Source organism: Eublepharis macularius, chromosome 5 (assembly GCF_028583425.1).
Source record: "Eublepharis macularius isolate TG4126 chromosome 5, MPM_Emac_v1.0, whole genome shotgun sequence".
Classification (NCBI taxonomy): domain Eukaryota; kingdom Metazoa; phylum Chordata; class Lepidosauria; order Squamata; family Eublepharidae; genus Eublepharis; species Eublepharis macularius.
In genome coordinates, this window is record NC_072794.1 from 109186177 (window position 1) to 109453800 (window position 267624).

Here is a 267624-nt window from a genome sequence, read left to right on the forward strand (position 1 = left end):
ATTGCCGCCTAGCGTTGAGGGTGGGAGGGAGAAGGGGGGTTCAAACAGACACAGACCACACCAGTGCTTGGGGAAAACATGGCCACAACTTTATTGACAGCAGCAACAGAGGAGTATTGGCGCAGCATGTGGATCAGATCCCAGAAGACATCGGCTGACCCGCCTGCCAGCCGATGGACCTCACCCCCCCCCAGACCCCGGCTGGGTGGAGGGAGCACCGAGGAGTGGCATTTGGGGGGAGATCACCTGGGTGTACACCCCTGAGTGAATCCCCTGCCACCTGGGAGTGAGGATGCCGTGGCAGCCCCCGAGCTGGGCATGCACCCCCAAGCCTCACTCCCAAGACTCCTTAAGGGAATCCCCTAACGGGAAGCCTGGGGCACGGCGGCCCCCAGCTTCCCCCAAAAGTGATCTGATCCAATGCCCACCGCCCGAAAGTTGTGACATAGATCCAAACAACGGAAAGCGAGGGAGAGGTGGGTGGGAAACGCGACGAGACGAACTGCCGAGGGGCGGGGCCGGCAGCTGGCTATATACCCAGCTGCTGGACCTGAGGGAAGACTGCAGATCTGAGGTCCGCAGCCTAGCCCCGCCCCTGCACGGAGCCGGCCAGGGAGCCCCTGATTGGCCGGCTCCCAAGTTTGAATTCTATTCACCGTCGGTCCCACCTGGGGATTCCCCGGATGGGACCGATGCGGCGAACGCTGCTCCCCCTGCTCCCTCCACCCGCCGGCGGCAAACAGGCGCCCGGTAAGTCGGACGTCTCCGCTTGCCGCCTAGCGTTGAGGGTGGGAGGGAGAAGGGGGGTTCAAACAGACACAGACCACACCAGTGCTTGGGGAAAACATGGCCACAACTTTATTGACAGCAGCAACAGAGGAGTATTGGCGCAGCATGTGGATCAGATCCCAGAAGACATCGGCTGACCCGCCTGCCAGCCGATGGACCTCAACCCCCCCCCAGACCCCGGCTGGGGGGAGGGAGCACCGAGGAGTGGCATTTGGGGGGAGATCACCTGGGTGTACACCCCTGAGTGAATCCCCTGCCACCTGGGAGTGAGGATGCCGTGGCAGCCCCCGAGCTGGGCATGCACCCCCAAGCCTCAACTCCCAAGACTCCTTAAGGGAATCCCCTAACGGGAAGCCTAGGGCACGGTGGCCCCCAGCTTCCCCCAAAAGTGATCTGATCCAATGCCCACCGCCACAAGAGCCACAAGTGGCTCCCGCCAACACTCCTATTGCTGGCACCAGCCCAAAAGGCCATCCCGCAAGTCCTGCAACCAAATGTCCTGCCCCCAGCTGGACAGGTGAACACCGTCAGGGGCGAAGAGGGGGTCAATGCGGAAGGAAATGTCCCAATGCGTAATGAGGCGGCCGCCGGCCTCCGCGATGTATCGTCCCATGGCGCGGGCCACTCTCTGTCTGATTCCGTCGACCTTCTTAGGGCACCGGGCCCCACGCCACACCCGTCTCTGCAGCAAGTCCGACCAGAAGAGGGCCGTCCGGGGGAAAAGGCCCCGAAGATGTTCCAAATCTGACTGCATGGCACGTTGCAAGTCCGGCCCCTCGCGCTTGCCCAGATCGTTCTCACCGAGCTGGATGACTACTGCGTCCGGAGGCCCCAGCCGGCGGGCCTGCCGAATAAGCATCGGCCGAAGAGCCTCCCAGAGCATCCCGCGCACGCCCATCCAGCGGATTCGCAGGTGATCATCCAGGCCCAGGTGGCTGCCCCAACCAGATGACGCCGCATACTTCCCGGCCCAATGGACTATGCTGTGTCCACAGATCCACACCACCTTCCTCGTCCCTGCAATAACAAACATCAACAAAACCACAACGTTAATGACCGACCGCCCCGCCTGGGCGGATGTAGGCCCGGAAGGCCCTGGAACGCCAGCGCCCGAGGGCCATGATGTCCCTGTCCTGCATCCCAATGCTGGCGGCCACGGTGGCGGCCCCGATGCGGAAGGAATGCGTGCTGAACTGCAGGGGGGGAAGACCGGCGGCCTCAAGGCAGGACCGCAGCAGGGCGGTGAACTGGTAGCGGGTGAGCGGAGAGAGATCCCTGTGAATGAGAAAGGGGCCCTGCAGAGACGGACGAATGTCAATGTAATCCCCCACAGCTCGCACAGGGCAAACCGCCCCCGGCCGGGCGGCCCGTAGGACTAAGGTGACCCCTCTCCCCCGCTGATCCGTCTTCGAACGCCTGATGTTAAAGGACACGCAACGGGGGGACCAGGAGACATCCGAGAGGCGAATGGCCCTGTCGCTAGGATCATCCCGGGATCCAGCCACCAGCTCGCCCACCCTCAGGGCCCCGAAGAATGCGATGGTGAAGGCTGTGTGGAACAGCTGGGCCTCGAAGGAGGACCAGCAGCGGCCGGGGAGGGCATCCAGGATGCGGCGCAAAATGGGGAGTGAGATGGGGCGTCTCCCGTCAGGAGAGGGGGGGGACAGCCTGGCCCACCCATCCACGGCCCGGCGGGGAATGAAGCCACGGCATGGGTAGTGAAAACCCAGCGCCTTGCAGAAGAAAGAGACTGCGGCTAAGTCTCTCCGCATGGTGCGGGGGGCCCGCCCCAGAACCCGCAGGTGGGCCAGGTACTGGAGCACCTGATCCTCGGAAGGGGGCAGGAGGCCTGCCTTTTCCACCCCCCAGGTGAAGCTTGCAAAGCGCTCCATAGCTGCTGAGTAGGCCTTGAGCGTGGAGGGCGCCACCGAACCAAGTACTCCCTGCATCACGATGTCACGCCAGCCAGCCACAGCTCCTCTGGGAACGGGTCGGGGGATCGCTGAGCCTCCGGTGCCAGCTGGAAGAACCTCTCCATCTGGAATCGAGACAATGCGTCTGCGAGGGCGTTATCCACACCTGCTACGTGACGAGCTGAGAAACTTATGTTAGTGGCAAGACAGATTAGAACGAAACGGCGAACCAAGCGCATCACCCGCTCAGAGCGGGAGGACTGCTTGTTGATGACCCTGACCGTGGCTTGGTTGTCGCACCAGAATACAACCCGCTTGTCCCTCAAGAGGTCCCCCCAGATTGATACGGCCACTAGGATGGGAAAGAACTCCAGAAATGTGAGATCCCGTAGGACCCCGGTGCTTTCCCACGAAGCCGGCCACCGCTTGGCACACCACCGTCCTCGAAAGAAAACCCCGAACCCCAGGCTCCCGGCTGCGTCCGAGTGAACCTGGAACTCGGAACCGATGTCAAGGGGGTTCTGCCACAAGGAAACCCCATTGAAACTGGACAGAAATCTGAGCCAGACTTCCAGATCCGCCTTGATGCCTTTGGTAAGGCGGATGTGGTGGTGGGGAGAGCTCACCCCCTGGCAAGCCATGGAGAGCCGTGCGCAGAAAGCCCGCCCTGGGGAGACCACCCTGCAGGCGAAATTGAGGTGGCCGATTAAAGACTGCAACTCTCTGAGCGTGCATTTTTGGCGCTTAAGGGTCCCCGCCAGGAGTTTCCGGAGGCGCCCCAGCTTATCCACTGGCAGCCGAGACAGCCCGGCCACCGAATCCAGCTCGATGCCCAGATAGGTGATGCGAGACGACGGGCCTTCGGTTTTCTCGCGCGCCAAGGGCACACCCAGTTCTGCAGCCAGGGTCTGGAAGATGTGTAGGCGATCTGCGCACGCAGAGCTATTAGGGGGTGCCATGAGGATAAAGTCATCCAAATAATGAGTAATAAAGGGGGCCCCGATGCGGTCCTTGGCCGCCCATTCCAGGAATGTGCTAAAGGTCTCGAAGGCCGCACAGGCCACCGAGCACCCCATGGGCATGGCCTTGTCAACGTACCATCGGTCCCGGAACTTGAACCCCAGCAAGCACTGGTCCTCGGGGTGGACAGGCAGAAGCCGGAAGGCTGACTGGATGTCGCACTTGGCCATAAGGGCCCCCGTCCCACAGGCCCGAACTAGCCTAACCGCCTGGTCGAACGACGCATACCTAACTGAACACAGCTCGGGGGGGATGGCCTCATTAACCGAGGAGCCCCTGGGGTATGAAAGGTGATGTATGAGGCGATACTCGCCCGCGGTTTTCTTGGGCACCACCCCCAACGGGGACACCCTAAGGTTGGGCAAGGGAGGGGTGGTGAAAGGACCCGCCACCCGCCCCGCGGCCACCTCCTTGCCAATTTTTTCAGCCACCACGTCTGGTAGCTCCCTGGCTGATTTAAGGTTGCCGGATGTTGTAGCCACCCGGGGACCAGTGAAGGGGATGCGGAAACCGAGCGAGAAACCCTGACGCAGAAAGAAGGCAGCTCGCTTATCTGGGTATCTGGCCAGGAGCGGGATGAGGGGGCGGAGCCTGACAGGGGTACGGGCCAGGCCAGCCAGCCCGCAAAAGGAACTAGTTTCCATTGCCTGTGGACTGGGAAGCTGTGGCGCCCGGCCCTCCTTCCTTGCGGTTGCTGTTGTTGGAGGGCCGGCCGCCGCGAAAGGGCTGAGAAGTGGTGGAACCACGGGGGCAGGCCGGGCGAGAGTGAGGACCCCCGCAGGCATCGCAGTAGTGCTCAAAGCGGCACCTAGGTCGCTGGCACTTACCCTGGTTGTATTCCCAACACAGGCCCCTTCCCCGATCCCTGCGGGTGGGCCAGCGGCCCGAGCGGGCGGACTCAACCCTGCCTTTCATGTGGGGTCCCACCAACCAGAGCCACAACTTCTGGTTGATGAGATCCCAGCGCACCCTGGGGTTATGCGAGGCCCGTTTACGAAAGGCCTCGTCGTAATCCAAGGCTGCCGTGTCCCCGGCCAGGGCACGGGCCCGCAGGATGTTCGCCATGTGGTTGGTAAGGTGCCAACCCCTGTCTGGATAAGCAGCCTGGACTACCCCTAGATACACGGTGAACCCCTCCATCCAGTTTGTGAACGTGCGTTCGGCCAGTACCTTCCCTGCCCCTTTCTTCTCCTTTTTTGAGGGGGGAGCAGACCTCCCATCCTCGGCCTCCGGCCTGAGCAAGGAGAGGACGTCCACGTAGTAGCCGTCCAAAATGCGCTCGCGGACCTTGCGGGACAAGTGAATGCCCGGGGGGTCCTCCTCGTCTAAAACGGGCACCGGGTGTGGGGCGCTGTCCCCAGGGCCCCATACCTCCCGGGGGTCCCCCTCCCCGCCTTGGTGCCTGGCCCGGCGGCGCTGAGCCCACCTGGGAAGCCCTGGGACCTGTGAGGCCACCTCCCAATAGTCCCCTTCCAGCTCCTCCTCATCGGAGGAAGAGGACTCACCTGTGGTTCCTTCGCTGTCTGAGTCCTCCTGCCGCCGCTGGCTCCTCCTCCTGCGTCCGGTCCTCCTTTTCTTGGCTGATCTTTCCCGCTGCCCACTGGTATCCCGCTCCAGGCTGGGGGACTGGGAGCCGGAGTCCCGCCGGCCAGGGCACGCCGGCCCCCTCTTTGTCTTGTTGCCCTTCTTTCGTTGGGGGACCTCGACAGGCTCAGTGGCAGGGGCGGCTGCCCCGTGTCCGGAGTTCCCCAGATGCTCCACTCTGGCTGTGAGGGCCTCCAGTGCCCTACTAATGCTCAGGAGGGCTGCAGGGCTAGGATCCATCTCTGCTGCCCCCCCCTGGGCTGAGCCTGCTCCCCTTCTCCCCCGAGGCCTGCTGGCCTTTGCTGGAGGTGGCCCCGTCAAGTGGCCCACTGTTGTGGCCCCCCCTCGGCGCAGGCTGCTGCTGGGACCCGGCTCAGTATCCCTCCGTGTCCCGGTAGAGGCGTGAGGAATAGATTGCCCACTGTCCCCTGCCTTGCCCCGGGCCTTCCTGGCCCCACCAGGCTCGCCCGCCTTGCTTGCTTTAGGGGCGGCCGCAGCTGGCCTGGAGGGGGGCCTCCGCTCCCCCCCAGCCCCCTTGCCCGCCCGCCGAGAGCCCAAATTCCCCGCCGCCTGCTTCTTGCGAGGGGCCATGCCTGCCCAGCACGGCCGCTCGGCACACAAGGACCTAAGGGGCAGGAAGAGATATTGGGGAACCCCCCCCCCCGCGGGCTCCTCTGCCGCTGGTTGCCTCGTTGGAGCTCGGGGACCGGGGCTCAGCTAAACCCCAGTCCCTCGTGCCCGTCTCCCACGGAGCCTCTGCCGCCGCCTCGGACTCCCTGCTTCTGCCGAGCGACAGGGGTAGTGTCGTTCCCGGCTGGAGTGAGAAGAGGGGCCAACTCACACCCCGCTCGCGTCCAGCCACGCTCCCCTTCGCCCAGTCTTCGCCGTTGCTCTGCTCGCCGCCCTCTTCGTCCGCCGCGTCCTCGATGCTCTTCCTTCTTCGTGCTCCGGCAAACGCGACGAGACGAACTGCCGAGGGGCGGGGCCGGCAGCTGGCTATATACCCAGCTGCTGGACCTGAGGGAAGACTGCAGACCTGAGGTCCGCAGCCTAGCCCCGCCCCTGCACGGAGCCGGCCAGGGAGCCCCTGATTGGCCGGCTCCCAAGTTTGAATTCTATTCGCCGTCGGTCCCACCCGGGGATTCCCCGGATGGGACCGATGCGGCGAACGCTGCTCCCCCTGCTCCCTCCACCCGCCGGCGGCAAACAGGCGCCCGGTAAGTCGGACGCCTCCGCATCCAGGATACGTCACTGTAACTCCTAGTCGGCTTTCAGGGCACTTTTGCCCCCCCCCTCCAGATTTGCAATGTTTAGCAATAGTTAATCTTATAATCACTAAAAAATTAATCTCTATTACATATAACCTTTCTGATGCATTGTTAATAGAATTTAATAGGTATATGAGTGTATCATATGTTTGGTATATATTCAATATTTCTTTGATTGCATCATCAGTTTTAGAATGTATAAAACACTACTTATATAAATTTCACCTTTCCCCATGTGCTGTTGGGACAGAACTGTACCACAAGCAAGTGGTACCCTTTTTGTTTATATCTTTGTAGAGTTTTGTAGGAGGATAATTCTCCCACCACCAAAATTCAAAACCTAGGATCTTAGATGGAAAAAAAATACTTCTCATGTTTCAAATTTGACATAGAGAAGTAATCTTGTGTGCTGAGGGCCACGTTATTTCATATGATATAAAATATTTTCTATTTGTGCATGTACCAGATATATAATTTGCATATCATTCCTGTGGCACAAGTGTCACACTACTATAACTGTAGGATATGGTTCACTTATTTTACATTATTATCACTTTGGAACCTGTATCCTTGAATGAAAGATTGAAACAGTGTTTGATAAAGGTTGCTAATATGTAGAATTAAGATTTACCAAATGGCCCTACTTCTTTACATGGTGAAATAACCAATATCCATCCCAATATAATGTTTATGATATTTTGTGCAATATGAATCTGGCCTGCATGAATAATTATTTTGCATAAAAAGGGAGAAGTGTTCTGAAACACCCGAGGAAGTGAACAAACACTGTGTCAGCACACTGTCATCACTGCTCTGCGCAGATATGTGCTTCTTTCAAGATGCCAGCAAGAACTTCCACTTCTTTAGGTGGGGGTACAAGGACAATGCACTCAACACAGGTAAGCACGGAAGGGGAGTCCTTGCCTCAGGCTGTGACAGCTGCAGCTATTGATCCTGTCCCCTGCCCCGTACCTACTTGGTGTACTGCCTCAGCAACTCTTCTCCTCTTAACAGTAGTATATACAGTGGAGGGGGGCAGGGCTCACAGATAGGTTGGCAGCATTTCATTTTGATTTCAGCATACTATGACACTGTTGTAACACCCCCTGCAAATGTGGGACACAAGAGGCTCAACTTCAGTCCTGGCTGACTAACTGCTACCCCATGGCTTCTTCTAGGCACCACTGATTATGCCGGTTGCCCTGCAGAATCAGGGCCCAATGGAGCAGTCCCAGGAGACAGCACAGAAAGAGTTGCAGAGAAGTTCCCTACAAGGCATAGGTAAACTCTGGCTCAACTGCTACACTGTGTCCCTCACGTAGCATGTTCCCACCTTGTGGGGAATAACTAGTGTGCATGTTCAGAATTTAAGCTCATTTTCTGTTTGTTGCTTCTGCAGTACATTTTTAATAACTGCTTTTGCATCTGTTTGTCCTCCTTGCAGTCAAGTTCTCCAACGGGTAGAAACCACTGGATTCCCATTCCTTCTGCTGAGCCTGTGAAACAGCCAACAGCTGCAGTGGCCGGTGTTGTGGGCTGCCAGCTTTCTTGCTGGACACTGCACCTTTGCAGGCTGTTTAACAGACGTTCATCCAGCACAGTTGTCCTTCTCATGGGAATGCCGTTATATGGACAGCTCTGCCCCGATTCTGTGGAAATGCAGCTTGTAGAGGCACAGGAGCCTTGTCAGAACAAAAATGATGACCACTGTCTTTGTCTCCTTGCTGCCCAGATGCCTGAAGCTGTTCAATAAATGTGTGTATTTTCTCACAGCCATATCTCTGTTTGATTAGGGTTTAGATTTGGAATCTGCTCCCACATCTTGCTCCTGACTCACCTCAGGTGACCTCAGCACGAGATTGCACTGGTAGAGAGCTGAGGGGGTTGTGCAAGACTTGAACAGGTATGCTCTTGTGAGAAGTGGGAAACTCCTCAGGTGGCACAGACCCCCCAGATCACTGCTGGCATCCAGTAAGCCATGCAGCCTGCATGAGCGTGGGAAAGGGACAAGACAGATGGGACACAAGTGTTGCTGGGGTGAGTGAGAATAGGTGATAGTAATGAACTCCTTAAGTGTAACAGAGGAATGGGCAATTGCTAGCCCAAACGATTGGTGTGTGGTGCAGCCACTTTTCTTTACAGTCTTCCCTGCCCTGGTGTACGTGATTGGTGTTGACACCACAGCTGCTGAGGAATCCCTGTGCAATGTTTTGTGTCTTGTTGTTTTAATGACCATTTGGGTTAGGGAGTCACTCGTGAGTGTTTGTGTTGTGGCTTGTAGTCTGGCCTCCTTTTTCTCTTTTGCTACTGAGCAAAAAGTGGTCTTTGCCTTGCTGCCAGTATTCATAGAATCATAGAGTTGGAAGGGGCCATACAGACCATCTAGTCCAACCCCCTGCCCAGTGCAGGTTCAGCCTAAAGCATCTCTGACAAGTATTCATCCAGCCTCTTCTTGAAAACTGCCAGTGAAGGGAGCTCACCACCTCCCTAGGCAGCTGGTTCCACTTTTGAACTACTCTGACGGTGAAAAAGTTTTTCCTAATATCCAGTCGGTACCTTTGTGCATGTAGTTTTAGCCCATTGCTTCACGTCCTACCCTCTGCTGCCAACTGGAACAGCTCTTTGCCCTCCTCCAAATGACAGCCTTTCAGATATTTAAAGAGAGCAATCATGTCCCCCCTCAACCTCCTCTTCTCCAAACTAAACATTCCCAAGGCCCTCAGCCTTTCCTCGTAGGGCTCAGTCTCCAGACCCCTGATCATTCGTGTCGCTCTCCTCTGCACCCTCTCGATTTTGTCCACATCCTTTTTGAAGTGAGGCCTCCAGAACTGCACACAATACTCCAGGTGTGGCCTGACCAAGGCAGTATAGAGAGGGGCTATGACCTCCTGCGATTTCAATGCTATGGCCCCTTTGATACAACCCAGGATTGAATGAGCCTTTTTTGCCACCGCATCACACTGACTGCTCATATTCAGTTTACAGTCCACTCTTACCCCAAGATCCCTTTCACATATACTACTGCCCAGAAGTGTATCCCCCATCCAGTATTTGTGCTTCCCATTTTTGTGGCCCAGATGTAATACTGTGCACTTGTCTTTGTTGAATAGCATCCTATTCACAGCTGCCCACTTCTCCAGAGTATTCAGGTCTTGTTGAATTTTAATTCTATCTTCTTGGGTGTTTGCTACTCCTCCCAATTTGGTATCGTCAGCAAATTTAATGATCAGCCCTTCCACTCCTTCATCCAGATCATTGATGAAAATATTGAAAAGTACCAGGCCCAAAACCGAGCCCTGTGGCACCCCACTGGACACCTCCCTCCAATCTAATGAAACGCCGTTGACCACCACTCTTTGAGTGTGGTCCTCCAACCAGTTCCCTATCCACCGAACTGTCCTATAGTCTACTCCACAGTCTTCCAGTTTGCCCATCAGAATGTCATGGGGGACCTTATCAAAAGCTTTACTGAAACCCAGATAAATCACGTCAACAGAGTTCCCCCGATCCAGTAAGCTGGTCACTCGATCAAAGAAGGAAACCAGGTTGGTTTGGCAAGATCTATTAGGAACAAAACCATGCTGACTTCCCCAGATCACTGAGTGGTCCTTCAGATGCTTACAGATTGATCCCTTTAAAATCTGTTCTAATATCTTCCCAGCAACAGAAGTCAGACTGACCGGCCTGTAGTTTCCCGGGTCATCTTTCCTCCCTTTCTTAAAGATTGGGATAACATTAGCTCTTCTCCAATCTTGTGGCACATCCCCAGTCCTCCAGGAGGCCTTGAAGACGATGGACAGGGGTTCTGCAAGTTCTCTGGAAAGTTCTTTCAGCACTTGGATTCCTTTGGAGGGATCCAAACCCGTGGCTCCTGTTTGCTACATGGGTGCTTGTCCTTAGTAAGCAAATGGATATTTGACTGGTAAAGCTTTTGTGAGTGTGCAGTTGTGTATTCATTTGTTGTTGCCCTGGGGCTGCCTGGCAAAAACCTGGTGCTCCTGAGGCATTCTCCATGAACCTTAAAAGAGAGCTGTGGGTGGTGTGGCTATAGAGGCCCTATTTCCTTCCCTTTATGTGCTTCTGGAAAATGGGGACATAGTTCCAGGATAATTCCAGATCTCAGACTTAACAACAGAATCAAACAGGAGTCCAATAATCAATTATCTTTCCTTCCAATCTCAAAGTGTACTTATGAAGATTTCAAAAAACAAATTCTCTAGTATACTAGGGACATATGCGCGAGGGTGTTGTCTTCCCTCCCATGTTGTGTTCTATGCATGGACAGGGGTGGGTTGATATCGGGATATGTGGTTGTGGTTGTTGGCTGCTTCCATCTGATGCATGCATCATCAATATGCTGCACCAAGAGGGGGGGGGGGTTGCTATTGTGCAATTATTTTATGCTCTTCACACTTCGATGAAAGGTCTTTTGTTTTGTTCAGTTGACCCTTGCAGACTCACTTAAAAGCCTAGGGGTTATCCTGGATCCAGCATTGCTACTAGAGAAGCAAACTAATGCAGCTGCAAGAAATGTCTTCTTCCGAGTCAGTCGAGTCCAGAAGATGGCCCCCTATTTTGACACTGGCCACCTGAATTCATGCCATGGTAACATCGAGACTAGACTACTATAATATACTTTACATTGGTCTCCCCTCAGAGTCAGCTCAGAGACTCCAGTTGGTGCAGAGCACCACAGCTTGATTATTATCAAGAGCTAGTTGGAGTGTGCATATTACTCCCATTCTGTAGTCACTCCATTGGCTACCCTTCAGTTACTGGGCTCAATTCAAGGTGTTCAATAAACTAAATATCAAGTATTTTGATACTAAGTTCAAGTATCATATACAATTCAGGTATCATATACTAAGATGTTCATAACCTTGGTCCCTCATATTTAGAGGACCACTTCTCTCCCTGTGTTCCACTATGGCAGCTTCACTCATCTGAACAGGACCTGTAAGGAAATGGTTGAGAGAGATGGTTTGATTAAAGGGACAGGAACTGTAGGCTATACTACTGTACTGTCTATTGCTGTAAGTTTGCTCCTATTGTCTAGTTTGTGCATCATTTAATGTCATGTCATATTACTTAGGTTTTGTTTCAGCATTGTTTCAGCCCTGTATCAGATTTCTGCTTGTTTTCAAATTTCTTCAACTTGTCTTTTTTTATTGAATGTCCTGGGTGTTGATTATATTGACTTACATTGTACAGCCTCTCTTCAGAGGCTTGGTTAAAAGGGGCAAAGACACACTGACAAGTAAGGGGGAGCTGGGGAGCCAACTGCCTCTGCTCACTTATCCACATTCGCCTCCTCCATCCCCCTCACATGGGCCCAGCCTCCAAATGTTGTCCTCCACAACCAAGGCTGGAGGCATGGTGTGTGTGTGTTCTGACCCTAGCCCTCTAGCATGGCCTATGTCTAACAAAGGCAGAAGCTCCCAGGGAATGTACTCGACAGATTCGCTTTGGAAGGCAACCTGGGCAACCTGTATCCAGGCATCACCTTCATATATGGCAGTTCAATAAAGTCTGCATTGTTCCACAACTCTCTCCCAGTCTGCTTGCTTGTATGTGGCTAACAGTAGCTCAACACCCCTCTGCCCCTTCACATATCTCAGAGGATGGCCTCTGGCTCAGGACTGGTAATGATGGGGAGGCTCCTGAAGGTTTTCCAGGCGCCACTTGACCTCTGTTTTGTTCTGCTGCACAAGAGAGCAGTGGTCCACTGGCACATGGGAGGCTGAGCCCACACTTAGCTCCCCACCCCTCTTCTTCTTCAGACACACTGCAGACAGTGGGGTGCAATTTTGGAGGGTTGTCAAGACAGTTTGTGGCTACTCTGGGGAGGGGGTGGCTCTAAGGGGGTTCCACACTTTCCCATAGCACTGCTGGTGTCTGATAAATCATGCAGAGTTTGCACATGGGGGATCTTAGTTCAATGCTAGGGTGCCGTGACCATGGATGCAGCAGAGAGGGACTTGTGGAATCATCTACTGGCCAAACTGGTGGATTTCTGGATGCCTCATCAGCTAGGCCATCCTGCTCCTGCTTTTCCATTTGCAGGTTTGGGGGGGGGGGGGGTCAGACTTGGGGCTTTAGCCTGCCTCTCCCTTCTCTCAAGTGGGGTTTGAAGCAGGAGCCCCAGCCATGCTATCCCAGTGTCTTTCCACTGAGCCATGCCAGTCTTTGTGATATTATCTGCCTGATGTGGTTGATGGTGATGTCAGAGTTGTAGCAGGGTGTCTAGTCTCTGCTGACATGTCTCTTGGGAACTTCCTTTCCTGACTGTAGCTTGGGGGCTGGTACTGAGCATCATGGGCTGCAGGGTCGAGCCTGGTCTGGTCTTTTTGGTCCCTTTACCTTTCTGTTTTAACTTTTGCTGCCAGTCTGGCCCTTGCCAGCCGTGGGGTGGGCACCCTTCTGCTTCTTGGAATTCCAAGAGGGGTATGTGTCCCCTCTGGGCTGGGGAAAGGGCCTCTTAAGCCAAGTGCCTCTGTGGGGTGCTGCAGTTTTGGCACCCTATCTGCTGGCTCTCTGAGGAGGAGGGGAGGGATATTGACAGACAGATGCTGCATTGGCTCCACTTTTAGCTGCCACTCACAGAGATGTCAGTGTCAGCTGCTGTTTGATTGGTGGATGCTGCCAGAGTTTCTATGGAGACTGAAGAGCTTGCTCTGCTGCCTGTGCCAGTCTGAGTTTCGCCTGCTGGCATATTTCCTTCCTGAGCGTTCTTAGAGGGCAAACGGATGCTGCCAAAGTTAAACGGGCATCTGTACGCCCCTGTCACAGTGCCCCTTAGGACTGCTCTTTTAAATGTTATTATAGCAATGAGTTTTTCTGCCTCTTTTATAATTATGGGAGTAGGAGTCATACAGTAAGGTTAGCAATAGGTTCAGAGCAGACAAATCAAAGAACTATTTTACACAGCGTATGGAATTTGCCACTAGTGTAATGAAAGCCTTGAAAATGATTAGATTCATGGAGGATGTTTCTGCTGGTGGCTATTGCCTGTGCTAGGTAAATTAACCTCCTGTCTTCACAAGTGGAATTGCCTTTGATTGGCAGTTCCTGGGGACAAATATACCCTGCTTGTAGATTTCCCAGAGGCAGCTGATTGGCTATCACTGGAAACAGGATGCTGGACTGTGTAGTCTCTTGGTCTTCTCCATCATGGCTGTTTTTACATCCTTACTTATTAGATGTACTATGAAACAGTGCTAATTCTTTTGGGTTTCTAGTCAGATTTAACTGATATTTTTGTCATGTTACATAACATTCTGTTCATGATCACAATTAATGTTTATTCAGGGAACTGACATTCCACTTAAATCAAACTAGCATGACTGTAATTACTCAGTTCACTATTCTTTCTGAATTATAGGTACTTGAGGTGTCATCCCCAAATTAATTTTGTTAAAGTGACTGGGCCTGAAATTTTATATTGCAGTTCCTTTTCATTATGAGAAAGACCAGGGCTTTTTTTCAGGGGGAACGCAGTGGAACAGAGTTCTAGCACCTCTTGAAAATACTCGGCAATAGTGCTTGAAAATAATATTATTTCAAAGAATCCCATGTTTCTTCCTCATTTCTCTCTTGAGAGTTCCACCACCTCTTTTCCCAGAAAAAAACCCCCCGAGAAAGACTGATTTCTGTTTTCTCTCATTCTACTTTGGTTGCATTATTAAGAGCTTTTAACCAGATAATCTTTATTTTTATTTTGTGAAAAACATACTTTCATCAGCCATACATCATGCAGTAAAATGGAGACAAAACCATACTGAAACAGAAAGCCTAGATACTGGGTATCTTGGTAAAGGTTTGATGCCTTGTGGATAATATTCTATGAAGTGCTTTTATAGTGCACTGAGCATCTTCCATGGCAGCAATTAACTTCGTGGCTCAGAAAAAGTGTAACAGGCAAAACCAAACTGAAATTTGAGGGAGCTGATATGTCACTTTTCTTGTTTGCCTCTCTTCAACTATCTAAAAATTTAGCTTGCTCACATGACTGAACAAGAACTGAGGCAAATATGTCAGTCTCAGGTGTTCTTTTCTTCTGTACCAATTTGGCTTTTGTAATTGGTAACTATGGAAATGAATTGCAAATTCAGGAGAGAAGCACAAATATCAATTTAAATATATCATTTCCTGTTTTAAATGTTTTCCAAATCCTAACAAAGAAAAAAGAAGGGGGAGGGAAAAATCCAAACTCAACCCGAAATATCCTGAAAATGCTACAAGGTTCAAACTATATCAAATAAAATATAATCAAAATAATTATTTCTTATTCAGTGTACACAATAATAAAAACAAGGGGCCTGAATGTCAGGCTGCATTGAGTCAGAGCAAGCTTTAGATAAGCTGTAATATGTTCCAACTTCCAAACACAGTTGATGAGCATGTCAAATGACTAAGACAAGACCATACGCTTTTTGGCCCCAGGGACTTTCCTCTGTGGTAATTAATACACATTTTTACAAAGATTCATAAAGATAAAACCCACACATACAGAAACTAGTATATATCAATTTAACAAGTGGAACAAAAAGTGGAACAAAAAATGTTTGATTGTCATTGTTAAAAAGTGGAACAAAAATGTTTGATTGTTATTATAAGAATTACATTATTATGCAGTATTCAAAAATATTCTAAAAGTTTTTGCAAAAAATAGACCCACTTATACCTCCTATAGTGTGATATTTTTGAATTTTATTTTATTTTTTTATTTCTTAAATGTTTTCCCTCCAATATCAAAATGCGAATTGCTTGTAGACTGCTATGCATTCATGCAAACTCCAGAGTTCCCTCTTTGCAAAAAAAAGCCCCCAAACAGCAGTTCAGTGCTTAAACAGGCCAAGGGGTTGTGCCTGCACTGGTTTTGGCTGCTTGTGCAACTCATAAATGTAACTTTTGTGGTGAATGCAGCTTCTTCCATTGCTCTGTAGAAATATTGCAACAAAAACACTATTATGTCTCAATACAAAAGGCCAAAATATATCTGGCCAGGCATTCTGTGAGTTGTATCGCTGATTGCTGTGGGTAGGGTGTTTGGAAATTACATGGTCTTTCTGTCTAGGAGAGATCTGTTGTGTTTTTCTCATTTATTTGCTTTATTTCTGGCACCTCATTTCTGAGTTTATGTGCAGTTGGCATTCATTGGTTCAGATTTACCAGTCTTCATATTCAGTTTTTTCATGATGCATGAGGATGGAATAGTCTCTGGAATAAACACTAATCAGCTCCCTTCCTCATTTCACAGCCATATGGCAAAAAATGCTCAGTCTGGCCGTAATGGAAGCCAGAGAAAAAGCACTTAGTTATTGTTGCATTGTACTTGAAAGCCTGGAGACTGATTAGAACCCGTTTGCCTTTACGTAGATACTGATTGAACTCCTGTGATACAAATGTGATGCTACCCATGGTTTTTGTATAGCCATTCGTATATGGGGTGGCTGCTTGGGTGTGCACACAGTGGCTCCCATCTCATAAAGACTCGGTAGTTCACATGCAGAAACTGGCTTTCAGCACATGTTAGCATGCACTGAAAAAATCCCTGCCAGTATCTGCTGAAAGTCAAATGCTGCTCATGACAGTAGAGGTAGTTGACATGCTGGGAGGCCCTCCCTTCTTTAACTGTTGCCAATCACCCAAATGAATGAGACCCCCAAAGAGCTGTCTTGGTTATTGAGGAAGGGCTTGATAAAATCCTGGAACATGAGAACTGAACAGCAGTGCGCTAAACCATTTTGCTTGGCTTCCAGGGACAGTTCTCTGCCAAGTAGTCAAGATGGACCTCTCAGACACTATCAGTGCCATTGGGTCCAGCAGTGTGGGAAAAAGTGACAGGTATGCCTTATGCCATTATTACTTCCTGGACCCACACAGCTACTAGCTGTGTCTGTGGCAAACCCTTGATGTACTGGCAGTGCTGCTGGGTCTCAGCTTGTTCCTAGTATGTCTGGCCAGGTACACACCTTGTTTGTCTCCCCACCTCATTTTGTTTGGCTGTACACCAAACAAATATCTTCACTAGTAGGCCTTGCATTTTTTCAGCTCTTGAACCCCTAAAATTTCCCTACTTTTGCCTTAGAAATTGATCCATTGCTCTAAGGCTTGACTTTTGGGGGCAAGTCCTTTGATGCTGCATTAGCTGTACCTGCTGTGACGAATTCCATTTCCAGGCTCACCAGAATAAACATTCAGTGGTGTATTAAATAAACATAAACAGTACAGAGTTTTATGATGTTGCTTCACCCCCTTCCATTGCAGATGTTGACGAATGTGTTGATGGGACTGACAACTGCCACATTGATGCCATCTGCCAGAACACTCCCAAATCATACAAGTGCATCTGCAAATCTGGCTATACCGGGGATGGGAAACACTGCAAAGGTAGGGAGAATAGGTTAATCCATAGAAACAAATATGGGAGGAAATCCAGCCATGTTTATGTATATGCATCTATGATGTCAAATAAAGAGAAGTGCAATCTCTTCTGTAGAATTGTGTGTTGTTCTGGCTTCAGTGCCCCCAATAATGCCCCCCTAAGCAAGCAGTTTAAGTGGGAAATGGGGAAATGGCACAGGGCAAAAAGTTCATCTCTCCTAATCCCTGCACAGCTTTCCCAATCAAATTAGAAGCCCCCTTGTGCCTGGTCAGTGGTTACATATAGTAAAAAACTATCAGTTCAGGGACCTCCAAGTTTTGAATGTAGTTTGACCCTGAATGATAGTGTACAGCTGGGTTTAGTTGGGGTAAGGAGGATGGTTGCAGTAATTACTTGTGAGTAGTTCCAGTGAAGGGGCAAGAGTGAAGGTTATTCACCTGGCTTGCTGGGGTCCCTAGGAGGTGGGAGAAGGAGGCTGATGGGAGTGGATGCTGTAGAAGAGCCTCATGGGGAGAACAGTTGACAGCTCCCTGGCCAGAGCAACAGCCGGAATTAGCTGGTTGCCAGGTGCAGGCAATGGACTGCTGATGCTACATGCTTACCCTAGCTGGATGTGAGACCCAATGCTGTGATTTCTTACTTCTGGGCCCTGGGAAAGAGGTCAAAGAATTGGAAGGAAAAGAGCTATAAAAATGAAGCATATGCCAGAAGAAGGTGGTGAAAGATAGCATGGAGAAGGTGAGGCAGAGGAACAGAAGGAAGAAGAGACAAGAAAGACAGGGAGATGAGGCAGATCTGGGGAGGCTTACCTCAGCAGAACTCTGCCTTAATGAGGTTGGGGCAGAGGGCATCCTTGCCATGGTGGACCTGGGTGTAGAGATACAAATTTTTTAAGCCATAGTAAAAATGCCCTCCCTCCCCATTTCTTTAAAATGGAAAATTTGGGGAAAATTGAAATATATGCAATGCTTTTATCAAATCTGTATTTTACTGTTTTAATTGCAAAATTTATAATGTAGTTAGCATATAAAATTGTACTATATGACATCTTTATAGAGTTTAGAAGGATAAATGTCTTAGTTTTCTACAAAGCAGTGAATATACTCAATATTTGAGAGACAGAGAAAGCTGCAGACTGCTCCACCTTGGACATCCTTAGCATATGTATCTTAGCTTTTGCCATCTTATAGGTAAGGGAAAAAATAAAAGTTGAAAATAGAAAACAGCTTTTGTAGAGAAAAGTAGAGAATATATTATTTGGATAGAAATGATCTCATAACAGCCACAACAGGATTAAATCAAAAATTGTTATTATCTAATGCTATAAATTGTCTTATTTAAAACTCTTCATACTATGTATCTTGAGCAAGTAATACTTTGTCTTACAAAGCATTCCTCTCCTTCCAAAAGAGAAATTTCGTAGGAGTTTTTTTAAAGCTCCCCCTTATTTCCCATTGCAAGTCCCAAGGGAAAAAATGCAGAGGGAGGGGTTCTCCTTCAGTTTTTCCAGCCTTCACATCTCTATCCAGGGAACGTGAACCGTGGGTCATTTGTATCTGCAAGCCCAATAATAAAACTATTTGTCTGAACAGCTAGACCTCCTTGAGCCACTATGGAAGGGAGTTTTAATGTGTACATCCCCCTTGATCCCATCACAGTTCCACAAACTAGTCCTGATTAAGCTGCTTCACCAGAAGAACACTGTATTAAGGCCATCGTGATAAAGAATTTATGAGGGTTAAGATCTTAGAATATACAGTGAAACATAGTTAGGTAGTTGATTTAATCAAGACCCTAATGATCTTCGATAACATGAATTCCTCACCTGATAATGTCCATTATTTTCTGAAAACAAGGAAAAGCTCTAGACTGTTTCTGGTATTATGCTGGGCAGACGTGGTAATGTATCGATCCTGCATTTGATGCAAAAACCGCAAGAAAAATTGTAACGATTGTGTTAAAGGTAACTGGTGCCAAATATGAACACGAATGACAGGAGAGTGGAGATAGGGGGAAATGAATGGGGCAAGTTGGTTCATATGAGATGTAGCAAGAAAAGCAGAGCTGTGCCAAGCATTGAGCAAAAACCAAGAGACATTTGTTTCATATACATTTAATCAGGGGGATCTGTAAAATATCATAGTCTGAACAGTCAGCACAGTAACAAATGTGCAAAGTCGAGCTAGAGCTCTTTGATAAACTTTGCAGATGGAAATTCTGTGAAGTTGGTCATTCTTGATTTTGGAGTTCTCTCTGTTCACTGATCTTTTCTCTTCCATGTGCAGATGTTGATGAATGTGAGCGTGATGACAATGCTGGCTGTGTCCATGAATGTGTCAATATTCCAGGGAATTATCGATGTACCTGCTATGATGGCTTCCGACTGGCACATGATGGCCATAACTGCCTTGGTAAGTTATTGTTCAACCATTTACATGAAAAAGTATAGCTCTGGGTTTATAAAAAAAAAATCACCTGTAACGTAAATTTTGTGATGAATAATTCCTTATTCTGTAACAGTCTGGAACAGTAACTCTGAGGGATGTGAATATTTTCAGTCTAAATCCTAAAGTTGAATTCTTCTTATGAATTCAGTGATGTCAGTATTGTAAACCAACGAAAGATGAATAACTCATTATCCCTTCACTGTCAAGTATATGAACATGGAGCACTGCATTGACAATGTCAGATAGAAAGCAATGGGCTTGCATCTGTGGAAAGTGTCTGCTCAAGCGTCTGTTCTTACAGCCATTCATCCACTCTTTTGCCTCCCTGTTCTTGTGCTCTGTCTTGTTGAGAGGGGAAATGAAAAGCATCTTGGGCCAGTTTAAGTTTAAGAAGTCTTCTGTTTCTGCTAACTCTGTCACATCATATGGCATTGTATAAACATCCCAGCTGCAAAGTTTTGCCACAGTGTTTATTGAATATCTGTCCCAGAGAAAAATACAAACTGCTTTTGTATTTCAATCTCCACCCTTTCTCAGGAGACAGAAGTGGTGCTGCTGGATTCATTTGCCAAACAACTTTTGGATCAGGAAATGCGTTGTTGGTAAACAGACCCTCATTTCTCCATCATTTTATTGTGGTGGAAAAAGGAGATATGGTGGGAAAACATGGTAAATGTTGGTGTCTCGTTTTTTTGGAAAATAGCACTCAAGTGGCAAATCATGAAAACAGTGTCAGAAAATAGGCGTTAAACGGTGAATATTCTCAAAGAGGGTGGTAAGAAACATTTTGGGAGTCCCACAAGCACTCCTTTTGCCCTGAAGTAGTCAATTGTTAAGCATAGCTGTATCTGAAACCCTGGCCGAATCCACACATCTCAAGTTTTCTGCTTTTTCCCTGCCCGTTATTCGCTTCTCAGAGGGCTGTTCACATACTCTTACCTCAATCCCGCCATTCTCTTGTGTCTTTTGCGTTGCACCTCTGACGAATTTGTTATGCGTTCAAACGCTTCTCTTGTGCGGTTCTCACTGTGGATGTGGACAAATAGAAGCGTTTCACAAGGAGACCGCCCCCTTCAAACCACCCCACTTCCATGTTTGCAGCCTTTCTGAAACACCATCCCTCTTTGCCATGCAATTATCAAGCTTTTCCACTCTCTCTGCAGCATGCCTGCCTGCCCGCCCTTTCCCCCTTTGTTTTTTTAAAGGGGACTTTCCCAGCATTGTTGCATAATCCCGGCCATAAATCTTAATCGGGGTGCTCCAAAATCCCCACGAAGACTTCCAAGGGGTGGTGTCATTTCCATTTCCGTGTCATTTTTAGGATGCCAGACAGTTGGAAATATCGGTGGCTGTTAAAATTATTTTTTTTAACTGTTGAAATTACCGTTATAGCGGAAATCCGTCATTCTAACATTACATTCAAGCATCAAATAACTAGTCTGCCCGTTTGGAGAGTTTGGATCACATCCACCTTAAATATCAGTTCAAATTAGCCCGCCAGAATAATGGTCCAATGGATTTCAAAGAAGAAGGCATAGAATAACATTAACCAATCACAGGCATCATAGGGGTGTGGCCTCGCCTTAGCAATTTAGCAAAAAAACGCTATCGTGGAAATCTGATGAAAAAATGAAAAAAAAAATGAATGTGACGTTGTCATTGGCGACGTCAGATCTAAACCTGCCCCATATTGCGCAATTCTACCGGGGATGTGGACGAAGTATAGCGCAAGGCAGCGGCAGTAAGAGAAGGGATGTGAACACAGACTGGGACATTGCGGGATAGAATCCAGCGTGATTAATGCACATGAAAAGCGGAAGGTAGGGAAGTGTGGATTCAGCCCCTGGCAGTCAACAAGATACTCTTTTAAAGAAGAGGAAACAGCTGTCATGGCTGCTCAATGCAATGCACTTGCCACCAGAAAAAAAACTACAAGGCTTCCATTCAGAGATACACCTTTTCCTAAGCAGGTGAGCAGTGCTCATCATATTTCTGAGGACTTTCACAGGCAGCATTCCTAGAAACTTTTGCCTGTCAGTAACAAGTCCTTGCAAGTCCCTGGATTTTACCAGCTAGCAAATGGATTGCCTGCCTGCCTGCCTGGGCAATTTGCTGAATCACTTGCACAGGGATGAACAAGGCCATTAAACTTGCAGCCACAAATGATGAGAAAGGCCTGTGATTATTGAGATTTGAAGAAGGTGATTTATTTTTCCTTTTTGGTTATTATATTGTTAGGAGTTATGCTTCAAGTGACTGAAAACTGAAATATACCATAAAGTGGTGAAGATTGGGATGGGGAGGAGTTGAAGCTTTCCTGATTTTTGTCAGATATCTCTTCATTGATTACATTATGAATTCACAAAAAGCCACAAGCCTTATAACAAAATCATCAGGACTTACCATAGGAAGCTTAATCGGCATATGAATTTGAAAGGAAAACAAGAATTCTGCACATGCTGCCATGAGGTACATAGAGAAAAAGTGGGCTGCAAATGTGATAGGTTGGTATATACAACAAAAAAAAAACAGTTTTGCACACCTCCAGTGAATGCTAAGTGTTTGGTAACTTGGATGATTCCCTCTCTATAAGGTTGAGTGCAGGTTTTTCTGCTGGAAGGCAGGATGTGCAGCTTCCAGCCTATTTTGCTGTACTACTGATTTGCTTGTCTGGCTTGGACTCCAGTGCAGAGTTGTTCCCACTATGCTTTGGATAGGCTCTTTACTTAAAATTGTTGTTGTTCAGGTGCCTGCCATGCTTCTCTAGTTAAAAGAAACAAGAGGCTGTGACTATGTGGTACAGCATCTGCTTGGTATGCAGAAGGTCCCAAGTTCAACCCCTGGAATTCTGCAAGAGCAGAATGCATAGGCTAGGGTGGAGGGCTGGGTAAGATGTGGCTTTGTGATAGTCCCAAAGGCCAGCCAGTCAACAGTCTGCACAGCTGACTAGTGTTAGAAAGAGCTCTTCAGAATTGCTGTTTGTGCATTTGTCCAAAAAGGGCTGAGCATAGACATGCACATGGCTGCTTTTACTCTTGGGATGTGGGCATCTTGCAACAGTGCCCTCTTCCCTAGCTGTCTGCACTCAGCAGCTATCTTGTAGCACCTCTCTTCCTTCTCAGCTTTCTTCTGTTTTCTGCTGCTCCATTCAGAACTGTTTTTTAAAGGCTTGCTGCTTGCAGCGATGTATCAAACTGCATATTGGGAAAAAAATTGTGATTTAACTATTTTGTTTTGTTCTGTATGGACATACAAAGTAAGTAAAAACAGCAGCAGCAGCTGGGATTCTTCAGAGTTATTTAAACACTGACATTTCATCAGTGAAATGCTGCCTCTCCCATCGTCACTGCCCCAGGGTCTCACTGCTGAAAGGTTGTGATCTCCAAGTTATATATTTCAAACATATTTTTAGGAAAAATTGCTGACAGAAAAGGCAGCTAGTCTTTAATTCTTACATTCATGCAGCATATCTGTGATCACAGAGCTACTGATGGATGGTGGTTGTGCTTAAACCTTTAGCGACTGTCTCCAGCAGAAGGGAGAAGGAAACTTTTCTCTGTCTTGAGAGCTGCAAAGGTTTAAACAAGGCAACAATGCACTTGGCGCACAGTTGTTTTGCCAGAAGGTAAATAGTGGAATATGCTGATTCTCAGGGACTTTCCCAAAAAGTTTTATTGACATACAAGAATGGAAATAGAAACTATCTACTGAGAAGTCCAATGGAACCTCAAAAACAATCTGATGAAGAGATATTATGCTGGAATAAATTTTATTAGTCTTTAAAGTACTAATGGACTCCTGTTTTATTTTGCTGCAACAGGCTAACATAGATAATCCCTCTGGAATTATCTGCTACATAGGCTTGCTTTTTAGCTAGGCTAAACCAGAATCTATCTTTGTCTAATTAATCTCCATTGATTTTGATACAGAGCAAATTTTATCTCAAAATGGCAGGCTGGCTTCTGTATTCAGATTGTTGTGTTTCAGGATACCCTCCTTGGCTAACTAGACTGATGACCTCCGTCCTAACTGCAATAAAAAATATGGCTTGCTCGTTGCCTGGGTAAATATTAGTGAGTTCAGTCTTTGACAGCCTGTGCATGAAATGTAAAGCTGTTTTATACAGATTCAGGTGTTTGGTCTGTTTCATCTTAGCATTGTCTACTTTGATTAGAAGTAACTTTCCAAGGTTTAAGGCAAAGAAAAATGTTTCCTAGCACCTGATGCCTGTGATTCTTTTAACTGGAGATTCCAGGGACGAATCCATTTACGTAGAAAGCATGAGAAGTCCTACTACTGAGTCAAAGCCCCTCCCCTAACGTGTGTATCAATCTCCCTAATTTTCTATGTATTTAAAGTATTCATATTTATTTATCACATTTCTCATGCTTTTCTTCTATTGTGGAAATTGGCAGCTTAAATAGGACTTCCACAAATATTTCCGTCCAGGCACTGACCAGATCACTAGACAGGGGGGCAATTTTTACCAAATCAGCCCCGCTTGTGACCTGTAGTTTCTGCATTGCTCCAGGAATAACATCAATTCCTGGTGCAATGTGGAAGTGCACTGGAGTGCTCAGGAACATGCTATAGGGTTCCTAGGCCCATTATCATGCCTTTTCCCATTTCTAACAAGTTGAGAAGTTGTGGGGGATACCCCACCTCCACCAGGGGTCTGGTAACCTCACCTCTGAAGCACTGGTAGAATTGCTGGACCTTGGATCTGCTTGCTTCTTGTCAGTAGTAGCTTTTGAGAAGCAGCCTACTGGGAAATTTTCCTTTAAATCATATGACCAGTCCACCCCAATGATAGATTGAAATTGGGGATGGACAAATTGAAGATGAATCCAGCCAATCCAAAACGCGTAAGAATGGTTCAATCAATTGTGCTGGGCTGCAAGGACAAGAGAGCTTCCACAGCTCTGATACTGAAAATCCCCTCATACATTTTGAAGTACATAGTGAGGCCTAGTGATAAGAGATACATATTCTTCATCTTCTTGCTTATATATTGAAGTGTTGGTCAAAAAACTTGCAAGAGAAAAATCCCTCTACTTTGCTGTAGACAGCCTGCTTTAATCGACAAAGTACTGCCTGGTCCCTATAATACTACTGTACAAAGAATATTCTTCTTGTAATCCAGTTAACGGTAAACAATTGAGAGCTTGGCTTTGGCTCCCTTATATCTTGTGACCTTTTATTTTGTAAAAGGAAACAATAATTATTTAAAGTATTGTGAAGAACTTTAATAATTTATTATTTTATTTTAAAATATTTATATGCTATCTGAAGAGATCAGAGCAGCTAACAAATAGAATTAAACATTTTTATAACGGGAGCAAGAAAAGCACATTATTCACTTTAGTTAATAGCTGCTTTCTGACTCTTATAATTGAGCTACGGTAGTGTTTAGGGCAGCCTCCTGCCAGCAACTCTTGTTGCTGTGGTGGAAGATTTTTTTAAAAAATCCTCCAGCATTGTGCACATCATGATGTCACTACCAGATGAAACATGAAAGTGACATCACTTTGCTCTAGGAATTACTGGTTTTAACATAGTTTCCAGTGATTTGTAGAGTTACATGATGTCACTCCTGGGTTTTTCCTGGAAGAGAAATTGTGCCGCACGTGACTAGAGGGAACATGGGGCAGCTGTTGATGACAGCATGACATCACTTCCAGGGAAAACCTAAAAGTGATGACATGCCTGGAATCTCTGGAAGCTCTATGGTTGTACCACAGAGTTCGTCATCCATCTTCTGTACAGTCCCACATTGGGACTGCACAGGCACAGGCTAGTCATGGAGAGAACTTTCTAGCTTCTAGAAGACTCCTAGGGTTTCCGTCCCCCCACCCCGCATGAAGAGATGCAGTTTCCCACCAAAATGGTCACATGTTGTGAGGGAGAGGCACCTGCTTCCCTCAGTTCTCCTTTCGCCGCCATTAGGAGAACACTTCTAGAGTTTGGCTCCTGGTTTTTCTAATTCATCTGAGCTTGTTTTCTTCTTTTTCTCGTCAGCCTTCCCTCTTGATGGAAGAGTTATCTATGGTACAAAAGACCTTGTTCAAGAAATGCATCCGCTTTTCTACCAAAATGACTCAAGCTGATCAGCATGAGCTTTGCCTCCTTTGTCTTGGCGAGTCTCATAATGTTGCTGCTTGCCAACAGTGCCAACTGTTCTCTCCTAAGTGCCAACTGTTCTCTCCTAAGGCCTGCAGTGATTGGGCTTTGAGACTGAAAACAGCCCACTGGGAAAGGGCTTTATCGGGCTCCGATACCCTGGCAGTAAAGTTATCTGCTGCATGGGAGCAAATGAAATGATCTGGTTCCATATCACTGGTTTTCCAGTTTCCGAACTGTCTTGCCACTGATCTCAATTGCCAGATCCGTTGGTATCTCCGGAACCACCTTCTGAAGGCGAAGTTGAAGCCGAAGTACTACGTGTCTTCTTTGGATCCAGACAGGCCTCTGTCAGTTCCAAGATGGCCCCAAAAGTGATATGAGGAGCCTTCCACTGCCTTGGCTTTCTCAACAATGGCCAGAGCAGAGGAAGAAGTAGCCCTGGTTCCACCATGTGCCCCTTCTCCTTCTCATGTTCAGGAGTTCTACTCCGGAGACAAGAGTTCAGGTCTGGACCAACTAACATCCATTCCTTCAGTTCTGGAATGATTCCTGCCTACATTTTCTGTTCTGATAGTTTCTTCACAGGGTGCAGTGAGTTGGACAACTCTGCCTTCTCAGTCAGCTCCTACTTCTGCTGCTCCTTCCTTGTATCCACTGGTTGTTCCCTCAGTTATGAAGATGGTTCTGGCCTTGCTTCCAGGGACTTCATTCCCAACCATGCTACTGGCTTTGGAAGCATGGAAGTCTTTGTTTGAGGCCATGCAACTTGCATCGGTTCTGGGAATGCCCTCATTGGTTCTGAACTTTTCCATTCCGGTCTTTCCTTTGGTTCTGATGCTTCCTATCCAGCAGGAATGCTTGCTTGAGTCCGATTCTGATGAGGAAGAAGTGGCATTGAGATATGACCAGGATTCTGAAATGGCTTTTGAACCTTCTGCAGATGAAATCATGAAGGACTCTGCTTCTTCTTCCCCCATAGAAGATTATAGGATGTTCTAAGAGCAGATATTAAGAATGACCAAGGAGCTTGACTTGGATGTTTCTTCTGCTAACCCAAAGCCTAAGAGTAAGGTCCTACAACCTCTGTACTCCAATGTTCCTGCAACTATCATCTTCCCAATTCAAGCACCGGTGGGGGAGGTGGTAGAAGACGTTTCTACAGATCTGGGGGTGGGGCGGGAACCAAAAAGGATAGGTGGAAAATCGGGTGGATTGGGAGTGTGGATGGCAGGTGCAGCCAAAAAGCCACAGGGTTGACCTGGTCCATGATGGTGAATGGGCCAATGAATCGGGCTTCCAATTTGCGGGACCGTCTCTGGGTACGGATGTGGCAAGTCGAGAGCCAGACTTGATCTCCCACCTTCAGGGGTTTACCTGGTTGACATTTCTGGTCTGCGTTCTTCTTGTATGCCTCCTTATCATGTTGCAATTCCTTGTGCAATAGTTTGTGCAAAGATTGGAGTTCTTGCAGGTACTCATCAGCAACAGAGACACCAGAGCAAGATGTGATGCTTGGAAAGAATCGAGGGTGGTATCCATAGTTCTCTACAAATGGTGTTTGCTAGGTAGATGTGTGCACCGCATTGTTGTAGGTGAACTCAGCCAGGGGAAGGAGCGCCCCCCAGTCATCCTGCTGGTAGCACCACAGGTACTGTTCCAGTGTTGCATTGGTGCATTCAGTATGTCCATCAGATTGGAGGTGGTATGCAGAGGACAGGTGGACATTGTGCTGAGAAGGGTGTGTACGGCTTACCAGAACCATGAGGTGAACTGGACTCACCCATCCATGATCAAGTGGTCGGTATCCCATGGAGTCTGAAGACATGTTGGAGGTACAGGTGTGCAGCGGTCTGGGCTGTGGGGAGTCCAGGACAGGGAACGAAGAGAGCCATTTTTGTGAACAAGTCCAGTACCACCCGGATATACATGTGACCTTTGGAGCAAGACAAGTCCTTGATAAAATCCATAGAGGTTGTCTTCCAGGGCCCCAGGGGAGTGGGTAGTGGTAGTAACAGTCCGGAGGGTTTCCTGGGGAGGTCCTTAGCCCGTCTGCAGGTATCACAGGTATTCACGTACAAGGCCACGTCTGATTGAACCCGGGACCACCTGAATTCCCGAGTCAGAAGGTGAGTGGTCTTGTGACAATCAAAATGTTTGGCGGGCCTGGCATCATGTGCCAGTTGTAGTAACTCAGTGCGCAGCAGTCCTGAGGGAACGTATACATGGCCCTGATGAGTGAACAGGCCATGCTCTTCCGCGAATCCTGTTGCATTGGGCTGGGAGGAAGCATGGAGGTCCTGGAGCTACTTCTGGGTAAATGAGTCCTGTGACTGTTGGTCATGGATCCGGGCGGGAAGTCCCTGGGCAGGTTGGATGGCTGTAAATGTTTCCGTATATATAATAGTGGTAAAGAACTGTTCTTCTCTGGCAGGTGAAGCATACTCCAGTTTTCTTGAAAGGGCATCAGCCTGTTTATTCTGGGAGCTGGGCACATAGGTAATTTTAAAATGAAATCAGGAAGAGAACAAGGACCATCGGATTTGCCTCTGGTTCAGGCGATGAGCTGTCTGGAGGTGCTCCAGGTCTGTGAGGACCTGGATAAGGTGTCGTGCTCCTTTGAGGTGGTGCCACCAGACCTCGAAGGTCACCTTGATGGCGAGTAGCTCCCGCTCCCAGATGGTGTCGTTTTTTCCCCTGGGGTGAGCTGGCGGGAGTAGTAGGCACAGGGTCGCAGAGAGCTAGAGGAGGTTTCCCACTAGGAAAATACAGCCCCAGCAGCAGTGCTAGAAGCATCTGCTTCCACTGTGAAGGGTAGCTATGGGTCAGGATATCACAGGACCGGTTCAGCGGTGAAGTGGACCTTCAGGACCTGGAATGCGTGATCTGCTTCTGGTGTCCACTGAAGGCCTCCCGGGGACACAGCAGCCGTGTCAGTGGAATGGTGGTCTCTGCAAAGCCCAGAATAAACTGGCAATAATAATTGGCAAAGCCTAAATACTGCTGCACGTCTTTCCAGGAGCGCGGTGCTTGCCAAGTCTGTACCACCTCAACTTTTTCTGGTTCCATCTGGACTCCCTGTGGTGAGATGACATGGCCGAGGAACTCTACTGCCCCGAGATGGAAGGTGCACTTTTCCAACTTGACAAACAGGCCATGTTGCCATAGTTGCTGCAGCACGATGCACACATGCTGCGGGTGATCTGCGGGGTCTCAAGAATAAATTAAGATGTCATCCAAATAAATGATGACAAACTCGTCCAGGAGGTCCCAAAAGATGTCATTCATGAACCTCTGAAACACTACTGGTGCATTAGTCAGGCCGAACCGTATTACGAGGTACTCATATTGTCCATAGCGGGTATTAAAAGCGGTCTTCCAGTCAACACCAAGTTATGTGCCCCCTGAGGTTGAGTTTGGTGTAAATCTGGGCTCTCTTCAATTGCTCGAGGAGGTCAGTGATCAGAGGTAGTGGATATCGGTCTTGGACAGAGATTCTATTCAGGGCCCGGTAATTGTTGCATAGTTGGAGTTCCCCACTTTTCTTTTTGACAATACCGGAGCAGAGGTAGGCAAGGTGGAAGGGCATATGAACCCTCGCTTCAGATTCTTGGTGAGAAAGTCTCTGAGCGCAGCCAACTTGGGCTGTAATAATGAATACAGGCGTCCCACTGGCAGAGGTGTGCCAGGGACAGTCATACAGCCAGTGTGGTGAGATTTGGTCAGCTCGTCTCTCCTCAAAGATGTCCCCAAACTCTGCATACTGTCCAGGAAGTACTGGAGAATCTGGTGCAGTGGCCGCAATCTGAACTGTGGGCAGTTTTGTGTGTGAGCAGGGCTTCCGATATTTTAGGTCTAGCTGGGCCCATCCAACAATAGGGTCATGGAGGCAGAACCAAGAAAGTCCCAAAATGAGGGGAAACTGAGGCATGCTCATGACATCAAAGGACAACTGTTCTTTGTGATGCTGGATCTACAGCACAATGGGCTGGGTCTCCTTGATCACTGGGCCAGAGTCCAGCAGGCGCCCATCAATGGCTTCAACTACGGTGGGCACCTCCTTGGACTGAAGAGGAATTTTATGCTGCACTGCAAACTGGGTATCCATGAAACAGTGGGAGGCAGCCCGAATCTATCATGGCGTACACGAACAGCCACCAGCTATCAGGCAGGCAGAGCTTCACAGGCACAAGGAATGGTCCGGGGTGGTCACCGGAGGCCTCGGTGGAACCAACGAGTTGACTCGCTGGAAGCAGAACCAGCACCTTGGCTGGGGTTCCCCTTTTTGCCAGGCATCCGTCGGCATAGTGACCCGCCATGCCACAGTACCAACAGAGGTTGTGAGTAGGATGCTGCTCCTTTTCCTTGGACATCAAGCAGGGGTATGCCACACCCAACTGTGCAGGCTCATCCTTTTTTTTCTGGTGGGGCCCCAGGCGCAGGCCGACAGGCTACCACACAGCCTTCTTTCCGGCTTTCCAGTTGCCCATCAATTTGTAGGCACAATAGAATGAGCGCCTGTAGTTCCACAGGGCATTCTGATCGGGCCACTTCATCGAGCACCTCATCTGAGAGCCCTTCCAGATACTGGTCTACTAGGGCTGCCACATTACAGTCCGGGTCCTGGGCCAGTAGCTGGAATTCAGTAGAGTATTGAGCCACAGTCCCATCCCCCTGTTGGAGGGGACGTATCCTTTGGTTTGCCTTGTCAGCTTTCAGGGGGTTAGCAAAGACAGCACCAATGTGGGACACCATGTTCAGAAAATCCCCCAGCAGAGGGGAATTGGAAAGCAACAAGAGTGTGGCCCATCTTGCCTCCTACCCCTTTAACAGGCTGTGGATGAAGCAAACCTTGACCTTATCATTGGGAAAGTCTCTAGCCTGGAGTTCTATATAGAGCTGACGTTGGGCAAGAAATGCTGGGAATTCCTCCATATTGTCCTCAAACCTGTTGGGAGGATTAACTGGGCATTTGGCAGGTGGGGGTGCGGCAGGTGCAGCAAGTAGGGTAGCGGTCTGCTGCTGTAAGATTACCAGTGCCTGAGCTAATTGCAGTACCTGGTTCTGCAGCATTGCAAGGGTCCCCGGAGTGGGCGCCACCTCATCCATGCCGGGAAGTTTGAGGGTGGAAGCAAACTGTTATGGGCTAGGCTAGCCCAAGCAAAGTAGTCCAAGTCCAGTCCACAGTAAAAGCACTAGGTCAAATCTATGAGAGAGTTCAGAATCCAAAAGCCCAGTCCAGTCTGAAATCAGAGCACAAATGCAATGCTAAGTGTGTCTCCAGAATCCAAAAAGCTAAGTCAAGTCCAATCCGAGGTCGGTATCCAATAGAGTCAAGTCTAGGGGCAGGCAAGGGCAGGGCATAAGGTTCACAGAAGTGATTGCAGGCATTCAACACATTGTTTCCACACCTGGCAGTTCCTCTAGACTGGCTTTTATAGCCAGCTGCTGGGGCTCACTCCTGATGCTACTCATCCTTGCTCTCCAGCAGCTGGTGTCAGCTCAGAAGGCGAGCACTGCACCGTCTCTCCTGCAGCTCTAACCTCTGCTTATGTCTGCAGCGCTCTTTAGGTGTGGGTGAACCTGGGATGGTGGTGGTGGACGCCCCTGGCTGGGCTTTCCCGGTAGTGTTGGAAGTCCCTGGCTGAGCTTCCCCAGTGGTATTGGGGCTGGAGAGTGCTGGTGGCCCTGTCTCAGCTGCTGGCTGTGAACTCTGATTAGCCAGCAGCTGTTGTTCCTGATCCCTGGCTTCTGCTGACTCAAGACAAGGGCTGGCTACACGGAGCTCCTCTTCTCCAGAGGAGACATGACTGTCTACATGAGGCTTCTTTCCTCCCGAGGAGTCCCCACTCTCACTGAGCCCAGACTGGGCCACAACAGTCAACTATCAGGTGATTATGGGTTCCTATAATGCTTATAGTAGAAGATGACTGCCTACATGGAATTACCTGAAGATCATTGTTCCTTGGCCAGGGTTCTCCAAATGGAGGCCTTGAAGTTATCCAAACAGATGATGATATCAATAAAGCTTCTGCTCAAGCTATGGCTTCTGGAATCACACTACGTCAACATTCTTTGTTTAGATCAATGGCCGTGCCTCAGGACACAAATCGTGAAATTGAAGATTTCCTATTTGAGAGTTTTCAAAGACTTTGCTGCAAAGACTGATGGTGGCTTGATACAAATTAAGAAAAATTGTCAAACTGCCAAGTATATGGGAATTGTTGCTCCCTCTCATCAACAACACAATAACAATATAGGCACCGTACTTCTGTGCCCTCCTCACAACAGCATTCATAATACCGTTCTTCAAGGTATTTTCAACATCCTTTCCAGCAGCAGAAGCTTTTTTCTGCTTAACAGCCACCTTCCAGAAGGGGTTCCTCCAACAGAAATCTAAGCAATTGCAGGTTTACTCCCCTTATGCCTCACAGTCTACTATGAAGTCTCTTTTTTGACTATCCACCCATGCTCCAGTCCCCAAGTTACAGTTCAGGAACAGACTAGTATCCTTTGCCCCCAGTTGGAGAGCCATCACTAGTGACTCTTAGGTCTTGTCCATAGTTCAGCATGGCAGTTGCCTTCACTTTGTAGAACTCCGGCTGACCTGTCCACTACTGTTGCTTGCCCTCCTGAACTCCGAGAAGCTCTCAGCGATCCTTTAGGAAAAGGGGTTATTGAGACTATACCTCCAACACTTCAGGAGGGGGAGGTTATTCTAAATATTTTTTGGTTCAGAAAAGGGACGGAGACATCAGACCTATCCTCGACCTCCCTGCCCTTAGTTCTTTTATCCTGTTTGTAAAGTTCTGTAAGATGACTTTAACTAGTGTTACCCAGTTATTAGAATTAAATTCGTGGTTTGTGGTGTTGGATTTAAAAGATGTGTATTTTCACATCTCTGTCCACTGTGACCACTGCAAATATATGTGCAAGTATTTGTGGTTCAAATGTGGCTCTACTTGTTATCAATACACTGCCCTTCCTTTTGGGTTATTGTCTGCCCCAAAGGTCTTTACCAAATGTATGGCAGTAGTAGTAGCCTGCCTTAGAGCTCAGGGTTGCACCATCTGTCTTTACCTTGATAATTGGCTTTTGGTTGCAGATTCAGAGCCATGCCTTGAATCTGATCTAGACCTGACCTTATGAACCATTTTTGACTTAGGTCTTGTCGACAATTAGAAAAAAATATAACCTCAATCGTGCAAATTACATCAGGTTTCTATACCCTACTCTCAACTCTACAGTTGCAAGGGCCTTTTTACTAGAGGACAGGGCTGTCACTTTACGTTCTTTGGCCTCCTACTTTCTTTAGAACAGGTTTCAGCTAGCTGTTTTGATTCAGGAACTCCTGGGCCTCATGGCCTCCACCACTTCAGTGGTTCTGCATGCTCAACTTTGCATGAGACCACTCCAAAACTGATTTATCTGGAGATTTAACCCTACCATTCACTCATGGGGTCTCGGTCTGTCTATCCCCAGATCAGTACTAAAGTCCTTGATATGGTGGAAATCCTCTCCTAATTTGATGATGGGAGGCTCCTTTGGATTCTTGGATCCAGAGATGTGTCCCTGAAAGGATGGGGTGGTTGCTGTGAATAGTTTTCTGTTCAGGGATCTTGGTCATTTCCTGAGATTAGACTACATATTAATATGCTAGGGCTTAGGGCCATCTGTTAAACCCTTGCTTCTTTTTCAGATCTATTATGAGGCAAGACCATTCAGGTATGCATGGATAACACCATGGCAATATATTACCTGAACAAGCAGAGTGAAACGGTGTACCTAGTAGAGATGGGCACGAACTGAAATACGAACCAAAATTTAGCACGAACCAGGCCAGTTGGTGGTTTGCGAACCACAGTTCATCAGATCCCATTTCTGATGAACCGCCATGAACTTTCAGGCTGGTTCGTTTGGTTCGTTTTTTGGTTCGTGACTGCAGACAGCCTGGTGCCAATCAATCAGTTTCCTAGGCAACAGGGGATGGACTTCCTGTAGACCTTCTGCTGACCCGGAAGTGAACTTTTGCTGGCCAGGAAGTGATGATTTTCTGACCTGGATGTGACGTTTTCACGAACCAAACAAACTGGTTCGCGAACCAGGGGCAGGTTCGTGAAAGTTCATGGTTCGTGAAATTTGATGAACTACGAACCGCATGGTTCATTTTTTCCCCAGTTTGTGCCCATCTCTAGTCCCTACACTCTGAACTGAAACAACAGTGATATAGGAATGGGCTTTGTCACATAGCTGGAAATGGCAATGCATCCTTCAGCAGGATGGTCTGCAACCATCACGAATGGTCCATAACAGACAAATACATCTGCCTAATTTTCCATATTTGGGGACCACCATCAGTAGACCTCTTTGCATCATCTGAGAACACCAAATCTTTTGCTCCCTAGTGGGCAGCGACCCACAGTCATTGGGAGATGCATTCCAGATCCCTTGAATAGGTGCCTGTTTCTATGCCTTTCCCCCAGCCCCCCTCATATCTCGGGTCCTGGACAGGATCAGATTGCAAGAAATCTACTGCATTTTGCTGATCCCATTTTGGCCATGCCAGCTGTGGTTCTCCCTGCTACTAGCCATGCCAAGGAATCAGTTCAGGCACAGGGATCTGAAGTGATGCCATGAGGTCAACAGGTTCAAACTGACCGCCTGGCGCATCAGGCTGAGGAGACCTCTGAAGAGGTTACATGGGTCATCTTAAATGCCCGCAAACCTTCCACAAGGGCTTCTTATACTCCCAAATGGGAGTGTTTTTTAACGTGGGTTTTAAACAATGAGCTGTCCCTATTTTCTTGTCTTTTACCTGCTGTTTTTGAGTATTTATTGGCTATTAGAGCCACTGGTCTTCTATCCACTCTATTCGGACCCATTTAGTGGCCATTTTGGCTTTCCATGGTCCAGTTCATGGGAAGACTGTTTTTTTCTCATACTCTTTCCATCTCACTTTAAAGAACTCTTTTACTTATATCCCCCTTGTCCAACTATTGTACCACAGTGGAATTTGTTCCTAGAGTTATCCCGTATGATGTTATCTCCCTTTTAGCCTCTGACTCATGTCTGTTATGTTTGTTGTCATTCAAGACTTGTGTCTTAGTAGCAATTACATCTGTGAAGCACGTTGGAGAACTTGCCACCCTTAGAGCAGGTTCCCCTTTCACTCAGTTTTTTCCCCAGCGAGTGGTTTTAAGGCTTAATATCATCTTCTTACCTAAAGTGGTGTCCTGGTTTCATTTGTCTCAGGTTATTTCCTTGCCTGTATGTTTTCTCAACCCTATCAATAGCACTAAACGCACCCTCCACAACTTAGATGTCCGTAGGGCGTTACTATTTTATTTAAAGAGAACACACAGGTTTTTTTGTAAAATTTAAGGTTTATTTGTCTGTTTTGCTGGCTCTTGGAAGGGGTTTTAAGTCATCACCCCAAACTTTATCTCATTGGATTATTTCTGTAATTAAACTACTTACCAACACACTGCAGTCTGATGACCTTTTCCCTTGAAGGCCCACTCTAAAAGGGCTCGAGCGTCTTTGGCTGCCTTCTCTAGAGGTGTTTCACTTTCTGACATTTGTGCAGCCCCCACCTGGTCCTCTGCTGTCACCTTCGTCCAGCACTACTCTATGGACATGAATTCAAGACAAGGGGTGTCAGTAGGATGAGTGGTTCTTCACTCTCTATTTACTTAGAGACTCACTCTCACCTTCTGGGTGAATAGCTTGCTATTCTCCTAATTTGGGACTGCACAGAATACAGATGATGAAAACAAGGTTGCACTTACATGTAACTGTTGTTCATTGATGTCTTCTGTGCAGGGACATAGTCCTTCCCTCCTGCCCCGCAGTGAGCTCGCCTTGTCTATTCTATATGCTTACTCAGCTCAGGAGAACTGAGGGAGGCAAGCACCTCTCCCTCATGGCATGTGACCGTTTCAGCGGGAAGCCGCATCTCTCCATACTGGGGCAGAGGGTTGCCCTAGGAGCCTTCTAGAAGCTAGAATGTTCTTTCCATGACTGGCCTAAGCCCGCGCCGTCTCAGTTTGTGCCTGCACAGAAGACATTGATGAACAACAGTTACAGTTAAGTGCAACCCTGTTTTGCTAGTGATTCCTAGAGTGACATGATATCACTTCCAGTTTTTCCCTGGAAGTGACATCATGGCTTATGCAATGCCATGCATGCATGTCCTCATCCTCCAAACTCCTGTGGTTTGCCACAAGGAAGCCCTGGCCAGAAGTAAGGCCCCTAACCACAGCCATAAACTATTTCCAAGAGGACAGGATGATAAACTGATGATAAAGGAGGGATGAAGTATTTGTTAAGTATTGTGACAAGGCAGGAAATTGGTTAAATGGTATTTAGTAATGTGAAATTAAACCCTTTCCCCTCAGTTGGTTGTGTAAAATGTAGGCATTTGGAGGACTGCTTGTTTTTTGTTTTGTTTTGTTTTGTTTTTTGTTGATACAATTATACTGATTTGCTGCAGCCTGGATGAGCTACGTTTCCTTCTAATTTTTCTGGTTTGCAAGATAAACACATGCTACACCTTTTAAGATACATTTCTGTTTTTTAGTTCCAGCAAGCCCCTTCCCCATAGAGAGCAAAAATTTGGCTGCCATTAGAGTATAATGGGTTTGGGGTGTAATGGGTAAGAGGACTGGAGCCAAAGATTATTCCTGGTCAGAAAATAAGGCTTACATTTTTGTGAGGTGGTATGGACACTGAGTACAGCCATCTACTGCTACTATATGTCACTTGTTTTATATCATTGTATGAGATTTAAAAAATTTTTGAAGTTCCAGAACTGCTACTTCAGTGATAATCCGTAGTTATTCTGTAAATTACTTCCTCTAAGGAACATCTGGAGAGGCAGCATATACATTTTCTAAATAAATAAATATTTAACATTGCCTGTCCATCCATCCTAGTTGTTGGATTGTGTATATGGTGGGAGCTCAGCTTTTCCTACTGTCTCATTGTATGAGAAAAAAGAGGACTTGCAAATGAAGACACCCCAGGTTCCTGCTTTGCTGACATGGGTGAGCCTATACCTGCCCAAACTGATGAGTTAATAGTAAATACTGTGAGAATCAAAATACAGGGTGGGGGGGAGCATGCAAATAAATCCCAGGTCAAAGTAAGCCTTAGGTGTTCCTGCAAGCCTCTTTCATTATCTTTGTATGTGAACTACCTCCTTGTCATTAATTTATAAAAACAGAAGTAATAGGATCAAGTATTTTGGGAAATCACACTCATTTGTAACATTCTCCCCTTCCTTCTAAGCCAGATGCATAGGTGTTGGCTGTGGGAACTATGTGGTGAAGAGTGGGATTGTGCATATCTTCGGAGGCACTTAATTCTTTTTTTAAAAAAAATTGTATTGTATTTGTATTTTTTTTAAATTTGTACAATGTTATTCAATACACAAATTCCCCGTCTTATCTAAATTATATCAGCCCCCACCCTTTCCCCCCCTCCTTACTGACTTCCAACAGCTTTCCAGCCCCAAACCCCTCTTATTACTCAAATTACTCTTAACCATAATTTTTCTAAATCCTATATATGTTATATCACTTATTCTAAGCATGTTCAAATTCTTCTATATCTCCAATTTTCTAATATATCAATCTACATTTCACTGTTTAAACTGTCTATTTTTTAATACAATCTCCTTATTACTAATATTAGCTTAGATTAATAGCTACGTTTCCCCATTAATGGTAAAGTTACTTCTCTCTCCCCTTTATAAAGTCACATATTAATAATTCTCAAACTGCCACAATCCTCCTTTCACATCCCATTTTTTTTCTAGATATTGTTTCAATTTCTCCCAGTCTGCAATATATTCTCTTGGATCAAGATCTTTAAGTTCATCCACGGTCTTCCTGTGCAGTCCCACATGGGACTGCGCACGCGCAGGCCTGCCGATACCGGAGATTTTTATAGCTCAAAGCCACCAGGGGGCGCTCTCGCCTTCCACCGCGCATGCGCGGCCATTTTCCCGCCTAAATGGACTATAGAAGGCGGAGCGCCCCACACATACCCTCAGTTTCCTTTTCGCCGCCGATAGATGAGGTTTTTAGCTCTTCTACTCGTTCGCGATGTCGGATACTGCTTTATTCAAACGATGCGTCTCCTGTAATCGAAAGATGACCAGGTCAGACGGCCATTCTAATTGCCTTTATTGCCTCGGGGAAACTCATAATACCCAGGCCTGTAAACATTGCCGTGCCTTTACTTCGAAGGCCAGGGCGGAGAGGGCGGACCGTTTGCATGCCTCGCTGTGGCAACGTGCTATGTCTGTTGTGGACCCTCCGGCGAAGGCACCTCCATCTGCTGCGCCCGGATCCACTCCTCGGCCGGCCGAAACCGTGAGCTCGAGGACCCCTCGCGCCTTACCTTCCCCGAGTCATTCGGAGTCGAGACCGAGAGATCGCTCGTCCTCCTCGGTTCGGAGCGCGTCGGAACCAGCGCCATCGGTTCCGAAGCTCCCTCGGAGCCAACCGCCCTCGACTTCATCTGCTGCACCAGCCTTGGATCGAGCTGCGTCTCGGAGCCGGACACCTTCGGTGTCAAGACCGACGCCTCCACCGTCTCAGGGTGCAGTCGCTTCGGAGACAGCGGGAGAACCATCCGCTCCGTCCGACTCTGACAAGAAGAAGAAGAAGAGAAAACATTCTTCCAAAAGGGACAAGGCGGTTCTGGAGCAGTTACTCTCCTCTCCGCTACCGACCCCTTCGGGTGCGCTCGGTTCCGACCCACCGGAAAAGAGGCGCAAGGATCCCGACCCGGTTCCTGTCTTGACCTCTTCCCAGGAGGACCCGGTTCCGGTAGAGAAACCCCCGACCCCTACGGGACGCCCGCGTTCAACCTCCCATGAGTCCGGGTCCATCAGATCGGGTCGGAGTTATCGGAGTGGATCGGGCCGTAGATACAGCCCGTACCCGACTCGGAGCCGATCGAGGGAGTGATACAGCAGTGAGGGCCGGGCGGCCTCATACTACATGGGGGATAGTCCGCTCCGATCGGACCGCTCTTTTCGAAGGGACTCGATGTCTCCTTCCTTTCGGATCCGATCCTATGGCGACTCGCATGGAACACCACACCTTTCTGAGGTTGATTACCATCGGAACCGACCAAGGAGTTATGAGTCCCCTCCTTCGGATTCACCTGATGCTGAACTTGGCCCAGCGGAAGAACCTTCGCCGACGGACGACTTCAGGGCCTATAATGAATTGCTTCAGCGAATGGCTAAAGCACTGGATTTGGAAACGACCTCTACGGAGTCGAAATTTACTGATAAGATCTACCAGCATATCTACTCCGGTTCCACTCCTTCCGTAGCCTTTCCGCTGATCGATGGTTTTGTTGAGTTGTGGAAGAAGCTCAATGTTAAGCCTGCTTCTATCCCCGCCACTAACCGAAAAGTAGAAGGCCTTTATCGTACAAAGGACGAAAACCATCCGTTCTTGGCTGTCCATCCACCTCCTTCCTCCTTAGTCACTGAGGAGATGCAGGCAAGAGGCAAACAAGGTTCCATGTCGGCTCCTACTGACAAGGACAGTAGAAAGATTGATACTCTAGGGAGGAAATTGTACACCTCTGCTGCTTTTTCCATCAAAGTGGCTAACTATGCAGCTATGATGTCGGCTTACCAGCTCTTCCTGTGGAAGAAAGTAGCTGCTTTCCTTCCCAAACTCCCTGAAGACCAGCGGACCCTCCTGCGTGTCATCCAAGAGGAGGCCACCCGCCTCTCGAGGCACCAGATTAATACGAGCAGGAGTTTGTCCGATACGTCTGCACGTTCCTTGCTCTCTGCAGTGGTTTTGCGGCGATTTGCGTGGCTCCGCACGACTGCTCTCCCGCCTGAGACGAGGAACAAAGTAGAGGACTTACCTTTTGAAGGAACGCTCCTTTTTTCTGAGAAGACAGATGAATACCTGTCGAAAAAGAGAACGGATCGTCTCACAGCACGGTCCTATGGTGTTCTGCACCAGGCTCCTCAACATCCCGCCAGACCTTACTTCAGATCTTCTCAGCGGGGCAGATCATATCGGTACCAGCCTTATCAGGGGTATTCGTATCAGTCTCAGAGGAGTTACCAGAGCCCTCAACAATCCTTTTCCAGGCGCAGACAAGGTCACCGTCCCAAGCCTGGTTCTCAGCATCAACAGGCTAAGGACGCCCCCCACGCCCAGAAGCAATTCTGACAATTACAGGGACCTGAGCCTATGTTTGGGTTCAGGCTACATGCTTACTGGAGGGAGTGGCTGTCCATCGGTTCCGATGTTTGGGTTTCTGATATTGTTCAGTATGGTTATAAAGTTGAGTTTGTGAGTTTACCTTACCTGAGTCTCCCTGTCTTTTCTTCCGGACCTCCTCATGCGGAGATCTTAACTGAATTGGCCACCCTGATTCAGAAGGGTGCAATTGAAGAGGTGCCCTGTGATCCTGCCCCCTTCGGTTTTTACTCTAACCTGTTTCTGGTGGAGAAGAAAGATGGTGGTCTTCGACCCATTTTAGACCTAAGGGCCCTTAATAAACTTATAAAAATTCGAAAATTTAAAATGGTCACTTTGCAAATGGTTCTGACCCTTTTACCTAGACACTCCTGGTTTGCTGTCCTTGATTTGAAGGACGCTTATTTCCATATCTCCATTTTTCCCGAACACAAGAAGTATTTACGTTTTACTTATGATGGTAAAATTTACCAGTACCGGGTTTTACCTTTTGGTTTAGCTACTGCTCCTAGGGTCTTTACGAAATGTATAGCTGTGGTGGTGGCCCATCTGAGGTTGCAGGGCTGTCGAATCTTCCCGTACCTGGATGATTGGCTCCTGGTTGGAAGTTCTGCTGATGACGTGTTTACCCAAGTATCCCTGACTTTAGATTTATGTCTTAGGTTAGGTCTTTTCGTTAATCAGAAAAAGTCAAAATTGACCCCAGTACGGTCTGTACAATTTATAGGAGTAGTCTTGGATGGGATCAAGAATGCTGGCTTTCTGCCCTCAGACAGGGCGGCCAGGATTAAGGGCATGGTCCTTCGGCTGCAGCGCTGCCGTTTTCAATCAGCTCATTTTATCCAGATTCTCTTGGGTTGTTTGGCCTCTACTACGGCTGTGGTTCCGTTCGCCAGGCTGTTCATGCGGCCATTACAAATGTGGTTTAATGCCAGTTTTTCTCCCAACTCTGATTCCCAGAACAAACGTTTATCAGTCCCTCGACGGGTGGTGGCCTCGTTAGAATGGTGGTTGGCAGATGCGAATTTATTTAAGGGTGTGGAGTTTGGCTATCGTCAAACTCACTTGTCCGTAACCACTGATGCTTCCCTGTTGGGTTGGGGAGCTCACTGTGAGGGTGCTTATGCTCACGGCACATGGTCCCAGGCCGAACGCTCGGAACATATTAATCTCCTTGAGCTTAGGGCTATTTCAAATGCACTGATCTCCTTTTCAGATACCGTGCGCAACAAATCAGTGCAAGTGTTGACGGACAACACGACTGCAATGTTTTATGTCAACAAACAGGGTGGCACGGCATCGGCGACCCTTTGTACCGAGGCGATGAAGCTGTGGACTTGGGCCATACAGAACTCGGTTTGGCTGAGAGCGGTACACATCCCGGGGGTGGAGAATCTCCAAGCAGATCAGCTGAGCAGGCTACACCGGGATGTTCACGAATGGTCTCTTCGGGACAAGTACCTCGTTCCGATCTTCTCGATGTGGGGTTTCCCGGAACTGGACCTCTTTGCCACACTGGACAATCGCAAGGCCCATCGCTATTGCTCCAGGGGGGGTCTAGGCCCCGGGTCCGATGGGGATGCATTTCAAGTCGAGTGGTCGGGTCCTCTGTGTTATGCATTTCCCCCATTCCCCCTGTTGGCCAGGGTTCTGAGCAAAATCCAAGGGGAGGGGGCGACGGTCATACTGATAGCCCCTTTTTGGCCGAGACAACCTTGGTTTCACACTCTCCTTCGATTGCAGTCGCAGTCGATCAGATTGCCACTCGTTCCAGACCTTCTGTCCTGGCACGGGGTTTTGCATCACGACATTCAACGACTCAAACTGACAGCGTGGCTGATAATTCACAATCGGGGTTTTCTGAAGCTGTAGCTCATGTTTTATTGAATGCTAGACGCCTTTCCACGAGACAGTCCTATGCGTTCAAATGGGAACGTTTTTCTGGGTGGTGCCGCAGCCGGAATCTGGACCCTTTCTCTTCCTCTTTGCCTGAGGTTTTGGAATTCCTTTGGGAGATTAAATTAGGGGGTTTGGCCAATAGTTCTGTTAAAGTATATTTGGCAGCAATTTCAGCATTCCATCCTCCTATAGACAGGAAATCAGTCTTCTCCCACTACACTTCGAAATTGTTTCTCCGAGGACTGAATAATTTGTACCCCCCTGTTCGGGCTATTGTCCCTCAGTGGTCTTTACCGCTAGTCTTGACTAGATTGATGTCTAAACCTTTTGAACCTCTAGCTACCTGTACTTTACGCTACCTTACTTTGAAGGTGGCTTTCTTGGTGGCGATCACTTCAGCCAGAAGGGTGGGGGAATTGGCTGCGCTTTCGTCAGAACCCCCCTATTTGAAGTTTCATGCGGACAAGGTGGTCTTACGGACTAAAGTTGACTTTTTACCTAAGGTGGTGTCTCAGTTTCATTTGTCTCAGGACATTGCCTTACCTGTTTTTTTCCCGATGCAGTCTTCTGATGCGGAGAGGGCCCTCCATTCGTTGGACGTGCGCAGGGCTCTTCTCTTTTACTTGGATCGTACCAAGCCTTTTCGTTTGGATTCTAATTTGTTTGTCTGTTTTGCAGGACAAAAGAAGGGAAAGAAAGCGACATCTCAGTCTATTGCGAGATGGGTTGTTCAAACAGTTTTAACATGTTATGATTCTGCTCATTTACCTTGTCCTTTGGAGGTGCATGCCCATTCCACTAGGTCCTTGGCGTCATCTGCGGCTCTGCTGAAAGGTGTTCCTCTGCATGACATCTGTAGAGCGGCGACGTGGGCTTCAGCGGATACCTTTATCAAGCATTATGCGCTGGACGTCCTGGACCGGAAGGAGACTGCAGTGGGCACCGCAGTGTTGCATTCTATTTTTGAGTGACTTTCCTGTGGCACCTCCACCCAGGTATTAAGCTTTATAATCTCCCATGTGGGACTGCACAGGAAGACCGTGGATGAAAAACAGGTTTCGCTTACCGTAACTGTTGTTCATCTAGGTCTTCCGTGCAGGCACACATGCCCTCCCTCCTTCCCCGCTGTATGGTAAAATTGAGAGTAGTACGGCGGCGAAAGGGGAACTGAGGGTATGTGTGGGGCGCTCCGCCTTCTATAGTCCATTTAGGCGGGAAAATGGCCGCGCATGCGCGGTGGAAGGCGAGAGCGCCCCCTGGTGGCTTTGAGCTATAAAAATCTCCGGTATCGGCAGGCCTGCGCGTGCGCAGTCCCATGTGTGCCTGCACGGAAGACCTAGATGAACAACAGTTACGGTAAGCGAAACCTGTTTTTTTCTTGTCATTTTGTCCATCTCAGCCATGTACAGCAATTTGTAAATCCAATCTTCTATAGTTGGTATTTCTTGCACTTTCCATTTCTGCGCATACAAAAGTCTTGCTGCTGTAGTCATGTAAAATAGCAATGTTCTGTACTGCCTTGGAACTTCTTCCATTCCCAAGTTCAGTAGCAACAACTCTGGGTTCTTATTTATTTGGGTTTGCAAAACCTTATTAATTATTTCTATTATATCTCCCCAGTATTGCTTAGCTACCTCGCAAGTGCACCACATATGATAAAATGATCCTTCATGCTTTTTACATTTCCAGCATTTATCTGACATATTTGCATTTCCATGCGCAATCTTCTTAGGCGTTAAATACCACCTATACATCATTTTGTATACATTCTCTTTAATGTTGGTACAAGTTGAAATCTTCAAAGTATTTTTCCACAAGTATTCCCATGATTCCATTGTTATTTCTTTAGGAAGGTTTATTGCCCATTTCACCATCTGGACTTTGACTGTCTCGTCTTCCGTATACCATTTTAAAAGTATTTTGTATATTTTCGAAATATCTTTTTTGCCTTCTTGTAGAATCACTTCTTCTAACTCCGAGTTTTTTAGTCTTATTCCTCCCTTTAGACAGTCCGAGTTGTAAAGATCCCTAATTTGCCTATATTGAAACCATCCATAGTGAGGAGATAACTCTTCTTGTGTCTTTATTTTTGGTATTCTATGTTCTATCGACATTATCTCTTTATAAGTTAAACATTGTTGTTCATTATAAACAGTTCTCGGATCTATTACTTCATATGGTACCACCCATGAAGGGATACCACTTTCCATGTAATTCTTATATTTCTTCCAGATTGTGAAAAGGCTTCTTCTGATATAGTGATGCAAAAACATAGAGTCCGCTTTAACTTTATCATACCACAAATAGGCATGCCATCCAAACAACTTTTTATGTCCCTCCAAAGTCAGCAGTTTACGGTCTTTTAACATTATCCAATCTTTTAACCATGTCAGACAAATTGCTTCATAATATAATCTTATGTTTGGCAGTTGCAGCCCCCCTCTTTCTTTCGAGTCTTGTAATACCTTCATTTTCACTCGGGGTTTCCTGCCTGCCCACACAAAGTCTGAAATTTTTCTTTGCCATTTGTCAAATTGTTTGAAGTCTCGGATAATTGGAATAGTTTGCAGCAAAAACATCACACGTGGTAGCACATTCATCTTCACTGCTGCTATTCTTCCCAACCATGACAAATTTAATTTATTCCATTTTATCAAATCTCTTTCTATTTGTTGCCACAGTTTCTCATAATTATTTTTAAATAAATCTATATTTTTTGCAGTCAACTCAATTCCTAAATATTTCACTTTATTAGCTACCTCACAGTCCGTTATATCCATTAATTCTTGTTGTTTTTGCTTCGTCATGTTCTTCGGAGGCACTGAATTCTTAAGCAAAACTGTATAGGGATAAGAAAAATAGGGCCAATGTAGGAGATTGAATTTGTGAAGGATTGAGATTTTAGAGCATACTTTGATTTATTCTACCTGTGAAAGCAATTTGCAGTGAAATCCTAAGTAGAGTTACTCCAGTCTAAGTCCATTGAAAACAATGGGTTTAGACTGGAGTAATTCTTCTTAGGATTTCATTGTTAGTCACTTAAATGCAGCTGAAGAATACACGTTTCCCCGTGAGAGAAGTAGGTTCTATTCTGTAATCTATCTTGGGCTGTAAAAGATGAATAGTAGTGCTCAGAGAAGATGTTGGAAAGGCTGGGGACTTGTCAGCAGGAGATATCTGCTGTAAAGATACTATTCTGGGCCCTGGTGCTGAAAGCAGATTCCAGAGACAAGCCATACATCTAAAACAAAAAGACTTCAAAAGCCTAGCAATCTGTAGCATGCAGCCACTTATCCCCTTCCTCCATATGCATTCTTCAAGATTTCTTATGTGCTACGTAATGCTTTAACTTATAGGAGTTTACTGTTGGTGTCTAGTAAATTTGGAATAGGAGTAGAAGGGAAAGGACAATTATAGAATCATCCTCAGATTCCCTTGAAGTGGCAGAAATGGGTAGGTTAGGTTTCTTTCCCATTAGCATCTGTGGAGAAATCATTAATGAACTTATTAGGGTAAGATTATTTGCACATACACTTTCTATTAAACACAATCCCTTGTATGTATAACTCAGCCCTAAACTGTACAGTTTGTACAGCTGGAAGTGGCCACTGGTGAGACCCTCCTGCCTTTCTTTCCTATGATACAATATGCCGAAGAAGAAGAAAGAAACACAGAAAGGAAAAGGAGGATGGAAGACTTCTGTGTTCTGTTCACTTCTGTGTTAATGACTGCTTTGGGAGACCACAGATAGGAAGGGACAAAAGGGCTCAGCAGTATTGTTGGGTACTGTTATTTTTCTCAGACATCTGTTATTTTTCTCAGACTTTGGCACAATATGACACACTGGCTTGGATCCCAAGTACTGTTTTTGTAGGCACAAGGACTTCTGTTTGTAAAGTGCAATATTTTCCCCCAAATATTTACAATTCATATACAATCATTTAGCAATTATTATATCTTACTGTATTGAATATCCATCCTGTTATGTGCTATTGTATCTGAGTATGTGGGAGTGGATGTGTATAACTAGTCATGGAGATATAGAGGAATTATATACTTCAAATTTACCACAGATCTAAATCTTTAAGTCTTTGGGAGATTTCTTGTTGTTTCATTAGGTATTCTAAAATTGGGTACCAGCTAGGTATAAAGTCTCTTGATGTCACCTGGGGGGTCTATACGTGAGATGTTATCTGTAATGGCAGCCATAGTATGTATAATTGTCTCTAATTTTTTATGCCATAGAGAAAGAGCTGGAGCATTTACATTTTTCCAGGAAGTGGCAATGCCTGGTAGAGTGCAATATTCATGCCTCCCCACCCCTCTCCCAACACTTTGGGCTCCCATAGGAGGGGGGAAATGGGAAATGTATACACTGTGAGCAGAAGTCTTTGTGCCTGGAGAAAGGCTAATAAGGATCCAATCCATTCTCTCCAAACTCGGAAAGAGAAGAGATGTAATTATTGGATTGTTCTTTTCCTGAGATTAGCACCACAGATTATCTACGGGGGGTAGGCACAATAGGCTGTCATTTGGCAATTCCTGGTACCAGCACCATTAATATAACCAGGTCTGCCATCTTGGCATGGTGGCAGGAGAATTTTCTTTTAACAGCTGTTGAGCCAATGGACAATGTAATGTCATTTCCAGGTCTGCCCCAGAAGTGATGCCAATGGCTATCCTCCCCGCCCCGCCTCCTGCTGGTTGCCAGGGTGTGGATTTATATTTAGGGTTATAAAATTTCCCCCCACAGTAATACATGTGCCACACATTACTGGAACTTGCACATCTCACTGTATGAGCCTTGTGTGTAAATTGCAACACTGCCCGGATAATACTAGAGGCATAGTTTACCACTTTACTGCAGCACTGTGAACTGAGCCAGTTTCATAGAAGTAGCTGGAGAGTACTTTGACCACAATACTGGTGGCTGTCAGAGAATCATACAGGATCATGCCCTTTCTGTGCTTGAAGTATATGAAGCAGGGTTTCCAGAGTACCCAGCATGGGATCTATCATATTTCTATTATAGTGTTGTTCTTCTGAAAAGTATTTGGTGAGACTACAGCTGCTTCCACACAGGGATTTTTTTCTTGCATAGAAAGCAGAAAGACCCCCACATTAAGGGGGAACATTCATATGATGCTGTGCTCGTTCCAAGCACGTAACGTTGCCAACAGGCCTGGACAAAAATGTCCTATTCCTTTAATAGAGCCTTAATGTGTACAAATGGGCAGCTGAAACTTTTCATGGCGTGAAGGTAAATACCATCACCTGGTAAATAACACCCTATTAAGTGTCTGTTATAGGGACAGGACATCCCCCCCCCCAAACAGTTGGCAAGCCTACAAGAATAACTCAACAGTGTTGCTGGGGCTTTCCCCTTTAAACTGGATTAAAATCATATCTATTTTAATCTAGCTGAAAGGGGAATCCATGGAGTGGCTGTGAGTCTATGTGGCTGTGTCCCATCTCTGGCCAATTCCACACTACCTTAGCTCTCGCTTTTCTTGTGCAATGATTGCTCCATCTGTTATTGCGCGTTCTTCACTTGTTTGTCCACATCACTCTTTGAATAGCGCTTCTCCTGCGCAATCCGTTGATCACATCCCCTTTCAAAAAGACGGGTAAAGGGGCGGGAAAAACCCGAACGGCCCCGTGGTTGTTGTTTTTTTTTTTTAAAGGACAAATTGACGCTATATCGACGAGTAAGCATCCTGGTTCAATGGTACAACGACACCATTAATATAATATATTTTAAAAAATCACCCGAGACACTTATGATGAGCGCTCAGAACATCACAGCCTGCATGCTGGTTGAAATCATCCGGGAATGGGTGAGCGATCACTATCACCTACAGCAGCATCCCACAGCAGAGCTTCATTTTGTCTTTGGAAAATTGACATCTGTGCCTAACTCGTTGGCACAGTCCGTATCGGGGCGTAACATGAGCCATGATTTCAGTATCATGTGGATGCCCCCCCCCCCAATATATAAATTGAATTAACATATGAAATTGTTCTTCTGATATTTGAGGTCTGTTCGCTTTTTTAAAATGAGATTAATATGATGAGATGTCGCCATATCAACACGGTACTCTTTTATTTTTTAAAAAAAGGGGTGGGGACAAAGGCGGAGAATTACTCCTTAATTGGGAGGCGGGTCAAGAGAGGCTCAGAATTCAACGGAGGGCAGTTATTTGTCAAAAGATAACCCGCGGCGAAAGTGCAATGGGCTGTGGCGACGCCATGCCGAATTAATGACGGCTTCGGAGATGATGCATGTGAATAGATGAAGGAATGGTGCTGCGGAAGCGAAAAACTGCTGCGAGAACGATGGTAGTGTGGATTCGGCCTCTATCCCCAGCCTTTTAAAGGTCTTTCCCTCCTTTCCATGTCAAGCTATTCTGTATCATTATAATGTAGCTTGGTAGGAAAAGAGAAAATGAGATGGGGAAGTGGGGGTTTCCAAGCTTCAGGGCTCCTGACAAAATCACCAGGAAGTGGGGTGATGGTAGCAACAGCAGTGAGTGGTGTTGGGAGTGTGGACATCATCCCCTTCCTCCTGTTCTATAACTCCGGTGCTGCTTTGACAGAGGTGCATTTTTGTGCCTGTGTGGATGCTGTTTATTATAGTTCACAAGATAAGGGCTGATGAAGATGGAAAAAAAACTTGGCTACATGGGTCTTTTCACTTATACTTATTATGCTGTCATCCCTTATTCCCTGTACCATTTCTTTATTCACAAAGGAAGAAAGTTCCTTAGAATCCTTAGTTTTCTGCGGACACAGCTCTTTTAACCGGCCTCCTTACCTGTCTTGTCTTGTCTCTTTGTCTTTCAGCCCCTTGCCAGCATGAATGCTTTCATCTTACTGTCTTGTCAGACATTCTCTCGCCACAAATATTTTAGTGCATTTTTTGGAGAGCTTGGAGCTGCAGACTATAGTACACTTCTGGCACAACATTCTTTTTTGATGAGACACGTGAACCATTTCCTACTAGTCTGTGCCTCCTATAGAGCTGCTGTAATTGCAGTTGATACCAGGAATGCTGAGTTTTCTTTTTCTTTTTTTGCCAAGGGCAATTATTTACTTGGCCAAGGTAAAGACTTGACCTAGGGCTAGAACTCCTAGCTCTTGGCTACTTAATTCTGTGATGTTTCTCTCCCCGTGTCTCCATACACACACTCCTAAGGGGATCAGTCTCCTTTTCTTCATATTGAAAAGCGCAATGGGTACATATTTGGAAAGTGACACTAATTTTCTCCAGTCTGAAGCTCTGGTCCTTCAGCTGTAATTTCAGAGAGGGGAAAAACTGAAATCTAAAAAAATACATTGTGGGGGTAGCTAGAGAAATCCCAAAATGATAAAAGGAGCACCTGTAGCTTTATCCAGACACCCTCAGTGGCTGTTATTAGGCAACCATAACAGTCTAGTTAGTATTCCAGACTTGGTTTCTGTCAGTAAAAGGCAGGGGGAGAGGGCAGGGACTTTCCAGAGCTGTTTTGGCCTTTGAGGGAGGTCTCATAGGAGTCAGACCCAGAAGCAACCACTGGATGACTTGGTATCACATGGCTTGCATGACTCACCCAGGCCTGGCTGCTTGCCAGTCACGTTCAGCAGCAGCCCCTCCCCCCCCCAACAAAAGCCAGTAGAGTGTAGTGGTCAGAGTTTCAGAGTAGGATCTGGGAGACCCAGGTTCGAATGTGCATTCTGCTGTGGAAGTGCATTGGGTAACTTTGATCCAGTCACACACTCTCAACCTAATCTAGTTCTCAGGGTAATTGTGGGGATAATATGGAGGAAAGGAGAATAATGTAAGCCCCAGATTTGCAAAAAATAAAAATAAGAATCTGAAAATGAATGAATGAATGAGAAAAACAGAAAAATAGCTATAAGAAGTGAATGTCCTCAGTGGCCATTGCTAGGCAACTACACACAGTACTGCCAGACAGTCTTCCAGCCTTGGTTTCTGTCAGTAAATGGCAGGAGAGGGGGCAGGTCCCCTTCCAGGACTGTTTTGGCCTTTGAGAGAGGAGGCAGCAGCAGACTGGAGGTGAAAAAGTATCCTGGAAAAGGGTCTGAGCTCCCAAAGGAGGGAGAGAGGCAGTCTGCCACCCCCCCCCTCACTGGCTGGGCACCATCTCCGTTGCCTTCGGTGGATCAGATGCCGCCCACCTTGCTTTGAGTGGGGCTTGGCCAGATTCTTTACTTCTGGGTAGGTTGGATGCCTCCCCTCACATGGGGCTTGGTCACCACCATCTCCCTCACACTGTGCATATCTCAGGCAGGCCAGACATAGCCCTTCTGCCACAGGGCTGGCCTGGCCCAGGTTGGGGGGGGCATTGGCCCCCTGGAAGACATTTTGTAGCCCATAAAGGCCAATCGTCCCTGGGAGAAGAAATCACGGCATGGCTTGGAAACAACTAATGGGCAACTTGCCACCATACAACTTGCATGACACACTTGGGCCCAGCATGAAAGCCAGTGTGTATTAGTTAAAGTTTTGGTCTAGGATCTGGGAGATCCAGGTTCAAACCATCAGTCATGGAAGCTTACTGGGTGACCTTGGGCCAGTTGCTCTCAATCAGCCAAACCTAACTCAGATTGTTGTGAGGATAAAATGGAGGAGAGGAGAATAGTATAACATGCTTTGGGCCTCCATTGTAAAGAAAGGCAGGGATATAAATTAAATAATAAATATAGCTGAAGATGGGGGGCAGATAAAGTTAGATTGATTAGTAAGTGGGAAGGAAAGATGGAAGCAGAGAAAGGGAGTTGCCAGGAGGAGGGGAAAGGGGTACAGGAGAAAATGAGGTGTCTCCTGCAACTCCAGTGGAAGAATAATGCTGAAGCCAGAGGGGAAAGATAGGCTGGCCAGTGGATGAGAAGAAGAGAAGGAAGCTGGAAAAGAGATTATGGTGCCTTTCAGGAAAAAAAAAGAGGAAATAGTGGGGGAAATGAAAATGAGATGCCCCCTACAAATCTTTGTGGGTGCCCTGCTTGTATTTTTCCAATAGCAATAACTGCAGGTGATAGTATTCCTTGTATGTTTTATCTGGCAGGGCAAATAACAACCTGGAAGGAGTACTGAGACTATGAAAATAACCTGAAAGGAAAGCTTAATCTGCCCCTGCTCCCTGTGCTGTGGCCCTGATCCATATCAGGAGCTCTCTGCAGTTGCTGTTTACCAGTAAAACATAAGGGAAATCCATGAAAAAAATCTGCCAGTGTCTAAACCAGTTTGCCCTTTAAAATAAATGGTTTGACTCTTAAGATTTCCAGTAGTAAAGGATAGTGCATCAAATTCATGCATGGTTCTTAGGCTTTCCACATGATCTGAAATAGAAAAATTCCCAAGAGACAGAGAGAAAAGACACTGCAGAATAATAGAAATTGAACAAGTTGCAGCATGCAGTTATTTCCAATACAGAATTTGGATTTCCTGGAACAGAATTTGCACCAAGGTTGCCAGGTCTTCTTATCCTCCTAGTGTGATGGGGAACCAGCACTCACCTTTTTTGACTGCTCACTTTTGGCCCCTGTGAAGGGCGGAAGAATGCCTGTCTCCGGGTACAATGAGGTCACTCCCAGAAATGATGTTATTGCACCATTCCAAGAGTGCACCTGCTGTGTGCTGGCCTGGAAGGTTTTTAAACCTCCTGGACCCTTCCCCCCCCCCTCACCAGCCAGGTAAGTGGTGGCAGGGGACAAAGGCTGGGAGCGAGGGATCCCCCACCTACACCGGGAGACTGGCAGCCCTAGTTTAAATAGCCCTGCCGATTGAACCAGGCTGTATTTTTCTGCAAACCATATAGGCTTCTGAAGTATTTTGTTTGCTCAACAGATTGCCTGCTGCCTTCAGTCTGACTCCTTCATGCTCTGTAATGTGAAATATAATGCAGGAGGCAGAAAGCATGGGTCTTGTGACAGAGCAGGGAATTAAGGACTTACCTCTTCTGAGATTTGTAAAGATTGTTTGGAACTTGGTTATTGCTAGAATAAATCCTTGAATCATATCTCACTGTATTCCTATTAACATTCTTTGTGACCTTTTGAACCATAAAAGGAATTTGAGCAGTTGTCCAAATCAAAGATGGGGGTCTTTAGGCTTCTGCTTGCTTTTGTTGCCTTTAATAAAATAGGCATTAAGTGTGCTGTCTTGTCTTAGTCATTGGTTTTAAGCAGTGTCTTGTCTTGTGGGGTGGGGTAAATTTAAGGAAGTCTTGTTAAATGTGAGCTTTATAGAGAGTTCCTGGCAGGCAGCACACTTCACTTGGCTAAGATAAAAAGAATTAGGAAAATATATCCCTGCATGATTACATATGCAGGATTTTGGTTGCCGCATCCGCCTGATGTAATCTGGTTATGGCTTAATCTGGCTGGAGATATATACATGGAACACCAAGGACAGGGCAAATAATTAAACACAAAACTTTAAAAGAAAGAGTGTAAGAGATGCACAGTTTCCTTGAAGTTTATCAACTTTCAGCTCTTGTACTATGATCCCCTTAAACTGTCTCAAGGACAGGCTGGATCAGTCCCTTTCTCACTTTGTTGGGGATACAATACATTCCCTTTAGAGCCAAAGCTGAAAGGTGTGCTTGAAAGTGTTATCTGAGTTAAAAGTTGAGCAGTCGGAGGATATATTATTCAGGAAAAAAACATCCTTATATAAATGAGCTCCATCTAACTGTTTAGCATGTGGAGGCCGATTCTAATTGGGACTATGATGCAAGGAGAGGAGGGCTTAAGTCTGCCCACGTGTGCCACTTTTGTGACCCGAAACAGCCTCAGGAAGTTACTATTTGGCCCTACATCCCTAAACAATGAATTTAAAACACACCAAAACCAGGAATTCTATTCACAGTACTCCAGGACTCTAGTCTTGTTTGGCCCTAAGCCTTTCCCCTAAACTCATGTATTTCTTTGAAGCCATAAGGTCTGGATATTTTTTTCCACTTCAATTAAAGATAAAATTTCCAATGTCTTCACTTTTTATTGTGAATCTTAATATGGTCATGTATTGTGATAAAATTGTAATAGTTGACAGTGGCATTGTCCATCTGTAAGAAGCCACATGTGGCAGTACATTTGGTTTTTCTGTGCATATGAGCCAAAGTGTGTGTTTTAACTAGCCCCTTAGACATTTGCTCAGGTATCCAGGTCTGATGTGGAATTCCTTCTCTTTGCATGCTGTCATCGACCTGCTATTCTGGCTTTTCCGGAGTCCGCTTCGTGGTCCCATTGCTGTTGTCCGAGGGGCTCAGCTTTCCACTTAGCTGTTGAGTTTGAAATGCTCGAGTTCACAGGAGGTTTTCTTTGGCAATGGGCCTCTTGCCTTCTCTGTGTCTGTGCTGAGAAAGGAGGTTGGTTGTATTTCTCATCTGTTCGCTAGAAAAGTAACCAGGTTGTCAAGGATCCTGAGATGAAGAAAGAGCATCTCTTAAGTTAGCAGTCCATCCAGTCATGCTGCCAAAAGTAACTCCAAACAGAGGATGCATATTTCTGAGCAACACATGAAATTACAGGAGGGTACATGACAGGCTTCCCCAATGGTATGAACTATCAGCCTGGTTAAATACAATGTGAAAACTAAATACTCACATGATTGAATTAATGACCGCCAGTCAAGAACGCAACATTGTAAACGTTGTAAATAGCTTCTTAAAAACAAGGGTGTCATTGTATTGTAGAAACCAAAAAATACAGGAAGTGAAAAATAGTTGTGAAAAAGATGTACAGTAGTCCATGCAGCAAGCATTAGGGCCAAGCTCCATGTGATGTTGGAACTCTTGACGTGCTAGAAAGCAGTGGGTATAGAAGACCCCAGTATTCCATAAATTTCCCAAGAATTAGTAGCTCTTGTAACAGCAAAAATGTTAATTGCTAAGGACTGGAAAAACAAGCTTGCACCTGCCATAAATGTCTGGGTATAGCAAGGTAGGGGAAATTCTAACAGACAAAATTGCCTCACAGATTAAAGTCATTCAAAACTCCTCCTATAAATAGCTACATAGAAAGATGGCTTTCATTTCAGTTGTTTGTTGACTCAAATGAAAAATTTGGCTTTCATCCTGAAAGGCTAAGATTTGTTTATATATGCTAAGAGCAAAAAAAGAAAGAAAAGAAAAAAGATGGGACTAAGTTTAACTTGACTTAATTTTAAGAAAAGATATATAAATCTTTGGAATTCTAAGAAATAGCTTTTCTACTGTATAGCAATTACGACTTGATACCTATCACTTGCCTTTGATAACTCTGGTCCTCTTGATGTGTCACAACATGACAAAATGTAACCATGGGATGATTGTGATTTTTGTGAACTGGTAATGGAAAGAAAATGTTACTAAAAGTTTAAAATAGTGTTTGTTTTTTAAATAGCTGAGGAGGAGAAGTCCAGATCAGGGCCACTGTGGTGAAAGGGTTTTTTTTTTTTAACTTCTTTCTCTATGCCTTTTCTTCTGCCTCCAGCCCCCAGTATGGAAAAAAGACAGGGATGTGTACTGTGCCTCAATCCAGATTTCGTAGTTGCTTTTTAGGGGTAAATAAAATGTAGGAAATTTCACAAATCTCCAATGTGTAGTTTGGTCTTTAGTAACGGCTGAAGTTATGGTTCTGTAAAGTATATGATGCAAAATAGGGGGAAATGCAGAGATGAGTAGCAACAGGCATATACACAGTTCTGCTTTCAAGGAACAGGAGAAATGTGACCTTAAACAATTAGGAGGTGTTGAATTGAAATTTATGATAATATAAATTGGTTAGAAAATATGAGTAATGGATTGTTTACCCTTCCCCACCTAGAATGAGAGAAGCCAAGTTGAGAAAGGGCTGCTCTTGTGATGGTGGTGCTATTTTGTTTTCTGGAGCCACTGGGCCAGCCACAATCCAGCCCTACCCCTCTCCTCCTGGCAACCTTCTCAGTCCCCCCTCAACTGAAGACATCCCACCGGAAAAGATTCCTGGGATATTCTCTCATATCATGTTGAGATGGGACTCTTCTGTCTTGGAAGAAACACATCAAGCCAACAACTGGAGCAGTGTTCAAAGCTAGCTGATAGCACTTCAGCCCTCCTTAGCACTCATAGCAAAGATGTCCAGTTTTTGTTTTATATGGGGGACCATTTAAACAGATGAACCTGTACTTGCATTCTGAAATACTACAGTGTGCATTTTCAGAATGTATAGATTGTTTTAGTTTGTAGACTGTGCTGCCTCAACTTCAGTAGGTCCAAATCTTTTAGAGACCAGGAGATTGGGGGTGGGGGGTGGGGGAGAGATTGACACTAGAATTTTTGTGGCATTACATTTCTGGTGTGTTGTTGATCCCATGTACTGTGTGTAGTTTGCAAGCTTCAGTATGTTACTAGATGCTTGGGGGTACATCTTTGTGTGTACTGAAGCTACAAAAAAGGAAGTTGCCCTGTTTAGAGAAATTGGCAACTTAAAGCCAGAAAATTTAATGCCTGAAAAGAGCTTGTGGGACATTCTGTGGAAGCCATCAAGAAGGATGCAAGCAGAGTATAGCCTGCTTCACCTTAAAACACCACCAGCCAGATGCTGATTCAAATTCCATCCACATGAAGGCTGTTCCCTAAAGCAAGCTGTTCAATAGCTCACTACACAGTCTTGAAACTATCCTGACTGACTGGGTTCTGAGGACCTTGAGGTCTAATGGTAGGCATATTAATATTTTTAACTAACTGATTAATTTTACTTGTTTCATTTTTTTTATCATGTGAACACAATCTGCCACAAAGATGTCACATCACAAAGTGACAACAGGAATATATAATAGTGTTATGTAGGTGACTGATGTAAGCTTCTGCAGAACTACTCACAGTGTGTAGTTGTCAAAACACATATACATTGTCAAGCTTAACCATGGCTTGTTATCATATATTTCTTATTCCCCTTTTTTACTGTTCCAAGACTGCAATCCTGTGTAAGCTTACTTCTAGAATATGATGGAACTTATTACGGGTCTCTAATTTTCCCCTGTTCAAGCACATATGCAGCTCTAATGGATCTCAGAAGTAGAGATGGGCACGAACAGAAAAAAACCCGAACATGATGTTCATTGTTCATTGCCATCCACGAACAGGGACTCACAAACAACCATGAACATGGCCCTGTTCATGAACGTGTTCGTGGTTGGCCGTTTGTGGGGGCCAGCAGGCTCTCCTCCAGCCACCATCCAAGTCAAGATCCCTACTGCACCACTTCCAGAAACCTGACCTGAGCAGGCACCAGGAAAGGTACCAATAATAAATAATAGCTTGGCCCAGCGCCTGGCAGCAGCCCTGGAACTTGAAGGGGTAGATCCCTACCACGCCACTCCCAGAAACCTTACCTGAGCAGGCAGCAGGAAAGGTACCAATAATAAATAATAGCTTGGTCCAGAGCCTGGCAGCAGCCCTGGAACTTGAAGGAGAAGATCCCTATCCCACCACACACAAAGAAAATTCAAGCTCCAATGCACTGTCTGCATCAAAATGCCAACAGCAACTCTCTCTCCACTGTCTGCAAAGTCAGAGCTGGGAGCCCCCCTCCCCCCTGCTCTTTGCTCCCTTGTTGTGACAAAATTGGAGCTCCACACTTGAAAGGAAGACCTGCCTATCAAGCTAAATTGGGCTTAGATTGGGGTTTCCAGGGCAACAGCAGGAGTTCAAACAGAGTTCAGACAATCCCTGCCTAAGTTGCCAAGGGAATTGATTGCAGGTGCCAGATAGTCTGGCTTGACGAACAGCAACAAACAGCAACAAACGAGGCTTGCAACAACCACCTGTTCATTTAGAATGGGGCCTCACAAACAGCTTGTTTGTGAACAGCAGATTGGGCTGCTCATGGCTTTTTTTGTTCATATTGCTGTTTGTGCCCATCTCTACTCAGAAGTAGCAGTTGGCAGTTGCTATTGCTACCTGGAGATTGGGGTATATCAGATAGACTGCTGTAGGCCAGTCAATACTTCGCATTTTAAAAATGTGGGTCTGTATGTATGTGTAAGCAGAGCCAGAGTCCCCTCCCAGCCTGTTCTCAGGTCTGTCTGGCAGTGTGAACTTAGAATAGCCTGGCTAATGGGGGAAGTAAGTCAGAAAGTATATCAAAGTCAAGGTACAAATTATGTTAACACACATAAACAGTAATTGGGGAAAACTACAAGGTGACCTGCAGAATTTAGAAACAAAGGGAAAATACTGTTTCATGCTATCTAAAACTTGCACAGTCTTCAGACATCTCCCCATCTAGGAAATGAATCATCCTTATTTTACCTCCCACCCACCCCGCCCAGGTGTCTAGCCTTGGTAAAATATAATTTAGGCTTGCTTCTTTCAGACCAGAGGCAGAGAGTTCCTTATTGGACCAGTCAGCAAGTGAGGTGTACATTTAAATTTGAACATTTTGTATTTCCTCCATCTGTAGATCCAAAACAGCTATGTTAACTGGAATATCTGTTTGATTTCGGAGTATCAACAACAGTCTTCAACAAATAACATTCTAAGCATTTCAAACTAAATTGTGTCAATAAGATTCTGAGTATTCCAAATAAAAGATATTATTGACATCATTGCTGAAAACGCCTTTAGTTCATATATTTATTTACAATTTTTATATATAGCTTTACAAGCATGATAGTTGTCAAAGTGGTTCACATTAATGAAATTACTTGATAAACAGATGATATTGGCCGTCATCACACGGCCATACATTTAGGGCGAAACTAGTGCCATCTCCCACTGAATGCTCACCTTATTCCGGTTCTGTTGCAATTTCACCATTCTCCCCAAATCATGCTTTGTGACTCTTTATGTCGTCCTCATCCGCTTCCATGTGAATGCCCTGGATCGACTGTGAACGCTTTGCAATGCCAAAGTGCTCACTTCCCCAATCATCTGTCCGACCTAACGCTGATTCTCCCACCCCACACTCTCATAAGCCCCAGCGTGACCCGCAATTAAGCCTCAAAGTATTTTTTTTTTAAAGGTAAGCCTTATAGTGCTATTGCAATATTCTGCCATGCAAGGACAACTGAAGCAGTTTACACCAATTGAGTACACTGACGTTTCCTCTAAAATTTTAGTGCCAAGTAGCCATGGATTCTCTGCTTCACTGCCTGTCTTGCCCCCCCCCCTTTTTAATATATATATCAGTGTTGGCCCAGCACAACATTGGTATATGGAAGTGCGATATAGCACAAATATGTGAATTTTTTTTTAAAGGGGGGGGGCGGGATTTTTTGGCTCCGTTTCCAGAGGCACTTTGACTGCCTGTCAAGTTGCACTTTTCCCTGTTCATGTGCAACTGGAAGCACAAGCAATCGTCAAAAGATGGGAGAATCAGTTCTGATAACGATAACAGAGGAAACGATTTCTAGCACAAAACTGACAAAATAAGGGGCCGTATGATGACAGCCGTTCTGTACCCCATCAAATCTATTTGAGCATTGGGGAAACTATTATTTAATAGTGGGGGCTCTGCTGACTTCCTCAGGCATTATTACCCGTATCAGCCCTGTTCATTAATTTTGACTTCCTCAGGCAGGCTGTTCCATTGGGCAGGGCCACCACAGAGAATGCATATGTGTGAGTAGCTGCTGATTTTGCCCAAATTGCTAGTCACCAGTATGTACATATTTCTCTCATTGGTTAATTTTGCTTCTGGTGAAAACTAATGATCCCATTGTATGGACGGATGGATGTAATGTTATTAATAGTCCACCTTTCTCACTGAGCCTCGAGGCAGATTATACAGTGTAAGTCAATACAATCAGCAACTAGGACATTCAATAACCAAACTATAGGATATGTGTTGCAGAAATTTGAAAAGACTTGCTCCAGATCAGCTGATGTACATGGTGAGACAACTCAAAGAGGAGTTTCTTCTTGATAACCTGATGTTACAAGGATGTCTTCCTTGGGCCTTGAGGGCACAAACAGACATAAGAAAGATCGTGGATCTGTCCATAAAAAGCACATTGTGTGAGCACACAATCCTGATTTAGATCTAGGCTGGGAGGGGAGAAAGGATTTAACCATTAATCTTCCACTTGGTTTGGCTGATAAAAACTGTTCATGCTGATTAGCACTGCAAAGAAAAAAATGCAAGTTTTATTAAGGAATAGATCCTTTGCCCTTTAAAATGCTAATCAGCACAGGGAGCTTCCTCATGGTTGAAGGCAGCTTGAAAATCATGTGCAATTTGGTTTTGACAGATATTGCCTTGTTTTGTTAAACCAGGATAGATGAGCATACAACAGTTCACAAGAGTAGATGGGTGTTTAAGTCTCCTAGCTAATAATGACTTCTGAGTGGAGCCTTGTAGGCGCCAGCAATAAAACATCTGTTGAAATCTAGCCCTTAAAGAATCCAGAAATAATTGGAAAGCCTCTTTGACCAAGATTTTAAAAGTCTGTCTCACTTAAAGCGCTCTTCCTCACTCAAAACAACAACGGCAACAAACAAAACTAACTTTAGAAAAAAATCATCTTGTTGCACTTTAGGCAAATTCTGGAGTCATAACTGTTCTGTTGTGGTGGTGTGTTGTGCTGAGTCTGACTGTTGAATGGCTGCCCAGTAGTTGTTGATCTCTTGGCCATTGCAACAGCTGGGACATCTGACTGGAGCTTTAAAAAACAGCACTTGAAAAAAGAGTACATGTGAATGTCTCTTCAGTTTTTTCCATGGGTAAGACTTAAGGAAATGGTTGATTTTTCAACCATTCAAAAATTTCCTTTCACTGTTTTCTAGTGGAAGAATGGTGTATAAAGATATATAAAAGCTAAAGGTTCATAAACTTGACTAGAGGGTGAGGAATGGAGACTTCCAGGCTTTCCCCTAACCACGCTCACTATCATCCAATATACTTGGTCATCACACCTGACTCCAACACATTCTAGCAGTTTTCTGTAAGGCTTTTATTAAATGCTGGCCAGGTATTGTAATGGGGGCAGTGTGTGTGGAGGGAGGGGCCTATATATTGCATTTCCATGGGATGTCTGTTGATGAGACTGCAAGAGCCCTGCATGGTGGGTGGGAAGCATTGTCCCCAAGTTCAGTACTTTACTTTTCCACAGAAATGAATGGTAGTAGCTCACTTGTCTTTGAAAAAGTAAAGAACTTCTGGACAGAAACCACTTAGCTGGGTTTAAACTTGTTTCTTGCCTCTATAACCATAGCCATTAAGAATCAAACCATTTGAATCTGCTACCATCATTTTCACAGCTGCATCTTTCATTCTGCTTCTTTATCAGTGGGTTGAGTATGCTTGATGGGATATTGGGAACTGCCTTTTATCAAGAGAGAGAAACTAGTATAATACATGTTTATATGTTAGTGTTATATAAACAGTGTGATGTAAGCCTCAGAGTCCCTCATTCTCTTCTTTGCTTCTTGGGGACAGATGTGGATGAGTGTGCGGAGGGGAATGGTGGCTGCCAGCAGACCTGTGTCAACATGATGGGGAGCTATGAGTGCCACTGCCGTGATGGATTTTTCCTGAGTGATAACCAGCATACCTGCATCCAGCGCCCAGAAGGTTGGTCTTTAACACCTTAATTTCTTGTCCTGCATGTCATTCTCTGCTTCCACTAGACTATATAGTTGAAAAGAGAAGCAATTCACTATCTTTACGGGCAAGATGGGATTTCCAGTTCTAAAATAATTTTCATATGGATGGGTGTATTGAAGCAACAACTATTTGCCTGCTGGAAAACCTTTGGGCATTTTTGATGTGGCTCCAATACTCGTAGCACTCAAGGGGAAGGAAGTGATAGAATGCCTCAGGAGGTACATGCTATGTAGGCATGCTGCAAACTAAATGAACCCTATCTCCAGGATAACTTAATTTGCTTGACCTCCCTTGTTTGTATTTGAGGTGAGCTGCCGATTGGATGGCCTCCGTGTTCCCTGGTAAAGTTAGTCTCAAGCATATCAGTGCTACAGGGTAAAATTATTGCACTTCTTTTGCTCAGTTCAAGAACTCAATCACTTCAGTTATGGGAGAAGAGGCAGGTACCCCTTGAGTCATGGTCAGGTACAATCCCAAGCAGAGTTACAGCCATTGAAGTGGGTTTAGAAGAGTGTAAGCTGCCTTAGGATGGCATTGCTAATTGACCAACTTGTATGAAACAAAAATTAATTTTCTATTCATCCCTTCTTTGCATAGTTGGTACATTCTTTAAATAACCAACATTAGAGAGGTTATATTGCCTTCTCTTTTGCACCTGTGGAGTTAGTGGCATCCCTTCAAGAACTGATCACAAAAACTAATCAGAAGCCTGTCTTTCTTCCAAACAAATAGTATTCAGGATGGTAATAAAATAACTGAAGATCAAAATAATGTGCACAGCAGGATGGGATGGGGTGATTGCTGGGTCTGATTCTGCCAATCTGCCTTGACAAATGGAGATTAGCATGAGGATGGACCTGGCACCATTCCTATGTAGACTGAAGCTGTTTAATATATAGATTCAGAGTCCTAGTCACTCACAAAGCTATTGATCTACAAGTGCCCAGACTTAACATCTGGTTGTAGTCCTTGTTAAAGAGCTGAGCTCCTCTGCTCAAGCAGCTGAATTCTGGAGGCCATCTGTGCTTCATATTCCATGTGTTTTTTATTGTTTTTTGGCTACTGACTTGTTTATATGAACAAATAAATTATAGCCCATTTGTTAATAATATGTTAACTACTGCTAAACCACTACAAACAGGACCTTTTATGTAATGTGCCAATTACTTTGTATCGGTGCATCATGTATTAGAAATCTGTTTTTATGACATCATAGAGTTAAAAGAGGCTCTATTCAGTCACTGGTCACACTGTTTCAACCTGTAGCTGCTATATTTTCAGTAAAACATTTTCAGTTTTGCTGCTGTGCTTATGTAAATGTGAATGCCACACTCTGCATTGGGCATAGACCGGCACTTGGCACCTGACCTCAACTGTTCAGTGGTGTCAAGTTCAGCCTAATTTATGGTATACTCCTATAGATTGTTCCTCCAGTCTCACGTCTTGTCTCAGCTCCAGTCCTATGCAGAGTTGCTCAGACTGGATCAACTCAGCGTGGGGCTATAGTGGTCCTTGAAACCTAAGGCCCAATGCAAAACTGTCTGTGAATGTGGGTTGAATGGGTCTCTTCCTAGTTCAGCATATGATTGCGTCAGCACAAACCAAGCTCACAATTCAGCCCACATTTACTTTGTGGTAGCCATGTGGACACTAGGTGGTGGTGTGATGAATATGGGTTCATTTACAGTCTTCAGTGCAGTCCCACATTGTGTCTGTGCTTGCACTGGCTGGCCACTTGAAACAGGATTTTCTTAACTTTTAGACTACTGAGGGGGTGACCCCTCCCCCCCGGACAGCTTCAGAGCAGTTTTTCCTGCCAAAACTGTCACTTGGTATGGAGTGGTCGCCCCCTTTTCCTTCAGACATTTCTTTCTACTAGCTACTCTACTCTCTGCTGTTGTTGTTGTATAGTTGTTAAGAGTTTAGATAGCAGTTTGTAGTTATAGTTCAGCTTAGTGTTTAAAGTTTGTGCTTTTACCGTGGCTCATTTGTCCTGCTGTGAAATTGTTGAGTTGCTTTGCTTCGATTGTTCCTCATTGATAAGTCTTCAACCAGTATTATGATGGGCAAGTCATCGTTTTAAAAACGTGAGGGGTGCTGGACCAAGACAGCTAAAACCAAAAGCCATCTATGCCTTCCTTGCCTGGGCCATGTGAGTGATTGGTGTAAACATTGCCAGGTCTTTACACTGAATGCAAGAGGAGATTGGGCTTCCCATCTAAAAGCTATGCTTTGGGAGAAAGCCATGACTAGTGCCACAAGCCTAGCAGTAAGGAAATCTGCCCCGGCAGAGCACTCGAATCTGCCAACAACCGAACCCTCCCCAGAGTCAATGCCAGCCTCAGATCCAATGTCTGTTGTGATACCATCAGGTCCGATGGCTTCCCCTGGAAGCTGGCATGAACATTGCTCTCCCTCCGGAAAGACTTCAGTATCGACTCAGTTGGCTGCCAACATTGTATTACCAGAAGACACTCCTCCCCCGTCTGGGAATGGGGCTTCCTGCTCTCTGGTACAGATTGTCCCCAGGGAGAGTTCAACTGACCCTCTGTCATGCAAACACAAGGACAAATCAAAGCACGTGGACAAGCCTCAGCGCAAGTCTCACTGACAGGCTGGTCATCTGGATCCAACCCAACATTGGACCCAATAGTGGAGCTGCTGCTACCCTCTGCGGTGAGCAGGAGGTTGAGCTGTACCTTGAGGGCAGAGATACAGGTGGAAGACACCTACCCTTGGAAGTCACACTCATGCTGTTCCAGGCAGGCACAACGCCCATACCATCCACATCTGTGGTATCACCCCTACCTGCTGCCTAACTACGTTTGTAACTGGAGTGAATTCTACCCAACCTACCCATATTTGGCTCCGACTACAACTCAATAAGATCCAAAGAAGAGACACCAGTCCCTGGATCTGAGTTGGAACCCACCTCCTTGTCCCACTGCTTCTTGACACGGATCTGAGTCAGAATCGGATGTGGAGCTGGTTGGTTTCGAATGTAGTCTGAGCTTCACACCTGTGGGTGTGGAAGCTGTGGGTGACTCTGAATGGAATTCTCCAAACATTGATTACAAGTTATATGCTGAACAGGTGCTCTGTATGGCAATCACTCAATATAGATGTCTCTGCTTTGCAGCAGAACCCAAAGAACAGTATTCTACAATATATATATTCTGACACTCCTGATGTTGTAGCTTTCCCTATGATTGAAGGATCTGTAGAAATCATAGAAAATTTGTGTCAGAAGCCTGCATCTATTCCAGCAAACACCAAGAAGGTGGAAGCACTTTACAAAGTGAAGCAAGATCGTTCCCCTTACCTGTTTACCCATCCTCCTGGTTTGCCCCCATATTGCAGAGGAGTTACAGACCAGACATCGGCAAGGCAGTCTTTCAATCAATCAGTGTTTATTGTGGTCGTTGACCAGCATAACTTAGAATCAAACAATTCTGTTACCATCAATTGTTTAAAAACATCCACCAACAGGTTGGATTAGAGAAAATAAATTACCTATAAATGAATTAAAACATATAGATATATCAACATATTCAGTAATTTGTATCCCCCTCAGTGGGTGGCTTGAAGTAAGTTAGCCACTAGTCCTTTTTATATCTCGGGTGTTCTGTCGGACTTTGCAAATGGCTGCACAAAATTTTGCAGATGCTGTTGTTAGCTGTTTTTTCATGCTCATAAGCAGCATTTCCACCTGAGCTTTGCTTGAGCGGCCCAGCAAGCTTTCAAGTAAGGGGGCTCTATACTTTAGACAAATTTTTTGGTGGAGAGGGCAGTGGAGTAAAATGTGCTCTGTCGTTTCCACTGTTCCTCTTCCACAAGGGCATAGTCTCTCTTCTCACGGAATCTTCTTGTAATGACCTTCTACTTCCACAGAGGGAAGAGCTTGCCATCTGGCGAGAGTGAAAGCTCCCTGCTGTTTGGGGATCTCCAGATGCAATAGATATTCAGCTGGGGCGACAGGATATTTAGTTCATTAAAGTTGGTGATTGCCCTACATCTTCCTGTCACTCAGTGTCGAGTATCCTTTGTTTTACCTGCATCTTTGCTTGGTCATACCCCATGTTTAAAATCATTTGGGGGGACAAGCCCAGAATTGCCAGTTTGTTATTGACAGCCTTTTCCCATGAGGATTTGAAGCTATCCTTATCAAAGGGGTTAATCCTTTTGGCTCATAATTCAGTTTTAGCCAACTAATGATCGAACCAAGGGCCACCCTAGCTGAAACTTTTATCAAACCAGTCTCCAGTCTCAGGTTGGCACTGGAGACCCACTTAGGCATTTGGAGGGCCGATTTTATAAATTCAGATTGAATTCACTCTAACAGTGCAAAATAGGGAGCTGTCGGTCCAAGTACAGTTCCATATAAAAGTTGGATGATTGTTTTAGCTTGATAGAGTTTAAATGCAGCTGGATGATAGTGCTTGTCCTTTAACCGCAAGAATCTAATGATGGCTTGAGCTGTCCCACTTGTGGTCTGTGTTCACAGTGGGCCTTCCTTTTCCCACTTGCTTGTAATACTACACTGAGATATTTGAAGCTGCCAACTTGCTTGATCCTTTATCCTTCGATACTCCAAACCCTAGTTTTGGGTTTGTTCCCAAAAGCTATTGTTTTGGGCTTTTGAGGGTTTATTTGCAGGTGTTCATCTCTGCAGAACTGACGAAAAGCTGTTAAGGCCCTTCTTAATCCCACTGGGGTCCTGGAAAGGATGAGTATATTGTCTGCTAACAATAATATCGATATTTTATGATCCTGGCATTTGGGGGGATGGCAATTTATACTGTCTATATAACTTACTGTATTATTTATGTAGAAAATAAATAGTATGGGACTAAAAGGCAGCCCTTCTTCACTCCCTCGGATGTCATAATTGGGTTAGTTAGTTGTCCATTCCTATTGTATCGGATTCTAAGGGAGATGTTGGTATAGAGGGCTCGAATTAAATAAAGGAGCATATGATATATGGAGGTAGCTTCAAGTTTTTCCCGTAAGACAACTCTGGAGATGGAGGCAAACTCTGTTTTTAAATCTATAAAGGTGGCATATAGAGACGCTGTGTTCTTTCTAACATTTTTCGATTAAATATTGCAGGATTAGGCAATGGCCTGCTGTTGATCTTCCTGCTTTAAATCCTAAGGCAGTCTTTCCATTCCTACAGATAGGGAAGGAAAGAAGTTGGATGCCTTGGGGAGAAAAATGTATTCTGTTTCTGCCCTCAATATCAAGGTGGCTAATTTCTTGTTCATTATGAGTGGGTACCAGATTTTCCTTAGGCAAAAGATGTCTTCCTATATGGAGGCTGTACTGGAGGACAAGAAGTCTCTGGCTAAGCTGATCCAGGATGAAGCAGTAGTCCTCTCGAAACCATAGCCATCCTTCCTGCCCTGCTGTGAGCTCTCTGTAGTATGTTGTTGAAGGGTTTGTGGTGGCACAGGAGAACTGAGGGGAAAAGGGGCAACCTCTCCATACCACATGACTGTTTTGGTGGGAAAAACTCTGGAGCAGTCTGGTGGGGAGGGGTTGCCCCCTCAGTAGCCTAAAAGCTAAGAAAATCCTGTTCTGAGCAGCCAGCCTGCAATAAGCACAGTCCCAATGTGTGCCTGGATTCATTCTTGTCGAGTTCCATGTTCCTATTATATGTGTCACACACTTTTGGACTTTCCTTTTGCATCTATTCACATCTGCAACTGAACATTTAACCTGGCTTTAATCCAGTCCTGTTATTAAGAACAGCACTATTCATACTTGTCACCTGCTGTTCCACAGTAACCAATTGGGTGCATTCTGATCTGGGGGTCCTATCTTCCAGCACTGTATCTTCTCCCATTTTAGGTTGTCTCATCAAAGGGTTTTTGAGGTAAGACATTATCAGAAGTGGTTTACCATTGCCTTTTTCTGCACAGTACTAACCAGGGTTAGCTAAGGTGGTATTGCTGGTTTCTGTGGAAGATCCTCCACCATTGTCACCTTCCACTGTTACTGCTGTCCAGTAGCTAAACTTCAGGAATTCCTCTGCCCCCATCACTATTGGAACTGTCAGTTGTCTTTTGCTGATATGACTGTTGATTCCTGAAGGGAATGGACACATCTTAGTCTGGTGTCTCAGCACTGACCATTCTGCCTTGGGTGACTTTGCTAGGAGTTTAGACTCTTGACCGAATCTAAACTCCTGACGGTATTGGTCTCAAATTCACTGACACACTCAAACCTCCTCACCACATTAACATATGTATCCAAGAGGAGGCCAAGGTGGGTATTAACAATATTAAAAATAATTTGATAAAATAATGAACATTAAAACAACATATGAAGCAGCATTATATGGAATCAGACCCTTGGTCCATCAAGGTCAGTATTATCTACTCAGACAGGCAGCAGCTCTCAAGGGTCTTGGGCAGAGGTCTTTTCACATCACCTGGCAGATCCTTCAACTGCAGATGTCAGGGATGGAACCTGAAACCTTCATTCATAACAGATCCTCTACCACTGAACCATGGCCCCTCCACATCCCAAATATAAAAAAAAATTAAAAACACCATATGCTCCTACCAGCAGGCGATTCCCCCTTTGCCCAGCTTCAGGCTGCTTCAAAAGCTCTCCAGAATCAAGCAAGGGCATAGGAACCCTCTGACATCTTCTGGGAGGCTGTTCCAGAGGCATGGGGTAGCCACTGAAAAAGCTTGAGACCTTTCTGTAATCCTTCAACAACTCTTCAAGAAAGGTCTATATTATTACAGGTGTGGAGAGAAGCCTGGGGCTAAGAGAAAGTAGCTTGGCTAAGACCAGTAGAAACTTCCTTGTTCATTGCTGATTCTCATGGCCATTATGCTACCCAAGTGCCATGTGAGCAGCATAGGAAATTCTAACATTGGCTTTGTCAGGAACTGGAGCATTTGTATTTGATACTGGTTATCAGGCAAGGAAACTGCTTTGTTGGATTCTGTGATGTCATTTAAAGAAGCTGCAGCTGAACCAGACAAGTTGTTTTGATCCAGGCATCAAAGACTTTTGTGGGTCCCTTTCAAAAGCATCTCAAACATTAGTATCAAATAGAAGTGGTTAATATCTACCCTGAACAGTTTACTAAAATAGAAGATAGCAGGAAAATAGACTTAAAATAATCAACAAAACTAAACCTTTTCTTGTTTTTTCTTACATCTTTTTGGCTTTGTCATCATTAGAGTTACCAGTCACCCAGTGGGAGCAGGGGATCCCTTACTCCCACCTTTTGCCCCCTGCCACCACTCATCTGGCTGGCAGGAGGGGGGAAAGGATGTGGGAACAGGCCTCCCGGCTGCATTCCCGGGACAGCACAATAATGTCACTTCCTGGGAGTGATGTCATCGCGCCACCCCAAGAGCACTCCCATGCTTCACAGCGGTTTGATTTGGGCCTCAAACAGGCCAAATAGGCCCTGTTTGGGGCCCAAATTGGCTGGCTGCAAAGTGCACGTGCACTCGTGTGCCTTTGCGATGACATCACCCAGAAGTACCGTCACCGGAAGTGACGCCATTATGTGGGTGGCCCCAGAGAAGGAGGGTAAGGGGACCTAGCAACCCTAGTCGTCATTAATGCTTATTTTCTGTTGTTTGGACTAACTTCTAAGAAAAACTGAAATGGCAAAAAACTTTTTTTTTACAAGTATTATATGCTGTCCAGCACAGGATTCTGTTTTGATTTTTTTCTTTCCTCTTTTTCTCTGGCTAGGTAATATGGGATAACTTAGTTTGTTTGAGTTCCCATTAGAGACCATTCATGCATCTGGCTTGTAGTACAATTCAAAGCACCTGAGTTGATTGATCCACATCCTCCATTCCTACCTCAGGCCCATCTCACACTGCCAGATGCAATGTCTCCCCCACACACACACACACACACTATTTTGACTTTCTTGTTAATTGTCAAAAGTTCCTTTCCTTGTTTATCAGCAAAGAATAGTGATAAGGTCAAAATATACAGGATGAAAGAACTGTAAACCTTCCAGCCTCCAAGTTTGTAAACCTGGAAACATCTGATTTCTTTGTTCCCTGCAGGAACTCAATTATGCCCTAACTTGAGCAATTGCCCCAGAATCTAGAAGATTCATAGTGCAATCCTAAACAGAATTGTACCCTTCTTCACGGAAGTCAATGGGATTAGAAGGTATAACTCTAATTAGGATTGTACTGTGAGTGTGCAACCCTAAATACACTAATGGGGGAGTAAATCCAGTTGAAATCATTGGAGTTTACTTCCAAGTATACATGCTTTAGGGTTGCACTGTCAGTCTAGCAGTAAACCATTGGCTTATCCATTTGTCTTGTGTTCCAGTCCTTCCTAAGTGTACCTCAGCTTTGCTGTACTGGAGCTGTAGTGTAGCTTGTACTTATTGCCCATGCATGGATATGAAATAGTTCTCCAGAACTAAATACCAGGGTTTTTTTGTCTACATGACGATTTGTGAATAAGCTCTTTCCACTGAAATCTCACCAGGGTCACTATGTATGCCTGCCTGGTTTAGTTTTCTGCTCATCAGCTGAGGCTGCCAGAAAAGTTAGCTGGTCATAAATTGCTGCTTCTGAGAGAATGAAACAAGCTCTTCCAAAACCCATTTCATGCATACAGCTGGACTGCCATTGGATAGAAACAGGCATTATTTTTAATGGGTTGGATTTAAACCAGTAACTTAGAATTGCAGAAACATTATTTCTTCCCTACTCCCTTTCCAAACAAGAGGGCCATGGAACACAGTATTAGTTAAAGATGTTTTCATCCCTGTTGAACATATGAAACTGTGTCTTGCTCAGTAATATCTATTCTGACTGGTGGGAGCTCTCTGGAAAGAGACTTTTCTAACTCCCACTTCCTGAGACTTTGAATAGAAATGTCAGGGATTGAACCTGGGACCTGCATGCAAAGCATGTACTCTACCATTGGACCATGGCTTTTTTCAACTGTCCTGGGTGACTGCTCTGTGCTTGGGGAGGGGTGTGAAGGTGGGGAGGAGGAGGAGGAGGTTACACATAAAAAAACACATCTGTCCCTTGAACTCCACAATGCACTCCACAGTCCTTCTTGTATTATGTTCCTCTCTGCCCCAGTAATTTGCAGTGCGGATGGGGATAAAAGAAAATTGGTGTTGCTTTTACAGTGTGCTTGAATGGATGCACTGTCTTGAAAACATTCCTGCTTTTTCGAATAATGTATCCTTCAAGTTCAGTTTCCACAGTTCCAGGGAATAGTTAAAATGCATCATTAAATGTGGGAACTCCCTTTTGGCACCAGACAACATGCCATCATACAGTGACCTTTTCTTCTGGAAGTAAAATTCTGAGCCAGCTTAGGAGAGGGTAAAATCTCACTCCCTATAAGTAAATCCACTGGAGGTATGGGAAATTAAACAAGTCTTTTTCAAATAAAGAACATGGTTTCACACTACCCTTTTCTCACAGTGTATCAAAGAAATTTGTAGTCTTCGGGGGATAGAAAGAGGCTGGGTGGTTGAATGAAGTACCTATGATCCCTGAATGACTGTCATATAGAAAAGCCCTCAGATTGTGTGAACATCCCCCACTAAACCCTTCTCAGTAAAGGTGGCTTTTCCCTCACTGCAATTCCAGCAGGACCCTTCGGTGTTGTAGCTTTTCTGTTCACCACCAAGAACTCTTCTGAGGTCATGGAGCCTTGCAGATCAGTTTTGACAAGGCACCAACAGCACCTCTAAACAAGCTTGAGATTATACCCTGGACTGCCTGTAAAATAGTCAGATGACTGTTGCGGTTGCTTCGGTTCCCCTCTCCATACTATAAAACAGCATAGGAAACCCTGGGCTTCCTATGTGGTGCTTCCTGGAGGGAGCAAAACAGCAGCTGCTTGCCGGATACTTGTACTTAAATAAGATGCCTCTGTGAGGGCCAGAGAATTCAGCGTGCAATCTCTTACTGGAACTAAGCTGCAAGCGACCACACGAAGTTCTTCATTTCCCCTGCCTGCCTGGGGATTTTAAAAAATATTATATGTCTCCTCAATGCTCTGCTCAGTACCTACAGATCCCAGCATTTACTGCTTAGGTTGTAGGTGACCTTTCATTCCTTCCCTGTAGAGTGAAGCAGCCAGGCTGTGGGTGTCAGCAGATCCTTATTTTGCCAGTTCAGTTGGAACCAGGGAGATAAGATCAGGAGGAGAGAGACGCAAAAGTCAGAATTCTGTTGATTGTCCCAAGCTTCCAGCATAAAACCAGGGAGTAGCAATATATGTGTGGGTGGGATGGACTGGAAAGAGATGAGGTATTTTGGGAACAGACCATATAGGGAAAAGAAAATAGCTGAGAAAATGAAAACTGTTTTCCCAGAAGTTCTTCATAGTTATGTCTCTCAGCTTATTTTTCTGATGCTGATTGTGAATCGTAGGTATTACACAGGATATATTTTTGGCAGATATGGTAGAACTGAGGCCCATAAAATATACCATTGGTTTTCCGAGCCCTGGTTAGTATCATCACATGGTGCTTGTGCTGATAATAGATCTCTGCTGATGCTTCTCAACCACCAGCCTTCTCCCTTCCGTGACATCATTGGCCTTGTTTGTAATAGAAAACAGTATTCTGATTGTGTGGGGTGGGGTGGGGGCTAGGCCTATAATTATAGCTGTACCATCCCTCTTCAACTTTTGTCACTCTCATTGGTCTTGGGCAGTGGTGGTATCATAACACCACTCCAGTATATTCTCTGAAACTACAAGCCTTGCGTGTTACTAGTGAAAGTCACATTAGCAAGTTGTAGCTCCACAGAATATTGGTTACACTAGGCATATTGCTGATGCCATCATTCCATGAACAGCCTAAATGCAGATTCCAATCAATAAGAATTGTTTTGGAGGTCCCCCCCTCTCATATGCTCTTGAAATCCATGTGTAAGGAGGTGCAAGTCAGCTGTATATTGCATGATCTTTGGCAGTTTTCATTCTATTTCCTGGTTTGTTTGAGCATAAACCTTTGCATCATATAGGAAGAACAATGATAAGATGTCTAGTTTTCTCTATTGCTGAGGCTTAATACTTGGTTTTGCTTTCTAAAAAAAATCAGAAATGATTTCTTCAGGGCTTTTTTTCAGCTGGAACACGGTGGAATGGAGTTCCGGCTCCTCTTGAAAATGGTCACATGGCCAGTGGCCCCGCCCCCTGATCTCCAGACAGAGGGGAGTTTATTTTTTTTTAATTTTTTTTATTGGATTAGAAAACTCTATAATATCTATTACAATCAATTTCCTTTAAATATTCCAGTTCTAACCCCCTCCCTTCCCCCCTTTTGTTGACTTCCAACAGTTTTCCAACCCCTTATCCATTTTTTCCCCCTACTCATTTCAAACTTATTTTATTCTATTAAACATATACTTTCACTCTCTTCTAAGCTTCTATTATAACACAGTGCTATCTCTATTCCCTTTCCCACTTAACTTATCAACTAAATGTTACATTCCTGGCATATATTCTTTAATAATAACAGTCATTTGTCTAATTTTATACTCCATATTCTATCTTATTTCATTCTTGTCTCGTCAATATGGGGCAAACAATTTGTCCCTTATTCTGCATAACTTTAAGTACTTATATAAGCATTGTATACATTCACTGTAAGTCAATCAATTTAACTTGTACTCTATATGTTACTCTTTACTTCCTTGTATCTTATATTCATTCTATTTTAGTTATATAATTTCTCCATTATACGATTATCTGCCAGAAATATAATTAGTTAATTTCTATCCTTATAATTCTTATAATAACACCTCTATTACTTAGTACTATATATAGTAGTCAAATAAAATATTTGCTTAGAATTTCTCATTTAACTCTCCTCCCCTCGGTAAAGTCACTTCCCTCTTCTTTTGTTGTATTTCAGTAATTTTCAAACTGCCACAGTTCTCCTCCCACCTCCCATTTTTTCACCAAATATTGCTTCAACTTTTCCCAATCCATATTAAACTGTCCTGAATCAAGGTCTCTCAGTTTCCTTGTCATTTTGTCCATTTCCGCCATGTACAGCAATTTGTAAATCCAGTCCTCGATAGTTGGCACTTCTTGTACTTTCCACTTTTGCGCATACAAAAGTCTAGCCGCTGCTGTCATGTAAAATAACAATGTCCTGTATTGTGCCGGAATATCCTCCATTCCCAAGTTCAGTAGCAGGAGTTCTGGGTTCTTATTAACTTGAAATTGTAAAATCTCACTTATCACTCTTATTATTTCCCCCCAGTACTGCCTAGCTACCTCACAAGTCCACCACATGTGATACAACAATCCTTCATGCTTTTTACATTTCCAGCATTTGTTAGACATGTTCAAATTCCCTAACGCAATTTTCTTTGGTGTCAAATACCAACGATAAATCATTTTGTAAACGTTCTCTTTAATGTTAGTGCATGTCGTGATCTTCAATGTATTCTTCCACAAGTATTCCCACGCCTCCATTGTTATTTCTTTGTTAAAGTTTATAGCCCACTTCACCATTTGCACTTTAACTGTCTCATCTTCTGTGTACCATTTTAACAACACTTTATAAGTCTTAGAGATTTCCTTTTTATCCTCTTGTAAAATTACCTCCTCTAATTCCGAATTCTCCATTCTTACCCCTCCTTTCACACAGTCCGAGTTATAAAGATCTCTAATCTGTCTATATTGAAACCAATCATAACTTGGAGACAACTCGTCTTGCGTCTTTATTCTTAGTTTGGAAAATTCTATTCGTGTTATCTCCTTATATGTTAAACACTGTTGTTCATTATCGACAGTTCTCGGATCTATTACTTCATAAGGAACCACCCAGGAGGGAATTCCTTCCTGTAGGTAATCTCTATACTTCTTCCAAATTGTGAAGAGGCTTCTCCGAATGTAATGGTGTAAAAACATAGAGTCTGCTTTTACTTTGTCGTACCACAGATATGCATGCCATCCAAATATTTTTTTATATCCTTCTAAGGCCAGTAGTTTGCGGTTTTTGAGCGTCATCCAGTCTTTCAGCCACACCAAACAGATTGCGTCGTAGTAAAGTCTTAGATTGGGCAGTTGCATTCCCCCTCTCTCTTTTGCGTCTTGTAATACTTTCATTTTCACTCGAGGCTTCCTGCCTGCCCAAACAAAGTCCAATATTTTCCTCTGCCATTTTTCAAACTGCTTAGAGTCCCGAATAATTGGTATTGTTTGTAACAAAAACATCACTCTTGGCAACACATTCATCTTAACTACTGCAATTCTTCCCAACCATGACAAATTCAATCTATTCCATTTAATCAAATCTTGCTCTATCTGAGTCCACAGTTTCTCATAATTATTCTTGAATAGATCTATATTCTTTGCAGTCAGTTCAATTCCCAAATATTTCACCTTACTTGTTACTTCACAATCTGTTATTTCCGTTAATAACTGTTGTTTTTGTTTGGTCATATTCTTGCATAATATCTTGGACTTCTTTTTATTTACATAGAATCCTGCCAAATCTCCAAATTCCTTGATTTTCTCTATTACCTTTGGCATATTCTCAACTGGATCTTCCACAATTAACATTATGTCATCCGCAAATGCTCTGACCTTGTAGGAAAAGTCTTTTATTTTTATTCCACGGATTGCATTATCTTCTCGAATCTGTATCATCAATATTTCCAAAACCAAAATAAACAACAGTGGAGACAACGGGCAACCTTGTCTTGTACCTTTACCTATAGTCAGTTTCTTAGTCACCTCGTCATTCACCACAATTGCTGCACTCTGGTCTCTGTAGATTTCTTTCACTGCTCTTATAAAACTTTCCCCCATTTGTAGCTGTTCCATAGTGGCAAACATAAAATCCCAGTTCAAATTGTCAAATGCTTTTTCAGCGTCCACAAAGAAGAAACCAACCTCCTTATCACAACGCTTGTCATAGTATTCAATAGCATTGATAACTGTCCTTAAATTGTCTTTAATTTGTCTGTTTGGTAAAAAACCAGCTTGTTCCTCCTCAATAACTTCGGAAAGCCATCCCTTTACTCTTTCCGCCAATATCTTCGCAAAGATTTTATAATCATTATTAAGTAGTGAAATAGGTCTGTAATTTTTGACATTAGTCAAATCTTGTCCTTCTTTGGGGATCAATGATATGTTAGCTTCACTCCAAGTATCAGGAATCCTTTGATCCCTCAAAACACCATTGATGACTTCTTTTAGGAATGGCACCAGTTCATTGACCATTACCTTGTAAAATTTGGCTGTAAGTCCATCAGGTCCTGGCGCCTTTCCCAGATTTGTTGACTGTATTGCCTTCCTTATCTCTTCCTCCGTTACTTCGCTGTTCAATTTGTCTCTCCATCTTTCCGAAATTACTGGGAGCTTCATTTTCCCCAAGTACGTCGCTATTGAGTCTTTATTCACTTCTTTTTTGTTGTACAGTTTAGCATAAAATTTGTAAAAGGCTCTGCTAATAGCCGTCTGTTCCAGATATACTTTATTGTCCTCACATATTTTATTTATTGTCTTCTTCTCCTTTCTCTTCTTCAGTTGCCACGCCAAATATTTCCCAGGTTTATTTGCACCTTCAAATGACTTTTGATTCATTCTCTTAAGATTCCATTCCAGTTCTTTATTATTCATTGCCGTCAACTGCTCTTGAAGGATTTTAATATCCTGGTATATTTTCTTTTTCCCTGGTCTTTTCTTTAATTGTATTTCTTTGGCTTTTATTTTCTCCATAATCTCCTGTCTCTTCTCCTCTCTTTTTTTCCTAGCTCTTCCATTTAAGTCCATTAGTATACCTCTAATTACTGCCTTATAGGTATCCCATACCTTATTAGTTGGTACTTCTCTATTAATGTTGTGTTGTATGAAGAACTTAGTTTCCCTTCTCAACATCTCCATATTTTCTCCCTCTTGTAACAAGTCCTCATTTATTCTCCATCCTTTCCTTTTGGTTCTTTTTCCAAACTTCCACATAATTGGATTATGATCTGAGCCTACCATGGGCAATATTTCTACGTCCTTAGTCCAAAGCGCTAAGTCTTTTGAGGCCCAGATCATATCAGTTCGTGATAACGTAGAGTGTCTCGCAGAGTAAAACGTATATTGTCTGCCTTTAGGATTCTGTCTTCTCCATACATCTTCCAAAGTTTCCTGTTGCATTAATACAAAAAAAGTCTTTGGTAGTAGTCCTCTTTTCTTTTGTACAGTTGGTGATTTTTTGTCCTGTTCCAAGTTTGTGACTCCATTGAAGTCTCCTGCAAGAATTATTTGGTCATAAGAAAGTTCATCTAATTGCTTCCTCAAATCCTCAAAGAAGCTTTCTTTTGCTCCATTAGGTGCATAAATTCCAATCACCAACACTCTCTTTAAATTCCATGTACATTCCACTGCTAAAAATCTGGCTTCCACATCTCTCATCACTAATTTTGGCTGTAGCTCCTCTTTTATATACAATGCCACTCCCCTTTTTTTCTTTTTTGAGGCCGCTACGAAGTCATTGCCCAATTTGTTCAGTTTAAGATATTTTACATCCTGCTTTCTAATATGAGTCTCTTGCAAACACACAATATCACATTTTTGTTTTAATAGCCAGTGGAAAATACTTTTTCTCTTATTCGGTGAGTTAAGTCCATTTACATTCCAAGATAACACTTTACACTCCATATTCATAACCTTGTTGCTGGTAAGTCCTTTTCATTGTCCCTCATAAACTTTTCCATTTCTAGTTCAGATCTGATGCGCTTTTTCACTCCTCCAAATTCAAAGGACATTCCTTCTGGTAATTCCCATCTGTACCTTATTTTCATGTCCTTCAAAGTCTGGACTAAGGCTTTGTATTTTTTCCGATCTAGCAACACCGATCTGGGTAACTCCTTCATAATAATAACTGTCTTGCCATCAACCTCCAATGGTTCTTGAAATTGTTTGCTCACAATCATTTCTCTTATATTTCTAGTCGTAAATTGCACAATCACGTCTCTTGGTAATTTCCTTTGGGTCGCAAATCTTGAATTTATTCGATACACCACATCTAGAATAGCCACAGTTTCCTCCTCCTCCTTTCCCAGGTATTCAGCTAACACCTCGGTAATCTGTTCTTGGGCCGTCTTTCCTTCTACCTCCGGCAAGCCGCGAAACCTCAGCTGCTTCTCCATATGCTTGCTGTCCGCAACTGCCATTCTTCCCCTCATCACCCTCATCTCTGTTCGTTGCGTGTCTGCAAGGTTCTCCACCGCATTTTCCACTACATTGACTGTTTGCTGTGTCGCCTGCAGGTCATTTTGTATTGTTTCCATTCCCTTCTTCACTTCTGCCAGTTCATTCTTTACTGTCTCTTTAACCTCTTTCACCAGCTCAGGTTTCATATCCTTGAGTTCTTTAATCGCTTCTGAAAGTTTTTTATCCAAGTTCTCTATAGCCGTTTGCCACTCTTTTTTCGACATCGTGGGGCTTGCTTTACCTCGCTCCCACGAATCCGCTCTCTTCCTTAACTCCGTGGCACTTGGCTTAGTGTCCTTTTTTTTGAATGTCCCGGTCTTTTTGCAAAAAAGTCGTTTAAAGAGTCCAAAATGTCGGGCGTCTTTTCTCTATGGTTCCTCTATGGTTTTTGTAATCCAATATGGCTTACTTCCTCTTCCGCTGAAGCCGCAGCTCTTCCCCTTTCAAAAATGGCGATTCCCTTCTTCCTGTCATCCGGCAAGGGCCGCTCCTCTCCAGCAACTCTATCACTATTACGTACTTCCTGTTTCCTGACTTCCCACAGCAGTTCTCGTGATGGTAAAGCTTTCTCACAGCCTGATATCTCCTTGTGACCACAGGTATGTAAAACAATAGTCCAAATTCTTTAATAACTCCGTTTAACTTAGTCCTTTTTCTAATATAGTTCTTGCCGGATCCTCCCCTCCTTCTAATCAATCTGTTGCAGTTTAAAAGTCTGCTTTAATGTTTCATTGCTTTAATTAATCTGTCCCGTTTCAAGAGATAGTGATCTTTACCTTCTCCAACGCTTTTCGCGGGTTGTAATCGCTGTTTCCATCTCAGATTCCCATCAATTCTTCTTGTCCCTGTTGAAGCTTGGGCATGTAGGTCCTATGCCAACCGCATTGGCTCCAGAACTGCCGCAGAGATTTTAGCCGCCCTGTCTTCGGGTGGGACCTCAAGGGTCGAGAGAGAGTCCGTTGCGTAGGACCCCCCCTCGCCCGAGATCAATGCGCCCTGAGGTACTTGAGCGTTCTATGCCTGTTCTCCGCCTGAGAACAGTTGGCCGCGGGGATCTTTTTGCCCCGCCGGCTGTTGAAAAGGCAGTCCGGTCAGCTCAGCACTTAGAGCTGCGTTAGACCTCCATGGATCCCAAACCGGAAGTCCAGACAGAGGGGAGTTTAGAGTGTCCTCTGTGCCATGCAGCGTGGAGGGCAATCTGAACTCACCTCTGTTTGGATATCAGGGGGTGGGGTCACCGGGCATTTGACCATTTTCACCAAGGGCAATTTAAACTTAAAAAAACTCCCCTCTTGTTCCAGCTAACCCAAAGTGACGTCATTGTGCGGTCCTGAGATCCACCACCTCTTTTCCCAGAAAAAAAGCCCTGGATTTCTTCTAAAGGCAAATATATTAAGAGGCAACACTAAATGGTCAATTATAATTTACAATCTGTTCACATCATGATTCCAAATCCCATTAAACCAGTTTCCAAAGAAATATTAGGGTGGAACCTTGCTTTAAAAGAAAAATGAGGCTTTTATGAAAATGGCAATTCTGTACCAAACATCTCCACTGCAATATATAGCAGAACTTACTCCATGTCTTCATGTCACCTCAGTGCATTCTTTGCATCATTAAACAAGCTTTTGTGAGTTTGGTTTGTACAGAAGTCTTATTTTGTCTGTTTTTCTGGCGTTGATCTCCTCCTTCGTTAGTGGTTATGGTAATTATCACACTAGTAAAAAGCCCATGAAAATTTCGCTACCTGGTGAAACTCTAAGCCTCTAAGATGCCTTATGGCAAATGCCTGTAGGTTAGGAATCTAAGATGTGTATATGCTGCTCACCAGAGCAGTGGTTAAGGAATTATGGCTCTTGTTAAAGGGGTAGTTTAGTGTGCTTCTGTCAGCAGTTCTTTTGGCAGGCCAGGAGCTGGGACCTCTCTCCCTAAGAGATGAACTGATCTGCCAAGAATAATAGTGATGCTGAGGAATGAAAGGGATCAAGATTGCTGCTGACATCCTCAGAGATCTGCCTGGGTTGATGTTGCATTCGGGGCTTGAAACATGAGTGTCTGTTAGGCCCTCCTAATGACTGTGCCTTGTTGTCAAGTTGAATGAAAAAGTGCTAACATTTGTTCAGCTGTTGCAACTACTGATGCAGGTTTTGAATGTTCATAGAATAATTAAGTTGGTCTTTCCTTCTGCATTAAGTAATTCAGTATAGACCCCTGTGCAGTGAAATGGGGACATTGTGGGAAGGGGGGAATCTCAGAAAAAAGCTGGAAAGAAGAAAGAAGAGTCAGCATAATGTATTGCGGAATTGATCTGAAGGTATGCTGTGTGACTTTGAAAACCTTCCCTCTCTTTCTTTCCTGTTTTTTTAAAATTCCTTTCAGCCTGATGCTTTCCAGTAGTAGATCAGTGAAAATTTCTCTTGTGTTGCAAAAGGCCAATAACCTTAAAAGGGTGGTAGAATAATGAGCTGTATTATAAGAAATGAGAGGACAGCTCATCCAAAAGCAGCAATTGGTATATTAGGAATTTACAAAAAGTCATACTCCTGTAAGCCCTTCAGTGGATTAGAGTGATTGCTTTAAAAAGCTTTCTGCTTTTTTGTGACTCAGAAACAAGTTTAAAAAAATGGGACTTCTAATTTTTTAGGAGGAATTGGTGTTGCGCACGCCTACTGCCTTATTTACCATCAGTAAGAGTTGGCCTTGAGATTCATCGTTCGGAATCAGAGTGTGGAGATCATGAAAGTAGAGATAAATGTACAATAGAATCCCTAAGTTCCCAGTGATTTGGGAAGTTTATTGATCTCTGTCCAATCTGTCTACTGGACAGGGCCAGACCTTTCTCTCATGAGCAATTCCTCCCTGCCCCCCCATAAAAGATGACACAGTATGATTTGTGCTGCATACTGTAAACCTGGTAATATAAGGGCACTGATGTGTACTATGGATTAACTCCTTTTAGGTGTTTATCAAAGGCATTTTATGCAGCTCCTTAGTTTTTAAGTTTTGGCATTTAACAGACAAGACTAAAGAAACATGGCAAGCCAATGGAACGGATCTAGTCTATTGAGGTAGGGATTTGTAGCTGGTCACAGCAGGTACAGTAAATAATATAGCTTTAAACATACAACTTCTTGATATTAAGTATTTTCATTTGTTAATGTCAACATATTTTGATCTATGGAGTTTTTATGGATGCTATTTCTGTGTGCTTTAATAACATCTCGTTATATGGGTCTTCATTTTACATGATTTATCACTTCCTCAATCTTTTAAAAGTAATAACATTCTACTTATATACCACCCTTCAGGACAACTTAATGCTCACTCAGAGCGGTTTACCAAGTGTGTTGTTATCCTCATGACAGTCACCCTGTGAGGTGGGTGGGACTGAGAGAGCTCTGAGAGAATTGTGACTGATTCAGGGTCACCCAGCTGGCTTCAAGCAGAGGAGTGGGGAATCAAACCCAGTTCTCCAGATTTGAGTCCTGCCGTTCTTAACCACTACACCAAACTGGCTGTCTTTTGCCAGTCTCTGATACAAGGTTAGCAGATTCTAATGAATCTGCAGATTCTCTGTAGTGAAATTGTGAATTGCTGCACAGCTGCTGAATCTATTTGGACTTATTTTAGTTATCCTCACTGCTCATTTACATGATGCCATGTAAATGGCAACCTAGAGGTTGCTAGAGGTCTCTGTGTGTTTACTGAGAAATTAGTGCAACTGTATTCTGTGGAACATATGCTCAAGTAAGAGTACGTTGTAGTCTTAAAACCTGAGCTTTGGTTCAGTATTCCATAGTACATATAGGTTATCCACTAATGCTGTTTCTCTCTTTCAAACCCCAGCATCTGCTGTGCATGGGACAGACAAAGTGACCCAGTCCCTGTGGCATATAGCCTGCTTTAGCCCTTCCAGGCAATAAAGCAAGGGGCATGGCCTTCCTGGCTTTGGTTTCTTATTCTGGTGGGTGGCCGACATGGAGAAACGGATCTTAACACTCAGAATTCAGTATCCGTTGTGCCAGAGGAAAAGCACAAACAATCCAGGGGCATGAGTCAGCAGCACCCTGTTTTGTTTGCCATTTGGATGCACCAGACAGCCGTGTCTGCAGCTAATACTGCCTCTGGCAGATTTACAGTGCTGAGAGAGCTTGAGGAACTTTTTGACCTCTTTTAGGAAAGGAGGGGTTGATTTGGCTGCCCACAGTAATACTCTTGTACAATCAAAGAAGTGTAATGGGGAGAACAATAGTGTACAAGGTTACTTGCTAATAGTTATGATTGGAAGGATCTGATGGAAATTCATGGGTTGCCAAAGAGAAAGCACTGTGTTCTGATGGGAGACTGCTCAGTAAAACAGGGTGTGTGTTGAGCTGTGTGGGAGAATGCAAGAGATGGAGTAAAATGGCTGGGAATGCACTGGAAAATTGTGACCAACTCCATAGGAACAATGAGAAAAATGTGATGCCTTCTTGATAAAAATATGGTCTAGAAATAAATGAACAACAGGATCTCCACACTGCAAAAATGTGCCCACTTAAATCTCTTTATGGAGACATTTAGGAGAGTAAAAAACATCCTTTAATTTACCAGGAGAGATAATATGAAGACATTTTGTTTTATTTTTTCTACTTTTAGGTAAGGAGGAGATTTCGCTGTTCTTGGTGTTACTATTTTAGATTCTTATGTGTATTATTCTACTTTTAATGTATTTGGCGTAGATTATCATTTGAACCCACATTGTTTCTGTTGTTTTTAGGAAGTGCTTGTCTTTAATATTGTGACACAAAAGCAAATTCCATATCATAGTATTTCAGCACACTTTCCTAGGAGGTTTTCATTGCTACCTAGGGCTGGCTGCTCCCTTTAGCCAGCGATCTTTCTTGAATTCAGCTGTGGAAACAACCAGGCAGTTCCTGTTAAAGGGATCAGGCATGCTGTTTCAGTAGTTCCAGTCCTAGAAGTTTAGCTACACAGGAAGTTTAGCTACACCATGCGATTGCTCACATAGTGGTGGTCAGGGACTAATGTGTGATGCCAGTGGATGCTGTTGGCTGTGTTGTTTGAGCTGCAGAGTTCGTGTAATGAGCAAGAAAATGTATTTGTGTTTCCCCAGAAAATTCCCAGTGTAGCAGTTATGTGTGACAGCAGCCACTGGTGAACTCCAGAAATGATAAGATGGATATTTTTTTCACAGTTAATGTGAGCCATCCACAGCTTTTCCTTGCTTGTCAGGTTATGGGAGCAGAGTAGCTTTTATGTTGCTTCTTTTCTCTTTTAGAAGGAATGAACTGTATGAACAAGAACCATGGTTGTGCTCACATCTGTCGGGAGACCCCCAAAGGTGGGATTGCCTGTGAATGCAGACCTGGCTTTGAGCTCACCAAGAACCAACGAGACTGCAAGTGTAAGTACCTGTGATGGGGTTCTGCCACAAATCTGTTTAGATTTAGGGCTTGATGCATTTTTATGAATTGATGTTATGGATCATGAATGAGCAAGAGAAATGCAAATCTAATCTTGTATCTCAGGATTAAGTGCTGATTCACTGAAACTGAGGGTTCTGGGTTTTCATTTTTTAAAAGAGAAATTCTGTTACACTTGCACCTGCATATATATTTAAAGCACCTGTATATTTAATGCTGTGTCCCAATGAAAGATGGGGGAGTCTTGAGAAAGAGTGACAAGATAGCAAAGTCCCTGGATTGTGAAATCGCCACGTTTTACCTTCTGGCAAAAGAAATGAGCTGATGAAATTAGCAAGGTGTCTTAACACTCCCAAGGAAAAGAACCAACTAAACTAACTTGCAGTTTGGGGTCAAAATGACCCCACATTCCAGAAAAAGGAATGGAAACCTGGTAGCTCTCTCAATCATGGCATTAGCTACTAAAACAAAAATTAGGCCTCAAGAATAACTCTCTTCAGCAATGCAAAACAAAGAAGAGTAAAACTTGCAATCAGGGTCAAAAATACTCCTCATTGAAAACATCAAATTCTCACAGAAATGTAAATGGGGTAAAATTGATCTCCCCCACTTTTAAAGCATAAGACACAGTTTATTTTAAAGAAAGCAATCATTTTAAACTGTCACAATACTGAAACTGCCACCATGTGTAACTTGCCCCACCATTGCCACTGTGTGTCACTTGCTTGCAGTTGCCACCATATGTGACTTGCCTGCCGTTACCACCGTGTGTGACTTGCCCGCCGTTACCACTGTGTGTGACTTGCCTGTCATTGCCACAAAGTGTGAGTTTCCCACCGCTGCCACCATGTGCATGACTCACACCTGGTGACAGGTGTTTTCAATGAGGGGTATTTTTGACCCCGATTCCAAATTTTACTCTTCTTTGTCCTGCATTGCTGAAGAAAGTTATTCTTGAGGACAAGGAAAAAATAGGCACATAACAAACCCTTGCAATGGTAAGGGGAATTTCATTCGTGCCAGTTAAAGAGTTAACAAAAAGAAGAGAAAATACCTGCATGCTTTCTGCTAGCCTTCCTGTAACCTCCCCTCAGGCTGCACCTGTTGGAGCCTTACAATTAAGAGCTCTTCCTGAATAACAAAGGGAAACAATCAGCTCAGTGGACAGATGGCTATGAGTTATTTAAAGTTCCAGGCTGAGTGGTTCCTTCAAGTCTGGAAAATATAAAGAGGTTCATGTGATACCTGCAAATATGCCTAGGCTTTTTTTGCAGGGGGCTAGACTGACCCCATTTTCTAAAATTGTAATACAGTTCAGTTTGAGCTTTTCAGTGTAGCTGTGGTGCAGAAGGAAGCTTTGACAGAGCACAATAAAGGGAAACAATCATTTCAGTGGGAAGATGGCTAGGGTCATATAAAGTTCCAGGCTGAATGGCTCCTTCAAGTCTGGAAAATGTGAAGAGTTTCAGAGGATGCCTACAAACATGTTCAAGACTGCAGGGGGCTAGAATGACCCCATTTTCCAAAACTGTAATATAGTTCAATTTAAGCTTTTCCATGTGGTTACGGACATCAGGGAAGCTTTGAGAGAGCTCAAACACAGGGCTTTTACCTGCTCTTACTATATACACAACAATTCAAGTTGGAAACAGAGGTTTCCTTGGGGGTCATTTCAACCCCCAATTCTAAAACTTGTGTAAGACACTGGATCCAAAAGTGTGATCTTTTTGCACAACAAATATCTATTGTTTAAAATTTATGTCCATAATTTATGTTAATTTACTGTTTGCTCCACTTTCCTATAAAATGGAGATAATATGTGTTGGTCCATCTATTTATACATGGAAACAGTGCTAAAATCATTTTTCAATATTTGTTGGGGTCAACTAGAACCCTTAAATGCAATTATGCAAAGTTCTTTCACTTTCAAGCCTAGTCTGTTGGGGGCCAGAATGACCATTTTCACAAGTTAGATGAACCTCAGACTTAAAAAAGAAAGGCTGTGTGGAGGGAAGAGAGGAACTTCAAGGCATTGCAGTTCATTGGGGAGAAAGTAAAACAGGAATTGGGTGTCTGTAGAAAACTTTAAATGAGTAAACCAATTTTTTTCAATTACTTTCAGAGTCAAAATAACCCATTAAAGAAAAATGAAATGAAATGAAAGAGGATGGGTGGGGCAATGGCCAGGAAAAGAGACCGTAATGGACTTACACATTAGGCGTGCAGCACATCTCTAAGGGTGTACAAGTGGAGCATAAAAAATAAAAGACTGGAGAATTTGGTGCAGAGTACCCTCTCTACCTCCTTCCATATAGTTTTTGCTATAGGAGATTGTGTGAAAAACATGCTAATTTGGATGCACCTAACTTAAGTGGTTTAATTATTACAGCTTTACTGCCTGCTTGAGGATTGCTGTGGTATTTCTAGGTGTGATAGATTTCAGACAGAATAATTTCCTTAGGTAGTTTTAAAACTTAAAATAATCATTTAGTTTGTTTTTTATATACTGAGGATGAACTAGATGGGGTTTATACCAATGGCTCGCTGGTTGTTTTCCTTATGTTTTCCCCTGCTAATGAAGTTTTGATCCATTACTGGAAGCAGGATATTGGATGAAATAGATTTCATTCAGACATAATGCACACACTGTGGTGTGTGTTACTTTGAAATTCTCAGGCTCCCTCACTTATAGCTTAGAGATTGAAGACTTCTTGGTTCCTCAGAAATCATAGTTCACTGTGACATCTGTACTGGATGAGATGGCAAACAGTGGTTTATTCTCTTGCCTACAGATCATGATACCAAATAAGGAATAAAATGTATTATGGAATCATAGCTTATAGATAAAAGATGAAGTGCTCAAAAGATGCATAACTGATGTGGGAGTCTCTCTTTTATGTCTTTTCCCTGAACTGATTCTCTGCAGTTCCAGTTGTGCAACAGAACATGTACTAGCTATTTTCCATTTGAAGCACTCTTAGATCAAAAGTGAGATAGTGGAATAATTTACTAATAGAAAAATGTCACCTGAAAAGATATGGGATACTGGCCTAATAGAGCAGGTAATCAACTTGATTTGACAAGTCCTGATTCATGGATTTGCATTTCCAGTGAACTGACAGCTTGGGACTCACGTTTCTGTGTATCTGACTTTGTGATGATAATGTTTTGAAGTAAATATTTACTTTTTACCTGATCTCTTATCTATTGCAGTAACCTGTAACTATGGTAACGGAGGATGTCAGCACACTTGTGATGATACAGATCAAGGACCAAAGTGTGGTTGCCATGTCAAGTTTATACTACATTCTGATGGGAAGACATGCATAGGTAGGTGAGAGCTATAGTACAAATCTTGGCTGAAAGTGTGCCTCTGTGTGGTATATGTATATTGTTGGTAGTTAATAGAGTGTGGTACTTTCAAAGCAGAATTTCCTATATATGAGGCTGCTACTTTAAAAAATAATGGGAGCTCATACTTTGATACCAATGACAATCTAGGTCAACCCAAAGAAAATCTATTATTGTAAGACCTAATTGCCTCCGCCCCCGTAAAAACTATTTTATAGAAGGGATAAGAAAGCAATCCAGCAGTAAAAAAGGTCACCTTTCCAAGGTGTCAGAAAGGAAGTAAAGCATCACAGGGTATAGCTATACATAACTGGTCACCAGGAGGTTACGTTCAACCTTCTTCTACCATGCTTATTGGAAACAGAATCCGTATGTTCTTAGGATCATTATGCATTTTGTTAAAAGGTCCACTTGCCCTGCTACAATATGGGATCTTTGAAGAGAAATGAGGTATTAAAATGGTCCTATCCCAGAACTATATATTATCGAGCACAGCAGGATGCACTTGACTCAGACTGAGTGCCAGGTGAGCTGGAGACAATGCGCTACTTGAATTCTGTGATGTCCACACAGCAATACTGTGTGGTTTTCTTCTTGCAGCGGCAGATTCAGTGCAGTGCCAACAGGGCTTCCATATTTTCCCCTGCCATTCCTCTTTCCCCCATGCCACCAAAGGATTTTTTTCAGATTTTTAAATTTTAAAAAAATGCTAATTGAAAAATTGCTACAATGTTATAACATTATAACATTGTGTCAGTCTATACTAGGTCTTCTGAATTCTCAGCTTTCATTTGAAGAAACAAGTACATTTCTAGCCCTTTTTATTGCAAGGATATGCTTTCTCCTCTATATCTCTACAATAATTTTTTTTTTTAAATGAAGGATGGGAATTTAGAGGACCTAACAGAAATACCAATCATTGAATTTTAAAAACAAAAAAAGCCTGTTTGTGATGTGGGGGTGGTGAGGGAATGGCCTTTGTTGGGGACTGAGGCAGGGAAAGTTAGGAGAATTAGGAATGATAGCAGGAAAGCTAAGGAAAAGCCAGAAGGTGAACAAAAGCACCATAATACTCTGTAGAAGTGGGAAAACCCTCGCTTTCCATCAGTCCTAAATCCGGACCAACTATCCAGTGTGGAAGCAACATTGTTATATAAAATAGGTCAGCTGGAGTGAGTGATTATGGGAGCACCTTCCACATTTGGAGGAGTTACAGATGCAGAAACACAAGCAAATAGGTGAGAAAATGTTTGTTTGTAACCCGGTGGATCTGGGCCAGGAGTGTGGTTTGCACCCTTACAACTCTAAGGATTTCCAATTTTCTTTGCACAGAATACTTGGTACTTAAACTTCTCAAATAAAGTGTGCTTACTCGGAAACCCAGTGGGGAAGGTGACTTCACAGTTTTCTTGGGCTCTTGGTCCCTTGCAAAACTACTCTTAGAGTTAACAGGGGATTGTTGTTTTTTCAAGTTTTAACTTAAATTGCTATGCTGTAATTTTGATATTTTTTCCTTGTACTTTTCATATAAATAAACAAAACTTATTTTTTCCTGAATGCTTTAAAATATATAAAAATTGCCTCTGTGCTACTCCTTCCCCTTAATCACGACCTCTTCCCTAGATGAACATGCTCAGTTCTTCTGTCTGCAGATTACTTGCATTTTTGACTTCTCACCTCCCACATAGCTTTCTTCTGAATTGTGTTCTTTGACTAAACTTTCTGCTTCAACACAATTGCTGTTTAAATAAAAGAATTGCAGGAACATAGAGAACATAGAGAACTTTCTGTAACATCTGAAACACTGCATGTTCTTAATGTTGATGTGTATGTGTGCGTGTATATATATATAGGAAATATGTCTATGGAAAGGGAAGGTATTTTTTGTTCCCCTATCATTTTTTCCTTTCTTCTTTTGCTTCTATCATCTCTGTGATAGCTTCCTTCTTTTGTTTTGAATTGCTTCAGAAGGCAGATCCACTGACCTGTACAATGGGAGGCAACTCAAAGGTTTAACTCCCAATCATACCTTAAACATGCTATCACATGCAGCCTGACAAGAAGAAATTAATCAGTTGAAGTTTTTCGTAGCAAGGATAAGAAGTGATGGGCAAAGCTTCACTTGCTTAATTTCTTTGTTAACTTACATAGGAGCTGGGCCAGGCAATAAATAAAGTAAACCTACAGACAAGAGAACTTGAGAAGCCAGAGAAATGTGATCTAGAGGTCACAATTGTTCCCTGGTCCAAAACTGAAAAATGTCCAATGCTTTTCATATAGAAAGGGAAAGTTTCACTAGCACTGGGTGGTAAGAACGATATCAAATGTAAAGGCTGCCGAGAAATTAGAACTACAGGTATAGGTAGGGACTGCAGGACGGGATGAAGTTTTCTGCAAAGGAAGCCTTTCGTGCTTTGTGAAAGGAAACAAACAACAGATGGAAGAATGCGAATGCAGAGTTTTCAGCAGAAAGGTAAATTTTTTAAATTGTCAGTCAGTCAGTGCAAGAGTAGGAGAATGCAGAATAGAAATCAGCAAAGAGAAGTGCGCCTGTGCCAAAAGGCAACTACTTTGGGGCTCTGTAAAATTGAACCCCTTTGTTCAGTGTGCTTGAAACTGAAAGGTTATTTACATTAGAGGGAGGACTATGTTCTGTGCCAATTTGGTGCTATTAGCTTTATAAACAGCTACCCCAAACTGTTAAATACACCCCTCCTTTGAAAATATTGGTCCTGAAATCCCAGAACCTGAAAGACCACATGGATTTGAATCCTGGACTGTTAATCAGCAATGACTGTACAAATTTTGCATCCAATTTATCTCTGCTTCAGAGATGAGCAAGTGCTGTATAAATGCTACAGGAACATCCTCTTTGCTGGCTAAAACCATTGTTGTCCTGCCAGATTTGAGCCTTCCTCTATAGACTATAGTAGATTTAGATTATGTCCTTTGACTATAAAGATCCAAGATAAAATGTAATTGCTTAATACAAAGCATGCAGGATTATGTTCAGAATGTGTTAAAATCAGTAGAAGAGGTCTAACAAGGATAATTTAAGCTTCATTTAGTAGACTTTACAATACTTATCTGGGACTATTATGCTTGTTTGGATCTTGGAGCTCATATATAATATAACATGGAGGAGAGGAGAAAGTAAATTTGGGTCCCCATTGGGGAGAAACGCAGGGTATAAATAAAGTAAATAAAACAAATAATAAATAAATATTTAAATTTTAGTTGCAAACACAGGGTCAATGCTGAGACTGAAACAAATGCAAACATGTTTGTACCTTGTATAAACTCTGGAGCCATGTACTTCCTGATGAAAATGTTCATGTTGAATATAACTTTAATACAAACATATAAATCAGTAAAATTTATTTGAAATAGTGTTTAATGTGCATGTTTTGTTCATCTCCATTTAACGTCACATGATTGCATGCCTATGCACAGTTGATAACAGTTTCTAATTTGTTGTCTTTTGGATATATACCTTAGACAATTATGCATACTCACAACAAGGGAATTACAGAATTTTAAAGTCTTGAATGGAGGAATCTGATGCTTGTATCAGGATAGCTGCTGTCTTGGCTTGTCTTTATTATTCTCTGATCTCCTGGAAAGGGCTGGAACAGTTAATACTAGATCATAGCACCCGTTCCAACCAAAAACTTGGCATCGTAAGGTCTCAGACTGAGAACAAACGTCAGAATGAAAGAAAAAACCCCATATTCTGTTGGTATTTTGGAACAACAAAATATCAGAGAGACAGAAAGAGATGCTTTACTGGTTTTAGATACTTATGTAGTTTGACAGAAGATTTATGTTAAGAAGTTCTGTTTAGGAAGTTATCAAGCTGTAACAATGCTTATTTGTGTTTTATTAAGGCTTTTAACTCTTTAATGTAAAGATTTTATTTTTTATTTTGAGCTCCATTTAGATCTGAAGTGAGACCTGAAAATAGCTTTTGCTTCTTTTAGAGGAAATGTTTATCAGTACAAAATAATGTTTAGGTTTTTTTCTTGCAGTACTTTCCCCACTAAGACACAAAGAGTTGAATAATTTCTTTTATTAAAATAAACGTTAGTCTTTTTAATAAAGCAAGCCATTAAAATATAAATGCTTATTAAGATAAAACCTACAAAGATGGAACAGATAGAGGCAACAAGAATTAATTTTTTGTAATGTTTTTAATTAAATCTAAGATTAAGTATTTATATTTTCAGTTTTGTAACATTCTATCTAGCTAAAAAGTGATACTCTGTCCAGCTGGAAGATAGGAGATATAAATTAGTAAAGATGACAGGAAAAGTTAAGTGAGCAGATTATTATTGGTCCATTTTAACAATTAAAGAACATTTATCTGATACTGTCCACTATTTTTAATTGGCTGTTAAAGATGAAAGAGTACCTATGTAGTTATACAACATGCTAGAAAAAAACTACAGTAAAGTTCATAAAGAGTTTACTAGAATACTAAGTATAATGTGCTCTAATATATATTTCCGTGACAAAGCCACATTGATGTAATGTTTTTTGTTCTTGGTGCGAAAAAAAAAGAATTCAGATCAGTTCAGATATTTGAAAACATCTGCTCAGCTTCTGAGAAAATACTCTGCATTCCCAGCAATTTCTTGGTAGAGATGGTCAAACTTTTACTGGATACTGTAGAATAGTTGGGGTTATGTTAAAGCCCCTTTGCTTTGACATCCTAAGAGAAGATGCTTCTATTTCAACCAGCTTTTGGCTGAACTCTTACTCCCCCACCCCCTTTCCAGTTTTCATAATCTTATGATACATATGTAATAATAACTGTTTTATAGCCATTTGGAATATGTAGGTTATCCTTTTGTTAGTGTTGCTTTCATGATATTGTTCATTTTTGGAGAACTAGTTCATATTTGGGGACCAGTAAAACTAGCACCAGAATTCCATGCAAATATACTTGGAAATTGTATTATTTCAATTGAACTTCTTAGTAATATACTTAAGACTACAAGCTTAGTCCTGAGTCTTTAAGTTTGCTCATATGGAACAACAATTTGCGTTTTCATTTCTTCCAATGGATTTTTAGAAATGCTTCTATAGTCAATATCACTGAACTACATTAATATATAACATTGTGGTTAGTCTCCTTTTCATGGCATTTCTTAAAATACAGAAGAGAAAATTCAGTCTATTGCAGATTGCTTCAAACGAAGGATCCTGTTACTGTATGTATACAACCCTCTGGGCTTTCTTTGTTTCTTTTACATCTGTGCTGACTGACTGATCCATCCACCCCTCCATGCTGACTTCAAGATATTATATCTCTAGCTACCTTTTGCTCGCTTAAGAGCATTTATAGACAGTCAGCTTACAGTGCAACAAATCCAAAGTGTTGCTTGTTTGTTCTTTGGGATTCAGACATCTTTCCTATAGGAATTTATTTCTGTTGCAGAATATTCCCAGAACCCAAATTCAGTTTTTCTCCACACCAGTGTATCAAATGTGCTAGTGAATGTTCTATAGAATGAGTTTGAGTGAGTACCATGAAACTTACTGAGGTGTAGTATATTTGATATCATTAGGGATGAGGGGTATTTTCTGGTCCTCCAGCCTTCATACCGTATGTCAATATAACAGAGCAGCCAAAGAACTGAACTTCAAATCTTGCCTCTGCCATGAACTTGCTGGATAGTCTTAGGCAAGTCATCATCTCTCATTCTTAGTCACCACATCTGCAAAAGTGGCGTAATAATACCAACTAATATTTGTCAAAAGGACTACTGAGAAATATGTGAAAGGCCTGGAACACTCTAAAGTGCCATCTAAACGTTGTCTGACTTTTAAAAAACATTTTGGAGGCTTGGTGCTTGGCCATAGTCCTAACCAGGTATGAAAGCAATGGGACTCCTTTTAAAAAATGGCACCCTCTAACTCCAACATCAATATTTCATCATTTTGGAAATGTCACTATCTCAATAGCTAGATACCTTTCAGGTCCTTTGCTAGTGAATCCTCAGAGACTGGACCATTCCCGTTTCTCGCTTTTCTGTTAAAGGTAGCATCACTCAAAGGATAAGATATAGAGAGGTATTCTGTGAAGAGACAAAAGGCAATAATTGCATGTCTAGGCTGCTGTTTATCCATTTCCAGTATATGTTATTGATCTAAATCGATGTATTCAGACCATCAGACAAAATAGCCTGCTTTTGTCCAAAGATTCAGTTCATTTAGGTGTATATTCTGAATGGAACAACAAAAGATGAGTGTCTGTGTAGTCTATGAAAGAGGCCCCTGAAAAGGCAGGTATTTTCTGGGATGCTCCTACACTGAAAATTAGAGATGGGCACAGTCCGCATAACGGACCTAATTTCGTCACGAACTTACCCAGTTCGTCCTTCGCGAACACGTGGCCCGTGGTCACGTGTTTTTCTCACGAAACCGCCGAACATTGGGGCTTTCTGTCCGTGTGTCCGTTGGCCCATCATGCCAGGATTCCCGCTCAAACAATTTCCTTGGCAGCGGTGTGGAGCCACCTTCCCCGTTTGGAACACACCAATCTTAGCCCAGGAAACCTTGATTGGCAGCTCTGTCAGTCAAATAGAGATCACCAGCCTTTCTGCTTAAAAGACGAAGCGCGCGAAACTCCGTTCCATTTTGCTGGTGCAGGGACGCGAGTTAGCTTAGCAACTGCTTGCTGTGGGGAAGGTGTTTTTTTTTTTTGTGACAGCGCGGCTTGTGCCTTGGGGCTTTGGGGCTTCTGGTGCAAGAGAGCTTTCTCTTTTCTCCATTCCTGTTTAATTTTTTTCTCCTCGTTTCTATTCTAGAGCACTTTTTAAAAAATCCTTTTACTACACTATTGGGTTACTCTGATTTCTTTCTGCGTTTTGAGTCCTTGGGTTCTTCTTGGACTTAATCCCCCCTCCCCCCCCAAATCTCTTCCTTTTTTCTGGGTTGCCGGTGGGTTCTATTGTGCTGTGACGCCACCCCACTCACAGACCCACAGTGGGTGCAAGGCAGCTTTGGGCGTTGTCTGCTTGAGTTCTTGCCTTCATTCCCCCACGTTTTTTTTTGGCTGCTGATGAGATGCAAGGGGAGGAAGACTGCTATTAGGCTCTGTGAAACACCTACTCTCTGATGACTGGCAGCACGTTTTGGGGGGCTCTCTCTGCTTCACTCCTTTCAAAGCCTTTTTAGTGGGTGACTTGGGGGGACATTTCCAGCCTGGCTTTTGAGGTGCAGGGGGAAGACTGCTACTGGCCTCTGTGAAACACCCACCCTAGGACCACTGGCATCAGGTTTTGGGGGGCTCTGTCTGCTTCACTTCTTTCTAAGCCTTTTTCACTCCCTAAATAGTGGGTGACTTGGGGGGCATTTCCAGCCTGGCTTTTGAGGTGCAGGGGGAAGACTGCTACTGGCCTCTGTGAAACACCCACCCTAGAACCACTGGCAGCACGTTTTGGGGGGCTCTGTCTGCTTCACTTCTTTCTAAGCCTTTTTCACTCCCTAAATAGTGGGTGACTTGGGGGGCATTTCCAGCCTGGCTTTTGAGGTGCAGGGGGAAGACTGCTACTGGCCTCTGTGAAACACCCACCCTAGAACCACTGGCAGCACGTTTTGGGGGGCTCTGTCTGCTTCACTTCTTTCTAAGCCTTTTTCACTCCCTAAATAGTGGATTTGTATTTGTATATTGACGAAACAGTGTAAGGTACATGATGACTAAGCTTTACAAACATATATTATCCTCCTCCTGACGACAAGCCCTGTCCCTGGCACCTTCTAAGTACCTCCTCTTTTTCTTGATATGATTTGTATGCTGACAAAACAGTCTAAGGCACATGATCAGCTTCCTTGATGGACTGCATCACATTCGGTGAAGTGGGTTTTGTCGGCAACCGTCCTGCTCTTGCGAGCGCAAGGGCCCCTCTGAGGGTCAATCCACAAAGTCCAGTGAGAAGTAGGACAGTGGCCCAGGTAAGCTTGATAGCAAGCAAGCTGACACACCATGTCACTAAGGTGGGACTCGTTGTCCACTGCCCAAAGAGGCTCCCTCTGAACAGGGTAGCATAAGTTTCCTTCCCTCAAGGTGTGGAAGACATCCTTTCCATCCCTCCCGTGCCTTCCATTCCAGCAAGGGGCCTTTGAATTGCTACATGATCCTGTTGCGGAGTTTGCTTTCACTCAAGTACATCCATTCATTTCCCATCATGGAGAGTTGGTCTCCCTGCCCCCGGGAAGGGCATCTCTTGTTGATGCAGCCCCATGTAGGTGGGTTTTGTGGGCAGCCACCTCTCCTGGACAGGAGCACAAGTCTCTCTCCTTCCCCCAAGGGTGGGTAAGGGTCAGTCAGAATAGGGGAGGGGAAGTTGTTTGTCTCTTTGGAAAAGTGATAATTGAGGAGCGTTACATGAGAACCTTTGGTGGGGAAAGTTGACTGAAGTGAAAAACTGTGGGAAAACCAAGGCCTTTTCTGACTCGAACCGGTTCTCGAACTGGTTCTCGAACTGGGCCTGGTCCGTTAAAAGTTCGTGGACCGTGGTCCGTGGAAGCCCACGAACCCCGAACCGGCGGTCCGTAGGCAAATGCCGGTCCATGCCCATCTCTACTGAAAATGAAGGCTGGCCTTGTGTAGTACACATCCTGAATTTGTCCTCCAATTGCCCATTGGCTGGACAGGCAGGAGAAGAGGCAAACTGAATCACCCAGTTCATGTGAATAGGTACACCAAATCTGTGTGTCCAATTTCTTAAGTATGCACTAATGAAGACATACCATTAAACTGTTGACTGGCTGCTTCAGTGGAACTAGAATGATCATTCTATGGCTTTAATAGCCCTTCTGAATTAAGCAACCCCTTTAAAACAATCTCAGCACTATCATGTATGCAGCTGCACATAAGCATACCAGTTAGGCCTTTGTGTATGTGAACTTTACTGTTACTCTCTGCTCATGACTGCTCTGCTTGGAAAACACTGTAGGATTGTGCGGCCAAGGGTTATTACCAGGCATCTAATCCCACCATCCCAGTGGGGAAGCCCAAGGGATAGATTTATAGCCGGGTGAAAGGCTAAGATACCTGCTTAGTTATTTATAACTACCCTTTTTTGTTTTATTGCCGGGTCTTAGCAAACAGCCATCCTCACCCTACCCCCTTCTCATCCTCCATTTCCGCTGAAATATTTCATCATTTCACAGGGAATAAAATTTCCAGAGAGGAAAATGCTAACCGCTCCCTTGGCCAAGGTCTTTGAAATTGAATGCGGTGTGTTTGAAGGGCTGCTCCGAACAGGTCGGCTAATACAGGTCCCTTTCAGATCACACCATAGCAGGAAGTGCAATCAGGTTCCTTGAATGGCAGTTTCATTGGGCTATGGCTGGTGTTTTTCATTCCCCCACCCCACTTTTTAAATGTTGCTTTTAAAAATGCAGATAATGAATAACATTCCTCTTATAGAGCTGGGTCAGTCCTAATGAAGGTTGCCTTGTCCTGGGGATCAAAGGCTAGGGAAGAGAGGGCAGTAACTTTAAGTATCAGCTTTTTTATCTCCTATAAAAACTATTAGTGATTAAAGTGCTGCACAGTGATTTGTAGAAAGTTAGCCTCATAAACATGAAAAAAACTTCAGACTTGTTTTGTCATTGATGAAACAGCTTGATAATAGGCTTGCTGTAGTGATATGATTGTGCAAGTGCAGAATTTCATGTCTGCTGCAGCATACAGTGTTCTGAGAATTTACTGGCTGAATCCACACATCCTGGCGCCGTGGTAAATGTTTGCTAAACTTCTGGAAGTATAGCATCTTTCTAGCGCGATTTCTGACTCATCATGCAATGAGTCAGAAATCGCGTTAGAAAGATACTATACTTCTGGAAGTTTATCGAATGTTTACTGCAGCGCCAGGATGCACTGGGACATGTGGATTTGCCCACTCTTTCATCTTAAAATAAAAGCAAGTTTCTAGTCCTTATGTTTGCAATGTATGGAAAGTGGCAGATGTCAGAAGTCCAAGGAAAGCGTAATATCTACAAGTCTCTTATTCCTACAAGAGATTTGTAGATATTACAAAAGAATATTGTAAAGTAATTTTGCTTTATATGTATAATTTATTTAGATACATTATTTGTTGTTGTTGCAGTCAATACAACGCCGTCAGAATAGAATCACTTTGGTGTAATAATGATTGATTGTGACAAATTACTGCTTTTTTTGCCACTAGTGCTGATCATGGTCATTTTGCGGTGAGCAGAATCTGATACTGCCTTGCATTTGGCTATATGGGAAGTCTGGTTTTCAAGATTGGCTGAGTACATGGTGATAGGGCTGTTTGGAAACGATTATGAATTACTGTTGAGGTATGATATCAGAACTTCTAGAGGCTTGTTTCTGCAGTCCCTTGCAGTCGCTTTTTCTCTTGCTGGAGAAAGCACATCACCAATACAGATTACTAGGTATTGAACTGTCAGTTGCCATACTGGGAAGAATCACTTTGATGTGCAAGGCCACAAGTTGTGAGACACAACACTGCTGGTTCATCATCGTTATAAAAGCATTCATGTATACATCATTAATAAACTTGATTTCAAAAACATATATGCAGAATTAATGTTACTTGAATTCTGCCTATCTGGGTTTGAAATCTAGTCTGGCAGACATAGCACACATGTCAGTGCTGTTAACACAGCAACTTGCTTTCGTCTTGGAATTCGCCCTAAGGACAATACTACCATGTAATGTTGTTTTAGTGCTAATATTGCATAGGTGCTGTGGAGAGATGGAATCCCTGTCTAGAAGGCTAACCATCAGTATGAGATTGACAGCCATAGACACACAATAACACAAGAAAATTCCCCTATGTCACTTGGAAGAATGTGCTGCTTATTTATTACATTTATGTCCACCTTTTCTTCCCTCATGGGAGCATACCTAGTATTGACCAAACCCAGACCTACTTTTAACTTCAGCAAGGTTTTTGTATCATATATCTTACATCAATACTCTTGTGAGCTTGTTTTTTTTTTAAGTAGTTGAACTATTTCTGTCTTAACATTTCTGCTGCAGTTGCCAGGGAAAGGCTACTTCTGTGAGATGAACATCTCAAATCTATGCTCTAGGACAGTGATAGTGAACCTTTTTGAGCCCGAGTGCCCAAACTGCAACACAAAACCAACTTATTTATTTCAAAGTGCCAACACTGCAATTAAACCTGAATACTGAGGTTTTAGTTAAGAAAAAACAACTCATACAGTTGTCCGAACTAATTAACATCTCTCTCTCTCTCTCTCTCTCTCTCTCACTCACTTACTCACTCGGGAGCCATGAATGAAAGTAAAGCAAGTTAAATCAAAGCAGTTTGCCCTTCTTTTCACCAGCAGCCTGGCTTGCAAGCACTCTCTCTCACTCACTCAAGAGCCATGACTGAAAGTAAAGCAAGTTAAATCAAAGCAGCTTACTCTTCTTTAGAAAGCCAGCCCCAGCAGCCCAGCTGCTGCCTCCGCTTCCTGCTGCTAAAGAGACGGGCAGCAGGGAGGCAGCCTTGAGGGAAAAGAATCACTTCGGCAGGGCCAAAACCCATGTGATCTCTGCTCAGAGCTACTGGAACGCCATTCCAGGCATTCCCCCTCCAAATGAGCCCTGGACCTAGCGATCGGCGACTTGGCTCGCGTGCCCACAGAGAGGGCTCTGCGTGCCAGCTGTGGCACGCATGCCATAGGTTCGCCATCACTGCTCTAGGATTTTGAGTTACCAGAAGTACCAGTGAAGGCATATTAAATCAGTTCCATCAAACTGCCTGGAGCCAGTGGCTTTATGCACTGTTTAAAAGTGCTCCCTACAAAAGTCAGCGCCATCCCTTATGCTCTTTGCCTCTGTGTTCTTCTGTATCATAAGATTCATTCTCTCTGTATCAGGCTGTGGAGACAGGATACATGTGTATATATGATGGACCCTCCCTTCACTCTCCCCACTGTGAGGCAGATTTTCCTGCCAAAATTCATTTCCCCTTCTTTAACTGAGTAGCCCCAAGTAGTATGTTAATGTTTGTGGTTTTGAAAGTCTGTTCGTCTCAACCTAACATGCAGATATAATTTTGGCTTTTTAACCCAGCCCAGGAATTTGATGGGGAAAAGCAGGAGTCCTCTTCCTTTTTGTTGGAAGTGGCACCAGAAGAGACTCTCTCCCCGATGCCCACACAGTGCCCAAATTGCAGAAAGAATGAGCGTGAGAGAGATACTTCCATCTCTCTCAAAACCTTCCCTTTGCAACCACCTACAGAGGAAGGTGGGCTCTGAATGTCTCCCCGCCCATGTGTCCATAGGTCATCCTGGCTGGGCTGCTGCATGTCAGAATTCAACCTGAAACTATCCTCATGAATCAATGAGAAAATCTATGGACTAAAGATATTACATATACAGATTGTCAATTTTAAGAGAGAACTGGTATAAAATGTTCTTTAGATGGTATACTACCCCCCAAAACATTGTGAGAATTAGTAACGACTATAGTGGACAGTGTTGGAAATGTCAGTGCACGAATGCAACATTTTATCATATGTGGTGGACTTGGAAGAAAGCATGAAGATATTGGATAAAGATACATGAGGAGATACAGAAGGTTCTCAAGCTCAGGTTTGACCTATACCCCAAAAAATGCTACTAAACATTTTACCGAATAATGTTAACAAAGGAATGGGGAGATCTTTTCTGATACATGGTGACAGCTGCAAGAGTAGTATATGCAGCGAAATGGAAAACAGATTTGTGCCCTGACATAGCGGAAAGACAAGATGTATGAATATGCATCAATGGCCAAATTAACTTTTTATGTGAACAAATAGACCAATAGTGGAATTCTGGGAAAAATAGAAAGATTTCTTTGATTACTTAGGTCAAAACTAAGATAAGGAAATTATGTTATAAAGATAAAACACAGGAGAAATGACTGATTAAAAATTCTTGACATTAAAGTTTGGGTATAAGCAGCTAAGAAGAAGAGATGAGAGCTATTATATAATTTAGTTGTGCTGTTATACAATCTGAATATATCTTTCTAGTACCTTAATCTAAATTCAAATGTAGTGCTTCCATAAATTTCTATGCACTTTGTATTGTTATATCTTTTCTTTTTAAATAAAATCTTTACTTAAAAAAAAAAGAATTCAACCTGCCCTGTCTGTCGGAACAGACTAAAAATTAAAGTACCTTGGAAACTTTTGCCCCAGGACATGAATAGCCCTTTGGAAGCCCGACCTTCAAGGAACATTAGGGGAGGATGGAGAAGTGATTGCATGCTCCTCTCCAAAGCCCACTGCTCTTCTCCCTGGTGGAGAATCGCACCATGGCTGTTCTTTGTAAGACTACACTACCTGGGAATCTTGTGGGACCTAACACATGCAAAAGACAAAAGAGTCTTCTTCCTTCACTTTAAAGGTGAACCTGTCTGACTTTTCTTGTCAGAATCCCTGACTCTAAATCCTGTCAGAAACCAACTGATGGAGTTCAGCGAAGAGGGAGAAGCCTGTCACTCAAGCTCTCCATTCTAGGGAATAGTTAACACAGCTCTCTGATTTAGCTGTAATCCAGAAGCCTGCTATTAAGTGCTGTCCATCACAATGTCTAAAAGGAACAGCATAGAACTGGCAAATCAGTATGCTAGTTCAATGTTACATATTTGGAAGGAGACAAATATTAAATCCAGTGTTTCAGGGCTTGTAGTTATAGGATTATTACATCATGTTGATCCTTTTTATGCAACTGGTTATTCTCAGATGCTCAATTTTTGCTTATTTGGAATTCTCAGATCATTATTGTAGGAAGTATTAAATGGCTGATTCAGTATAAGTTAAACGATCTGAACAGATACATTAACCAGGGCTTAGCGTGAAACTACATGATATGTTTGGCCTCAAGTTGGGCCAGGGTTCACCCAAACCACTTCCCTTTCCCCACAGGCACATGGCAACTTAAGGGAACACACTTCACTAAGTGTTGCAGGGCCCAGTTCAGATCAGGATCACCCGGGTGGTCGGTTAGAGGCACAACACCTACCTTTTGTTGTCTCTCTCTCTCACGTGCAGAGCACGCATATGCTCCCAGCCTGTGCAATGACATCACTTCCAAGAAGTGATGCCATCACTCAGGCCATGTGCTGCCCTGGGAGCACTCCCACGCTCCACAGTTGGGGGGCAGGGGGAAACAGGCCCGATTCAGGCCTGAATAGGGCCGCTGCAGAGTGCGAGAGTTCTGCTGTGCTCCGCAGCGGACTGATTCAAGTGCACAGGCGCACCACGCCTCCCAGAAGCACACCCCAGGAGGCGCGTTTCCCCCCTCCAGCTGGCCAGGTAAGCAGGGGCAGGGAGTGGAGGGTAGGAGCAAGGGATCCTCCACCCCCAGCGGGAGACTAGCAACCCTAGGTCTGGGGAACCGGGATTCCAGCTTTTCCCACACACTCACAGTTTCCCCAAGCCAAAATGGCTTGAGGGGGACACTTTGGTAAGGATTTTTCTCCATGTGGAACACAGCGTTGTGCTGCTTTGGGGAGAGGGAGAACTTTCATAGGCATGCTCATTCCAAGCATGATCCAAGAGGATCCCTGGGATTTTCCCTGTAAACTGGATTAAAGGAAAAACTTTCTTTGCTCTGACTTGAAGGGGGAAAAGCAAGGTGGCTGTGAGCAGAGCCTCTGTGTAGAAGCTTTGCCTACAGCCAATCCAGGGAAGGGGAGCAGAGGTAAGCCCCACTTTTCTCCCTCTTCCTTTCAGCCCTTTAACAGGCTGTCTTTTTATGGGGAGGGGCACAGTCATGCCAATGTTTCTGCACCAGTGCAACACAGGAATAGGGCAAGGATAGCATCAAGCAGAGTGTGGGGACACTGTTTGCGTCTGCCTCCACCCTGTTTTGCTGCTGCTTTGACAGTGGAGGCAGCTATTGTGACGTGGACCATCACAGTAAACAGGTTCAGGAATGAATGCTCAGCAGAGTTCCCTGGGGTACAATGTACTTTCAGGCTCCAGGGTCCACCAATTTTATTTTATTTTTTGTTTAAAAATATATAAGCCCACCTTTCTTCTAAAAAATGGGACCTAAGGCAGATCCCAAGCAGGTAAGCACTTGTTTCCACTGACCTTTGCCCTTTGCCTGGGCAACAGGCAGCCTGAACTGCCATTGCCTGACTGCTGTATGTGGCTCCTGAAAGGGTTTGCTTCATTTACTGCTTCCCTGCTCACTCTCTTACTGGATTTTTATTCAGACCTTGTACTAGGGATGTGTGCCTTCAGCTTTCCAACTGCTGCCTCTCTTAAGACTGCTCAAGGCCCAGTATAAAAAATTATTTTTCCTGTAGGACAAACAGACAGACAGACAGACAGACCTGTTTTAGAAGTACAAATCCACAAATGTTTGGGAAACATGAAAGCCATGGATTCAGCAAATGCCTTTCTATGCAATTTCACAGCAGTATCCCAGTTACTGAAACCATGTTGTCTAGAGGCCCATATCAGGACTCATTTGGCGGGAATAACTTAAGCAGAACTGCAGGCAGTGTCTGGGTTTGGAGCTTCTTAGGGTATATCCATAAAACAAAGAAATATTTGGATGAGGGCGGGAATTAACCATGAGTAAAACATTCTCTCCTCTCTGCTTATGAAGAAGGCGGCAAAATCTTTCCCACCGTGTTTGCTGGGGACTGTGAAGTGCTGAACAAGATGCAGGAGAAGGGTTTTTGTTCAGTGATAGAACTTCTGCTTTGCAGGCAGATGATTACAGGTCAAAGTCCCAGCATCCTGAGTTAAAACGATGTGAAAAACCCTGGAGAAACTCTGCTGGTCAGAGTAGACAATACTGACCTTGATAGACCAATGGTCCTGCTCATTATCAAGCAGCTTCATATGATGGAGAGGTAATTCTTTGCAGGAAGAACTGCTGACAAGGGAGGGTTCAGTTTCACCTAGACAAGAAGGATGGGTAGTGGGTACCACTGCTTATTTCTTCTCTCAACCACTGTCAGGGTCCATCTGTTTTTTCTCCACATTCTTGCTTGGCTCTGAGATGTGGTTCTTGTTAGGGCTTACAGGCCGGCATTCAGACAGTATGACTCTCTCTTGCTCTCCTTGAGATAATTTGTCCCATATGTATGCTTGGATGCCTGCTCTCTCGTAGTGCCAGCTCATGAGTTTTTGGGGGTAAGCTTGTCCAATTAGCTTTTTCTCTGTGTTCTTTGCAAGTGCAAAGCATTAACACAGGTCAATCCTAAAATGTCCCAGAAATGGCATATGGTTGCATAAAACTCTCCATCTATTGCTATTATAAATGCTTCTTGGTGTCCTTTTTACTGCGGGAACAGTACTGGAAACCTACACAGGTTTATTTGCTGGTGACTCCAGAACAGAACATGGATCCAAGACAGGACAAGTGGATCTTAGTGCTTAGCCATTTTAATGGTGGTAATGGGAATTCCCAAGCATTTTTTTTATTTTTAAAATCAGGCACTTAGGGTCCCAATTGAATTGTGACTGTGGTATGGAGGCGGAGGGCTTTAAGCCTTCACTGCTGTGCCATTTCCCTGACCTGGAATAGTTACACACAGCCTGTTTGTTACACTGCGGTAAACATACAAGTTCTCATCAAGACCTATGTGGAGCACATAGCAGCTCTGTGGAGCCAATCCGTATTCGAAAAATGGCTCTGGGAGAAGACTTAACCCCTCTTCCCTGTTTTATACTGCTTTATCTTTGCTGTTTTGAACAGTTAAACGTACTTGATATATGAAGTAAAAAGGATTTTTTCTGTAACTACATCCACATCTAACATGAGAATGTGCCATATTTACTTGTATGAAAAATGATCCCCTTAAAAATGTTATACACATAAATGTTAATTTTTTTAAAAAATGTTATACACATAAATGTTAAAAATTTTATACACTCCAAAAATACATTATTCAACATAACTGTGACGTATACACAGATGTAAGACAACTCCCTCTTTTTAAATGGCATACCTGTTAAAAAACCTGGTCTTGAATTTGAATAAATACTGTAGTTTAAATATTTCATGTAGAACATTTAGATGAGGTGGGAAATAAATGACTGGATCTCTCATCTAGGGTTGCCAGTTCCCCCCCTGGCAGCTGGCAGTGGCGGAGGGACCTGGGAGAGGGGGTCTTACCAGCTGCTGGCATTATATCACTGCCAGTGATATAATGATGTTCCTTCCAGAAGTGACGCCATCATGAACCACCAGAACCACTCTAGTTTTGGGGTAGAAACTCTATGGTTTATGCCTCAAAACCACATCTTTACCAACAGCATGCTGATATCACTTCCAGGTGCAAGGGAGTGACATTGCTGGTGAGTGCATGCACAGATGAGTGAGTCCCCTACTTCCCCTTTTATTTCCCCCCTGCTGACTAGGTGAGTGTGGTAGGGGTTGGCGACATGGGAGAAAGGTAGCCCTGCTCCCAACATAATTTAGATCAGGATCATGGTGCATGTGTGCGTGTGTGTGTTAACCCTTCCCCACATAGGTATTTTCCCAATACAAATTGGCTCCTCCAAATTGCTGTTAGCCAGGATAGGGGAAAAGACAGATACAATATAGTACGATTTCTCTCTGTTGACTGTCCCCTTGTGCCTCCTGAAAATCCTACTAGTTGGTATTCTAGTAGGGCCAAATCTAAAATAATCTAAGACAGTGGTCCGAGAGAGATTGTATGGTTGATAAAAGGGGAAGAAACTGTTATAAGAGAGAACTTGTGGCCTTGCAGTGGGTGGTTTGCTTTTACCCAGATTTATGATGGGAGAGGGGAGGGAATAATTAAATATTTGTACATCTGTGCGTTGGGAATATTTACATTTTTTTTTTAAAAAAAAAGCCAAACTCCTTGCTGGATACTGTTTCTAAACCACTTTTTTATAATATTAAACAGGGGAGAGGCACCTCCAGCAGCACGTTACCCCCCAGACGTTTTCTAATGGTAAATATTTTTGTTCTCTATCTCTATGAGGAGTTTTAATTGTAGCTGCATTTTATATTTTGGAATATAACAACTGGGCTTAGGGGCCTGAGCTGTTGTACTAACTGCATGCCTCACTTTGCACCATAGAGAATGGGGGCAGAAGGGTCATTAAAAGGGGCATTGGTGCTTACTAACTATCTAACCTGCCCCCAGCCATTTTCCTTTTTTCTATCTTCCCTTGTAATTTGCATGGTCCCAAATATCAGTGATGAGTGAGTAGCCTGGGAGCTGCCTGGCAAGTGAAGAAAGATTCATGGAGGCAATCAAGGAGGAACATGTGGAACAGAACATATATGACATGGGGCTTTAAGTGACTGCTTGCTTTGCTTGAGCTAACAGCGTGTTCTTTTGCTAGAAACAATAACCGCCAGTTTCAGGGGTAAAGGGTGTGTGTGTGTTCTATTATTTCTTCTGTATTATGGAATTTCTAAAGACGTTGCCCAGTCTATTCATTCCATCTAGGAGATACCCAGAAGTTTGTCTCTTTGAGATACTTGCCTTGCCTTCTTCACATCAGTTTAAAAGCACTGTGACAGTCTTTGAAGGGTCATTGCCCTCTGCAAGTCAGTGGCATTATTACGATCATGGAAAACCAGGGCAGCGGAGGTTCCGTGACTTGTTCAAGACTGCATTAAGAATTTGTGCCAGAGCAAAACACAGAGCTTGCATGTACTAGATCCATTTGGGACATAATCTTCTTGAGTAATCTTTCCATCATATACTGCAACAGATACGGACAGTGACCTATTTAATGAAAAATTAGTGAGTAACTGAAAAATGCATGTTACCATCTGACTTTGTAGATAAAGATGGAGAACTGTACTCTGGTGCCTGTAGTCACAGTGGACATAGATTTCATGTTAAAGCCTAAAGAAGACTGCAGGTAAATTTGATGAACTGTGGGGGATCTTCTGTGGCTGCCTTCTTCTAGTTCATTCCTGCCCCTGTTAATTTGGTAATGGTGGATCTGCTTAATGAAGATTACTGTGTGTGGCCCTGAAGTCTAGGCAGAGGCAAAGGGCTGACTGCTCTTTCATGAGGATACTCATACAGTTTAGAGAAGAAAGGCAATAGGACTGAGAGAAGTTCTGCCAAAAGCTGCTTTCTTTTTTTTTTTTTGAAAAATTTTTATTGGGTTAGACTCCATTATTTCCACATTTACATTCAATTTTCCCCAATTTTTTCATCTCTAACCCCCTCCCTTTCCCCCCCCTTTTTGTTGACTTCCAACAGCTTTCCAACCCTTTGTCCCCTTTCCCTTACTTTTATTAGCTTCCTCTATCTAAAACAAATATATATTCTCCATTATTCTAAGCAGTACATCCTTAACTATTTTTAAAACTATTTTTAACATTATATGCCCAAACTGTAAGCCTTTGTTTCCATCTTAGATAAACAATTTATCCCAATTTTTCAATTTCAGGTATTTCTATATATCATAAACCATATAGATCATACATTCGTTTATATCAAACAATTTGACTTATTCTCTATATATATTACTCATTCTATCTTTTTATAATAGTTCTATATATCTCTCCTCACGTAGTCAATCAATTTGACCCATCTATATCTTCAGACATTCAGTTTGGTACAAAACTTGTCAGAAAAAAAAGAAAATATTGTTAGTTAATCGCTCCTTATATTTAGTCCTTATAATTAATTATTTTCTCTATGTTCTGTTTGTTAACCTATATATATCTGTATATATGTCAATCTATTAATCTGACTGCTTATTAATTCACATTTATCTCTTCTCCCCCCGGTAAAGTCTCCCCCCTCTACTTCAATACTTCAGTAGTTCTCAAACTGCCACAGTTTTCCTCCCACCTCCCATTTCTTCTCCAGGTATTGTTTCAGCTTCTCCCAGTCTGTGTTGAACTGCCCTGAGTCCAGATCTCTCAATTTTCTTGTCATCTTGTCCATTTCAGCCATATACAGCAATTTGTAAGTCCAATCTTCAATAGTTGGCACTTCTTGTACTTTCCATTTTTGCGCATACAAAAGTCTAGCTGCTGCTGTCATATAAAATATCAACGTCCTGTGTTGGGCTGGAATTCCCTCCATTCCCAAGTTCAGTAGCAGGAGTTCTGGGTTCTTATTAATTTGAAATTGTAAAATTTCACTCATTTCTCTTATTATTTCCCCCCAGTACTGCCTGGCTACCTCACACGACCACCACATATGATAGAGGGAGCCCTCATGCTTCTTACATTTCCAGCATTTATTAGAAGTATTCAAATTCCCTAGCGCAATCTTCTTTGGTGTCATGTACCAACGATAGATCATTTTATAAATGTTCTCTTTGATATTAATACATGTCGTTGTCTTCATTGTAGTTTTCCACAAGTATTCCCATGCCTCCATTGTTATTTCTTTATTAAAGTTTATAGCCCATTTCACCATTTGTGTTTTAACTATCTCATCCTCGGTATACCACTTCAACAGTACTTGGTATACCTTGGATATTCTTTTCTTATCTTCTTTAAGAAGGGTCTGCTCTAGTTCCGAATTCTCTGTTCGTATACCTCCCTTTACAGAGTCCGAATTATATAAGTCTCTGATCTGTCTATACTGGAACCAATCGTAGTTAGGTGATAGTTCCTCTTGTGTCTTTATTCTAAGTTTGGATGCTTCAGTTTTAGTTATTTCTTTATACGTTAAACATTGTTGTTCATTATCAACAGCTCTCGGGTCTATCACCTCATATGGAACCACCCACAAAGGGGTTCCTTCTTGTAGATAAATTCTGTACTTCTTCCAGATTATGTATAGACTTCTCCGAACAAAGTGATGCAGGAACATCGAGTTGACCTTTACTTTGTCATGCCATAAATATGCGTGCCATCCAAATATTTTTTTATATCCCTCTAGGGCTAATAGTTTCTTGTTCTTTAATGTCATCCATTCTTTCAACCAAACTAGGCAGATTGCATCATGATAAAGTCTCAGATTGGGCAGTTGCATTCCGCCTCTTTCCTTTGCATCTTGTAAAACTTTCACTTTCACTCGAGGCTTCTTGCCTGCCCAAACAAAATCTGATATTTTCCTCTGCCATTTTTCAAATTGTTTGGAGTCTCTGATGATTGGTATTGTCTGTAGCAAAAACATTACTCTTGGTAACACATTCATCTTAACTGCTGCAATCCTGCCCAACCATGACAAATTCAATCTATTCCATTTAATCAAGTCTCTCTCTATCTGAGTCCATAGTTTTTCATAATTGTTTTTGAATAGGTCTATGTTCTTTGCAGTTAATTCGGCTCCCAAATATTTCACTTTACTTGTTACTTCACAATCCGTTGTTTCCATTAACAATTGTTGTTTCTGCTTAGTCATATTTTTGCATAATATCTTTGACTTCTTTTTGTTAATGAAGAAACCTGCCAAGTCTCCAAACTCCTTGATCTTATCTATCACTCTTGGCATGTTCTCCAATGGGTCCTCTACAATTAACATTATGTCATCCGCAAATGCTCTGACCTTGTATGAATAGTCCTTTATTTTTATTCCACGAATTTCATCATCTTGACGTATTTGTATCATCAGAATCTCCAATACTAAAATGAACAACAATGGAGATAACGGGCAACCTTGTCTTGTTCCTTTACTTATCGTCAATTTCTTGGTCAATTCATCATTCACCACAATTGCTGCAGTCTGGTCTCTATAAATTTCCTTAATTGCTCTGATGAATCTTTCTCCCAATTGTAGCTTTTCCATAGTGGCAAACATAAAGTCCCAGTTTAAATTGTCAAACGCTTTTTCAGCGTCAACAAAGAAGAAACCAACCTCTTTGTCACAACGCTTGTCATAATATTCAATAGCATTGATCACTGTCCTTAAGTTGTCTCTTATTTGTCTGTCTGGCAAAAAGCCTGCTTGTTCCTCCTCTATGACTTCCGAGAGCCACCCCTTCAATCTCTCCGCCAATATCTTCGCAAAAATTTTATAGTCATTGTTGAGTAGCGATATAGGTCTATAATTTTTCACATTAGTCAGGTCTTGGCCCTCTTTTGGGATCAATGATATATTCGCTTCACTCCAAGTTTCTGGAATCCTTTGATCCCTTAAAACCCCATTCATCACCTCTTTTAGGAATGGTGCCAGTTCATTAGCCATTGTCTTATAGAATTTAGCCGTAAGTCCATCTGGCCCTGGCGCCTTTCCTAGATTTGCAGATTGTATTGCCTTACTTATTTCCTCGTCAGTTACTTCACTATTCAACTTATTTCTCCAAGCTTCCGAGATTTCTGGAAGTTTGGTTTTCTCCAAATATGACGCTATTGATTCTTTGTTTACTTCTTTTTTATTATACAGCTTAGCGTAAAATTTATAAAAGGCTCTACTAATGGTAGCCTGCTCCAAATACGTTTTGTTATCTTCGCAAATTTTATTTATTATCTTCTTTTCCCTTTTCTTCTTCAATTGCCATGCCAGGTACTTCCCAGGTTTATTAGCACCCTCAAACGCTTTTTGATTCAGTCTTTTGAGATTCCACTCCAATTCTTTATTGCTCATTGCTGTTAGCTGTTCTTGAAGTATTTTAATTTCCTGGTATACCTTCTTTTTCCCTGGTCTCTTTTTTAGCTGTATTTCTTTGGCTTTTATTTTCTCCTCAATCTCTTGTCTTTTCTCCTCTTTCTTCTTTCTTGCTCTACCATTTAAGTCCATTAGTATGCCCCTTACAACCGCCTTGTAAGCATCCCAAACTTTATTGGTTGGTACTTCTTTATTCACGTTGTATTGTATAAAAAACTTTGTCTCTCTTCTCAGTATTTCCATATTCTCTCTTTCCTGTAACAAGTCCTCATTTATTCTCCATGCTTTCCTTTTTCTCTTTTTTCCAAATTTCCACATAATTGGGTTGTGATCTGAGCCTACCATAGGCATTATTTCTACCTCCTTAGTCCATAATGCTAAGTCTTTTGAGGCCCAGATCATATCAATTCTTGATAATGTAGAGTGCCTTGCAGAATAAAAAGTAAACTGTCTGCTTTTAGGATATTCTCTCCTCCATACATCTTCAAGAGTCTCTTGTTGAATCAACTCAAAAAAAAGCTTTGGTAATAGTCCTCTTTTCTTTTGTGCCGTTGTAGTCTTTTTGTCTAGTTCCAAGTCTGTCACTCCATTGAAGTCTCCAGCAAGAATTATCTGATCGTATGCAAGATCGTCTAAATGCTTCCTTAAATCCTCAAAGAAGCTTTCTTTTGCACCGTTAGGTGCATAAAGTCCGACTACCAACACTCTCTTTAAATTCCAAATACATTCCACTGCTACAAATCTAGCTTCCACATCTCTCATAACAAATTTTGGCTGTAGCTCCTCTTTTATGTACAACACCACTCCTCTTTTTTTCTTGTTGGAGGCCGCTACATATTCTTTGCCCAATTTTCCAGATTTTAAATATTTTACATCCTGCTTTCTGATATGGGTCTCTTGCAAACAAACAATGTCACATTTTTGTTTTAGTAGCCAGTGAAAAGTATTTTTCCTCTTATTCGGTGAGTTTAGTCCATTTACATTCCAAGATAATACTTTACACTCCATACTCATGATCTTGTTGGTAAGTCTTTTTCATTGTCCTTAATAAATCGCTCCATCTCTCGCTCAGATCTGATGCGTTTTTTGGCCCCTCCAAACTCAAAGGACACTCCTTCCGGTAACTCCCATCTGTACCTGATTTTCATGTCCTTCAAAATCTGAATTAGCACTTTATATTTTTTCCGGTCCAGTAACACTGATCTGGGCAGTTCCTTCATTATAATAATCGTCTTGCCATCAATCTCCAATGGATCTTGAAACTGTTTTGTCACAATCCTCTCTTTCATATTTCGTGTTGTAAACTGCACAATCACATCTCTTGGTAGTTTCCTCTGGGTTGCTATTCTCGAATTCACACGGTATGCCACATCTAGGATAGCCACAACTTCCTCCTCCTCCTTCCCCAGGTACTCAGCCAACACCTCAGTCATCTGTTCTTGCGCTGACTTTCCTTCCACTTCTGGCAAGCCACGAAAACGTAGCTGCTTCTCCATATGTTTAGTTTCTGCAACTGACATTCTCCCCTTCACCAATCTCATCTCTGTTTGTTGCGTGTCTGCTAAATTCTCCATCGCGTCTTCTACTGTTTTAACTCTCTGCTGCGTTCCTTGTAATTCACTTCGTATTGTTTCCATACCTTTTTTCACTTCTGACAGCTCCGATTTTACTGTCTGTGTAACCTCTTTAACCTCTTTTATCAGCTCCAATTTCGTGTCCTTAAGTTCTTTAATCATATCTAAAAGTTTTTTGTCCAGGTTTTTATCCAGGTTTTCTATTGCCGATTGCCACTCTTTTTTTGACATCGTGGGGCTTGCTTTAGCTCGCTCCCACGAATCCGCTCTCTTCCTTAACTCCGTGGCGTAAAATTTAACGTTTTTCTATTTTAAATGTCCCGGTCTTCTTATAGAAATTAAATTTTAAAGAGTCCAAAATGTCGGGCGTCTTTTCTCTATGGTTTCTCTATGATTTTGTAATCCAAGATGGCCTACTTCCTTTTCCGCTGAAGCCGCGACCCTTCCCCTTTCAAAAATGGCGATTCCCTACTTCCTGCCCTCCAGCAAGGGCCGCTTCTCTCCAGCCACTCTATTGTTATTACGCACTTCCTGTCTCCCGTCTTCCCACAGCAGATCTCGCGATGGTGTCTTTTTCTCACAGCTCCAAAGCCACAGGTATTCAAAACAATAGTCCCATTTCTTTAATAACTTCTTTAAACTTAGTCTCTTTTTAAATTCGATTCCTGCCGAGTCTTCCCCTCCTTTTCACTAGTCTGTTGCAGTTTAAAAATCTACTTTTTTTCCTCTCTGTTTTTATCAATCTGTCCCGTCTCAGAAGATAATGATCTTTACCTTCTCTTCACTTTTCTCGGGTTGTAATCGCTGTTTCGATTTTAAGTTCTCCTCTCAGCTTCTTCCCCCAATCGATGCTTGGGTATGTAGGTCTTATGCCAGCCGAATTGGCCCCAAAACTGCCGCAGAGATTATAGCCGACCCGTCGCAAGGTGGGACCTCAAGGATCGGGGGGAGACTCGTGTAGAGCCCCCCCTCGTCCGAGATCTAGCTCACCCTAGGGTCTTGAGCGTTCTTTGCCTGCTCCCCGCCTGAGAGCAGTCGGCCGCGGGCTATTTTCACCCCGCCGGCCGGTTAAAACGGCAGTCCGGTCAGCTCCGCAAGTGGAGCTGCGTTAGACCTCCATGGATCCCAAACAGGAAGTCCAAAAGCTGCTTTCTGATGCACTGTCTCGTTTTTGCAGTGGGGAAATTGATGGGGAGACTCAGAGTCAAGCGCTATGATGACTTTGAAGAAGAATTTGGAATAAGGCAAAAAGATTCTTTTTTTTTAAGTTTTTTATTTTTCAATATCTAACATACAAAACTACAATAACAGTAACTACAAAAGACTACAATAGCACAAGGGAAGGAAAAGAAGGGAGAAAAAAGAGAAGGGGAAGGGGGGGTGGGAAAAAAGGGAAGGTAGCCTACAAACACTAAACGCTACACTTCAATGCTTTCCCTTCATACTACCATAATAAGAAAATAGCTTAATAAAGTAGTGGAGGAGTGGTTGATCATACAAATTACAAAGTACAGTTCAAGTTAAATCTTTTTCCCTCCCCTGGGCCTCGGACGCAATTCTCTCTGAGCAGCTACCGCCGCAGCGCTCGTTGCCTCCCCCCAGGCAAAAAGATTCTTCATTTGTCATTCCCAGATGTTAAAGACAGCATCTGCAGGGTCTAATATTGCAATCCTAAACAGAGTCACACCCTTCTATGTCCATTGAAGTCAATGGTGTTAGAAGGATGGCACTGCACTGTCAAAGACTGTTTTCTCCACAATCAAGCAAAACTATTTGAAATGGGGTAATGCCATAATTGGTGATAGGCATGTAACACGCTGCATCTTTTTTTTAAAGGACTCTTCTGGACAATGATTTTTGTGGATAATTGTCATCCATTTCATCATCTCATGCTGCTGTCTATTTTGGATCTGATATGCACAGTTTACATGTGTTCCTGTGTTTACGATTTATGGCAGTCCTAAGAATTAATGACCTCCAAAACATCCTATTCTTAACAGCTTTTCTCAAGTCTTGCAGACTGAAGGCTGTGGCTTCCTTTATTACGTAAATCCATCTAATACTTCCTCTCTTCCTGCCTGCCATCAACTTTTACTAGCATTATTGTCTTTTCCAGTCAATCTTGTCTTCTCATGATGTGACCAAAATATGATAGCGTCAGTTTAGTCATTTTAGTTTCTAGGGAGAATTCAGGCTTGATTTGAACTAGAACCCACTTATTTGACTTCTTGGTGGTTCATAATATCTGCAAAACTCTCCTCCGACACCACATTTAAAATTAATCATTTTTCTTTCTGTCAGTTTTCTTCAACTTTCACATCCATACATAGTAGTCATACCACATATTACATTATAGAATCATAGAGTTGGAAGAGACCCCAAGGGTCATCTATTCCAAACTCTGCACAATTCAGGAAATTCACAGCTATCCCCCCTCCACTAGAGGAAGGCAGAAAACTTACAGGATCCCTGGCCAATCTGGCTTAAAGGAAAATTTCTTCCTGACCACAAAGTGGTAATCAGCATTACCTTGGGCTCATAAGAAAGGTGCACAAGAGCCAAGCACTGGTTCATCCCTTTCTTATACTGAGTCACAGAATCAGCATGGCTTACAGATGGCTCAATAAGAAGTAAAGGCTATCGTTTCTACTGAGTGATAATTTCCAGTTTCTGGTATCCCACTTACATTGCTGACTGCACAGTTTTCTTTGAACTGCAAGAAATTCTTATTGCAAGAAATTTGTCCTTCTGCTTCTCCACTTGGATAATCATCAACCTGTTTTAATCGAAGCAAACACTCTGTGTTTCTGCCTTTGAGTAGTAGATGCACTTTTGTTTGGTATAATGGCACTAATACAGCAACAGTTTGCGTGATGGGTATGCTTATGGGGTAACTTGGTTGGACCTGTAAAGAAATCCCAATATTTATCTATTTATTTATTGTCTGTTTGGGGATGGCAAAAACAACTAAGTCTTGAGCCAAGCTCCAATGCTACTTGGAACAAAAAAATCTGGATTTAAAAAAGAAAACTAAATGAGAATATATTTCATGTGTCTCTGCAACTGTGAATGGCTGACAGATGAGCTTTCCCCCAGTGGAAGGAACTTCCTAAAGATGTAAACAGCCTCTTCTGCCGGTGAAACACTCCTTTCACTGAAGGAAAGCTCTAATAGAGCTGAATGGAATAATAGGATCCTAGACATAGTTTTTAATGAACATTTGCCATAGCACTGAACATGAAATCTCTAAAGGAAGGCATAATAAACTGTGCTAGGAAAATGTATGGATGTAGAAACTGAGTGATGTTGGCAGGAATATGGTGAAATGTGTTCACATTTTCAAGGAACAGCCTGCTTGTATGACTTGAATTGATGGTGAGAACTCTAGTTTATTGCCAGAGGGAAGATAATATGGGATACTCTGCTTCGTTCCAGTGTACCTTTTCAAGACAACCTTAGTTTCATTTTGCTTATTATTGCTGCAGTGTTTCTGGGAATAAAACTCTTGCCAGTGCCAACCTTCTGTCTGATATATTAGCATGAATGGCTAAGCCATCAGTATCCATCAGTGTGCTGATGTTAATGCTGAAAAACATTGCAAAACAGCAAATGCAGCACACAAAGTGTGTTTAGAAACTGTACAAGCAGTTATTTCAGTGGCATCCTGTAACTTTGCCCAGGCTGTTTCTATTTCTGCAGCAGTTTGAAGTAATTTATACAGCAATTTTGATTTGCTCTCTCACACACCCTAGTATTGCTATTTTGCAGACAGGAAACTGAAACGAAGAAATACTGGGTTTGATTCCACACAAAATTTCCACTGAAAGAAGAGATTTGCCTCTTCCCTCCTGCTGCATTCCCTCTATTCCTTCATCCAAATCATTTATAAAAATGTTGAACAGAACAAGTCCCAGGACTGATCCCTGAGGAACTCCACTTGTCACTCTTCTCCAAGAGGATGGGGAACCATTAACTAGCACTCTTTGGGTGTGGTCTGTCAACCAGTTACAGATCCACCTAATAGTAATAGGATCCAAACCACATTTTACCAACAAGGATATTATGTGGAACCTTATCAAAAGCCTTACTGAAATCGGGATAAACTATGTCTACAGCATTCCCCTGATCCAGCAAGGTAGTAACTTTCTCAAAAAAAGAGATAAGGTTAGTCGGACATTACTTGTTCTTGAGAAACCCATGCTAGTTCTTAGTAATCTCAGCCATCCTTTCTAAATGCTCAAGGACTGACTGATGATTTGTTTGAAGACTTTTCCAGGTATAGATGTCAAGCTGACGGGTTGATAGTTACCTGGATCCTCTTTTTTCCCCTTCTTGAAGATGGGGACAACATTTGCCTGCCTCCAATCTTCTGGCACCTCACCTGATCTCCAAGAATTCTCAAAAATAATGGACAGAGGCTCAGAGATTACATCTGTGAGTCCTTTTAGTACCCTTGGGTGCAATTCATCTAGCCCTGAGGACTTAGACCCAAACTACACGACGAATTACACTTGTATGACACATGAGCACACATGTGTTTCCCCGTTGCTTTTTTGTTCACTTGCACACCGTAGCCACACTGCACTCGGTCCTGTGCTTGGACTGGCATGTGTTTCTTCCACATTCCTCCCAGACAAGAGATGGTATCCCATGATGCACCTTCTATTCACGCATGCTCAAACCTTCCACTGTAGCTTTTCTGAGAGGGAGACTTGTTTACGCAATTGGACGTATCAGGGGGAAAAACCTGCTGGGTTTTCTAGGGGGGGGGGTGCTCTAAACGGGGGAGGGGTGTCCACACCTCTGCTGGGATCTTGCAGCTCGGCCCACCAGGAAGGGGGGCATCTATGCAAAGGGAGGTGGGCAATCCCCATTTCAGGAGCTGTGGCAGCATTTCTTGCTGTTAGCCAGAAGCAACTGTTTCCTGCTGGTTTGTCCTCAGCCATATCCGATCTCCATTATTACCTATAGGGAAAAAAATGGGGGCTATCCAGGGGGATGGGGGTGGCATTTTGCAAAATAAATCTACAACATTTTCAGGGGACCTACCTCTAACTGTCCTCTAAAGACCCCCCAATTTTCAGGGAGATTGGACTTTGGGGAGACATTTTTGGCTCCCCAAAGTAGGTGTTACCCCATTTGTTCCTATTGCGAGGAAAAATTTGACAGGAACTGGAGAAACCTATGGATGATACCTTTCCTGGGGTTGATTCTCCCTGAAACTTGGGGAGTCTTTAGGGGAAAGATAGGACTATCTCCCCCGCAAATTTGGTGGATTTTGGACATTGGGAAGGTCATTTTAGAGCCCCCCAAAGAAGATGCTTTCAGTCACCCCATTTTTTCCTATTATGAAGAAACGCTGACAGGAAGTGGGGAAACCCATGGATCATGCCTTTCCCTGGGTCGATTCTCCCTGAAACTTGTGGGGTCTTAAGGGAACATAGGACTAGCTCCCCTGCAAATTTGGTGGATTTTGCTTGCCAAAGGCCGCTCCTATCCCTCTAGATAGCTCCCCTAGTTTTCCCCACAGGGAATAATGAATATTGAAGGTGGCTGGGGGCACTTCTTTCGGGGCCCATAAAATGGCCCCCAAAGTCCAGTCTTCATGAAACTTGGGTAGTCTTTAGAGAACAGCTAGAAGTAGGTTCCTAGCAAATTTGGTAAAATTTGGTCCTAAAATGCACCCCCAGGCTCCCAGAAAGACCCAAATTGCATTTCCCGTTGGAAATAATGGCCAAATTTTACACAATTTGCTCTGTATTGCCGAGCTGAACTGGAGAATGAGTACCCCTCCCCCATCCTTTTCAGGTTCATGCATCAGACATGTTTCTGAAGTTTTGCTCAGATGCTTAATTGTGTTGCCACAATCTTTCTTCCCACCTCCTCCTTATCTCGACTGAAGACATTGCATGAAGAGGAGGAGTAGGAAGTTAAGAGGGAAGGAGGGTGCAGGAAGGAGGAATAGGGAGGCAGCAGCATCAACTAGAAACTTACCAGATTAAAAGCAAAACCGTTTAAGCCGGATCTAAGGGCAAAAAAGGGGAGAGGGACGTGGAAGCCGCTCGAAATTGACGCACTGCAATGACAACTGGCTGACTATGACTAACAACACTCGCAACCACTATACCAGTTACCTGATATGTGCACAGACTAGGGCTACAGGACATGTGTTCACCAGAGGTAAAATGGACACAGGCAGGTAAGAACAGACGTGATTCTAGACACTCGCATGACCTGCTGTAATTAATCTGTCGGGGACAGAGGGTGGCGCTCGGGGGAGATCTATCGCCCCGTCACCCAGTTGGTGCGGAGGTTTGGGCTGGGCTGTCATCAATACGCGGATGACACCCAGCTTTTTCTGTTGATGGACGGCCGGCCCGACACGGCCCCAGACAATCTGGCCAGAGCTCTGGAGGCATGGTTGAAACAGAGCAGGCTGAAACTGAACCCCGTGAAGACGGAGGTCCTGCAGCTGGGACGGGGACTGCCAGATGTTGGGATCCAGCTCCCTGCCCTGGATGGGCGTGCTCCTGGATGCCTCCCTATCGATGGAGGCCCAGGTCACGGCGGTTGCCAAGTCTGCATTTTTCTGTCTTCGTCAGATCAGGCAACTTGCCCCCTACCTGACGCCCCAGGACCTGGCTACAGTGATCCATGCAACGGTCACCTCCAGGCTAGATTACTGTAACTTACTCTACGCTGGGCTACCCCTGGGCCTGATCCGGAAACTACAACTGGTCCAGAATGCGGCGGCACGGGTCCTGACTGGTATATCTTACCAGTCACATATCACACCTGTCCTGCGCCAGCTGCACTGGCTTCCGGTTGAATTCCGAATCAGGTTCAAGGTATTGGTTCTTACCTTTAAAGCCCTGAGCGGGTTGGGACCGGCATATCTTTGGGACCGCCTCTCCCTGTATGTTCCCCGGAGACCGCTTCGATCTGTGGATAAATGTTTACTGGTGGTCCCTAGCCCTAAGGAAACCCACCTTGCTTCAACCAGGGCCAGGGCCTTTTCATCTTGGCCCCAGCCTGGTGGAACGCTCTGTCAATGGAGACCCAGGCCCAGCGGGACATATTATCATTCCGCCGGGCCTGTAAGACAGAGATGTTCCGCCAGGCATTCGGTGGTTGAAGGGGGCGGTGTCATGTCGGCCTCCCACCTTCAGGGTGGGGGTGGGGGGTTCTCCCCACCATTGCACTTGGTTAATTTATTTCATTATTGTTTTGTATATTGATTTTAGTATTGTTGTTTTCTTGTTTTTATTGATTTTAAACTATTCACCGCCCAGAGCCCATGGGGATGGGCGGTATATAAATTGAAATATAAACAAATATAAATAAATAAATCTCATCTAGTTTGGCTCTTAGTTCCGTTTAAAGAAAATAGGTGTTTATGTACTACCCGTATGTTGATCCTAGGCTGTAACTCCCTTCTCCCATCATGTGTTCTGTTATTGCCATGTTGAGCACCATTGCCCTTGCAGGAGAAGACTGAGGAAAAGTAGGAATTGAGCAGTTCTGCCCTCTCTTCATCACCTGTTACAATTTCACTTCCCTGTCTCTGCAATGGGCGTACCATGTCCTTGTTCTTTTTCTTACTTTGAATATAAGCAAAGAACCCTTTTTTGTTATTTTTAGCATCTCTTGCTAGCCAAAGCTCATACTGAGCTTTAGCTTTTCTAACACTCTCTCTACTATCGTTGGTTATTTGTTTATATCCATCGTTGGTTATAAGGCCCTCCTTCCATTTCCTAAATGAGTCTTTTTAATTTCTCAATTTATTAGAAAGCTGTTTATGAAGCCACCGTGGCTTCTTTAAGCTCCTCCCATTTTTACTTCTCATAGGAATAACAACAACAACATTCGATTTATATACTGCCCTTCAGGACAACTTAATGCCCACTCAGAGTGCTTTACAAAGTATGCTATTATTATCCCCACAACAAACACCCTGTGAGGTGGGTGGGGCTGAGAGAGCTTCAGAGAGCTGTGAAGGTCACCCAGCTGATTTCAAGTAGAGAAGTGGGGAATCAAACCCAGCTCTCCAGATTAGAGTTCCGCGCTCTTAACCACTACACCAAACTGGTTCGTGATTGTGCTTTCAATATTTCTCATTTAAGAAACTCCCACCCCTCTTGAACTCCCTTCTCAAGTATTTCTGACCATGTGATTCTATCCAGCATTACTTTCAGTTTGTTAAAATTTGTTGTCCTGAAGTCCAGCCTATACGTCTGACTACGTACAGCTTTTCCCTTCCCCAAGACTATAAATTCCAAAATTACATGGTCACTGCTACCCAGGGTGCCCACTACTTTCACCTTGACAACCAGTTCTTCCCTGTTGGTGAGTATCAGGTCCAAGATAGCAGAACCCCTTGTTTCCGTTTCTACTTTCTGAAAAATGAAGTTGTCAGCAAGACAAGTCAGGAATTTATTTGACCTTTCATCTTTAGCAGACTTAGACTTCAAACAGATTTCCGGGTAATTGAAATCTCCCATGACCACTGTGTCTCGTCTCTTTGTGAACTTTGTAATTTGTGCTAGGAGTTTTTCATCCAAGTCTTCTGCTTGGCTTGGTGGTCTATAGCAGACCTCCACCATAGTATCACTATTATTTCTTATTCCTTTTATTTTTATCCAGAGACTCTCAACTGAATTTCCATGCTCAGATACATGTATTTCCTCACAAGTATATACCTGTCTTATCTCTTTTTAACAAGTTGTATCCCTCAATCCTAGTATTCCAATTGTGAGTGTCATTCCACCAAGATTCAGTAATGCCTATTATGTCATAGTCCCCTTCCTGTATTAGAACTTTCAGGTTCCTCCTGTTTGTTTCCCATACTCTGTGCATTAGAGACATCAGAAGCCATGAGTTATATGCCCTGAGTTTTTTGCTTCATCAACCTGCGAGTTGATGTTTCCTAGCATATGTTCCACTCCCCGCAGGTCTTCAGTGTTCCCTTCTCCAGTTATAGGCTTTGAATTTTTGTCCCTTTCCCTCATAGGATTTAGTTTAAAGCCTTCCTTATCAGGTTTGCAAGGCTCTTACCAAACACATTTTTTCCTACCCTCGTGAGGTGCAAATGATCTCTTGATAGAAGAGCTTCATCTTGAAAGCATAAGCTATGGTCCAAAAAACCAAACATTTCCTGATGACACTATCTACATAGCCAGTCATTTATTTGCAGCATTCTTGTTTCCCTTCCTAAACCATAGCCTATGAAAGGAAGAACTGACGAAAACACAACCTGTGCTCCCAGTTCCTTAACCTTTTTACCCAGAGCCACATAGTCTCTTTTAATGCGTTCTGGACTGTGCCGGGCAATATCAATGTTCCCACATGTATCAAGAGGAAGGGATAATATCTGTGGGTTTGATAAGTCTTCCCACCCTTTCTGTCACATCCTGGATGCGAGTACCTGGTAGACAGCATACCTTTTGAGACAAGAAGTCTGGTCGGCACACTTTACCCTCTACCCCTCTCAGTAGGGAGTCCCCAATTACCAGCACACACCTTCTCCTATACTGAGGAATAAAAGTTCGAGTCTTCTCATCAGTAGGGGCCTGAGAAATTTCTTTCAAGGTTTGAGGAATCTGAGGGAGTAGCTCTTGATCCATTAGTCCAGAATCAATATCTATGGGGAGATCCTGGAACTAATATATAATCCTCCCCACACCTATTTTATTTTCAAAGAACCTCTGTGAGGTAGGTTAGGCTGAGAGAGTGACTGGTTTGTGATCACCCTTGGAGCTTCATGGCTGAGTTGGGATTTGAACCTAAGTCTCTTCAATCTAACCATCACATTGCAATATCACTGTCCTTGAGAACTGACAATAAGACATTTGAGATGAAGCATTTAAGGAGTGGCTGTGAATGCAGACATGGATCAGGGACTTTGTAACTTAGGAAGCATAATGCTATGTAATATGCTTCTTAGATACATTTGCACCTAGAGGAAAATGAACATGATATATACAGACCTGTTTCAGACTATAGTTTTCTATTTTTAATATTTTTAAATGATACTCAGACATAGATGCTTCTTGTCTGAAGTGGCAGCTTCAGAGTTCTGCATGTGTAAGGCTCACTTGTCAATCTGCATTGCTTGTCTCTTTGTCTCTGGGATATTTATTCAGAATGTTGTTCAAGCTTTAGAAACTCATTTCTTTTCAGTTTGAAGATGCCTGATATACTCTGTGGAATTGCTCTATGCTGTGAAAACACTTGCCATATTCCATCCTAGAAACAATTGCCGCTCAGTATTGAATGGATTATCTATGAACTGATTACAAATAGATCTTAAAATAATGTTTATAATCTGATCCGTAATGAACATGACTTTGTTTTGAATCAGGGCTTCAGGCAGCTGCTGTTTCCATTTAGAAAATATTGAGGTAATCTGATCTTATTTGTTTAGCACATTTTTATCCCACTCTTCCTCCAAGGAACTCAGAATGGCATATATTATTCTGCCATCCTCCTTGTTATCTTCACAACACCCCCGTGAGGAGGGTTAGACTATGAGAGGGAATGACTACCCCAAGGTGACCTAGCAAAATTCTTGGCAGAGTGGTGATTTGAATTCAGGTTTCCAAGATCCTAAGATCATACTCTAAGTACCAGAGCTTTTTTCTGGGAAAAGAGGTGGGGGAACTCTCACCTAGGGCAACTCTTGGGAGGAGGTGGTGAGCCTCTCAATACATGGGACTGCACGATGATGTCACCTCTGGGAAGTGATGTCATCACACAAGCAAGGCCACCCCAGGAGAACTCCTGTGCTCCATGGGGGAGTCCAGTTCGGCCTGGAATGACCTGATCTGTATCTGGGCCTTTTCGGGCCCAAATTGGGCCCAAATGGGCCCAAAATGGCCTGGATCAGCCTGGAACAAGCTGTTACCACATGGGACAGCAATCCCTTGCAGGGCAGCAGCCCGAAACTGTCCACTTAGGATCAGATCTGGGCCATTCTGGGCCCAAATTGGGCCCAAATGGGCCAGAAATGGCCTGGATCAGCCTGGAACAGGCTGCTGCCACACAGAAGAGCACTCCCCCGCTGGGCAGCGGCCCAATCTTGGCTGTTTTGCAGCTGATCCTGGCCATTTTGGGCCTGAATTGAGCACAAAATAGCTGAAAGGGGCCCAAAATGGCCAGGATTGCGCAGCTGCCGGGCAGGGGACTGTTCCCTCACCCGGCAGAGGCCCAATCCTAGCACTTTCAGACCCAATCCTGGCCATTTTGGGCCCAAATTGAGCCCAAAAGGGGCCCAAAATGACCAGGATCAGGCTGCTGCCAAGTGGGGGAGTGTTTCCCCACCCAGTACCAGCACGATCCTGGCTGTTTCAGCCCTGATTTGGGCCATTTCAGCCCCGAGCATGGTCATTTTGGGCCCTAAATGGCCCCCAAACGTTCAAAACAGCCCGGATCAGGCTGCTGCTGGGTCGGGGAACCCTCCCCCACCTGGAAGTGGCTTGATCTGGGCCCAAAATGGCCAAAATAGGCCATTTTAAAAATACCCATGTGACACCAGTCACGTGGGTATTTTAAAGAGCTGCTGGAATGCTGTTCTGGGCCATTCCAGCTCAAAAAAAGCCCTGATAAATACTCACTATGCTACCTGTTCTGCAAGCTCTTCTAATGTACTGTCTATTTTGACCCCACAAGTGATAAACCTCTGTCTGGGCTGTACCACTTCCAAGTGCAGAAGAATCTCATGTGATGGAGTACTTCTCCATATAATGCACCCACTCGAAACCCCTGAACGCGAGGTATCAGGGGAAAGGATTCTGTTCTACATTCCTCCCTGACCTGCTACTTTTCCATGTAGTAAAGATTTCTTTGTATCCCCCTGCCAGTCTCCTGTAGGGAAGCATTTCATCATGTGAGCTCCCACTTGTAATCTGAAGCTGTACAGCCCAAACACAGGTTTACCACCAGAGTGTGAACTAGGCCATAATTACTGATTGCTTGGTTCCTATGGTGCAGAAGCATTATGTCTAGAATGTTGTTTTAACACACAAGGCTTTTTTTGTCTGTTGGTGAATTATGGTGATTGCAGCCTTGCTTTTCCCCATCCTCTTACTCAGTGAGCACTTGTAGATGCCCTTTGTGGTTCTGTGAGTCATGTTTATTCACTTAGGCCTGGGAACCATGCTCCCCTCAACCACCCAATGTTAATATCACCACAGAACAATAGAAACCATTTTACGTTGTGCTTCATTATTTCAGAAAAGTAGCTGCAGTAGATTATAGATAGCAACAAGAGAAGATGAAGTTTCTTTTCACTTTAGCTGGATTGTTGGGATGTAATTTTTTGTAGATAACAGTCTACTTGGTCAGATGTCTGATATATCAGATGTTTCTCCCCTTCATGAATAAGGTTGCTGGTTCTGTTGGTTTGATATATTTTCCTGTCCTGTGTGAATCATTAGTTCATTTCCCTACAGAGAGGTTAATAGGGTGCTTAGAAGATGTGCTGTTTCTTAACATGCTACATAAGATCTTCATTAATGTGAATTGACAACATATGCAAACAATACAAAATTACTCAAGGCAATTAAATCCAAGGCAGATGGTAAAGATCTGCAAAAGAATCCCTTGAAAATAGAATAGGGCAATAAATACAAAATAAAAATAATTGCTGATGGGTTTTTAAATGTCTTAACTACTTTTTAACGCCCTGATTAAATAGCAATTATTATTGCATATCTAGTTGCACAATGCTAACTGTCTAATAGCTATAGAAAAGAGCAAGAGTCCAGTAGCACCTATAAAACTATCAAAATTTGTGGTAGGGTATGAGCTTTCGTGAGTCACAGCTCACTTCTTCAGATACCAGAAGTGACCTGTGACTCACGAAAGCTCATACCCTACCTCAGACTTTGTTAGTCTTATAGGCGCTACTGGACTCTTGCTCTTTTCTACTGCTACAGACGACTAACATGGCTACCCATCTTGTCTAATAGCTGTACATAATATAATGAAATACACCATTAGTACTTTGATTCAGAAAAGATCTCAGTTATTTACTACAAGACCAAGGCTCCATAAGATGTTGATGTGCTTAAAAATTCTGTGTGCTCTAGGCACATTGTGGGACACAAATGGCTCCAGACATTCCTTGAGTAATGGTGGTTGTGGAGTTATCATCGAAAAATCAACTTAAGGTTCTCCCCAGTCAGTAGGCAAACAGAAGGCTAGCACTTAGTAGACTTATTTCTATTAACATTATGCATGCTTGCATGTTTTATAATAAGCCCACAAGGGTGTGTTGATCGTCAGACAAGGGATTGTTAGTAGCTCTCCCCCTTAGTTCAGTCTTTGCTCAAGCTCCCACTTTTTCTATAGCTGTGTTGTGGAATGGGATATTAGGAAAACCCTGACCTGGAAAATGTTTAGGAGGCTCTGTGAAGCAGATCTGTCTGGTTATGCCTTCAGTAACCCATGAATGAAAGTTCTGTATTGCTTCCTTTGACCTGAACCTCTTTATATATTTGATGTGATATTGTATTTGTTTTTAATTTTCATTTAAGCCACTTTGGGTCTTGTAGAACAAGGGGAAAGCAGAATATAAATATGGGGCTGGATCCAGGATAAATTTTCCTCTATCAAAAGGCACTTCTGTCAGCAGAAGAGAACTTTCCTGCCTCCCCGCTCCAGTCCATTGATCTCCCTGAAATGCTGCTGGGGGACAAGGGCCCCTCAGGAATGGCGTAAGGGTCAAATTGGGGCCTGCAGCAGGAAGAAGGAATTGGCAGAAATTACATCTTTCCTTCCGTTAGCAGCAACTTTAGTCTGAATCGAACCAATTTAACATAAATAAAGAAAAGAAAGCAGTTGACAATTACAGTGGAATGTAAGTTCTTATATTCTCAATTAAAACAAACATGGAATTTTTTGGTGATACTAATTAAAGTCCTTTGGATCTTCTTTTAGGATTTATAGAGGGAAAAAGTTAACAGTGTGCTAATGATATCAGTGTGTGTTCTCAGAATTTGGCACACAAGATGGATTTGTGGGAAACTTCTGTGTAGAGCAATGTTCAAGTAATAAAATCTCTCAGAAATCTGATTGTTAGGGGTTTTTTTTCCTTTCCATAACTGGTGGAAATGGTTTGTTACATACATGGGAGAGAGGAGCTGTTGTAGACTGACAAGGAGACAGAAGCAGATTCAGTGGTGGATTTTTTAAGGGAAATAATTAAGTAAGAAATTTCATACAAGGTTGTTTAATTTTATATTATGGAGAATGCCCTTCACACTAGTGGTACTAAGTAAAATGCAATTCATATCCCATTGAAGTTAATGGCAAAAAATTTAAATGAGTAGCAGAAACTCATTGAAACTCATTAAAATACTGGTTGCAAATGCCATCGTAGGTCCTTTATATGGGGAGGGGGTAGAGTTTTAAAAAGAATGAATGGAAAACTCCAGGCCTTGCTTCCCATTCAAAAAACAAATTATGACTATTGTAGACAAAGATTGTTGAGAGAAAAATTCCAAAACAATAGCAGTGTACTGCTTTTTTATTAGGCTCAATGAAATTGTCACAAAGTAGTGTGCAAGCTTTGTTCCCCGGAACTCTTTATCAGGTTGCATGTGAAATACAAAAACAAAAGAAAGTATGTGTGTGGGGGTGAGACATGAAGGAAGAGCATGCTGTACAGGAGGTGCTGCTGACTTAAATATTGTGCTGGGTTCAATTATTACTCTATTACTGGAAACATACTTTTTTACCCCTTACGTACTGCTCTTGCATAGCTGATTGGGACAGTGCTGAACTGAAGTATAGCTGATTCTTCAAAGAAGCGAATGTGCAGGTTGACTGGAATGCACATTGCTAGTTCAAAAATTTAAAACAAGGACACATGATAATACCAGGTTTTCTACGAAGCTGGAGTGTTCTTTAATGGCCATCTACAATGTTTTGTACTGACATTCTTTGAACTGGAATAAGAGATGACATATTCCCTGAAAATAAGGACTTAAGTAACTACTACTCTGAATGTGAACTCTTTTTGGCTTTGAAAAAGGCTATTTGCTTCACAGCAAACCATGTACCATCTTCATTTGTTGTATTTTGCACTAAGAAATCAGATAACTTGTTAATTAAGATTAATATTGAGAAATATTTGCTTTACAGCTGTTTTGGACTTTAAGGAAAGTAAAATGCAGTGAAAGCAGGTTCTGTTCCATCTAAAGACCATGTCTTTAAAGCCTTTTTTCTTCAGCTTATTTATTTACTTCATTTATACCCTGCCGTTCTCCCTGACTGGGACTCTAAAATGGCTTACATCATTCTTTTGTCCTCCATTTTATTTTCACAACTATCCTTTGAGGTAGGCTGGGCTGAGTGTTTGTGACTAGCCCAATGTTACCTAGAGAGTTTCTGTAGCAGAGAGGGGATTTGAACCTGGGTCTATCAGTTGCTAGTCTAACCCTGTAACCCAGGGTCACCAACCTGTTTGAGCCTGTGTGGGCACCATTCTGACACAGTGTTGTCAAGATGCAAATTATGTGGGTTAAATTGTTCCTTGTTTTTGATAGCTTAATGAGGCATCTGCCAAATACCACAATCTGGTACATAATCCTCTGCTGATCTGAGTTGACATGCCTATCCATTTTCATCAGGGAGATTGTCCCCAGGAGCCTCTGGAACAATCTCCTGTTTCATGCCAAGAGATAACTCTGTCATGTTCTTTGTACTTTTGTAAGTGCCAACAGGGCTTAAAAGAGTGCGAAAGAGTCACACTCCACACACCCCTCCAGGAGAGCATGTGTGGGTGTAGGCATGCTTGGGCAGCATGCTTAGTTGGAGTCCAGTGCAGGGAATTTTGTTCAAATCCTCAAACCTGATTCCAGACCTGTCTGAAATGATTAGAAGAAATCAAATAATATAGAAGTCTTGTTTATTCTAGGACAGAGGTGTTGTTAGTCACACAGGTAGATGAATTATGCTTCTGTTTACCTTGTTCATACACACTCTCTGACAGAGGTCCTGTGAGCTGTCTTGGTTAGAGTTGCCAACTTGCCAGTCCCCTGCTGGGGTTAGGGTTGCCAGTCCCCTGCTCCCCCTACCCCTTCCCACTTAGCTTGCTAGTGGAGGAAAAAGTGGACGATCACGCCTCCCGGGGTGCGCTCCCGGGCAGTGCGGCGCACTCCCGTGCTCCACAGTGGGCCGATTTCGGCCCCAAATGGGCCAAATTAGGCCTGTTTGGGGCCTAAATTGGCCAGCTGTGAAGTGCAGGAGCTTGCCAGGGCCCTCCCAGCAGCACTCCCACACTCTGCAGTGGACCAAATTGGGCCCATTTGGGGCCAAAATCAGCCCGCTGCAAAGCACAGGAGCATTCCAGTGCCCATCGCGCTGCCATGGCAGTGCTCCTGCAGTGGGCTGATTTTGGCCTCAAATGGGCTGAAATCGGCCCAGTGCAGAGCACAGGACCACTCCAGGGTGCACTGCACCACCCCAGCAGCTGTTCCGCATTCCACAGCAGGATGACTTCAGCCCCAAACAAGTCTGATCAGCCCCAAATGGCTCAAAGTTGGCCCACTGAGGGGCAGGGGCAGCACGAGACCCTGTGCGATGACCCAGAAGTGATGTCATCATGCAGCCTGGGAGCGCCTGTGCGCTTTCCGCGTGCACAGAGATACCAAAAAAGGTGAGTGCCAGGTTTCCTGCTTCCCGCCCAGAGGGTAAAGGGACCTGGCAACCCTAACTGGATGGCACAATGTAATTCTCTGAGACAGATGGCTAGATAGCCTGAAATTGGTAGGTGCTTTCCTTTTTTAAAAACGTTAGCGCTGCTTCCCGTAGAGCTTTCTTAATAATCGGAACTCAGCTGAGCTCATGCAGCCAGCCATTTTCAGTCCAGGTTTCCTACTTAGTTGGATGTGCTGGAGGTTCAAAATCATATTTTAAATCCTATTAGTAACATTTTCTCATTATAATTTTGAATGCAAAGCTTTGTAAAATCTACTTGTTCATGTGGTAGAGGTTCTTCTTTCTTTGTGTCTTAGCCTATAAACTGTGCTTCTCTGTTGCCGCAGTGGGACATGGTTCTGTGTCTCTTTCAGATAAAGGTTTGGCTTGTGTATACAGTACGGTTTTAGGAGAAAGAAATACTTTTTCCAGTCTATGCTGAGCTCTTATCTTTAGGTCATTTTCTGTTTTATTGCCTGATGTTTCCTCGATAGACAGAAAATACCTGCTGCTTGAACAGACAGGAATGAGCCACTTCACCTGAGACCACCAGAATATTGCAAGATACAGAACTTTTATAAATAATGGATGTATGGGAGTTGCGGTGTAAAATGAGGATTATAAAAAGGCTCTTTTCCAGATAGAAACTCAAACTCAAATTGCACATTGTGATAACAGAGCCATTTGTTTAAGCCTGTTTTCCTTAATAACATACAGAGAGGGGAGGCTGCTAAACCATCCCCCTTTCTGCAGTTTAACTCCCCTGAGCCTCTTTTCATTTAAAATGTTCTCCCATACCAGAAGTGAGTTTGACTGGGAGAAATGAATTTGTGGAAGAAGAGCTATGCAGAGATAGATCAAGATGGGTAGCTGTGTTAGCGATGACGCCAGGGTTTCACGCAATGATGTCATCACGCAGCGCAGGCCGGGGGGCATTGGCCAGCGGATGGCTGGGGTGGCGGGCGCAGGCTGCTCCGCGCTCCGCACGCCGCCCTGGCAGTGGCTTGCGGCTGCTGTGCCCAGCTGGGGGCGTGTGGCGGTGGCGGCGGCATGGGGCTGGCTGGCTGCAGCAGCTGTGGCCCAGCCATGCCAGCTCCGCGGCGCGTGCCGACACCCCCGATACCCCTCCGACGCCCCTCCGGTGCCCTCACGCCCTGAGACCACCGCTTACCTGGCCTCAATGGGCGTGCTGGCCCTGTGTGTTAGTATGTCTGTAGCAGTAAAAAAAGAGCAAGAGTCAAGAAGTGGCCCCTCAACAACGTGTTGACTGAGAGAATGGGAATGCAGGGAGCTTGCTAATTTTTAAACACTGAAACCATACAAGTATTGATAGTTTATATGGCTTCTTTATTAAATGAAATTTACATTCCTAATTTGCAGAGGGGAAACCAGCAGTCAAAGGAAAAGGTTACGCACCCCTTTCTCACCTGTCTTCCCCACACATGGTTGCCCAGTCTGATCACTGTTTTCACTTGCATCTGTCTCACAGTGATGTTACTAGGATCAATGGGATTCTGACCTCCTCGGAGGTCTCCAGCATGAAAAATATTTTTTAATGTGATTGCATTTGTATTTTCAGATTTTAGATAGCTATGAAATGTTTTAATATTAATATCACACTAAGAGTTCCAGCAGTAAATAGCAGAAGCAGTGATTGCAGAACACTTACGTTTGACCTATTCAAAGTAAAAAGTTTGTGTTTACCTGTTGCTGCAAATGGTTCTAGAGCAGCAATTGCTATCTCTATTCAAACTACCAGGGCCAGCGCACCCATTGAGGCAGGTCCGGCCCCCGCCTCGAGCGCTGAGGTGTGGAAGGGGGTGCCGGAGGGGGCGCCGGGGGCGGGTGTGTGTGCTGCGGAGCTGGTGGTGGCAGCACTGGTGGCTGAGCGGGAGGGATGAGAAGCCCCTCGCGCACCACCCTGGCCACCTGCCATGCCTGGCCCGCAGCTGCTGCAGCCTGCCAGCCCTCCCGCCCCGCGCTGCCAGCGCCACCGCCAACACAAGCCCCCAGCAAGGTGCAGCAGCTGCGGGCCAGGCGCAGCAGACGTCTGGGGCGGCGTGCGGAACAATGGAGCAGGAGGGCTGGGAGGACGCATGTGCACCTCCCCAGCCACCCGCTGTGCCCAACTGAGAGCGCAGGCAGCCTCTGCGCACCATCCCAGCCGCCCGCCACACCAAATGGGCCGGCTTGCTGCGTGATGATGTCACACGCAGTGATGTCATCACACAGTCTGGGGCACTCATGCACACACTCTGTGCATGTACGTGGGGGCAGCCTCGGGCACCAGAAACCCTGACGCCGCCCCAACAAACCACCATGTGACATGTATAATGATGAGGTATATAACTGTGAATGTCATTTTATTCATCTTCTTGTATCTCCCTTGGAAAAATCTGGATATAATCATGAATGGTATCCATGTTTACTTGCCAGTATATTCCACTATATTCAGTGAAACTTACTTTAAAGTAAAGGGATGGATCCTGACAATTATTTCTGCTAACGGAAGAGGGATTCTGTCTTTAGCTTTGTCAAAGCAATCTGTCTTTGTTTCTATCAGTCCTATTAATCCTAATAGGTCAGTCATGTTGAATATATAATTATTAATGAGGTATGAGTTTGTTTCTTTAGATAGACCATATTTGATATTCTAGATAAATTTGCATATCATGCTCTGCAAATGAGGATTGTGACAGATATTTTTGAAGTGAACAGATTTAAATAATGGGAATATTCAATTTGGATTCAGTGAACGTTGACATTTTAGTTTATCAGACTTTGTTTTAGTTCATGAAGCTTCAGTTTATCAAACATTTTCCAAATTTTAACTTTTTGAAATTCTTTTCTTTGAAATGAACTAGCATTTTAGCCTACTAGTATTTGAATTTTCAAAGTGAAGTAATTTAGATGAGAGTCCCATTGATATGTTCATTTTTAATGTCTGAGCCAAATGTTTGCCAATTTGGAATGAGTTCTATTAATTCCAAAAATCCTTCTATTTTAGAGATATATCAAAGAGGGTTGCCAGTCTCTGGGTGGTGGCTGGAGATCTCCCAGAATTACAACTGATCTCCAGGCCACAGAGATCAGTTCCCCTGGAGAAAATGGATGCTTTGGAGGGTGGACTCTATGGCATTATACCCCACTGGGGCCCCTCACCTCCCTAAACTCCACCCTCTCCAGGATCCACCCCCCAAATCTCCAAGAATTTTCGAACCTGGACCTGGCAACCCTAATATCAAACTAAACACCCTTAGGCTGGAACATAATTTTTGCTTGCATAATATTAAATATCCCCATTTAGATTTTTTTGAAAACTGTTGCTGGCCATGAATGTATGCATGTTTTCCAATGTTTTTCATTATTCCTTTAACTTCTTTTAGAGACTTGTGCTGTCAACAATGGAGGCTGTGACAGTAAATGCCATGATGCAGCTACTGGTGTGCACTGTAGCTGCCCAATGGGATTCATGCTGCAACCTGACAGGAAAACATGTAAAGGTAAATGACAATTAAATGTATATCCTGTGAGAGGGTGTTTTCCATTTGTATGTGTAACAAAGCTTGAGATATGAATTAGCTATCCTAAAGAAACATTGGGATACTCAGGGCTTTTTTTCTGCTGGAACGTGGTGGAATGGCACCGCGTTTGAAAGTAATCATGTGTCTGGTGGCCCTGCCCCCTGATTCCATTTTCTCCCCATGCGCAGCCCAAGGCGCGTGGCTCTTTTGTGGCATGCTGAGCCTCAGCAGTGGCAAAACAGGAACAAGCCCCCCGCCCTAGCTTGCCAGGGACGGGCTGCCTCTACTGCCGCTTCCTCGAGTGCTTCCTCCTGGCAGCCACAAGGGTGTCCGGGTGGTGAAGCAGCAGGCGTGGCCAATCAGCGCAGAAGATTTCCTGTCCCGGGCGCAGAGACCAGGCGCTGGCGCTTCCCCTTCCCAGTGCTCCTCCACTCCAGCCCTGCGCCCAGGCAACCCAAGCTCATGGGCTTGCTTGGGCCAGAGTGCAACTGACATTGTGGATGTGGTCACTGGCCATCCAGATGGTGAGTCCGCCTGTCCCTTCCTTGTTCTCTGCACTCCCCGTGGGTCTTGCCTCTGGCTGTGGCTTGCCTGCCTTCCTTCCCGCTCACCTGCCCCATGCTTTGTGGGTCCCTCGTGGCTGTGTGCTCCTGCCCTGGAGTCGAGCGGGGCATTGCCATGGGGCTTCGGCCAGAGTCTCCCCGCTCAGCATTGCGCTTTTTGAGCTCTTGGGTGCTTCCAAAGAAAAGGAAACACTCCCACCCAGTAATCTAGCATGGGTGGAAGTAGAACTGCTGCAAAGCAATTGATTTTTTTTTAAAGCAGACAGTTTTTTAAAAAGCTGGGGAGGAGAGGGTTTTCAGCAAGTATAATGCCATAGAGTTAAGGTTGCCAGCTGGAAATTCCTGGAGATGGGTGGGGGGAGCCTGGAGAGAGTGGGGTTTGGAGAGGAACTTCAGCAAGGTATCATGCCACAGAGTTAAGGCTGCCAGCTCCAGGTTGGGAAATTCCTGGAGACTTGAGGGGTGGAGCATGGAGAGGACAGGATTTGGGAAAGGGAGTGACCACAGCAGGGTATAATGGCATGGAGTCCACCTTCCAAAGCAGCCATTTTCTCTATGGCCTGGAGATCAATTGTAATTCCGAGAGATCTCCAGCCACCACCTGAAGGCTGGCAACCCTTAAAGGAGAGCCTGCACTGTGTCTGCGGGAGGCCGCCCATGCCACCTGCCATGCCAACGGGTGGCCGGCTTGCTGGGCACCGAGCTGGCTCTCGTGCAGCAGCTGCTGGTCAAGGAGTGTGCTAAGCTGGTGGCGGTGGTGCAGGCGGATGCACCAGAGGGCTACCAGGTAAGGGGCAGGGAGGCAAACAGGCCTGAATTGCAGGAGTTCTTCCGGGGGAGGCGGCTGCACCCTGCGCGGTGACAGAAGTTCCCAGAAGTAACATCATTGCACAGTCCCAGGAGTGTGCGCACGAAGCACACACATGTGTGGTGCGAGGGACGCCACCTCCTGCCAGGAGTTGCCCCAGGTGCTGGTAACCCATACTACACAACTGAGTTCCACCAACTCTTTTCCCAGAAAAAGTATTCCAGATACTCTAGAATGAGAGCTTGAGATTCTTGCATTTTTATCCTGACTCTGATTTAATCAGTGTGTCACAGTAGATAACTCATTAAAACTCCTTCTTGGTTTGTTTGTTTGTTGTAATATACTATACTGCATTTTTACTGCATTTTCTTTTTTTCACACATTTTATTGAAATATTTTTAAAACTATTCTGAATCCAGGTAGTACTCCTATCAGAGGGATTTCATATTTTACCTAGCACTTATACTGCAATGTTTCGTTACTTGGAAAATGCTATTTGTACTCTAACTCCCCAGCTGTTACAGCCATTGCAACTGATTGTGTTATGAAATATAATTATAGACGTGGTGTGAACATCTGTTGGACAGTGCCGCAATATCGGCTGATGTCAAACAATGCAACTAGTATGACTATGCATTTTAAAATTTGGAGGGCCTTATTCTTTTTTTTTTTTGTTATTTTGCAATAACAATTTACTTTAGCTGACTTAGAAGGGTGTAACTGTGTAGGATTGCAATGTTAGAGGGCAAGTACCAAACTCCAGCAAAATGGCTCTTTCCCTTTACAACAACGTTTCATCCTTCTTGGACTATTTGTTTTTTATTTTATTTATTCTTTGAAGGGTTTCCCCTTCTGGAACTGGAGCAAGCATTCCCCCCAATTTATTAATTTTTAAGTGGCAATCAAGAAGAAAATCTGGTCAGCGTTAAATAACAAAATGAAAACAGCAAACAAGAGCATGACTGGTCCCTCCCCCCTCCCCAATCCATTACATAAAGACAGGATATCACGCTGTTGGCGTTGGACATGCACTAGCATGAGTTTTTCTGTGAGAGAAGCGTGCAGGCTGGGTTTTTTTATCATCTGGAAAGCCTTGCTGAGAAAAAGGTGAGACTCCACAAATGGAGGGCATCTGTGTTCTGTCTTTGGCAGCTCCAGGGAACATGACCTTAGTTAAAAGGAAAAAGCCCTTCTGCTGAAAGCTGTCTAACCGCCTTACTGATTCCAGACCCCATTTGCTTTGTTATTATTTTTCAGAGCTCACCGCCTCTAAGATGCTAGAGTTCCAGGAAAGCATAATAACCCAGAGCCATATCCCCTGTGTCTGGGATTTTATTACAGTTTGGAGCTGTTTTACTACTAGTTCACTTCACTCACAATAACAATAATAATAATAGTAAAAACTCTGGCTTCATAGTATTTGCTAGAACTGATGGGGTGGGGGAAAGACAAGGGAGCAGCCTTGGATGAGGTCTGCCTGAGCTCTTTTTCTGGGATTTATCAGCCTTGGCTCATTCTATTTTACAGACCATTTCCTAGCAGTAAATTTTCTGACTTGTAAGTAAAAATATCCCTTAACAGGTAGTTGACGCTTTTTGAGAATTTAGGGAATTATGTGTGTGTGGGGCAGGGGGGCGGGGGGGGGGGTTATGTTTGTTTTTGCAAAACTGCCAAGTTGTGAGATTTTTTTAAAAGTTCACATTTATTTTCAAACCTACTGTTCTCTGAAGACAATTTCCTCTTCCAATTTATTTTTTCTTTACAGTCCCTCCCCTTGTTGATTGCAAAAAGCCACTTAGCCACCTCATCCAGACCTTGAATGTTATGATCCAGGGGCCCAGGACTGATCTTAGCTTTCTTCCTCACCACTTTCACTACATAGCCACCTCATCCAGACAGTAATGTCTGTGATCATGGTAGTCCAGGGTTGGTTTTAGTTTTTTTGCTACCTGAGGCAAAAAACATCTAAATTACTGCTCCTTTCATACCCCTTAGTTCTTAACATCTAGTGGCTTCCTGCTCATCTTAGGGCCAAACTACACATTTGTGTTTTTGATGACATGTTCATGTTTTTAATGGGGAACCCAGACCCAACTTCTTAAAATCAAAAAACATGTAGTTTGACCTTTAGACAAGTTGCTGCTACTGCTTTAGAGCACTAACTAATATCTATTCAGACTGTTTCTGAGAGCATATTACTGGGGGGTGGTAGTTTAGATTATTTGGGTCCAGGGATACTTTTTTCATGAGGAGGTCTCACAACTGCCATTTTTGAAGCAGTTGGAACTACGACCTGCTGCAGAGAGGCATTTTTTTCTTCCTGGTCCCTGTCAACCAACCCAATACTATTAGCCATGAGCGCAAGAATCAGAACTGGACGTGGTGGGACACACACTTTGAAGCACCTTACCCGCTTCATCTGGTCTCACCAACTGAAAGTCATCTATACAAGTAGGACCAGACTGAGCTCTGAGATTAAGCCAGTCCAACTGTGGCATCTAAGTTGTGGCAAACGGGGGTGTGCAACCCCCCCCCCCTTGGATAAATCTGAATATATTTTTTTTTCACCAAATCAGAGAAAAACTTCAGAATTCCCAAATTCTGAATTGATTCTCTAATTCAGTTCGGGTGTTTCCGAAAAAAACAGTCATTGTTTTCTATGTGAAAATCACTCTGGAAGATATCCAGTGGGCTAGATGGGTCATTTTTCACCCAAACTTCACCAAATTGGGAGGGAACATACTGCTGAATGTCCTCTAAAGATCCTCCAGGATTCATGAAGATTAGACCCCACAGACCAATTTTAGGGGCCCCCAAATAGGGTTCCCCACACATTGTCCATTATTTCCTTTGGAAGAAAATATCTGACTGTGACACTGAGAGATCTCTGTCTTTTGGTGCTACACCTCTGAAGATGCCAGCCACAGCTGCTGGCGAAACGTCAGGAACTTAGGTTTCCAGATGTTAGTTCAACACAGTTCTTCCTTTACAACAGACCTGGGGTCCTCCTTAGAACCAAACACCTTTCTAGACACTGAGCAGGAATTATTCCTCTTCACCTAAGAAGACATAACCGTATCCACTTGGCTTGAATGGAAGTCACCACTTACTACCCACTCAGTCTGCCAATAACATACACCCATTTCTACCTTAACTGTGTAAACAGGTTTCAACTTGTGATGGCTTTGACACTAGGAATTTCTTTACTAGAATGAATCCTCAAAACAAAGGTGTTACAGTTAGGGCAATTGATATCTTTTCCATCACTTCAGAGGAATACCTGTCTGATCCTCCTTGTCAGACTCTGTCACACACTCAACTCTCAACTGCTAATTCATTCAAAATCCTGTCAGCACCTACTGTCATTCTGAAGCTAATTCTGACTAGCCAATCAGAGAGAGGGGGAAGCAGCCTGTCAATCATTCTCTCATTCTAGGCAGTTATTAACCTCTTCCATCTCTGAGTGCTGCACTGTGGAAACCTTTCTTTAAATTGCATTCCATCACACCAGTCTGAACAAAGTTACACCTTAGTAAGCCCAGTGGCTTCAGCTATACTTAAGATGGCACTGTTCTTGTGTTAGCAGTTTTCAATGCCATAGGTTTCTTTTTCCTAAATTAAACAATGGAATGGCGGTATGTGTTATATTGTTTTAAATTTTTACAGATGTCATTCCAATAAAATATAAAGCATTGCATTTGTTTGAATATAACACTTAAACCACACTTATCAAATATCAAATGATCAAATACTCAGTTCAAGTATTTGTTGCTGTTTTAACTTTTAATTTGTTGCTGTTTAATATAAAATTAATATAAGGTACTTTTAAACTGTGTTTACTAAATATGTCAAAATATATCAGAAAATGTGCCTATTGTTACCCTTGTTATACAGATGAAGGCACAAGAATTATGGGTCCCCAATTGAGATCAATGTATTATTGGGAACTGAAATCCCCATATTGTGTTTTCTCATCATTGAATTATCTGTTGGTGAATGTCTGGCCACTTGCTTAACTGTCACATTTTTAACTAATTATTTTATTTAAACATATTTTCCCCTTTTCTTTTCGTCCCCATCACAGATATTGATGAATGCCGGTTGAACAATGGTGGCTGTGACCACATCTGCAGAAACACAGTGGGAAGTTTTGAGTGCAGTTGTAAAAAGGGATATAAGCTATTGATAAATGAAAGGACCTGTCAAGGTAAAATTATGTTGAGTGTTTTCAGAAGAGAGTGATGCAAGGATTGTGTTAATGTGAAGGTTGAGGCAACATGGAAATGATTACCCACCTAGGAAGACAGAAATTTAAAATGTCTAAAATGTTAGTTCAGAGGTGAAAGAGGGGCTTGGTTGATTCCACACAAAGATTTTTTCTATTTTAGCAACTCTAGTTGTATACCTCCCCCCGCCCCCAACACACACATGTCATCCTTCATACCTACACAAATTGTTTTTGTGAACAACACCACTGTTTGTTCCGCTAACAATGCCACTTTTTTAAAACAGAAACGATAAATTATCTTTCCCGGCATAGTGCTGTTGCAACACTCTTTTTCATGTGTTTGGAAGGGAAGATATGTTGTGTGTTTGAATGAAAGTAAATGCCCTCTTCCTCTGCACTTTCACGGGGAACTGCCTTGGTGTTGTTGCTGAAACCAACAAAATTGAGGTGTTGGGGGTCAGGGGGCTATATTGAAACAACAATCCAAGTGGCAGATTTTCTTCTCTGCTCTGTAGATTAGCATTTGAAAAGTTTTTGAGGGGCTCTTTCCCCTCCCCTAAAGCAGTTGGACACTAATTACTCTTTTCAAAGAAGATGATTGCTCCCGTTATGGGGCTTCTGTTACCTTCCAGCAATTAGCATTACCAAGGGATTCACATATTGCATTATTCTGGAGCAATGCTATGCAAATGCATTTTTAAAAACAGGTTACTGTTGAGCTATTCTTAAGCAGCACTACAAATCCACCATTTTTTTTAAAGGTAGGAGGAGAATTATGATGGAAGAATGACAGTGGGAGGGGCTGCAATCTGCATCTGGTGTGAAAAGGAAACCATGGCTAACAAGAATGAAAAACTGGATTACCTTGTGCCATCTTTGTTACAAGTGCAAATTGAGCAACAATTGCACTGGCCACATGATGAACAGAGAGAGAGAGAAAACTGATGTGGAATCAGCCCAGATGTAGGATAGAACTACATACACTGGCCTCCCCTGCACTTCACACCTGGTTCCAACCTGGTATTGGTCAGCAATAAGTCAAGTCAAGTTAGCCTTTATTGGCATATAGCAGCAATTCAAGTTATCCACTTACAAAAGGAAAGAACAAAGTTAAAAGATTGCTGTATTACAAATACAAAAATACATTTAGAGCTTAACTCCGTGATATCCTTTGACGCAACTTCAAGGCAGAATGGAGAAACTCAGCAATAAAACAAACTCTACAGCAGTTAATTTCTCTGCTGACCAAAATTACATTTTTGGAAGATACAATATATAGCTTTCTTTGCAAGTTATTTTAGAATTGAAGTTTTTTGTTCTTTGTAATTCATGGTTCTGAAAATTTTAATGTTAATTTCCCAAAACAAAGTTGAAAACTTCTTCACTGAGGCCAGAAATAATTTTACCTCAACAAACACATATTCTCAACTACCAGGAGCATTTGCAGGAGGGAATCAATAGTTCGGGCTAATTTTCAGTCTTGATTGCTGGTTGTGAGGAAAGTGGTTGGGGGAGGAGTTTTGCTGAAATTGTAGCTAGTAGCCATGCTGATTCACCTCTTAAAATATGCCCCTCCATCAACATAATATGACAAATATTGCTTTGGGAACCTTGTATTTGTCTTCTAACGTCTAGATTCAGCCTCATACTAAATGCACACAAAAAATGAAGAGTGAGAAATATAAAAGTGTTAAAAATTCAGAAAAGGGTGGTGGTGGGAAACTACCTGTGACAGAATTTAGCAGTGTTTACCCATACATACAAACCCATACACAATTAAAAACTTTCTAGAACCTAGCTTCAGATTTGGAACAAGCCCATTCCTAGATGTTCATTTTGCTTTGTTTTGAGAGCTGGAGTAGAAACTTTGACATGGGTTAGTTCCATTATAGACTTTTTCATTCATATTGGTTTAGATAGAAGTTGTAGAGTGATTGGGTGAGGATGAACATAGGAACATTCAGAACTCTTGATAGGTATCACCCCAAAACAATTTGGAGGAGACCACACTAATGTGAGGTGCAAACACTTACTCCCATTGCTGATTCTGGGTACAATGTCTCTTCTGGCAGAACAGAACAGCTACTTTTAAAATGATATTTTAATTTGGGGATGAGGAACCTGTGTTTGTGTGCTATGGCACTTTACGGATTAGTTAGTCTTACTTATGTTTTCATGCTGCCACTCCTATATAAAGAAGTGGGTTACAGCAGAGAATTAATACAGCTCTTAACATTTAAATTAATCACAACACAAAACTAATACAATTAAAAATGAGTGGTAAAGTAAATCCAGTAAGTCCTGATAGAAAAGGAAAGTTATACACCAACTGCTTTTAAAAAATTAGGATCTAATCCAATATTTGCAACAGTAATCCAGTGTTGCTAGACTTTCCCTCAAATTGCCTAGAAGAAACAAAGGAATAACCTTTATCTTCCTCTGTTAATACCTTGGAAACACACAATACTTTGGTCAGTGGCCCCCATACAGTATGCTGTTGACTGACACCAGATCACAGTCCAGATCTTAAGAGGCAACCTGCTCAAATGTACAGCTGTGTTTCACATCAGGTTCTTGAATCAGCAGCTGGAATTTCTCCCCTCCCTGCTAGCTGGGGCAGGCTTCAGCTACCATGTGTTCTAGTGCAGGTGTTTTATTCTAAATGCATAGGGCCTGGCCCTAGGGAAGCCAGGCGTGTGCTGAGAGCTGAGGCAGGGAGCATTGCCATATACTTAGTCTATGACCTCTTTCATCTCCATCCAGGTTCTGCCTTCATTTTTAAAAAAATGAGATTAAGTTAATGAAACCACTGATATAAAGTCGATCAGCTGTCTGTGCCTCACAGACTGTGCCTTGCAGATATAGTGAAATCCCCTGTAGAAAAAAGGAGGTGGCCCAGGCATCTTGGCAAAGACTGCTAGGATGGCATGTTTTTTGCAGGGGAAGAGAAGCTATATATGAGCATCTCACTGGGTCTGTGGCATTGGGAAGCTTGCCGATTCTTTCCCTATTCTAAGCCCCTCTTCTCAACTGCCTTTATAACTTCTTGTGCCAGGTCTGGGATTCAGCATTTGTTTTGCTTGATCCATTAGATAGAAGCATGTAGCTTGTAAATGCTAAACTTGGCCTGCATCCACAAGATCATGCCCCAGTGTAATATATTAATTAATCAGGAAAAATTATCACTATTCCTCCTCATTCCATTCTATACTCATAAGCACTTATTTCACTTGTAAACGTGTACTGCTTATGGGAAAAAAAGATTCCATTATCTTTCCTTAATGTCCTGATTTTGCCTGTGATCCAATGGTTAAAAGGTACTGAATATACCTTAAATGATGCTGATTATTGGTCTTTGATTATAATTCTTAGATGTCGAGGGGGTATCAGCTGGATGTTTTGTGCTGTTCCTATTAGCATAGCAATGGAAAGGGCCATTTTATTCTTGTGCCCCTTGTCAGTGGGTACAGTTGCAGAATTTCTGGCTCTTGAAGAGAGAAGAGTAATCCAGGCTTGAGAGAGGAGCTGCTGCATACTTGCTGGAATGTATTTCATGCTCTCTTTTCCTGTTCCCAGATATCGATGAATGTTCCTTTGATAGAACGTGTGACCACATCTGCATAAACACACCAGGGAGCTTCCAGTGCCTGTGTCACAAAGGCTATACGCTGTATGGGCTTACCCACTGTGGAGGTATCAGTGTGACCCTGGGGAGGAATTGAGATTTGGGCGGTCTATATAGCCCGTATGCTGCCTCTTTTCTTAATCTTCACCCTTCTGCTTTTCCCATCTGTCCTCCTTCTGCTTCAGTTTAGAGCCTTTGAGCTCTCAGACATCCAAGAGACCTGTTCAGATTTGCTGATATCATGGAGGAGACAGCATCTGCAGAAACTTAAACAGTCTTAAATAGAGTTACACCCTTCTAAGTTCATTGCCTTCAATGATCTTAGAAAGATGTAGTTCTGTTTAGGATTGCACTGTTGGTTTCAGTTACAGAGCAGATTCTTGGAGGAAGTCTGCTTAGCATGTGCTTTCTTTGCTGAGCTCAAAGAGGAATTCAGCCTGTAATGCTATCAGTAGCTATCAGAGCCAAACTAGATGCCATTTTATAGATGTGTTCAGCTATTCAAAAATGCCGCAAGGGCCTGATCCTGATCAAGCCTGCAGTGTGGCAGGACCAGGTGATCTTTTTTCCCCTCTGCACACCTTTTCAAGTGCTGAAAAAGCTCAACAAAGCCGTCACTGCAGAGGATATCAATACAACCATGACCTGAATGGAAGACAGAAAAGGATTATGCTTTTGGTAAGTGGCTCTCCCAAAATGCTTTTCAATGGGAATACCGGATATTGAGCCCTGGGGCCTTCTGTTTACCAAGCACGTGCTGTACCACTATGTCTCTCCACAAGTCATGCTGAGAACCATAACCCTGTATACCTAAATAATCTTGCATACTTAACCCTTACAGCACCTAACACCTGATTTTATGGAACCTATCCCCTTGCTTGAGGCCTAAAGAACTACTATACTTTATATACAAATATTCAATATGTACAATTCCTTATAGTCTCTCTTCATCCTGAAAAACAATCTAGTCACAATTATTCCTGTTTTACAGAAATGTAAGCTGAGACTGATTGACTTGTTCACAGCAGTCAGTAAACCATAGGAAGATCTGAGTGCAGAATTCCTAAATTCAGTTCCGCTATTTCAGAATACTGGCTATGAAGGAAGATGTTTTTGTCTCTATTTTCGGATTCAGCTCTGTGCTTTTCTGAGGCAACATTTAATGATTCCCGCTGCTCTCTGCAGAGGGTGGCAAAGCCAGACATTTGTCTCTGCAGCCATAAACAAGGGAACAAGAGTGTTTGTGATTTGTCCAGTGGGATGGGATGGGGAAATCCCCACAGCAAGCTTTTGGCACATAGTTTTGGGTGGGAGGAAATGAACTTCAGAAGGTTTTAAAGTATCTCAGTGCGGGGAGGTGGAGAGGGTTGGGGTTGTGCCAGCAGGGAAAATGGAAAGGCAGGTAGAAGGCACAGAGAGGTTTGTTGGAGCATGTTACTACAGTGGTGTGGCTTGCCATGGTAAATTTAAGGAAGAGTTATGTCTCTCAGAATGCCCTAGATTACATGGATTAAGGCAGAAGTGTAAACAGACTGCAGCAATTACACATACACAAATAAACACACAGATAAAAGTATGAAGACAACTAGCAAGCAAGGTGAAGTGCACCTGAAAACTGTGAACATAAATGGTACCTGTGCACTGCTTTCTCCTGCCCTGACAAACTGGTACAGATTCACTGGTACAGATTCACGTACTTCATGGGGTTGACTGTAACCAGAATTCAGAAACAGCACATTGTCCGTGTGCCAATATTGTCAAAAACGTAGTTCATATTGTTTAAACTATATGCTAGTCATTTTTATACCTATCCAAAAGATATTAAAGGTTTGCTGATGCTAGGAACAGGACCCCTCCACACAACCAATTTAATTCAGTGTGTTATGATAATACCCTGTCTATGGATTGTACGTTTGGAAACAGTACTCAACATCTAAAAAGGCAATTCAATCTGGACAGATTGTTTGAGGTTGCTTTCACATTGGGATTTAGCTCTGCACCCCCCCCCAACCCCACCCAAACTGCAGCATTTGGGGGTGGGTGTTGCTTCTGCATGCATTCTTGTACAGTCATCCACTTTATGGGTTTTCCTCTGCCTCCATGCAATTTTTCCCAAACTTGCTTTGGTACAATCCAGAAAGATTGTACTAACAGCATGTTTGATCATGTTGATGGGATGATGCCAGTTTCTGTATCTTCCCGCCCCCAAATGGGCACCATTTCCCCTCCCCTAACAGCAGGCTTTTTTCTGGCTTCTTAAAATAATTAGTAGATATATTGTTATATCATCGTTAAACTATAGGAATATGTCTACTGTAGGAGGGAAAGATGAATGGAAGTGAGAGCACAACAGGGACTCTTACCCCCATGTGGAAACCACATCAGTCACTAGAGATATAATGTTTTGTATATTTTTATTTATTTATTCGCTTTGCTTCATTAATTTGGGCAAAATGTCCACTTTACAAGTCAATGTTTTGAACTGACAGCTTGTAAAGGGAAATTTTTTAAAGCAACTTATTCAAAATGCTTATGTGCAGAAGATTGTCATGCTTCTAGTACATTATTACTGATAATGGGAATTGTTATGGGAAATATTTCTAGAAAATGCAGGGCCTACAGAGCTAAGAGAACCCATTTCTATCCCTAATAATCTCATTTTGTGATATCTGAGGCTGAGAGTATGACTTGCTTAAAGTAAGTTCCTGTGATTTCATACCCAGTTCAAGTCTCTAACTGAGTGGGTCAATGAGAGAATTGACTTCATAATGTATCGGAAGTTTCCATGCTTGTAAAGCAAGGTGTTCTATGGTGGTTGTGGATTTTCCGGGCTGTATCGCCGTAGTCTTGGCATTGTAGTTCCTGATGTTTCGCCAGCAGCTGTGACTGGCATCTTCAGAGGTGTAGCACCGAAAGACAGAGATCTCCGTGTCGAACAGTGCCAAGACCATGGCGATACAGCCTGGAAAATCCACAACAACCATCGTTCTCCGGCCGTGAAAGCCTTCGACAATATATCAAGGTGTTCTATGTTCTTCAGATACGCTAGGCCTCTCTCTGTGTACCCAGAGAGGATGGCAGAATCCATTCCATCTTCTGTCATATACTCTGAAGCTTATGTGGAGCAGATTGAATCCATTCTTGGTTCCGCCAAAACATTTCAGAGTTTGGTGGCTGTGAAGCTAGTAGTTTTCTTAGGCCAAATAGTGAATTTATGGCTCAGTGGATATTTGAACTCAGGTTTAGAAGCTCTTTATCCATTATTTACACTAGCTGTTGAGGAAGTAAATCAAACAAAGAAATGTTGGGGGGCAGACCTTTGGCTAGGTGGCAGTATTGCAGAAGAGGAGAAATGCACAAATGTCAAAGGAGTAATCGAGAGTGCTGAAAAGTGAAAGCTGGAGATGTCAGGCATAATTCTGAGATTTTTATCAACAGAAATATTGTGTGTGACACACAAGTCAGCAATTCTGCTTGGCTTGGCTTGGCGCTGGTCAGGCCTCAGTGGTGGAAATATCTTCAGTCTGTGTAAGAAGTTTTTTTAAAGATATGGTCAAACTGAAAATGGTTTAGAGGGAAGCAACAAAGGTGGTGAAAGATTGCAAAGCTTCTGGGAAAAGACTGAAAGACCTTGGTATTCACTACATATAGCACACCAACCACAGCTCGAACAAAGAAGCAGTTAAGAATTCAAGATAAACTAGCCAAAGATTTGCCTGGCTATTTTGAATTAGTGTGTGACTTTTAGCTCTCTTCACCTTTCCACAAAGATCTCCTCCTGTGTCAAGGCTGTGTGAGCTTTCTATCTTGCCTTCTTGACTGCATGACCCTAAGCCCCCCCTTCCCCCATTTCAATGCTGCCCATAGCAGCTGGATCCTGTATGAGTAAGTTTGCTAGGACCCTATACCCTTGCAACAAGAGGTGAGGGACCTGAGCGTTACCATTTGAAGCCTCCTCTCCTGTGCACAAAGTGTGCATGCACACTCCCAGAAAGACATGATGATGTAACTTCAGGGACATCATCCCTGATGCAGGAGCACACCTGCAGCCAGCGCAATGACATCACTTCAGGAAGTGACATCATTGCACCTCACTGGGAGCATGCCTGGTGCATGCTTTTTCAGGTTGCCTGCTGGTGGCGGGTGGTCACTGGGGGGGGGGGGTTGCCACCTCCCATCAATTGCCAGCAATTGGCAGGCAACTGGGCAAACCCCAGGAGATTGTCCACCACCAGCGGGTATCGGGTAAGCCTATGTATGAGGCTTTCTCCATCTCCTTTCTTGATCCCACCTCTCAAACACTCTGCCTCAGAAGCCCAGATTGCCCCTATTTTCTCTGCAGCACAGGTGCTTCAGGCTGTGGAGATTTTCCGTTCACCTTTCTTGATTGACCCCACCTCCTCAGCTTTTCAGCCACTACAACTTTAGCCCATGATTCCTCATCTTTCCTGCAAAGGTAGCCCCAGAGGCCTGCAAAACAACATTTCCAGCTTCCTCGTAGCAGCATGTTGGGAGATCTTCAGGTTGGGAGATCTTCTGGAATTACAACTGATCTCTAGATACCAGAGATCAGTTTCCCTGGAGAAAAAGGCTGCTTTGAAGGCATTATTCCATGCTGAGTTCCTCCCTTCCTCAAACCCTGCCCTCCCCAGGCTCACCCCCCCCCCAAATTTCCAGGAATTTCCCAAGCTAGATTTGGCAACTCTGTGGCTGCTGTACTTATCCTCAGCAATGTATAACACTTCTCCCTTGGCATTTAGAATGTTCAGGAATATGCTGTGACTTCATAGCAGTCAGAAAGAAAGCAAAGTGGAGTCTCAGACAGACCACAGCAAGTTTGCATATGTAATATAAAAGTAACCTTACTGCCAGAGCAGGGCTTCACTGAGAGGCTTTTGGCCTTATGTCTTAACACTTGCTTTACAGTCCTACTGTTTTATGACATAATGTTCCTTAAGTACTTTCGTGAAGTTCTCTGATTCATACTAAAAGCAGCAAAGGAATCTTATCATACACCGCATCAAACAAATTAGTTGTTCTTTAGACACCAGTCTAAACCTTGGACTATTGTGTCTTCTCCCAATAATTGGACAATGCTCTGGAGGAGGGTAGAATCATCAGAAATTATATGGGTGATACAAGCTTGTAAGCAAGAAAAAATGCTTAGAAATATACCACTAGTGTCATTAGGCTCCAGGGAGAACTCAAACTCATATGGGAAACAGCCAATCACTGTGAGTTTCCAGCACTTAAGTCTCTCTTTCAAATTAAATAAAAAAGCAAAACCTGTAACTCTTTGGCTGTTTAAATAACATTTCAGACCCTATAAAATGCAAGTAAATTCTGTAGCAAAAATCTCTCCTCAAGGCTAATTATGCAAATTAATGAAGTATATGAACTGATGCTTACTTTGATATTAACATATAGTTTGCACACTTTATTTTGAATCAGTTGGGGGTTTTTGTTTGGGGAAGAAGGAGCAATGTAGAAGTGGGTGTGCTTAGGGGGGTGGTTAGCATGTCTAGTAAAGGAATATATGTGAAAACCAGAAGGAGGGGAGCTGTTGAGTGGTAATGGCCACTAGCTCAGATGGCTTTTAGAAAGGTTAGACAAATTCATACTGGACAAAAGTTGTTGATGACAGCTAGCCATGATAGCTAAATGGAAGTTATGTTGCAAGGCAGTATTCCTCTGGGTACGTAATGCTGGTGTTAGAGGCAACCCCGGCTCATCCTGACTTGAGGCCTGCTCAGAGAGCAGAACAGAGGGCATATTCATTTTCTCTTTGCTTGATGTTAGCTGAGTTAAAGCACCAAGACAGGGAAGAGCCATTTTCAGTGCTTTTGCCCTACTCGTGATTTGCGCTATTCTTTTTGTGTCAGAGGTTTGCTTCAGTATTAATCAGACATGCCACCCTTAGCTATACACATTTCTTATCTGCTAGATTAGGACTTAGGCATGTTTGGGTAAAATAATGTACAGAACTTACAGTTTAGGTAAGTTCAAACTTTGGCTCTAGACAGCGTCAAGGAGGGTGAAAGCCAAGTCAGAGCAGGCTGATCCCTAATCTTGAGACACAGGGAGACATTCTGTGAGAAGACCACGCATCAGGACTGCCCAGGGAAAGTGGATCTGCATATCTCCTGGATGTTGGAAACCAATGATCAGTTGGGGTGGAAAGGGCTAGAATCCAGGGGTTTTGACCTAGTGCTCAGCTCAAGAGCGACAGGTGGGCAGAGGCTGTGGTGGCTGCTGAGGCTCTCTCTCCTGCACGATTTCTCCAACCCCCCCCCCAACTAAATCAGTCAATATATAGGTGAGATTTCTCTGATTGTGACCAGTGGCTGGTGTTAGTGTGAATGAATCCTGTAATAAAATCAAAGGAAAGAAAATGGGCTAGTTTACATGTGTGCCTTTTTGGGCAGAGCTGAATGCACTATGAATGAAATCATTAGTGCTGGCTAGTGTCTTGTTTTACTTGTACTCCATAAACTTCTTTAGCTTTCTAGGACTGGTATGGGCAGTTTATCTGTTCTGCATAGCCTCTTGATAGTCCACGAGACCTGATCACTCTAGTGGAGTTGGTGCTTGGCATTAGCCTGGAATGATTTACACTAGAGAATCCCCCCAACCCCATTTCATTTCATTTCTTACACTGAATGCTGGACAATGTTGTCCCATCACCTGGTCTTATAGCCTTCTTAACTAGCAAACACAGATGATCTCTGGGCCCTGGATCATGTTTGGACATTAAGGATTTCCAACTGAATTTTAGCTCATCTTTGGTTTAACAGAGATGTCATTGCTGTAATGAAATAAGAGTTCCTTTAAAACCACTTTTGGTACAGTGTTTGCATCCATAGGCTGACTTTTGAGATGATACCCATAGATACATACACATGAAAATGTTTAAAAATGAGCCATTTATACCACTTGCCCAGTTATGGTCATTTGACTTTTATTTTACTTCAGCTTCATCTATTGGCATAGCTATTTTGTTAAGATGAAGAAATGGAAGTACTTCTTCATACAAAGTATAATTACTTCTAAGTCAATTATTTAAATCATTTGTAGCACAACTTTCTCCCAAAGGGACCTGAAGTGGCTCAAACTTGCGGAATGTATTAACATAATGTAAGGATGGCTTGCATGCTTGGGTTTTTTTAGATCTGTCGTCCATGAATTGTCTTTAAGTAGCTAGTAGTAACGATAGAAATGGGATCTCCATGTTTCCAGAGTAATACACCTCTCAGAGCCAAGCTACAAGTGATGCTTTACACAGGTTGGACAGTTGTCAGCTTCCCTCAAGTTTTGATGGGAAGTGTAGGCATCCTGGTTTTACACGTTGGCTCTCCATTACAGCTGCAAGACCAGGATGCCTACATTTCCCATCAAAACTTGAGGGAAGCTGACAAGTGTCCAACCTGTGTCAGACGTCACTTGTAGCTTGGCTCTCATTGTCAGATGCTGGCATGGCTGTCACCATAATGCCTAGCTTGAGAGTTTTCTGGAGATGTTTGGCTCCCCTTTGTTGGAGACAAAGAGCTGTACTAGATGGCTTTTTCCTCTGACCCATCAAGTCATTTCTGAGTTTCTCATGAAACATTTGGTGCTGTCACTTTTCCTGCCCTTTTGGGAGAATTGCTGCATTCAGGAGAGTGCTTGTGCTTCAGAAAGCTGAACCCTGATGAAATTCAGAAAGTACAGAGTTTCTCAGATCAGTGTGATTTTGTAAACAGAAGCTGCACCAGTGAAGCATCTGCTTCCTTCAGAGAGCTGCCACAACAGACACTTGTTCCCAGAGGAATATGACAAATTGATAAGTTAGAGCTAGTTTTAGATGGAAAGCTAGTTACATAAAAGGAACAACAGTGGATGAAGCGAAGTTGAAAAAATGCCTTGGCAATACCATATAAGTCAGCACCCAGCCTACTCCAAGGAGTTGTGAGCAATGCCATAACCTTGATGTGCCCAGTGTGTGGGGGTGTGCGTTGGCAACGTCTGGAGAACTGAAGCCTTTCTAAGTGGAGGTTTTAGAACAAAGCTATGCCTTCATGGGTTGTTTTGACACTTCCTCTCTTTCTCTTTGCTTCATGCCAGGCCCTTAACATTAGTTTCCATGGATGTGGCCCTCTCTGTGCCATGAGGTGGGGGCAAGACTGGCTGACACAGCTGTCTTCTAGACTGTAGTTGTCAAAATTATCTGTTCTGTGCTCTTCCTTTGATCCCTGGAGAGACTCCCTAAAGGAGAGTTTTGGAGGGGTTTTTTTTGTACTCATCAGGGCTACCTAATTCTTTTTTGCTGGATGACACAACATAGACTAAACGGGAAGGGCTGCATTTCCTAACGACATGCCTGTTCCAGGAATTGGCATAGGGAAGCCAGCAGTGCCTTCAAAATGTCACCTCCTCACCCCCCAATCCAGTTGTCCCAAGACCGAATGCTGTGCTGCCCACAGATGCGGCAGGTGTGCGATTGCAACATCCAGGCAGGATTCAGCTTTTGGAAAAACACTCCAAGTGTGAGTTAGCAGTAGCACACTGCCAGGGAGAGAAAGAGAGCAAGTCTTCCTGTCCCCTTCCCCCTTGGAACGTCTGCCTTCCATGAGCTAGCCAACCCCAGCAGCTGTAAGATCCTGCTGAGAGAGTGATATTTTAAGAACATAAGGACATAAGAAGAGCCCTGCTAGATCAGACCAGTGGTCCATCTAGTTCAGCATCCTGTCTACACAGAGGCCAACCTGTTACTCTGGAGGGTCAACAACAGGGCATAGAGGATAAGGCCTTGCCCTGAAGTTGCCTCCTGGCACTGGTATTCGGATGTTTACTTCCTCTGTGGAGATTCCCTTTAGCTACTATGACTAGTAGCTACTGATTAGACAGCCACTTCGTTTTCATTTTTTTTAAAGCAAATCTCTACCCTTTTTAATTGCAGAGATGCACCATTCTGTTTATCTCTGCAACAAAAGAGGATAGAGACTTATTTAAATGAAAGCTTGGGATTCAGATAACTTGATAGACTGTTGTATCACTGTAATAGTAGTCAATTGCTGATTTAAAAAAACAAAGAAGTGTGTATCTGTTGAGGTGGTGGTGGTGGAGAATGGCTGCCATGGGAACAGAGGATGGGAGAATGGCTGATGTATGGCCGGGACTGGAAAAAATCCAAACTTTCCTACCTACATGGCAGCCATCCTTGGCTTTGCTACAATCTTTTCTAAAACTTTGCAGCAAAGCAAGTTTGGGAAAGATTGGAGAAAAGATGGAGAAACCCTGGGAGGCGCACGAATACATCACGATGCTGTGGGGAAGCAGGAAAAAACCTCACTTCCCAACATCATCAAACCCAGGGCAAATAGCCCATGTGGAAAAGTCCAGTGACTCCTTTCTCAGATGTAGCTATTTATCTTTTTGCCTCTCTACAGACATTGATGAATGTAGCATCAACCGAGGAGGTTGCAAGTTTGGCTGTATAAACACCCCTGGCAGCTATGAATGTACCTGCCCTGCTGGCTGCAAACTCCACTGGAATAAAAAGGATTGTATAGGTGAGTTCAGAAAAAGTCTGAGGTCATGCTGCCACCTAGAGGTAGGAGGCATTTCAGCAGTAATGGGTCAGGACGCATGAAATTGCTGACCGGAGAATGAGAAGATAAACTTCTGATGTGAATTATATTAGTATGCCTTCACAATGTTAGCTTGCTGAGTATATATGTTTTGCTTCTTTATAAAGTCTGTTTCTTGTAAACTTACTATTCTTGCTTTCTCTTTTTGTTTGCTCTCTGTCTTTTAACTAAGCCACTAACTTTCAAAGATACATCAAATTAATTATAGTTCAGAAGCTGTTTTTAGCACATGGAGTTGCACAAACATTTGTTTGGATTACCTGGTGTTGACCTCATAGTCTGAAGTTTGATGGGGTAGATTGAAATTCAGTGCTTTGGTCTCAAATTGGTTCCATGCGACCTCCCATGATGCAGAACTTCTTCTTCATGCCTTTATTTTGTTCCATTGGTATGTTTTGTTGGCATGAGAGGGGGAAACAGGCCAGCTGCGTATTGCTCCAGTTGTCTCTGTAACCTGGCTTCAGTCTTTAAGAGGAATCCTTTGCACATTTTCAGATTTTAGTTCATTCAGTTTATACCAAAAAACTTAGAAGTGTGCCCTTTTAAAATTGAAAGGTGAAGATCTCCAGTTTATAAGGAATATTGCGAAACCAGTGCTTAAAAATCCAGCCTGTCTGTATTTTTACAAAAAATTGTACACTTTGTGGCCACAGTGACCCATCCATACTTCTTTTTATATGCATCTTGCTTTTTTTTCCATCATGGAACTCAAGGTGACATACACAGAGTTACAAAGAAGCCTCCTATGCATACACTGACCAGACTCGCTTAGCATCAGCAAGGTTTCTGAATCATGAACCCTTCAATCATACTTTGAGATTCCTAAATATTATGCCTCAGTATGTTTAGCAATAAGCTAAAGGGTCCAGAATAACACAGTTTATCACCATGTATGCAAGAGGGGGGCTGCAAGAGTTGTTCATGGGCCTTGCACCACCAGCAGCCCAGCTGAGTTTAAAAACATCTGGGGTGGGGCTGCAATGGACAGGGCAGCCACCCTTCTCTCAGGCTGGAACCTGATAAAGATGCAGGCCCATCTAGGAAGGAGGAAGGACTACAGGGTACGGGAAGCTGCGGAGGGCAGGCCAAGGAAAGATTTACCTACAGGCAGCCTACTTGAAGAAGGAGCAGAGAGAGCTCCTAAGGAAGAAAGAAGCTCTGGGACTAGAGGCGAAGATGGCCAGGCCAGAGAGAACAGCCCCAGGCAGAGCCGTTCCCTAGGTGAGGTGTGGTCAGCAGACAGGCTCCAAATCTAGGGAAGGGACTGAGAAATCAAATTATAAGGACAATATATAAAGACTCATGGTAACTGATGGTGGTGGTGGGCAAATGGGGGAACATCTTGTGACAGGTGCCCCTTTTCCCAGAGGCATCGCTGAGCACAAGCAATCCACCATGTCAGACTACAGAAGTGTCCTAATGCTTATTAGTTTCCACCAAGGGCTAGTCTGCAAAGGGCTGATCTGGCTGCTCTTCTTTGAGTTACGCCCTCATGTGCACATTGCTATCAATTGATGCTTATTCTTCAGAGCTAGTAATATGTTTGGATGGTGCACTATCTCCCCGGGCCACACTTACCTGCAACAAGAATGGGAAGAAGGATAGCTGCTCTCTCACCTGTGCCCCCAAGGCTCGTTTTCTGCCAGGTGAGTACTGTAGATCTGCCATTGTCCAAGTGCTCTCCTAACCCTGCTCCCGCCTGTTTAATTCTTTGTCTCTAGTCCCTTTGCTCCCTCATTTTCTTAGTTCCTGTCCTCTTTAAGGGATACCACTCCAGAAACCCAATATTACTCCTGTCCACTCCCGTTAATAACTGCTATGGGATGATGCTGTACAGATTATGCTCTCATCCTATCTGGGAAAAATATGTGGTCTGGCTCATGAGTGTCCTTCCCCTCCCAAGGCTATGGGGCCAGGGAACTTGTTCAGGCTATCTGTTCTCTGGCACCAGCTGTCTTATTTTTATGTACTTTTATTACATTGGGATTACTTGGAGTATAGTTCTTTTAAAACAAAATGATGAATATGCTAATTGATTCTGGTTGAATCTGGGCTACTTTCATCCATATGACCAGTGGGCAAGATCAGGCTTGGGCTGACCTTTCAAAATACATGCGTGGGTTCGGTTTGGCTGGGCTTTCAAATATAAGCCTAGATTCAGTTGGTACTCATCTAGAAATAGGCTTCCACTGACTTTGACCTCTTGCTCTTTACAGAGTCTGACAACAGCTATACAGTGAGCTGTGGGACTCCAGTTCTGCGACAGGGAATTCCACAAAGGTCCAGTAATGGCAGTTATCCCTGTGTTGGTAAGCTTGGCCTTCAGAGCTCCTATCTAGAACAAAGCCAGTGTCACTAAACCAGCTTATTCAGTTTCTGTAGTACCACCAGTCTCAGTAAAACATTAAATTTACTCAGCAGCTAGTATCTGATGATTGGCAAGCAGTGAGGTTCTTAGAACCAGGACTAGGTCCTGAACAACCAATAATAGCTACTCAGGTTCCAACAGTACTCCTTTGTCCTTCATCTTCAACTGAGTTTAGAATACCAGACTGAAACTGAAATCATGAGTGTACTGTAAAGTGCAGGAAGGTTGAAATGTGATTGTAAATCAATCTTCCTGCCTAGCTATCGTTCAATTCAGGAATGCAGTGTTAAGTACATTTAAAATAGCCTTCCTGTTTGCCACACATGCACACTAACAGTGGGAGAGAGCCTATGAAGTGCTTTACTGGCACATGTGAATGCACCTAAGATCAGGGTGACAAATTCAAATCCCCATTTGGCTCTGAAGCTCACTTGGTGCTCTTAGACAAGTAATTCTGTCTTGGCCTAACCTATCTCGCAGGGTTGTTATGAGGATAAAATGGAGGAGGTGATATATGTTGCTCTGAGCAACTTGAAGAAAGGACAAGAGAAAAATATAATAGATGGATACAAAGACCCAGTTGGTTTCCTTGATACTTAGCACTTGCCTTTTCTTTTAGAGACTGTCGCTGCACCAATCAAACAAAAGACTTCCTTCAAGATCAAGGATGCCAAATGCCACCTGCACCCACGGATTAAAGGCAAGCAGGATGAGATGGGCAGAAATGGTGCCCCAGGTAAGATACTCACACGTCTTCTGACAAGTTTCCATTTGGGTTAAATTCAGTCCAGTTTTGTAAGTCCTGGAAGCAACATGGCTCTTTGCATGTATCTATATGATCAGTCTCCATGGAGTATTTGCAAGATTAGTAAGCTGCCTTCCATATTGCCAAGATCCTATAAAATAAAAAAGCAGAGCACAGTTTCCAGGGTGTGTTCACAGCTCTTGAAGTTTAGGCTTCCCTTGATCATTTAGGAGCGCACTTAGGTTTAGGGCCCATTGGAGCTGGCAGAGGTTCTTGGGTGTTACAACAGAGCTTAGAACAATAGAACATAGGAGAGAAGCATGAGAGGAAGATGAACCCTAAGCCAGCAGGATGTGGGCTGCTATCCTCAAATGATAATGCAATGGGGAGAAGAGAGATGCACAAAGAACACCATGGTTCATTGTGTGGTACGTGCACTACTGAACACTTATGCCTAAGGAAACATGGGTTTTTATGGACCAGGTGTGGGAATCTGTTTATAGGCTCTCAGACATGGGATGATCATGTGAGAGCTGTGTCACAGGTACAGAGGAAAATCCTTTGTGGAAGTACCTGGATTTTAAAGAGAAATTGTTTAAAGGAAACTGATACTCTCCTTTCTCTAGTAGCTGGGGCAACCCCATGCTCAGATTGCCAGGTGACTTTTGTGAACCTAAAGTGCGACTCGTCAAAGAAAGGCAAAGGACGCCGGGCTCGCAACTCTCCTAACAAGGAGGTGACTCGCATCACACTGGAGTTTGAAGCTGAAATCAAACCTGAAGAGATCACAGGTAGAGAAAGGATTGAGAGAAAGCTTGGCTTTTGTAATCACTAGCACAAATTGTGAAAAGAGGCTTGATGGGAGTGACCATCTCAGGGCCAAATTAGACATTACCTCCATCATGAGTTGGGTCAGGATTCCCAACTGGATCCTTTTACAGTCAGAGGTGATCTCAGGAGACTAATGCCGCCAAGTTCCCTGGGGCCCATTTCAGTTCAGGAGAGTGGCTTGTGGGGAGGAGAGGTTTCAAGCATCCCTCACACACCATTTTCCCAAGCCAAAACAAGCATGTGGGGGATCTGTTTGCCCCACTGTGGTGTTGCATGTGAATTTACAGCAGGGCCTTTTTGGGTTGGGAAAATACCACACTCTTGACCCAAATTGGGCTCTGGGCATGCTGGATAATGTTAGTTTCCTGACACCACATCTGACTATAAAAGAGACACAGTCAGGTCGGGAACCCAGCTTTTGTCGAAGGTATAACAACAACAACTGCACTTATAGACCGCTTTTCTAGACAGATTAGTGCCCAACTCAGTGTGGTGAACAAAGTCAGTGGTGTTATTATCCCCATGTAGTGTTAAAAAGACAGTTCTAATGTCTCATTTGTATGTTATTTACTGAAACACTGTAATGGAAAACTTTTTCACTAGAAATTATCTTTGTGCAAGTAAAGGACTCTGTGGTTATCAGGGAGAAAGGTGCTAGGCCAGACTACTGCATTAATTTTCTTCTGAAGGAGCTTTTTATATAAGGCAGAATTCAAAAATATGACCCCAAACATATAGTCTAAAGTATTACAGTCCATTCTGCCACCTAATTTCCACCTCAATATGCAGCGTGTGTAAATAAGGCCTCTGCCTTTCTTTTTCCCATCTGCACTGTTGCTCATTTCCCAGCTCCAGAAAACTAGAGGCATAGCCATACAGAGGCACTATGGGCTGCCTATTAACCATAGTGGTAATTCATCATACTTAGGACTTGGCCTATGGTACACTTGTCAGAAAAATTGACCCACACTGAGGGCTGGTCCATACTTTCCATAGCCAAGGAACTCACTACTTGTCCATTAAGTGTCTCCTGATAAACACCTATAACATTTAAAGTGGCCTGGTGCTGAGGAACTGAGGCCAGTCACAGCTCCCTGGATTATATCCCTGTGTATTTAGAAATGTTTCCTCTTGATATATTATGGATATTTATGAAGAAACACATATTGAACAGGCAGCACACACTTTAGCTTTGTAAAGTGTTTATCAACTTTGAGCAGGTTGCACATATTTGCAGAAATACATAAAATGGCTGGGCAGCTCAATGAAAGGCTACTCCACTCCAAAGAGACTGCAGTAGGTGACCTTGTGCGAACAGTGACTGGAATAAAGAAGGGACACAAAATTTCCTTCAGAAATGATTTCCCTCATCCTAGTACTAGGTAACAGCATAATCTCTTCCCCTGATATCCAGCCAGCTGCAATCTGAACTGCGTGCGACAGAAGGTGGAGAAAAAACTGAAGTCAGCAATCAAAGCCCTGAAGAAATCTATCAACCAGGAAAGGTTCCTGATCCGCTTTTCAGGAATGGAGTATGAATTGGCCCGGAAACTGAGCTTGGCTTCTGAGAGGCAGGAAAGTTGTGGGCCAGGACAACAGAGACTGGGATCCAAGTGTGGTAAGGAAACAACCTGAGTCAATTGGGAGTAAGGAGGGGAGGAGTTCAAGAACCATTGGCATTATTTGCAAGCCTGTAGTGCTATACTGCTGCTCTGTCACCCTTGCTGCCAGTTCTAACATCTTGGGCAGCCGCATGTGCTTATGGACAATAGATTAAGAAACTGTGCTCATTGTTTGGAGCACCTGATCTGTATTCTTGAATGGGCAGGTGGGCATCCCATAGCTAGTGATCCACAAAAATGTAAGTGTTGTCTTGGGAGTTGTCTTTCTACCTGTGTCACTAGCACATCTGCCTCTCTCTTAGTTAGCTGCCTGCAAGGAACATATTACCACGGCCAGATGGAACAGTGCATCCCTTGCCCTCCAGGGACCTACCAGGAGAAAGAAGGCCAGCTCTCCTGTGACCTTTGCCCTGGAAGTGATGCTTATGGGCCAGCTGGAGCAACAAATATAAGCAGTTGTGCAGGTACAGCGTTGAGTTGCAAGATACCTTAAACCTATAGCTGAGGTACAATATGCTAGTACACCTGAGTGCCTGTCCCAGAGTGGCTAACAGTAGTGTTAGGAATGGAGGCTCTTCCATGGCCACTGCAAAAGGAATAGAAAGAATGACATACACAAAAACTGCACTGCCTGCCATCCTCCTTCCAGGTGAGAGAGAAATTATTATTTGTGGAATAAATCCAAACTGTTTCACTCAGTTAACATTTGCAGAAAGCATAGGACAGTTGCTTCGTATATAAGCAATTGCCACCATACACTGCTACATCATACACATACATAGATACTGCAAGCTTTGATTTACTGCAGCAACATCTCAAATGTGCTTCCTTTGAAAAGGGGCCTCAAAATAATTGCTAGATCACCGACAAGACCTTTTTGCTTTCTCTTTAGTATCTTCCTTTACCATACTACAGTTAATTTGGAAAAGTGCCTGATTCTCAAGAATTTGCAGTTGCATGCTGAATGCAGCTCCTGTATACAAGTTACAAACTGGAATATGTTTTGTAATTCTCTGAATACTGACAGGAGAACAGCCACAAATTACATTCAAAAGTAAGATGAGATGGGCAGTAGGGAGAAGCATGAAATGTGCAAGGCAGATTTTTTCAAGATCTCTTTCCTGTTGTAGCGCAACTTTCAGATCATTCATCTTAAATGACAAACTGTTCTTCAGCATGGGAATGGGATAAAGAAAGAATCTGAGTTTGCAAAGGTGGAGTCACTGGGCAGTTCAGATTCCTGGCCCATTTTATCCAAATCTTCTTCCCACGCAGGATTTGGATACATTGCATCAACTGTGGCCTTTTTTCCTCATGTCATGGCATAATCACATTCCAGAGCAGAGACATAAATGTTGCCGTATGCAACTTCTGGGATGATGAATGGTTCACATGGTGCTCTCCTATAGGTCCATGTTTTTATAGTGCATGTTGCATGCAGCTGGTGCAATAGAAGCAACATGTGCAGGGTAACAGTGCTTCATCTGGACCAATGAGTATCTTGTTTTCTTGAATAACCCACAGGTCAATGTCCCCCTGGCCAGTACTCTGTGGATGGCTTCAAACCGTGCCAGCTCTGTCCACGTGGCACCTACCAGCCAGAAGCTGGGCGAGCTTTGTGCTTCCACTGTGGTGGAGGGCTGACCACCAAACATGAGGGAGCATTTTCCTTCCAGGACTGTGACACTAAAGGTATGTGTGGAGCAGCACGGGGAGTAGCACATGGCCCATTCAAGGCAGAGATGGAGCGGAGAGATAATTTAGTGAATTAAATATTCATATCTGAGCACTATCACTTCTTCTTCTAGGGCTATGCTTTACATACAGTGCTGGCCCTCCAGAATTGTAAGTGGCACACCAGAATGATACAACAAGAGTTGGAAACAGCGTACTGCTGTATTGTAGTATGCATTACTATGGTTAATTATGTGTCCAGAGACAGCATGTGTAGACTTACCTGAGGGGCTACAGGACTTTGGTCCTCCTCAAGGGGTGCTGGATTCACCATTGTTGCCACTCCCCAAGGTATTGGAGGGGCCACCAAAGGAACTGCTTGGGTTATTGTGACTGGAAGAGCTGTCTGAGACGCAGGCTGGCTCATTGCTGCTGAGGAAGGACCAATGCCACGTGATTCCTCAGTGGGTGGGCCAGGGAAAACTCATTCCAGCTAGAAGAGATTTCCCAGGGTCCCAAAGCCTCCACCAAGGGTAGGGAGTGAAGAAGAGAGGTGGCCTAGACTCCTGAAGGGGCCAAGCAGAAGCTGCCCAGATCTGGGAGGAGTAGCAGTAGGAAGACCCACTCTTCATCTGGCCCATACTTCCAGGCTGGGGGTGTCAGAAGGATAGATGGATCGGCAGCCAAAGACAAGGAGTTGGGGCCTCCACATAGTGGGAGTAGGATATAAGGAGGGCCCAGGAAGCAGGCCAGGGAGGAAAGAGCTAGGCAGCTCACAGAGGGAGTGAGAGCTGTGTCCATCAAGGAGAAGGAGGAACCAGATGAAGCAACCCCCTCCTCTCTCTATTCCGATGTCTTGCAGGCCCTCAAGAGAAGTGTGCTGACCCGGCTGAGGGTCAGATACTCAGGCCAGAATAGCAGGTGCACTACATTTTGTTAATAAATAAGATGCATTTATTACAATGGATTTTTGTTTTCAGAATACTGGTGCTACCTGTCACGTGATGTATAGGATTTCTCTGCAAGCAGAATATACAGCAGTTTAAGTTTCATAAATAAATCTTTGAATGTTCAAAAAATGGCACAGTCATAGAGAAGGGAAGGGGAGTAGTCATATCTGAGTATCAAGAAAATAACATTATTTCTGCAATTAAAACTCTACTTTGAGGAAGTCATATGGAGTGAGTGAAAATGGAAATGTGTATTTGTTGCACTAAAAAAACAGATATTCAGAAATATCTGTCACTGACTATCTTGTTCTTCAGAGCTAATAAAGAACCTCAGTAAATTTCTCCCATGCGCCTAGGACTATTCATCATTATAAGAGTGACTGTATTTAATATATACTGGGAATTCTGGATAGTTAGAAATTTAGGATCAAGATAGTCATATATTCAGAATGTGGTGATATGAATGCAAGTGTGTGTTCAAACTACTTCCATCACACTTCAGAATATCTTCTTCTTGTTTGCCCTAAGATCCCAGCATTCTCTTTCAAGTCCACCTCTAATGGTGACTTTCTCTTTGGCCAAACTGTGTATCTTGTCTTTGCCTCCATTTCCCCACCGATGAACTGAGAAACTGAACTCTAGAACTTGTTTTAATTTGACAGTGTTGTAAAACTAGCATAGCTGAATTGGGCAATACCTAAGGTTAACGATCCACAGCCCCACTGAATGATGTGTGCTTAAGCCCTCTGATGTCAGTGGGGTTAAGTGGGCCTGACTTTATTTTGGATTGTGGCCAATAAGACTGTCTCTTGCTGGGTTTGTGTTGTCTTTTGAAGACCTTAACAGTTTTCTGTTCTATTTCATGTTTAGTTCAGTGCTCCCCAGGCCATTACTATAATACCAGTGTCCATCGCTGCATCCGTTGTGCTGTAGGCACCTACCAACCAGACTTCCGCCAAAACTACTGCATTACATGCCCTGGGAATACCACCACAGACTTCGATGGCTCGACCTCAGTATCACAATGCAAAAGTATGCTTTGTTCTCTTTAGATAATACAGAATTTGGGGGGAGGAGGGGAAGGGACTTAATCCCAGATTTCCTTGGTACTCTGCTGCCTGTGATGCGGTCATCAGTGTCCGGTACAAAAGACCACTGAACTGATCTTGACTTCATTAACTTCCTGCTATTTTTATGTCCAAAGCCAACTTATTAGACGTTTTCAGTCAGTCTTCATCTGGCTAGTAGATATATCTGGCTAGCAAGGTAGCTTTCTATACATGCATACACTTAAGGAGCAAGTAGACTATGTTTGGAGATCTGTCATTGGATCTCACGTACCTTACATTTTCAGGAAGTGCAGCTCCAAATGAGAGAGAAAACATATGGGTGCACATATGTTTCACCTGTTGAGGCAAATAGCAGCTTAGTTGGTAAGCAGTTTATGCTGGAGGAAGGGTTAAAAAAACCCTCTCCCACTGCTGTAGTCTCAGACCAGTTGAGTTCCTGCATGGATGCTATTTTTAAAATTTAAATAGACAGGAGCTCTCATCACATATCCCCTACAGCTCATTTAGTTTGGCTCCTACTTACTAATATAACAGCATGTAACATTGTGCCAAGACCCTCTCTCAGATCTCCCTTGGCAGCCAACATGGTTCTTTTCCAAACTGATGCCACAGTGATCTCAACTGCTTCTTTGCAGATCGTCAGTGTGGAGGGGAGCTGGGTGAATATACTGGTTATATTGAGTCTCCCAACTATCCTGGCAACTACCCTGCAAATGTGGAATGCACATGGAATATCAACCCACCACCAAAGCGCAAGATCCTAATTGTGGTGCCTGAAATCTTCCTGCCATCTGAAGATGAATGTGGGGATGTCCTAGTCATGCGGAAAAACTGTAGGTAACCGAATGCTGCGCTAGAGCTACGCAAAAGGCAATAGGCAGTGAGAATGTGCCACACTGGGAGCTGGCATGGTGTATTGGTTAGAATGTTGGACTAGGATCTGAGAGACCGAAGTTCAAATCTCCACTCTACTTTGCAAACTTGCTGGTGACCTTGGGCCTGTAACACACCTAACTTACCTCACAGGGTTGTTGTGAGGATAAAATGGAGCAGAGGTGAATGATGTAAGCCACTTTGGGTCCCCAGGCAGAGTACAAATGAAATAAATAGAATAAATAAATAGATACCTCCTAGATGTCTGGAATATAGAAATCAAACAGAAGTAGCCTTCCTCTCTAGTAGCACCAACAGATGATGAAGCCAGATTGTTTGTGCCTATCAGAGGCAGTAGTCTAAAGATGAGCAGACAGATACCTACGCAAGCAGGAATGAGTATGATTAATTGTATGCCTAATTGACAAAAGACAATGGAGAGGTAGGCTAGAGTCAGCAGCTTTATAGGATCAGGCTGAGCACTATTGGTTCTTGGTATAATATGATTCCTGCTGACATGGTACCTGTAATACCATTCCCTGGCTGTCTCTACTGGTACTGCTGCAAAGAACAAGCCAGGATCTCTTCCCAATGGGAATACAGAGAATAAAGTACCTGGAACCTGGTTGTAGATTCTCCATTTTGAGACCCATAGCATCTTCAGTGTTAGCAGCCCACAGGTTACTAGAGCAAGATAAGGCTTGAGTGTGTTGAAATGAGCTTACAGACTTGACCTGGAAATGTAGGCAATCTTTAAACTTGACACAAGAAGGATTTGTGGATTGCTTAGCCTTCACTGACCTCATATTTTCTTTCATTATCAATAAACAAGGGACCAATGTTCACCCCCCCTATCCTTCAGTAAGACACTTTTGTGGTACTTTGGGGCAGTTTTCCTGTATGCTGCACTATGTTTCACTCTACAAGTTTTATGTGTGTTCTGTTTTATGATCTTGCTGTACCATCAAATATGATATACACACCAGTATTTCACATATTTTGAGTCTACAGATGGAGGAATACAAACCTTCAAAGGTGGCAACTATGCATACAAATTAACACTTCTTACCTATAGGCTTATTTGAGTCCATAGATGTTTCAGACTATGTAAGAGGAAAGGTGCCCTAAAGTAGGAGACTAATGGTATTATGAGATCTTCAGTTAAGATACATTCCCTTTAGGAACTGCAGTACAAGAGCCATTTTTGTCTCATGGTTTTGGAGGCCTTTGTAAAACTAAAGAATCATGCAGAACTTTGCTCAGATTCCTCTGATCCCATCTTCTGCTCTGCACCTCAGGTGTTGCAATGCTGTTTTTGTGGACATGTAAAGTATGACCAATTACTGGCGATATGTGATCCTGTTATGTTCTCCTCTGCAGCCTCTCCCTCCTCCATCACCACATATGAGACATGCCAGACTTATGAGAGGCCTATAGCTTTCACTGCAAGGTCCCGAAAGCTGTGGATCAACTTCAAAACTAGTGAAGCCAACAGCGCCCGAGGCTTCCAGATCCCCTATGTCACGTATGATGGTAAGTAGGAGGGAGACAGTGCAAGTTGTATTGCCATCTGCACATGTGGCCAAAATATGATCAAGACCAGGTGCATGGCCCAAGATCCTAACCCTCCCTCTTGCATTTGAAATTTGGCTAAAAGGTACTTTCACAGAAAGCTGCACTAATCATTTAAACGGTTTCTATTCCTATTGAAAGACCTACATAAAGGAGTAATAAGCTAAGCAGCAAAGTTTAAGCAGTAGCTACTTTTCAAAACATGGGCCCAGAGATCTGCAAACAACTCTTATGTTATTCACTCCACCAACTACCACCACTGCATTTGTGGCTTTTCTGGCATCCAAGAACCAATTGCTCTTTTTTACTGGTCTGTGGATTCATTCAGTCATTCCTGTTCTTCTTGACAGCTGTTTAATATTATTGATTGGTTTGTTTATTGCATATAGTAATAGATAAGTTCACTCACTGACTACTTTTTCTTCCCCTACTATCTCCCCAATTCTTTTTTTATTCAACACTGTAGAGGATTATGAACAGCTGGTGGAGGACATTGTACGGGATGGCAGGCTATATGCATCTGAAAATCATCAGGAAATACTGAAGGTGAGACTACTGATAACACGCCAGTGCATGTGTTTAGTAGGCATATAAAACTCTTCAGTCCCACACATTTCCAGATGGAAAAGATTTCAGGTAGCAAGAAATCTGCCCATGACCATGGAGAGCTGCTACCAGTCAGAGGTAGGCAGTACTGTGCTACATGGACCAATAGTATGACTCAGTATAAGTCCAGCTTTATATACTACTAAAAGTTTTGCAGCCACCCAGGCACAATCTGGACATCACATCCACTTTCCCTTTATTCACTGCCTCTTGTGAGAGGGGAGGAGAGGAGATGCTAGTGTGTTACCATCCCCCCCCCATTATAGATAGTTGGGGTGAAGTACATTAGTGGTATCCATGCATTACTTCTGTAACATATAGTTTGGATGCCAGAGGTCTCTGGATTTTCAGCTCTTCCTTGTGTTTCATGGTATAACTGTTTACTTTGTTCAAATGGCTTGGACTAACACATAACACAAGCTGCTGAGTCTGGTTGTGCCGATTCTGTCTCACATCTGCCATATACAGCCAAGGTGATACACACAGACCCTGTGAATGTCAGTAGCATGTACTGATCCTTGCCCATAAAGGTGATTGCCTTGTTTTCCCTGCAGGACAAGAAGCTGATCAAGGCTTTCTTTGATGTGCTGGCTCACCCACAAAACTATTTTAAGTACACAGAGAAGCACAAGGAGATGCTGCCACGTTCGTTCATCAAACTCCTCCGCTCCAAAGTTTCCAGCTTTCTCAGGCCTTACAAATAGCCTTGTGGTGCTTTCGCTAGCCTTCCAGGCTCCTCCACAGCCAAGAAAACTTTCTCTTACACTTACTCTTATTTTTCAATGACTTTTGTTACAAATACAATCCTCCCCCCCATCTCTCACTATGCAGATAACTGTAACCTCGGCTTTTCTTCAGACCCAGATTCACTGATGATGTTGACCAGCAGCCATACGAAACTGAATCCCATCCCCTGTACTTTCAGTACTGGAGTCACAGCCTACAGAGATCGCATATTCCAGTCAGTGATGCACTCTCCTCAAGTGGCCTCTGCTGGGACCTGTAACTTCAGCCTTCTCCCATATATGCAAGTCATGTGCAGCCCCTTGCACTGCAGGGCAGCTGCGAAAGAGGCCATTTGGGTACACCTCTGTGCACGACTCTTTGTTTGCAAAAAGAAATACCCCCTGCTTCCATATCATGCCTGTGACTCTGGAACACAGATGAAATGTGGACTTTTAGCAGCTGTTAAGTGATCAAATTGGTCCAGCTGAACTCTTTTGTAAAGAACTGAAGGCAGAGGACAAGAAAGGTTATGCCTTATCAAACTGTTGTGGTTTTTAAAGAAAAAAAAGTAAATCAAGCACAGTCTTGCAGACAGGATCCAAGGAAAAACATTAAAAATTGTTGGGAGAAAGATTATATACAAAAATGAAAAGTCATAGCTAAGATGTGTGAAAGAAAATGGCCTGTGGTTGGGATGGCAGTTTTGGTGGCTTAGGAGGGCGTTACGTGATAGACTTTTTTGAATTGGAAGAAAACATTGGCCTAGCCGCATTTCTATATCGGATGATGTCTGGAAAAAGGGGAGGAGAACTTGGTGAAAAGTGAGACTTTCTGATATGATTTCTCCCTGATGGACACTCGCATGAAGAGACCAGACTTCTTATGAGCTCTGCCAAAGAGTAATTTGATGACAAATAAAAGCAAGCGGTGTGAAGGGCAGGAGTGAGTGAATGTTTGTGCACTAGGATGTTCTCCTTTCTACCTTTTTCATATTATTAAGTGCAATCATTTTGAGTTGTCTTTATATTATTTAGAGGGAAGTTTTTTTCTACTAGAAATTACAATATTTATACCTGCCTGAGAAAAAGAGAATGTGTGTGCGTGCGTGCATGTGTTTATAAAAATGAAACAGAAAAGAACACAAGCAAGGATCGGGAGAATTATGACTAAATGTGACTTAAGTTTTCAGCTCTTGGAATCTTTTGTTTTCCTCACCACAGTAAAATCTAGGCTAAATCTTGAAGATGGAGCTCCTTGATTATCCTGTGACCACACTGAAACTATAGACGACATGGGATGAATATTTCCCATCTGACTGGAAGTTATGTTTTGGCCACAAGCACTGCTTGGGAGCCAATGCAAATGTTACCAAAGGCAAGTCTTCATGTCAGAGATCACATGTTGGAATCATTCCCCAGTTTAAATTCTCCAACCATGAGTCAGGTTGGTTCTGTGGGGGTGGGGGGAATGTAGTCTAACCTTTCTTCTTTCTGATTAGTTTTGCATAGGCAGGGAGATTTTGATGTGGAGTGAATTCAGACCTGAGATCTTCCATATATATATTGAGGTTATTTAGGGTTGGATCCAGCCAGCTTTTTCACCCAGTTTCAGTCACCTCCCTTCCTTATTACACCATGAGTCCCATATGACTTTTTATCCATGCAGGCCCCATCATTCCCAGCATAGCCTTTTTTTTTTTTTGGTAATCTATTTTTACCAAAGGAAAAGTTGATAGAATCCAACCTACATGTTTCAGTAGTCTCTGATTTCTAACAGGAGAAGTGGTAGGGCTCAGGCCTCCCTGGAAATCTTGTCCTCTCCTTTGAACGCTCTTTCCCCTAATCCTAGAGCTGTAGTGGTTGGTCCTCTATGCAGAAGAAAATGCTCTCTGCACATATTCAAAGGCATGCTTGTATTCCCATGTTCCAAGGCTGAGCCCAGCATCAAACACAAGTTTTGGATGAGCCTTGCCTGATACTTTCCTGACTAGTGTTTCTCCTTTGCCAGATTAAAATATCCCTACCTAAAGTCCCTTGCTTCAGTGCAAATACTAGTGGTGAAATCCCAGTTAATATCAATGTAACTGTTGCCTTCTCTGAGCCATGGCCTAAAATTAACAATCAGAACTGTAATCTAAATGCCTACAATTCTGCACTTGGATCAGATCATCTCCATTTGCTGTACTGGAATTTGATGCTTCCCTGCTTGTCAGGATTTGCTGTTCCTCCCTTTTAGGCTGATACTGAATCAGAATCAGCTTCACTAAATGCACTGGGATCATTTCAGCATTGAAGTATTACTTTAGCATTGAAGAAATGCCTCTGAGATAAGCATGATTATTGTACTTGAGTACTTCGGAACTCATCACAGCAGCTAAGCTATGATATGTGGCACTAATTTGATCAGATTCAGCGTATACCTACCATATTACATGCATTTGTTTAAATTTGGGGGGTATTGTTTACCATAAGAGAATACAGAAGACGTGGAACCAGAATCTGGGGCAGCTCTGGAGGCAAAATTTGAGTTCAATGCAGCTTAAAAATTCAACCAGATTTTTTTCTAGCTGGATCCCTAGTTTCAATTTTGTCCTTCTCAAAACCTAGAAAATAAAAAGGTTTGAAAAGCTGAAAATTCCATCTCAACATAGGAAATGCAACCATTTTGAAACAACAGAGCTGAAATATTTATACCTGCATTTGTGCAGTATGCCACAATACAGTCTTCTGCAAAATAATGATTAAATGATGAAAAAGGTGTAGTCCATAAAGTTATTTGCACTTGATAAAAGAAATTGTATCTGAACTTGTAAAAAGAAAAAGTTTGCATTTCATATTGTCTTTTTTTTAATTATTAAATGGAATTTCTTGGTGTTGTGTTGATCTTTCAAATGTGATTTCCATTGCTTGTTTGTGAATTTGAAATGCATAGCTCTATTGCTTGAGGTTTTGTTCTGGCTTCTCCGTTTCTGTTTTCCCTTTGGAAATGAACTGATTTTTGAACTTGAAAGGTAGGGCTTGAATATTTCTCTGTGATGCCAAGAACTGAATGGAAGTAAAAGCTCTCATCCTTTCTTGTACCCGTCAGCAAGCACAATGAGAAAAGAATAATGCAAAAGGTAACAGTGAAAATAGCCTCCTTCCACAGCAAGAGACACTTATGACACTTGTAGACAGGGCTTTTTTTCAGCTGGAACGCGGTGGAACGGAGTTCTAGCACCTCTTGAAAATGGTCACATGGCCAGTGGTCCCGCACCCTGATCTCCAGACAGAGGGGAGTTTAGATTGCCCGCAAGGAGGGGAATCTAAACTCTCCTCTGTCTGGAGATCAGGGGGCATGGCCACTGGCCATGTGACCATTTTCACTGAGGGCAGTTTAAACTTTAAAAAACTCCCCCCTTATTCCAGCTGACCCAAAGTGATGTTATTATGCAGTCCTGAGTTCCACCACCTCTTTTCCCAGAAAAAAAGCCCTGGTTGTAGATATTGCTACCTCTTGTCAATGGGAGCACACATCTAGACAGGAAACAGGAAGTGCTTTATAGAAGAATCACTTCTTACAACGGGTTGAAAGCTACTGATGCAACTTTTGTAAAGCTTCTATCTCTGCACCTCCCACAGTGCTTATCATGTGAATATATTTAGACAGAAATCAGTATGATGACAGCCACCTACTGGCTAGCAGACGGGCGATGTTTCTGCATGCCAGTCACCCCAGAAACAGGACAGTCAATGGAGGAAGCCAGTATTTGGAAGCACTCTTCCCAACCAAGGGTCCCTGTGAATAAAAATTTTCATTCTTGGAAAGGCATGATCCAATTGAACTTACTTCCTTTAACAGTCCTCCTACAAGCCCTTATGAGGGAAACAGTTCCCAGACTTGTATTTTCCTCTGCAGATGGACAGCTTGGGTAAGGCAAGGGAGAACTGGTCGATGCTCTCCTTTTTATAACATTTTGCTTAGAGCTATATTAAATGGCTTTTGTCAGGAACCTCCACATAGAGGCAGGAAACCTCTGGATACTCGTGCTTGAGAGGCAGCATCAGGGGAAGGCATCAGACCCTATGCCCTATTTGTTTGACCTCCCAGGGCAACTAGTTGGCCACTGTGTGAAACAGTATGCTGGACTACATGGATCAGTTATCCAGCATGCTCTTTTTATGTTCTTATGGTCTAATGATATTCTCAGACTCCTATTTCTGTCTCCAACACAAACAATCCCATTTGTACCACAAAGATTTAGAAGTTAACAAAACAGGTAGATTGAACGCGCTCCTCTTTTAGCAGCAAGAATAAGCAGGAATAAGATAACAGTTTAGTTATCCTTTGGGTATACAAAATATGCAAGTGGAGCAAAGAGACACTCCTCCAAGGAAACAAATCTGCCACCCCATATCAGTCCACCCCACAAAAGCCAGCGTGGTATAGTGGTTAGAGTTTCAGACAAGGATCTGGAAGGTTTGACTCTTCACTGTACCATGGAAGCTTACAGGGTGACCTTGGGCTGGTTGCACACTTAGAGGGTTGTTGTGAGGATGAAATGGAGGAAAAGAGAGTGATGCTTTGGGTCCTCATTGGGAAGAAATGTAGGATATAAGTGAAGTATATAAAAATAATTTTAAAAGCTTAAGCTGAGGGTGCAAATAAAAGGTTTGGGTAGCAGAGAAAGAAACAGGAGAAGGTGAGGAGAAATAGTGCAGGGAAGGTGATACAAGGGGAAATGAGGTACCCCTTTGTGGGTCCCCTGCTGTGTAACTAGGCCCAGCCTGGTGCCTGGCAGAGCACAACTGTGCCTAGTCCGGCAGCTGGCACTGTGCTATCAAGCTACAGTTTTCCCAGGTAGAGGCTGCCAGGAAGAGGGATAAGCAAAGCTTAAGACAAAGGGCATATAAAGATAGGTTGGCTGGTGAGTGGGAAGGAGAGAAGGAAGCAGAAAAGGGGGGACGGGTATGAGGATTTTCAGGGAAGTGAAAGGAAATAGTGGGGAGGAGAAATGAGGTGCCCCCCTTGAGTCCTTTTGGATCCCCTGCTTGTATATGTCTATATCATTTCAGAAACAAAATTGAATTTGCCCCATGACTGAGAAGATGGCATGGGAGCAGCATGTTTCATGTTAGTATTGGATCCAAAGAAATGGTTCTCAGTGACACCAATAATAAAGCAATAGAATTTATATACTGCTTCCAGTGCTGCTTAAAGTGCTTCATAAAGATGACCAGAGTAGTCCTTATAACAGCCCTGACTAGCAAACTAGTGTTATAGTTATATTGCAAATCCTTCTTCGGGGCTGCTCTCATTTTTATGTGAATGAAGGTTTACCATGGTAATTCCATGCCATGGGAAATATCTCGTGTTGGTATGTGTTATCCACATGGATTGGAGAAGACAGTAGTGTATTACGGATGAGTCAATGTCACTTGTAATGCTCTCCTCCTTTACATTGAAAAAAAAAACATTTTAAGTACACACACACACACTTTTGAACCTATAGTTATGCGTAACGTGCATCAAGTATTATAATAGGAAGCATCTGCAGTTTGAAATATCAACTTACAGACTCAAAAGGTCCAAGAAGTGATGTTGTTGCCTATCCTCTCCCCCGGGAGCATGTGCACATCTGTTCCTGGGGTGCCTGCTGGTGGCGGGCATCCTCCAGGGGGCTTACCACCTCCTGCTGATTGCTGGCAGATCAGCAGGCACGAGGGCAAATCCTCAGGAATTTGCCCACCACTGGCAGGCACCTGGGAACCCTTGCTAGTGTTAGGGATCCCCTGCTCTCACCCAGCCCCACTCCACTCACCTGGCCTGTGGGGGAGGAAGGCTCCAGAATGGGCTTCCCAGGAGTGCTCCCAGAGTGGCATGATGCCATTACTCTTGGTAGTGACATCATTGTGCTGGTCTGGGAGCACTCCCATGGACGTTGCACAAGGGGCCAATTTGGGCCCCAAATGGCTCAAATGTTAAAATTTGAAAGTTTAACCCATTAGGAAAACCATAGTTTGTTGCTAGGCAGGCTAGGCTCTCTAGACTTGAGGGGAAAGAAGAAAAATGGAGGAGAAAGTAAAACGGCCTGTAACAGATTAAAACTTTTTGTTAAGTATCTTGCCTGATGTTGCCTCCTTGCCTGCATTAAACTACTTCCTGACCATTCGTTCAAACTGCTGTAACACCAAGTGGGTTTAACAAAAGAATGGTCAGGTAGCAGCCTCGTGCAATTGCTTTAAAAGACTTGACTAAAGAAAGGGAAGGTGCTTGCAAAGCTGGCAGGCATCTTCCTCCTGATTATGAACCGATTTTGGGTTCTCAGATGCTCCGGAGATGGGCAGGCATATCTGTCAGAATAGCTTCTAATCAGTAGATTCTCCAACATGCCCAGAAGAGGGTGGTTAATCGCCTCGGCTTGCCTCAGTTCGAAGCATGGGGGAGCGCCCTTTGTCCGATGTCTGGAGTTTAAACGGAAGACCGGTCAGATGATTCGCGGTGCCGTCTGCGCACGTCAGAAAATGTGGGGCATGCGTACTAACGACGACCATTGCTTTCCTGTCCGGTTTTCGGAGAGCGAGTTTAGGCGGCCCCGGAATCTGATTGAAATTTAATAGCAGGCGAGGAATCTGAATAAACATACATATAATACAGCTTGCGGGGGAAAGCCGTGGGTGAGGCCCAGTGCATGGCGGTCCGGCGGCGGACTTGGTCCTCCACAGGTGTGTGGCTGAGGGGCGGTGGGAGCCGCGCTGAGCCGTTCATGAGGGAGTCCATCTCCTTCTTCGGGATCCTATTGTTGGCATTCTGGGGGAGAAAGAGGCTCTCCCAAGGAGCACCCCTTTCGTCTCTTGCTCCCTAGCTGCTCCCCCCGTCGTGTGCCTCTCCCGCTTCCTTTCCTCGCACCCAGATCTCTGCCCTACGGCTAAGGATGCCTCACTTTCTCCTGCTGAGAGAGAGCTCTTGTATCTTAGCAGCCGTGTTAAGACTCCAAGCTCTTTCTAGAAGTCATGAGGAGATGTACCTGCTGAATTTCTGTCTGACATGCAGTTGTTAAAAGCACAGGAGCTATGCGGGGGGGGGGGGCACTGGCATAGCAACTAGCCTTGCTAATTTTTTCCCCATGGTTAGGGCAGGGCTCTTAGAAGCAAAATGTGAGATCTTTTTCCTGTCAGTGCACTGGGAAAAGATTCAGCCTTTTGCATATTATGTAGATGTAAGTACGGGAGCTCTGCCCGAAAGAAAGAAATGGAAACTATTCCTAACAGAACTTCTAGTCGAAGACTGCCTGATTTTCTTCTCTTCTTTGCTGTGCTTCTGTAAAAATCATCTGTTTAGTCTGTGTCTGCATCCCCTTATCTAAATGGACCCTCCAATGGTACTTCTGGAATTTATTGTAAACGCCTCCAGCTTTGATCCTGGTTGGTTCCTCAACAGTGTCATCTAGGAAATGCATTGTACCTTGTATCTTCCCGTTGTTTAGAGTATCCCTTCAGACACAACAGGTTCCTTCACTCTTTATGCTGTTGCCTCCCTTTTACTTCACTAAAGCTTTAATCATAAATTAACCTTGAATGTGTTTCAGACAAATATTGCTGAACTTAAAAACAAAAATAAACCTAAAATGAAATTATGCTGGTGCAAGATTTATTCCGCTCACCTTAGTACACAGAAAATGTTCTGAAAATGTTCCTGTTCCCATCCCTTTATTATATCAAGAAGCTCTACATGCAATCTGTAAGAAAAAATTGCAAAAGATGTAAGCCATACACTTTCTGTACATTTAGTCCTGCAATGGTACATCTTTCTAATAGTTGGCCCAGCTTTTGTACTCCTAATGAATATCCTGTTTCTCTACCTATGCATGCAGAAATTCAGTTTCTCTTCTTGGCATTTCCTGTTAAACCTATCTCAGGTGGCAGGAGTGAGGAAAACTTTACTTAGATCTGGCCTTGACAAATTTTCCTTGGTTTTCAGAGCCAGCCCAAAAATTTAGGAGCTAGACTCATTTTTCAGCTTTCAGTATCTCAAAAGCTAATTAGACTTTGGCCTAATTTTTCATAATTCTGTTATTGTTTTAAAAATCCCCATTTCATTGATATTGGAGCCAGTGTGGAAAACAAATGGTTGAGAAACGAATTAATCTACCCTTTATATTTCCACTAATAACTGTGTTGAGAGATGCTACAATAAAATGATTGCTGGAAATTCTAGGTGCCACAATGAAATTTCTAGGTCCAATGGTGACCTGATGTCTGGGATTTGTTGAGGCCTAACCTAGATATTGGATAGCAGTAGAATAGACTGTTCTGAGTAAGACAGACCAATTGTCCAACTCTATGAAAGACACTTTGCATGTTGGGTTGTCAACCCTGTCTCCACATTTATACATCAGCAGAGAATAACTAGAGTTTCTTATTTCTGAATGTTAAAACCAGTTATACATAGCTGCCATATTGATCAGTATCTATTGGAGTTGTGTTATAACATATAATGAAAATCTACATGGGAGGCAGCCACTGGTGTTTTGAAATGATGATCAGCAGTTTAGATAGCTATTGGTGTAACAAAATGCTTGTTAATTTTTCAGTGTCAAAGAAGAGCTCTGGTCTTATTAGTTGTACACTCATCCCTTTGAGTTTTGCTATTAAAGTTCTCTGACTATTCTTGCATGTTTCATGCTTGAAGATATCCAAGATGCTTATGTGATTAAAGGAGTCTTAGATATTTTTTTTAAATCGAGGAATTCCTTTAATTTTTTTTGTTTGTATCCATTTTGTAATGGCTAGGTAAATAGGCTCCTAATTGTAAATTAATCAAGTTGCACTCTAAAAGATGTATCACTTCAAGGTTTTCCCCCACTAAGCTAATTGCATTTCATTTAGATATTTATACCCCACTCTTCTTCCCAGAAGGGACCTAAAGCAGCATACAACATCATTCTCCCCTCCGTCATCTTATCCTCACAACAGTCCTGTGAGGTAGATAATGGTGAGGTCACTCAGTGAGCCTCTATTATAGAGTACAGATTTGAACCCAGGTTGAATAATGAATAATTTCAAGCCAGCTGTCAATAGTACAAACTAGGCCCCAAGGAGAGCTAAACAGAAAAACTAGATCAGTGGTTGGTTCTGGGCAGCAACAGCTATTAAAAATGGTGTGTCATGAGATAAAAATACCAGGGAAATGTTTTTTTGGAGAAGGGGAATATGTTGCTGCACACAGAGCCTTGTGCCGCCACAAAAGAATACTTAGAGATTCCTTCTACATTAGCACTATTATAACTGTTCCAGTAGAGATAAATGTAGGCAGCATCATGTCAAGCTCATGACATCTTCATAAATATGACTTGCTGGTTTCATCCCCCCTCCCTGCCATTTCCAACTCACGCAGAATAGAATTGTAGCTTAAAACTAACTCCGGTTGCCCGCAACATACAAATGCAACTGTGTGGCTTAACCAGAGCTAATCTCCCCTGCTCCCCACCCCAATTAGAATTCTAAGTTTGGATGAACCCTGGTTTAGAATCCTGGCTTGGATGAGTGGAGACTAATTCCAGTTAAGTTGCCTTTGTATGTCACAGGTAACCAGAGTTAGAGTTAAAGCAAGATGTCTTCATCATGCTCCATTTGAGAGGGGAGGTATGAGATGTAAATGCAGGCTCGGCAACAAGCTGGCTTTGTGCACATTAAATATTAGTTTAATGTTGGCTTGACGTGATACTTGAATGTCACCTTGAAGTATCAATTGTTGGACTAGAACTAGGCCTTATTTGTTAGTTGGAACTCTTTGATAACGTGAACCAAGGTTAAAATGTAGTTTAAGCTTTAGACATGGTTTTGTCTTGCGTTGCAGAAGTAACTTTTCTTGTCCCACCAGAACACTCAAAGCATGTGATGACCTCAGACCCTGGTCTCTTTCTTTTTTCAGTGTTAAAATGAAGCACAGAGTGGGCTTGGGATCGCCTGATCCGCTCTTGTTCCCTGTTTTTTGATTTGCTGATCAAATGTGAAACTTGTATGCTTATCACAGAAGAATGGAAACTCTCAACACTTAGGTAAGGTAAACTACTCTAGTGGTAGTGCTTGTTGTTGGTTTGGTCAAAGAATCTAGCTCTGTTGGATCCTTAATTGGGGAGTTTCAAACACTAGCTTTGCTTAAATTACGGAAAGGCATTTTTAGATTACACCAGTGGCATTTTTTTTTCTTTTACTTACCCCCAAAACTAGAAAAGTTCACTATGGCCGCAATCCTAGGAATACTTTCCTGGGAGTAGGCCTCATTGAATAAAATGGAATTTACTTCCAAGAACACTTTCTTAGTATAATGGCTAAAAGCCATTTATAGACTTATAGACCCATCCTCTATGAATTTGTCTGATCCTTTTCACCAAATTGGACTACTTCCTGGTTTATGTTCATGGTAAGAAGAAGTGGGAAGAAGATAAATATAATTTGACATTTGTATTTTAGTACTATAACAAAAAAGGAAAGCCTTTTGTGTTGAATTCGTGTCTGAGAAGCAACATCAGAGCAAAATGGAAAACTTGGGACTGCAGACAATGACTCTCTCCGATGGGACAACAGCTTATGTTCAGCAGGATGCCCATGGTGAGTCATGTTAGGGCTGTTGTGTCTCTTGAAATGAGTAAGGGAGGTTGAGTCAAATTAGAGACGATATATGTAATGCTCAGTGCATTACATACGTGTGATGGGAACGTAACGTAGTTCAAAATACATTATTAGGCTGATTTTTCTAGATTTTTCTATGCATTTATTAGGCATAACGCCTTCCTCAGGTAAAAAACAAAGGAGAAAACTGACACACAGCAATAATTGCTTTGAGAGAATTGGGGAACTTGGAAAAGATTTATCTGTTGGTCAGAGGTAAGTAATAAAACAGATAATACTAATCTTATTTCACTATCCATGCTTTTTATCTATTCAGAGCTCTTCAACGCTAATTATTCTGTTTTAATTTATATCAGATTCTTGCTGTTTCATTATGGTTTATTTCTGAGTTAATTGCAGATTAGTCAATTCATACTAATCTAGAAGGCTGCCAAAAGACTGGTGTGAATCCCATGGGAATGAAATTCCATGAACTTGCAAAACAGATAGCAGAATCTGAATATTTTATTTTCCATGCTTTATTTTAGAGGAGAAGGCTTTATGTAGGTACTTATATAGGCAGTAACATTATTTGCATCGCAAAAGAGCAGGCATATATTTTCTCTCCTCGAACAGGGACTCAAAGTGTGATACGGGTGTTCTATGTGGAGGGCTGTATGCAGGGCCAAAGATTTTTTGCTTTTTTCTACCCTGCCGCCACCCCCCGCAGAAGGAGGTATTATGCAAATCAGGCTTTAACAGACTTATGTGTGGTGTAGTGGTTAGAGTGTCAGACTGGGATCTGGTAGACCCAGGTTGGGATCCCCGCTATGCCATGGAAGCTTGTTGGGTGTCTTTGGGTCAGTCGCATATTCTCAGCCTAACCTAACTCACAGGGTTGTTAGCATAAAATAGAGGAGAACTCTGTAATGGGGCCCCATTAGAGAGGACAGGGTATAAATCAATAAATAATAAAATGTTTGTCTTGGGATGAATGATGGAGAAGAACATACCTGTTTATACATCATCTAAAGACTTTTTGTCCAGGTCACAGTCAAACTAGGTATGGGTGTGCGTGTCTCCGAATTCTTTACATTTCTGTTAGTAGCAGCTGATTGGGGAGGAGGTTGGATTAGAACTGAGGCACTGGGAAGGTAAAGGTAAAGGTAGTCCCCTGTGCAAGTGCCAAGTCATTACTGACCCATAGGGGGATGTTGCATCACGACGTTTTCTTGTTAGACTTTTTATGGGGTGGTTGCCATTGCCTTCCCCAGTCATCTACACTTTACCCCCAGGAAACTGGGTACTCATTTTAACGACCTCGGAAGGATGGAAGGCTGAGTCAACCTTGAGCTGGCTACCTGAACCTGGCTTCCGCCAGGATCAAACTCAGGTCGTGAGCAGAGCTTGGACTGCAGTAATGCAGCTTGCCACTCTGTGCCACAGGGCTCTTAGATTGAGGCACTGGGAAAGTTTTCTCTTATTTTGAGGAGGGAAGAAATTATTTATATTGGGAAAATGGTGTATGGGAAAATTCACAATCCAACACAATCATACTTGCAGCTTCTGTTAATAGAAATATAACATGTCATCTAACTTACCTTCAGTGTTTGAATTGGGCCTCTGCTTTGCCTTTCCACTTCATGTTGTACCACCAAGAGGCAGAGTTCGGCATGGAACTGTACGGCATTGCTCAACAGTCAATAGTGGAAGAAAACAGAAACCTACTTCCACTAGTCTTCCATAAGACAAAGCTCTTGTCTATTATCTTGTTTAATGTATTTTAAAATCTTCATGGATGTCTAACTGCTAATATACTGGATTATGCTTTGGTTCAAGAATGAAAAGATTTCCCACCCCCCAAAATTAGGTAAATTTCACTTCCTTGTTTAAATGATTAAAAATGCATATGTAATTGATTACTAGATTAATAGCAATATCTTTTGTTGGCAGAAGTGTTCTGAATTTCTAATCTAAATATAAATTGGGTTTTCAAACTCTTTTCATCACTTTTATTTTGTAGCATAGGCTGTAATACTGTACACACTGATGTTAAATTTAGCAGGACTGACTGAAGTCTGATTAAATCTGCAATATTTAGTTTCACATGAGCACTTGACTTTGTAATTGTCAGCCTTTTATAAGATTTATCAGCCAATGGTTAGTCAAGTGTTCACTCCTTTTACCTTGTAAGACTTTTCAATAGTTCATTTTCTTTTAAACTTTTTCAGAAGAAAAATTAATTGAAGGACAATTGATTGAACTTGAGGATGGATCCACAGCTTTTATCCAGCAAGTAACTTTGCCAAAAGGTGAGGTAGCAGGAGGAATTGCTGCAGGGGAAGACGGAGAGGTTTAAATGGCCTAGAAACAAGCCAAGCTGAGCAGTCCCTTTGGGACTGTAAGGCAGCACTAGATGGGCTGTTCAGCTGAGACGCAGTCAGCAGAGCTAACAATGAGCACTGGCTCATTCATTGCCTCTGGTGTGGTAGGAAGCAGTGGATGAGTTGACACCAATCACTGTAGTAGCTGAAGGGCTGAGCCAAGGGACAACCAGTGGAGGTCTGTTATTTTCTCCTTTGCCTTTAGTAGGCTGCTTCTGGGTACCAGTCTGGATACGTCAGTTTGTTACTTTACTTCATTAGGCGAGTATTTAATCACACGAATGCCTGTTGTAAATCCTTTAGGTGAAAATTGTCATCTGTGGCAGTAACATAGTGCTTGACAGTAGACTCTGAATTGTTTGGTATGTTCCAGGTGATGACTAGAATCATACAGATATATAAGTGATTGATGGGGTTCTGGTATAAGGTGATTCTCATGTGACCATTACACAGTGGGCAGTGTATTTGTTGTATGGATATGTCCATGCTCAGATTGATGGTGGAGTGAAAGTTGTTTGAGTCCTGGTGGAATCTCTTGAGAGATTCCCTCTCACATGCTCAGATGATGAAAATGGCATTGAATCCCAAGTTCAGGAGATGAATTAATGGGAAGGAGCTGAGGACACATTGTTCCGTCAGTCATGAGAATATTTGCATGCTGTGGTGCCATGCAATATCTCATGGCTGTGCCGCTGATCTGAAAGTACAAGCTGTAGCCCAATCTGGAGTAGTTGTGGATGACAACAAAATGACAAAAATTGGTAGCAAGGTCTGCTGTGATATTATCAGGGATAGTGCAAGCCATGCATCTGATGAAGTGAGCTCTGACTCATTGGAAATTATGCTGGAATACATTTTGTTAGTCTTTAAGGTGCCTCTGGATTCCTGTTTTATTGTTCTGAAACAGACAAAGATAGCTGTCTCTCTGGAATTATCCACATCGTCTTCAACTTTCATTCCAAGCTCACTGTATGTAATAGTATGCACTAAGAGACTGTAGAGGCATGATAGAGTTTCTTGTGTAAATTATTGCAATTCAGTCTGATAAATTCCACAACTCAACTTGAATGACCTAAATATCTGATCTGACAACCATATAACAGTTTCGTTAGATTGAGCTGGTAGAATTCTGAACTGTACTGCTTTGGACTGCAGGTACTATTGGATATATTATGAGTTTCACCACTCCCATGTAAAGTCTTTTTTTCATGTAATAAATTAACATATCAAGGATAAGCTAGATCAGCAATGTAGAGATCCCTTTAACATGTCAGGTCTGACTATGTTCCTTGTATGATCTAACCAAACAGACTCCATTTTAATCCTGTCAGTGTTTTAAGCTCTTCTTTTGCAGGTGACAAGCAGCCCAGTAACAGTTATCTCAAAGAAGAGGAATATTATGACTACAGCCCTTCCAGCCTTGGGAAAGTTTCAATCTCTCAGCTTCAAGCCGTTTGTTTTGAGAACTATGGGGGGAGGATGGGACTTGCTGGGCTTTGCTATTCTGTACCTTAACTTTTGCCTGTCATTCGTAACAATACCTGTGTACCAGCCAAGATATTGCATCTTGGTCAGTGGACTGTAATGGTTGTTTATATTCAGTAAAATCTTTTGAAACCAATGGACTCATGTCTAATTGCAAGAGATAGGCTGGATTGCAACTTTTAGGAAGCCACAGTCTGACAAACATGACAGAGCATTTAAAAATTTGATTCTTCAGTCAAAAGAGGCACAGTTCAGAATTCTACCATCTCGTTCTGCCGGATGTGTAGAATAGTTTTGGTAGGAAGTTTAATTTATGCATTTATTAAAAGATGGCACTTTTTAAAAAAATGTTTCTCTCATTGAGCTGACATGGAGTCACCTGGTCGTAGCAGGAGCAGCTATGGGTTCTTGTCTAGTGAGACTTGTTCACATTCCTTTGCATAACAAACTGATCACATTGACTTGGCACCAGAGGTTAATTTTCTAAATTGTATTTGTGTGTTCCTGTTTGCCTTGTAGAGTCTGTCACATTTGAAGATGGTCAACCAGTTGCATTGGAAGATGGCACCATGGCTTTTATACACCATGCACCCCAAGGTAGCTGTTAGTCTCTTATTTTCTTTCTTTGAACGATGTTCATTAGGTGAAGTAATGCAGAGGCTGGTCTCTAAGAAATGTGATCATAGCAGTGTGTGTATATATGTGGGTCTTTGTTTCCCCCCCCAGAACATTACATCTCCTTAATTAGACATTTATTTACTTCAGTTATTTTTATATCACCTCTTCTGTATTCAAAAAAGTTTACAAGCCTACAGATTACATTGACATAATACAATAATGTAGTTTTAGCAGTAGAAAGGGTATCATGAAGCTTGAGAATCCTGGAGATGGAAGGGATCCTTTATGCCATCTACTCCTACTCAGTGCAGGAAATCCAAAACATGCCTGGAAGATGGTTGTTCAGCCTACACTAGAATCCAACTTGTTTGAAGACCCCCCAGAAAGGGAGAGCTACCTCACTCCCTATAACTGGTTTCATATCTGAGCCAAAATTTTCTCATCTGTGAAGATGTGCTTGTACCACTGTGGTTCAAAGTCATGGTGATTAACTTACAGCAAAGATAGTCTGCCAGTATACCATAGAATATGGTATCCAGAATGAAAATCTGTTACTTGCCTGCTCTGGAAAAATAGAGCACCACAATAAAGTCTCATCTCTCAAGGGGTAGGTGAAATCATTATATGGACCCCTTTATCTATATGTGTATATGCCTGTTTGTTTTATTTGTTGTGTTTATGTACCACTGGTCTGCCAAAGCATTCACAGTAGCTTGCAGTTTCAAATATTTAAAGCACAGAAGAGGAACAGAACAATAAACAAGCAGGATTCTCACAGGGTTTTGGTGATCCTCTACAGCTGATGAGACCCTGTCCCGGGCATCATTTCTCTTGCTTTACCCTCTGCTTGCAGAAGTTTTTAATTGGTCCACAGGAGATGTGGGAGGGAATGTCTCAGCTGGACTCTATCAGACCACTGATGGTCTTTTCAAGAAATGATATGAGCTACCTGGTCCAAGCATCATATTTCTCACGCCGTATCCCATTTGTGTGAAAATATTAACTGATCTCATTATATGTGAGGTTGGTTTTTAGGTCTTTAGCTTACCCTAGCTTAAACAGTACTCTGCAAGCCTGGAGGGGCATTTCACGTAAGTATCTCCTCTAAATACATTTGGGCTCTGTTCCCACCACTGTAAAATGGCTGGTGGGGCAAGGGCGGTAGCTGATAGTTCAATCCCAAGTGTTGTTTGCTGTCTTTCAAGGATGGGAAAGCTGAGGTTCTTTTTGGCTGCTTGTTACCATCTATGTGAGAACCTTCCACCATGCTATCTCTCTCTATATAGAGAGGGATTGATGTTTTTCACTTTTAAATCTGTAGTCATAAATTAGAAATGGAGGTCCAGTAGTATAGAAAGGTTGAATTTTGAACTGCAGTTAAGATTCTGCCATTGATGCTCTTAACTCTTCATCTCTTACCAGCACTTAAATGGTCAAGAGGTAGATAAGTAGCAGTTAGAGCTGACATGTGCTACTACAGTGTTTGTGGTCCCCTCCAGAGGGTTATGACCCCAACACCCTGGAAGCAATCCAGCTGGAAGATGGATCCACAGCCTTCATACACCATCCTGTTTCTTTGCCAACAAGCAGCACCATCCTGGCAGTACAAGCAGATGTGCAGCTGGAGGGATTGACTGTAGAGGAGAAAAATGTTGCCTTTGATCTTGAAGCCATTACTGTCCTCAAGGAGTATGCCAGTCAGGTGAAGATACACTGCTTCTTCCATTGTCTGTTGGTTCTTGAAAGCAGTCTTGCTTCTAAACCAGAGTGGTGTAGTGGTTACTGTGTCAGACTAGGATTTGGGAAACCCAGGTTCAGTTGCCAGGCTGGGTGACCTTGGATCGGTCAGACACTCTCAGCCTAACATATCTCACAAGGTCGTTGTGAGGATACGTTAGGAGAGAGGAGAATGATGTAAGCCACTCTGAGTTTCCATTGGGGAGAAAGCTTAGGTATAAATGAAGTAAATAATACAACAGGGTGGGATTCAAATAATCACTCATCCTAATGCCCCTGTATAACAGTTTCAATGGAGAATTGCTCCAGCCTGACAGTTAAGATCCTCCACAAGCTGTTCTATCTGTGACCTTACCTGCAGAGGAGGTAAGGTGGGTGGTGGTGAGAGACAGTGCTTTTTTGGTGATGATGTCTCACCTTTGGATGCTCTCCCTTTCAAGCTTGCCTGGTGTCTACCTTACTTTTCTTCGGGCCAGGCCAAAACATTTTTCTCAATTCAGGCTCTTAACTAACGGATTCAAGCTTTTTTAGCTGTTCTAACCCAAGAACTGTTTTATCAATATCATTTCAGACTGCTCAGTTTATTTTATGTACTTTGGTGCCCTGGCTCCTTTTTATGTGCTTGCGTTTTATTTTATTGATTTGGCTTGTTTCATGATTTGTTTTTATTTACTTGTTAGCTGTGAGCTGTCTCGAGCAGGTCTGGCATACAAATTTTCTAAATAAGTTAAAAATGGGACTGGCATAAATGCTAAGTGAGATTCCTGTATGGATATTGTATGGATATTCTTAAATGTTGCTATCACAGATACATTTTTTTCTTAAGGCCATTGGTTAGATGATAAATTAATTGATAGAATCATAGAGCTGAAAGGGACCCCAGGAGTCATCTAGTCCAACCGCCTGCACAGTGCAGGAAATTCACAGCTCTCCCCCTTACTCCCTCAGTGGCCTCTGGCCAGAGGAAGGCAAACAACCTCTAAGATTACTGGCCAATCTGGCCTGGAGGAACATTCCTTCTTGATACCAAAATATCAATCAGCATTACTTAGGCATATAAGAAAGGGCTGCAAGAGTCACACACTGACTCATCACTTCCTGTCCTCCCTCTCATGATCTGCCTAAATTCATTGCTGACAGGTGGCCATCCAGGCTCTTCTTAAAAACTTCCAAAAAAAGGACAGCTCACCACCTTCTGAGGAAGCCCACTGAAGAACCACTCTGTCAGGAAGTTCTCCATAACATTTAGTCAAAAACAATTTTTATTTTAATTTTAACGTATTGGTTCTGGTCCGACCCTCTGGAGCAACAGAAAACAACTCCACTTCATCCTCTGTGTGACAACCCTTCAAATATTTGCAGGTGGCTATCATATCACCTCTCAGTTATCTCCTCCCCAAACACCTTCAACATTTCCTCATAGGACTTGGTCTTCAGACCATCTTCATAGCCCTCCTTTGGACATGTTCCAGCTTGTCAACATCCTTAAACTGCAATGACCAAAACTGATCACTGTACGCCAAATAAGGTCTAACAAGAGCAGATACACATACTGAGCTTATAGTTCAAGGCCTAGAACACTTTCAACTCGTTTGTGTACTATTCATGTTTAACATAGTTCAGCTTTGTGTTCTGTGAAGAACTATGAGAGGCAATATACCATTTAAGTTTGGATTAATTGCTTTTATGTTTTATTTTGAATGTGAGTGTGCATCTGTAACTTTTTACTTTCTAATCTTTTGGATTGTAGTAGCATAGTGGAACCCACTAAGAGCTATCCTTTCAGCTTCCCCCAGTGCTCTTAGTTTGTTGCCTAAACACAAGAGCAGCTCCATATTTAGAAAAGAAGATAATTTGTAATGTTTGGGTTCATAATGGCAGTACTTTTAATTCACCCAAGAGCCAAATCAAAAGAAACGATCTCATAGATAAATGGTGATTAAGGCAGACTACGGTAGCATGAATTATCAAGCCTGTAATATCATCATTTGTTGCAACATGGCACAGCTGTGAGATCAGAGCGGCTGTGTTGATTTTGGAACCTAACTGATGGTACTTCATCTTACTTACAATGATCATTTTATCAAACACTGTATGCTGTTGTATCCATAGTCTTCCTAAAAATAATATCCAGCATTTACATGACAATTTAGAACAGGCAAAACAGTTCACATACATTATCTTAATAACCCTTACAGTAGGTTTGCAAGGTTGGTCAAGTATTGAGAAGATAAGAGAGAATGGCTTGCTGAAGGTTAGGTACAGTTTGAACCACAGGCTTCCAAGTGCATAGCTCAGTCCCTTATGGTGAAGCTGCACTTCATTTCCACAATAAAGGTATAGACCAGATAGGAAAAGTCCTAACTCCTCTGCAACTGCATACTGCATCCATGTGGCAAATGGAAGTTTTCAAAAAGATGTCAGGTCTGTTGTTGCAACCTGCATATAGGCTTTATTTGAGTTAATTGGTGTTTGCAGGGATATGTAGAAGAAGAGGGAATGTCTAACACTTGCCACTTTCAGACCCGTGATTTTCACAGTGTTCTTTCACAAGTTTGCTCTTCAGAATAATACATTTCCAATTCCTTAACTCCTGAGAAAGTTGACATGTCTGTTGTGAATTAAATATGGGATTATGTGAATCAAAAGATAATTCGTGTTTACTTTTGTTTATCTGATCTTTAATTTTTGCTAACATGTTGATCTGTTAATTATCTGAATATTCTATCTTCAGAGTATTTTTTATTTTTACCTTTAACAGCCTGCTGAGGTAGGCCACTGTTATTCCCATTTTACAGATCAGCAGCTTGAGCTGAGGAGTGAAGCTATACTGAGCAGATATTGAACCTTGTTCCCTGTTGACAGCATGTTCACTAGACCATGTTGGTTCATGTGTTTGCTTTTTTTCGTGGCCTTTTGTAGTTTGTATACTTTGGCTTTGGATACTCTCAAGCATGCCAATCCGTCCTGAAAGTAAATTGTCTGGATTGTTAATTGTCAGCATGTTGGTAAAAATGAAACTCATATGATTTCACTAGCTTCTCAAAGACCAGTTGCATTTTGTATGGCTGAAATGAGATTCCATGTGTGAGACTGTAACGTAGGAGTAATTAGTTAAAAAACACTTTAAAATATTATGCTTACACAAAGGAATGCAATGATTCTGCAGAGAGAAATATCAAAATTCTTAGCTCGTGTGAATACTATGTCATTCTTTTCCCTAAGATTTTCTTTTTTACCGAATAATGGTTGCTGTCAAGTAGAATTGCAGTTACCTGCCTAGGATTGTACAAAAGGTTGGTGTATAAATTGTTGATCTTGAACCCAGGAGAGTGCCACCAACTAAGAATGACTTTAGTCATTGCCATTGTTACAGGTTTCCCATCTGTAAAATAACAGGGACCTACATCACACAGTAAGTCTGAAAATGAGCAAGGTAAATACTGGTAAAGCAATCCTAGACTCCTGACTCCAGTTTTGTTTTTTGTTAGCAGTATGACTCCAGTGCCAGTATAGGTTATATTATCAGGCAACTTATTTTTGGAGAAGGGATATCTGCATTTGCAGGATTCCTTCAAGTTTCATTTCTTTGTGTTGCTTAACAGGGCTTCCAGGAAGAAGTTCAGACCAATGGGAAGGGATCGCTGATTGCCAGCAGAGGCTATCGTTGTGGGTACCAAGGTTGTGGCCGCCTCTATAGCACAGCTCACCATTTGAGGGTGAGCTCTCATGACTCACAAGTCTTCAGCTTATTTTAGGTTCCTAATACTGCCCTCCAGAAGGCTGAAAGCTGTGCTGTTGCCTGCTGGGGGAGTGGGGTGTGACATTGCATGAACACTTCGGAAAGCTTGCACCAGGATTCTAGGACATTTCTCCTGACCCCAGAGAAAAGGTCGCTAGGAGACTTTATGCAACGTTATAGAGGTTTCACTAAAATTATCACTGTCTTCCTAGGTGGTGTATGTTAAAAAGAGTATACTAGGGGCATTCAAAATGAGCTGCAAGATTTGTTAATTTATTTATAGTCCACCTCTCTTGCTGACACTTGAGGTGCATTACAAAATATAAAAACAATGCAGTCAGATGGCATAAGATCAGAATATAGTTTGAATTTCTTTTTCATATCATACCAGATCGAACATGCAATATTTGAAACTTTTTTCAGTGTAATCTGCACAACTCCCTGCAGTTATTCGAATATTGATTGAATAGGCTATAAAGATCTGGCAACTGGCTTTAATATTAAACTGCAAGAGGTGGAATGAAAGAGCCAAGTAGAACTAGGTGAGAGCAAAAGAAAGTTAAAATTAAAAAAATCTGGCATGATACCTGAAAGTTGTAGACACCCACCACCTTCTTCTCACCATATACATAAATCCCCATGCATTCATTTGGATACCAGCTCATTTTATGACTTTGTGTTGGATTTAAATGATTGTAAAGCACTTGGGAAGCTAGTTTGACTGCAAAGTATGAATATCATTATCTTCAATAAGTTCATAGTAATACACAGCAGCTCAGCAGTGGGCTATCTTTAATAAGTGTGCTAAAGAATAAAGCTTAAGATTGAACTCAGTGTTACAGAGAACCCAGGTCTTCTACTCAGAATGGTAGCCCTGTATTGAGAACACACACACACTCTGCTCATAGCCATGGGAACCATGATGATGGGTCGAGGCAGAGAAATGCACATCAGAATGGTGTTGCAACATAGGATACATTAAACTAAATGTTACAGTTTGTATGGAAATGAGTCAGCAGCTGTCAAAAATAGTAGCCTTTTGTCATGTGTAATATGTAGCTGTGCCCTAAGTTTAGACAGAGCAAAGGTACACACATCGTAAGTAGATCATGTTGAACTTTATTTGTTGTTTTGAGCTACTGTATAACATATTGTTTGGGGAGTACACCTCTTAAGTCCTGATTTGTACGAACCTTACAAGCATCTTGTCATGTTAGAGTCTTTCTCCCTTCACCTCTAGATTCCATAATGGAACTACTCCATTCTGTTCATCTGAGTTTTGGCTTCATCTTTGTTTCCTACAGGTACATGAGCGGGTTCATACAGGTGTTCGGCCATACAGATGTGATTTCTCAAGTTGTGGGAAAGCCTTTGCTACAGGTAGTTTTTACAGGTCATTTATTCTGACACTGTAACACGTAAAGAAAGGCAAAAGAGTTGTTTTCCACTTGCAAGAGGAGGGAGGATTTTTGCCAATTCCCCCAACCTCTGACTACAGACCCCCCCACACACACTTTATCCCCCCTCCCACTGTTCCCAGGGGTCCCCATGCCAAAGGTGGAGCATTTCATAGAATGATAGAGTTGGAAGGAGCCTTATAGACCATCTAGTCCAATTCCTTGCCCTATGCAGGAACAGCCTAAAGCATCCCCAACAAGTATCTGTCCATCCATTCCTTGAAGACTGCCAAGGAGGGGAGAATCCACCACATCCCTAGGCAGCCAATTTCACTACTGAATTACTCTTAACATGAAGTTTTTCCTAATGTTCAGCCGGTACCTTCCCTCCTTATGTAGTTTAAACCCATTGTTTCAAATCCTATCCTCTGTTGCCAACAGGAATAGCGCCCTTCCGTCCCCTAAGTGACAGCCTTTTAAATACTTAAGGAGAGCAATCAATCCTCCCCTCAGCCTCCTCTTCTCCAAACTGAACATTCCCAGGTCTCTTAGTCTTACCTCATAGGGCTCAGTCTCCAGGCCCCTGATCATCCTGGTTGCTCTCCTCTGCACCCTTTCCAGTTTGTCCACATCCTTTCAGAGTGTTTAGTGAGCTACAGCAGGAGGGTTAGAGTATATGTGCCCTTTCCACTGGCAATGATGCATGGAGATGTGAAGGCCCATGGAAAAAGTAGAAAAGTTCAGGAAAAGCACTTTTTCCCTGTTTTTTCCCCAAGGACTTCCCCTTCCCCACCCACATTTTTTGAATTGAAAAATTAGAAAATTTGTGGGAGACCTTAAAAAAAACTTCCTATGAAATGTTTTTCTTTTAGAGTGAGTAAAGTGCTTAAAGTAAAGTTCTCAAAACTTATAGTATGAAAAAATCTGAGGACTTTTTCATTTTTTCCAGTGGAAAAATTGGCAATTTTGAGAGACCATTGGAAAAAAACTCCTATGAAATATTTTCTCTTTGGAAATGAATAAAACCTTGTCCTACAAAGCATGTCACTCATTCCAAATGTATAGGGTAAAAAATGACTCAAAAATTTCTCAATTTTTCCAGTGGAAATGTTGGGGGGGGGTACAGAAAAAAACCTTTTATACTGTAGATATATACAATAGTTTCAAGAAGACTTCGTTTAAATGTAAATAGCGTGGCAACAATATTAATTGTTGGCAAAGTTATTAGAGTTTAGTGTTTTTAGTTTTATAAAGTTTAGCTTGATATCCAAATATTTTGTCAGTGCTGCCTTCTGTGATTCTTTGAGAAAGCTTCCATCCAAATAATATACTTTCTTTCCTTTGTTACGGAATTTGTTTTCTACCTTGAACTTTTATTTTTTCCTAATTCTCAGGCAGCAAAAATTAAAGATACATGTGCTATGGCAGCAAAGAGTTTAGCAGTTTGCAACTCTTTCTGTAGTACTGGATATTCTTAAAAGTTTTCTTAATAAAATGGAGATATTTATATTTTAAAATTCCATAAATATGACAAACTCAGTAGGGTCAGTGTTGGTTAATTATTGAATGAGAGACCACCAAGGAAGACCAGGCTTGCCACATAGAGGCAGGCAATGTCAAAACACATCTGTTAGCCTCTTACCTTGAAAACCCCAGCTGGGGTCGCCATAAGTCAGCTGCAACTTGATGGCACTTTATAAATGCACACACAGTCACGCCTGCAGAAAATTACCTTTGGTCTCAGTTCCCCTTATGTGCAGTTTCACAGACCTGAAGCTATTGAGCCTGGAGATATGATAAAATCGATATATATTATCTATCTTAGAGCTTCAGGTGACTTAAGGATTCCAAGCCTTCTGATTGGAAGGAAATCTTTTTAGCATTGGTGTGCTGCATCTTGGAAAGATTTTCTGTCACTGAACCACTGTTGAAGTGGTATGGTTCTAACCTCACACTTTTTTTTTTTTTGAAAAATTTTTTATTGGGTTAGAATCCATTATTTTTACATTACATTCAATTATCCCCAGTTTTTCATTTCTAACCCCCTCCCTTTCCCCCCCTTTTATTGACTTCCAACAGCTTTCCAACCCCTTGTCCCTTTTCCCTTACTTCTATTTGATTCCTCTATCTAAAACAAATATATATTCTCCTTTATTCTAAGCAGTACATCCTTAACTATTTTTAATATTCTATACCCAAACTGTAAGTCCTTATTTCCATCTTGGATAAACAATTTATCCCAATTTCTATAATTCAAATATTTCTATAAACCATAAACCATGTAAATCATACATTCATTTAAGTCAAACAATTTAACTTATACTCCATATATTGCTGTCTTCTTATAATAATTCAATATAATTCAATATAACTCTCATCATATAGTCAATCAATTTGACTCATCTTTATCCTTAGACATTCAGTTTGGTGCATTATACAGATCTTACCAAAGAAAGAAAATATTATTGGTTACTCAATCCTTATATTTAATCCTTATAGTTAATTATTTTCTATCAATGTTCTATTTGTTAACCTTCATATATCTATATATATATATCCATCTATTAATATAACTGCTTATAGATTCGCTTTTATCTCATCTCCCCCCCGGTAAAGTCACCCTCCTCTGCACTTTATTATACATCAGTAGTTCTCAAACTGCCACAGTTTTCCTCCCACCTCCCATTTCTTCTCCAAATATTGTTTCAGCTTCTCCCAATCTGTGTTAAACTGCCCTGAGTCCAGATTTCTCAGTTTTCTTGTCATCTTGTCCATTTCAGCCATATACAGCAATTTATAAATCCAATCTTCAGTGGTTGGCACTTCTTGTACTTTCCATTTTTGCGCATACAAAAGTCTAGCCGCTGCCGTCATATAAAATATCAATGTCCTATGATGGGCTGGAATTCCCTCCATTCCCAAGTTTAGTAGCAGGAGTTCTGGGTTCTTATTAATTTGAAATTGTAAAATTTCACTCATTTCCCTTATTATTTCCCCCCAGTACTGCCTAGCTACCTCACACGACCACCACATATGATAGAGGGAGCCCTCATGCTTCCTACATTTCCAGCATTTATTAGACATGTTCAAATTCCCTAGCGCAATCTTCTTTGGTGTCATGTACCAACGATAAATCATTTTGTAAATGTTCTCTTTAATGCTAGTACATGTCATTGTCTTCATTGTAGTCTTCCACAAGTATTCCCATGCCTCCATTGTTATTTCTTTGTTAAAATTTATAGCCCATTTCACCATTTGTGTTTTAACTGTCTCATCCTCAGTATACCATTTCAACAGTACTTGGTATACCTTAGATATTCTTTTCTTATCTTCTTTAAGAAGGGTCTGCTCTAGTTCCGAATTCTCTATTCGTATACCTCCCTTTACAGAGTCCGAATTATATAAGTCTCTGATCTGTCTATACTGGAACCAATCGTAATGAGGTGATAGTTCCTCTTGCGTCTTTATTCTGAGTTTAGATAGTTCAATTCTAGTTATTTCTTTATAAGTTAAACATTGTTGTTCATTATCAACAGCTCTCGGGTCTATCACCTCATATGGAACTACCCACAAAGGAGTTCCTTCTTGTAGATAAATTCTGTACTTCTTCCAGATTGTATATAGACTTCTCCGTATAAAATGATGCAGGAACATCGAGTTGACCTTTACTTTGTCGTGCCATAGGTATGCGTGCCATCCAAATATTTTTTTGTATCCCTCTAGGGCTAATAATTTGAAAACCCCAGCTGGGGTCGCCATAAGTCAGCTGCAACTTGATGGCACTTTATAAATGCACACACAGTCACGCCTGCAGAAATTACCTTTGGTCTCAGTTCCCCTTATGTGCAGTTTCACAGACCTGAAGCTATTGAGCCTGGAGATATGATAAAATCGATATATATTATCTATCTTAGAGCTTCAGGTGACTTAAGGATTCCAAGCCTTCTGATTGGAAGGAAATCTTTTTAGCATTGGTGTGCTGCATCTTGGAAAGATTTTCTGTCACTGAACCACTGTTGAAGTGGTATGGTTCTAACCTCACACTTTTTATCTTGCAGGATATAGTCTGAAAAATCATGTGAGAATCCATACAGGTGAGAAGCCATATAAATGTCCAGAGGACATATGCAACAAAGCCTTCAAGACATCTGGAGACTTGCAAAAACACATCCGGACACACACAGGTCTGTGTGCTCTAGTTTAGGGCTCACCAGAAACTAAATGGTAAAAGAAAAATAACGTAGTTATATATTTCACAAAAGGCAAAAAAGTTATGTAACTTTTCCAGCTTTTGTATTCGACAAGAGTATTTTGGTCTTCTAAACTGCATACCAGTACTAAGTTAATGTGTATACTGCTGTTTTGTTTAACTTCATTGGCCTAGTGAATTTACGTACCAGCTGTAATGGAGATGAAAAGCATTTGCATGTGTCCATACCAACATGGCATTCATACAGTTAGCGTTGCTTTGGTTCCTGAAGGAAATAAATCTGCCCTGAACTTTTTAGTTTACCTATTTAAGGATGACCTCTGTCTGTTCCCTCTGTTGAAGGTGAGCGTCCCTTCAGCTGCCCTTTCGAAGGATGTGGCCGCTCTTTCACCACCTCCAATATACGCAAGGTCCATATCCGGACACACACTGGTGAACGGCCATATATGTGTCCTGAGCCCAACTGCGGGAGAGGGTTCACTAGTGCCACCAACTACAAGAACCACATGCGAATCCATACAGGTAAATGTGGGCAAACAGAGATCTGCTTTTCTGGAACATTAGTCTCTGGTTGTGTCATACACTTTGTTGGTTGCTTTCAGCTGGTCAACTTTGTAGATAACTTGTAGCTGGGTCTGCAGAATCAGTTTGGAAGCAAAGCATGCTGGGCTTGCTGAACTGAAACAGCATTGGGAAGAGTAAAGATGGCCTGAACTTCAAATCTGCCTCTGTTGGAGCAGGATTGGAAATTCTCCCCCATTAACTGCTTAAAGTATCTTTATACCATGAAGCAAAAGTCCTGTTTCTCTGTATATGCATCTTTTTCTGCTCCAGGAGAAAAGCCATATGCATGCACTGTACCAGGTTGTGGGAAATGCTTCACAGAATATTCTAGCCTCTACAAACACCATGTGGTTCACACACATTGCAAGCCATACACCTGCAGTACCTGTGGCAAAACCTATCGGCAGACCTCTACACTGGCCATGCACAAGCGCACCACACACGGGGAGCTGGAAGCTACAGAGGAGAGTGAACAAGCCCTCTATGAGCAACAGATGAAAGGTGGGCTGGCACCAGACTCAACCATGAGGACAGGCCTTACAGTCAGGGGTCTGCAGCTTCCCAACTCTTCCCTATGCAGCCCTGTGTTGCCCAAGTCTTCTATTTTCCATTTTGCCTGTTTGGCTTATCTTCAGAGATTTTGACAAAAGTCTAAAGGCCATTTGATGAACACACCTGCTCAGTAGGTTGGCTCCACTGAATCTTCTTTCCTTGTTTTCTCAGATGAAGCTGTTGATAAGAATCCATTGCAATTTCAGCATGTTACTCTTTTGAAGGTGAAAGCTGAAGAGCAGGAGGATAGCAAGCCTATTCCGCGGCTGTTGTGTCTGAAGATGTAACAGAGCAGGTATGAGGAGTGATGGGGTCTTCATCCCATTGGGAAACAATCCAGGGAGGTGGTCATCTGGGGCGGGTTGTTACTCAAGGTAGGTATGATAAAATTATTTTTATTGTAATATTTACTTTGAAAACATCGTAGTCCTAAAACTGCACCAGTATATCTGCCTCCAGTCATCATTTTGTGACGATATGCTAGCATAGGAATTTTTAAGCCCTATGCCTAAATACTTAGTTGCTGGCACAAGTGATAGAATCAGGGTCTGTTGGCGTTTGGAGCTTGGATGAGCAGGCTGTAGCATCTCTTCTATATGAACCAGATGCTTATTGAAATGCTTGAACATCTCTTAATCCAAATCTACCTTCAGATCACAACAGTTTGGTTATGCAAGGTAGATTTGCCCCTGCTGTAGTTGTGCAGCATCAAAAACTCTTTATCACAACCAGAACCCAGGATTGCACACTTTCTTTTCCCTGCTGTGAGTCTGATTCATGCATGCATATTTTCCACTGTATGCATGATGATTGTGAACTTGTGAACTTACTCCATAGGAAAATTACCACATTTGCTGTGATGTGAGAAGGCATGTAATCTCTGCATGATAGTCTATTTACATATGCATGGTAAATTTGAGTGAAGGTCTTACCTGTGAACCAGCACATTGTCACATTACTTTATTTCTCATACTCAAAACTAAAATATCCCTTTAGCTCTTTTAGACCTAGCATTAATTTTATTTTTAATTATAGTCCATGAATGATGGGCTTGCATTTAAGAAGGGAGTCAGGAATGGCTTGTCATATATGTCTGTTGGCTGCTTTTCTCAGGTTAGTCTGTCCCATGAAGACCTTCAGGCATTTGGCAATGCTGTCACCATGGTGACAGAGGCTGGAACAGTGCCCCAGGAAGGGATTTCATCAGCAGGCACAAACACTGTGACTGTGGTCAGCACAAATGGGGCTGAGATATATCCGGTATAGGTTGCTTCAAAATATCCCTTTGGAAAGTATTCTAGGGAAGCACTTTTTTCAGCATAGCCAGTTATAATGCCATAATACTTTTCAGATGACAGTTGTAGCAGTGCTAGCAACTGCTAATGGCCCTCTTTTGCAGTTCAAGTACAGTATTTTGTTTAGATTCGTCTGACCCTTGCAGACTCAGGAGCCTAGGGGTTATACTGGATCCAGCATTATTACTAGAAAAACAAGTTAAGGCAGTGGCAAAAAATGCTTACTACAACCTCACTCTAGCCTGGAAGATGGCTTCTTATCTTGACACGGCTGACCTGGCCACTTGGATCCATCAGGCTTGACTATTGTAATGCTCTATACATTGGCCTCCCATCTAAGTTAACTAGGAGGCTCCAATTAGTGCAAAATGCTGCAGCTTGACTGTTATTAGGAACGAGCAGGAGCATGAACATCACTCCCATCCTACAGTCACGCCATTGGCTACCCATCAGTTATCATGCTCAGTTCAAGGTATTGGTTATTACATACAAAGCTCTTCATGGCTTTAGTCCGGCATACTTACGGGACTGCCTCCCTCCCTATGTTCCTCTACGGCAGCTTTGCTCATCTGAACAGGGTCTCCTGCAGGTGCCAGGCTGCGCACAGGTGAACTCAGCAGCAGCCCGTACACGGGCTTTCTCTGTGGTGGCCCCTATCCTGTGGAATGACCTGCCTGAGGAAGTCAGAAGAGCCCCCATTCTCCTGGCTTTTCGTAAACAATGCAAAACCTAACTATTCAAAAAGGCTTTTTACTCAAACGGGAGGGCTGTATTGTAGGGAAGATGCTTTGCTAATGAGTTAGGAACCGTAGACTTCATCACTATATTGCCTTACATATTATCTGCTGCTTTAAATATGTACGCCTATGTACCACCAGTGCTCCATGTTGTCTAATGTCAGTCCTAGAACTGATTATGTTCTGCTTCAGTATATTTTCTTCTCTGTATTGGATTCTTGCTAATACTATGTCTTTTAAACTTGTCTCTATTTACCCTATGGCATTGTTTATGGAAATGTCCTTGATACTGTATTGAAGTGTACTTGATAGTGATTGTACTAATTTCATACTGTGTAATCTGCCTTGAGTCTCAGTGAGAAAGGCAGACTATAAATGACATAAATAAATAAATAGTCTTTCATTTGAAAAGAAGGCCTTCAAGGCATAGCTTTAAGAAGTTTAGGAATTACAAAGAAGCACCAAAGGATTTGTATTCTCTTTCTCTTGTTATTTAATTTAATTTTAATTTAATTTAATTTATTATATTTATATTCCGCCCTCCCTGCTTTCGCAGGCTCAGGGCGGATAACAAATACAAACATGTTTAAAAACATTTAAAAACATTAAATAATACATTTAAAAACATTTAAAAACATTAAATATAACAATTCATGCTGCCCAGTGGTTCATACATGCCTCTGTGTTTGCATAGGGGTGATGGTTTAACCCCCCCTTCACGGGGGGGGGGCGGGCACTGCCCGGCGTTAGCCATATGCCTGGCGGAATAGCTCTGTCTTACAGGCCCGGCGAAATGCAAGCAAATGCAAGCAAATGCAAGGACTTGCAGACTATTTCTGTTGTTGGCATGGGTCACTATTTATTTGTTTAGTGTATTTTTGTCTCACTTTTCTTCCCCACATGGACCAAAAGCAGCTTACAAAATTATACAAGACAGTATAAAAAACAAAGACTAAAAATTAGACAAGATATCCTGGGTTGATACCCATCAGGTGACTCCATCATGCCAATGCCCCAGTTTACGAGTCAAGGGCTCTTGCCCTTCAGTTCAGGCCCTGGCCACACCCAAGCTTTACGTACTTGCAGCAGAAGAAAAAAAATGCTCACACTAGGTATCTTATGCTAGCAGCCTTCTTCCTTCAATTCGTCATCCTGCTGCAAAAGTATGAATGATACTGCTTTTATTGTATTGTTTCTGAACTGTGCAATCTGCCTTGATTTTCAGTGAGAAATGTGGACTATAAACCAAGTTACGTAAATATTCTTTTACGAATTCCAAATTTGAAGTCACCAAATCAAAAGTAACCTTTTTGCTGGTGTTTGGATCACAGAACTAGTGCAGTTCTTCACTGAAGGCACTGGACTGTGACCTGGGAGGCCTAGGTTTAAAGCTTCACTTGACCAAGAAGCAGGGCCAAACATACCTCACAGCATTGTTGAGAGAACAAGAGGAAAGAGTTGTGTCCATGCCCCAGTGTCCTTGAAGGAGCAGTGGGAGAAGAATGGGTGGTTAGAAAAGAACATAAGAATATCCCTGTTGGATCAGACTAGAAATCCATTTAGTCCAGTCTCCTGTTTCGTACAGTGGCCAACCAGTTCTCTTAAGCCATTGTTCCTAGTAAGCATAACTGAAGATGCTATTTTTATTTTATCTCTTTTCCTTAAGTACCCTTTTTTATTTGGTAACCCGTTTTTCCCCCACCACAAAATTATTTCATTTACACATATTTACTAGGTTGTCTTCACTTCCTGCTTGAGCTACTTCTGCTTCCTCTTAGTTTTCTTCCAAATACAAATAGTGCATGCAATGACAGTTCATCTTATACAACAACTGTTGCTGGCTAAAAAAAAAATAGTTTGTTCACAAGCAAGCCAATGATTGCTAAGTTTCCATCTAAAGTTTGATTAAAAATAATTTTGCTTGGAAAATGATTTGTTGTGTTTTCTCCCTACCAGAAACAAAGGTGTTTGAACTTCCTGCTATGTCTAAGAACCTTTCAGGTAGTTCACACATTGGCTGACAGGTTTTCCTTAAGGATGAGCTGAATGTTTGGCGTTTAGAATTTTCAGTGTGAAAGGACATGTTCCAGTGAGGTTGCAAATGTCCCCCAATACTTTACCCGCTTTGCGCATAATCCTAGTTAGCTGCTGAACCAGTACCGTTTTCTGTCTTAAAATTATTGTTCTTTCTTTTCCTGCAAAAGTACAGCTGTCAATACAGCCAGTAAAACCTCTCTGCATGCTGATATCCATGGAGGCAAATGGAGCCAAGGTGAAGCAAGGGCTTCAGTGATGTCAGGGCATAGCTAGATCTTGTTGATGTTTGTACTTTTGGCAGGAACAGAAAGAACAACTTTAAAAGAAAAACTCTTCATCTTGTGCCAGTGAGTTCCAAAAGTTAAACATATAGTGTCTGAAGCAGTACTTTGTCTCTCCTGAATTTATTGCCCATCAGCTTTGTTAGGTGCCCTTCCTGGAATTCTAGCATTGTGGGGGTGGGACAGTTCTCTCTCTCCAGTTCTCAATACCTAGCATCATTTTATAAACCATTATTGTGTCTCCCCCTTAGTTGTTTTTTCTTTAAACTGAAAAGCCCCAAACTCTTTAGTCTGTCCTCATAAGGAAGGTGCAACACCTCCCTTTACTGTTGGGAGTGCTGGTTCAGCTCTAGTTGTCCAAGCAAAACATTATGTCAGGTTGTTGGAGCCCAGCAGTGTTAGTTGCCCCCATCCCCTCCTAGGTGGTAAATTTTTCCCAAGCTGTCAAGGTTCAGTTACTCTGCAAGTTTGCAGGAGTGATGTCCTATCTTTCACCTTTCAGCTTAAAAAGCAACAGAGGCTGGAGGATGCCATCAGCATGGCAACTGCTGCAATTCAAGAGGAGTCCACAATGCTTTTGACAGTCACGTCCAGTGATGGGTACTGAGACTTCATTCCAAGCAGGAGAGGAGCTCTGCAAGGATGTCAGCAGCGGCATGGATATTTGGAGACTTCAGTACTTCTGATTTGGAATCCAAATGATGGGTTACTCTGTCAGGAGGACCTGGACAGGGCCCCTGATTGTTGCTGAAGTTTGTCCAGCATGTAGGATAGACAAAAAGAACAAGTGATGGAGCCACATGGCATGTTGAAGAGACCTTGTTACTCAGTTGGTCTCTTCTCACTGCAACAATATACTTTAATGAACTCTTCAAGAAAGTCTCTCCTAGAACCTGTGCAGCATCCATCTCATCATTTTGGGTGTAAGCTCAGTACCTTTGTATTTCAGTGCTTGCTCCTTTGGAATAAAAAGCCTTCAAGAGATGCCATATGCTGGCTTACTTACAGTTTCGGCCATGGGAGTCGTTGAGCAATGCAGAGTTTCTGCTAAACAGTTTTTAGTGTTCAGGGCAGTTTTAGTGCTTGGTTGTCTAGGAAGAAGCTTTCTGCCCTTCCTTTCCATGACACACGAAGTAGGAAAAAGCAGCATGGTAGCAATTAAACACCATCCTACAGGGCTGGGTTTTCCTTCCATCGGGTTACATACAGCATTTCCAAGATGCTGGGAGATGGATGAATCTTAGTGGGATGGCTGCATTTCACACATTTTTCCCTACCCTCACATCAAGGTTTATTCCCAGCAACAGTGGAATAGACTGAATCATCCTTCAGGGACAAAGAGAGAGCTTAAAACATAAAGGCTTTTATTATGTGATGTTTGACTCCTTCAGTCTCTGCCACAGATGGTAGAAGGCTCCAATGTATATTTAATAAAAGCTTGAACTCAGAATACATTTTCTGTTTGTCACTGGTCGCTTGGGCTATAAACCAGTGTGAGCTGTGTTCCCTTCTGTTGTAATGCTCTGCTGCAAGAAGTTGTGCAGTCGTGACAATCAGGTATAATCCAGCATCTAACACTGATACTGTCGAAGGCTTTCACGGCCGGAGAACGATGGTTGTTGTGGATTTTCTGGGCTGTATAGCCGTGGTCTTGGCATTGTAGTTCCTGACGTTTCGCCAGCAGCTGTGGCTGGCATCTTCAGAGGTGTAGCACCAAAAGACAGAGATCACTGTGACACTGAGAGATCTCTGTCTTTTGGTGCTACACCTCTGAAGATGCCTGCCACAGCTGCTGGCGAAACGTCACGAACTACAATGCCAAGACCACGGCTATACAGCCCGGAAAATCCACAACAACCATCTAACACTGATATTTTGTGATATTACCATGCACAAGTTTATAGGTCTGTTGGGATCCTACTGGATCTGGAGGGTTTTGTCAGCTTAAGTTGGTTTGCCAACTGCATTTTTTCTTTGGAGAACCACAACCTGGCCACAGTAATCATGCTTTAGTGACATCCCAGTTAAGCTACTGTACCATGCTCAGTGAGGGGCTGCCTTTGAAGATTGTCCAGAAACTACCATTTTTTCAGAATCCAGCTTTCCAGCAGCAGGCAGTTTTGCTCTTACAGCACCAATATTACAACTTCCATGGGCTCTTGTTACCTCAAATGCTGCTTACTCCCATGTCAGCCTGCCTAGATATTAGGATCCTCTGCAGAGTCTCTGCTCTGTATTGCCCTACCATTTGGAAATAAAGCAGATGACTAGGATGAGGCCTTTTCTCCTGTAGCACCAAGGTTGCAGAACTCCTTTGCAAGACACATTGACTTTACTTCTCCTCTGTTAGCATTTAGGTGCCAGTCCCAGGCACTCATTTTCAACAAACTTTTGGAATGTTTGATTGCCTTAATGTGAATTGCTGCTGCTGAGTATCTTTTTGGGGTTCTGCTTTATGTGTCCATTTGTTTTTGGTGACTTTAGTTTGTATATTGGTTCTTGATTAATTTTTTTGTTGGCTGTCTTAATTTAAAACAAAAGGTGGGGTATCAATATTTTAATAAAATAATAATGAGAAAATAAGAGGTGAGATGTGAGCTACCAGTTCATTCTGTGACATTAATATTGTCAGAACCACCATGTGCTTCATTAACAAGATACCAAGTTCAGCTATCCGAATACCTATTTATTTACTATATTTATAGTCGGTCTATCACTGAGACATGAAGCAGATTACACAGTATAAATCAATATGCTGAATACAATGAGAAATATAATACGCTATGTACTAGGACAAGGTCTCATCATAGAGTTTTCAAGGTAAGAGATTAGCAGAAGTAGTTTACCATTGCCTTCTGCTTTGCAGTACTAACCAGGGTTGTTTGAAGTGACACTACCATTGTCTGTGAAAGACCCTCTGTCAGTGTTACCTTCCACTACTGCTGCTGCCCAGTAGCTAACCTTCAGGAATTCCTCCATTCCCATCACCACTGAAGCATTCAATTCTCTTCTGCTGATACGACTTGATTCCTGAAGGTGATGGATGCATCTTAGTATGGTGTCTCAGCTTTGACCATTACACCTTTGAAATGTGGTGCTGGAGGAGAGTTTTGCAGATAACATGGTCAGCCAAAAAAGACAAATAAGTGGGTACTAGATCAAATCTAGCCTAAATTCTCCCTAGAAGCTAAAATGACAAAACAGGCTATCGTACTTTAGTCACATCATGAGAAGACAAGATTCTCTGGAAAAGTCAATAATGCTAGGAAAGGTGGAAGGCAGTAGGAAAAGAGGAAAACCTCAAATGAGATGGCTTGACTCCATAAAAGAAGCCACGTTCTCCAGTTTGCAGGATCTGAGCAAGTCAGTTAATGATAGGATGTTTGGGAGGTCTTTCCATCATAGGGTCACTATAGGTCGGAGGTGACTTGACGGCACATAACACACACTAGGACAAGGATTAGAGAAATCTGCACAAGCCTAACATTTGACATGATACAGAATGCAGATACAATGCTGAAGAATGGTATTTTGCCAATAGGAAATAATGCAGTACAGCAGTAGGAGGAAGGCCAAGGGTTCCCCAAAACAGTTTAACTATAATACTGCCTTGAAAGGGCCTAGCAACCACTGACATAAATCGCTCTGCAGCTGATACTTCTTTGTTTTGCATGGGCAGCGACAGGGAGCCTTTCCCTTTGCTACTGCCGTGGTGAGAACCAATTCAGACACTGCAGCTAAAGGAGAGGATGTGGCTGTGGGGATGGGACTCTGCCTCAGTAGCATGCAACAGTATCAGTAACTGGTGAGGTGCCCAGGCAGCCATGACATTCCAGATGGACCCTGAGAACCCAGAAGCAGAGGCCCAAACCATGTAATACCCTTATTGAGAGCAACAGAAGTAACACAAGAAGGTGTGCAAGCTTCTGAGTTCTTCAGAACTCTTCATTGGGCTGGATGTTAAAGGCTGGTGGTATAATGTGTGTGGATGGGGGGGATGATTTGCGACCATGATGCCTTGGTTTGCTTTTAGTGGTGTTTTTATTGTTATGTTTTTAATTAGTGACTTAGAGAATCATAGGGTTGGAAGGTACCTCTAGGTTCATCTAGTCCAACCCCAAAATAAAATAAAAATAATAAAATTTAATAAAGCAACTTGGGTTGCTATACTAGATTTTATTGTTATGATTTATATTGTATGCTTGGTTCTGTTTTATTCCTGTGAGCTGCCTTGACTGAGTCAGGAAGATGGCATGCAAATTTATTTAATAAATGATTTCACTGCCCAATGTCTGTATCTTGTATAGGACAGAGTGCGGAGGTGGGACATTCAGATCATGGCCTGAAGCATCTTTTTTCTTCCATATCTGGGCACTTTTTGGTTTTTAACTTTCAGACCAATGAAGGATTCCAGCTAACTTGAAAACTTGCATACTATTTTGCGTTGTTATTACTTGTCTTAATAAAGGGTGTTACATTTGTTTTGTTTGGGATTTTGCTTTGGACCTATGTGTCTGGGAGGAATGATGGGGTATGTGTATTTTGTACAGGCCTTTTAAAGTTGGCCCTAAGACATACTAAAGAGGAGCAGCTGGTGGGATTAAACAAGAGCCCAACACACCCTGCTCAAATATTGTATTGTTTCCTTGGAGCTATGTTTACACTTCTGACCTGTGCATCACTTGCCTCTGTCCTGAGGGTAGTATCAAATAAAACAACAACACCTACCTAGATTATCAATTTTGTTCTCTAACTGATTCAGGAATTTACTTCCTTTTGTTTTTACTTTTTGCTTGGGGGAGGAGGCTTTTGCCAGAACTACCCCCTTGGAAAGTTTGTCTTCTTTGTCAACAAGAAGCTGAAAATGTATAATAAAGATTAAGAAAATATTTTATCTGTTAGAAGATCTGTAGCTAGGTAGTATGTGTAGTGGTTAGAGAGTTAGCCTAGGATCTGGGTACAATGGAAACTGACAGGTTTTCCCTCTTCATCCTTAACAAATGCTTTTTCTCTGCTTAGTTCTTCCATCCTCTGGCTAGTCTCCATGTATATCTCTAGAGTGATGATTTTCAGAAGGAAGAGTGGTAACTAGGTAAGATGCAAACTCTTCCTTGACTTTTCTTCTCCTCCTTGTGGTTGCCTTGCTTTCTTTGCTCATAGGAAAGGAAGTGGCAAAAGACTTCCTGTTGTGGTCACAATTAGGTTGCTACTGTTGGACTGGCTCTGCCTGCTCCTATTTCTTTAGTGGCAGCCTGATATGTAAGAGTGTCGGATCAGCAATGTGGGAAACAGTTTTTTCCCTTTAAAGCTATTTACTAGATTACTAAGGGATAGAATGTGAAGCAGTTCAACGCTGTCACTGCAAAGTGACAGCAGAAGCGTAAGGATGCCCCTCTCTTTGCTAGAGGGAGATGTGAAGCAGAGGGCAGCTTTGTCAGCATTTCGCATGCAGGCATGCAGCTAGTAAATGTACAGTATGTTGACAGGCAAAAATGGACCCACTGTTTCTCTGGCACCTTAGTTGAGGACTTACCACACTCTGTTTTATACCAGGAACCCTTATACCAGGAATCAAGGGGAAAATTTTTCGCAAATATTTTATCTGGTCTCCATCTTCTTCTTAATTTGATAAATTAAATTTTATTCTTTTAGCTACAGACCCTTTTATTTCGAATAGGATGGCCCTCTATGCCCTAGCTGCTAGGAAAATAAGGGCAAATGTGGTAGCCAGGAGAGTAAACACCTGACATAGATTAGAAACCGTTCGGTTTTAATGTTTAATGTTTACATTTTAGGTAAAATGCATTTTATAGTAATTTTATTTATATCTATGTAACGATATCTGTATTCTTGTATCTTTTTGCTGTTTTTTAATGAATGATTTTAGATTGTGAAGGCCTATGGCCACATACAATAAATTCACACTGGTCACTGATAAAAGCAACACAGATGATTTCATATACTGAATTCTTTAGGGGTTGGTCTGCTGTTACACATAGGAGTAGGACCACTTCCAAGACCAGGCAACCATAAGCTGTAATTGTTTGTAGGTGAGGGACTAATATTTTAGGAAAATTAATAGTTACATTGATTATATTTTCATATAATACAACAGCTGAAAACAAAATATGAACACAATTTTAATACTTACAAATAAAGGTTTTCCTTGTTTTTTGTGTGTTGTGTATTTAGTACAAGTTATACTTTGTTTTAATTCTGTGAACTATTAACAATCACCAGGGAAAATTAACTACTTTATGAGGATATCCCCAAGAATGATTTTTTTTTTAAAAAAAGACTCCAGGCTAGGCTAGTTTCTCAATCATACAGCCTTCTGAAAGTGTCTGTAACTTTCTTAGATGAAAATTACCACTTCTGGCTTACAATACCTACAGTCCATTCATCATTGGAACTAATTCCTGGATTGAGCTTTGATCTCATTCTTGAATTTTAAAAAATCTTTTTACATTATCTAGTTTTAATTGGTGTATAATTAAACTCTGGCTGCAATCCTATCAGAATTAGAGATGCATAAACCCGTTGGTTTTCAGCTTGTAGACATGCATAACTCTGTATGTGGTACTCATGAATTAAAAAAGCAGGCATGCCTATATAACTCAGGCTTTTAGACAAAACAAAATTGTATGTACAATACAGAATTTTAGTTAGAATAAAATTTATTTCTGAGTAAACATACACAGTTTAGGTGGCTTCAACTGCAGCATCAAATTTGCAAGCACAATGAGCAAAAGGAGGAAATCATTCAGGATTTTTGACGGGTTGCACAGATGAGCTTCTTGCCTGCCTGTACCACATTTTTGTAAAGGCAAAGTTCAAAAGGTTGCTTTTCCTTTCAGTTTGCATCTAAACATAGCAGTTTGCCTTGCATTTTAAGCTAGCTGTGTGCAGCTTTTTGCTTCTACAAGAGCAACTGAAAGTCACAGCGCTCAGGTGAAACCAGAGTCTTTCATATGTGCATGTTTCATGATACCAGTCTTGAACAGATTTGTTTCTGAAGCCATTTTGGTCTGAAATTGATGAAAAAGAAAATGTTAGTACAACCCTGCTAAGTTAGTAATGATGGTAATTGACCATTCATTGTTTTTGACAAAAGCTGATTAAATATCAGTAGGGATACAATAGAAGTCAATTGAAATACATTAAAATCGATCTACTTATTGTTGGACATAATATAAATTGTACAAGTAAGGCCCCAATAGCGTTACTGAAAAAGTTTCATCCTAACACTGATATTGAGGGTCAAGCTATACTGCTGGCTCGAGGTTCCCTGCAGCCAAACAACTGCTTTGGGGAATGGTTGTTAAAAATAAAGGAGGTGTGTGTTTGTGTGTGTGGGGGGGTTATAGGCGCTTCTTCCTTCCCCCTCAAGTAATCTCCCCCTGTCAAAATATCATAAGGAGCCCCCCCCCACACACACACACACCTTTTTTACTGCTTCAGTGTGCAGACTACTGTACCTGGAACAGAAAAGGCAGGGAAAATATCTCCCTCTTGTGCTATTTTGACTGGGGGAAATGGCTTGAGGGGGAGCCTCTCTCCCCCTCCCCAAGCATTCTGAGGCCATTTGGGCTCTCCTTTATTTTTTTTAACAGCCGTTCCCCAAAGCTGCTGTGTGGCTGCAGGGAACCCGAACTGGTTCCGGGGAACCTAGATCCCACTTTTTAAAAACCTGCACCGTCTCACATATAGCTCGACCTTCATGCTCTGAGGTCCTAAACTGTAGTTTCCTGGGCTTGGGATGGGAGCAAATCTCCTTTTCGAAGGGAACCAGGCAGCAGAGCGCATGGGAGCGTCGGGCCGGCAGGTGGCGCAACGGGCCGGCCTTCTTTCTGTCTCCGCAGCTGTCGCAAAGGGCTGCTGCCGCGAGTTTCCTGAGCGGGAGGATCCTCCCAGCGCCGCGAGCAGAGGCTGTCACCGGCGCCCTCGAATCATGGAGCTGAGAGCCGAGCTTTTGAAATCCGTCTGGTACGCCTTCACGGCTTTGGACGCGGAGAAAAGCGGCAAAGTGTCCAAGTCTCAGCTGAAAGTAAGTGAGGGAAGGAGGGAGGGAGAGGAGCGGAGGCTGGAGCCCGAAGCCCGAAGCGGGGCAGCGAATGTTCTTCGCCCCGAGCGCACTCCCTGTATGCCCTGGACAGCTTCTCAGCCCTGCGTGCGAACTTCGCAAGCAAAAAGTCTCGCAGCAAGTTGAAGCACTTGCAGGGATGGTTTACTGGTTTCCTCCCTTGCGTATTGGCTAGAAGGACGCGAAGTCCGAGAGATCTTTTTGGGAAGAGCAGAACCAGCGCTTTGGGATTAAATCTTCGGATACTTTGATGTCTCCCCCCCCCCCCTCTCCCTCCCTTCATTATACTGGGGAGGTTGGGCAAATGACCCGACGGGAGCCCTCCTTCCTGTTGTATTTCCTCTCCCCTTCCAAAGCAGCATTTTAAAAATATACTCTGGTTGCAAATCTTTTCGTGTTTTGCCTAAACTAATTCGTATCGCTTTCGAAGCCGCCTTCAGGCATTTGGAGTGCGGGTGTGTGCGTTTTGTTTCTTTCTGCCTCCCCCCCTTCCCTTGTGATCTGTTCTTTGGGTCTGAAAGATCTGACGTTGATAAGATTTGAAATAAACAGCCTTACATTGTTACTTAAAAAATAGCAATAGAGGTTGGGCATGGAGAGTACAGTTGAGATCCTGGAACTTGCTTGATCATAATGTGGATGGTAGAAGGTGAGATGTAAAAGAACGCGAGGAAAGTAGGGCAGAAATGCTTCTATTGTGTTTGCGAATGGTGTAAAGCTGATTATGAAATCCACACAAGCATATATGCATGCAAGTCATCACGGTGAAGGTTGTGATCCTTTATAACTTTTGTATAGTGCAGTAGCTGAAACAAAGCTAAAATGGTTTGAGGTCTCTGAACCATCATTCATCACTTATGAATGGTGCTAGAAGAGTGCAAAGGCAGCTGTCCTGCTTGGAAAACTCCTGTGCTACTGCTGCAGGTCTCGTTTTTTGTAAAATGTTCTTGCTAAATTTTACATCCTCATGAAGTTACGAGTTTCCCAATGCAAATCTCCTGTTTCATAACTTACTTGGAAATCACGCCTGGCCTTGCATGAAGGCTTGAGGATGTGTTGCATTTGAATAAAAATTAAAAGTTGCTTCAACTGCTTTCTCCCGAAGGAGCCCCATCAGACTTGATCTTGTGCTCCAGAACATCTGCAATCATCCCTCCAGCGTGGTATTTTGTCTCTGGGCTCCAGTGCTGGGCAAACTAAAGATCAGGCTTGAGAACAGAATTTTAAAAACTTGTTTCTAGCAGCCCCAGATTACACTTGACTCGAACTCTTGAATAATCCATTTTAAACAAGCAGTATGAAAAAGAAGTTGTCATGAGGCCCAAAGTCTGTTTATTTCTGCATGCTGGCCTTGCAGAGAGACAGCAGAGAGAGATGGCTGAAGAGGAAAACAAATAGCACTGAGCCATCCTAGCAATTACATCATTGTTTCTCTATGAAATCTTGCTGACAGCAAAGGCAGCAAAAGTTTTACATGCTTGTGCTTGCAACTTCTGCTTCTTGATCTTAAAGACTGTAATCAGATTTGAAAGCAGGGGACACATTTCAGTAAAAGTCTGTAAGTTTTCCTGCCAGTTTTATAGGTCTGGTGCAGAGTGGTAAGCTGCAGTACTGCAGCCCAAGCTCTGCTCACGACCTGAGTTCGATCCTGGCGGAAGCTGGGTTCAGGTAGCCAGCTCAAGGTTAACTCAGCCTTCCATCCTTCTGAGGTCGGTAAAATAAGTACCCAGTTTCCTGGGGGTAAAGTGTAGATGACTGGGGAAGGCAATGGCAAACCACCCTGTAAAAAGTCTGCCAAGAAAACGTCGAGATGCGACGTCCCCCCATGGGTCAGTAATGACTCGGTGCTTGCACAGGGGACTACCTTTACCTTTATTAACTTTCTTAATTCAGGTAACAATGAAGATCTGAGTCATTTTGCAACTGTTTTCTGAAATAAGGAATATCTATTATGTGCTATGGATGGCTGTTTAAATATTTAAAAGACTATTCAGACTAGTCTATCTGTTAAGATCCTCTTCTCAAGTTCTTCTCTCTGTGCTTCTACCTGCAGAGGTGTGAGATGATCAGGGACAGGGCTTTTCAGGTGGGGCACCTTGCTTTTGGAATGCCCTCCCTCTTGAGGCTCTCTTGGCGCCTAACTTGCTTTCCGTAGGCACCAGGCAGGAACATACCTTTTCACCCAAACTTTTAACTAAGGGGTTTTAGCTATTCTGTAGTCTGCTTCTAATCTGAGGATTGTTTGATAAATATTTTAGGGAGTTCATTTTTTGTTTTATGCTGTTTTTAGTGGTTTGTTTGATTTTGTTGTATTGTTTTAGTTGTGAGCAGCCTTGAGCAGGCCTCTGGAGAGGTAGTATATTTTATTTATTTATTTATTTATTTATTTATTTATTTATTTATTTATTTATTAGACTTTTATACCACCTCTCCTTCAAATGAGGCCCGAAGCTGTTTACAAATTGAAAACAACAATAAACATTATATGTCAAAACTAAAAAAATATCACTGCAATTGAGGGGTCCCACAAGAATACAACCAATAGTAAAAAAAAACCAACTGTTTGTCAGATTCCATGATAAATCGTGGCTGGTTAAAGGCCTGCTAAAACAGTTCTGCCTTGCATGCCCTGTGGAACCTAGACAGGTCCAGCAGGGCATGTGTATTGTTGGACAGAGCCTAAATGTTTAGAATGAATAAATAAATAAGGAATAGTCTTTTAGAATAAATTGATATCTGGCAGCTATAACAGAATAGCCGCATGTATAATAAGCCCCAGGGCCTTAATTGCTACTGGTGATATTAATACTTACCAGGGCTTTTTTTCAGGGAGAACGCCGAGGAACGGAGTTCCGGAACTTCTTGAAAATGGTCACATGGCTGGTTGCCCCGCCCCCTGATCTCCAGACAGAGGGGAGTTGAGATTGCCCTCCATGCCACTGAGCGGCACGGAGGGCAATCTCAACTCCCCTCTGTCTGGAGATCAGGGGGCGGGGCCACCAGCCATGTGACCATTTTCTCTAAGGGCAACCCACTGAGTTCCACCACCTCATTTCCCAGAAAAAAAGCCCTGATACTTACAATTGTAGAATAGTTGTTGTTAACATTGGAAGGAGAGAATTGTTGCATGGTGGTGAACAAGAAAAAAAGATACCTTTTCTTTTGCTACCAATAGTGTTTGCAAGATTGCTAGCTTGGTCCAGTACCTTTTACAGAAGGGCAAAAATGCAGTATGTTAAGGCATGAGGATGCAGTGATGGGAGAGCTTGCCTAGCTCAATTTTTATTTGTCGTGCATCTGCTGGAGGCACTGGAGCTCTGACTGGGAAAAAAGGACAATTTAAAGCATTTTCTCACATCTGTACATGTATGTAGGGCCCCTGCGGTGTTTTTGTTCTGAATTATGGTTGTAAAGCAGTACTGTGCCTTGCAGATAAGCTTCCTGTGGGTAGGCAGAAATGGGTTGTTCTAGCATCAGCAAGCAGGTTTTTCTTCCTGTTGGCTGTGTGCAGCTCTAACCTCTCTGGAAATGTCTGGTGTTAGAGTTATACGTCTGGTTTTAAGACCAGAGCCAACAGTTCAAGTATTTAACCCCTTGATTAAAGAGCTTAGAAGGCAAGGGATGAAGATGTCCAGTATACTCTGGAACATAGGATATAACAACAACAAATAAATAAATAAATAAACAAACAAACAAATAAAAAAGAGCTTCTGTGCATGTATAGAATGCCTTGTCTACATCACTGCCAGGTCTGGTGCCAGTGAGCAGAGCTTCCAGACTGAAGCACCAGCTTTCCAGGCAGGCTAGAGTTCCACGCCCTCTCATTTTACAAACAATGGCTTGTTAAGCCTGTGCCTTATCTGCTCATCACTAGAACCTTGTTCTTCCTTGCAGAGTCAAAGCATTTAAAGCCGAAGCTTGAATAAATTATACATTTAAATAGAAGGCGCAACTTAGTTTGTGGTTTCCTGTACTATGAAGTAAGGGGAATTTTTGTAGTTGTGGAGTTTTCCCCCCTCTTCTTTGTCTCTTCCTTACACTTTGCATGTTGCAACAAGACAGTTCTTGAGATTCATTTTTTTCTCAAATCCAACAGTTTTTACAAGCTTTAAAGGGAAGGCTCTCCGTCTAACCTGCACTATGCCATCTGTCTCATTTCCTTTGAATCTCTCTCTAAAACCCAGCTGTTCCACAAAGTCTTTGACATTTCTCTCCTTGGTCCCCATCTTGTACTGAAACTAGGCCTAAGTGCAGGTGACTGAAATTAATGCATATTATTCCCCTGTTTATCTCTCCCTCCACCGCCTTACCTGTCCCCTTGTACCAAATATCAGACTGTATGCTCCTTGGAGCAGAGACCTGCCACCTTGCATGCAGTAAAGTGCCATGCACTTTTACTAGTTTGAAGTTTCTTGCTCTTATGGCCATGCAGTACTGTAAAGAAATGTAGGTAGATGACTGGTCTAAGGTATACATTTTACCTAGCCGTATGACACATTGGGAGCTCGCAAGGAATTGTAGAGAACATAAACTGTTGGAAAATTCTCCATATCCATAATGCAGTAGTGAAAGAATGTTGAAGCCCAGGGCTAAACAAAGAATTTCCTACTCACCTAATCCTGAACCTCAGTAGTCTAGCACTATAGTGCAGTTGTTATAATCTAGTTGCTGCGGCTAAGGATGGTAATGTAGCCCAGAACCTGAGTAATACAGCATAGAGACCAAGAGATACAGGCTTTTAATCTCCCCTGCCTATGGTAGATGAAGCACATTTTCATGCTTCATTAGGGGCTTCACAGCTTAAAGAGTCTTGGTTGGGTATGCAAGGTTGCCGGGAGCTCTTTCTCTTCAGTCCTAATTAATCCTCCTGTCTGAACTCTTTTACCTTAGCAGTAGTAGGTCTTTGGAGTTTTAAAGGTAGTAAATTCGAACCTGACACTTCCAAGATACTAAAAGCTGTTAGAGGCTCAAGCAGGTCAGTTTCCCAGCATCTCTATATTTGCTGCCCTACTGATGGATACAAGCAGAAACCACCTCGCTCATACCTTTTGAAGCATGCTCAGTTCTAATCTGGGAACAGGGGCATCTTTTTTTCCTTTTGGTTAATTTACAAGGCCATATTTTTCTGTATACACGAAGAGTCCCCTAAGTATATAGAACCCCCTTCTTTGTACCTGGGTATCTTAGTCTCGCTGCTTTTGTAATTGGCTTTTGCTGATCCATTTTATGATTAAGTGTAGTAAATCATTGCCTCTCATCATAAAACATAGGATTAGATGTAATTTAACTAAAAGGAAAACGAAAAATAAAATCCTGATGAGGACTGAATAAGAGTCACTTAAAAAAGGCGGGGGGGGGGAGGGAAGGAAGGAAGGAAGGAAGAGGAAATTGGCTTGCCCAAATGTATAGAATTCTGGAAGTTCCTTCCTTCTACAGTTCTATGCAGGCCTCCAGCTTGTAATAAAATCATTTCAGTGTTGGTTAAGTTTTAAAACTTAATTTAGGGACATTTTGCCCCTCTCAGTAGTGCTTCAGGGTATCATATCCTTCTCATGATGAACAGTGAACATCTTTTTGTTACAGTCTGTGTAGTGAATTCTATAAAATTTCTACACAGGGAAATACTGTATGGAATGTGCTTCATTATGCTGCAGTCAAGTTTTTAAAAAATATATAATTGCAAGGCTGCATCTTTCATATTCTTACCAAGGTGAAAGTTGTGGGAGGTGGTTTGCATTGCTTCAGCTAAAGAAGAATTTTAGGAAAGTCAAACCAATGAAAGAATTCTTCCATGGAAGTCTCTCAAGTCTGTTTCCTTTTAAGAGAAAGTGAGCACAGCAGGATGTGCCATGGATGAGTTGTGATGTAAGAGATCAATGAAAGCTTGTCTGTCCCTGCAGTGTGTCAAAAACTGTGCCAGTTACATGTGGAACGTAATATTAGTTCTGTGTCTCCCCTAAATTTAGACCAGTCTGAATGCTGGTGCAAAAGGGAGGGACTTTCTAACACTTGACTTTCTGAGCCACCAGCTTAGAGGATTGGGCTGTGATTGTAAACTTACAGAATCCAACTAAGGTGATGGAGGTAAAGGTCATCGTCATGGTACTGGTGCTATCCCACATGGTTTCTGCTCATGTACAGACAGGCCATGGAGAGTTTAAGAAAACCCCTAGCAAATAGAGGGCACTCCTCCCCCTCCCCCCCCCTCCCAGTTTCCCACCCTTTTTGGTGTGGAAAGGAGAGGGAGGGAGGGCACTTCCCCCAGATCTCTCTGCTGCAGCTGAGAAAGGTTGTCTTTGAGAAAACCCCGTTCTCTTGTGAAGAGGGAGATTTAACGAACTTACGGATGGGTTTTTTTTAACGTTTCTTGGTTTTTCCCATCTTGCTTGTTCCTTTAACAAGGAGGACCTTATTTCAGAAATTAAAACAAAAAATCATGAGAGATGAGCAAATTGACAATTAACATTTACAACAGCCTACTTCAACAACAACAACAACAGAAGCTGCAGCCTCAGCTTTGGTCCTTTTAACATGGTACATAAGGCCCTTTTTAAAAAATGCACAGGCTGTGGGGCCAAAATCCTCCATCTGCTTATCTGTTGTGCTTTTTTTTTGTCTCAGAGAGGATCATGATGCTTCAGAATGTTCTGTCTGCAAAAGTTTACACTAGAGGCAGGGTATGACAAGGCTTCCTGCCTTAAGGAGGCTCTGGGAGAAAAGTCTTCTCTGGCTCGATTTATTTATTTTTTTAATTTATACCCCACCTTTCTCACTGAGATCCAAGGCGAATTACAGACTACAAGCAAAAAAGAACAAGCAGCAGAAAGTTCAGTGAACAAATATAATATGATCAGTAGCATGAACATTCACTGAACAAATATAATAGGATATGGGTTACAGAAATTTGAAACAGGCATAAATGAGAAACACAGCAATGAAACATTGCTGAAACAAATAATAACTAATTAAACATGACATCTATAGCAATGCAGAAACTACCCAGTAGGAGCATATCTACATCAACAGACAATACTCAGTAGAACAATCTACAGATCCTGTCCCTATCCAAGGCATCTCTCTGAGCCAATTCTTATAGCATAGTCCTAAGTAAAAAAAGCCCTCCTGAATAATTTGGTTTTGCATAGTTTGAAGAAAGCCATGACAGTGGGAGTCTTCCTAACCTACTCTGTCAGGCCATTCTATACTGTAGGGGGTTCTACAGAGAATGTGTGTGTGTGGCAACTGTTGATTTTGCCCAACTGCAGGGTAGTATCTGCAGAAGGCCCTGTTGAGTAAAGCTGTCATGCATATCCTGCAGATGTGAAGGGCCAAGGCCATGAAGGGCTTTGTATGTGATAGTCAAACATTTGAATTGAGCCCAGAAACTGATGCGTAGCCAGTGGAGTGACTGCAGAATGGGAGTAATATGCATGTTCTGCCTAGCTACTGATAGTAAAGGAGCTGCAGCGTTCTGTAGGAGTTTGACTTGACATTGAGGTTTCTGAAGGCCACATCAGTCCTAGACCTTCAGAACTCCTGGAAAGATGATCCTGTATTCCCTTGGTTCCAGTGGCTCTAAGGTCAGAACTCAGTTTCAGACCAATTCCAGTTAAGATGGCCGTTCTGAACCCTGCTATTTCCAGCCACAGCACTTTGGAACCAGCACAAATGAAGGTGAAGCTAAAACATAGACTGCACCATAATCCTGCAGCGTCTTCCTCTGCCAAGACCCACTCAGGTCCATCACATTCCCAGTCCCAAGAGCCCTAATCATTCCAATCACATCTTAAACCTGTGAAAGAATTCCTAAGATGCCTTCTCCTACCAACCATTCTCTGCTTTCAGTGTATTCCATTGGGAGCTCCTTGAAATTGGCCCTATGGTCCCAATTGCAGATCCTTTGTAAATAACTAATTCTTCTCAAACCTTTAGACCACTCAAAATTTTCATCCTAGCACACACATGACCACCAGTCTCCCTCAGAGTTTCCTGCTCATGACCCTCAATGACATTATAACTAACTTTATCCAATTTATTACTTACTGACTGATGACTCTTACCTAGATATTCTTCTCATCACTTGGACCCATATGGCTGTTGTAATCCTGCTAGACACCTTCAGTTTCCTTAGGATGCAATTCTGATCTTTCCTCAGACCCAGACCTACTTGCTTTTAAAGATTCCAACTTTTGCTATGAGCATTCTTACAGATCCCTTTCAGCCCTACGATTCTATGATCCGCTAAACATATGGCAGACTGCTTGGCCCGTAAACTGGCCACTGCTGTCTCTTTGAGGTGTTATTCTTGGTTCCGCTGTACTGCCTTACCCTAGGAGACATAATGCTAGAATTGAAAATCCTTAAAGGGAAGATATTTTTAGTTCTAAGACAAATGATGCTTTGGAAAATATACAAAAGAATAAATTTATGGCTACGACTCTGAGAGGTATTCCTCACAATCCCCCTTCTCCAAGGACCAGGCTCTGTTACAGGACTTATCAACCCACTCACTCTTCTACCTCTTACTAATCTCCATACTCCTCTTACAATCACCCCCTTTCAAATCACGAAGGAGATACCTTTAGGGTTTCCAGGTTTCCATCATAGGTTCCCACAGGTTTTACCATAGAGTTTTCATTGAATCCTAGAGTTGGACAATGTCACTTCCAGATTTGTCCTGGAAATGATGTCACAACATTGACACAATGGTGCCCCCATTTCCCCCCCCCTCCCAGGTTCCTGCCTGATGACAGGCACCAGTTGCCAACTCTAGGTTCCCTGCCCACAGAGGAAAACTGAAGACAGTCTCCTAAACCTTTTCATTAACAACCTAGTCCAAATCCAGGGCATCTGTCATTGGGAAATCAAATCTCTTGTCAGGACATTACTCAAGACTGACGACTTACAGTCGTCTCAGGGGACTATGCCACAGAATTCAGTACCCCCCCCAAGCAATCTGCCCCCCCTTGCACAATCTGCCATTATTTGCCCTTCAGTTATTGGTGGTTCAGATTCTGCTGTAAAAACAGGGCTATAGAAAATGTGCCTGTGATGCCACAGCACCTAGGCTTCTACTCCAAATATTTCCTGGTGGACATAAAGGGGGTGGGGGTGGTCAAGCCCATCCTCAGTTTGAGAAAGTTAAACCATTTCCTGCTACCAAAGAGATTCAGAATATTCTCAATCTCTAGCATTCATCCTCTTTTGTACCCTGACATCTGGTTCATGACCTTAGACCTACTCAATGCTTACTTTCATGTTAACAACAGAAACAACTCCAGAAAGTACCCTCCATTTTCAGTGTGGCACACTATTGCTGCAATACAAGGTCCTGCTATTCGGGCTCGTGACAGTCCTCAGAGTCTTTACCAACATGGTAGCAGTTGTTGTTGCTTGACTCCACAGATTAGGGCTCAAGTTCTATTTGGACCTTGATGACTGTTTAGTGGTAGCAGACACCAGATACAACAAATACACTCTATCACACATTGTTTATATTCTGCACATCCTAGAGCCTCTCCACAGTCTTCCTGGTCTATCTCCATGTGAATTGTCTCCTGCATTCACTTCTGCTAGCAACTGATGCAAGTTGACTGTTCTCTGCTGTTCAGTGCTTGCTCAACATGAGCCCAAGCAACTTCTACTGCATTCTGTTGTGGTCTCAGTCTGCAAAGCAGCAACCTGGTCCTCCTGCACATTGCAAGGCAGTAGTCCATGGATGTAAATACCACAAAAGATACAGAAGTTGGAAGAGCAGTGCCTCAGTACTTACTCAACTTGAGCTCACACCACCTTACATAGCGTGGTAAGTCATGGGAGTATTCTCCCATGTGGGGCTGCACAAGTACCATAACAATGAAAACATGTAACTGTTCTTCATTGAGTGATCAACTGTGCAGTCAAACATTCTTCCCTCTGGCCCTGATGTGAGCTCTCTTACCTATCTTGTCAAGTGCTCTCTCTTTGTCCAGTGGGCTAGGGTTGCCAATAGAGATGGGCACGATCCCACAAAAATTAACGATCTAGCTGATCGTGGATTGGTACCGGCGACGATCCCGAATTAACGATCCACACCGATCATCTCCCATTCCCAAACCATGGATCGTGGAGGCCAAAGCGGGGCACGCAGCAGCCCTGGCACTAGAGGAGATAGATCCCTATCCACTAAAGCCAAGCACAATTGTACTCTCTCAGTCTCTCTCTCTCTCTCTCCAAAGGCTAGCAAGTAGCAAGCAAGAGCTCTGCCCCACTCCACTGCTTGCAGAAAGTGAAACCCAGCCTGGGAGCTCATGGCATGGGTCCCATTCAGCAACACAGGAGGTCTGTGTTTGGCCATCAGAGCTGCCTATCAGGGTTTGCAGGGATGAGATTGGAGTGCCCATGGCTACAGAACACCCCCTTCCCCCTCCCTCCCCTGAGTGTCTTCTCCCAACTTGTGACTGCTTTGCTGCTCCATGGTTGGAAGGAAGCCCTGCTGATCAAGGAAAGCTGGGCTTCCATTTGGGTTTCCAGGGTGACAGAAGGAGGGCAAACAGAGCTCAGGCATTCCCCTGGCTCCATTGCCAGGGGAATAGATTGCTGGCGCCTGAGTGTCTGGATCCCCGATCTGAGCCCGATTGCTCCAATCCAGGCCCCTCCCGATCGCTGGATCGTTGGCCGTGGCCGATCATTATCCGCCGGGTCACGATTGCGCGATAGCCATTATTGTGGTTTTTTTCAATCATAATGCGGATCGTGCCCATCTCTAGTTGCCAATCTCTAGGCAGTACCACATGTCCAGTAAAATTAAGAATCTTGGAACATCTACCAGAATTTGCAACAAAACTGAGAAAGCTCTCTTAGTAGCACATTTCCTAGAGCATCATGTGAATGAGACTGAACTTAGCTTCTCTGTTATATATGTTACCAAATCATCGAATAGCCATGAGATCCTGAGGGAGTTATTGAAATGAGTCCCATTGGATTTTTAAGCTAAACACACTTGCCTCTCAGGGTTTAAATATGTCTCTGGACCTTTCTAGTTTTTTATGAGCTATATGTCTGGTTGTTAAGTTATTGCAGATTCCTTATTGTTAAATGTTATTTGAGGGTTCTATCCCTTTTATCTTATTAAGTCAGCATTAACAGTCCCAGATATATTTCCTGTAGGTTTCCTTTTTCTTTACCAGAGAGCCTTAGAAATATGCAAGCCATGAAGTTTTGATTCAATTATAGAGGTGCTTGTGAGTATAACACCTTTTACTGCAGATTACTAGTGGGTTTGGTTTTGTATTGCAGTGCATTATTTGTCTTCTTTTAAATATTTACAGTAAGTAGAACATTTCTTGTAATTGGCTAACTTTGAGAAAGACTTCCATGGAAATGTGTTTTTTCAAGCCGAGTAAAACCAGCAATTTTGTCTGCAGTGAGTTGAGAGACTGTAGCCGCCTGGAGAACAGCAGAAGTGGATTGCACTTTACTAATGTCCCAATGACTATCTTTATATAACTTTGGATTTTTCATCTTTGGACTTGAATGACTTCGTTGAGAGTGATATTTTGTTTATTGTATGCCTTGGAATCAAGCGTTCTCATCATAAGTTGTAATGATGTTTTTTCGGTACTGTGATGTGGATCTTTAAGTGTTGTATGGATTAATGCTTGATTGTGATACACAAATCATTTAATATTTTGTACTTATTTCATACATTGTGCATTTTTTGATAGAATTTTTTCATTGTTAATTTAGTTTTTCATGGTGGATACACGTATCCTTGCTTGTTTAATCTCTAGGTGGTGGCTGGCTATCTCCTGGAATTACACCTGATCTCCAGACTACAGAGATCAGTTCCCCTGGAGTAAATGGCTCCTTTGGAGTGTGGATTCTATGGAATTATACCCCACTCAAGTCCCTTCCCTTCTCAAACCCTGTATCCCAGACTCCACCCCAAAAATGTTCAGGAATTTTCTGACCCAGAGTTGGCAACCCTACCAGCAGCGGCCTCAAGGAACTGAGGAAAGGTGCTCCTCCTTTTCATGCTGAAAATGGCAGGGAACCAGCATGTGGAGGAGGGAAGAAGTGCCTTGTAGGTAGGCTCAAACAATCTGTTCAAACTTTTCTAGTTCTGTTTTTTAACCACAGGGCACATTTCCTCTTACTGCTGATCACAACCATTTACGCATTTCATGCAGTTACAAAGTAGGAGGGGATTAGAATACAGAAGAAACTTTGTTGTGGCCTCTTTGTAGTTCTTAGAGAGTTTTGTTAACAGTATCCTTTCTTAGGAGCAGAGGCCTGCCTATTTGAGTTTAGCTCAGTATCCATCTATTATTTGGGCTCACTATTATTGCCCTTCCCATAAGTCCACTGTGCACGCCTGAGCACTTGGAGTCTGTTGTAGAGTGTCTGCTTTAGAACAGGCAGAGCCAGTGCCAGTATTCGCTGATGCTTCTGCCTATTTCGTAGCTCACAGTGTCAAATCAAAACTTTCCCCTTGCCCTATGGGTAAGGTTGCCAGGTGCCTGCCAGTAGTGTCACCCAAAATAGGCAGCCTTCTAATTAGTTGAGGGAATTAGCTTAAAGGAAACAAGCGAAAGGGGACAACTGGTATTCTCCATCTGTGTTTACAGGGATTATTCCCTTAAGAGAACTCTTGAAATAAGCCAGGTAGATGTTCTACTGGAAAGGTTTTTATGAAAATAAAATAAAAGGGTAAACGTCTAACCCCCCCCCCCCACAACAGCACACATGTGAGGCTAAGAGAAAATCGGGAGGAATTGGAGAGAAAGAAGACAGTTTGGGGGAAGGCAGTGGTTACCAGTCTTGAAGACAGAGGTGCGCACAGGCAGCAGCTAAACGACCGGCGTTTCATGGAGAAGAGAAGTTGATGTCTTCACCCCCAAAACAATGACTAAATAGGTTTATCCAGAGGTGGACAGAGGAGTTGGGAGAGGCTTAATGGGTCTTCCTGAGGTGGACTGTAGGTGTACATGGTGCTGAATGATCCTTTGAGTATCAGATGGGAAAAGCTACCAAGTTTGCTGAATAGCTTGGGTGTTGTTTGATTAGGGTAAATGGGTGAGGGGAAGTGAGGCAAGAAGTGAATGAGATTAGCCAGGAGCTTCCTGGGAGCCTCAGTGTCCTAAACCCTCATTGTCTCCAGGGCGTGGAGCGGGTGTTTAGTCAGCCAGCTGCTCTGACACTCCTTTAAAAATATTTTTCCAGGCTGTTGCCCTGCTGGCATCCATTTTGTTTAATTTCAGGCCTGGCAGTGCCTGCACTTGCACTTATGGAATATGAAGAAGGTTGTTAATGATTTTATATCTATAAATTGTCCGACTACTAACAGTAGAGGGTAAACTCCTAGCAGTTTTCCCCTCTGCCTGCCTATTGCTGGCAAGGAGGCAAGCTGCCTGGCGATTGCCTGCCACTGGCAGGCATCTCAGGAAAATGGGAATGCAACTCCATGCCCTACAGCGATGATGTCACTTTTAGAATTAACAGCCAAGATACAGCATTTTGGGCTGATTCTTAAGGAATTGGCCCTGACACAAAGTGCATATGTGCTCCCCTCCCGCCCCATGATGACATCACTTATGGAAGTGATATCATTGTGGTGAGGTGTGGGAGAATTATCTGAAATAACTCCAATGCATTGAGACATATTGTCAGTAAAAAATGTGCAATTATATTATGACTGTTGAAGAAACTTTGCGAAACGGGATGTTTTAGTTGCTAGCACACCCGTTGCCAACTCTCCTGTGCCTGCTACTTCCTGCTGACTTGACTACTGAAGAAACTTGGTTCTCTGCGGCAGCAGCTTGCCTACAAAAGGAAAAAGAGCACATTAACTATAAGGAATTATACCTTGTGGTTACCAGATGTAATTGATAGCAATGAATGTAAGCTGAATCACTGGATGTATTTATATGCACTTAGCACACTGACACTTTCTATATAAAAATAATTTAAAACTGCTAAAATTGTTACTTTTGGCTGTCAGTGGTTACATTGTATTTAGTCTCCTTGGACTTGAGACCTTGTTTGGTTTGTTATCCTGGAGAGGAGACAATTGAGAGGTGATATGATAACCATCTTCAAGTACTTGAAGGGCTGTCATATAAAGGATGGCGCGGAGTTGTTTTCTGCTGCCCCAGAAGGTTGGACCAGAACCAATGGGTTGAAAGTAAATCAAAAGAGTTTTCGGCTAAACATTAGGAAGAACTTCCTGACAGAGCGGTCTCTCAGTGGAACAGGCTTCCTCAGGAGATGGTGGACTCTCCTTCTTTGGAGGTTTTTAAGCAGAGGCTAGATGGCCATCTGACAGCAATGCTGATTCTGTGAACCTAGGCAGATCATGAGAGGGAGGGCAGGAAGGGTCACAACAGTGCTTAGTTCTCGTGGTCCCTGCTTACGTGTCCAGGATAAGGCTGATTGCCACCTTGGTGTCAGGTAGCAGTTTTCCCCTGGCCAGTTTGGCTGGGGATTCTGACGGTGTTTTGCCATCTTCTGGGCATGGAGCAGGGGTCACTGGTAGTGTGGGAAGGGGAGGTAGTTGTAAATTTCCTGCATTGTGCAGTGGGTTGGACTAGATGACCCTGGAGGTCCCTTCCAACCCTAGGATTCTGTATAGCATTGAGTTTTGTACCAACCAGAAGCTTCTGTACCACTCAAAAGCTTAGGGCAAATAAGTTATCTTTCCCTGGAATCATCTGCAGTGTCTAAAGAACTTGAAAGAGGAAATATGACTGACAAATCTGTGAGGACCAAATAGTTTGTTTGCTTGCTTGTAATATTTATTTATTTATTTATTTATTTATTTATAGCCTGCAATCAAGTGACATGAGACATTGTACAAACAATGCAATAGAATTGGAATGTCAAAAATTAGAGATTTCCAAAAAAAGTATCAGACATGATATGTCATAAACAATGAAAAAATTGAATTACAAAATTAGAAAACAATGCAGTAAGAGCAAAATGAATCTCAAAATAAATAGTGGAATAGACTACAATCGTATATTTTTAAAATTTTATTTACTTCATTTTTTTTTTAACAGCCAAAATAAAAACTTTATTGAATGCCCTATTAGAAAGTCTGTTTTCATTTAAAAGGAGTATCTTCCAAGAAACAAAGCCTCTCAACAGTCTTGAAAAGGCGTGTTCTAGTGGTAAAAAAAAGTCAGTGAGTCCAAAGAAACTTAAGTTTGCCAATTATCTTTACCAGATTTTTCGACAAAAGATCTATTCGTCCAAAATTGAGCTCAAAGTCCTCAACTGTGCTAAGTGCTGCAATTTATTTATCTCCAACTACCTGTAAGATAGTTTCATGACCGTATTAAAAAAAAAGAGAGAGAGCAGCCATTTCTATGTATTGAAGAAATGCAGTTCCAAGGGTGATTTATTGTCCGTTTCCCAGAAAAAAAATCATACTGGCAGTTTATTTAACACCACTTCATTTATAACCTGCCTTTTTCATTGAAACTAAAGGCAGATTACAATATATAATATAAAAACACATCTCCAGAGAACCTGCACAAAGCAACTTACAAAATAAAACTTAACAAAATCATAAAACACAACAATCATTTAAAAAATCAACAGCCATTATGAACTCAGCCAATCAGGATTAAGAGGTACATTAAAAAGGAGCATAGAAATGGGGAAACATTCTTGTTCACATTTTAGCAATAGAGAACTGTTGATAAAGGAGGGTTTGCTTGTTACCTTCTGAGGATACAATACCTTCAGCAGTATGCTGCAAGAGCAAGCAGAACTTGAAAGGGGAATTGCATTTTCATGAAATGAAAGGTGTCAAAGCAAGGTGTCCTGGAAAGTGCAAAAATCAGAAACAGCACTGAAGCACAGAAAAATATAAATAGAAACTGGGACTATTAAGGTGCAAGATGGAGGGAGTAAATTAAGAGACGAACTGATAGGGAGACAGCGAGAGAATAACCGTAGAAGTGCTTTTCACTGTATAGGACAGCAATGTCCTTTTCTCTGCAGATTGGCCAGCTCTGGGCTGCTCTAGATGAGGGCTGCCAGCTTGGCTGGCTTATACTTGGGAGCATAGACTGAATCTTGGCACTGAAGCACACAACTTGTGCCAAGCCTAGTGCACCAGTCAATTGAGCAGCGTAGCCTGCTCAAGCCTCAGTTTAAATACTGAGAGGTAAACTGGCTCAGCCGCATCTGCTGGCAGGAAGGGAGGCACCTGACACTGAGTTGTGCCTTGACCAGGTTCCTGTGAAGCTGCGCTACTCTCAGAATCGTGTTCTGGGTCCAGGTTGGGATTGTGTACTGGCAGTTTGGCCCTTTGCTTCCTTTGTTCTAGTTCACCCAGGTCATCCGCTTTTGCAGGGTGGGAGCAGGTCCTGAGGGGCTTCAGGCCCAGGTTCACATCCTGGCTGGTGGAGGCCTAGTGGTCATCTTTGAGGCCAGTGGCAAGGTCTCCCTGGCAGGCTCTTGCGGAAGGGTCTCTGGTGCTGCTGGAGCATTGTTGGCTGGTGTTGCTGCAGCATCAGGCCCTCCCCAGTCCCTCTGGTCCTCCTGATTCCCTGGCCTTGGCCTCTGGCACTTCCACTCAGCCCTCTGAGTCAGAGTCACTGGGCTGGTCAGAGGAAGTTGAGAGTGGTACGAGAGATTTAACTAGCCATGTGCCCCATCTCTGGTTTAGAAATAATGGGATAGCTATTTTTATTTTTCCAGATGAGGAAATAGATTATGGCATAACCAAGATGCATGTTTCAAAGAAATCTGGTAGGAAAAGGAACTTGTTTGAACAGATTCCCCATTAGTGGTTGGAGTATAAGAAGAGGATAAGAGTGATGATGATGTCCTGTATCTGTGATTAGCTCTGGTTGCACATGTTGATGACAGCATCCAATGAGAAAATGTGGTAACTTCTGCTAACAGCTTGTCTCTTCTATCATAGTTGTAGCCTGTTCTTTCTCCTGGGGGCTCTCTCCAGCGCATGTGGTCCCATTTTATCTTCTCAAGAACCAAGCAGTTTGATCTTCACAAGGGATTTATGATACAGATTTCTGTTGATGCAGGTTGCTGCAACAATCCTGTGAGGTAGATTAGGACAAGAACAGTGACTGGCCCAAGGTCACCCAACAAGATTTATGTCAGAGTGGTGATTCATGCCTGCGTCTCCTAGTCAAACACTCTAATCACTATACCACGCTGCTTGGGTGGGAAAGTGGCTGGAAAGAAAAGGATAAACTGTCCCTTGCCTAACCTGTCTTTCGTTCAGTCTGAAGGTAGTTGCAGCTGCTGTATCTAAAGAGTCCTCAAATAAGAATTAGAGAAATACACCAAACCAGTAGTTCCTACCAAGACCACACTGTGGGTCCCTGTCAGAGATGGCATGTACCCAGCTGCCTCATGTTCATAAGACAGACAAAGACTTCTTGCATAATTTGACATGGCAGACATAAAACAATTTACATAGACTGATGGGTGGTATATCTGACTCTTCTTTCCTCATACAGAATCAAAGAGTTTTGGATCCATTCTACGCTCACACTTTTATGGTAGAGAAAAGCCTTCTTGCAATGAAGTAACTTGGCCAAAGCATATGGGTGTTAGAAACAAGATATCCTAAGCCAGTCATGTGTTCTGCTGTTGACACTTAAGCAACATTTTCTTCTGTTTGGGTTATAGCGCTGTGGCTTGCCAAATATTGATTTCAACATGTATACAGAATCTAAGCATTTTTAACATGTAAGGCAAGCCCCTGTTTTAATGCCAGAACGGTCTTTTGAAAGCCTAGCAATTGTCTCCAAACATGTTCAGCATCTGAGGGGGAAAAAAGAGCTGTCATTCTCCTCTGGCAGTAAACACTCCACTCCTGATTCACACTGGCCCCCATTGCAGAGTGTAGTTCTGTGCCATACAAAAGCCTACTATAATTCTCCAATCTGCTTAGAGATATAAGTCTAATGTGCTGAAGATAAGGGGAACACCAGGAAGGCTGTGTTTTTACCACTTTTTTGAGGCAATAAAACTGGCATTTCCATGGCATAGGTTAAAGGAGATGAGATCCCTGCAACACACACATTAGGGATGCCTCTGTCTAATCCTTTCTTGGTATTTTTTCATTTGCCAGTATTCATAAACAAATACACACTCAGCTATTGTATAGCAGCATTTTAGTCCAGTGGCAGCTACTGTATAAAAGCCCCAGTTTCCCATTCCTGGCATCTCTATTTCAGTGCTTCTCAGGAAGCATGGTTGGGAAACTTGAGATCTTGGAGAACCATACACTTCACCTGAACCTTCTTGCATTTCTGGCATTTTATCCTCCATTTCTCCCTTCCATATTATGGTGGAAAGTTCAAAACCCCACTCTGCCATGGAAGCTTCCTGGGTAATCTTGGGTCAATCACATACTCTCAAGCTAACTTACCTCACAGGATTGTTGTGAAGATAAAATGGAGGAGAATTATATAAATTGCTTTGGGTCCCCTTTAGGGTTGCCAGCTCTGGACTGGGAAATTCCTGGAGATTTGGGAGTGGACTCGGGAGGGTAGAGGTTGAGGAGGGAAGGTACCTCGGCTGGATATCATACCCTGGAATCCACCCTCCCAAACAGTCATTTTCACCAGAGGAACTGATCTTTGTTGTCTGGAGATCAGTTGTGATTCTGGTAGATCTCTAGGCCCTACCTGGAGGTTGGCAACCTTGGGAGAGGGAAAGTTGGTTACAAACAGGGTTGCCAACCTTGAGATGGTAGCTGAAAATCTCCCACAAATACAACTAATCTCCAGGTGATAGAGAATAGTTCCCCTCCTCTGAAAGTGGAGGCTCCTGGAAAAGGACGTCTGACGGCTGTCTCAGATAACAGGCATTTTTTTTATGGGAGAAGGCAGCAGCTCTGTGATAGACTGGTTCTAGGTTGTTTAGAGTTTTGTAAGTTAAGATCAGCTCTTTGAATAGTTCCTGGAAACAAATGGGAAGGCCTTGAAGATCTTTGATCGTAGATGAAATGTGATCACTGTTTTAAGTTTCTATTAGGAACCTGACTGCTGTCTTCTGGACCATTTAAACTGTGTAAAGGCCTGTCAAATGTAGCCTAAGATGTAATACATTACAGTAATCAAGCCTGTATTTAACAGAAGCATGGGTAAGTGAAGTAAAATTATCCTTTTCTGGATGAAGTTGCAGTTGGTGCACCAAGTAAAGTTGGTGAGAGGCACTCTGAAGTACAGGTGCCCCTTAGCATCCATAAGCCATGCACAATCTAATAGCACCTACATGCAAACCTGATGTTTAAGAGGAGTGCGTCCCCATCTGACAGAGGATAAACACCTCCTTCCTGGTCAGTTGAACTACCCATCAACACCTCAATCTTTCCATCTATTAGCTTACATCCATCTCATTATTGACTTAAGGCACCTGTTAAAAATATCCACTAACTCACCTAGATGAGATGAAAAAGAGGAGTAGAGATGGAGGTCCTCTGCATATTGAACCACTGAAGTTTCATTTTCTCAAACTACCAATACTGTTGGATGGTCCAGAAGGGAACTAAATGCCACTAAAGAACTTTAGACAAATTAGCAGGATTGTGCTTCCTGTGTCTGTTTCTGTCTGAATGTTATCTAAAAGGATAGATTTAGCCTTAAGAGTAGACTGAACCATACTCTGAAAAAGGTCTTAATAATCTGTATTATCTAGGAATGTCTGGAACTGGGCTGCTGCCATCTGCTCATGTACCTTTCGTAAAACGGGGATATTGGGAACTTGCTGATCGTTGGAAAAATCACTAGGATCCAGGGAAGGATGGTCTCACAGCTGTCTTTTTCAGGGTAGCAAGGACCACTCCCCTCTATGCAAGGTATTCCATCCCTTCCTGGAATAAACCGCTCAGCCACAATGGATGAGAGTTGAGCAAACAGGTAAAAGTCACCCTGTTGGCATCTGTGGGAAGCAGCTATTGAAAATGATCCTAGCAATGGCCATGAAATGGTTCCAAAGGAACGTCCTGCATTTGTGTTGCATTCAGCCTGGAGTTCAAGTCTGAGTTCTAAACGGAGTTGGGCTAAGGGTTCTGTGCTACATTCCTTTTGGCCTATATTCTCAACAGGAATAAGACTAATGATGTGGATTGGGGCAGGAGGGATAACTTAACCCCTGACTTAGTTGTTCGTAGTGTGCTCAGAGTTACAACAGAGTCTTTGAATATTTATTGAATTATTTTAAGTCAGAAAATGATCCAGATGTTAAGCGGGCCGCCTGCCCAGACTAACAGATGCATCTGTGATGGGCAGGACTGGCTCCAGCTCCTCCTCTCCTGATCAACCAACCAGTAAGAGGGGATAGAATGCTCACAGTTGGGGTCCATTGGAGAGAGTGGGAGGCTGGGAGAAGGGTTTTGGACGCTGCTGAGAAAAGGTAGCAGAGATATTTGCTGGCTGATTTCAAACTATTACATTGAGACATTCCCCTGTTTAACTCCAGTTTGTTTATGAGTTTACAATGATTCAGTCCCATTTTCCATCTTGTAAATAAAGTTTCTTTTTGTCTTGTTTAACCCTGGCTGGCTTGGAATTGTTGGCTGAGACCTCAAACACTCTGCTCATGTTAAATGGGCCAAATTTAAGAAAAGGATGGCAGCGTTTATAGGGTAAATGAACTCTTAAGTTCCCTTTCCCCAGTAGCCCTGGGCAGTAGCAGGGTGAGGGGAGGTAGATGGCAGGATGTGTGAAAGGCAGGGGCTGCCGTAGCATCATAAACATCATTGAGTGTAGTGACAATCAGTTGTAAACCTAGTACATTATTATTTAGATTGTACTTCCCTGTTCAGACACATGTTGCCACCTGCCCTGGGCACGGAGATGTGAAGCAAGGTTACTAACTCTGGATTGGGAAATTCTTGGCAATTTGGGATGGAGCCTGGGGACGATGGGGTTTGGGGTGGAGAGGGACCTCTGCAGATCTCCAGGCCCCACTCGGAGGTAAGCAAAACTAATGAAAGCCTTGGCTGGGAGACAAAAAAATAGAAACCGTGTTGCAGCTAGGAATGGGTAAGTTAGCTTTCCCAGTTTTTCTTCATTAAAAAAAAAACAGAAAAGGGGAAAAGTGAAGACTACCCAACCCCCACTCCCACAATTTCTACATTTTCACTATATTTTCACATCTCTAGCTAGGAAGAATGGGGGGGGGGGGCTGTAAGAAATTTGGACGAAATGCTCTCAAATTAGGCCAAGTATGCTTGGAAAAATAGTGAAAGAGGATTGAAAATGTGGATGTGTCTAATTACTAAGCTAGACCAGTAATCAACACGTCTCCTACCCAGGAGGCATTGGATTAGCACAGCTGCTGCAGTGAATTAGAGTGAAGAACATTGTTCACTAGCCCATCAAGTGATCGCATACAGAAGAGATGCTGTTGCAGCCCAGTTTATAAAGCTCTGTCTGGGGTTGGGGATGCCAGAGGAGGCTGGGAGAAGTGTGTATGTGTTTGCGGAAAGTACATAACTCAGAAGTAGAATTAGCTCACAAGTCCTCCTCTGGAGACACCTAGTTTAGCTTTGCAAACTTGAACATTTACTGAATGTTGACCTGCATTAAAGAGGAATGTAAACGATACAGTTGAGGAAGAAATAGAAAGTAGTGTGGTATTAGGTACACAACTAGTAAAAAATGCTGCAAGTGGTAAGCCTTCATGATCATGGAATTTACAGCAGAGTTTTAAGGACAGAAGTGAAAACTCATCTGGGTATTAAGACTGGGCATCATGAATTACAAAATCTCCCTATATGAAAATGATATGATGTCATTGACAAACGTTTCTACATCTGTTAAATAGATGGTAAAGTGTATTGACTCTCACGGAAATTTGCAAGGATAAAAATTAATATGAATAGAACTGATTTAATTGGTTTCAATCTTACAAATACAATAAATTAAAACAGTATGGCTTAAATGTTTTCAAAAAAGTTAAATATGTTTCAAATTTATGCCAATAATTATATCCTGTTGGTGAGGAATATTACAATAGATCTTTAAAAATGGATGAAATTAAAAACCTCTTGGTGCAGAGAAGCTCAATAATGAATAGTCTTCTTAGTTTCCTTTTCTTATTTGAAAAGCTTCCATAATAATTTCTTGCAACATTTTGAATTCTTGTCAAAAATGTTATCCAGTTATCATCTATATGTGTAATTCTTAACATGGCCCCATCTGTGGATATTTAAATCTGGAAAGTGGAGCCATATACAGGACAGAGCTTTCTAAAAACCTGAGAAAAGTCCCTGGTTTGAAGAAAAATCTGAAATCTTAAAAAAAAAATTGGGGATTAACACCCCCCCCCCAAATAATAGAAGCAGCACTTGTACCTTTAAGACATTAATGCTCTTTCAGTGGCTGCTCAGTGGCCATTGTGGATGTTGCTGGGTAACCAAAACAGTATTGCTAGCCTTCATGCCTTGGTTTCTGTAAGTAAAAGGCAGGGGGGGGACCCTTTTTAGACATGTTTTGGCCTTTGAGGGAGGATTTGTTGGGACCAGGCTCCCAGCAAATGCATATGTGACTTGTACAACTCACCCAGGCCCAGCTAGTGTGGGATGGTGGTTAGAGTTTCAGGCTAGGACTTGGGAGACTCAAGTTCAAACCCTAGTTCTGCCTTAGAAGTTTGTTGGGTGACCTTGGGCCAGTCATATACTCTCCACCTAACCTACCTCACAAGTCATTGTGAGGAGAAAATGAAAGACAGAATGATGAACCTGCCAGTCCACTTTGGTCATCTCCACCCTGCTTCAGGTGCCCCCATCTCCAGAAGCTACATGAGTGGCTACCCAAGAAAGAGCTTTCTCAGTTGTGGTGTCAAAACTTTGAAACTCTTCCATAGGGACAATCATCTGTCTCCCTCTTATTTTTATCTTCCACCAGCAGGAGAAGACTTCTTTGTTTTGTTTGGCATACCTCCAATAACTTTTATTGACCCTGCTCCCTGGTGTTGATGTCGCATGTTTTTATTGAATGCTTTTATAAATACTTTATTTTGTATGTTCTCTTAGTGTTGAAATGTTGAAATGCTTTGATGTTAGGGACTGTGTTTGGATGGAAAGGTGGCATAGAAATGTTTTCAATAAATAAAATAACTACCATCACTGACTCAGAGGAGGAGCATCAGGACCCGCAGCTGCCCTTCAACACTGGTATTCCTGTTCCCTCTCACCTTTATAAAGTAGCAATACAGCATGCATGAGCTTCATTTGAGGTGCTTCTGTGCAGGGCTGGTGCGTCCATTGAGGCGGCGCTGGCAACTGCCTTGAGTGCTGACCGTGGGTGGGGGCGCACACTGCAGGGCTGGCGGCAGCAGCGCTGGTGGCTGAATGGGAGGGCTGGGAAGCCGCTCCTGTGTGCCTCCCCAGCCGCTTGCCGTGCCTGGCCTGCAGGTGCCTGGCCAGGAGCACATGCTGGCGACAGCAGCGCAGGGCAACTGAGCAGGCAGCCTCCCAGCTCTCCCACTCAGTTGCCCTGTGCTGCTGCCACCGCTGCCACTGCCAGCACACAGCTGTAGGCCAGCCAGGCAAGGCAGGCAGCTGGAGCGGTGTGAGGCAACTGAGCGGGAGGGCCGGGAGGCTACCTGCGCGCCATCCCAGCTGCCTGCCTCACCAGTGGGGCGGCTGGCTCGCAGCGCATGCCCTGCATGATGATGTCATGTGCAGTGACATCATAACGCAGCCTGGGTGCGTGCATGCGTGCGTGCGCGTGGGGGCAACAATACCCCTGAAGCTGCCCCCGGGTGCAGGTATCTTGTCTAAGGTGCCAGAAAACCTGGCACCAGCCCTGCTTCTGTGGGTTCTGTTTGTTTTGTCTGCTTTCCTAAAACCTTTTGTTCCAATGATATTTGTTTGTGTGTGTTTTTTTTTAATGTCTCAAGAATATTTTTGACATTGTATTTATTTTTTGCAAAGAATAGTGTCAAGAGATGTTGGTGTGTTTTTTTAAAGGTTTCTTTACAACACAGTTTAGAATGTGGATTTTATATAATGTCAGGCAAACTGATAACTTCCCTGCTGTTCGTTTCTTTTGACTTCTGAGATTTAAGTTTTGGGAATAGTGTTTTTCCCCAGCTCCCCAACACAGACAGAGAGGATGCAGGGACAAGCATGTGTTCATTTTGGTCACTCTCTAAGTCCAGAGTTAGACAGTTTAAAAGCGGCAAGTTGACCTGCAGGAAGATCTATTGTTCAGCCCTCCAGGGGAACAGACATGAGTGGTGCAGGCTGACATTGTCACCTGTCTGGAAAAAACATGCTCACTCTGCACATCCTTGTAGCTCATGAAAGGAGCCTTTGAGCCACAAGAGAGAGATCCAGCCAGACCATCTTTTCCCACGCTCAGTGGATTGGTGGAATGCAACTCATAGGGCTCACTTAGGTAGATCCTCACCATTGCATGTGCCAAAGACTAGCTCATTTACCCCTAGGGTTGCCAGACCCCCTCAACCTCCTGGTGGGGGATTGGGGTCTGGCACTTACCTGTTTCGGTGGTGGGGGTGCATGTGTGATGATGTCATTTCCGGGAAGTGACGTCATCACACAGCCCGTGGGCGCGCACCCACACTCCCCAGGTGCCCAAAACGCGCCCATTTTGACTGAGATTTGGCTCATTTGGGGCCCGTTTTGGCACAGATTGGGCCCATTTTGAGTCGTTGCAGAGCACAGAAGCACTCTTGAGCTCCACAGCAGCCTGGAACAGGCCTGATCTAGGCAAAAATGGGTATGTTTTGGGCCGCTGCAGAGTGCAGGAGTGCTCCCACACTCCACAGTGGCTAAAAATGGGCCTGATCCGCACCAAAACGGGCCCGAAATGAGCCTGAACTGGGCTGAAATGGGCACGTTTTGGACCCCTGTAGAGGGCAGGAGCACTCTCGTGCTCTGGGCCAAAATGAGCCCGATCTGGGCAGTGGAAGCACACGGGAGCGCACAGCACCGCAGGGGAACGCACATGGAAGGCAGGGTGTGAGGGAGAGGAGCGTGGGCAGGGTGTGAAGAGCAGGGCCGAAATGAGCCCGATCTGAGCTGAAATGGGCACGTTTTGGGCCCCTGCGGAGGGCAGGAACACTCGCGTGCTCTGCAGCGGAACCAATCCGGACCAAAATGGGCCCGATCCGGGCGGCAGCAGCACACAGGAGCGCACAGCACCGCAGGGGAGCGTGCACGGAAGGTGGCGTGTGAGGGGCAGGGGCGGGATGTGAGGAGCAGGGGTGGGGGATTCCCTGCCCCTGCCAGGGGTCTGGCATCCCTATTTACCCCTTTCTGCCTCCCTGATAGCCTCCATTGCCATGGACATCTTGGGAGTGGCCATGGGGGAAACCCTGCACCAAATTGGGAGGCTGTGGGAAAGCAGAAGAAGTGCTTTCTCTTCCTCCATTGGTCACGGGCATGGGTGCATTCACATCCATTTCTCTGGCTTCTTTATCAGATTCCCATCAATGATGGGCAATCTCCAGAAGGTTTGCCAGCAACTGATGGGCAAAGGTTTCATTCCCTGGGAGTTTGCCTGCCATCGATGAGAAACTGGCAAGCCTAACACAATGTCTAGATTAGGGCCTCTGCATCTCCATGAGGAAATTCTTAATTGCCACACTCTGACCTCTGCTTTATTTAGATGTTAGATTTGCATGAATATTTTTAACAGCAGAAATGCTAAGTCATCAGTCTATAGCTCTATGACTTGGCTAGTGCTAAAGTATTTATTTCATATCATTATTTGTTGTTTGCCTTTAAGACTGGATGAATAATCTAGATTGGTCAGTTTGATTGCTTTGTCTCCTTTTCCCACTCCCAAGGGGCTAGCTGCATTAGTCTCTTGTACTGGCACCCAGGAAACCTAGTGCCACAATAGAAATGATGGGTTTTAAGGTATCATAAAACAGTTTTATCATGTTTGCATATTACAGTTTTTTAAAAAAAGTTTTATTGAGGTTTGACAGTTCACCTCAATAGACATCTACAATAATAGAGTCCATTATATAGGACCTGTTTAAGGTATAATTTAGGTACAGCCACCCACCCACTTGCTTTGTCCTTTTAAATAGCATACCTTAAGGGTGCATATTAGACACAATGATCTCTGCCAATTATTGCTCTGAAATTGCTGTTTATAAACCAACTTGTCAGCAGTAAGACCCTGAAACAAATAATTGGCAGGGAGATGATATTATCCCTGGAAGGATAGTAAGTAGTTGGTTGCTTCAGGAAAAGCTGGAATTGCACTATTCGGGGCATAGTGACATATCACCCTGTGGGATGAAGTATTTGATTGATGAGATAATCTCTTGGGTTGGCCAGTTACTTCTAATTAATGAAAAAGATAATTGGCTTCTCTTTAAAAAAAAAAGAGTGGCAGCTTTCAAGAGGCCACAGTTATGATTAATGAAACCCTTAAATAGCCTTGTTCAGCATATTGATCCTTATTCACTCTTCTTTGAAGTTGTTGGGAGTGAGGGAGCCCCTGCTCTTGGTTCTATATTCCCGTTGGTTGGAACTAGAGTTGCTATAACAGAGAATGCCCAACTTCAAAATGGCTTCATTGTAGGTAGATTTTTAAATCCTTCACTATGTACTATTGATCTGCAGGTCAAAAACTGCCTTATAGTTTCCTCATGGCATTCAGAGTGTGATGCTTTACTCTGGGGGATTTTTAAAATTGTGTGAATGTAATATATTGCTTTGAAATTGCTTTTTACTGTAAGTGTCCTTGAGATAATTTTTCTTAGTGTGTTGGCTGGTGTAATTTTAAAATAAACTAATAAATAAGTTGAATCATATTGTTTTAAGATAGGCAAGTTTTGTTCCCACCAGCTAGTCCCTGGCAGTCATTGGGCTGCTTTCTTCAGAGCCAGGTGGAATTTTGAGGTTGTCTTCAAGGAAAGCCCAATGTAGAGTAGTCCAAGTGTAATGTTGCAAAAACATAAATCAGCGTTGCCAGACTAGCTGAACTGATGAAGGGTGAGAGTTGGCAATGCAGATACAGAAGACAATCCCAGTATTCCAAACTTTTCAAACAGCAAGATCTGGTCCATGAGCACTCCTAAGCTCTTAAACCGCTCTGCAAAATACCAATGCCACTCCATCAACTACAAGTGTTTTCAATCCCTCTAAAACAGGGATCTCCAACATGATGCCCACCAACATCTTTCCTGGTGTTTTTAGAAAATGGGTGAGGCTAGGTGGGTGTTTTGCCCAGTAGGGTTTCGGATTGGCCATTGGAAATCTGATTGGCTGTGCAGATTTTTTAAAAGATTACTGTGTGCAACTGCCACCATAGCACAAGGTGTACCTTGGTGAAACTGCAGCTTCTAGATGAAAGTTATGTAAAGTCTCCTTGTGAGTCAAATTGGGAATTACCATTGATAAGTATCTTCTCTGTGACCGAAGTTAAGCCAGTCGTATGCTAGAAAATATTTCCGAACCTACAGTTCGCAATCCTAGTTGGTATCATCTGCACACTGATACCCCAGCCCCAAAGCTCAGTAAAATCTCATTCAGCGGTCTCGTATAAATGTTGAAAAGCACAGATGAGAAAATAGAGCCCTGTGGCACTCCACAGGATAAATCCCATCCCTCAGGCAGAAACACTTCAATGAGAGAAAATAGACTGAAACCACCAAAAAGCTGCTCCCCTAAAACCAACTTCTAGTTGAATGCTGGCTTGAGTTTGGGTAGGTCAACCCATCCTACATACAAAGTTGATTATAATTCAGCACTGGATACCTAATGCAGGAGATTCAAAGTGCAATCCTGTATCCTTCTAAATACATTGGAGTCAGTGGGCTTAGAAAGGCGTGACTCTGTTTAGAATTCCACTGTCTTCCAACCAAGTCTTGTTGATGAATACCAGATTAGCACCTTTTTTAGCAGTTTCAGCTTACCAAAGCAAGGGTTGTAGAGAGCAGAATGAAAGAACTGCATCCTGGGTTTCTCACTGGATGTAGACAGGTTTGGGTAGGGCCTGACATATATCACCTCCACATTTATAACTTACCTTATGACCTTGTTCTAGTCTAAGCTAGACTAGACTGACTGACTGATTGGTTTATATTTTCTTCTGTTTCTCACCTTCCTCTTTCATTTATATAGATATACACTGTATGTGACTCCCTGTCACCCTAACCTACCTCACAGGGTCGTTTTGAAGATAAAATGGGGAAGGAAGAACCATCTATGATACCCTGTGCTCCTTTTAGGAAGAGCAGGATTAAAAGCAATCTTGGTGTTTCTTATTATTTAAAAAATCTGTACTTCAAAAAAAACAAACAGATTCCATTGACTGTCTTTGCTCATGTTGTTTGTTCACATTGTTCAACAGATGAAACAACATGCGGTTATAACATCCCTAACATTAAAGGCATATTATTTGATATTTATTTGGTTTTTCCCAATTCATTAGTTTTCTTCACCATTTTTCTGTAAAATGGTACTTATCTGCCTTGTTGAGATCTCCCTTGTTGAATCCTCTGTATTATACCTTTGTATTATATGGTATGGCATTAAGATATGTTTCCTATAGTATAAACCAAAGGGGTGTGTGTGTGTGTGGGGGGGGCATTTATATTGGGAAGATGGTTGAGGAAAGGGTTAAACATACATCTCACTATGCTTTCCATCTCACTCCCCTTGCTGCATTCACATCTCTGATCATGCATCTCCCTGCGACTCCATCCTGTTTTCTTTTATAGAAACTTTATTTCTTTATTTTGCTCTGGGGATTGAAAGGAGGGTTTCTTTGGTGTTATTGGCTCCAGCCAATTAGCACTGTACACAGCTTCTTCAAATTTGTGACACTCCCCCCCCCCCCCCCCCGGAAATCAACCGTGGAGAGGAAAGGTAAGTTTGGACAGAATGCAGTGAAGGTGATTTCAAACTGGCCGCACTGTTCTAAAAACATTACATCTCTCTTCAGTTTCCTTAAATGTTGATAAGCATTTCAACTACTAAAGACAAAGGGTAATTGATGTAGTGTTCAAAAATTAGAGTAATTGTGATAGTCGTGGAGAATGATTTGGCTGAAAAATATAAAAGTGTATTCTTTAAGGAGGCTGGATTTGGAAATAGGGTTGCCAACTCTGGCTTGGAAAATTCCTGAAGATATGGCAGGAGTGCCCTGAGGAGAGCGGGATTTGGAGAGGAGAGGGAGCTTAGCAAGGAGGTGATGTCATAGAGCCCACCCTCTAAAGCAGCCATTTTCTCCAGGGGAAGTGATCTCTCCAGTCTGGAGATTAGTTGTAATTCCAGGGGAACACCAGGCCTTCCTAGAGGTTGGCAACCTGAGCTGCTGGAGTGAAAAGTCACTGAATTTCAAGTGAATATTCAGAATAATAAAGCAGATCTTTGGCTAGAGGCCTGTACTTGAGCTTGATCCTAACATGCTGATCTAACATGCTGATCCAAACATGGTACAAAATGTAGTACCTAAATGTTCTCAGCTGTCTCTGTGCATATCTGTCTCCCTTACTACAGAAAAAAAGCTTCTTATAGTCCATGTACTTAACTGTTTTTCATACCATCTTCTCTGATGCATCCCTGCTACAGATAGCAGCATTTTGTTTGCTGAGATGAGCCTCTTCCTAGGCAGCCTGCTAAACAAGTTTTTTTTCCGCCTTGGCCTCCTTGCCACCAAAGCTATCCCTGGAAAAACTGACTGGCTTTTATATGAATTCTCCAATTTATACTGCCAAGGCTAAATCAGCTGTGGCAGCCTGTTCCCCCATTTACATCCTGCGCACCTAGCAACATCTCCTCTCTGTGACCCCTTTGCCTAGGGCAGGCTTTTCCAGTGGCTGCTGCATGCCTGTGGAACGGCTCTCAAGAGAGGTGGGTGCTTCTAGGATTGCCAGCTCTGGGTTGGGGGATTCCTGGAGATTTGGGGATGGAGCATGGGGTATAATGCCATGGAGTTTACCCTCCAAAGTAGCTATTTTCTCTAGGGGAACTGATTTCTGTAGTCTGAAGATCAGTTGTAATTAGGGATGTGTGCTTCTGGTTTCATTAACCTGAAGCAAACCTGGATTAACCCCGATTTGGGTTGATCTGCGCTTCCCGAATCAGAGCAACCCGAAGCGATTCGGGTTGCTTTGGCTTGCTCTGTGAAGCATTTTTCCCTTGCTGCAGCAAAGAAAAAAGGCTTCAAAGAGCGCTTCTGTTTCTCTTCCCTCCCCTGTGGTCAGGAGAGGAAGGGGGAGGGGAGAGGGAGGGGGCATCAGGGAAGGGAGTGTGATTGGCTGAGACAAAGAGCCAATCGCTGCAGCAGCAAGCAGCTCCCTTCTCGATTGGTGATTCTCCAGTAGGACATTGTTTTTTAAAAAATGTTTTAAAATGCTGCTGCAGTGACTGGCTGGTTTGAATTGGGAGCTTGTCCAGTTTTAGCCATAAATTGGCAAGCTTGCCCTGCTTAAGCCAAGCTTGCCCTGCTTAAGCCTCTCTCTGGGCTGGCTGTGCTGCTGCTGCTGAGTGACCTGCTGCTTCTGCTGCTTCTGCTGCTGGACCAACTGGACTACCCTGGTGGACCTAGACTGGACTGTCTGCAACAGGTTTGAGAGTCACTGGACTCGCACTGGGTTTTTTTTCCTATTTGGAGGAGAGGGTGGTGGTGGTTGACTCTCTAGTCTTGGTGACTTGAGGGAAGGGGAAATTGTGGGTTGTTTTTAAATCTTCTGTTTGATTATTGCTTCTTAATTATTGCTTCTGTTTAATCATTGCTGTGTGTGTGCTGGAAAGGGGGAGTTGAATTTTGGCCTTGTTCTGTGGAGCTCTGCTCCAGGGGGAGTGTGCTTCACTGCCTTGAGTCTCTGTTGCTGCATTTTAATCCAGTTTTGCTGAGCAACTGGGAGGAAAGCGTGCAGGTTTCCTGCTGTTGTGCTGATTTTGGTGCTGCCTTTGCTGAGTGTGGGCTTCTTTGGTGCAGCTTTGCTTCTGGGGGTCCACTGAATCATTTGCTTCCTGTTTACTGGATTGCTTTGCTGGGTGATGCTGACTGGAGAGGGGGGGGGGTTGGATATTTGGAGCAGATTCTGAGAGTGTTCTAAAAAAGAGGCATTTAAAAGATTTTTTGTAGTTGTAGGTCTCTTTATACTTTTGCCCTCTGAATTAAATTGTTAGGGACCAAGGCCTCTTCTTCCTGATTAATAGACTTCTGTAGGGATTAGCAAGAGTTCAGGTTCTCTAGTTGTGTTGATAAATAGGCCGTACATTTGTGCATTTAACTAGGGTATTCCTGCCCATCTCTGGCTCCCTTGGAACCAGAGCTGGCACATTTAGAAGAAGGCTTCCCGTTATAGGCTTCCCTATAGATCTTTGGGATTCAGGGCCAGCTTGATTCCTGAAGAGGAATTCAGCAGTTTACTAGTGTAGTGCCACAAAACTAAATAGGGCCTTGAAAAGGCATTTCTGTGTCCATCTCCAGGAACAGAGCCACAAAAAAGCAAGTTTTCAGACTAGGCACTAGGCAGGCCGTTATTTCTTAAGACTAAATTCCATTTGTGGATAGGTGCTTCAGTCAGTGGGCCTGCTTAATAAGGTAGATAGTGGGAAGAAACATGAGTGATAGGAGCTCAGAGATGGTCATGGGGGGAAGGTGATGGAGAACATGGGTGGAGGGGAGGGGGAGAGGGGAGGTCCTGTGGCTCTCCCCCCACCTGAGCAGAGGAGGAGGACCTCCACACTGCCGTTCACCAGCCTGGTGGTGACAGCAAGAGTGTTCGGAAGGCTTTCTTTGCTGAGGCAGGTGCTGGAAGCCCACCCCAAAGCCAGGTGCTTGAGACGGAAGCTGACATTGGGCAGGGGCCTGTTGCTGAGGCTCCCACTCCTCTGGCTGTTGAGACCCAGCAGCGGGAGGAGGGGCAGCATGGAGAGTCCCTTGAGGTGGACATGGGGAACATGACTTTCCATCCTTCACGTTCACCCCAGGGACTCAGAGGATGTTGGAGGGCCTGGAGGAGAGGCCCACCATCGGTGAGACTTCCCGGTGTTCTCTGAGGCCAGCAGCAAGCCTCTAACAGCTATGCAGGAGGAGAGGATGCTGGAAGAAGAGGAAGAGAGTGTGGAGGCCATATCTCTTCCCCTTCAGCCTCAGCCATCTTCATCTGCAATACCAGGGCACGGTGTGTCCTCCCTGAGCACCTCACAGGAGGTGTTTCCTGGGGGGCCCAAACATGCAGCCTCAGTGTGGCATGGGCCCTCCATTTCCTCCAACATCTGGGATCATTTCCAGAGGTTGGAGGACTGGTTTGCTCAGTGCAAGCATTCTAGGGCACAGATCAGTTGAGGGAGGGATGTGAATCATCTCTCCACATCTGGCATGAGGAACCATGTGAAGAGGCAACACCAGGCGGTGCTTCTATGGGGGGAGAGTTCAAGTGGCACCACATGGCTGCTAGCTAGCCAGAAGGAGGCAGGCTCTTCTGGTGTCCCCCCCCCCATGGTTTCCCGTAGAGCAGGGACGCCAAGCCTCTCTGACGGAGATGCTTGGTGAGCAGGGCACTAGGGTGCCCAAAGGGGGGATCCAGAAGGCGAGAAGGTGCATCATGCACCGCATCATCAAGATGATTGCCCATGATGGCCAGCCATTCTCCCTAGTCAATCAACTCGGCTTCCAGGAGCTGCTCCAGGATCTCACTCCCAAGTACATGATCCCTGCTTGCACGACGTTGAGCAGGAACATAATGCCCTTGTTTTAAAGGGCTGCCAGGGACCACGTGAAGGCACAATTGTCCCGTGCTGCTGGGAGGACTGTGCACTTCACGTCCAACATCTGGACCTGCTCTAGTGTGCAGCATGTGTACCTCTCGCTCACTGCTCACTGGTGGCAACCCGAGGACCTTCAGGATGGAGTTGGGGTGTCCAGTGTTAGGCAGGGACAGATGGGAGACCGCCGGGACGGCTACTGCAAGGCTCTGCTCCACGCCAAGGTTCTCGATGTGGCACACACGGCAGAGAACATCGCAGCCACTTTGAGGAGGGAGTTGGATGACTGGATAGGCCAGAGCAGTGTTACCATGGGATGCATGGTGACGGACGGTGGCGCAAACATGAGGGCAGCTGTGGCACTGGTGGGCCGGGAATGCATTTATTGTGTGGCCCACAAACTTCATCTCATGGTGAAGGATGTGCTTGGTTTGGGCTCCCCCAGGGAACCCCAGGACCCCACAACCCGTGAGCTCCAGTGTCTCCTGCAGAAATGTTGGAGACTCACGGGTCACTTCTCGCATAGTGTGAGGTCCACTCATGAACTGCGCCAGAAGCAGGCTGGGACAGGTGTGCTGGAGGATCACCTGATCACCGATGTGGCAACTCGCTGGAATTCCATGTGTGCCATGCTTGAGCGATTGGTGGAGCAGCAGGCCGCCCTCCAGGCGTGGCTCTCGGAGAGCGACACTTGGAGGCAGGTGGGTGAGTGCAGCCGAGAGGATTGGCTCACCATCTCCCAGACAGTGGAGGTCCTGAAGCCCTTCAAGGACTTCACTGTGGCAGTCTCGTCTGACACGATGACCCTGGGTCTGGTCATTCCTCTGGTGCACATGCTCCAGAGTTCAATGGCCTCCTTTGTGGACCCAGACGCACCACATGCAGACATGGTTCCAGGAGTGCACGTGCTCGTGAGAAGGCTGCAGCAGGGCATAGATGCCAGGCTAAAGCCTGTCATGGAGAAGGAGTCGTACATGTTGGCAACCATGTGTGACCCGCGCATCAAGGGCAATTTCGCCAAGCGGGACAGGAACCTCACACATGCCAGAGATGGCCTCCGTGTGTGAGTGAGGTGTAGGTAGGCCAAGAAGGGCCATCTGTCATCAGTGGGGACAGGCGGGAGGCCCAGCTCGGCGGGTCCCCCTTGCATCCCTTCGGAGCAGGCTCCCCCCACAGCCACCGCCAGGATGCCCCTCAGCCCCTCTGGCATCATGAGTCGCGTGAGACAGGATTCAGTGGAGACAATGGTCAGGGATTACCTCGCGGAGCCCTGCGAGTTGCTCTCCACCTATCCGCTGAACTACTGGGCCAAGAAGGAGGCGGTCTGGCTGGACCTCTCCCTTGAGGCGCAGTGGCTCCTCTCATGCCCTCCGACGAGCGTGGAGAGCGAGCGTGTCTTTTCATATGCGGGCGACATTGTCAGCCCACATCGCTCTCGCCTTCTCCCATGGAGAGTTGAGCAGTTGGTCTTCCTGAAGGTCAACTCTCGGCTCTTCAATTTCTCAGGAGTGGACTTCCAGAGTGACTGAGGTGAGCCCTCCTTGTGGCCTGCATCCTCTGCGAGTCTGGGACCTGGGGAATTGCGCTGTTCCCATAAATAAAATTATTTATAGCACCAGCAGGAGGATGGTGGGACTCAGCATCAGAAGGGATACATCCTGCAATTTGGCCAGCCCCCAACCACACACAAGCACAGAATGCAGCAGCACTGCCCGAGTCCCTGTGGGTACAAATTTGTTCTGTTAAATGTGAATGGAGGCCCCAGAAATATTGATTGGCATTGCCACTGGAATGGGAAGACGGAGAGAGACAGGCTATATTGTGTAAACACAACAGGAAACCCAGGGAAGCAGCCAAACTAAGCTGTTGTTGTTTACTGTTGTCAAAGGTTTCAAAATGCTGTTAGATGCTGTTTGTAAAGTTTAACTGTTGTTTGATTATCTTAAATGCTGTTAAATTTTGTTAAATTCTGTAAAATGTTGCTGCTGTTAGATGTTCGCATTGAAGGGGTGTGAGCGGGGAGGAATGGTGTGGGCAGGCACCAGCTGATGATGAAGGCTAGATCCGAACAGTGCCTCACAGGCAGTTTTCAGCCTGAAGCTGGCGGCAGGGGGAGGACGACCTCAGCAACTGTGCTCTGCAAATGGCATTGTGTTGTGCTTGTGTCTTGGTATTTTCTCGTTCTGCTCTGTGGTGTTTCCCCATTGGCTGAACTCAGAGCCTGGCTACAGGAAATGACAATGGTTCTGCTGGACTAAGTTGCAAGTGCTTCCCCCCTGGTTCAGTTTGGTCTGGGTGGAATGGATGTGATACTGTGGTGCAATTCCTTTTGAGCCACTTTAGTGCTGTTGGGTGGGGGTGTAATCAATGTTGTACTGATGTTGTTGTATGCTGTTACCCGCCCTCAGCTTGCTTGTGGGGAGGGCGGACCAGAAATCCCAGAACTGAAATTCACCCCCAAAAATATTGGGGAGGGGGTGATTATCTGGTGTGATGTTAGGTTTTGTTTCAAGGTGGGACTGCAAATTTGGTGTTATTAGGGAAGAAAATGACCCCCCAGGCCCCTGAATAGCCGGGAGCAGTGTTTCCCATTGGAAACAATGGCCGAATCTTCCCTAATAATCCCAAATCATCTTAAAAACCAAAACCCGAAGCGGCTTGCCGTTTCGGGTTTACCCGAATTTTTCCCCCTGCTCTGGGAAAACCAGAAGCAGGAAACCCGAATATTTTGGGGTTGCACACCCCTAGTTGTAATTCCAAATGTCCAGCCCCCACCTGGAGATTGGCAACCCTAGGTGCTTCTATCTTTCCGGCTTTCTGGGGAGGCTGTAACTTAGAATTTTTCTGCAGAGCTTTTGGTACAGTCTGAGTCTTGGCCAAAGGGAATATTTGCCAGGTACACATAGGATGTTTTTAGAATAACAATTTTAATGTAGTTTTTATTATATTATATGTATTGTTTTAACATTTTAAGTTACATATATTTTTGTATATATTACTGTATTTTATATATTTCATACTTGCCTTGAGTTTTGAGTTGGCCAGGAAAAAAGCAGGCATATAAATACTGCTAATAATTAGATAAATAAACAGAGCACCTGTTGTACAACAGCATGTCTATGCCCTCTAGAACTGCAGCATACTAACACAGGGAGAGAATTTTTCCCTGTTCAGAATTGTTTAGTGGAGATTATTTACCCTCCAACAGCTGAGCACTCAATAACACCATTATTCTGGGTTGGATGTGAAAGATGAATAGGGTGAGTTTGAGCTGATGCCAGCTAATTATAGCTTGACTTCTGTTTTTCTCTTTTCCCTTGTTTTTGTGCCTTGTACTTTTGGTTATGGGGATAGAAAACGCAGGCTGATGTGTTCAATACACAACAAGGGCTCCTATGCCTTTAATATTTATACTGAAAGGTCGTGTTTCTTTTTCATGAAAGTGCTACTGCAAAGTTGCCAGGTCTCTCTCCCCCTGCCCCCCTCAATCCCATGGTGACTGATACAATTGCATGACAAGCAAAAATTGAGTGTGGAGACATTGATGGTAAAAGCCTCCATTTCTATTGGCACAAGGCTGATAAAGGCACAGGACCTTGTCAGGGAAAAAATGCTGGTAATCATATACTGTAGCAGTTGAAGACACTGCATCTGCCAGAAATCTCACTAGGTGGTGGTTGTGAGGATAAAATTGAGGAAGAGAAAATGATGTATGCTACTTTGGGTTCCCACTGGGGAGAAAAGTAGTGTATAAATATCTAAAATAAATCTAGGAAAATTAAAGGCACAGGACCCTCTCTCCTGTCACAGTTGAAAATAAATCTATCTGATAACTGTGGAACTTATGTCAAATAGGCATATGATTGTGCATTACAGCTAAATGAAAGGCTGCAACACTAGATCCTCCCATCTTTTCCTTGCAGCAGGCTTTCTTCTTCTCTGTTGAGATGTCTGATGGTAATTACAGGAGGAGTGCATGCTGAAATGTCTTTAAAGTGTTCAACATCCTCCTTGCTTAGACACTGCATAAAGTATTAAAAGTCATATATTTACTGCAAAGATACTGCAAAATTTGTGTATCTGCCATAATGCGGCTTCTCTTTGTAGTTTTGGAGGTTTGAAATTTTGGAGGTTATTCTTTTAGGTGACTATATAATCCTGAGTGACTTTCCCAACCCTTTCCCAGGTGCTCTCTCACAACCTGTACACGGTACTATGTATTCCCCATGATCCAGTGGCACTGGAGGAACATTTCAGGGATGATGATGATGGTCCAGTATCGAGCCAAGGGTATATGCCTTATCTCAACAAATACATCCTGGACAAGGTAAGCTCACTTCCTGAGTGTCTGGAGTTCCTTCCTCTTAGATGCTTCAAGTATACTGAGGGCCAAATTACATGTTCTGTTTGTCTCTGGGTCAGCCGCAAGGATTTTCAGTCAGATACTATTTCACAAGGTCTCCCTATTCTGAGGTACATAGAGCCCAATTTGCAATGGGATCACAGCATGCAGAGAGAGGAAACTTAAGTGCCCCCCCCCCCCGGCCATTTTTCCAACCACAGTCCTGAGGAATCACTGTTTGCTCCATTGGAGGCTGCATGTGCTCTGATGTGCTAAATGTACAGCCCACAACAGGGCAAATAGTAGTTCCCCAGAACTGTTTCAGGTTGGGAAAATAGCGTGGGGGGGAGCTTAAGGCTGTCCCCCCCCTTACGTGTTATGATTCTGCTCTGCTCCCTGTGGAATGGATATTTCTTTCCTATTATAGAGGATTAATTGGCTCTATCCTTCTTGTCATGCTGACCCACTTTACTGCAATATCCAAAGGTCAAAATACATGTGCCACTGGGAGATCCATGAACAGATCTTCCATTTTAAAAAAGTGGAAATGCCAGTTGTATGAGGGAGGAGGGATTGAGACTGGCACTGTAGTATGGTGAGGAACAGAGGAAGAGGGGGTTAACCTTTTCCTCTTGCACTATTTTCCTAACATGATTCAGTCCCTCAGAGTAGCTCTTCCTTTACTGGTGCATGTATCTTTCAGTAATCACAGTATCCCTGTTCATATGTTACAGCATGCCTGTACCTGCGTACATCTCCTTTTGGAAGCCAAGGCAGAAAAGAATATCTCACTCTGGAGGTCAAATCTTAGCCAAACTAATTACTAAACTAAATGAATCTCCAGGAATTTTCCAACCCAGAGTTGGCCACCCTATTTAAAACTTAATTTTCAGGTGCGTGAGAGCACAATTCAGCTAGGAACAACATGGGGGAGAGAGTTAAGTCTTACCTCCATGTGTAATTTTCTTTAATTGAAATGGTCTGGGATGGGAGAGCTTAAATATACTTTCCTTGGGTGCCACATTCCCAATTAGAAGATGGAACTTCCAGTGCATGTCTAGTTTGATTGGTAGAGCAAGTCGACGTGGTCTTGTGAAAGTAACTTCAGCATAGTGGTTACTATGTTGAATTATGGCTAGAGCCCTGGGTTCAAATCCCACAAACTTTCACCAGGTTGTTATGAGGATAAAATGGGGAATTGTGTGTGCCTGAGTTCTTTGGTGGAAGGTTAGTATAAAAATGGGATACTTTCAAGATGAGATAAATCCTATTTAATACTGAGAAAATGTGTCAGTAAATGTTAATAGGTTTGCCTTTCCATATGATCAGCTGCTTGGGTAATGTGTAAATCTGTCAGAAGAGTAACAAAAATTGAACGTATTTTAAAAGTCAGCTGGCAAAAAAGTTTCCACTTTATGTAACCTGCTTCAGTATGTGTCAGCAAGAGGAGAATTAAAAAGCTGGATTCATAAAGCTTGGTTTCTTTTGGGTTTCCCATTTTTCAAAGCCACCTTTGTTCTTTAAAGGGGAATGATGTGATGTGGGCTGTCTGATCCAGGCTTGTGGGGAGAGGGGCGGCGGCGGGGGGGGAATCCATGGCAAATTCATGGTCAATGTTACAACGGCAAGTAATGTTGGAAGCATTTTTTTCTTATCCCTTAATGGCAGAGTGAAATCTTTTCATAGCCTGAATGCCACTTTACTTTGTGTTGCTTTTGGAGCACAACATTATCCTTTGTAAGAGAATTCATGATCCACAAAATCCTGGGTCAAAAATTTTGCCCAGAAGCAATTAGCGGACATTTTAAAGCCTGGCCTACATTGCCACTGTCAACGCAACAGAATTAATCTGCCTTAAACTGGGAAAGCAATATACTAATATTTGTTAATTGGACCATCCAATTAGCAGTATGCAGAAAAGGTGCTATCATTTCCAGTGACTCAGCATCTAGCAATAGTCCTGTGTGGAGCAACCCAACACACAAGTGTGAAACAATAAAGAAAATATGCACATTGAAAATGTTGCTTTAAAAAATGACTAAATGATTGTCTAGTCACAGTTGGAAATGTACCCTACCCAAACCTTTTTTAAGCTTTAGAATTGGTTCATTTTTTCAGTTTCTTTAATATTATAATAATGAGTTGGTGCTGAATTTGGAAGATACTTGGCTTCAGTGGGAAACATATTTCCTCCTTCCCAAGTTTCAGACAGATAAAAGAAATCCTCCCTGTTCTGAACTTTTCTCTCCCACTGAACTAGGATGGAATTCTTACATCTTGTAGCTCTTACTCAGTGTCCTTCCTCCCAAATTTTAGGCAGAGTGAGACAAGCATCCATGTTACAAAGGCAGTGAAAGGCATAACTTATACCCAGGTCTTTCTTCTACCACACACACGCACGCACACCAACTAATTGGGGTGAAGTTCTCCATGATTGTGCCCCCATTCAAGAGATCCTTTTTGTCAAACAGCTAACAGAGGAGAAAGGGTCCCTAGTTCACAGGCCATTGAAAACTCTTGCAAGCTGGGGGATAGTGATGCATTTTTCCTTCGTCCTTTCCAGTTGCCGGGATCCTGATGTGAGTAGAGGTTTAGAGGCTTGTTTTTAAATAGACAACCTGATTTTTTGTAAAAAAAAGAACTACACACAACCCACTGCAGCTTTAGACATGAATTGGAATGAGCAGACTTGGGCATAATTGGGTTCTCCCCACTGATGTTTTTAGATGAGGAAAGATTTTAGACCAGGGATTCTCACATGAGCCTTCATGATAAATCCCTTTCCTCTCATCTCCCCCCCCCATTTCTTTTTACTTTGGGGGTGGTGAGAGCCTTATCTTCTCTCTGCAAAGCACATGAGGGTCAACTGCGACTCTTTGTGTGCCATCCTGGTGTCATTTGAGCTCTTTCTACCTTGTCTTTTTTTCTCCAATTTTTTTTGTAAAGGCACCAGTCTGCAGGCTTGGGTGGGAGGGAGAGAAATTGAACATAGTTAAAACATGCTCCCCCACACGTACCCCAGCAAATAATGCATTTGCTCACTCCTGTCAACAGGCTAATGACTGACATCTGGAATGACAGGCAGAGAGTAGAATGATAGGCAAAGGATTATATAGAATTGAGTTAGTGAGCCATGAATGTGATTGGGGAAACAGAGAGCACAGAAAAGCTAGTCAGAGATAGAACTGTGCTGTGTAAACAAGGGCAAGGTAAATGTATATACATTCTGCATGTTTAATGCATTTGAGTTTAATGTGCATATACAATTAGCAAACGTCAACAGAGTGCTAATTTAAGCATTTGGTTGTACTCATGCAGTACATCCAATTTCCTGCATCCCACATGCTCGGGGTGGGGTGAGGGGGTCCCCATTCATTGGCACAACTGATGGGAGAACACTGCAGGGTCAACACAAGTCATATAGTCTGAACGGTAGGCTTTCAGCTATTCATGTATTCGTGATTGGTTGGCCAGAGGAATACCTCCATTTGCTAGATTTGATTTGTCTGCCTGGTAATACACAACCGTTCCCAACTGTGATGGATGAAGCCTTACTTATTTATATATTTTATCCCATCTTTTACAGCTAAGTTGGCTTCCAGTAATAAAACAATAGTGCTTTAGGCTGTTCCTGCATTGGGCAGGGGGTTGGACTAGATGGCCTTATATAAGGCCCCATCCAACTCTGATTCTATTATTCTAGTAACAAAAAAAGGCTTAGGAGTGTGTATTCATTGAGGTCTGAGGCCTAGATACAATGGAAAGGAGCCCAGTCTCTTCCTTTTTTCTCCCCCTGATGGCCTCTCTAATATTGGCTAGTAGGTGAGAGGAGGCTTTGAGTAAGAGCTAAATCCAGTCACGATGGCTTCAGCCTTAGTGTTAATGATTTGCTTGTTTGTTTTATATTCTTTTAAAACCTTTGTCTTTTTGCTTTAGTCCAGCTCCTCCTTACTTTACAGTAAACTTTACATGTTCAATTTTTTTTGCGTTCATGCATAGTGCACATGTGCTCCCGGCACTGGTATGGTGATGTCACTTCTGGGAGTGACATTGTGCTGGCCATGGGAATGCTCCTGTGGTTTGCACTGGCCCAAATCATCCCCAGACAAACCACAGGAACATTCCCACAGCTGGTGCAATGACATCACTCCTGGAAGTGGTGTCATTGCACCCCACCAGGAACACACACACACAGTGGGCATGCCCAGGAGGTATTTTGCCTCCCAGACTTAGTTCCCCGTGCCTTTCCCCCCAACTGGCTAGGTGAGGAAGGGGCAGAGGGTGGGAATGGGGGACCCCCATCCCCCATTAGGGGACCGGCAGCCCTATCTCTGAGACAGCCAAAGACTAACTTAATCAGAATCTGCTGGCTGTTTAACTGTCTTTCAGAAACAAAGACACAGACTGTTTCTCAGGCTCCACTCAGTTTTCCTGACTCAACTAGAATAACCTCTCTCTATGATATACAGAAGCTGACTGAAAACTTTCCCCTCAGCACTGACTAAAAACTGTGCTGCAATCTGCTCTCTAGGGTATAGCTACTGCCCAATCAGAGAAGACTCTATTCACCCATCTAGCCCCCCTCCTTCATTCTCAGAGGCCTGCATTTAAACTCACAGTAACATATATTTAAAAATTCCACATTAACAAGCAGAAATAAAATCCAAGCTAAATGCATTAAATGGAAAAACAATACACTTAGGATCCTTCAAAATATTCACTTGATAGGATTACAAAATGTGGATAAGACATAATATATAATGCTAGACTTCAGTAACATCACCACTATGTCAGGGAGACTTCACTACAGTTCACTACCATTCCAATTTCCAGAACACTCTGGCCCAGAGAATTTTGGATTATTTAATGCCTTGGATACAGTGCATAGGGCTGGGTCATGCTAGATTCTTGGCTGGCTGCCAGTCACTACTAGACATGGGCACTACTAGACATGGGCACGAACCAGCAGGGAAAGGGGCATTTAATCATTTAAAGGGCACTTTCCAGCCGCTTGCAAATGGCAGGTCCCTTTAAACTATCAGCTGGCAGGCAGCAGAATCCCCCCTGCTGCCTGCCAGCTGATAGTTTAAAGGGACCTGCCGTTTGCAAGCAATAGGGCCCTTAAAACTCCCCAAACCCCAGCGGCCACCCCCACCCCCCAGTCCCTCACCCCCCCCCAAGCCACAGCCCCTCACTTACCTTCCTTCTGATGCTGGGGTGGTGGAGGCCTCCTTCACTGCCCCGCAGGCCCACACAGCAGAGAAGAAGGCCAAAAACGCTCTTTCCGCCCTTCAAATGGCAGCCGCGGCTGCCATTTGAGGAGTGGAAAGGGCTTTTTCGGCCTTTTCCACTGCCCTGCACCCCTCGAATGGCAGCCGCGGTTGCCATTTGAGGGGCGGAAAGGGCTTTTTTGGCCTTCTCTGCTGTCCTACACCCCTCAAATGGCAGCCACGGCTGCCATTTGAGGGGCGGAAAGACCGTTTCCGGCTTCCTCTGCCGCCCTGCATGCCCGTGTGGTATAGTCAGTGTGATATAGTGTTTAGTGTGTTGGAAGTTTGTTGTTGACCCTGAATCACTCACACAATCTCAGCCTAACAACAGGATTGTTATGAGACTAAAATGGAGAATAGGAGAACAATGTAAGCCAGTTTGGTCTCTATAGGGGAGAAGGGCTGGGTATAAATGAAGGGAAATAAAATAAGTCAGATATTAATCCAGAATCTGCTATCACAAATCAGATACCCCAAAGTAATAAAAAAGACCATAGAAAGAACCAAGCTCAACAGACACTGTTTTTAAAAGCCAAAACTTCATTCAGCTGGCTATCCATTAGAATAGCTTACAACACTTAGGTGGCTGAAAAGTTCAGTTCAGAATTTCCTAAATGCCAAGAAAGCTGGGGCCTGTTTGGCATGGTATTCCATAAGGATTTAGCAGCCACTGAAAAGTTCTCAGCCTGGCCAGTGGAATGTGGGAACAATGAGAAGCCCCTGCTATCATGAAAGAAGGGACTGAGGTTCCCTTAACCTCCTGGTGGGGGAGGGGGGGCGACTTGGCACTTACCAGGGGTGACTGCCTTGCGCATGCATCAAGTGTGTGCATGCCACCACCAGTTGTGATGATGTTACTTCCAGAAGTGATGTCATCATGCCCGGTGGCAGGCATGCTCCTGCTCTTCACAGGGGCCAATTAAGGAAGTGATATCATTGTACCTGGCAGGAATGCACCCACTATCCTACCCCATACCCTACCACAAATTTTGTTAAGTTTTGTAGGTGCTGCTGGACTCTTGCTCTGTTCTACTGCTACAGACAGACTAACATGGCTACCCATCTTGATCTATTAATATTTGTGTAGGTCAGGAACTGTTGTCCATCACCTGGTGATAAACCCATCTTTTCAGCTGCCATGAAGTTGAAGCATCATTAAACCAATAGAATAGAACAATATGATGATCAGATTTCAAAGGAATTATTCTAGTGTTTGGTGCAATATGGCTTAGGTGCTTCTGTGCTATTAAATCTCTAATATACCAACCTACGTGTTTGGCTGCATGCACTTGCTGAAATTTTCTCTCCTACATAATGATTTCAGGAAGAGCCCAGTCCTCGGCCATTTTCACACGTCTTTGTGATACACATGGAAGGCTGCCAGCTTCCTTGCACAATTTTTTATGCTATTCATTTACAAAATGCCATGAAAGCGTCATCATCACTGCCTGCCTCTGTTTTGTAAATGGATGGTGTCAAAAATTGCATGAGGAAGCTGGCAGCCTTCCGTGAGTATCATGCTATTTTAAAGACATTTGAAAATGGCCCTCCTTTGCATATGAACATTACTCTGCCTTTCTCATCTTCTTCATCAATGAAATGAAAATGGGGACGCTTATCTGTCTCCTGTTGGTAAGATAGCAATACGTAAGGATTGCCACCCAAGTGTTGCTAGGCTGCTTCTGCAGCACCTCTTGCATAATACTTCGGATATTATGGAAAAAATCCTGAAAGCAGGAGTGATTTGCGCCCTTTGTTTGCAGGTAGAAGAAGGTGCTTTTGTCAAGGAGAATTTTGATGAACTGTGCTGGACGTTGACAGCAAAAAAGAATTACAAGGCAAACCAGAATGGGAATAGTGTTATATCCCATGAAGATGCATTCAAGCTTTGGTGTCTCTTTAACTTCTTATCTGAAGACAAGTACCCTCTTGTTATGGTTCCAGATGAGGTAGGATCACTTCTGAGCAATTTTCTATGTGCATTTGTGATAAAGGGTGATCCATAGCAAACACGTTGCACATTGTTATTGAATCAGTCAATAACCATATGGCAATAATAGCAGATGAATGATAACTCTGAAATTAGGTATCATAGATGTCTGCACAGTTCTACAGATCCATTTTTATTCTTGTCTGATTTTTCTAAGCATGACATTACATCACATTGGCTGTTTGTGCAGCTATTTAAAAACAACTGATGAAAACATTCAGAACTGTACCTTGTGTGTCCAGGTGGTGTGATTTGTAATCAGGAGACATGTCCCCCTCCTCTTTTTTTCCCCATTTCATCATGTTGCTGGACATGCACATTCCTATGAAAGCACTTTTGAGAGCTGCTTCTCATATAGGCATTAAATATCCTATGAGTATGATTTGAGAGTTCTTCTACTTCAGGAGTAGTGAACAGTACATCTGTGCTAGTGTCATTGTGTTCATTTCTGCCTGCTGTCATCTTGAAGAAATTCAGTTCTGACCATTATGTGTACTGGAACTTAATGCGCCTCTCCTATGCTCAAGCTCAGTGCAGAAGCACTTAATCCTTTACCATGCACAACTCTCTATGGAGTATGCTGCTAAACCGCAGTATTTACCTGGCCATCTCACCTCAGACAGCATGTTCATTCTGCAGTAGGAAAACTTCTTTGCTGCTCGATGGACTTCCATTTCAAACTGCATTAAATCTGTCCTGCAGCAACTGTAGTTGTGACTGAATAATATTAGTACAGCAATGGTACTTCCACTGTTCCACTACCCTGGACTGGAAGGCCTTTTTAGATTTATATGCCCTGATCTTATGTGCTGAGACACTTCTAGAATGATATCTAAAGTTGTACCTTAAACGATAGTTTTTAGTGAAGGTTGTAAGGACCACATTTAGCATTGAATGTCTTACAAACTTATTAGCATTATGTCAAGTTCTTGTGCTTTAGGCAGGTCTGCTATATTTACATCCACAGCTGGACAGCAGCCTTGGATCTGTTTGGCTTCAGCTTGCACCCTCTGCTTCCTGTCACCTGTTCCCTTTTAAAGACCCTTGTTTCCCTGAATTTTCCTTGAATTGTTGGGTTCCTGGGCATATGGGAATTAAAGGCAATGAACCAGCCTGCCAGGATAGCAACCAAACCTGTCGTTCAAAATCTAAAGGTCCCGTCTAGTGATTTTATTCTCCTTGTTTAATTCCAGACTGAAGATTCAGTGGCAAGGGAAGACCACAACTTGAAATCAAATAAATAATGTGTTAATGGCCAAATGTGGTACATGGACAAATACATGTCAGAAGCATTGCAGATGCAGAATAGAAGTTGTCTTGACTCAGTGAAGGACTGGATTTGGAACACATATGGCACAACAATGTGTCTGCCTTGTAACATTCTCCTGTCAGGCAAACACATACAGCCTGAATGTTCACTTTTCCAGTTGTCACCAAACCTTTTTACGTACTCAGTCATCTGATGTGCATTACATGGACCTAATTCTGTTTCTGAAAGAGACTGCACACTCTGTCTCAGTTTCTGGATTACTAGTTGACTAAACTCTTTTTAAAGGAAAATTTGTTATGGCCTAGTTACCTAGTTATCTCTGAAACATGAGTTTTCAAGTACGAACTGCAGTGCCTTGTTGCAAAGCTACCTGAAGTATGATGCCATGTGGCCTAGATGTAGTTGTGCTTCCTAAAAAGCAAAAAAAACCCTTTCAGATTCCTACCTTTATAGTTCCAATTTCTCTGACACACATGAAGATTTTTTTCTGCACTGTCAAATACAGTGAGTGATTCAGTAGAGATTAGATTAACTTTCCCTGTTTTCTGTATGTTACTATAAAAACAAGTAAGCCTTGTTCTCACTTCTTTAGGGAGTTCTTCCGCACACTTTTGAGAAACTTTGATTTTGAGTGCATCCAAAGTACTATTCTTGTCATTATTCATTTATGTCCCTCACGGTCTAAATACTAATATTTGTTTATTTCCTGTGCATTGTGCTCCTTCTCATAAAAATGCAGGCACTTTTTTATTTAATTTGCACATCTGGTGTTCATGCAAACCCTTATACATTTGAAATATACATTTGTCAAAAAGGGTGTTACAGGGCTAGATATTGAGACAGGACTGTTAATATAACTGAATTCACAATGCAGCCAGGTTTCATTCCTGTTGAAAGATGTTATCAGACAAATTGATATCTACATGAATACAAAAGCAGTGTTTAGATTCACTATTTTAAAAAGAAGACATAGTAATAAAGGAGGAAGGAAACAGTACTCAAGAAGTAGGACAGCACAAGCCTTCAATCTGGACTAGTAATACGTAAGCATGTACTTGAATACATGGACCTGTCTCAAACTGAGTCAGACCCTTGGTCTATCCAGGTCAGTATTATCTACTCAGAGAGGCAACAGTTCTCAAGGATCTCAGGCAGGGGTCTTTTACTTCATTTCTTCTTGATCCTTTCAACTGAAGATGCTGGAAATTGAACCTGGGACCTTCTGCATGTATAGCCCTACTTCTGTAATTAAGAAGGTGCATGCTGTATACCAGAGGGAGGGGGGGAGGGAAGCACCATTGGCATGACATCACTTCTGGGAAAACCCTGTGGTTTTACCATAGAGTTTCTGATGGTTCCTAGAGAGATATGACATGACTAGGTTTCCCTGGAAGTGACATCACGCCCCTGTTTACAGTCCCCCATATCATTGCTCCTCCCAGGCCTGGCAACTCTAAGGGGTGGGGTACAATTTTTGTATTCAACTGTACACAGTCATTCAGTTTATGGAAGTAGGACTGCATGGAGTAAAAACATTAGAGGCCATCCAACAGTAATTGGAGCGTTACTTCTGAGCATAAACTTGAAACACAAAGCATGACAGAAATGCAGCATGCACCAGCTCCTCCTTTCATTTTCTATTGCAGTTGGTAGACTGCAAAACATCTGGTCTAGACACACCCATTCTAAGTACCTTGATGTACGTGTCGGCAACATGCTTTTTCAACCCAAATGGTTAATTACTGTAAAAAAATGCCATTCAGTCATGCAGAGCCCCTAATAACAGTAATAATCTCTAAATTCCACAAGGCATGCTGGAAGGAGGGAAGTGCCTTTGTTTCTCAGTGCAAAGGCGAAGTCTCTATCAGGTGATTTATAAACCCAGAGAGCTGGGACTATGACCCATCCACACTGTGCCCAAAGCTAGCAAAGGCCTAGTCAGAAATAATTGCATTTGGAAAGTTCCTGCAGTTTCCCTTGCATTTAGCTCACTGGCTGACTTCAGATGGGTTGGCAGCAGTTGACCTTTCCTATTCCCCTTGCAGATCAGCAGAAAAAGATTCTGAGTGTGCACATACTCCCCAGCTCTGCTTCCTCTTTCCCTCAAAGACACTTCCTGTTCTTCAACTCTTGGAAAGTTGAGCTGCCTTTTTAACTTAAACCTCTGTCATTTGGAATTGAACACCAAGTGTCATATTCAGTGGTACAGGAAAAAGCAGGTACCACTTTCTCCCCGGTACATACTCATGTTTATGGCAGGAAACTAGTCATATGAGAAGCATAGCTTGTGCTGGCCGCATGCTAGCTCCTCTCTGCAATGTAAAACAGCAGGGGCCAGACCAGTATGAAGACCTTCACAGGTCTGAACTTCAGGAGCCAGAAACACTGAAAAAGGTCTTCTAGTCCCTTTGCTTTATTTATTTAGTTTATTTATATGCTACCTTTTGACCTCCAAATTGAGGCATCCAATGTGGATAACAAGCTATTCTAACAATTAGAATTATTGTTATGTACCCCTGAATTTATTCCCCCAGGCACTTGACTCAAGTTAAAAATCCGCCCTGAGCCTGCTTGCAAGGAGGGCGGAATACAAATATGATATAATAAAATAAAATAAAAAATAAAAAAAGAGACAGGGAGAACTGGTCTGGCTTGCCAGGCGTGAAGGAGGTTGGAGTTCAGAGGGCCCTGGCGGCAGGCTGGCAGGAGGGTGAACCAAGTCCAGGCTGTAGTTCAGGGGGAAGGGAAACCATCCTCCCGCCATTGCAGGACAGCGTGAGGAAGCATCATAAGCCAGATGATGCTGTAACTAGTATAACTAGTCAAATAATTTCCCAGTTTTAAATTGTTTGAAAAATAATTTTCAAGAAATAAGCAGTTTTTAGTTCAAGAAAAAAATATGGGCAGATTTTTGACCTGTGCATTTTGCCTACTATTTCCATTTTGCCCCATCCCACCTCTTAGATTTCATGTTGATTAAATCTTCTTATTCTGAGCACAAAGTCCGAAAGGAACCTCCTTTAGCTCCAACCAAATACCAGTGATACTGATGCATATTAAGACAGATTAGAGGCATTGAAGTATTTACCCAGCACAGATTCAGATTCTTTCAAACAATTTCCTTTTTTTGGTGGTTAAAGATATTTATTTGTAAATTATTCATTTGATTAATTAAATTATTATTTAATTATTGTGACCAAACTGAGTCTCTCTCTACACAAGACATCTTACACAGGGATGCTCAAGTGAATGATTTTACACTTGTCCTCTCATTATGGATACACATGCAATGCTAGAGAGACAGATTACACTTGAATATAAGACCACACAGAAAGTAAGTCACTTGAACGTCCCCATGTAAGATGTCTTGTGTAGAGAAACTCCTACTCAATTGTAATTAGGTTATATTTCTGGTTTTTTGGACACATGAGTAGCCAGAGAATGTAACTAAAGTTCTGATACTAACACATTATCAAATTTAAATCAAATGTTATCATTTAACCAAAACAGTAAATACAATTATATATATAATACTTTATTAAACATGTCCACATATGTCTACATAATACTTTATTCAATATGTCTACATATTTTCAAGAAATACTCTCATTAGATGTAGAAGATGTGAGGGAGAAGTAAGTGTAAACCCAAAGGAAAGGGAGAAGGAATACAGTTTCCCTGGAAATAAGGTGCTGTATTACAAATTAAAGTAAAGGGTCTGCAAAATGAAATGTCAGATCCCTTGAACAGAAAGGAAATGTATGTGATCCTGAAGGAGAATCTTGAAAACAGCTGATGATTAGAAGTGGGAAAGTACACTTGATTCCTTCCCATCTGACATCAATCACATGTTTTAGGTGGAGTATTTACTGAAGAAGATATGCATGGCAATGAATATTGAACTCAACAGTGGGGAGCTAGATGACTACTTTTCCCAAGAGGGCCACCAACAGAACGGCTTGACAGTCTGGCAATTTTTGGATTTGGTTAATTCAGGCCGGTGCCTGCGTGGAATTGAGCGAGAGGCCATCCATATGGCTGTTGAAGAGGTCTACCAAGAGATCATTGGGGATGTGCTCAAACAGGTAAAGAGCTCCTCTTTCTGGTCAGGAATTGGGGGAAATTCTGTGTCTGGGTTTGTAGAACCTATCTAGAATGAACTACAAGTAAAGGATCTGTTGTAGCAGCCAGAGACCTATCTGAGGACTCTCCCTCTAGAAATATCCTTATTGGTTTGGTGAGTATTGTCCCCTGCATGTTTCAATTACCTTTTAGGCAAAGAATGAAGTACTAAATACAAGGAAAACATAATCTAACGTGTATTGATTGGACCAGTAGAATGTAGTAAGTTTGCAGCCATTAAAGAAGGGTGGAGTGGCCAGCCGAGAGGCCAGAAGTTCTGCGCTGAAGTTGTGTGTATAGTATTTTGCTGAAGAGATAACTCCATATGTAAATGGACTTCTGGTAACTACAGCTGCAGCTTGCATAAACATTTTTTATACTACAGTTCCCATTTTAGAATCTGCCACTCTTGTTAGCCATTAGGATTAGCAGGAATTGTTGTAGTATTCTTGTAGTGTCAAGTGTGCTAAAATCAACATGCCTGACAAACAAAAATCCCCCTCTCTTTGGAACAACCCTGAAGCAATAATGATATGTAGAAAATGCCAGCATCTAATGAGAAAACAAGACTCTAAGGACCAAACTAGATGAGATACTAAAATATATATGGCCAGGTCCCCTGAGCATTTTTGAAAAGCTAATTGCACTGATGGGAGGGGATTCTCATCAAGGCCACGTTAAAACTCCCCTATCACTTAGTATCTTGATTAAAGCTGACCCAGGGCTGTTATTAGAATTGTCTGGTCGGGGGGAGTCAGTTCAGATTAATTAAACTAAGCATGAGAGAAGAAAGAAACCCCTTTTCTCCCACACCCCAGCCCTGATCTGAATCCCATCTACTGCCACAATGTACCTTTAAAAGGCAAGTCAAGTTTGACCCTAAATCCCTTGTGCAGGGAAGAAGGAAAACCAGTCAGCACTATTGGCACATACTTCAGCTTGGATACTGCATGAATTCCAGATGGCTTACTCTAGAATGTGTGCATCAGTTATTTTTGTTAAGTAATAATACTAATAACATTTGATTTATATACCACCCTTCAGGACAACTTAACACCCACTCAGAGTGGTTTACAATGTATGTTGTTATTATCCTCACGACAATCACCCTGTGAGGTGGGTGGGGCTGAGAGAGCTCCAAGAGAGCTGTGACTGACCCATGGTTACTCAGCTGGCTTCAAATGGAGGAGTGGGGAATCAAACCTGGTTCTCCAGATTAGAGTTCTGCCGCTCTTAACCACTACACCAAACTAGCTTTCTCTAACATACAGTAATCCTGTATGAAATGCACAGAGAACTAAGTAACATAACTCTGTTGTCATGTTGAGAATATAGTTTTATTAGATTTATGCAATCACATGGTGAAGTGCTTGTGTTTGTGTCACCATAAATTACACTTAAAACTTTATTTCCAGTAACTACACCACGGCAAAACCTCCCAAGCTAGTGGTTTGGGAGTGGTGATATGGTGAACATAGATTGCGCAAGGTGAATGCCTTGTGCAATCTACTACTTTACACAACTACTTTACTATATGTATTCATCAAATCATCCCATACTCTAACAGAGCAATCCTAAGCAGAGTCAACACCCTTCTAAGTTCACTGAAGTCAAAGCGCTTAGAACTTTGCTTAGGATTGCATTGCAAATGAACTATTTTGGTAACGTGAATTGGCTCCTTGTGGCATGACACTTTTTATGACTGCCATGTAGGTGTTGTCTTGGAAATGTTTTTGGAACAATTCTTAATTTTACAACATATCTGTGTGCCTCTCTTTCCTCACTCTGAACTCAGGGCTATCTGTGGAAGAAAGGTAATCTGAGAAGGAACTGGTCTGAACGATGGTTTACCCTGAAACCAAGTGATCTCGCTTACTATGTGAGTGAGGAACGGAAGGAGAAAAAGGGAAGCATTTCTTTGGACAGAAATTCATGTGTGGAGGTAACTGGGCATTCTCTAGAGTAAAAAGAACATAATGTATTTAGTATATAGTATATAGTAAGGTTCAAGCTAGACATTACATTTAACTCATGGCTACCATGGGGGCTTGTAGTCAGACATCCAGAGGAGTTAGCCGTGTTAGTCTGTAGTAGCAAAATCAAAAAGAGTCCAGTAGCACCTTTAAGACTAACCAATTTTATTGTAGCATAAGCTTTCGAGAATCAAGTTCTCTTCGTCAGATGCCTGATACAGAGACTGGTCAAATATAGAAGAGGAAGGGAGGAGAGAGAAGATGCAGTTAGGGGGGGAGAGAGGGAGGGTGCAATCAAAACATTCCTTTGCTAGTTTTGATTGCACCCTCCCTCTCTCCCCCCTTAACTGCATCTTCTCTCTTCTCTCTCCTCCCCTCCTCTTCTATATTTGACCAGTTTATGTACCATGCATCTGACGAAGAGAACTTGATTCTCAAAAGCTTATGCTACAATAAGATTGGTTAGTCTTAAAGGTGCTACTGGACTCTTTTTGATTTTGTAGTCAGACAGTAGCAGTAAGCTGCCTATGGGAACTTGCTTCCACAGTGGCACAAGGGCCTGATTCAGATCAGGACTGCAGCACAGGAAGAGGGAATTCAACCTTCCTCCTTCCTCCTCCCCTACCTGAAACTGTATGTGTGTGTGTGGGGGGGGGGAGGTATTTGCTTTATCAAGGGGCTGCACATGCACCACTGAGGCTCCTCCCTCACACTGTAGTCCCAATCCAAATCAGGTCCCTGCGTGCTGCAGATGTGAGCTCGCAAGGGAGACTCCTAGCTGCTGTCTTGCTGCAAATCCATGTGGTGGCCACGAGTTAAGCATAATGTCTAGTTTGGCAGACTGTCATGTTATTTTCCCATGCAAGCAAAGTGATGCTCAAAATTCTATATCAAAGATTCTTACCTTATATAGAACGAGAAATGCCAGGGGTTCAAGCTGGATTCAGAAAAGGAAGAGGTATTAAGAGATCACACTGCAAAATTATGATGGCTAATCAATGGAACATATCAGGGGATTTCAGAAGAAAATCACCTATGTGTTATAGATTACAGCAAAGCTTTTGATTGTGTGGATCATGAAATGCTGTGGAGAGTGTTAAAAGAAATGGGGATGCCACGATATCTGAATGGTTTCCAAGTGGCAATGGTGTCAGACAAAGATGCATAATCCTACCTGTTCAACCTCTATGCAGAGCATATCATAAGGAAAGTTGAATTAGATCTAGGTGGAGTAAAAACTGGTGGAAGGATCATTAACAATTTGAGATATACAGATGATACCACGTTACTGGCAGAAAATAGTGAAGACTTGAAACGACTATTGATGGTTAAAGGAGAAAGCACCAAAGCAGGATTACAGCTGAACATCAAGAAGACCAAAGTAATGACTACTGAGGAATTACAAAATTTTAAAGTTGACAATGAGGAAATTGAAATTGTTCAAGATTTTCTATTCTTTGGTTCAATCATCAACCAAAAGAGGGACTGCAATGAAGAAATCAGAAGATTGAGATTTGGAAGAGCAGCTGTGATGGAACTAGAAAAGATCCTTAAAGATAATGATCTCTCTCTGGGGACCAAGATCAAGATAATCCAAACATTGGTATTCCCCATTATTATGTATGGATGCGAAAGCTGGACAATGAAGAAAGCTGACAGGAAGAAAATTGACTCATTTGAAATGTGGTGCTGGAGGAGAGTTTTGCGGATACCATGGACGGCCAAAAAAGACAAATAAGTGGGTACTAGATCAAATCAAGCCTGAATTCTCCCTAGAAGCTAAAATGACAAAATGGAGGCTATCATAGTTTGGTCACAACATGGGAAGAGACAGTTCTCTGGAAAAGTTAATAATGCCAGGAAAGGTGGAAGGCAGTAGGAAAAGAGGAATACCTAAAATGACATGGCTTGACTCCATAAAAGAAGCCACGTCCTCCAGTTTGCAGGATCTGAGCAAGTCTGTTAATGATAGGACGTTTGGGAGGTCTTTCATTCATAGGGTCACCATAGGCCAGAAGCGACTTGACAGCACATAACACAAACACATTTAAGAGTCATAAAGTGTGGCTTTTCACTGGTTTACACCTGTATGGGAAGCACTGAGCAACATGCAGCTACTATTTCTTTCAAGGGTCATGAGTTTGTCTGTACTTAGTATATTTGTTAATGGACAGGTTTACTCCCCCAGTGCCATAATTTATTTTAAGCAGCATATCTAATGGCAAGTCTACTTTGGAGAAACAAACAAGAGGTCAGAGGGCTTTTCCCTGGCTAAATTGCAGAGACCAGAAGGAATGCTGTTACTGCAAGGTGCTGTGTAAAGGGGATAATTGTCGTCCTAGCCTGTGAAAGTGATGCATTTTATGTCTTGTGCTGTTTAAACTTCTTTCTTCTTACCTGACCCAAAGATCTTACCAGACAGAGATGGGAAACGGTGTATGTTCTGTGTGAAAACAGCTTCACGGACATATGAAATGAGTGCCTCAGACACTAGACAGAGACAGGAATGGACACTTGGTGAGTATGATGATGTTTCTATACTGTTGCTTCTTTGGAGGGCAATTTTCTCTCCCCCTGCTTTGGAAGTTTGCTGAAATGAAGAAGTTAAAATATGAACAGCAAGGACAGGAGAAGAGGTCTTTATCCCTTTAACATAGTCTTCATTCATGGATTTGCAGTCTCCCTTGGTAACACAAATAGCCTAAACTAACAGAAGCTGCCAAAGAGAGAGTAAAAGCCTTCAGGGTTCTGGGTAAATACCAACCTTATATCCATTATGGATTTGGGTCAAGGTTTGTAAGAGCAAATTAGTTTATCTTTGTCTCCTGCTTGGAGCTTAAGCTTCTCACTATTAAGATAGTTGTAATTGAGACAGGAATAGGGTGGAGCCACAGAGCTCTGTTGGTGATGTTATTCTCTTCTCCCACATCATGAAGCTTTGTGATGCTTGCATTTTAGTTAGGAAGTTTGTCTTTCACCTGGGAAAGTCCCTGTTTAGTTCCTAATTTATCAGCTGAAAAAACAGGTATCCCAAATGTCTGAGCTATTAAGATGCTGCCATAGTGCAACTCTTGTCAGAGAACTGACCCAAGCAGAAAAACATTTGGTCCCTCCTGATTTCTCTGCCCCTTCCTCCCACGGTAGCCATACAAATGGCAATCCGCCTACAGGCAGAGGGCAAGAAGTCTCTGCATAAGGATTTAAAACAGAAAAGGCGGGAACAACGAGAGCAGCGAGAGCGGAAAAGGGCTGCCAAGGAAGAGGAATTGCAGCGCCTGAAGCAGCTGCAAGAGGAGAAGGAGCGCAAGCTGCAGGAGCTTGAATTGCTGAAGGAAGCCCAGAGGCAAGCAGAGCTTCTGCTCCAGGAGGAAGAGCAGCGGCGCCAGCAGCAGCATGAGGAAATGCAAAAGACACTGGAGATACAACTGCAGGAAGCTGAACAGGTGTGTGCAAGAAGGGCAGATGCTTGGTGGTTTCCCAGATCCATTTCCAGAGCTCGCAGAAGATAGCAGATACATAAATGAAAAAGAATCTCACAGGAGTTTTGCAGGGGCTTGTTTTGTTATGTGGCTTCATTTCTGCTGCAGCAAAAGTTGTGCACCATCTAGCCCTAACCTTCTGGTTGAGCTAGAAGGAACCTTTTGAAATGCATAAAGTGATGGCAAGTCTGCCTTCTCTTAATTAAGGTGTGTACTTCTCAAAGCAATACATCAGAGTTTCTAATTGACACTGACATGATAAATGTGTCAAGACAAAAGCAAAAGAACTCGTGCATGCAAATAGGAACTTTCAGCCATTGTGGTTCCCCTCTTGGGGAACCTCCCATGGGTTGTGGTTCACATCTTGATATTATTGGCATTCTTTCCTGCCTGAGGCCAAGAGTAGGGCCAACATATATGTAACACAGTAAGGCTTCTCTCTTGCACAAACTTTGCTTGGATGGGCCTGGAGATTTGAACTGTGCAGATTTTCAGTGTTCTCTTTATATTGTGGCATCTTAAGGGCAAGATATGATGATGAACTTACATTCATGTATATATGTGGACCTGCTACATAACAGACGCTGTTATGTCACACAAAGTTCCCTTTATACTGAGTTAAACCATTAGTCTACCAAGATCAGTAATGTCTCCTCTGACTGGCAGCTGCTCTCTAGGTCCCAAGTAGAGATTTTTCTTACACTTACTGCCTGATCCTTTTAACTGGATATGCAAAGAATAGACCCTGGAACCTTCTGCGTGCAATACATGTGCTCTACCAGTGTTTTGTAGCCCCCTTGCTCATGTCAGTTTTGGTCATGGGCTGTGAATTTCTTATTATATGTGGTGGTGGTGGTGATGTTTCTAGTGCATATATCTGTAAATGGACTCCATTTGTACCAGTGCAAAAAGGATAGTACTGTAATAGAAAAACATTTTTCTTGCTTTGAGTTAAGCATTGTGTAACTATAAAAGAATAAAGATAGTCATGTGTAACAGAGTGAATTCCACCCAATTCAACATGGTCATGGTCCTAGGAGCTGGTCCTTCTTACAAGTTGGTCATTTAATGAACATAGAGAAATCTCATATAGACTGAAATACCTTAATGTTCCATTAGACCCCCGCCCCCACCAAAGCAATTTGGGACTAAGGACCATGCCTCCTTAATGTGATCAGTTTTATTTCTTCTTATACTTTTCATTCTTCTACATGTTTCTTTGTACACATACTAATCAATTACTGTGCACTGACAACAGCAATAAAACTGTTAATGACCTCCCCCCCTCCCCAAAGGCTTGCCAGAATCTCTGCCTAGCTGCTGGAGAAGAGCTGGATTTAGGTGATAGATTCTGCCCCCTGCTGTTGGCTGTGTATTCTAAATGCTGTGTTCTGTTTATGTACCTGTAGGCCCGTGCTTCCATGCAAGCTGAAATGGTTCTGAAAGAGGCAGAGGCAGAACGTCAGCGCAAGCGCATCACAGAACTAGAGGAAATGCAGCAACGACTCCAAGATGCCCTGCAGCAAGAGGTCAAAGCTCGGCAGCATGAAGAGTCTGTGCGTTATGCACAAGCCAGGTAGGGTCAGCAATTGCACAATTTCCTTCTAATGCCCTGTTGAATAGCATTCTGGAAGTAATTGGTTGGATCCAGCCAGCATTTTTGCTCAATTGTGCCCAATTTTCCTCCCTACTATAGCACTCTTCCAACATGCAGGTCCCATAATCCCCAGCATAGCCTTTTTGGTGGTCAAAAAGACTCCCCCTTTCGCCAGTAGAAAACCAGGTTGGACCCAGCTCAGTGTAATATAGAACCATTTTTGAAGCTGGCAAAGGTTAGACCAGGGTGTGCATCTTGTCTTTCACAGACACTGGACATCCATCCTCTTCTGCTGGAAAAAATAGTGCACTCTTCCAGGGCCAAGAATTGTGTACTGCTTATGTACTACTTGTGTTTTATGCTGTAGCATAATCAGGAGTCATTTCATAGAAAAAGAGCTGGAGGAACTCATTAGCATAACTCATTAGCATAACTGATTTGCATATGCCACACCCCCTGACATCACCTATCCTGGCTGTTTTGGATCCAATCCTGGCCATTCAGGGCCGAAATTGGGCCCAAAATGGCAAAAAGGGGCTGAAAATGGCCGAAAAGGGGCCCAAAATGGTCAGGATCGGGCCACTGCTGAGTGGGAGAGTGATCCACCACCTGTCAGAGGCCCAATCCGGGCCGTTTCGGCCCCAATCCAAGCTGAAATGGGACCAAAATGGCTGAGAGTCAGGTGGGCAGGGCCACCTGACATGTGACCTCTTTGGGGAACTGCCGGAACTACATTCCTGTGCATCCCCCCCCGAAATGAGCCCTGAGCATAATGGTTAAATAGTTGAACAATCAGCACTCTGCTGGTTCAAATCCCACTACTGCTATGAACTCAGTAGTTGGCCTTGGCTAGCTCCCCAGCTGTATTGTGGGATAATAATAACACTGACTTTGTTCACTGCTCTGAACAGGGCACTGGTCTCTCTCTCTCTAAGAATAGTATATAAGTGTAGTTACTATTATTATTATTTATCCAGAAATAAATGAGCCCACTTCACCTCCCCCGCCATCTAATGTACCTCTTACTGGGAAAATCTGGAACTGAACCTCACCATAACTGAACCACTTCAGAGTCAGCACAAAAACCTTCTACTGCATCTCTTGCTTGGAGAACTCAGAAGTTTTGCCTCTGTTGTGTTCCCATGTGGAGATTCAGGCTGAGACAAATGGAGACATTGCTGGTCGCCCTGATGGACGATCTCCATAGACAGCTGGATCAAGGCGGGTTGGTGCTGGTGATGTTGTTAGATCTATCAGCAGCATTCAACACGGTCGATCATGACCTGTTGATCCACTGCCTTGCCGATGTGGGGATTCGAGGGACGGCTTTGCAGTGGTTTGTCTCTTTTCTCCACGGTCGGGGACAGAGGTGGCACTAGGGGAGAAGTTGTCATGCCGCCACCCGTTGGTGTTTGGTGTCCCTCAAGGGGCAATACTCTTCCCCTTGCTATTTAATGTATATATGCGCCCCCTCGCCCAGCTGGTACGGAGTTTCGGACTTGGGTGCCATCAATATGCAGATGACACCCAACTGTATCTGATGGACGGCCGGTCCGACTCTGCCCCAGATATCCTGGAACATGCCTTCGAAGCTGTGACTGGATAGTTGAAGCAGAGTCGGCTGAGGCTGAATCCCTTGAAGACGGAAGTCCTGCATGCGGGTCTAGGGTCTATGGGGGTGGGCCTCCAGCTCCCCACTCTTGATGGAGCGCCACTTATGCTGGTGTCGAGAGTGAGGAGCCTGGGAGTGGTCCTGGATGCTTCCCTGTCTATGGAGGCACAGGTCGCAGCAGTTGTTCGATCCTCATTTTTCTATCTAAGACAGGCTCGATGCCTTGTCCCTTACTTATCGACCCATGACCTTACGACAGTGATCCAGGCAACGGTCACCTCCAGATTAGACTACTGTAACTTGCTCTATGCAGGGCTTCCCTTGTGCTTGATCCGGAAACTGCAGCTGGTTCAGAATGCAGCTGCATGAGTGGTTGCCAGAGCTCCAATCATGGCACATGTAACACCCATCCTCCGTCAGTTGCACTGGTTACCAGTTGAGTACTGGGTCCGGTTCTAGGTTCTGGTGTTGATCCACAAAGCCCTATGCTGACTGGGCCCAGCATACCTTCGGGACTGCATCTCCCCATATGTTCCCCGGAGGTCGCTTTGATCAGCTAATAAGCAGTTGCTGATGGTCCCTGGTCTGGCCTTTACCAGAGCCAGGGCCTTTTCGGTCCTGGCTCTGACCTGGTGGAACTCTCTGTCTGAGGAAACTAGGGCCCAGCGGGATTTGTTATCTTTCTGCCGGGCCTGCAAGATGGAGATGTTCCGCCAGGCATTTGGTGGGGGCTAGGCTGTCCTCTTGCCGGCCATACCACTGAAGACCATCTACCACCCATGCAGGAGCTCATAAGTGTGGCTCAGGGCATGATGTAAGAGCCAAGCCCTGCGTCTAAAATGCTGTATTTTAATATTTATATCCGCCAGTTGAGAAATGTTATCGTATATGGAATTGTGTTTTAATGTTTATTTATAATGTTTTTATTGTTTTTAAACTGCATGTTACAAATTGTATGCTGTTACACTGCCCTGAGCCTGTCTGACAGGGAAGGCGGTCTAGAAATGCAATAAATAAATAATAAAAAATAAATAAAAGGTATTTCCCAGAAACATCTTTTCCTCATCCCTTCATTATGGCATAATTTAGGATCCCTGGAGTGGAGCCATTTATCTCTTCTTCCTGTCAAATCTGTGGTTTTCCTTTGCTATGACATAGAGCAGTTTTACGTATTGGAGCTGATTGGGGCTGGGACAGACACCATGCAGTTGCTGAATGGTGGTGGCTGGATGGTTTCTGTATTAAATTTTGAAACCAACCAGCAGCCTAAAGCAAGAGATCAGGGGCTGGGACAGAGCTTTTCTGCAACTTTTTCAGGCTGCTGGCTGAAGAGGAAGAAAAGATGAAGCAGCTGATGAAGCTGAAGGAGGAACAAGAGGAATATATCATCAAGGCCCAGCATGAAAAGCTAGTCCTCAAGCAAGAGATGGAAAACAAAAACAAGTTTTTGGAAGAGGCTCAAAAGCAGCTGGAAGAAGTAAGAGTGAACAGAGAGAGGATGGACCAGGATGTCATGGTGAGTTGAAGATATCTCTGCTTCCCCTTCTCTCGAGAGATTGTCTTCGCAAAAGACAAAAAACATGCTGTATATCTTATTTTTCCATCTTGTATCCTACCTCCCCATAAACTTCTCAAGATGCTCAACAAAGCATGCTTAACCTGGTAAAATAATAACATTTGCATATTGAAAAGTATTCTCTCTTAAAATGTGAACCATTTGGAAGTGCCCCGTGAGAAGCTGGCATTTCTGGTAGCTTAACACCTCTCTCCAGGAAAGAAGGCTTATCAGGTCTGCGGTTCTTCAGCTTCTTCTTTAAATCTGAACAGTCTAAAGCCCCTTTTTTGTGTACTTGTGACACTCTAGCTAGTTATCCTCAGTTCCCAGCCTATGCATTTTATTATTAATATAGATTTATTCAGAGTATTTATGTGATGTATTTTCATCAATATGGGCCCCTAAGGTGATTTGCAATTTTTTTGAGAAAGCTCTTGAACAAGTGACTGCTCTCAAGCTTCTGGGTCAGAGTCTGTAGCATTAGTCAGTGATCTACACAGAGAGATCATTCATAGAATCATAGGGTTGGGAGGGACCTCTAGGGTCATCTAGTCCAACCCTCTGCGCAATGCAGGAAATTCACAAATACCTCCCCTCTCTCACACACTCACCCAGTGACCCTTACTCCATGCCCAGAAAATGGTAAAACATCATCAGTATCCCTAGCCAAACTGGCGTGGAAAAAATTGCCACCTGTCCTAAGGTGGCGATTGTGAAGTTCTGCCAAGTAACTCACTGCAAGAGTCCAGGAACTGCATGAGTCCAAGTAACTCACTGCATGAGTCCAGGAACTGCATGAGTTAAAGCATTTTATTTGATAAGCTACTAGTTTATTCCCTATTACACTCCTTGCCAGGAATGGTGATTCTCTACAAGCACATAATGTATATAGGAGTCTAAGCCCAGCCCCAGAGTTCCCACCCCCCTTTAGTAAGCAGTTAGCTAAGTTTAATAAATGAACAGCAAGACATAGCAGAAAAGATGTGTGAGAAACTCCGAGGCCATGAGGCCTTCTCTCAGGCAAAAGAGAAACCACCGGCTGAGCAAGAGATACGCAGGCTGTCTCATCCCAGGCAGAGAACAGCTTCTAACATCAGAGTCACACAGAGTCAAACAGGCCTTGCAGAATATGATAGAAGACATCCTGACAGTGATCAGTCTTACCCTGGGCATGTAAGAAGGGACCACATGAACTAAACACTGATGTAACCCTTCCTGCCCTCCCTTTCATGATCTGCTTAGGTTCACAGAATAACCTCTGCTTAAAAATCTCTAAAGAAGGAGAGCCCACCACCTCCCAAGGAAGCCTGTTCCACCGAGGAACCGCCTGTCAGGAAGTTCTTCCTAACTTTTGATTTCAGCACCTTGGTTCTGGCTGAGGGGGCATCATACCAGATCTTTGAATGGATTTTACTATTGTTTGCCCTGTTGATTTCAAAATGCCGCCTCCTTGTACAGTCTTTGTGCAATAGACATAATGACAACTCTTTGCAACTTATTTAGGGTTTGTAATTCTTCATTGCCTGTGTTTTTCTAGTGTATGTGCTCTTTTATAATCTGATTATGTAGTACTTATTCCATGTTCTGTCACAGTTGGCCCATCGGAAACTCCAACAAGCTAGCACCAATGTAAAGCATTGGAATGTCCAGATGAATCGACTGATGCACCCCATTGCACCAGGAGGTCAGTGACTGCAGCATGTGTTGGCCTTTGGAGCAAATGTACATGCAGCTTCATCTGTTACAGTTGCACTCATTTGTTGTTTAAAACTTGAAGCTTAGGTACGCAGTGGTGTCTGATAGTTATTTGACTTGGAATATTCCAAGAAACAACCCTGTGCTTAGAAAACAATAGTGATGACTCTTTTTGATAAGCCCCAGAATTTCAGAAAAGTTATTTTTTTTAAAAGTATTTCTTCCTTCCCAGGGTTTGCAGGATTTAATATAAGTAAGAGCAGGGCTTTTTTTCTGGGAAAAGAGGTGGTGGAACTCAGTGGGTTGCCCTCAGAGAAAATGGTCACATGGCTGGTGGCCCTGCCCCCTGATCTCCAGACAGAGGGGAGTTTAGATTGCCCTCCGCGCCGCTTGGTGGAATGGAGGGCAATCTCAACTCCCCTCTGTCTGGAGATCAGGGGGCGGGGCCACCAGCCATGTGACCATTTTCAAGAGGTTCCGGAACTCCGTTCCACCACGTTCCAGCTGAAAAAAAGTCCTGAGTAAGAGAATGCAGATCTCCTTAATTAATTTCATTAACTGAATGCCTCTAATTTATTCATACTGCTGTTTGTTGTCACTGCAAGTTCCAGTTCAGAGGTGGCTACATTTAAGTCAGTGATGTACGTGTGTGTGTGTGTGTGTGTGTGTGTGTCAGTGTCAGTGTCATTGTCAGTGAAGGTGCTTTGATACAGCAGGTGACAACAATGAAAATATGTCAGTAATCCCTTCCGCCCCCCCAAAAAACCAAACAAATGACTGAACTGCCATGTATCTATTTCTAGAGAAGCGCACAGTGCTGAGTAGTGGATTCTCTGGTTTCCAGCCGGCACTTCTGTCTAGGAGAGATTCTTCCCTCAAACTGAAGCAGAATCTGGAAAAGAAGAAATCTGATCCTGTGAAAAATGGAAGCAAGGAAAACATCAATGGAGAGACTGAGAAGCAGCTGCAGACTCCTGATAAGGATAACTCTAGCCCAGCAGCCCTTAATTAGCCACAGAAGAAAGTCAGCCCATGCTAAAATGTAAGGACCAGGAAGTAGACCTAATGACAGCTTAAAAATTATTATAGCGTATTCCTATGGATACTGGACAGATGTAAAGACTGTATAGAGAAATATGGTGATGATTCTATTTTATTCCACTCTGGCAACTTGCTTAGAGCACTAGAGCTGCACCTGATGTATATAAAATGGACAAAGTGGAAGCTTCCTTATCCAAAACACGGAAGTGTGGTTCTTTAGTACTGCAACTCCCATGCAGCACTCTCCGTTTGGCCTCAGCAGATGAAGAAAGCTTCTGGTCACGCCGTATCATGCGGTGTGATTCCTGTGCTAAGGATTTCCTAACAGCTGTTGTTGCTGGTAACCCCTGCTGTAATGTGCCAAGAAGTTTGTCGTTATCTTACATTTGTTTTTAAAAAGGTAAAAATGTACATTGTGCGCTATTTTGATCTGGAAAAGATATATATATATAAAAGGCTGAGTCCTGTTCTATCAGGACAATCTTCTTGTTAATTTTCTGCTTGAGTCTATTTTTAAAAAATTTATCGATTGCAGTTGCTGAATGGTTGTGGCCAGGCAGTTTGTGTATTAAATTTTGAAACCAACCAGCAGCCTAAAGCCAGAGATCATACAGAATCATAAATGTGATAATTGCTCTCCTATTGATAGAAAAGCACTGTGAAATATATACACCCTGTGTTTCCAACATGTATATGCCAGGCAGCTACATATTATTTAGACAGAGAATGGGTAGTGGAGGAGCCAGTGTAATTGCTGGTAGAGAGGCTTTCTCTGTTGTTGGGTTACAGGATGGTGTCCTAAGGAGAATTTCCTATAAAGACATTTGTAAATACTGTTGTTCAGCTCCATTCTCAATGAAAAGAATCAACGTTTCTATAAAAAATAAGAAAAAAACAACTGCCCAATAATGTGAGAAGCAAAGAACTAATTCACATGAGAGGGGTAAAGCTGTGCCTGAATAAAACCATTTCAGATAGTAGGTAAAGGGCTACAGGGTTGAATGGTTCTCCATGGATTTTTTAAAAAAACCTCTCCATACACTAAAAAAGATCACTTTGAGGTTCAGTTCTTCCACCTCGCGTGCTCTTTGTGTGAACTAAACTATAGATAGATAAGGTGTGGATTGCATTTATACAAACTTGGCTCCAGTTCCGCACCTACTGTAAGAGACTAAAGGCAAAACTGCTTGTGACATCAGTATTCTCAGCATGTCATTTAGCTACCAAAAGTAACTTTTGGTAGGGATGTTGGTGGGAACAGTAGGGCTTACGGAAAAGGGGTCAGTTTTTCCCATCCATGTCATTTCTCTGACCAGAAATGCCCTTGCAGTTGCTTTTAGCCACAAATGGGGGAAAAAGAGAGAGACCCATTATATGCCTTTTTTCTTGTACAAGGGTTAATAGCAACCTAGGGTGGCTTTTTTTTTCAACTGGGGAAATAGTATAGGGGAGAGACAACTAACCTCCCCCAATACTTTAGCCCTGATCTGAGCCCTCTACCACCTCCTCCTGCTACCTCCAGTAGCTGCTTTTTGCAGCTAAATTGCATGTTTCTGCAATCTGTTGCATTATTAAACGTCTCTTCATCCTATTGACCGCACTGACAGATACTATGTAATCCACCTTGAGTGTCAGTGAGAAAGGCAAACTATAAATAACATAAATAAATAAAAATTTGGTTCAGGGACTTCCAGTTGCTGACCCTAATACAAGATCTTGCCTCCACTGTGTTCTGGTAGATATTCTTATACTTGTGTGAAAGGATACATATATATTGTCAAATTGCTATAAAGCTTTTCATCATCCTGTGCTAAATGTAGGAAACAGTCAACACAAATATTTTATTGTTCAGACTTTCTTGATCCTCAAGAAAATCACCACTGCTTACTTTCTGCATGGTATTTATTTTCAGGGGAAACTGGCCCTCTAAAGCAATATTTCTATTTTCAGTTAAAATGACGTGGAGCTATATACAGTTCCTCTTTGTTTCTGGTTTTGCTAAGCAAACATCTTTACTAGCATCCCTAGCCCAGGCTTCTTGCTGAATGCTTCCTCTATGGAAACACTACACACCTGCTTGTTATATAACTGCTTATCTAGATGATCAGTAAAAATAAGCTTTAGCCACATCGAGCTTTTGCACAAAAGCATGATCTATACTTCTGACAGTAAGATGGGGCAGGAGGGAAACAGTTATACCATTTTGCTGCCTTTTTAGATCAAACCAGTTTTGATGTGTGATTCAGCACTGGAGAACAGAAGTGCAGTTTTCAAACAAAATAAAATTGAAAAATGTTGAAAGGTTCACAAAATGGGTATGTTGGGGGGAGGGGGATGAGATAGCAGGTCACACAATAAATAGCACAGGGATGTGACATCCAAAACTGTTTGAGACTCTGTGGCTGAACTGCTAACATGAGAGACATCTGGCATCTTCTGGAGATTGGTTCATTTTGGCATGTGGCTTCTAGGATCATTGCCACATTGGCTTGCATGGAATGCAAGACAGGCGTTGCTTAGTTGCACATCACCAGGACGGGCAGCAATGCAATTCAGCACAATTCAAATCTTGCAGGGGGATGCAAGAATTCAAACATTTCATCTTTCTTTCAAAACTACTTTCTTCATTTTGTTTCTTACTAATCTTACTTGGTTTGGGTCACTTTTTCTCACTGAAAAGAGGGGCAAATGAAGCACTTTCTTATCCAGACAACTGAAATTAAAATTTCAGAGGATTGTCCTGCTTACCCATGGGATCTAGCCTGCAAACCTTCAGACAGAAAATGGAAACCATCCCTGTTTTATCAGCAACAACATGCAAAGGAAGGCATTTGGCAAGGCAACCCAAGAAAACAAGTAATGTGGCACAGTCAGCACAAATAACACAATGACAGGGATACAGTGCCATAATTACACTCTACTGGACATGCAGGCATAGGTGAAGACACAGTTGTCAGACAGTAGCAATCCCCTCCGGCTTGCTCTACAATCACTGGGCATAGGAGTTTTTCGTCCTTTCTCTTGGGTTGCAAATACACTGGAGATGTGTGGTCAAAATCTTCCATTTTTAAAAAAAGATGTCATGGGGGTGGGGAAGTGAATTTGAATCAGGGCAAGAAGGGATCACTTTCTCCCCTGTGCCATTTCTTGGATAGAAGCTGCATGTATATATGCATCCTGATGGTCTATTAGACCCCTTTGAGCCTAACAAGTGGTGACTGTGGGTGAAATGGCATGTGGGAGAGCAGTGTTGACCTCAGTGCTACAGCCTCAATCTAGGTTGCTCCTCTCCTCTTGTGAAAAGCCTTTTTTAAAAAAAAAATGATAGTTGAAGATTTGATCATAGATACCCAGCACTGTGCCTAGTTGCAGCCTTAGTGATTAGTTAAAGGGCAAAACTTGTGTAGTGGGGGGGGGGGGAGCTGAAATTTCAAGGGGGGGACAGTGGGAAGAAAATGAGGCGGTTTTTAACTTATTCCTTCAAGTTATTTTTAGTCTAGCAGGAAAAAGGTTCCCTGTAAGGCACATGTGTGTGTTACTCATTGCAATGCACACACATTACAAAGAAGATGCTGCTGGGCGTCCAGAGGGAGGCAAGTTTAGCCTGCAGCATCACCTACAGTCCTAGGCATTTGCATTTATTTATTTATATCCCACTTTCCTCCCCAGTGGGGACACAGAGTGCTTTAGAACCTCGTCCTCCCCTTCTCCGTTCTCTCACAACCACCACCTGTGAGGTAGGTAAGGCTCAGAGAATGTGACTGGCCTGAAGTTGCCTTTTGGTGCTTAGAATGCTGACAGGCAAAGAAGGCAGCTAGGAAGAGCAGGTGGG

At 43.4% G+C, this 267624-nt stretch overlaps 4 protein-coding genes across 11 annotated transcripts; 3 read left to right on the top strand and 1 right to left on the bottom strand.

Moving 5' to 3' along the window:
- Positions 1–1838: 1838 nt before the first annotated feature.
- Positions 1839–2738, bottom strand: LOC129330390 (integrase/recombinase xerD homolog). The gene has a single exon (XM_054980418.1). It carries the CDS (start codon positions 2736–2738, stop codon positions 1839–1841), a length of 900 nt encoding a protein of 299 aa, XP_054836393.1.
- A 3727-nt stretch (positions 2739–6465) lies between these two features.
- SCUBE3 (signal peptide, CUB domain and EGF like domain containing 3) lies at positions 6466–164321 on the top strand. The gene is made up of 22 exons (XM_054980419.1): positions 6466–6523; positions 16844–16966; positions 19247–19372; positions 60076–60210; positions 81728–81853; positions 85086–85202; positions 129422–129538; positions 135015–135137; positions 138735–138851; positions 148209–148331; positions 149939–150055; positions 150626–150718; positions 151397–151513; positions 152152–152313; positions 153768–153971; positions 154278–154439; positions 155500–155667; positions 157470–157631; positions 158305–158502; positions 159923–160075; positions 160581–160660; positions 161275–164321. Exons 1-22 carry the CDS (start codon positions 6466–6468, stop codon positions 161422–161424), a joined length of 2931 nt encoding a protein of 976 aa, XP_054836394.1. The 3' UTR covers positions 161425–164321.
- Positions 164322–168004: 3683 nt separating this feature from the next.
- Positions 168005–194061, top strand: ZNF76 (zinc finger protein 76). 8 transcript variants are annotated; one of them, XM_054980028.1, is made up of 13 exons: positions 168005–168150; positions 171359–171485; positions 171901–172038; positions 174270–174350; positions 176427–176504; positions 178025–178227; positions 181868–181981; positions 183309–183384; positions 187460–187585; positions 187954–188133; positions 188446–188676; positions 188899–189022; positions 193580–194061. In XM_054980028.1, exons 3-12 carry the CDS (start codon positions 171966–171968, stop codon positions 189012–189014), a joined length of 1278 nt encoding a protein of 425 aa, XP_054836003.1. In that variant the 5' UTR covers positions 168005–168150; positions 171359–171485; positions 171901–171965; the 3' UTR covers positions 189015–189022; positions 193580–194061. The 8 variants fall into 8 exon arrangements, with proteins under 8 accessions (XP_054836003.1, XP_054836010.1, XP_054836002.1 ...); XM_054980035.1 differs by lacking the exon at positions 188446–188676; XM_054980027.1 differs by lacking the exon at positions 193580–194061 and having other exon boundaries at positions 188446–188991.
- Positions 194062–200980: 6919 nt separating this feature from the next.
- Positions 200981–264275, top strand: DEF6 (DEF6 guanine nucleotide exchange factor). The gene is made up of 11 exons (XM_054980793.1): positions 200981–201124; positions 238033–238173; positions 245222–245407; positions 250576–250803; positions 252636–252782; positions 255222–255330; positions 255958–256256; positions 257702–257868; positions 260819–261017; positions 262650–262740; positions 263555–264275. The coding sequence occupies exons 1-11, from the start codon at positions 201029–201031 to the stop codon at positions 263761–263763; spliced, it is 1872 nt and encodes a 623-aa protein (XP_054836768.1). The 5' UTR covers positions 200981–201028; the 3' UTR covers positions 263764–264275.
- Positions 264276–267624: the final 3349 nt, after the last annotated feature.

Excerpts from the sequence above, each read along its gene's own strand:
- LOC129330390 (XM_054980418.1), bottom strand. The coding sequence starts at position 2,738 with ATGCAGGGAGTACTTGGTTCGGTGGCGCCCTCCACGCTCAAGGCCTAC.
- DEF6 (XM_054980793.1), top strand. The coding sequence starts at position 201,029 with ATGGAGCTGAGAGCCGAGCTTTTGAAATCCGTCTGGTACGCCTTCACG. Across the intron at positions 252,783-255,221 it reads ACAGAAATTCATGTGTGGAG|ATCTTACCAGACAGAGATGG; the intron begins GTAACTGGGCAT and ends CCTGACCCAAAG. Across the intron at positions 261,018-262,649 it reads GGATGGACCAGGATGTCATG|TTGGCCCATCGGAAACTCCA; the intron begins GTGAGTTGAAGA and ends GTTCTGTCACAG.
- ZNF76 (XM_054980027.1), top strand. The coding sequence starts at position 171,966 with ATGGAAAACTTGGGACTGCAGACAATGACTCTCTCCGATGGGACAACA. Across the intron at positions 181,982-183,308 it reads GCACAGCTCACCATTTGAGG|GTACATGAGCGGGTTCATAC; the intron begins GTGAGCTCTCAT and ends TGTTTCCTACAG. Across the intron at positions 187,586-187,953 it reads ACACATCCGGACACACACAG|GTGAGCGTCCCTTCAGCTGC; the intron begins GTCTGTGTGCTC and ends CCTCTGTTGAAG.
- SCUBE3 (XM_054980419.1), top strand. The coding sequence starts at position 6,466 with ATGCGGCGAACGCTGCTCCCCCTGCTCCCTCCACCCGCCGGCGGCAAA. Across the intron at positions 60,211-81,727 it reads CTGCATCCAGCGCCCAGAAG|AAGGAATGAACTGTATGAAC; the intron begins GTTGGTCTTTAA and ends TTTCTCTTTTAG. Across the intron at positions 152,314-153,767 it reads CAAACCTGAAGAGATCACAG|CCAGCTGCAATCTGAACTGC; the intron begins GTAGAGAAAGGA and ends CCTGATATCCAG.